The 269,963-nt window shown below is 54.5% G+C and overlaps 19 protein-coding genes and 1 long non-coding RNA gene across 49 annotated transcripts in view; 13 read left to right on the top strand and 7 right to left on the bottom strand.

The window, feature by feature from the left end:
- HM13 (histocompatibility minor 13) overlaps window positions 1–9,369 on the top strand; it is a 13,228-nt gene extending 3,859 nt beyond the window's left edge. Inside the window, exons 4-13 of one of the 4 annotated variants that reach the window (XM_053958415.1) lie at window positions 147–235; window positions 1,030–1,115; window positions 1,228–1,353; window positions 3,157–3,214; window positions 3,833–3,916; window positions 4,234–4,270; window positions 5,243–5,345; window positions 6,124–6,209; window positions 7,960–8,008; window positions 8,962–9,369. In XM_053958415.1, the coding sequence (XP_053814390.1) occupies window positions 147–235; window positions 1,030–1,115; window positions 1,228–1,353; window positions 3,157–3,214; window positions 3,833–3,916; window positions 4,234–4,270; window positions 5,243–5,345; window positions 6,124–6,209; window positions 7,960–8,008; window positions 8,962–9,354 (1,111 nt within the window). In that variant the 3' untranslated portion in view covers window positions 9,355–9,369. Of the gene's footprint in view, window positions 1–146; window positions 236–1,029; window positions 1,116–1,227; window positions 1,354–3,156; window positions 3,215–3,832; window positions 3,917–4,233; window positions 4,271–5,242; window positions 5,346–6,123; window positions 6,210–7,879; window positions 8,009–8,148; window positions 8,339–8,961 lie in introns of all 4 variants that reach the window. The other 3 variants (XM_053958416.1, XM_053958417.1, XM_053958418.1) reach the window with 3 other exon arrangements.
- A 5,036-nt stretch (window positions 9,370–14,405) lies between these two features.
- On the top strand, window positions 14,406–15,303 carry ID1 (inhibitor of DNA binding 1). Its single transcript, XM_053958787.1, has 2 exons — window positions 14,406–14,763; window positions 14,945–15,303. The coding sequence occupies exons 1-2, from the start codon at window positions 14,443–14,445 to the stop codon at window positions 14,984–14,986; spliced, it is 363 nt and encodes a 120-aa protein (XP_053814762.1). The 5' UTR covers window positions 14,406–14,442; the 3' UTR covers window positions 14,987–15,303.
- A 2,012-nt stretch (window positions 15,304–17,315) lies between these two features.
- On the top strand, window positions 17,316–22,488 carry LOC128796790 (bactericidal permeability-increasing protein-like). The gene is made up of 16 exons (XM_053958776.1): window positions 17,316–17,408; window positions 18,450–18,593; window positions 18,814–18,928; window positions 19,014–19,142; window positions 19,225–19,380; window positions 19,512–19,575; window positions 19,689–19,749; window positions 19,927–20,018; window positions 20,104–20,337; window positions 20,433–20,492; window positions 20,927–21,094; window positions 21,465–21,532; window positions 21,850–21,892; window positions 22,068–22,131; window positions 22,213–22,289; window positions 22,368–22,488. Exons 1-16 carry the CDS (start codon window positions 17,357–17,359, stop codon window positions 22,407–22,409), a joined length of 1,569 nt encoding a protein of 522 aa, XP_053814751.1. The 5' UTR covers window positions 17,316–17,356; the 3' UTR covers window positions 22,410–22,488.
- Window positions 22,489–23,540: 1,052 nt separating this feature from the next.
- On the bottom strand, window positions 23,541–42,669 carry BCL2L1 (BCL2 like 1). 9 transcript variants are annotated; one of them, XM_053958779.1, is made up of 3 exons: window positions 42,582–42,669; window positions 40,298–40,963; window positions 23,541–25,289 (listed from the first exon to the last, which is right to left on the bottom strand). In XM_053958779.1, the coding sequence occupies exons 2-3, from the start codon at window positions 40,850–40,852 to the stop codon at window positions 25,152–25,154; spliced, it is 693 nt and encodes a 230-aa protein (XP_053814754.1). In that variant the 5' UTR covers window positions 40,853–40,963; window positions 42,582–42,669; the 3' UTR covers window positions 23,541–25,151. The 9 variants fall into 9 exon arrangements, with proteins under 9 accessions (XP_053814754.1, XP_053814753.1, XP_053814759.1 ...); XM_053958778.1 differs by lacking the exon at window positions 42,582–42,669 and adding an exon at window positions 41,930–42,128; XM_053958784.1 differs by lacking the exon at window positions 42,582–42,669 and adding an exon at window positions 41,930–42,128 and having other exon boundaries at window positions 40,298–40,958.
- An 86-nt stretch (window positions 42,670–42,755) lies between these two features.
- On the top strand, window positions 42,756–57,068 carry TPX2 (TPX2 microtubule nucleation factor). Of its 9 annotated transcripts, none has more exons than XM_053958768.1 (19): window positions 42,762–42,842; window positions 45,649–45,773; window positions 47,902–48,054; window positions 48,317–48,442; window positions 48,633–48,741; window positions 49,284–49,415; window positions 49,902–49,952; window positions 50,087–50,209; window positions 50,647–50,780; window positions 51,091–51,248; window positions 51,664–51,835; window positions 51,966–52,104; window positions 52,559–52,775; window positions 52,991–53,089; window positions 53,759–53,935; window positions 54,057–54,203; window positions 54,747–54,858; window positions 55,513–55,700; window positions 56,142–57,068. In XM_053958768.1, exons 3-19 carry the CDS (start codon window positions 47,952–47,954, stop codon window positions 56,250–56,252), a joined length of 2,298 nt encoding a protein of 765 aa, XP_053814743.1. In that variant the 5' UTR covers window positions 42,762–42,842; window positions 45,649–45,773; window positions 47,902–47,951; the 3' UTR covers window positions 56,253–57,068. The 9 variants fall into 9 exon arrangements, with proteins under 9 accessions (XP_053814745.1, XP_053814743.1, XP_053814742.1 ...); XM_053958767.1 differs by lacking the exon at window positions 42,762–42,842 and adding an exon at window positions 42,854–43,079; XM_053958773.1 differs by lacking the exon at window positions 42,762–42,842 and adding an exon at window positions 43,086–43,212 and having other exon boundaries at window positions 55,534–55,700.
- A 6,154-nt stretch (window positions 57,069–63,222) lies between these two features.
- MYLK2 (myosin light chain kinase 2) lies at window positions 63,223–70,398 on the top strand. Its single transcript, XM_053958573.1, has 11 exons — window positions 63,223–64,763; window positions 64,885–65,195; window positions 66,126–66,231; window positions 66,428–66,521; window positions 66,644–66,753; window positions 66,936–67,077; window positions 67,265–67,335; window positions 67,561–67,689; window positions 67,990–68,142; window positions 68,512–68,644; window positions 68,988–70,398. Exons 1-11 carry the CDS (start codon window positions 63,223–63,225, stop codon window positions 69,066–69,068), a joined length of 2,871 nt encoding a protein of 956 aa, XP_053814548.1. The 3' UTR covers window positions 69,069–70,398.
- Window positions 70,399–73,550: 3,152 nt separating this feature from the next.
- Window positions 73,551–75,734, bottom strand: FOXS1 (forkhead box S1). The gene has a single exon (XM_053958217.1). It carries the CDS (start codon window positions 74,938–74,940, stop codon window positions 73,594–73,596), a length of 1,347 nt encoding a protein of 448 aa, XP_053814192.1. The 5' UTR covers window positions 74,941–75,734; the 3' UTR covers window positions 73,551–73,593.
- A 62-nt stretch (window positions 75,735–75,796) lies between these two features.
- DUSP15 (dual specificity phosphatase 15) lies at window positions 75,797–89,034 on the bottom strand. The gene is made up of 17 exons (XM_053958935.1): window positions 88,814–89,034; window positions 88,164–88,574; window positions 86,598–86,631; window positions 84,610–84,692; window positions 84,115–84,164; window positions 83,411–83,485; window positions 82,775–82,946; window positions 82,395–82,603; window positions 81,921–81,997; window positions 78,659–78,960; window positions 78,008–78,197; window positions 77,766–77,806; window positions 77,412–77,517; window positions 77,020–77,121; window positions 76,543–76,938; window positions 76,321–76,439; window positions 75,797–76,244 (listed from the first exon to the last, which is right to left on the bottom strand). Exons 2-17 carry the CDS (start codon window positions 88,182–88,184, stop codon window positions 76,104–76,106), a joined length of 2,118 nt encoding a protein of 705 aa, XP_053814910.1. The 5' UTR covers window positions 88,185–88,574; window positions 88,814–89,034; the 3' UTR covers window positions 75,797–76,103.
- A 10,877-nt stretch (window positions 89,035–99,911) lies between these two features.
- On the bottom strand, window positions 99,912–101,488 carry PDRG1 (p53 and DNA damage regulated 1). The gene is made up of 5 exons (XM_053958218.1): window positions 101,318–101,488; window positions 101,150–101,225; window positions 100,956–101,030; window positions 100,576–100,656; window positions 99,912–100,261 (listed from the first exon to the last, which is right to left on the bottom strand). Exons 1-5 carry the CDS (start codon window positions 101,399–101,401, stop codon window positions 100,179–100,181), a joined length of 399 nt encoding a protein of 132 aa, XP_053814193.1. The 5' UTR covers window positions 101,402–101,488; the 3' UTR covers window positions 99,912–100,178.
- Window positions 101,277–104,011, top strand: LOC128796508 (uncharacterized). The gene is made up of 3 exons (XR_008433828.1): window positions 101,277–101,368; window positions 103,006–103,097; window positions 103,861–104,011. It is a non-coding gene; the product is annotated as an uncharacterized LOC128796508 (long non-coding RNA).
- A 1,885-nt stretch (window positions 104,012–105,896) lies between these two features.
- XKR7 (XK related 7) lies at window positions 105,897–113,215 on the top strand. Its single transcript, XM_053958219.1, has 3 exons — window positions 105,897–106,321; window positions 111,583–111,782; window positions 111,867–113,215. Exons 1-3 carry the CDS (start codon window positions 105,897–105,899, stop codon window positions 112,817–112,819), a joined length of 1,578 nt encoding a protein of 525 aa, XP_053814194.1. The 3' UTR covers window positions 112,820–113,215.
- A 3,363-nt stretch (window positions 113,216–116,578) lies between these two features.
- On the top strand, window positions 116,579–120,287 carry CCM2L (CCM2 like scaffold protein). The gene is made up of 10 exons (XM_053958548.1): window positions 116,579–116,662; window positions 116,923–117,090; window positions 117,357–117,440; window positions 117,531–117,714; window positions 118,050–118,501; window positions 118,583–118,718; window positions 118,842–118,905; window positions 119,103–119,250; window positions 119,432–119,570; window positions 119,774–120,287. Exons 1-10 carry the CDS (start codon window positions 116,633–116,635, stop codon window positions 120,049–120,051), a joined length of 1,683 nt encoding a protein of 560 aa, XP_053814523.1. The 5' UTR covers window positions 116,579–116,632; the 3' UTR covers window positions 120,052–120,287.
- Window positions 120,288–121,669: 1,382 nt separating this feature from the next.
- On the top strand, window positions 121,670–131,239 carry HCK (HCK proto-oncogene, Src family tyrosine kinase). 4 transcript variants are annotated; one of them, XM_053958550.1, is made up of 13 exons: window positions 121,670–121,752; window positions 123,185–123,314; window positions 123,714–123,756; window positions 124,005–124,122; window positions 124,257–124,355; window positions 124,497–124,600; window positions 124,974–125,123; window positions 125,424–125,576; window positions 125,896–126,078; window positions 126,521–126,597; window positions 128,928–129,081; window positions 129,305–129,436; window positions 130,025–131,239. In XM_053958550.1, exons 2-13 carry the CDS (start codon window positions 123,186–123,188, stop codon window positions 130,225–130,227), a joined length of 1,545 nt encoding a protein of 514 aa, XP_053814525.1. In that variant the 5' UTR covers window positions 121,670–121,752; window position 123,185; the 3' UTR covers window positions 130,228–131,239. The 4 variants fall into 4 exon arrangements, with proteins under 4 accessions (XP_053814525.1, XP_053814526.1, XP_053814527.1 ...); XM_053958551.1 differs by lacking the exon at window positions 121,670–121,752 and adding an exon at window positions 122,222–122,267; XM_053958552.1 differs by lacking the exon at window positions 121,670–121,752 and having other exon boundaries at window positions 122,834–123,314; window positions 124,023–124,122.
- A 455-nt stretch (window positions 131,240–131,694) lies between these two features.
- On the top strand, window positions 131,695–147,479 carry TM9SF4 (transmembrane 9 superfamily member 4). Its single transcript, XM_053958543.1, has 18 exons — window positions 131,695–131,784; window positions 136,836–136,949; window positions 138,410–138,509; window positions 138,877–139,045; window positions 139,124–139,253; window positions 139,645–139,768; window positions 140,580–140,698; window positions 140,808–140,919; window positions 141,318–141,388; window positions 141,827–141,959; window positions 142,459–142,540; window positions 142,631–142,706; window positions 143,045–143,128; window positions 143,311–143,486; window positions 143,804–143,867; window positions 144,400–144,519; window positions 145,028–145,117; window positions 145,436–147,479. Exons 1-18 carry the CDS (start codon window positions 131,695–131,697, stop codon window positions 145,583–145,585), a joined length of 2,004 nt encoding a protein of 667 aa, XP_053814518.1. The 3' UTR covers window positions 145,586–147,479.
- A 4,583-nt stretch (window positions 147,480–152,062) lies between these two features.
- Window positions 152,063–159,545, bottom strand: PLAGL2 (PLAG1 like zinc finger 2). Of its 2 annotated transcripts, XM_053958545.1 has the most exons (4): window positions 159,472–159,545; window positions 158,929–159,024; window positions 157,116–157,511; window positions 152,063–156,323 (listed from the first exon to the last, which is right to left on the bottom strand). In XM_053958545.1, the coding sequence occupies exons 3-4, from the start codon at window positions 157,376–157,378 to the stop codon at window positions 155,102–155,104; spliced, it is 1,485 nt and encodes a 494-aa protein (XP_053814520.1). In that variant the 5' UTR covers window positions 157,379–157,511; window positions 158,929–159,024; window positions 159,472–159,545; the 3' UTR covers window positions 152,063–155,101. The 2 variants fall into 2 exon arrangements, with proteins under 2 accessions (XP_053814520.1, XP_053814521.1); XM_053958546.1 differs by lacking the exon at window positions 157,116–157,511.
- A 14-nt stretch (window positions 159,546–159,559) lies between these two features.
- POFUT1 (protein O-fucosyltransferase 1) lies at window positions 159,560–165,005 on the top strand. The gene is made up of 7 exons (XM_053958547.1): window positions 159,560–159,762; window positions 160,041–160,162; window positions 160,274–160,456; window positions 160,982–161,094; window positions 161,750–161,942; window positions 162,468–162,710; window positions 163,143–165,005. Exons 1-7 carry the CDS (start codon window positions 159,603–159,605, stop codon window positions 163,329–163,331), a joined length of 1,203 nt encoding a protein of 400 aa, XP_053814522.1. The 5' UTR covers window positions 159,560–159,602; the 3' UTR covers window positions 163,332–165,005.
- Window positions 165,006–165,347: 342 nt separating this feature from the next.
- KIF3B (kinesin family member 3B) lies at window positions 165,348–176,123 on the top strand. 4 transcript variants are annotated; one of them, XM_053958181.1, is made up of 9 exons: window positions 165,348–165,413; window positions 168,683–170,121; window positions 170,694–170,795; window positions 171,442–171,564; window positions 171,677–171,795; window positions 172,024–172,137; window positions 172,588–172,693; window positions 172,901–173,079; window positions 173,654–176,123. In XM_053958181.1, exons 2-9 carry the CDS (start codon window positions 168,739–168,741, stop codon window positions 173,748–173,750), a joined length of 2,223 nt encoding a protein of 740 aa, XP_053814156.1. In that variant the 5' UTR covers window positions 165,348–165,413; window positions 168,683–168,738; the 3' UTR covers window positions 173,751–176,123. The 4 variants fall into 4 exon arrangements, with proteins under 4 accessions (XP_053814156.1, XP_053814158.1, XP_053814157.1 ...); XM_053958183.1 differs by lacking the exon at window positions 165,348–165,413 and adding an exon at window positions 165,588–165,643; XM_053958182.1 differs by lacking the exon at window positions 165,348–165,413 and adding an exon at window positions 165,668–165,852.
- A 2,489-nt stretch (window positions 176,124–178,612) lies between these two features.
- ASXL1 (ASXL transcriptional regulator 1) lies at window positions 178,613–196,599 on the top strand. Its single transcript, XM_053958179.1, has 12 exons — window positions 178,613–178,712; window positions 183,340–183,422; window positions 186,410–186,518; window positions 187,624–187,744; window positions 187,819–187,913; window positions 188,228–188,321; window positions 188,599–188,751; window positions 189,150–189,313; window positions 189,411–189,507; window positions 189,934–190,039; window positions 190,429–191,044; window positions 191,756–196,599. Exons 1-12 carry the CDS (start codon window positions 178,653–178,655, stop codon window positions 194,624–194,626), a joined length of 4,569 nt encoding a protein of 1,522 aa, XP_053814154.1. The 5' UTR covers window positions 178,613–178,652; the 3' UTR covers window positions 194,627–196,599.
- Window positions 196,600–198,171: 1,572 nt separating this feature from the next.
- Window positions 198,172–244,562, bottom strand: NOL4L (nucleolar protein 4 like). 4 transcript variants are annotated; one of them, XM_053958508.1, is made up of 10 exons: window positions 243,964–244,562; window positions 240,288–240,399; window positions 235,640–235,749; window positions 219,300–219,441; window positions 207,669–207,940; window positions 207,092–207,277; window positions 206,821–207,012; window positions 206,611–206,733; window positions 206,147–206,348; window positions 198,172–203,333 (listed from the first exon to the last, which is right to left on the bottom strand). In XM_053958508.1, exons 1-10 carry the CDS (start codon window positions 244,033–244,035, stop codon window positions 203,134–203,136), a joined length of 1,611 nt encoding a protein of 536 aa, XP_053814483.1. In that variant the 5' UTR covers window positions 244,036–244,562; the 3' UTR covers window positions 198,172–203,133. The 4 variants fall into 4 exon arrangements, with proteins under 4 accessions (XP_053814483.1, XP_053814484.1, XP_053814486.1 ...); XM_053958509.1 differs by lacking the exon at window positions 243,964–244,562 and adding an exon at window positions 240,571–240,584; XM_053958511.1 differs by lacking the exons at window positions 235,640–235,749; window positions 240,288–240,399; window positions 243,964–244,562 and adding an exon at window positions 225,432–225,505.
- A 2,079-nt stretch (window positions 244,563–246,641) lies between these two features.
- On the bottom strand, window positions 246,642–247,676 carry LOC128796886 (translation initiation factor IF-2-like). Its single transcript, XM_053958934.1, has 2 exons — window positions 247,007–247,676; window positions 246,642–246,652 (listed from the first exon to the last, which is right to left on the bottom strand). Exons 1-2 carry the CDS (start codon window positions 247,674–247,676, stop codon window positions 246,642–246,644), a joined length of 681 nt encoding a protein of 226 aa, XP_053814909.1.
- Between the last annotated feature and the right edge of the window lie 22,287 nt (window positions 247,677–269,963).

Here is a 269,963-nt window from a genome sequence, read left to right as displayed (position 1 = left end):
CCTGATGTCCAGGCTAGTCCCTGATGGAACAGATGGCATTTCCCCTCTTGGGAGGGGGTGTGGGGCCCCCTCAAACGCAGAGGTGCTGGGCAGCACATCTTGTGGGGCTTCTGTCAAACTGCCCTTCTCTACACCTCTCGTTTCAGCCCCATGATGAACAGATTCTTCCCTGCAAATTTCCCCAACAAACAGTACCAGCTCCTCTTCACCCAGGGCTCCGGGGAGAGCAAGGAGGGTACGTTGGCTTTCCGGTCTTTCAGGGGAGCCTGAATGCTTTCTGCCTTTACTGTTTTTTTTGTTTTGTTTTGTTTTGTTTTGTTTTGTTTTTTTTTGTTTTTTTTTGTTTTTTTTTTGGTCTTATTACTCTCAGCCCATTGAAACAACCTTCTCAAAGACTTGCCTCCTGCTCCCTGCTGAGCTTCCATAGCCACTGTGAGCCCTGTGTGTCCCTGCAGAGCTGGGCTGGCACTCTGTACTGCCTCTGGCTGGCCTGGAGACCCCAAAAACACCTCCCAGAGTGCTGTGGGGATGGAGCTATGGCTGTCATTAAATGCACAACCTTTATTTAAGCCCCATGGAAAGCATAGATCTGACTGATTTGTGCTGCCTTATCTGGGCCAGATATTTGCACTGGCAGAAGATGCTTTGATAAGTGTCCTGCCTTGTAGTAGCTTTACTGTTAAGGGACTATTTCTGGTGATACCACCAGGAGTTAACTGGCACAGGAAGAGGGAGAAGATTTGCCTCTCCCTGCCTTAGGCAGTGCCTGAATCCAATTTCCTTATTGACAGCAGGACCATGGATGCTGTCCATGTGCAGAGTCTGGCTGAAGGAGAAGGTCTGAGCTTTCCAGAGCCCACTGCTCATTCCCAGGCGGTTTGCATGTGTGTACCACGAGTACAGTGCCCTCGTTTGGGACGTGAGCACTGAGCTCTGGGCTCCCCAGCTGTGGAATCACTCATCTCAGCCCTGCTTGGGAAGGGGAGCTGCCCGGCCTGCCCCAAGTCTGACTTCTCTGTTTTCTTGCAGAAATAGTGAATTATGAGTTTGACACCAAGGATCTCGTGTGCCTGGCCTTGAGCAGTGTTGTGGGGGTCTGGTACCTGCTGAGAAAGGTAAGTGAGGCACAGCTGGGGACTGGGCTGGATCAGACACGGACTCATTTCCATGCAAGGTGCGGGTTCCATGTACAGCAGGACTCAGATCTCCGTTTCCTGTCCTTCTCAGCACTGGATTGCCAACAATCTCTTCGGGCTGGCATTCTCCCTCAATGGGGTGGAGCTACTGCACCTGAACAACGTCAGCACTGGCTGCATCTTGCTTGGGGGCCTCTTCATCTACGATGTGTTCTGGGTAAGCGGGAGCATTCTGCAGGGCACTGGTGGAAGTGTGTGCTTGGCATTCTGCCTTTGTGGAGGCACCACGCTGACTGGACACACACACTTGAAGTCAGAATTTTTGGTTTCTCAGCTCAGAGGGGTGTGGCAGGGTTGATGACAGAATCCACAGTGGCAGAATGTGGCTCATCAAGTGTGTTTTCTTTTATTCTCTCACTCGGAGAGCCCAGGGCTGGCAGGGACCTCATCAGAGTTATTGTGGGGTACTTAGTGTGTGCCATATCCGGTCCTGTATTCCCCACTATGGTCTTCCCAAGACCTGACAGCTGTTGGGTGGGCTGGAGGCTGCTGTGGGGCACACTGAGCCTGCTTGTATGAGCTGTGCCTTGGCTCTGTCATCTGCTGGTTTCATTAGTGTCCTTCTGTTCTCTTGCACAGAGGACCAGACCCTGGAATGCCTCCAGTCCTCTTTCCTCAGCCAGTGCTGCACCCTGACTTTTTCATTTTAAGATTTTCCTTATTTCTTGCAGTGTATTTGAGCTACTTTTGTAGAGGAACGGGGGGCAGGGAAGGCAGGAATGCAGCCGTGTGCTCTGCTCCATGGATGGGAGAATGTTTCTCCTTATAATGTCCGTATTCCCCAGTCCTTCCTGCTGCCTCCACCTTCTGAATCACCATGTTTCCAAATGTCTGAGAGCCTTGTATACATTGAGGTCTGTCCAGCAGCTCTGCAGCTGCCTATGTAATCCCTCCATATTTGAGCCTGGCTACTGTGGGTTGTTTTGTACTTGGCTGGTGGTGCCCCTGTTTCCCAGGCTCGTTAACAGTCTGGGCTCTGTGGTTTTTTAGCCTGTGGGCCACTTCCTCTGCAGCTTTCAGCTGGAGGGGACTCAGCCTTCTGCCTTAGCACACCTGGTGCCCCAGGCCCTGCTTAATGTGGGAGTGTCTTCCCAGTGCTTTGGGGACAATGAGTGCTATCCACTTGCTGGCTGTCTCTCACCTCGGCTTCCCCATGGATCAGAGTATTGCTGGAGACTTGGGGAAGGGCTGCCTTGAAGTGGAGGCCCTCGTACTGTGCCCCTCTGCAGGAACCGGTCACTTGGATCTTGGCATGGATTCAATCACAGTGAGATCCCAGAAGGGTTTCAAGGAGGAAGGGGATCTCAATGCTGTTGCCCCCACATAGTTTTGGGGGGCCATGTGATGCTTTTCCCTGATCCCAGTGTTGAGGCTCCAGGGTCTTGCTCACCCAGTGCTAACCAGCGCCTGTTTTTTTGCCTGCTGGACTGGAAGCTTAGAGATGGCAAGGTGCAGAGATCAGAGTGGCTGCCCTCAGTGTTTACAGTCCACCCTGCAAATGCTGCCAGTATTTACAGCCGATAGGGCCACGCAAGTAAATGACCTCAGAGCAAACTGCTGCTGATCTGACACTTGCCCCTGTCCCCGCTGGAAGCTCCCATGCTGGGACACTCTGCTGGAAGCTCCTGCCCTCCAATTGGACTTTACATGGAGCTCACTGATTAAAGCTGAACTGAGGTGCAGGGCTGGGTGGTGGGCAGCAGCTCTGCCATGTGAATGCTGTCCCCATGCTGCTCTGAGAGCAGGACAGCCGTGAAGCAGCCACCTCCCCCAGTGCCACCGTATGCCTCCTCCCCAACACTGTGGGCTTGTTTGCAGGGCTCCTGCACCCACATTTTGGCAGGTCATTGGCTATTTTCTGCCGCTGAGGCCACTCCTGACCCTGGGGTGAGGCTGTAGCTGAGCGTGTGTGTGTGTATTCCTGTGCAGCTGTGGTCACCTTGGGCTCCTTCTGTTCCAGGTCTTTGGCACCAACGTGATGGTGACAGTTGCCAAATCATTTGAGGCCCCAATAAAACGTGAGTAGATCTTCCCTGTGTGCTGGGGTCCTTTTTGCTGCAAGCCCTGCCCCATGCACCCTCCACCTCTGGAGATGGTTCAAGCTGGGATGTATACAGGAGCATTTCCTGCTAGTGACCCCTCCTCCCTGTCACTGGCCAGCCTCAAGCCAAGGCAGGTTTCTGGAAAGGGATGGTTTGCAGTGCCCTTGTCTGTCTGGGTCACTCTGCACCTTTGGAGTGTGCAATTTCACCCACTTGTAAAAACAGTCCATACCAAATAGGCACCAAAAAAAAAAAAAAAAAAAAAAAAAAAAAAAAAACCAAACCAAAAAACAACAAAACAAACACCACCCCAAAACCAACCAAACAAAACAAACAAACAAACAAAAAACCCCACAGAGCCCCAAAACAGCAGGAGGGGTGAACTGGTGCTGCTGTGGAGCATGCAGTAGTTTGGTCCCTGGTTTCTTCTGGAATTGTCCCAGAAAGAATAAGGAAAGCTACAGGGAAGGAGGGGGCTGAGGGCAGGGACAGGCCCCTTGCCCTGCTCTGGTCCCTGTTTTCCAGGCCCAGTGGGGCTGGGGTCTGCTCGGTGGGGACACTCCCCCTCACTGTGCCTCGCTCTGCTCCTTGCAGTGGTTTTCCCTCAGGACCTGCTGGAGAAGGGGCTGGATGCCGACAACTTCGCCATGCTGGGACTGGGAGACATTGTCATTCCGGGTGAGGACAGAAGAGGGAGGATGGGGCTGGGGTCTCCTTTGAGGGGGCTGCGGGGAGCTGAGCAGGTGCCTGGCTCTGCCCTTGGGCCGACGCAGCGCCGCGCGGGTCTCGCCGTGGGCTGGGAGTCTCTCCGCAGGTCCGGGTGCTGTCCCGGTGCCGCGTGCCACGAGAGGGCACTGTCACCCCGAGCACGGCACGGAGCACCGCGGCTCCTGCCCTGCCGCTCCAGCCCCTCGCTGTCCCTTCCCTGCTCCCCTGGCCCCTCGCGGTCCCTCCTCTGCCACTTCCAGCCCCTCATTGTTTCCTTCTCCCTGCAGGGATCTTCATTGCCTTGCTGCTGCGGTTTGATATCAGGTGAGCAGGCGGCAGGGAAGGGTCTCTGGCAGGTTGGATCTTGCAGCATATTTGAGCTGCTTTTGTAGAGGAAAAAAGGGAAGGGGGAGCCAGGAGTGCAGTCCTGTGCTCCCTTCTGGAGCTGGGTGTGGAGACACACCAGGGGGTGTAAAGAAAAGCTCTTGGAAGAGGGGGCTGCCTCTGTGGGTATGTCCTGAGCACTGGGGGCAAGTGGTTCAGTTCAAGCATAGGTAGGGCAGGCAGCATAGGGACAGGGATCAGGGCAGCAGCACACAGCAGCCCCACAGAGCCTCACCAGCTCTCTGGAACCAAGAAGTGGAGGGCAGTGAGAGGAAGCACTGACAGTGTGGGAAAGAGCCAGGGGTGCTGGCACCTGGGAAGTGTTCTCATGGATGCAAATGGATGCCTGGCAGTGCTGGCTGCCTCCAGGTTGCCACTGATGTTGGAGGAAGCAGCTCCTTCCCATGTTGGGAAGCTGTACCTACAGCTGGGCTGCAGCAGTTGCCCCACACTGAAAGGCTCTGGGGAACAGGGTGTTCTGTGACTGAGGTGATGTGGCCCCACTCCCACTGCTCTTGCACAGACCCTCTGGTCTGTGCCAGCTCTTCCAGGTGTTACCACCCACATCCTGCCTGCACCTGCTGGGAATCCCAGTTCCTGCAGCCTGCCCCGTGATAAAATAGCAACTGCTGAGAGCCAGGGACAGGCTCCACCAAGACAATGGGACCTTCTCCCTGGGTCCTAGCCCTAATTCCTCCCTTCCCAGTTGCCATCCAGCAGCAGCATCACTTGCCTTCTTCCCTTCTCCAGCCTCAGTCCCACACTGCTCCCACAACACCAGGGGCTACACAGCCAGAGCATCGCTCCGCACACTCCATTGTGGTGGGAGATGCCCAAGAGTACAAGACCAATTCCATTTTGGCCACTGGCATTCCAGACAGGAGGTCATTGAGCTCTTCCCTTTCCCTACAGCCTGAAGAAGAACACGCACACGTATTTCTACACCAGCTTTGTGGCCTACATCTTTGGGCTGGGCCTCACCATATTCATCATGCACATCTTCAAGCATGCCCAGGTGAGCTCCACCCTGCTGCCTCCTGTGGATGCACATCCAAGTGGGTCAGGCCAGCTTGGCCACGAAGTTCCTGCATCTTGCCAGGAAAAAGTAGATTTATTTCTTCTCTTGGCTTTGATTTTCCAGTGCTTGCCTGTACCTTTCCCTTCCCAAAGCTCCTGTGCCCAGCTGGAGCAGAGGCCTGTTTGGGGCAAGGCTCCTTGTTTCCAACAGCAGCCCCTCAGCCAGGGGCCCTGTGTTTTTTGGCTCTTTGCAACCAAGCTGCCCTGAGCACCCACTGGCTGTGCTGCAGGGGGCTCTGGGAGCACATACACTGTGGTCTGCACAGGGGCTCTCAGTGTGTTCATGGCCCACTGGGACCTTCCAGTGAGCATTTTCACAGAATCCCAGAATGATTTGGGAAGGGACCTCGGAGACCATCTTGTTTCAACTCCCTTGCCATGGGCAGAGACACCAACCACTAGACCAATCTGCTCCATGCCCTGTTCCAGCCTGTCCTTGAACACTTCCAGGGATTGAACATCCACAGCTTCTCTGGGCAGCTTCTGCCAGGATCTCACCACCCTGACAGGAAATAATTTCTTCCCAATATCCAATCTAGCTTCATGCTGCTGGAGCTCTAACTTAGCTCTTGAAGCTGCTCTTTGGGGTGTTTACTCCTGTGTAGCCATGTGACAGATACCATGGGTGCAGAGGGGACAAGGCCATGAGCTCACCTTGCACTCTTCCCTCGGGGTGATTTGTGGTTTGATTTAACAGTTGTTTTTCTTCCCCACAGCCTGCGCTGCTGTACCTGGTCCCTGCCTGCATTGGATTCCCGCTTCTGGTGGCCTTGGCAAAGGGAGAAGTAACCGAAATGTTCAGGTGAGCCTCAGCTGGCGATGGAGCTGTTTTGCCGGCGGCGCTGGAGCACATGAAGCGTGCAGATGTTCCCACGCCCGGGCACAGCTGGAGGGACGAGTTCATCTGGGCATGCTCTGGGTGTGCGCCGGCACGTGCGTGGGTGGAGGGAGCGGGTCTGTGTTTGTACATGCCGGGCCTGGCTCCAGCCGCCTCCCGGGAGCTGGGTGGGAGCTGCGGTGTGGTACCAGCAGGCAGCACCTGGTATTGCTTTACACCCCAGTGACAGACTCTTCCCATGCGCTGGCAGGCAGGGGAGGGTGGGACTGCACACCTGGTGTGGAGATACTTGGTCATTGTGTCCCAGGGCCTGTGGGTGGGGGAAAATGGAGCCAGAGCCGGCTGTGAGAGCAGCCAAGGCTGGTTCGAGCACATCCCAACCTCCCCACTTGGGCAAAGTCTTGTAGTTTGTAGTAGTCTCCCTGCCGCAGAGAGTGTGGGTACAGAGGGAAGGGGACTGGGCTGTTGTGCTCAGCTGTTCTTGGAGCCTGTCCAGGCTGTCAGTGGGCAGCTCTGGCCTCCTGCCTGAGAGCGGTTTCTCTGCCATGCTCGAGACTTGATGGTGGCTCAGCACAGTAATGATGGTTGATGCAGAGGAGGGAAGGGAACATCCTAAAGCAGGGCAGTGTACCCTCCAGCCTCCCCAGTGCCCCAGCCTGAGGAGCGTTCCTGAGCTCCCAGCCTCCTCAGAGGGAAACTGGGCGCAACGGGAAGCCAGCTGTCCTCCCTCCCCTCCCTCCCTCCCCTGGGAGATGCAGGTATGCATGTTCCCAGCGGCTCTCAGCTGGGCCGTCCCCAGCCCTGCCGCACCTGCCCCTCCTTTGATGTTTGCTTCTGACAATCGCTGCTGCAGGCACTGAGTGTCCTGGGATCGTCCTTCCTGTGCACCTGGGATCCTGCAGCCGCTTTCCCCAGTGCCGTGACTCACCAGCTGACAGCAGCAGCAGCTCCTGCCAGGAAACTGGGGAGAGATGAGCTGTGAGGCCGGGCCCACTGGGCAGCAAGGAGCACAGGGAGCCTGGCAGCCAGGGCCTAGTGCCCTCCCAGAGCAATAGCACAAGCTGCTCCAGCAGCAAAGTGTTGCCAGGGCAAGGGCAGGATGCTGGAGGGTTGCAAACTTGATGGCCCCTGGGGGCCAGACCTCCCTTGAAGCAGCTCCAGTTGCAGGCAGAGGAAGTGGGATTCAGAGGGACTGATGCCTGGAGGGCAGTGGCTCCCACCAAAGGAATCCCACCAGGTGTAGGTAGCTCTGCTGTGCTGCTTTGGTGTTCCCTGATCCCTCCCTGAAGCTGGCAGTTCCTGTGGTCTCTGCCTACACATGGTATCTCACAGCAGTGATGGTCTGCAGGCAGGGTGGGAGTGAGCAGATCTGTGCTGCAGGCCCAGGGAAGGGGTGCTGGGGGAGCAGAGGTCGGTGACATCGGGATCAGCTCCATGGCTCTCAACCATGCCAAACCTCCCTAGGCTAGGCAGGAAGCTCCCTTAGCAGTAGTTACCCATCCTGCCTCCCCCATCTCCTGTGGGCACGCTGTCCTTGAGCGGCAGGACAGAGTCTGCTGTGTCTCTCTGTCACCTGCCCAGCCCCTGGGCTGCTCCACTGCCACCTCCCCACTGCCTAGGCTTGCTCTCCCTAGGTTCTGGCTGCCTGACTCTGCTCATGCCAGTGGGAGCTGCCTCATCCCCAAGTTTCAGTGCTCACTTTTCCATTCTGCAGCCCTGTCCTGGAGTCTTGCAGGCAAGGAGAGGCCAGCAGGTGTAAGCAGGTGAAGGGGGATGCAATGCTTCCTGCACAGGGTGGTGCGTTCTCGGTGCTATCACTCCACAACTCTTCTGCTTTTTCTCTCTCCCCCCACCCTCCTTTCTGTCCTTGTCTTTCCCTTCCTGCTTCCTCTCTCTCCTGCAGCTATGAATCCTCTGCTGAAATCTTGCCTCACACACCAAGACTTACCCACTTCCCCACGGTGTCTGGCTCGCCGGCCAGCCTGGCTGATTCCATGCAGCAGAAACTGTCCTGTCCCCGCCGACGCCGGCAGCAGAGCCCTAGTGCCATGTAGCCACTGCCACCGGGGCCCCTTATCTGTCGCTCTGGCCAGGTAGGGGCAGGTCCTGGCTCTCCCTGGCCCAAGCTCTCCCTGTTCCCAGCTCTCCTCACTCTGGGCAGAGCCTGGAGCTGTTGCTGCACTGCTGTGGGCCGGCTTCTCTCCCATTCTGAGAGAGGAGACTGGGAAGGGCAAGAAGATTTGACATCCCAGACCTTGTTCTTTCTGCTTGGAGCAGCATTCCCATTTCCTTAGTCAGAGCCCTGGGGCCACTGCTGGAGGGGGTTTGCAGCCAGAGGAGTGAAACCCTGGGAGGGAACACTGCTGTTGGTCTTGTTGCAGTTCCCCTGTTTACTGGCCCTGCTGGCACCCGTGCTCAGCCAAGGAAAGCATGTGCTATCCAGGATATCCAATAGTGCTCTTGGGAACAAGGACAGATCCCCGGGCACAGAGCTGGCCCCTGGCTGGATCCACCCTACCCTTGGAGATGTCTGGGGGGGATGCATCCCTCATCTCCCTGCCTGGGCTCTGCCCCATGGGGCTTCCTGTGCTGGGTGCTGATGGCTGGAGCCCACCTTGTCCTCAACAGCAGCAAGGCAGAAGCCGAGGCCACAGGCTGGGCTGGGGTTCTGTCCCCAGGGAGGAGCTGGCCCCACTCATATCCCTCTTGTCCCCAGCTACGAGGAGAGCTCAACCCTCAAGGAGGCAGCAGGGGCTTCCAAAGAAGAGCCAACAGAAGCCTCCAAGAAGGAGAAGTGACCTTGCCTGTGGGCCGTGCCCGGTGCTGCTGGGCTGGGGCCCTTCAAGACCCTCTGCAAGTGACAGACGACGAAACAATTGTGCAAGAGCATCGTGTTGTGTGTGTCGGAGCAGCCACCCAGGTGGGGTATCGATGTATGCCGGTTTTTAAATTTTGTATTGTGCATTTGCTTTCTCTCATATTAAACCATATTGAAGGAAGGAGTGCTGGTGTGGCCATGCCCCTGCTCAGCCAGCACTGGGATTGGCATCCAGCTCCCCCGCCTTCTCCCACTGGAGCCGGTGGCTATTGTCTGGCTGTTTCCAAGTGACCAAGTGACCATCCCCTTCCCCCTCCCACTTCTCTGGCACTGGGCCTTCCCCCAGCCTGGCCCCTGCTCTGTGATACCCAGATTTAGGGCCGGAGTCACTGAGCCCTGTGTGGGTTTGAGCCGGGATCTGGCCCTAGAGAAGGGTTGGTTGATCAGGGATTGGGATGCAGGAACCCCACAGGATAGGAATGTGCTCTGCCTCAGCTGCTGGGGTGCTCAGCAAGCTGAGGCTAATGCCCCATGGCCTGGGGGAGCAGGAATGGGAGGGGTAGGAGTGGGTAACCTCAAACCCAGCCCTGCAGCAGGGTAAGGATAGTATGGATTGTCCCCCTTCCTTGCAGGGAGCCAGGCACCATCCTACACCCTTTAGATCTGGGATGGGCAGAGAATGCTGGTGCAGGCATGGGGGCTGGAGGGGCTGCAGGCAGGGGCAGCTCCAGCATCCACTGCGGCTTCCACTGGGACCAGCTGCCCTGTGTCCTGCAGCACTGGCAGTGTCCTCCCTACCCCTCCTGGAGGCCCACATGTGGAGGATCCTGCATCCCTTCGGCCATGCCCACTGCCAGAATAAATAGAAAGTGTTTGCTGGCTTGGCAGCTCCTCCACAAAAGCCGTATTGAACCATTATTCCCCGCGCCGGCTGCGAGCACTAAAAGTGGCGCCTCGCGTTCTGCCATCTAATGACCCTTTGCAGGCTCCTACAGATGTTTTCTATGACTTACAGCTCCTTTTCCAACAGCCCTGTCCGCAAAAACAAGAGGGGCCACTTTAATTCCAATTAAATACCTCCAGCTAAGCAAACAGTGTGCAGCAGGGTCTGGGTACAGTGCGGCCGCCAGGCCCAGCCCACCGAGTCACTGAGTCTAGACTCCAGATGTGATTTCACCAGCCTCCAGTGTTCCGTGGAAAAGGACTTCGGCTCTGCCGTGGGGTGCAGGACCCTACCCTGAGTCAGGACCCCACTCCCCAGCCTGCTGTGTCCCTTGGTGCAGGGCTGGCACTGCATCCTGGGAAGCTCTGCCTCCTTGCTGGCTCCTGGTGGTAGGAGCTGCATCCCCATGCAGCCTCCAGAGGCCCCGGGAGTGCAGGAGCAGGCTGGGGGGTGCACAGGGTACCCCCCGTGCCAACATCACCCTCCAGCCTCCCTGCTGCCCTGCAGAGCTCCGAGCAGCTCCTGCTTGCTGTAGGTGTGGTGGAAGCGTGGCCGGGAGCTTTCCCAGGGCTGCAGGGAGCGGAAGGCCTGGGAAGGGGAGAGCAGGGTCACCCCTCACCCTGCCTGGCCGATAAGCCAGGGCCGGCCAGGAGGAAGGAAGTGTGTTGGGCCCTGCAAGGAACCGCCAGCGGAGCCGGCACTTCAGCGCTCCTCGGTTCGCTCGCCTGCTGCACCTGGGCCTGTGGCACCTCCGGTCCCGGCAGGGCTGAGGCCACACGGCTCCACTGTGTCTGGACCGCTGCTGGGCCATTTTCCCCTCTCCACAGGGTCCCTCCGCCACGGTGGGGGCTGCGGAAACATCGATGTGCCGACTCTGGCAGGAAACCTCCGTCCACTTAACTGCGCCCAGCTAGGGCAGGGGCCAAAGCTGCCTGTTCTGCTGCCAGCAGATGTGGGGTTTGGGATGATCCTCACCCACCCACTCACCCATGGCACCTCGTGGCAGTGGTGTAGATGCCCGTTGGCCAGGGGAGCTCATGGGCACATGCCCCTTGTGCCAAGCTCCCACCAGGAATTGCAGTGGGGTGGGATGGGCTGAGCTGGCGGTGCACAGGGTGCAAACACCAGGCAGGGGGAGGGTGGTTTCGTGTTTTGGGAGTGCTGGTGCCTGGTGTGAGGGGGGACACGCCAGGGCTGCTTGTCTTTAGAGCCCTGTGGAGCCTCCCCACCGCAGCAGGGTTGCAGTTGCGTGATGATGGGTGATGGGTGCTGCAGTTGTACCTTATGCTCTACCATACAGGGTTGGGGGGGTGCTTTGCTGTGATGGTGGGTGCTGGTGATGAGCACTGGGGCCCCATGGAGTGGTGGGTGCTGGTGGTGAGAGCTGGGGTCCCGTGTGATGATGGGTACTGACAGTGGCGCCCGGCCGGCGGCTGCGAGCAGGGAAAGGAAGCAGCCCAAGGCAGCCCCAGCCCCGGTCGGCCGGCGAGGAGGGGCAGGAAGCTGGAATAAATCCCAGGAAGGGCTGCCTGGCTCCAGCTGGTCTGGGCTGCAGCGGATGGAAGCTGGGAACGGGAAGGGAGAAGGCGGGAGGGGAATGCGCAGGGGCTTTCTCAGGCCTCGGCCCCGCTCCAGCTGTGCCGGCGGCCCCGGCACATCTGCAACCCTGGCTCAGCAGTGTCGTGCGGACATGGGGGGGGGTGGAGGCTCTGTGTAGCCTCAGGGGTGACCTGCGGATGGCACTGGGAGAGGGGATCTGGATGGAGCCCAACCCCAGCCATGACAGGAGCAGCCCAAGTTTGGGGGTCCTGGTCACTGGTGGGGGCCCAGCCTGACCTGCGGTGTCTGTGCTGCCCTGCGTGACAGAGTGCGGGGCTGGGTGCTGCCATTTCTGGGGTGCCGGCTCTACCCCGTCCCCCCAATCACGGCAGCACAGGCAGCCCCCGGCCCCTCGGCGGCCTGGCGCGGCCGTGCCCTGTGTGGTCCCGGCGGGGCGGGGGCGGCCGGGGGCTTTGATGTGCTCGGCTGCCGGGCAACCCCTGCTCAGCGCAAAGCAGCCGCCCCCCGGCTGCCCCCCCGGCCGGGCTGAGCCCCGCCAGCACCATATGGCCGAGGCTGCTGTTACCGCGCCGCGCGCCCCGTTCCCAGAATTGAGATGGAAATGAAGCTCTGTGTTCTGCCGGACAACACTGCTGCGCCGGCCGGCTCGCCGTGCCAGGCCAGGACCCCGCGGCCAGCTGTGGCCAAGGCAGTGTCCCGGTGCCACACTGGCAGCCCTGACCCCAGCACCCCATCCCCAGCACCCCAACATGCAGAGGGATGCGGTGAGGGTGTCCTGCTCTCGGGGGCATCCAATGGGCTGGGGCAGCCGGAGTGGCTGTGCCAGGGTGGCTATGCCGTGTGTGCCATGACACCCACCACGGCCACGAGATCCGTCCACGTCCCCACGCCGCTCGGGGTGGCCGGTGGCAGGGGCGCGGGGTCCGGCTCGTCCTGGCATTGTTGGCGGCGCAGCTGGCGGTGGCGGCGGCCGGCCGGCGGCCCTGAAAGACATTCCTGTGCACAATGTCCCCGGCCTCCCGCCGCGGCCCGGCCACTGCCGCCAGATGGGGGCTAATTAGCAGCTTTGAGAGCCGCGGTGGGAACCGGGCAGCACCGGGCCCTCCGCCGAGCCCTGAATGGAGGGGGCGACCCCAGCGCCGTGCCCACCCTGGGAACCGCCACCGCACCAGGCTGAAGGACACAAGGAGGAGGGACAGAGGGAGGGACAGGGGGATCCAGTTCCCCCCAGCCAGGCTGGCAGGGTTGGAGTTCATGCGTGCTCTCCAGGATTGCTGCCCTCCCCAGAAGAGGAAGAAGAGGGGAGGCCTTCTGCTCCCTGAATGCCTGCGGATGTGTGGCAGGGTCTGCCTCCCCCAGCCTGACCCATAACGGGCTGGGAGAGCTGCGATGGCACTTGGGCACACGTGTGGTGTGCAAGGCAGGGTGTATGTGTGCATGAGCGTGCATGTGTGTACACGTGTGTGTACCTGTATGTGTGTCCGTCCGTGTGTCCGTGTACTTGTGGCTGTGTTTGGTCTCCACAGGTTTGTGTATGTGTGTGAAATGCTCCTGTGCACATATTTGGGTATGTCCCACACACATCTGTGTGTGCAAGCACGTGTGTGTCCATGCCTTTTTGTGTGCACACGCACACCCACCCTGCGTGTTTGTGTCTGTACACACACCCGGGAGTGTCTGAGCTGCAGCTTTGCCTGCCTCCCTCCCTTCCCACACCATTTCGTGCTGCTCTGGGTGTGCCGGGGTCTCGCTCAGGGGCCCTCCCCGGGCGCTGCCTGCCCTCCCCGCAGGTGCGGGGTAATTAGCAGTAACGCTAATTACAGCCCGGACCAGAAACCCTTCGGGGCAAGGACTGGTTGCCTCGCACAGTGACGGGACCTCCACCGGTTTCGCCCGCGGCAGGACCGTGCTCGCAGCCCATTCCCCGCGCCGCCCCCCACACCGAGCGCTCGACCCCTCTGCTCGTCCCTCGGGTGGACCCGAACCTGGCGCCCCCCGCCCCGGCAGCCGCCACCGAGCAGCTCTGCGGAGGTTTGAGCCCCGGGAGAGGGGGTGAACGGAGAACTCCAAACTTGGGGCAGGGGGCGCGGAGCTGTCCCCTGTGGGGATGCCCGTGTTCCTGTGCCACCGTGGGGCCCCGATGCCCCCGTGTCTCCGTGAGGGTGCAGATGTCCCCCGCGGGTCCCCGTGCCTCCTGTAAGGTCCCGGTGCCCCCGTATCCACGAGAGGATGCCAGTGTCTCCGTGGGAGTGCCGGTGTCCCTGTGGGGGTCGCGGTGTCTCCGTGGGGGTCCCGGTGCCCCCCGTAGGGGCTGCAGGTGTGTGTCCCCCGCCCCGCCCCCGTCGCCATGGGCACCGCCCGCCCGGCGCCTCGCTGACAGCGCGCGGGGTTTTATGAATGGGTGACGTCACGACCCTGGCGTCTCACGGTCTGAGCCGCCGCGGAGAGGGGGAGGCGCGGGGAGTGCGGGGGGGCCCGAGCGCCCGGAGGGACACCGGGGCCTGGAGGGGGCAAGGGGCGAGCGGGGCTGCGGGGAGCCCAACACCGGGAGCCCGCGGGGCGAGCACCCGCGTTAATTGCGGGCCAGGGTGGGCGCTCCGCACCCCTGTAGCCTCCGCACCGCCGGCGTCCGTGCACCGCAGCCCGAACCCGTCACGGAGCTCTCTCCGCCATTGCCCCTTTAAGACGCTGCCCTTTGGGGCGCATGAATGGAGTGGGCGGGGCTGAGCCCTCTTTTTCTGCGCTGCCATTGGTCGAGGATTCCCCGCGGCCCCGCCCACCGGTCGGCGGCGCTCTATAAGTGGCGCGGCGGGGCGCGGGCTCGTTGTCCGCCCGCCGCGTCCCCGTTCTGCCCGCCGCGCTCGCAGCCTCTCGCCATGAAGGTCGCCGCTGTCGCTTCTTCGCCGCTGCCCGCGGGCGCCGGCGGCCCGCTGAAGGCGGTGCGGCCCGGGGAAGCCGCCCGCTGCGGGCCGGGCCCGGGTGTGTCCCCGGTGGTGGCGGAGCAGGCGGCCGCCGCGCTGCTGTACGATATGAAGGGCTGCTACTCGCGGCTCCGGGCGCTGGTCCCGACGCTGCCGCGGCACCGGCGAGTCTCCAAGGTGGAGCTGCTGCAGCACGTTATCGACTACATCTGGGACCTGCAGCTGGAGCTGCAGTGCGGCCCCCCCCGCCCCGCCGCTGCTGGGGACTCCCCCGAGGTGAGTGCGGACCCCACGGCACCGGCTCAGACCCGCGCTTCCTTGAAATCTCCTTCCCACGATCTGCATCGCGTCCTCTCCTTCCCGGGGGGGTCCCTTCCTCCTGCCCCCTTTCCATCCCTGCCCTCTCCGGCGCCCTCCTGCAGGTATTCACCGGCCGCTTCGTGTCCCTTTCCCGCAGGCTCCGTGCATTCCCGCTGCCGATCGGATCCTCTGCCGCTGAGACCGCTCTGGACCCACCATGGACGTCATCCCCAGGATCCCGGTCCCACCATGGACATCATCCCCGGGATCCCGGTCCCACCACGGACATCGTCCCCGGGACCCCATCTCCGAGCACCGCTGCTCACCCGCATCCCTGACTCCCCAGCGGGGCTGCCCTTGGGGTCCCCCCGCAGCCTGGGCAGGGGGTGCTGTGGGCCGGATCCTTCCTTCTCAGATTGCTGAGAGCATTCCCCGTATTGTATATTACAATGATGCTGGAGAATATTGTTCTACAATAGCTGGAGTTTTGTTATTAAACAAGCCCTGATGACCACACGTGCGTTTTCTTCCTGCCCCTCACACCCCTTCCCCTGCGTTTTGGGCGTGTTTAAGCCGGGGGTTTGTGCCCCATTTAACGGGAGGGGGGCAACTTGTGCAGACCACTGTGGGCTGGGTGGGTATGTTGGGGGATACAGGGTCTGGGACCCTGTGGTGGTGCTGGGGAAGGGGTTCCTCACAGGCTGGTCCCAATTCCCTGTGTCCCAGCATTACCCCCACAGAGCCTCTCCCAGTAGTTCCCGTGGGTTTTCACTCCCTGGGCTCAAACGTGGGGTGCTGAGGGTCAGACACAGGAGGAAAGCTTGTTCGCACTCTATCTTCTGTGGTGAGCTAATGCAGCAGCACTGGGATGCATCTTCCCCTGATTAGGCACCTTGATGGGATGATGACACAGAGGGGACAGTGCTATGAGCCAGCTGTGGGGTTCTGTGCCCAGATGGGAGTGTGGCTTCCCCATCTCCTTGGACACTGGTGTGTTCGCAGCCCGGAATTCCCTTCACTCCCCTTCCCGGCTGGGCCACCTGCACCCAGCAACCTTTCCAAGGCTTCCACAATTGTTGCTGTGTCAGGACTGGGGGATTACAGGGGTGATTGTGTAGGGATTGATCCCTTTACAGGGGAGAGCAGATAAAAATCCTGGGGTGCTTCTCTCTGTGGCCCCGCCCCTGTGGTTCTTGCTCTTCATGGTGCAGCCCCTGCCTGTGGGGACAGACAACCGCTTGGGACAAGGAAATTGCATCAGGGATTGTGCAACCCCGAGGGCTGGGGGTGCCCCGGGCAGCTGCCCTTACCTGAGCTTCCCTGTGACTCACAAACACCCCAAGGATCTCACAGCCTCCTGTTCCAGATCTGTTCAGACCTCCCTACGGGCCTGGCAGGCTGGGGTGCCTGGAGGGGCTCTTGTTGCTCTGGTGGGACCCTTTAGGCGCCTCCCCCTCCCCAGGGTCTCGCAGTCAAGGGATTTGGGGCTGGAAGGTGTTGAGCAGCCCCAGGCACGGGCGTGTGAGGCTCTGCACACCCTCTGTGTTTGCGTGTTTACAGGCACGGTCACAGCCGCGAGCGGGTCCATGTGTGTCCACGTGCCCACTCGTGCTTTCCCAGCCCAGCAGATCCCCTGGCAGGGCCTGTGCAGGGGACAGGTGACTTGGGCTACCAGGACACTGCTTCGCCTGTCCACCCCTGTCCTGGCTGTGACAGCAGCAGGGGACACGTAGGGGGGGCAGGGGCTCTGGGTGTCTGTGGATTAACTTGTCCATCCTTGGATGGGTCCCCTTCATCGTCCTCACTGGTGTCTCCTCCACCGCCCGTCCTCCCAGTGCTGGAGCGCGGCGCGGACGGGGCGGTGGGTCCCTCTCCCGGTGCCCGCTCGCACTGCACGGTCCGGGCGGCCCTCCTGGAGTAGCCCAGAAGGTCCCGGGACAGGGAGAACCGGGACTGGGGGCTCTGCTCGGGCCGGGGGCAGCGCGGGAGGCTCTGGGGCTCTTCCCGTGCCGTGCTCCCGAGTGCTGTCCTTACCTGTTCACTGCCGCCTGATGTGGAAGCTCCCGCTGGAACGGTGGGGAGAGGGGCTCCGTGTGTGTCCATGTGTGTCCCCACGTCTCTGCCTGACCCCTGTCTAAGCCCTGTGTGCCCCACGACCGAGCCCTCGCCATGCAGCCCTGGCTGTCATCCCCTCCTCAGGGGACGCGGGGCGGCCACCACCGGGTACCTGGCACAGGAGAGGTGGGGAAGGGGCTGACGGAGCCAGCCCAGGCTTGCAGCGGGGCTGGCAGGGCTAAGCCGCCGGCACGTGTCGGGATGCCGGATGCGGCAGCACCAGGATGCACCGGAGAACCCGAGGGAGCGCCCAGCCCGCGGGCACCTGCGCCCCAACCGGTCCCTCGATGTTTTCATGGGACCTGATTCATCCCGGAAGGGATTAGGGACAGGGGAAATGGGTGACGTTGTGGTTTGTGGTCTGACCAGGACCCGGGATGGACACTGGCGTCAGAGCTGGTCCCTGCTGTTCAGTGCCACGTACAGTCCCCGGGACACGGAGGAGCTGGGACCCATGGCAGGACCTGCGGCCCCCGCGGTGTGGGGCACTGCACCCACCTGGCACGGTGAGTGCTGGTGCAGGGCAGGGGCACCCTGGGATAGAGGGGCTGTGGTAGGCATTGGGCTGGGGGTCAGGGTCAGTGCTGGCCTCCGGGTCACTGCTGGAGGCACTGGCCACCCCTGGCCAGTGGGCAGCTGCTTTGAAGACCTCCCTAAGGTGCATTATGTGGGCTGTGGTCCCTCTGGTGAGACTGCCCGTGGGCTCTATGTGCCCCTGTGGTGCTGAGATGAGGCCCTGGCCCTCCTAGAGGTACCTCTGGGTCTGCCAGGTTGGATCCAGGAGGGCAGCTGGACCCCTGTGATCCACAGCCCACAGCACTGGAGGGGCTCACCCTGGCTGGGGGACGGTCCCACTGATGGTAGGTTTGGCAGTGTGGGTGGCTCTTTCCCCACGCTGGGTTTTTTGGAGGGGATTGCACAGTTCTGCTGTTGCTCTGACTGTCCCAACTTTTCCATCACTTCCTTGGCGGCTGCTTCCGCACCCTGGACACCCTGATCCCCACTGAAATGTAGGTAATCCTACACAGGGTTCCCAAAGCCCTTCCCAAAGTGGGAACAGCTGCTGCCCCCTGGTGCAAATGGGTTGAGCCCTGTTTGCCCTGGTGCAGGCTCCCCCCAGCCCCAGGACCAGCTCATTTTGTCCCTGTCCCCAACTCCTACGTGCTCCCAGGCATGGGAGCTCTTTGTGGCCTTGGCCCAGCCGGGTCTCTGTGTGTCCCCACATGCCAGCCCTGTGCCCCTGTGGGGGGCCCCAGCTGGCGTCCTGGCTCGTGTGTACCCCCAGGGTGGGGGCTGGCAGGGTTGGTGTGGGACCCTGCATTCCCCTGCTCCCACGATGGACGCGAGTGCGGAACAGCGGGGGCTTCCCCTCTGAGTCATGCGTTGGGCAAGGCCGGGCTTTCGGTGGCCAGAGCACTGTGGTGTCCCCATGTGTGCTGATGTCACCCACGGCTCCCTGTCCCCGATATAAGTCCTGGCTGTGCTGGTGCACAGGGAGGGGGTCTCTACACCTGCTGCGTGTCCGCCAGACATGTCCTCTGCTCCAGCCTCCAGGTCCCAGGACCAGTCTCGAGGTACTGTATGGCTCTGCCTCTTGCTCCTGCTGCCCACCTGTGTCTCTGCCACCATCACCAGCCCCAGCACCAATCCTGGCATCAAGGCCTGGCTGACCCAGAGGACACTGGAGTTCGGTGAGTCTGTGCTCCTGAGTAGGGAGGGATGGGGGGGACCAGTGGGGGATGATGCCCAGACTGCTAAACTTGGGGAAAGAGGGGAACTCCCAGAAATGATGCCAAGTCTGCCAGGAATGGGGAATGGAAGGACCATCCTGGTCCTGGCTGCTCACTCTGCTGAAGCCCAGGTACCCCAGCCCCTTCCTTGGCGTCACCCCAAATTCCCTCTTTGGCCCAGGCCGGCGCTTTGGGCTGGAGCTGCTCCAGTCGATGCTGCAGAAGGAACATGAGCTGAACCTGACGGGTTCCTACAACACCCCGCTCCTGGGAACTCTCACCTATGCTGTGCCACGGTAAGAGCCACCTGTGGGGTCTCTGTCCCTGTTCCCATCCCTGTCTGCACTACAGCCACAAGCACAGCTTTCCTGTCTTATGCAGGATTCACATCCATGAACTGCAGATGAATGAATCCACGTTGGACTTTGCCGAGGACGTGGGGGTGAGGCTGACGGTGCAGCGCGCCCGAATCCAGCTCAGCGCCGACTGGGCAGCCCAGCTGGGCGCCGTGTGAGTCCTCATGGGGACAGGGACAGGACTCAGGGTGGCTCAGTGTCACCGCTGTCCCTGTGCTCACCCGCTCTGTGCCCAGCCAGGACAGCGGCTCTGTGGAGCTCCGCATGGAGGACCTGGCCGTGGCAGCGGTGTTGGGGGTGAGCGAGGACGGCAGTGGCCACCCCACGGTTTGGAGCGCCGGCTGTGACACCCACGGCACCGACCTGCACATGGAGTTTCACCGTGGATACAGGTGATGCCAAGCCCCCTGCTCTGTCCTGTCCCTGGCATGCAAGGACTACTGGTGCCCCAGCCAGGGTGATGGGCTGGGCGAGGCTGGGTGGGTACCATGAGGTGATCTGAGCACCCCACTCTGCCCTACAGCTGGCTCTACAACCTGCTGGCACCTCTGCTCCAGAGAACCCTGCGGCAGCAGCTGAACAAGCAGGTGGGTGCTCAGCCCCTGTGCCCTGGGGTGTCAGTGTCCCTGTCCCCCCCAGCCCAGTGAGAGTCTTGGAGACCCTCATCCCTAGGCTTGCTGACACCCTGCTCTGCTTCCAGCTCTGCCTCGTGCTCCACAGGGGCATTGATAGGCTGGACACTGCCCTGAAGCACATGAAAGGTGGGTGAGGGGACCCCAGGACTGGGGACAGGCAGGGTGGTCCTGGGGGGCTGTGGACAGGACTGGTGCCCAGCAGGGTCTGCAGGACCCCACTGTGGGGCTGGATCCTGACAGAGCCAGGCTGTGGGAGGGGGGCTGGTGGTCTGACTCCTCCTGACCACCCCCATGTCCCTGCAGTGTCCACCCAGCTGGACACCATCGCTGCCATCGACCACTCCCTGCTGGGACCGCCAACCTTCACAGAGGAGTATGGGGACATTGCCCTCAAGGTAATGTCATCCTGGGAATCCCTGGAACAGATTTGGGAACAGGGGAGCCTGGCTGATCCTCACACCCATCTGTGTGTCTGTGCAGGGAGAGATCTTCAGGGTGGGCAGGTACCAGCAGAGACGCTCAGCACTGCCTGTCCTGCTGCCTGTGGCATTACGCATGGCACTGCCTGTGGCTTTGCCCACGCCCCTGCCCACGACACCGCCCATGGCACACGAGCCCATGCTGCTGTTGGCTGTCACCGAGTTTGTCGCCAACTCAGCCGCCTTCACGTACTTCACGGCCGGGGCCCTGCGCAGGAACATCTCCAGTGACATGGTAGGGGTGGCTGGAGAGCAGAGCTGTCCCCACTGGGGTGTCCCCATGCCCACCCCTGCTCAGCCCCAGCACCCTGATCCCTCCCTGCCTTCCAGCTCCCACGGCGGTTCCCGATCCAGCTGAGGACCAAGAGCATGGAGGTCTTCTCCCCTCAGGTGAGTGGGATGGGACACAGGGAGAAGGAGACACAGGCAGGACATGGAGTAGGACAGGATGCAGGTGGGATGGGACATGGGACACAAGATGGGATTGCGGGAGAAACAGATGATGTAATGGGATGCTGGAGGGTGGGACATATGAAATGATACAGGAGGGATGGGGCAGAGGAGGGATGAGATACAGGAGGGAAAGGTTGCAGGTGGGATGGGACATGGGATGACACAGAGGTCAAATGGGATGCATGAGGGACAGGACAGGGAATGGGGTGCAGTGGAAATGGTAGGTGTTGCAGGCAGTATGGGATGCAGACAGAATGGAACACAGGACGTGGGCAGGGCAGTGATGGGCACATGGGACCTGGGCAATGGTGGGGACCTGATGGGGGCATGGCCAGCATGGCTCTGTGCCACCCCTGCCCTGTCCCTCCCAGCTGCAGGAGCACTATCCAGACCAGCCCATGGAGCTGCACCTCTGGGCCCGCCAGCAGCCCCTGCTCTCCTGCCATCCTGATGCCTTGCACGGGACCCTCTTCAGCTCTGCCGAGGCCTTCGTGGTGCTGCCCAACGCCACCCGTGTCCCTGCCTTTCTGCTGAACATCGTGAGTGGCTGCTGCTGCCACAGCTCAGGGAGCCAGGGGACCCCAAAGGACTTGGCTGGAGCTGGTGTGCCTGTGCTCCTGGCTGGGGCCATGCTGGGTGGTACTGGGGGATACTGGGGCCATGCTGGGTGATGCTGGGGGATACTGGGGCCATGCTGAGTGGTACTGGAGGATACTGGGGCCATGCTGGGTGGTACTGGGGGATACTGGGGCCATGCTAGGAGATGCTGGGGGATACTGGGGCCATGCTGGGTGATGCTAGGGGATACTGGGGCCATGCTGGGTGATGCTGGGGGATACTGGGGCCATGCTGGGTGATGCTGGGTTGCAGGCTCTGCCCTGGTCTCTCCAATGTCTCTTCCTGCTGCAGGATGCCAACGTGACGGGGAAGCCGACGATCACCAGGAACAGACTTGGGGGCACTGTGAGACTGACAGGGTTAGTGCCTGACCCTGAGCTGGGTCTGAGCTCCCCTAGGACATACCTGGAGAGCTCCCCCAGGACATACCTGGACAGCTCCTCCATTCCCCACCTCTGTCCGTCTGCCTCCTTGAGTCCCCTATTGCCTGGGTATGGCCTGCTCAGACCCCATCCTGCCCCCAGTTCATATCTGTGCCACTGTCCTGGCAGTAGGTCCTCAGTTGGACCCGCTCTGCTGGGGTCCTGGTCCCCCCGTGGAGCTCAGCCTGTCCCTACCCTGGGATGGGACAGTCCCCTTCCCTGTGCCTGGCTCTGACCCTGATCTTGTCCTGCAGGCTCCATGTAACACAAGTGGCATCAAACGTGGGCCCAGTGGAGGTGAGTGGCTGCGCCAGGGAAGCCAAAGGGAGCCTTGGATTCCACATCACCTTGGAGGAAATCTGGGGTGCTGTGGACCCCGTGCATGGCAAGTCTGGCAGGGGACTGAGCCCTGCCTGCAGCACAGACCCCTCTACCTGTGCTGTGCCGGGCTCAGGGCCTGCCTGTCCCACAGGTGAAGCGTCTGGAGACCCTGCTGAAGTTTGGGCTGTGGCTTTTTGGGGTTCCCCGGGCAAACAGTAAGTGCTATCCCTGTCCTGTCCCTATCCTCCCACAGCTGCACCGGGGCCATCCCCTGCTATGACTTTGTCTCCCCACAGAGTGGCTCCAGGCTGGCATCCCCCTGCCCCTCCCACATGGCCTCAGCCTGCTCAGACCCCGGCTCTCACTGCAGCAGGTGGGTGCCACCACTGTCCCCTTACCCCAGGGTTCCCCACGTCCCCCATATCCCCTCTCTCACCCTGACTCCCTACAGGGCTTCGTGCTCATCGCCACGGACCTGCAGTACGAGCCATGAGACCATCTGCCTCGTGGGAACCCGCCAGCCCCCACCAGTCCTGTCCCCATCACCATCCTGTTTCCATCATGCCCCCGTGGCCGGCAAAGTGCCCAGCCGCGGGACTCACGGACCCCCATCCTCGGCAGGGATTAAAGCGGGAGCGTAGCTCAGCCCTGTGTGCTGTGGGGTGTCTCGGGAGCCCCCTCACCCTGTCTCCCAGGCAGGGTCCCGTTCCCAACTCCCCGACGGGTCATCGCTGTGTCCTGTGCTGCGAGGGGCTCTGGCTGTGCCGTGCTGGGCTCCGGCCCCCGTGGGGGGCTCCGGGCGGCCGGGGACGGGGCTAGTGGCCCTCGGGGACCGGGGTTCCCTCCAAACCTCGCGGCTCTGTTGGTCGTGGGGGTCCCCGTGCTGCCGCTCCCCGCAGCCGCTGCGGCCGCAGCTCCGCGGCAGCTCCTTCCGCTGCCCACGGGATGGTGCTCGTGTCCGCGGGCTCCCACCGCGTCCCGCCGGCCCACGGAGCCGCCAGGGCCCGGCCGCTGCCCCCCCGCCCCGGGGGTACCCCGGAAAGGACAGGGGAGGGGGGACTGGGGAAGGCTGAGCTGGGCGCGTCCTGCCGTGAGAGGGATGTGGGGTGGCTCGGCGTTCCCCATGTTTGTGACATCCAAAAAAGGCCGAGTGTTTGTGTGGTCCAAACCGTGCTGGAATGAGCCTCGCACAAAGGGAAGGTGCTCCTTTGAAGGGTAGACCCGGGAATGCGGGGGGCTGTGGGCCCCAGTGAGGTTGTGAGTCCCCTGCCCTCCTCCTCCCAACGTGACAATGGGTGCTGAGCCCATGTCCCCAGAACCAGCACCCCCAGCCCAGCTAAGAGCCTGCCCTGGGCTCTCCTGTCCCCATCACCCCTTAGCACCACCCAACCCCACCACCATCCCTCTGGACCGCAGCAAACTGCCTTGGATCACCCCTACCCTTCCCTAGGCAGGGAGAGGCCCTCATTCCCATCCATGCATCCATCCATCCATCCATCCATCCATCCATCCATCCATCCATCCATCCCTCCCTCCCTCCCTCCCTCCCACTGAAGCCAACTCCTTTGGGCCCAAAGTCTCTCAAATTCCCAACGACTGCAAAGACCACAGCACCACCAGCAGCTCGAATGACAAATTTATTTGTGGATTCACCTCCACCTGCAAACCGAAGCGTTCAATGGGCTAATGCTAATCCTCGTGCTCCCCATGCGGGATCTGAGCGGGTCCGACATGAGGAGCGCGAGTCCGTGCTCAGTGGCCAAGTGAGCCCTCCTGGAACCTCCGGTTCTCCCCTCACCTCCATCCCAGCTTGGCCTCTGCAGGGAGCACGGTCCCACACATAAATACGGACAGACAAGATAACAAAAATAGCATTAATAGTATTCACAAATGAATTAAAAACTACTCGTATATGTACAGCAGAGCGCGGGCAGTTATGTACATGGACAAGCTGTGGACAGCTGTGTCTGCCCGCAGTGGGCTCCGAAGGATGAGGGCGTTTATTCTGGAAGCTAATTTCAGCTCAAAGCCCGGAGGTTCCCTGCTCCAGCAGCAGGAGCAGCGTGGGAATGAGGGGGAGGGAAGCCAGACACCTCAGTTACTGCATGCAGCCATCACAGCCACGCATGGGCACAGGGATCTGCCTGCACTATGGGACTGGGAATGTGGGGAACAGCAGTGGAAAGGCAAACAGCTCCTATTGTCCCCAAAGAGGCTCCCCAGAGGTGGAGATGGCTCTCAGCCAGTGCCAGCCCTCACTTCCATCTCCCCTGGGCTTGCTTCCCTGCTCGTCTCATGAATCAGCTGCTCCCTGGGCTTTGCCACCTCTGTGAAGGTGCTTCCCCTGACCCTTCCAATCCCCAGCTCTGGATTCCTGGACACCACAGCCCCAGCTCTCTGCAAAGCCCTTTGTGCCAGGGACAAGCGCTCTCCCCCTCTCCTGCCTCCTTCACCAGCCCAGAACAGGCTGGGAAGGGATGAGCACTGTCCCACAGCCATCTACATTTGGAGTGAGGAGGGGGGAGAGAACGAAGAACCTTCAAACCATGCACAGCCCTGGGCCTGGCACACCATCCTCATCTGGAACAGGCCACAGCTCCCAGCAACTGAGTATGGGAGGAGAAAGAAATTCTGACCAAGGGCAGAGCACCTCACCTCTGGCCTCCGCCTCCTCCTCTTGCTCCCCCTGCCACAGGGATGAACTCTGACTGGGGAAGCAAGAACAGGATAGGGATGCTGCGGGGAAGCTCCATTCCACTGGGCAGCCTGCCTCTTCCTGGTGCCTGAGCGTGCCAGAGACAGGGGCACGGAGCCTGACCCTTGCTCTGGCTGGGGAACTTTATATTAGTGACACATCTACACACACGCACGCACTCACACATGCAAAAATAAGTCTGTTTATTCTCTTCCAAATTATTTGGAGAACCCTGCAGGGCTGGGACACCTTCTAGCCTGTGCCCCCCCCTCCCCCCCCCCAGCTGCCTGGATCTCCCCAGGGCTGGGAGCTGGTGGCTGAAGTGCTGCATTGGCCTCAGCGCCTTTAAAACAGAACAGAACAGTAAATATGACGAGCTACAATAAAAGGAGCTGGTGGCACCAGGGAGAAAACTCCATGGAGCAGGGTGCTCGGCCGGGATGGAGGGGCTGCCCCCTGTGCCGGTGACGGTGCTCGGGAGTGTAGTGGATGTGGTGGTGAAGGCGCAGCCGTCCTCGCTACGGGGGGCTCGGCGGCAGCTCACTTGCGGCTCAGCAGGGATCCCAGCAGAAGCACTCCGGCCACCGTCGCCCCGGTCAGGAGCCATTTGTTGAAGGTCTCCTGGCCTTTTCTCATCTCGGCAGCAGCATCGTTCCCATAGAGGTCCACAAAGCGCTCCTGTGGAAAGAGGAGAGTGGTGAGCACAGGGGTGTGAGTGGAGCAGAGGGAAGGGCTGGCAGGAAAGCGGTGCTGGGGACCGGGCAGATGACAGATGCCTTGTGCTTCCTCGCTCTGAATCATGCACACAGGGCAAGGGGAGAAGCACAGTCATGAGAGAAGAGGATGCCAGAAAGTATTTGTGAGGAGAACACCACGTGGGCAGGGCAGGGGATGCATCACGTGCTCTTGGCTCTCTAAAATTAGCATCCAAGTGATAGAAATCATTGCAGTGGGAACCCGCTGGGCTCCATTCCCTGGCCGAGGTCTGTGGAAGCAGCATCAGGGCTGGTGCCCACGGCTGTGGAAGCCCACACCGTGCATCCCCCCAAGTGATTTTGTGTCCACAGTGGAACCTCCCACCTCCCACTCCCACATCCTGGCCCTCACAGGTTACTCCACAACACGAGCTGGATTTCACGAATCCCTGCGGCGAAGGCAGACATTGGGTCGCCAAGCTACTGCCTTCCCACGGCTTCAGGAGAGCAGGCCAAGCACGAGGCTTGGCCAGGAATGCAGTCACTCCGGCCTGGCTCGTCCGAGCCGGCTGCCTCCAGCAGCAGCAGGAGCTGGGAAGACCTCAGCCCATGGTAAGGAGAGCTGTTGGGGTCCCTGAGCCACACACAGCAGGGCAGGAGGGGTCCCTGGGCAGGCAGCAGGGAAACACGTGGCCCAGGATCTCTCAGGTTTATCAGGGCTGAGCAGGAGGCTCAAGGCTGGATGGAGAGGAAGCTGCGAGCTCCAGGCTCAGGGATCGCCAGCAGCTCAGCGTCAGCAGGGGCTAGATGCTGTCGCACCTTGAGGCCATCTTCCCAGCAAGATCCCCTGTTTCCTGATAAGTGAATGCAGTTCCAGTAACCCAGCTGCTCTGGGAAAGCAGAGATAAGCCTGGCTGACGCTGTCACACCTCACCACGGCCTCTGCGCAGGCAGGGGGAGCATTCCTGCCTGCCTGCTCTGCCAGCACTCTGCCTCCTACACCTGCCCACAGCCTGTGGCCCCAGGACTGCAGGGGTTTGGTGCCCAGGTCATGGCTGGCATCCAGGTGCCTCTCTTCCATGGAACATGGTGCCAAGTCTCCCAGCTTGCATCAAACAGCCCCACGATGGTCACAGCTTGTGGGGTATCTCCTCACCTTGCCACATACCTATGACCGAGCTCAGACACAGTTTTTCAAATCAGGGTGTGCAGCAGACATGCACACTTACTCCCAGGGAGCTGGGCTGTGTCCCTCTCCATGGCCACAGGGCTCCCCACCACAGGGGACCCAATCCTTGATAAACTTTGCACCTCTGCACCCGCCTCTGCCACCAAAGCTCTTCTCCATCTCCCACCAGACACCTCCCCCAGCTACCTTCCACACCCCATGACCATGAGGAGGTACTCACAGACACAGAGTGTTGGGACACAGGGACTTTGCTAACTCACCCTGGAGCCTGTTACTGCTGCCACCTCACTTAAGAGTCCTCTTCAGGGATATGACACTCATCCCCATGACTCCCACCACCTACACAGAGTGGCAGAATGCAGCTCACTTCCCACCACGCCTGCCAGCTGGCATGGGATCTGTGGAGGTGTTGTGCTGTGTCCTGGCCCTGCAGGAATGGTCAGGATGGAGCTCACAGGCAGATGCTGTCCAGGGAGAAAGGTGAGGGCTGCTGCCTGCTGCCAGTCCACTCACCCAGGGAACAGCGAGTGATGCGCTGCAGGAGAGGGACAGGAGCAGAGCCCAAACCCAAGAAGGAGGTTATTTTAAATTCTGGCACAGGAAATCCCTCTGCTGATAGGTGCTGATGAGTATGGAGCTGTGACAGGGCATGGCAGTGGCAGCAAACTGAGAGCAGGCTGGCAGGGATGGAGGGCACAGGGAACTGGGGCAGAAGGCACCTGTCCAAAAAACACCACCCTTACAACATTTGTCCGGGAAGATTTAGGTTTGATGTTAGAAAAAGGTTATTCACCAGGAGACCGGTTGGGCATTGGAACTGGCTTCCCATGGCAGTGGTCATGGCACTAAGCCTGAACCAGAGTTCAAGGAGTGTTTGGACCACACTCTCAGGCACATGGTGGGATTGCTGGGCTGTCCTGTGCATGGCCAGGAGCTGGACTTGATGATCCTTGTGGGTCTCTTCCAACTCGGCATATGTTTTGATCTCTCAGTGCCAGGGCCCTGGCTCCAGGGATGGTCCTCCCTTGGACACACACCCCAGCCACTTGCTCACAGCACCTGAGATTGCAGAATGCTCAGTTGGAGGAAGACAGCTGCATCCTTGTGATGTATTCCCCAGAAGATCTGCTTTCCTCAGGGATTCAGTAGGACCTGTCCCACTGAGAGTCCCACACATCTCCACAGGCTCCTCCTGACCCACAGCAGGGATATCCCCACTATGGAAGGCTGCAGTGTTGGACAGGGCCACACATCTACCCAGCGTCTCTGTGGGGCAGGCACCAGGAGAGGCCCCCCCGGCAGGGCAGGGAGCCAAGCAGGGCTGGCAGCCGGCTCTCCACGCTGCTTTTTCCATGGCATGTGCCGCCGAGCTTGGGGAAAGGCAGTTCCAAGAAGCCCTTGCTTCCAAGAAAAGGAAATGTTTGCTGAAGGAGAGATAAATGGTGCACAGTGAACGCAGAGCTATCGGGTGCTACAGGCGGAGAGGAGCACAGCCAGAGCCCAGCACAGGCAGGGAGGGGACGTGAGCCCCTCTCCTTCCCTTGGGAAGGGAGCAGCAGCTGCTGGAGCTGCAGCTGGGGGCCGTAGGGGACCCGAGGAGAGTGCCTTGCCCTTCCCCGGGGAAACCACCCTAGGAGCTGTGATAGCTCAGCCTCGGCACAACTTTGATCCCAGATGTGTCCCCTGGGAACCAGATCCCAGACCAGAGGGAGTGGGAAAACAGGCAGGAATGTCCTCCCTGCCCATGCTGGGGCCGGCTTGAAGGTTAGGGAAAGGCAGCTTGCTGTGTTCCCACACCATCCCGGGCCTCGGCCGTTCCGCACCTGAAGCCCAGCACTCCCAGGACTGATCCTGACCTCTCTGGCCTGGTGTTTGGATCTCAGGCTTGCCCAAACATGTCCAGATATTTCTGGCCTCCTCCAGTCACCTTTATCTGAGAGGAAATATTTGGAATTCCTGAGTTAATCACAAGGACTGTGGTAGCAACAGCACGTCAGTGTCTCAATCCATGGGCCTCTTCCACCGGAGAGGACAGGCTGTTCCATCAGAACGCCCGTCACATCCCCTTCCCCACCCCGGGTGACTGACACATCCGAGAGGAGGATGCTCCAGAGCAGGCAATGAGGAAGCAGAGATCTTTTTCTTATGCAAGAGGCAATCCCCTGCCTTTGCCTCTCCCCCCCAGAGCTGGTGAAGGAATCCACATTTTCTTGTTGGAGCCTAAAACATCACCTGCTAGAGGAGTTGGGGCAGGGCATGCTTCCCTCCTGCTGCACATGCTGCTTGCAGGAGGCAGAGAACCTGGAGAGTCAGGCTCCACCACCCCCCAGAGCTGGGGCAGAGGTTCTGCAGTGCCAAAAGTTCTCTGGACACTCACAGAGCCCTAAACTGCAACCCACCGCTGTAGGGGATGCAGCAACCATTTAAACAATGCCCAGTGCCCACACACAACCCTGTGGCAAAAAGGCAAGAGGAGCAGGTCTGACCTGAAGTGCTCTGTCTCAGGTGGGAGAGAAGACTAAAGAAACATGACTTCTGGCTGAGACACTACTCACATCCTAGCCTGGGAAGGGGAACACCTAAAATTTGAGGCTCTCATTTGTTTGGTTGGTTTCATTCACCAGTGCTGCCCATGTGGAAGGGAGAACAGTTGCTGGATCCCATTCAGGGTGAGCAGAGCAGAGCAGGTTCCTCTTTCAAGATAAGCCCCAGCACTTGGGGAAAGAGGATTCGGTGACACTGAGCCATGAGGGCAGGTGAAGGAAGCAGATGTGGGCAATAAACTCCCATCTGGCCTCTGGTGAGGCAGGAGAGCGCAGAGAGGAGGGCTCTGGCAGTTTGGGGCTCAAAGCTTACCCTGCACAAGGGGGTGAGGGGCATGGAGGTATCTCAGTGATACCAGGACAGAGCTGTGAAAACCAGCAGAGAAGAGCCAGGCACTACTGGGAGTATCCAGGTGAACTTGGTCAAACTTTGACACGGAGACTTGGACTCCAGCAGGAACTTCGGAGCTTCCCCATGGCTCTGATACCCACCAGCCCAGCGAGACAGATACCCCCAGCACCCACCTCAGCATGCACAACAGCCTTTCCAACCCAAGGATCCTGATGTGTTTTAGCAAAAATAATCTGGTTCCCAAAACTTCCTGTGGGATAAGTCAGCATTGTTCCCAGATGGATCTACAGAGCTATGGGGAGGTTAAGTGCTTTTCCCAGAGCTGTGTGCGAGCCAGCAGCATGAGCCACCACATCTGACTCCCAACCCAGGCATTCTCATCACGAGGCAATGTTTCCCTTGAAAACAAGGCTGTTTCTGTTTTACCTTCACGGTAAGTACAGCTGTGTTCCTGCTCAGAGGTCTAACAGCAACCACCGGCCGGGAGCAGAGTCATCTGGATGACCAGACATTTGTTAATGAGATGCTGGGAACAGTTTTGTGCTGAGCAGCAAGACAAGGAGGGAAAAAGAAAGGCAGCAGCTCAGCACAGACCACAACAAAGCCCTGCATCGACAGCAACCTGCTCCCAGAGCCCCTTTGGGCTGCCAGCTCACCACATGGGGCTGGCATATGTGAACCTGGAGGTGAAGCACAGGGGAGAAAAGGCAGCTGAGAGCTTTAAGAATAAAAGAAAACATAAGTATTCCCAAAGGCTACCACTGGGATCCTGTAAACATCGCTCTATGGGTCCCTTTGTGATATGAATGGAAGAGACATCCTAGACATCCCTCTGTCCTTCTCCCCCTGATGCTGTATCCACGTGTAGCCCTCACCACTCCCAGCCCTGAAAGGAGGGCAGCAGGGACAGAGTGTGACTGCAGAGGTCACAGGACTGCCTGCAGTGCTGGGCAGTGGAGGTCAAGGTGAGCACCTGACTCAGGAGCATGGCAAGGGAACCTGCCATCCAAGGCAGGCCTGACCTTCCTCAGAGAAACACAGATCCTAGAATGGTTAGAGGGGACCTTAAGGATCATCTAATTCCAATCCCCTTCCATGGGCACAGAAGATCTTCAGGTTCACCCCACTGGTCCCCACCAGCAACCCCAGGCCGGCTCAGAATGGGGTGGGGAAGGGGCTCTGGGACACAGAGAGAGGAAGGGGCTCTGGGGACAGCAGCTGCAGGTGCAAATACTCCAGAGACTCAGCTCTAACTGTTATGCAAATGGTGACCTCCAGGGAAGCAGCTGCTGATCTCCATGACAATGGCAGGGAATGCCACCCACCCACCAGCCTCTCCTGCCTTTCCTGCCCTTGGAGCTGGTGCTGGGGTGTTGTGGACTCTGGGGTGCTGGCCCTCCCCAAATCCCAGGGCATTCATTGAAACCTGCGACTGGGAAGGAGGCAGCCATAAATTCAAAAGAGTCAATTAAATAAGAACATCCCCTCTTCTTTCTCTTCTCACTCGGGCTTTGCTGTGGGACTGTAGCTTGGGGGTCTGGCAGGGAGGCTGTCCCTTGGGCCAAAGCCCAACAGACCTGCGGGGCTCCAGCCTAGCCCATGCCAGAGCCTTTTCTAACCAGAAACAAACCCTCACTAGCACATTCCAGCCCTAATCCTTGCCGCGGCAGCCTTCTGTCAAACTGGTTTCATCACCGGCTCCAGGGAACCTGCAATAACCCCACACCATTCAGCACAATTTCAGCGTTTTCCAAATACATGAAAGAGGCTACGGTGACAGCTGTAACCCCCGTCCCTGCCCCAGGAGACTGCTGTGCACAGCACGAGATGGAGAGCAGGGAATTGCGCTCTCCGTTCCAGAAATCTGCTGAAACATTCATGTGTATTAAAGCTGGAGACGATGTGAATGACTAATCCACTTGCATCCATCTTTCATCAGTGTTCCTCCCAGATCTAAGCAGGCTGAGGGCTCCCGAAGGTGCCACAGCCCTGGCCAGCACCAGGCCCTAGCCGGCACCGGCCGCTCGGCAGGGCTGGCGAGGATGGGAGGAGACACGGCTCTGGTACAAAGGCACAGTGAAGAACACATTGGCTGAGCCGGATCCACTCAAGAGATTAGCACCTGCTGGGAATGGGATTGTTTTCCAAAGGGCATTAAGTGGAATAGTCCGAGGAAAGACGGTCTCTCTGATGCTTCTCCCCACCGGACAGATGGTGTCTGAGCCCCGCAGCAGAGCAGCCTTTGTGCGAGGGGCGCGCTCGGGGGGCAGGGAAGGCTCCTGCTTTCATGTCCCGGTTATCTGCCGCCCACGGGGCCAGGGAGCAGAGGGCCGTGGCCAGCTCACTGTGCCGGACAGCACCTCAGCAGGGCCACTGGCACCCAGGGAACAGAGCTCAATTTTCACCTTGTCATTGCTCTTCCTGGACGTCAGAACTCCTGTGCAATCGTGCCCTTGTGTAACCGTGGGGAAACCTGTGCCGGGGAGACGTGCCATGCTCACGTGTGCCCGGCTGCCGAGCCACGTTCCCTCCTGCCAGGGGATGAGTGGGCGATGCTGACAGCTCTTTCTGGTCCTCACCCGCACCATGAGCCTCACCAAACCCACCTCACAGGGAACGTTGGTGTTATCAGGGCTCAAGGGAGCCAGGCTGGGTGCAGGGATGGTGCCCAGAGGAGACGGATCCTGGGGAAGAGCTGCCTGGTTCTCCTGCCTCAGCCGCTCGTTCCACCAGCATCCTGGAGGAGCGACAGCCAAGCTTCACCACTTCCCACTTCAGCCCTGGCACTTCACGAGGCTGCTGTAATTCTTACATGCCACTTGAATGAAAAAGGGGAAAGGGTGGAGGTGCAGGAAGAGGAGGAAGATGTGCTCATTTTGTTTTCACTTCCTGTTAGTTCCATGAAATCTCAAATTATTCAAGCCACAAAGTCCCTTTTAGCAAAATCCTTGCTGACTTGAGGGCAGGAAGCACAGTAGGCAGCTGATGCAGCAAACGTGAGAGAGCAGTGCAGCATGAGAAGGAGACTTTGTGCTCTGCCCTGGGCTCCTCCATGCATGTTGTTGCATGAAATAATCACTGGCTGGTGCACTGGAAGCTTCTAAATGAGGTCAGTTGCTCTATTAAAAGACATTAGCTCTCCAGCAAGTTTAATACACTGGTGAGCCATACAAGTATAGGATGAAGGCACTTGCAACACTCCATGATGGCTGATTTACAGGTAGCAACACCTCATTTTCTCCATATGTAAGTCATATGTCACCCAGGCACTACTCAGGGCCACACACACACACCCAGCACCCACATCCCAGCCCAAACCCTGAGCCAGCTCACCACAAGGCACACACAGAGAGTAATGCCACGTACTGCCACCAGACGTGCTCCCTGCACAACACTGGCAGTGTCCCCAGTCTTCCACAGCTTCAATGGTGGCACAAACCAGAGAGCTGGGCAAATGGGACTGGTACTGTTCAGAGAAGCAATGCAGACAGCTGTCCTGCTGCACCTCATCATGGTACTAGCTGCATTCAAACCAAACCAGCTCCATGCCAGCTTAGACCTCTTCTCTGAGCTTCACAAAGAGCCCTTCATCCTCCAGAAGAGAAGAAAATCCTTCCGTGCTCCCTCAGGAAGCAGCCAGTTCCAGCAGCTCCCTTTCGAATCCTACCCCAGGAGCCAGGTCAGTGCACGGCTCTGCCCATAGGCCCCTTGCACAGTCCCGGCGTGAACAGCTCCAGCTCCTGCTCCAAGCCCTGCCTGCTGCCAGCTTGTCACATTTTGGAGTATTTGATTTCACTCTTAAGAGCACCTGTCTGGCAGCGGTACAGGCAGGGAGAACCTCCCTGCTCTTTGTTCTTGGCCAGGCAGAGCACGGAGCAGGACACCTGCCTCGGTTTCCCTCTGAGCTCAGGTGCAGGGCTGTGAGATGGGGAACTCTGGGTCCATCCTAGACCAGGAATGGGGGCTGAAAGGCTGAGCCCAGCCCTGCTCCCACTGGAAGCTCCTCATCTCCAGGGCTCATCTCCCCAAGCAGGATACTGATGCCAGGAGCTAGCTACTAATTGGATCTACTTAAATCAGCAGCTACGTCTGCAGACACAGCTGAAACACAAGCTTGAGCAGGAAGGAGGATAATGCAATAAATTCAAACAGCTCTCCCCAAGGGAATCGCACAACCCCCTGAAACTTCCCTCTTTGCAGATACAGCCCATTACCCTTCCCTGGGCCTGCTGTGCCAGTGCAGAGGCAAGCAGCAGTCAAAAAAGTAATCAGCCCAAAGCCCCCTGAAACACCAAGCTCCCCCAGCTTCCTGCTCCCAGCAGCAGAGGGAAGGCAGACCAGTTACAGCACAACATTCAAGCAGTCCCTGTGGCCACGGGAGCCTCTCTGGTTAACGCTCTGAATCCCGCTCCTCCCTCCCTCGCTACCCCGGAGGCAGGCAGCAGCGCTGAGTGCACTGGGTTTCCCATTAAAGAGATCCTGAGAGACAGCACTGGGCTGGTACACGTGAGCACGTGTCCGAGAGAAGACACGGGCGGCTGGAGAGATGCTGGCTGCACGGAGCTGCAGCGGGCGTTCCCGCCTGCAGGCAGTCCTTCCCAGTACTGTTCAGCCCTCCGATTCTTTTTTTGCTAACTAAATTAAACATGAGGATAAAATAAGCAAAATACCTAAAAATAAAAAACAAACCGAGCATTTCTACAGCACAACTAGGTCACAGCTCCCCAGCATGAGAGTTGTGGCAGCCACGGCTCAGCCTCTTGAGCCTCCCGGGTTCAAAACTGACATCTCTCTTAAAAGGCTGCTCCCGAAACCCACACCTGCTCTCCGGTAAGCCCAGCTGGAGCCATCTGCTAACGGCTCTGCCTCCCAGCAGCCCTCAGAGCCCTCGTTCCGCTGGGCTGTTCTGCTGTGGCAGAGAGCAACCCTTCTCCCCACCTGACCACGATGGGTGCCAGCCCGTGCCCTGAGCCCGCCCCACTGCCCCCCCTCCACGGGTGCACTGTGGGAGAAGCTCTCCCACGCCTCTGGAATGCATGTTCCCTAACTTGAGCTCTTGGCATCTCAAGGATGATTAGGAGCAGGACTTCAGAGAGATCTTTCACCAAGAACCCCTCCACACATCCTTCCAGGTGAGGAGGAGGGAGGAGCAAGTTTCCCTGTCCAAGGTCAGGGCAATAAAGCAAGGAATGCCCTGGCACTGAGGGACTCTGCTTCCCTTTCATGCCTCCATTCTATGCGTTAATCTTTAGTGGCTCAGAACAATAGTGTTTAAGGGCAACATCCCTCCCTTGCGGGAGGGTGGAGCAGGAGAGCAGAGGGTGGAGGACAGTGGCGGCTCTCCTGCCACTACAAGGCAGAGCCACCCTCAGTGAATACCTTCGCTCTGAATCAGCAGGTAGGTCAACATCCCGGCTGCTCTGGGGTGCCCAGAGGGGACAGAGCAGCTGCCCCCAGCCCTCTTCTGCCCCTACAGCAGAAGCCACCATTAATCCCTCGCCTCTTGGTTCAGCAGGTCTGCAACACTTCCACAACTGATATCCATCCCTTCCCCCAGCTCCTCCTGGGAATACTCTGGCTTTACAGCTAGTGGGGAAAGAGCTGCTAGAGAAATACTCCTTGTAATGTCAAGATGGGACTGTGCTTACAGCCGTCAGCTACTTGGTAAAAACCAAAGGAAATCAAACCTTCTCAGCTTTGTCAAAGGTCTCAGAGCACCACACCACCATTCAGCTGCACTCAGTGTGTGCCGCAGGCGTGTTGCTGCTCCCGGGGGGAAACCATGTACACAAACCATACCAGAGCTCCACGGAAAACAGGCACAGCAGCCTAGACACACACAGAAAGCTGCAGCTTCCACTGGGGAAAAGAGAGCTCCCACCCACCCTTTCTACTGTGCTGGGACACCCCACTGCTACTGAAGCAGAGAGAGAGCCTGGGCAGCGCTCCAGGGACCCGGCTCCAGAGTCAGAGAAGAGCAGGATGAGCAGGCGGAATGACATTACTGAGAGCAGCTGTGAACACAGAGCAGCAAGAAACAGTTTGTTAATTATTTCACAGGTCTTTTTTTAAATGACACTCAGCTCTTCGGATTAAAGAGCCTCGGAGTGCTTTACGAATCAGAGTTGCCAGTGGCTCCCCTGGGACCGAAGGAAATGCTATCCCTTTCGCTCAAAGACCCCGGGGTTAAGTGGGCTGCTCTGAGCCACAGCCAGCCACGGGCAGGAGTTTGGCTTTCCAGGCGCCTGCTGTAATCACAGATCTAAGGAACGTAATCAAACTGCACCACACACCAAGAGGCAGCAAGGAAAACAGGCAGGGCCCCAAAGAAGGAGAACGAGTAAAGGGGGTAAAGAGCAAAGCTCTGAAATCAGCCTCTGCATTGCTCTTGGTCAGGAATGCTGCTGTGGGCTGGGCAGGAAGCTGCAGTGGAAGTCATTCCAATGGCATTTCCTGGAGAGCACTGCAGAAAAGCCTCCCAGGTCGAAGGCTGGGTGAGGAGCTGCCAGGGATCTGCATGCTGAGCCCAGATCTCCAGCTGTCAGTGAGGATACAGCTACCTGGGCTGGTTGCTCCAGGCAGGACAGCCTGAACCAGGACACTGCTGGCAGCTCCCACAGCCAGGGAGGAATACCCAGGATTGTGAAGGGACATGGGGAACTCCACTGGCAGGAGGACAGTACTTTTTTCACCCCATGCAGTTGATGACAATGGGGCTATCATCTTAGCTGCAAGGGATCAAGGCTGTAAAAGAATTACCGAGGACAAAGTGCAAAGCAACAGCACAACTGAGCACCACAGACCAGGTTGCTCAAAGCCCAATCCAACCTGACCATGAACACTTCCAGGGATGGGGCAGCCACAGCTTCTCTGGGTAACCTGTGCCAGTGTCTCATAAACCTCACAGGGCAGAGAACTGTCCTAATATCCAATCTAACTGCCCTCTGTCAGTGGGGAGGAATTCCTCCTTGTCCTGTCACTCCATGCCCTTGTCCAAAGTCCCCCTCCACCTCTGCTGGAGTCTCTTTAGGCACTGGCAGGGAGTTCTCTCTTCTCCAGGCTGAACAAGCCCAATTCTCTCAGCCTGAGATGAAGCCATAGGATTCATCTTCAAGACCACAAAGCATGGCCTTGGCTATGCTCAGTCACTTCCACTGAGTCAGTTCTGCTGCACATTGACCACCACGTGAAATGGATGGCTGTGATCTCAAACAGGATTAGAAGTGCTGGGGCATCCCCAAAACCCAACCTGTAACACTCAGAATGGCAGAACTCTGGCAAACCGCACTCCCAGGAAATGTGGTAGTGGCAGGGACAGCTTGTGCAGGATACCTGGGACACAAGGCCAAAAAGCATTTTCAAAGAGCTGAGAATCAAAGTCTAACTCTCAATCTGAAACCATTGAGGAGCCTGGACCCAGAGCACAGGACAAAATCCCAGCTGTGTGCTGTCATATGACACAGGCTGAGTCATTTCCTATCATTCAGAAAAAAAATTTAAAAGATAAAAATGAGCTTGCTATATTGACATCTTCAAAGGGTTTTCCCCAAAGAGAATCACAAACTTCTAGTCCACTGCAGAGTGACACAACACATGTCCCAGCACACCAAGTCCTGTGTGGCCAGGGTCAACTGAGAACCCAGGAAGCACAGAGCCACCGCAGGAAGTAGTTCATTCTCCATCAGCCTAGTACAGTTTGTTGGGATTCACATATCACAGATTGGTGCTAAAGATGATATTTGCTTTCAGTTCTAGCCTGACACAGCACCTTCATGTGGGTCCCCACCATATGCCCCACAAACCTCTTGTCTCTATATCCACAGATCTAACTAACTCCAAGCTCATCCAGAAAACACTCTTTTAAATCCCACTCTGAATGTGGATTTAGCCTTGCAGGAAAAGCTGTCATGCACTGGAGGGTCACAGCCAGGCAGGAACTACTGCTCACTTTCTCAAACAGATTAAGCACGGTCAGTACATCTCTGCCTGCCAGGCTCTCTCCTGTTCAGCCTGTCCTTCCCCCTCCTTCCTTCCCACTCACCAGATTTCTCCCTCCACAACTCCCAGTCCCTGCTGGCCCCACCATTTCAACTTCACAGCTAGTGGGACCTGGTCCTGGTCAAAGTAACTGGCCCAGGAAAGCCTCATTTTTGGATGTGATGGCTTGCCAAGGCAGCAGCTCTCTTCTGGCTGGTTATTAAATGTTCCCCTTGGGTTGCTCTTGTTTGTTTGTTTTCCCAGTGCCAGATTGCAGAGCAGAGGGCAAACCAAGGCAGAGCCAGTAAATGTGACAAAACACTTCTATGTTAACGTTATGGAGCAAGAATTACTATTTCCCCTTGCCTCAAAACTTGATTTCTCAAGAGAACTGCTACAGCCCAGCACACAACAGGCCTCCAAATGCACCTGCACCCCGTGGCCCTCGTATGCTGCTTTTGTTCCACTAGTGGGGAATGAAACAGAGCTTCCTACACAACTGGGCTGTGCAGCACTTGTTATGGAGCCATGCTCCTTCCCTCTTTTAGAGGGGCTTTCCAGGAAGAGAAGTGTTGCAGTGCTCCAAAACACAAACCACCTGGGCCCTGCCAAGCAGGCCTGCCAGAACTTGCATCTCTCTCACCAGGACCTGCCTGCTGCACCTCTCGGGAGTGCTTTGTTTGAATGGGACAGGCTCTAACAGCTCCAATGCATCAAGAAGACTCCCTGTGCAAACAGGGCAGCAGGAGAGGGATGGCTCCATCACAGCCAGGGCAGGGTGGCACTCCTCTTGCAGGGAGTGCTGGCAGAAGGCCAGCAGCTTTCTCCCTGCAGCTGGAATTGCGAGAGCGAAGGAAAGCAAAGCATCCCCATGCACACCCTACACGTGAGGCACTCAGGAGCTCTTATGGCCTCTGTCCCTTGGTGTCGAGTGGCATGGCTTCCATTCACATGATGAAAGCTGAGAGTGGAAGAAAGCTACGGCCAAGATGTCAAAGGAGCACTCGGGGTTTGCAACAGGCTGGCAACAACAACACTGCCCAGTGCCGTTTTTTTGGTGGCTGGTGGTGTGGATTCTCTCCACTCTGGCCTTCACCACCCTGCCTGGCTTCCATTCAGCTCGCAGCATAGCTGAGGCAGCGGCACAGCCTGGGCAGGGAAGTTAAAAGCCCAGTTCAAGGTTAGAACAAGAGAGCAAGGCGGTCCCCTGAGTGGGAAACGGCGTTTTTCAAAGAGAGCTGGTAGGCGGGTCAGATAGGAGTCCTGACCCTTCCGCAATCTGTTGAACAAATATTTGTTCCAAACAATTAATTTAGAGACAGACACAAAAAAATTGAAGAGTCTGAATCGTGATGGTTGGGGGTGGGGAACAGAGGGAGGAGGTGTTTGATTCCCCACAAGCAGGGACCAGTGATTTTCCACCAGTGATTTAATCTAAATCCCCCAGAGAGTTCATTTACAAAAAATCAGATTGCATTATCGCCTAGGTCTCCAGGATACAGCCCAATCCAGTCACTAACAGCAACAGCCACACTAGCTTGGAAACCTCAGTTTGATCACTTAATTCCAAAACTAATCTGTGGCTCTAAAAGCCAAAAGCAGAGGGAGGGGGAAGGAACTCTGTATTTGGCCAGGGTTATCTGCAGGATGAGAGAGCTAATGGGCCACATACAGCCAGATGAAATGGCCAGCAGATCCCGGGCTATTAATCGAAACCAAGCTCCTCTCCTTGCCTGAGCAGCCCCACCCAGGCAGTGCCCCAGGGCGGTCACATTCCTGGAATTCTTTCACCCTTCCTGAACTAGCTCCCTCTCCCTGGGTGCACCAGCTCTTCCCTTCATCTCTTAGGTCCCCAGCATTGCTGGTCAGGCACGGGGAGCTGGGGAGAGCCTCTTCTCTGTGAGGAGGGTGCAGAGCACAACATTTGGGCTCAAAGGCTCCTGTCCCCTTCCCAAAATGCTGGGCTCTGCCAATGGATCATGAGCTGAATGGGGCCGAGAGGCCTCAGCTCCCAGCAAGGAGGCAATTCCCCACTGTTTAGATGCCAATGCCTGACAGCATGAACTCTTTCCAGTGGGAACCGGTAAAGGTTACACCAGCAGGGAATCACTAAGATGCAGAAGCCAAATGAAAACTCAGACATCTGTAGGTCATATACCTCCCGCCGGCAGTCCCAGGCTGCACCGCACAGCCGGACCCGGCATTTCAAGAATGCTTCCTGAAGAAATGCTTATTCATGTTAATACCTCACCACTGAGAGCTCCCAGGGTTTGCTGCTGGGGCAGCTGGGAGCACTGCTCCCTGCCAAGGGAAAAGCAGCTGCGGGCTTAGCAGCTCCCCAGCACAGAGGTTGCCTCCACCTCAGCTCTGGCTCCCACCATACCAGCTCAGACAGTCCCAGAAGCCCACCCACCCACCGGGATCTGCTGTGGGATTCACTACACCATGAGCAAGGCAAGTGCTGTTTCCAGAATGAAGAAGTAGCTGTTACCTCGGCAAACCACCAGCCAGCCCACCACGACACTGGCTTGGAGAGGAGGAAGCTCCACTCCCTGCTGTTAATGACACTGAGAACATACCCCAGAGCCAGGGCTCTGCCTGAAGAACAAGCTTGGATGACATTAGATTTCCAATGGCTCTTGGAAAAACAGGTCTTTTACGTAACATCCAGGGAGAAGGAGAAAAAGCAGGGATGGAGAAAGATGTATGTGAGCACAAACTGTGTCAACACGGTGGGTTGACCATCTTGGGACACTGTTTTAGAGCACAGAAGGCAAGACCACACACCCCTTTATTCTCCCTGCAAGGAGAAGGAAAAGCTCTAGCACAAACATTGCAGGGAGCTGCACTCCGGTTTGACCGGCCCCACTGCCAGCCTGGAGCGAGGGAAGGCTTGGGCAGCCAACCCCAGCACAGAGAGGTGTTCTTACCCATCCGCCATTCTCCTGGATCCAGGGATCTAAGTGGTCGGTCAAGTACGTGGTCATCCAAGACACGATGCGTTTCACCAATACCCGCATCTCCTTAACAACGCTCTCCACGCACAAGGCTCCTCCGAAGGAGAAGAAAGCCACGATGCGGCCCCAGTTCACTCCATCGCGGAACAGTTCATTCACTACCTGCTCAAAGCTCTGATACGCTGTGCTGGGAGTGATGTGGAGCTGGGAAGTGAGGTCGCTGAACGCCCGCCGGTACCTCAGCTCAAACTCATCCCCCGCCTCTCTCAGCGCCTGCCTCACGTCGGCTGCTCGACGGATCTCATGGACTTCGAGGCTGCTCTGGTGCACGGTGGCTCCATTCACTATGTGGCTGGTGGCCGCGTGCCAGGAGGGGCTCCCGTTGAGGACCCCGTCCATCTCGTCCTCCTCCCCTGCAAAGTCAGTCCTGTTCTCATCCTCCTCCTCCAGCTGACTCCAGCTGTATCCTTTCTGTGAGAGCTTGTAGGAAACAAAGTCAATCACTAACTCCCGGTTACTGCTGTACATTTTCACACCTGGGACGCCCTCAGTGAGTCCATGGTCCGGAGCACAAGCAGATCAGCACTTAGCAGGTCCCGACTCCACTCCTCTTCCTCGCGACCGATGGAAGCATCTGACCTTAGCACAGATGAGGAGAGAGGCACCGAAACGGTTAATGCCACAGCTCTTAGATGCACCCGCGCCATTATTACCGATAGCTTATCGTTATACTGAGATCACCCCGCAGCTCTACGCCGAGGCTCAGGGCCACCAGATTGAAGCTGCACAGACAACCGACCACAACACCCCCTTCCCCGGAAAGCAACCTCGAGCCCCGGGGACCCCCCAGGCTCGTTCCGAGCAGATCCCAGATCTCACCGGGTGCGGGCTGCGCCTGGCAGGCCGGCTGCGGGCCGGGGCGGAGGCGGTTCTTGTTCTGCTGGAGCTTCGGGTCGGCCCGGAACGCGACAGCACCGCCCCCGCCTCGCCCCGCCCGTTAAAGGGCCCGGCGCCCCCGCCCCCCTCCGCCGGCGTTACCCAGCGGCTGCAGCCACGGCAGCGGGCGGGCAGCGCTACCCAGGGATCGCGGCAGCCCCAGGGCGGCCCGGTTTGACGGTAACTGCCGCCGCCCCGCAGCCTCTCTCTCCTCGCAGGCGGAGGGGATAAACCGCTGAAAAACCGGCGAGCGCTCGTCACCGCGGGAGCCGCCGCACGGCCTTGCGTCCTTACGGGAGCGATTCCAGTCACGGTTAGCGGCGCATTGCCGCTAGGGCCAGGACGGTGACACGCCGGGCAGCGGCAGGCGGGAGCGCCGCAGGGCGTACCCGGTCCTCCCGGCCACCAGATCGCCCCCCCCCCCCCACCGGACCGCTTCCCCCAGAGCCCCGAACCACCCCCCCCAGTCACCGGATCGCCCCCCCCAGGTGCCGGACGGCCCCACCGGTCGCCGTACCTGGGGGGCGGGGCCGCGCACGAGGGCCGACACGGCGCCCGCGCGGCCGACACGCCAGCCAATCAGCGGCCAGGAGGGGCGGGGCCCGGCTGCGGCCTCTCCCTTTGGCTGAGCCGCGCGTCACTCAAGGTTTACCCTACCCCGCCCCTCACCTCAGCGCCCGACTGAGGGTCCGCGTCCTTCCCGGCTCTGCTGGGCGGGCCCGGCTGGCAGCGACGCCGGAGTCGCCGGGAGCCCCGCCGGGGCACGGCTCGCTCAGCAGTCCCCGGACTCTTTCCACATCGCCCGCCGAGCGGCCGGGGGGGTGCGGTAGGGTGGGAGGGGGCGGCAAAGGGGCAGTGCGCATGCGCACGGCGCCTCGAGGCTGGGCGAGGAGCGTCGGTTGGACTGCGCGGGGGCACGGTGCGCACGCGCGAAGGTGCCGGGCGGAGGGCGGAGCTCTGGCGCCCCCTGGCGGCCGCGGCGGTGTCAGCTCGGGCCTCCGCTCTCACCGCGCCCTGTGGGCACGGCCCTGCCGCTGACACGGCCTCAAAACACCTCACAGCAGTCCGGGACTAACGTAGGGTGTTTTCTGTCTCCACAGTGCTCAGGGAGACTGTGGCGGGGTTGTGGGGAGAGGTTTATGCGCGTAGTGCCGAAGCAGTGAAAGCGACTGAGGCAGCAGGGGCCTGCCCCGCCGTTAACAGCTGGCTACCCATCCCTCTGCAAGGCCGCGGGGAAGATTATGCAGCACCTGGGGTCGATAACGCCATTGCGCAAAGGGCACTTTCTCCTCACAGCATCGAGAAACCTAGCCGGGCTTACCAGGCAGCGGAAGCCGCCTTTCCCGGGCCCAGCAGTCCGAAGGGCTGATCTGCTGAGGAGCAGCGGGTGGAAGCCAGGCAGCGGACACTGATATAGCCACCGTAGCACAGGCCGGCTCCGGTAGGCTCCTGTCTGGCCCCACGGCCGTACCGGCTGACACTGGCTCCGGGGACGCGCCCGCCAGCCGCTGATAGGCCGCCCAGAGCGACACTCAAAGCATCGCCTTTTCTGATTGGTCTACTATGTCCCGCAGTGCTTTATGTGAGTTGTGGTTCGGTTCTCGCCCGGTCATTGTGGTGCTATGCGAGCACGTACTACATTTCCCATCAGGCTTTGCAGGGAGAACGCAACTGCGTTGTTCGGGGTGTGCTTATCCGGGTCTTCAAGCGGTCCGGCCAATCAGCGCGCCTTAAGGGGCGTGTGCCAGGCGCTGATTGGTGGGTTCGGACTGCCGAGCCCTGTTTGAAATCCGTTAACGGCGGCGGCGCTGCTGCTGAGGTGAGTGCGGGGGTACCGGCCGGACACTCCCGGCCTTGCCCCTCTTCCCCCGACCCGCAGCGCTTCTCCATAGCTGGTCGCTCGCTCCGGCCGTGGCTGACGCGGCTGTTCCCCAGGCCTACTCCGAGCCCAGGTATTGGTAACGGGGCCGAGGGCTCGGCTGGGAAACGGAGGCGGAAGGCGGCTCTGGCCGCTCAGCCCGTGGCCGGAGCCGCTATCGTGGCGCCTGGCCGCGGGCTCGTAACGGAGCCCCGGGGACTGATTACGAACTCTTCGTTTTCCGGGGAAGCCGAGCCCGGTGACCCCGGACGGCAGCGGGAGGAACCGCCGTGGCGGGAGGTTCCCGCTCCCGTGGGGGGGATCGCGGTACTGGAGCGCCAGGCGTGTGCCTTACGGTGGGGTGGGTGCCTCGGCAGTGAAATAAAGTTCCAAGTTCTTAAACAATCACGAAATCTGATGAAACAGTGTATTTCACAACGGAAAGCTCTGTAACTTTTTCTCAGTCCAAATCCTGCTTCCCAGGAAAAGGAGGGAAGCAAACCAGGCAAAACCCGGCCCAAGTAACAGAAAAAAACATTGGGGAGCTATTTTTATACGGGGCCTTTTTTTAAGCTAGAGGACGTTCAACTTAATGTAACAATTAGTTGAGGTTATGCTAGCTAAAAATAATTTTATTTTCCATCTATTCTTAGAATGTCCCATCTTCATGTCTTCTGAAACTTGTGGGATCTTTTTTAGCGAGCACGAGATGTCAGGGCTGTTTATTTTTGGGAATGGGGGTGGATCTGGGCCGTTAGCAGAGCAAAGGCTGTGCCAGCACTTTGCCCTGCCTTGGCTGCCGGTCGAGGTGGTCTGCGGAGCTTTTTGCGGGCTTAGCTCTCACCTGGAGAACGTTAAAAGCTTTGTCTCCCAGTTTGAGCATTAAATGATGGAATAGCAGCGTTCTGGGGGACGGTGAATCCGTTGTTGATTCTGTGCTGTAGAAAAGCCTAGCTGAACTTTGAGTAAGGGGCACGAGAGAGGAGGGAGAAGCTGTAGATCCAGAGAGTGCTGGAAGTGTTCACTCAACCCTGCTCAGGGAAGAGCAGGGATGAAGGGTGACTTTCTGAGGCTGTCAGTGTCATGCAGAGGGAGTTCAGGTGATGGCTTTGTGGTGGGATGGTTCTCACCAGGCTGTTGTAACAGGACTGTAGCTTCAGAGAGGCAATTACATCCCCTTCTAATGCTCCAACTTAGATGTTAATCCCTGAAAAGCATCCAAGACCTTTGGATTATTATCCCAATAAAAAGAACAGAAAACTCCAAGTTGCAGGACAATGAAGAAGCTGCCAGGCTGAACTAAAGCTGTTTGGTTAGTACAGCATCCTGTATTTAAGTGGCAGTTGGTGTTGAAGTCCAGCAGAAGGCCCTGGAATTGCTGGAGCACATTTCCATGCGGCTGCCTCAGCCTTAGTGAAGCTTCTCTTGCTCATTCCTGGTTTCCTGGCTTGGGTTCTGAGGCATGTGGATCAGCTGCCTTTGTGTTTATCTGCTGATGTAACTTAGAATAGCTTCTTGTGTCTGTTGTTGCTTATTGTGCTTTCTGATCCTGTTAGGATTTGCCATAAGTAACATCTATAACTTGTGAAGCTCCAGTGGTGTGTTGTGATAAGGCATCATCTCCAGTTCACCAGGGCCTTATCTATATTGCAAAGTCACAAGAAAGAGCAGATCTCTCTGCCTTCCTTAGGATCCAGGCTGGTTTGGGTTGGAAGGGACCTTAAAGCTCATCTTGTTCCAACTCCCATCATCATTCTGGGCAGAGGACACCTTCCACTGGACCAGCCCTGTCCAACCTGGCCTTCAACACTTGCAGGGATGGGGCAGCCACAACTTCTCTGGGCAACCCTTGCCAGAGCCTTACCACCCTTACAGGGAAGAATTTCTCCCTAATATCCAATCTAAATCTCTCCTCTTTCAGTTTGAAGCCATTCCCACTTGTCCTATTGCAACCTTTCTGTGTCCCTATCACTATCCTATCAACTCTCCCACACCTCTCCATTCTCTCTCCCTCTGACCTTGATTTCTCATCTTGGAATGCTGCATCCTATCTCCAACACCATGACCTGAATGGCTAGGAGGCTTCTTTGTCTAGGCAGATTGTGCTGTTGGCACAAAATTCACAACTACATTGAGACAAACACACCGAACACATCTGTGATGGAATTGTGTCAGTATTTTAAAGCTAATTTGGATTAGAGCAAGGTGTGAAGTTATTCCAAAATACCTATTGCACTTGCTGTTGGATCAGCCTTATTCTGGGATAGGAATGCTTGTTCCAATTTAGTGTAATCCTTTTTCAAAGCTAACTAATCTAAACGATGCCAAGGCACTCTTCTGGAACGTGCCAAAGTGTAGTTACTCAAAAGAAACCTGCTGTCCAGAGGAACCCACTGCCTGTTCCTCCCTGTGGATATGGCTCTGCTGCTCTGGAGGCACGTTTAGCTCAGTGAGAGAGCAGACCTAGAAAGAAAATGAAGATTTTAATTAAGTAGTCACTTTATAGAAGGAATTTGGGGTCTTTTTGCAGGTGAGAAGATCAGATCCTCCTTTCCTGCCTCAGCAGCTCTGCAAACCAGGTGAAAGCTGATCCTGCAGAACGGGGGTGAGGGTTCCCCGGCTGGCTCACTGCAGACACCCGTGTCGACACGAGAGGTGATGGATGTGGGGGAGAGCAAGGTCATGCTTTAAATCCACGCCGAGTTGTGTAGGATTACAGCGTGCCTGTAATCACGCCTGGGAAATGCACACAGTGCCTGCTAATTAGGGAACGTCCCTATTAATGAGGAAAAATTTCCACGCCTCCCTTCCGGTGGATGAATGCTGCGGTGGAGAGAAAGAATTTTGGATTGAGATAAATGTGGTTGTGCTGTCAAAATCACAACCGAGTGTTTTAAAATGCCTGCAGGGAGTGGGCAGTGGGTGTTGGGCTGTGCTTGGCAGAGCCTGTTGGCATTGCAGATGCCTCGTGGTGGGCACAGGCGCGATAAATCACCGGAGCATTCCTGGCTGATCCCTGTCCCAGCCCGAGTTCGGTGGGCAGAGGAGCAGGATGCCTCTCAGTGAACTGCTGCTTCACCATCAGTCCTCTTCTGGGCAGGACTTGGAGGATATGTAGGGATTTGAGAAGCAGATGCCATGAGTTCATCTGACTGAAATGAACTTTCTGGAGTGCAGTCACAATAAGTTTTATCTCCCTGTTGTCTCTTTCAGGAAACAGCGTATGAAACTGAGGCAGCGATACAATCCTTTTCTTTTCCTGACTATTCTCTTCTGTCTGGGATAGAGGGGATAGAGAAGGGATCAGCAATGAGGTCGATGATGAGGGTGGTGACACTATGGAATATGGGCTCTACTCAGTAAAAAGCTGCAAACTGCAGCAACGTAGCAGTGGGCACAAGTAGCTGTGAAACATGATGCCCAGAGCTCTGACTCTGACTGGAGAGGGTGAGGGGAGAATGCAGATGACGCATTTGATTTTTAAAAAAGTCTAAAGTGTTGACAGAAATTCTATCTTGATTAAGGGCAGTAGGAAAGCATTTGATTCCAGCCGTGTCTTGAGCTCAGTTACAGTTGGTTTTGGCTCTAATTCTTCTGTTTGCCTTCTTTGGGTCCTACCATGACATCTTCCCAGCCATGTAGCTGGTGCTTCTCTAATGACATTCTTGCCTTTAACTATCACAGCTCTGTTCTGGGGAGCTGCAGGCTTCTCAGTGCACCCATCCTTGGGGGCCAGTGGTTGTGATCAGCATGGTACCCCCTAAACACTGCTTTGCTTTACTCTTGACCATTTTCTTACTTATTGAGGAACACCATCTGGGTTTTGAACCATGTGTGGTCTGCCTAGACAGATGGTTTAGGGCTGAGGCTCTGTGGGTTAGGAATATACTGCTTTGGAATTGCTTGGATTCCTAAAAGCAAAGTTCAGGTGATTTCCTTGGGGAGTGTTTTATAACATCCTCGTGGGCTTTGCCTCACAGATGTTCAAGGCATCACAAAAGCACCTTTGCAAGAAGGTTTTGTATGATTTCAGGGTTTATAACTTTGTCACTGGCTTTATTCCTGTTCTGTTGAGTTTAATATCACCTGTTGACACAGGGACTCCTCTTGCTGTCAGTGCTTCATTAATTAACTGCAGGGACTGTTTGACATGGGTCACAGTGCTCAGTTTGTTTATAGCCTGGCCAGCCTTGGGCTAGTGCTAAGGAATGCAAGAGGGCCTGACACTGCCCTCCTTCTGACTGTTTGCCCAGTAATAATGTTCTACAGAACCCTCTTCCTGCTTTGAAAATCAATTGATTATATAGAAGAGCACACTTTTGTGTTATTAGTTCTTGTTTGTAGCACTTCAGAGGGAGAGAGGCTGTGCATTGCAGTGCTCTGGAGTGAATCTCATCAGGTTTGTAAGTCTTGTAAGGGTAAGAACTCTCCTTTGTGCATGGTGAGGGAAGAAAGTGCAAGTCAATCACTCTCTGGAAAAGCTTTATACTTTACTCCTTAAAAAATACAATTCTAGCACATACAGGTACCAAAAAAATCCTGTCAAAACTTGATCTTTCTGACAGTTTTGAACCTGCAAATGTCAACAATGGTGAAATATCCTTAGCTTTGCACATCAGCAGTAGAATAAAACTCTACATTGCTCATGAGGGGTTCTGCCCAAAGGTGTGAAGTGCAAGAAGGGAGGGATGTACCAAAGGCTGTCCCAATGCCTGTCCCTAGAAACTCTGCAGAGGAAGAGAGGTGGGGGATGATTCCACTGATTCCCTGTTGTTGTCTAAAGGGCTGTAGCAGTGCAGACAGAGGACTCTTGGGGACAGTGTGACTGTGAAGATGTCTAAGCCAGAATCCCGTTATTCTTTTGATGTCCCAAACATCTGCATCAATTTTGCAAATCTGAATGAGGATGATGTGCACAATGCAGACTCCTGGTTTGGTAAGTTGCTTCCAACTCCTTGAGTTGTTTCCTCGTTGGATAACACCTTAGTGTGATCCTTGTTTTGGGCCTGGCTTCTCTGCCATTTAATCATGATGTTAACTGCATCATTCATCATGCATGGGGTTTCTTTTGTTCTGTTTTTTTGTATTTAATTTTTGTCATCTGTAACTTGCCTTTGTTACCCTCATAATAATGATATTCTGGGGTATTGTTAACAATTCCTAACAGTGTGTATAGTGAAAGTTTTCTCTCCTTACAGATGAAAAAGCCAATCTGGAGAATGTCCCTCCTTCAGAAAATCTGGCAAAGGTCTCACACTGCAGCCCTGCTTTTTCAAAGCCTGATGTTATTCTCTCTTCTGTCCCATCACAAGAAGTAGCAATGAGTAAGCTGGCATGGTGGGGCAGGGAGGGAATAAATTTTACCTGCTTTTCACTGGCAAAATGAAAAGGCCTCTGTCTGGTTTTTGTGGGACCATCTTCATAAACTCTTATCTGCAAGGTCTCATGTGGTTTTTACTTGTTGTTGTTCTGTATATGTGTATACAGATGAGCTGACACTTGCCCCTTTCTTAGGTGAAAGCGATGGTGAAGCAGAATGTGCCCAGGGCAACACGGTCCCTCAGAATATTGTTGGGTCCCTGGCAACCTGGAGAGCTGCTGCCCCTGCAGAGGCCCCTCAGAGGTGAAATATTTGTGTTCAGTTTGTACAATGATTGATGATGGTGTAACTAAGCAGGTCCTTGCTCTCAGGATCTGCAGGTCTAAGCTGTTCTTGGGGCATCCTGTGGGGCTGGAGTTCTCCAACATGGAGATCGTGCACTGGGACATCTGATCTCTGGCTAAGCTGGAGGGGCAGTCTCTAGGGTGGAAATGTAATGCAGTGTCTTACATACTTGTCAAGTGAGACTCAGCAGTGCCAGGAGCTTCTGGAATGTGAGGATATCTGAAACTGAGGTGGCTTATAAAGTTTCTTTGTTTATATCTGCCTGACTTGGGCAGAGCTCATTCTTGATATGAATGCAAGCTCTGCATGCTCATATATAGCAAAGAATATTTAGTTTATGAATTGTTAAACTTTAATGAATCGTGCTGTGTTTGGATTTTTGTGTTAAACACAATTTGTGTGGTGGAGTTAGGGAATGCACTGACATAAGTGTGTTATCCAGGTCAGGTGTGTCCTCAGATCTGTGGGAAAACTGACCTCTGCTTTCTGTTCTACTCTAGACTGGGCAGGATACTGGCAACAAAGCAGGGGAAGACCCAGCAGCGCAAGCAGCCAGGCAGAATCAAAGCAAAGGAAATTGCTAATGCCCTGGATAATAAGGAAGATGTTCCACCCTTGAAGAAAATGAGACTGTATGTCATCCAAGTCCTTCTGTTTAGGGCTGGGAAAAGGGATACCCTTTGGAAGGTGTTTCCTCCTGGCTGAGGAGGTTCTTACAGGAAGATTAGGGGGTGGTGGCTGGAACTGGTTGCTGATACTGATTTCCTCTACAAGAAATGACTGTAAATGCTGAAGGAGTTGCTCTATTTGAAGGTGGAGATGTGAATGAAATAAGCACGGGCTTCTTCACCTTCTTACTTCTTACTCAGTGTCTGTCAGTTAGCTTTAAATTTGTCTGAACTTACCCATCAGGAAGTCATCAGGCAGTCATTAGCTATGAAAAAGTCACAGCTAAAATATTTCTCAACTTAACCTCTAAAGCATCATATGGTGATAAGCTTGAGGTCAGGAAATTAAAGTGTGATCTTAGAAACACTGCTGTATCTCAATGATCTACAGTGTACCTCCCTTCTCCAAAAAAGTTCCAAAACCTCAGTAATTCATCTTCCCTTCTGCAGCCTTAGAGTACCACAGATACCTGGATGGTCTATACCTGGGCCTGGGGTGAGGTAAGGCCAGCCTGGCATACCTTAGACCTCACCAAGTGTTGGGATGTTATGCATGGTGGTGAGAGCTGCAGGTGGTAATTTATTTAGAACACAGTTAATTCAAGGGGTTTGCCCTAACAACTTTTTCCTCTTAGTTCTGGTAACAGAGAGAAGGCAACAGAAGCATCCACAAAGAAAGAACCCCTGCAGGATCCTGACCTCTCCCCAGGGAGAGAGAAAAGCAAACAGACCATGCCCTGCACGCCAACAATGTTGAAGTACGTGGCTTTCTTGTGACTTGTGTGCTAATCACAGTTGATTTAGGTGACAGTCCTGGCTGAGTGTTTTCAGCTTCAACTTAGCATGTGATGGTATCACATTTAGTAAACACTGGGTCAAGGCAACAATATTAGGATGAAATGTACTTCACCAGCTGAACCTGTGCACAGGAAAGCTTTTGCTTTTCTTTTGAGGAAAAAGTTGTTCTTCCTAATGGATCGAGAATGCACACAGCAAATGGGTCTGCAGAATAGCAGCTAGCTGTGAGACTTCTTGAAAAAACAAAACCCAAGCAGATCTCTTCTAAAGAGGATGTTCTTCTAAAGAGTGATGCTCCTGCAATGAGGCTGGAGATAAGCATGTTCCTTGCACAAATATCATGCTAATAACCAGAGAAGTAGGAAAGCATATCTTAGTTTTTAATGTGCTTTTGCAGGAGGACCAAACCTTCTAGCAGGCTGAAGAGTACAGAGGAGCAGGAGGTGGAAAAGATGCAGCAGTTGCAGCAGGAGGTTATGGAGCTGCGGAAGAAGAACGAGGAGTCTCTGAAAGCAGCTATTGCTGGAGCAGGTGGGCTCTGCCTGAATTGCCAAATGAAGCTGCATTGTGCTCAACTGGAAAGTGCTGCACAGAGCTGTGCAAGTACCTTTGAAAACAAGCATTTCAGACTTTGCAATAAATATTAGGAGCCATTTAATGTAGATCAGTCCCTAAACTGCCTGGAAACAGGTGGGTTTGGGTTATGTCATGTTTTGAAATGTTAAAGATGAGCTCTCTAAAAATTTACCTAATTGTTAGAAATTAATTATTTTTTTTTAATTTCCATAAATCCTACCCCACAGCAAAAGGCTTCTAGTCCTTACATGTTCTTTTCCTCTAGGACAACCCATGAAGAAACCTGTTGGTCAAGTAACAAAGCGAATTGATTTCCACTTGTGCACAGAGAATAGAATTAAACAGAATGTAGAAAGCCAGCCTGGCAATGAGTACAAGGAGCTGGATTTTGCAGCAGTCCTGAGGAAGCATCCCCCTTCTCCGGTGAGAGCCAGAGTGTTGCCAGCTCTCAGCTCGCTGATTCTTGCCATCATTTCTCTTCTGCTTGTGCAATGCTTGGGCTGATACCCACAGAGAGGTTACCACAGGAGAGGCAGGTGTTGTGCAAATGTGACTGCAGACTTCCTGTGTGTCTGTGTTGCCACAAGACTCCAAAGAAACCTTGTGGAAAAAGGAGCCCTATAATGTCAGATCTTCCAGTCATTCCACTTTGTGCTTTAATCTGCTCGATACAGTTTCCCAATATAACTTGTGCATTTTCAGACTGTTAACACTTGTGCTTAATGTGAGGTGTTATCTTCTTTGCAGTGAGAGGAAGGGACAGATACTGTGTGTCAGTGGGGAAAGGAAATGTCATCAAAGCCTCCTGGCCATACTGACTGTGGTTTTCTGTCTCCAGGTGCGAATGCCAAAGGGACACACTGTCCCCAAACCTTTCAATCTGTCCCAGGGAAACAAAAGAAAACTTGAAGAAGCCACAACAGAATATGTGTCCTTTGCTGAGCAGGTAGAAGCATTCCAAAAACGCACACCCCCTCGTTACCATTTGAGGAGCAGGAAATCTGAGGAGGGTGAGTTGTCCTGGCTGTGTCCACAGACATGGTGGTAGAGCAAGAGATGCTTTGACTACTCTGAGCACGTGGCCTGTGTCTGTTGCAGGCCTTGCCATTAACTGCTGGTCTCTGTGACTTGAATTTGTAGGCTCAGTTTCAAGAAAGGCGTTGAAGGCTCGGCTCACGCACCCCAAAACACCAGTGCTGCGAACAAAGCAGCGCTTGAGACCTGTCACCTGCAAAACTGCTGCAGAGTTAGAAGCAGAGGAAGTAGAGAAAATTCAACAGTAAGTAAGGGCTTACTCTAGTCCTCCAGGGGATGATTGTACCACACTGGAAATATTTTTCAGGTACCAAAGTGTCACTTCTCTGGAATACCCTTTTTGTGTGAAAGAATGAGTAGCATACACCTCTGAGATTCCTTTAGGTTGTTCATAATCCTTTAGTTCTGATTTTACGGAACTGAAATCTAAACAATTCATTTTTAAAAATGTGCTCTTAGTAGAGCTGATCTTGGGTTGAGTACAACTTACAATGAGTAAAGCAAACCCAATATAGCAATGCAGCCTGCATGAACTTCAAAATGTGCCTGTAGGCAAAGGTTTGGATTTCTAGGAAAACAATCCATAAGATTTTCCTTATCAATCTTGCTGTTTTGAAGGCAAAGGAAGAATTGCTAACTATAGCTGCACAATAATGTACAATGTACAGTTGGTAACTGTCTCCATTGTTCCTCCATAGGTACAAATTCAAAGCACGAGAAGTCAATCACAAAATCTTTGAGAGTGGGCCACTCCTGCCCAAGAAACCCCCTATGAAGAAGCTCACCCAACCCATTGGCTTTCAATTGGAAATAGAAAAAAGGATTCAGGAGCGTGAGAGTAAGAAGCAGCAGGAGGAAGAGCGCTTCGAATTCCATTCCAGGCCATGTCCCACAAAAATCCTGGAGGATGTTGTGGTAAGAAGTTTAAGAACACCCAGGCTTGGGAATTGGTGGCAATGAGCTTCAGAATGTTTGTAGCTATGTTGTATTATGTGTTTAATGATCTCAGTAAACAGTGTTTGTCATTAGGTAAGAACCACAGTAGGTACATCCTGTGCTTCAGGTTGTTTCTCTGAGGCGTTTTCTTGGCATTTGGCCTTGGGTAACTCCTTACTGGCTTTTCTGAACAGGGTGTTCCAGAGAAGAAAGCACTTCCTGTTACAGTCCCCAAATCTCCAGCCTTTACCTTGAGAAGCAGAACCCGTGTGTCTGGCAGAGAGGAAGAAAAGGTAACAGTTATGACGAGGCTGGAGCCAGGCCCAGTTCTCACTGCAGTGCCTGCCGTGCTTCTGGATGTGGGTGGGATGCTCTGGGCCTGGAAGCCCCTTCCTTCCCTCCTGTGAGCAGTTCCTCCAGTTGTTACCTTTGTGCTATTCACTTGAAATAATCTGGTTATTGCTACTCATTTTACAGAAACTGAATTCTCATTAAAAATTAAATCATTTAAATGCTAGGGCACTGATGAGGGTTTCTGAGGTGTTGCTGCTTTAAATGAGAAAGGTGAATTGCTTGGATTTCTCATCCTTCCATATTCTGTCACTGAAAGCAGATATTGCACATGATCTTTCTTCTCCCTGAGGTGGGGAGCAGGATTCTGAAAGCTTCACATCCTTCTTTCTTTCCTTCTTGTTAAGAGGATATTAAATAATTACAGTCTAATTTGAACGAGTACTAGAATTGAGAGTGGTTTCAAAAAAGGAAGAATTGGGCCTGTGGTTCAGGGTGTCAGTCAATTGGTACTAATTGGATTCCTAATTTTTGTAGTGTCCACTGTTTGTATGACTCTGCTGTGCCCCTTATTAAAGGACCTCGTTCAAAGCTCTTTGTGGCTTTGCTTGGCAGGAGTTGCAGCCTATACAAAAGTGAAAAATCAGATCCTAATGCTAATATCCCTTTAGGAAAAAGAGGAGGTGGCTGTGATCAAAGCTAATCCTATGCCACATTATGGAGTGCCCTTCAAACCCAAAATGCCAGAGCAGAGGCACGTGGAAGTTTGCCCCTTCTCTTTCGATGCACGGGACAGAGAGCGACAAATACAAAAAGAGAAAAAAATAGAAGAACTACAGAAGGAAGAGGTAAGAATTAAAAGCTACCTTGGATTCCACTCCTTCAGTAAAAAAGAGTGTGACAGGATTTGCTGTTGTCTATTAAACCTCCAAGGAAAGGACAAGAAATATTTTGGGTTGTTTATTTCAGGTGCCAAAGTTCAAAGCGCTGCCTCTGCCTTACTTTGACCAAGTTAAACTGCCAGAAAAGAAGGTCAAAACCCCAACTCAGCCTGAACCATTCCATCTGCAGGTGGATGAACGGGGAGCTGCCAAGCTCCAGAGCTGGAAACAGCAGGTAGGATGAAAAGTATAATGGGAATGACCAGACTTAAATCAGCTGGTGGAGTTGTGGTTGACTAGAGAAACTGTCCTCCTTGAATTGAATCGGTAGCTGAGTTGAAGCAAGGAATTTTTCTGTACTTGGCAAGAGACTTGTACTACAGGTTAAGGATTGGTCAATGGTTTGTTTTTATTTTTCTCACTTTATGGTAAATGATGGGATTTACCACAACTGTATGAACAGCTGTGGGGTGTTTTCTAAGCAGCATCTCTGTGCAGCTGAATCCCTTTGCTGACTATCTCCAGGAATTTATTGACAAATAAATAATATGCTCTTTTTTTTCATGTGAAGTCTGCAGTGGACTGAAACTTTCTTCAGGCTATTTTTGGCAAAGCAACTGTCAGGCAATTAGTGACACCAATTTTCGGCTTTAATATAATTTTCTATGGAAATTATTTAAGTCAGCATAGCTTTTCCAGTTTAGGGAGTGCTGGAGTCTGGGCCACAGGGAGATGGTCTCTTTCTGCCTGGCACTTGACATGCTCTCTTCTCTTGCAGCTTAAAGAAGACTTGAAAAGGCAGAAAGAGGCAGCATGTTTTAAAGCTCGTCCCAACACAGTGATGTACCAGGAGCCTTTTGTGCCCAAAAAGGAACATAAGATGCTGTCAGGTAGAGTTGCAAGTACTTGCTATGTGGGCTTGGCTGATAGCTCAGAACTGATGCAATTAAGTCATGCTTTTTCTGGCTGTTGCCTCTTCTTCATCAGCACAGCCAATAGTGCCTTGCATTTAATCAACTAATTGCCTAACAGCTTGTGTCCCCTGGGAGCAGGGGGATTTCCTCTCCACCCCCCTGTCCTGCTCCAGCATGGCAGCTGTATTTAGAAGCTCTGCTGCAATTGGCAGATGATTGATGTGTGCCAGCTCAGGATAAGGGTACTGAGAATGTGAGGAGCTCCCTGCAGAGACAGCTGGCATTTCTGCAGCGCTGTCACTCTTTCCCTCCTGTTTCTAGTGAGATGAAGGCATCTACTGCTTGGGTAGGCTGAGATTTGTAGAGCATAAAACCAGCCAAAAGCTTGTTTGTACTAACAATTGTGTGCTTGCTCCCTCCCATGAGAACACCCATGACGGGGTGACGTCTGCATTAACACTGCTCACGTCTGGGAGTAAAGTTTTCTCTTTTCCTGAAGCCTGGAGGTATCTCCTAACCACCCTTGCCAAGAGGAAGCTCTCCAAAGGGAGGCTTCCATTGACATTAGTGCTGCTCTGCTTCACCTGACTGTCTTTGAAACAATGTTATCTCCTCTATTTCTAAACTTAGAGAGCCTTTCTGGTTCTGTAGTTCCTGAAAGCTTTGAGCTGGCAACAGAAAGAAGAGCAAAAGAACGGCAAGAATTTGAAAAGCGATTGGCAGATGCAGAAGCCTTAAGGGAGAGGCATGAGGAGCAGATCAGGCAGCAGCAAGAGGAGCATGAAAAGGAAGAAGTTGCCAAGCTAAGACAAGAAATGGTAAGTGAGCTGTTTCTGAGCAAGGGCTATAAAGTAACCCAAAGGAATGTGGGAATATCCTTATGGAGCTAATGTCACAGTTGAGCTGTGCTAAAACTGCCTTTTTGACGTTCTCTTTTGCAAATTGATGACTCACTGACTTTACAAATGGTTTAAAAAAAAAGCAAACCTACAAAACTATGCAAACAAAGAAGGCAGCTGTGCTGAGATAGCTGAGTTTTGGAGCTGCACATGTGTAGCTATCAAAGCAGAATGATCTTAGTAAAACCCACAACCCCAACATGTGCTGTGTATTTTCCCACTACCTCACTCCAATGCCCAGGGTGGTCTCAGGCAGATGCCTGCCTTCACCTCATCCACAGCTCACCTGCAAATTTCAGCTTTATTATAACTGCAAAGATTTGCTTTGTTTTGCCCTTGTTTATATTTATTTTTCCCCAGGTTCACAAGGCAAACCCAATACGCAAATACCGCAGCCTAGAAGTGAAGCGCAGCCATCAACCACTGACTATACCAAAGTCTCCCAACTTCTCAGACAGATTCCGATGCTGATGAGCATCCATGTGACAACTGGTGGGAGATTCCATCCCTCTCCACTCCCTTGGTAGGAGAGAGGGAACAATTGTTTTTCCATGACTGCTCAGTCTGAACTCCTGTGCTTGGTTTCATTGTTATACTGAGTAGTTAAACTCCACCTGAGCCCATGGCATTTCAGCAGTGCCTCCTGGCCTTGCTGTGTATCCAGACCCCATCTTCTCTAGAGACTAAACCAAGTTTTGATATTGCATACAGATATTGTGTACCTAACTAAATAAAAAATCCTCATCTGCTTGCTGTCTCTGGCTAGTGGGCTGAAGCCCTTTCCTGCAGAAGAGTTTTTGATAATGACTGGCCACGCAGATGTGTGCATCTGGCAGAGCTGTCTTATGTTTTTACACTAAGTGCTATTTTCAAGTGTCTGTTTTTTAGTCTTTTGGTCTACATTTAGCTTGAATTGTGTTAAGTGAGGTCCCTTCAAGCCAGTGTAGTGTGGGTCTGGCCTTCCTTGTTGATGCTTATATGACCACTCTTGCCCATGCTTAAAAGTAGTTCTTTGTGTATATTAGAGGATTAAACCATCTTGTTGTTTTATAGCTGAAGTCCTTCTGTTTGGGGAACCATTTATCTGGCAAGTGACTTGCTGTGAGCTGCTGCCCCAGCTTCTGCCAGTGCAGGTCTCTTGGCTACAGAGCCATCAGCATCTCTGGCTAGTTTGGGCAGCAAGCAGAGCTAAATATAGCCCAAGTGCTCAAATGAGCTGGAGGACAAAACTGCTGGCATTGTGAAGAGTGGACACATCTAGATTAAAGTTTTAATAATTATTTCTTACTTAGTATTGTGTTCTGATTTCTTACCTTTATATTTTGCTGAAACACCTGTGCACAGGGCTGCTTGCTACTGTTGTGCTGCTTAGTAGAGGGGGGGGAAGGGGAAATTTAGAATTAATTTTTCCTAACTGGACAAATGTTCTTGTTTGGTGGTTATGGAAAACATTTGCTTTCATTTCTTCTGAATTGAGATACTGTTGAAGAAGTATTCCCAGAGTGTGTAGGTTTTTGTTCAGTTTTTTGGGTGAAAAAGAGAGTTCAAACTAGGTGTTAGATTCCACCTAAGGGGGCACTTAGAGATGCTGTCTCATTCTTGCCAAAGTACATCAAGCAATTGCTATTTTACACCTAGATTGAGAGAGGTAACAGTGGAAGAAAGTCCTTAGAGACCTAAATTCTAAGATGAACATTTATTGGACCCAAGGGATGATGTTTCTGCAGGAATTCTCCTAAAAATTGTGATGCTCAAGAGAGGTGTCATTGCAGAACAGCTGGGGTCTCTATGGGAGTGTTTCCAAGAGCACCAGCCTCAAACTTCAGTGCTGGGATTAAAAGAGGAAAAGCCACCCACACTGGAATACAAGGATTCTTCAAAAAATTTAAAGGTTTTATGCAGTTAGTAACTGGAGAACGAGAGGCTTGGGGGAAGTGTGTTGGCACTCAAGGATGAATGACCCTGTGGCAGTGTGGGTCCTTGGAAATGGTGAGCTCAGGCATGGCTCCATTCTGCTCAAGTTTCAGCTTTTTCTTCCCTTCTTGCGAGGATCTTTGTGTAGCTGTGGCAGAGGTTGGCCCAAAAGCTTGATCTAATCACCTAGTCTGCCTTCAGCCACATTTTTCTGATTTTGCTGATAGCCCCGTGTCACTGAGCTGAGAGTTACAGGACAGCCAGAAAAAAATGCTGTCACTGCTGCTGTGACAATTTGCAGGAATGACTGGAGCACAGGGACATGTCAGCATCCTCTTATTGAAAATGAAAATCCACGTGATCTGACCTGTCTGTCTTAACCCCATTTCTGTCATGGTGGGGCTGTTCCATGTGATCTGCTACTGGATGGGGACATCACAAAACCTCAGATGTGCTGTCAGGGAGCCCTTGTGTTTCCTCGAGTACCAGCTCTGGAGAAGGCAGTGTGTGGGCAGTAGAAGCAGCAAATATTTATGATGAGTCAGGGGGAAGCTGGAATGATGATGAGCTGCTGAAGAATGTGAAGGCAAGCAGGATCATGAGGCCGTGGAACTGGAGCAGCCACCGATGCCTGAAGGATGAAGCAGCTGGATTTCCCTGATGGCCCTACATGGCCTCTTCTGCCTTGAGAAAGGGATTGTGTGCCTGACAGCTTGGCAGTATTTTTTTCCCTAATGGTATCATTTGGGTCTAATAAAAGACATTACATCTTCCCCCAGACACGGCCTCTTGTATTCCCCATGCACTGCAAACAGGGGCAGGAGCTGTGCCTCCACGGGTCTGGGGTGTTTGTATGAGCTTGGAGTCACCCACCAGGTTCTCACGGGCTGGAGTGTGGGACCTGTTCTCTTAATTAGGAGGGAAGTGGTGACATGGTGGGAAAACTACTCTAGTGTATAAAGTATAAAAATCATGTCCTGAAGGAGCTGGATGTTTGAGAGGATGGGATTTGGCCAAGGCTTCAGCAGGAAAATGATGGCAGGTGATTTTTCTGCTGGGGAAAACAAATTTACAAGATAGGAGCAACAAACTGGGATTTAACTAAGTGCTGTTGCAACACCTCCCTTTAGAGTCAGGGTACTTTGAGAAACTGATGTAAAATCTTGTGTTCTCTGTGTGGATTTTGCAAAAACATTTTTGTATTCCAGTACTCAAAGCTCATCACCCTTACATGCATGCCTTGAGAGCAAGGACTGGGAGGAGGAGAGAGGAGATCTGGATACAAAATCTTCGTCTGCTCTTCTAGTTGGGCTGTACTCAATTTGTCATCAAAATAATCTGCTGAACACAGACTAGGGCTGGAACTTAAAGGCAGCCAGTGTTTTCCTGGACTTTCATGTTGATTGCAAGATCAAATTATCTGGTGAATAAAATCTTATGAAAAAGCTTGATGATGCTCTCAAAACACAATTTTGCTTCTCCACTGGGAAACCTTTGCAGCTGCTTGTGTGACCTAGCCTGGCAAGAACTCCTGGACCTGGGCAGGTCCTAGTGCTCCTGCTGGTGGCCACATCACTCCGGATGCTCTTTTAATGATGGTGGGGTTTTTCCTTGTCTTTCCCCATCATGCTGACACCTGTCATGACACAATGGCAGCTCATGGTGGAAGCCCTGGTTCTGATGGAAGCAGTTAAGCCAGGCAGGCCGGCTGGTTTGTGTTTCAGCAGCATGGCTGGGATTCAGGTGGGGATGTTGTTCAGCCTTCCCTGCTGCTCGATTTAGCTGGGGTGTAGGGTTTCCCGGGAATGGGCCGGCTTTGCCCCCGCAGAGCCTCCCTTCCCAGGGTAAACGTAAAGGTTAAAGTGTGCTGCCGCAGTTGTGACAACGGTGTCGCCAGGGAACGGCGTGCTTGAGGCGCTGCCAGATAGCCCCAGGACAGGCTGTTTCCCAGCTGCAGCCAATGTAGGCTCTGGCTTCTGTTCCTGAATGGGAAGGGAGGAAAAAAAACCCCAAGCCCCGGCTGAGAAGCCTGGATGGTGGTTGGTTTGCAGAGCCCCAGGTCGCTGTGCTGCTCTTTGGGCGTGTGGTTTTGGACTAAGGCATCTGAAATCCTGGGGTGCAACAGATACTGCCCTTCAGTTCTACAATTCCTTCTTCCCAAAGGTCTGATTTCAGCTTATTTCTCTCTGCCCACAAATGAACTTTATCTGTGATAATGCCAAACTGTGGAACCCCTTTGCCTCTGTAAAGCCACTGCTCCCCAGTACCTGCACCCAGGGCTTTGCTTCTTCACCTTGTGCCAGGAATTTGTGCTCAGACCAACCTTGCTCCCAGGGAGTGTGGAAGACTGCAAGCATCCCAGGAAAGCTGGCTGGTGTCCAGCTGCTTGCTCCTGCTCTCCTTGGAGAATTTTATCCCAGTATCCACCACACCAAGAGCTCTAAGGGGGCTGTGGGGCATGGCTCTGGCTCATGGGCTCCTGCCTCATGCTTGGGCATGGATGTGCTTCTTCCACCTCGGGTTTGCCAGGAGGGTGCAGAGCCAAAGGCTGGCGGAGTGGTGGCAGTATGTGCCTGAAGTGACACTGGTGGCCTCCAGGTGCCTGGCAGCCCTCGGCTGGAGGAGGAGAGAGGCAATTCCAAACTGTATGTTGGCGATGACAGTCGATGGGCAGAGGCCGTGCTTGGCCAGGCACAGCATCTGGTCAGTTATTCCTGACTGTAGCCCTACAGTGGCCAAGGTGGGGGACTTCCACTCATCACAGGTGTGGTGGCTGTGCCAGGGCTGGGCAGCGTGTGTGTTATTGTCACCAATAACTGTGGCTGCTGGTGATGCTCCAACCTCTGCTTGTACACAACTGCATCAGTGAGCTGGAGCTGTGTGCCTGCTCCTGCATTATCCCTGCTGGTCCTCATCACATTCCAAGTCCTGCCATGGATTTCAGGAAAGGAGCTGGCCTGGTTAAAGCCACAAATCCCATCTGTGAAGGCTGGAGTGGGACAACTCTGTATCTGCTCAGGAGTCCCCAGCGGTGTTCCACTGAGCAAGTGTTGCTCTTGCATTGAGGTGTTGACGGTGGGTGCCTCAGGCCAGGGCAGGGACAGGTGGGACAGCAGCACCTCAAGGACAGAGGAACAGCTGTGTTCCCATCCTGGCTTTTCTCAATTTCAATGCCACATGTAAACCACTGGCAAAGTCTGACCCCAGGCTGTGGCACATAGATGCTGGTGGCTCACTGGGAGCTGGGATTTGCCAACGTGGAGCAGCAGCACTGCCTGAGCAGTGTTGGTCCTCCTGAAAGGTGCTGCAGGCAAATCGAGCACTGCTCTTGGAGGGCTGCTGCTGCTTGTTGGTTGACTCAGCTCCATCATGGGTGGCACTGGGCAGAGCAGCCTCCCCACCTCCTTTGCTGCTGTAGCCTCCAGCCCTGCCACAGGTAAGGTTTAAACTAAGGAGAAAGCAAAGCAAGGTTTCAGCAGCCAGGTTTGGTGTCTGGCAGGACCTGAGCTTTGTGTGGCTGTGGGGTGGGGAACTGGGAGGCAGGACCAGGCTGGCAGCTGACAGGGGCTGAGGCTGGAGGAGCCCAGGGTAACCTCAGCCTCCCTGGGGACACCTGGCCAGCCTGGGCCTGGGGAGAGTCACACTCCTCCAGAAAATGCCAGGATTCAGCCCCATGCAGTGCCTGAGGTGTGTCCTGGGGTGCAGCACCCCAGAAAGAACTGGCAGTGCTGTGCTATGGGCATTAGCACCCATATACACAGCCCAACCCCTCTGGAGCCTCCAGCTCCTCTGTTTCTTTCCCTGATTCCCAAAACACTTGATTTTGCAGAAAGTCTTTCAACTGTTCCTAGGGAAGGCTGCAGCTGCTGGCCAGTGCCCAGCTCCCAGCTGCTGTCCCCTTCATCAAGGCCCAGTGGCAGTGCCCAGAGGTGCCACATCATACTCACAGAGCGCAGGGTCCTTTGGAGCTGCTCTCCCAAAGGGCCAGTGCCAGTGGGCAGAGCTGGCCACAGCTCACCAGCACAGGGACCAGCACCATCACCAGCTGCTCCTGGCCACCATCCCCGTGGGTTGGCCAGTGGCCACCTTGTGTCACCTGTGGGCACTTTGGAGGGCCTTAGCCACCTGAATCCTGTGCAGCTCACCCAGGCCACCCCCATGGGATGGTTTTGGGGTGCTACTGCGTCTAGTGCCAGCCCTCCCTGTGGTGCTGTGCTGGAGCAGGAGGCAAGTCCATCCCTTCCCCCTGCCCCTTGTCTGTGTGTCCCCAGCCCACGGGGGACAGGCAAGAGTGGCGTGTCCTTTGAACGGGCTCCAGCAGTAACAGGTGCTGGGAAAGGCGAAGTGGGCCGGCTCCCGCTGCTGTAAAGGATCCTCCTCTGCCTGGCTAATCCGGCTCCGTTACACCCGGGATAGAAGAGGCTGCTCCCTCCGGTGCTGCCACAGTGCGGATGCTGCCCCCCTGACCACCCACTGCTCCAGGACCCAGGTAACGGGGCCGGGGGGGGTCTCCACGGCTTCTGACTTGGGGCGTGGTCATAGGGGGTCCTGCGGATAGTGGAGCCCCCAGCCCTGGGAAGAACACCTCCATCCCCACAGGCTTCCTGTGCTGAGCTGTGGGATGTGGGAACGCTCTCCCAGGGACTGCTCTGCTCACCTCCTGTTCCAGTAGACCAGCAAGCAACTTCCCTGTTACTGGGATGGTCGCTGCTGGGTTTATTCTGGGGCTGGGCTGTCCCGGGCTCTGGACGGCTACACAGGGAGGTGTTTTGGGACAGGGTGAGGAAAGATGACCAGGCACAGGAGAGTAGTGGAGCCCAGGGCAGAACAGCCAGGGGATTTGGGGATCGGGTGCTGGGCTGGAGGCCAGTGTAGGTACAGGTACCAACAGGTGCCCTTGGCAGGGCTGGTTACCCCTGGGCAGGGGCACGAGCAGCACTGGAAGCTGCTGGGTGAGGGGTTTGTGGCCCCTGAGCAGATGGGGTTTGCCTGCATGGCTGGCCTCCTGTGTGGTTCAGGGGGAGCAATGGTGCGACTGTGCCGGGAATGCTCACCTCTCCTGATCCCCACTGCCAGCCCGGGGCCAGAGCCGCTGTCTCCTGCCCTGCCATGGTGGGATGTGGCCTTGAATTGTCACCCTGACCGCGCCGCGCTGGCTGTTTGCACGTCGGAGGCCCCAGGCACCCGGTGACAGGTGCCGGGGTCAGGCCATCGATCAGTCACCGCGGGGCAGATATCGGGGCACAATGGGACGGTGCCGGGACTGGTGGCCACGTGGGGTCCCGGGATCGGTGCCACCAGCCCGGGAGCCGCCGGCTGGGCGGCGGGGGCACAATTCCCGGCTGCATGGCAGCAGCTCATCCCTGCAGCAGCTCACCCCTGCAGGAGCAGAGCCGCTGCCGCAGTCCTGCCGTCCCCTCTGCAGGGCGTCGGGTCCGGCGAGCCCTCAGCTGCTGCTTTCTCTCCCGCAGGAGCCTCGCCAAACCGGGAGCACCGCAGGGCAGCCGCCTCCTGCCTGGAGTGTCCCATGGAGCAGGGTGGAGGCGCGGGTGGTGCCGACACTGGGGGGGCTGGCGGCACGGCCCCCCCCGAGGCCGAGGGCAGCGCAGAGCCTGCAGCTCCCCAGGCTGCCCAGCCCCAAGGGGGGACAGCGCCAGCCGCCACCGTGGCACAGGACAAAGGCACAGATGAGCCTGGGCAGGAGAAGGCTGGTGGAGGGACGACAGAGCCGGAGCAGGAGACAGCCCTGGCTGCTCCAGAGCTCCAGGGTGGACGGGAAGCAGTTCCAGGAGAGGAGGCCTTGGCTGTGCAGCATGACGGAGGACAGGCAGCGTCTGATGAAGGGCAGGCAGCATCCACCGGGGAGAAGGTGCTGGCTGCCACTGAGGCCCAGGGTGTAGGGAAGGATGAGAAAGAGAAGCCTGGGAAGAAGAAAGCTCCAGCTGCAGGAGAGCTCGAAGGAGGAAAGGCTTCAGCTGCTGCAAAAGATAAGGATGGAGGGAAGGATGAGCCCACGGAGGGGAAGGGCCAGGCTGTAACTGAGGCACAGGATGGAGGAAAGGACAAGCCCAAGAAGGAGGAAGCACCTGGTGGGTCAGGGGCCGAGATTGGTGGAAAAGCAGAGTCCACTGAGGAGAAGGCTCTGGCTGCAGCAAACTCTGAAGGAGGGAAGGCAAAACCTGTGGACGAGACAGCCTTGGCTGCAGCTCAGGCTCAGGATGGAGGCAAAGGAGAGCCTGCAAAAGAGAAGATCACAGTGGTTGCAAAACAGGAGGTCCCAGCCACTGCTAAAGCTCTGGATGAAGGGAAGCAAGATGCAAAAGCAGAGCAAGTCCCAGCTGATACCAAGCCTGCAAAGGAGAAAACCACAGCTGCTGCAAAGGAGAAGGCCCCGAATGCTGCAAAGGCTCAGAGTGGGAAGAATAAAGAGGTAAAGGCAGAAAAGGCCCCAGCAGTTAAAAAGGCTCCAGATGGAAGCAAAGAGGAGCCCACAAAGGAGAAGCCTCCAGCTCCAGTGAAAGAAAAAGCCCCAGATTCAGTGAAGGAGAAAGCCCCAGATTCAGTGAAGGAGAAAGTCATAATTCCTGCAAAGGAGAAAGCTCCAGATGCTGCTAAGGCTCAGGATGGAGAGAAGGCAACAGCAAAGGCAGAGAAAACACCAGCTGAAAAAATGGCTCAAGGTGGAGGCAAAAAAGAGCTTGCAGAGGAGAAGTCCCCAGCAGATGTGAAGGTGCAGGATGGAGGGAAGAAAACTACAAAGGTGGAAAAATCCACAGTTGCATCAAAGGCTGGGGATGAAGGGAAAGATTCTAAAAAGGAGAAGGTCCTGGCTACTGCAAAGGCTCAGGATGGAGGGAAGAAAGCTGCAGAGGTGGAGCCTCCCACACCTGGAGCAGAGGCTGGGGATGGGGCTGTGGAGCCCACGGAGGCAGCGGCCATGGCTGTTGTGAAGGCTCAGGGTGAAGGGGAGGAAGTGTCCAAGGGGACAGAGGGACAGCCACCAACGATTCCTGAGGCCCCACGCCCTGCTCTGCTGCAGAGCCTGAGCTGCCCGGCTGCCTGCCACAGGTACCCACACCCTCCTGGGATGGGGGGATCCCCCTCGCTGCTCCAGGGAGCCCTGGGTCTCTGGGTGCTGGGCTCGGGAGCCGCTGGCTGGGCTCTGCTCACCTCCCACTCCTGCTTCCAGGGAGGAGCGGCCCTGGGCAGAGGTGGCAGAGATGGAGACAATAGAAGAGGAGTCCACGATGGTGGGGCTGAAAGAGGGTCCGACAGAGCCTGGCTCTGGCCCACCAGCCCTGGGGGACCTGCAGCCCCTGGAACCCCCCAGTACCCCTCAGGAGAGGACATTGCCCAGTGCCACAGCGCAGCCCCCGGATCCTGCTGGGGTGGTGGAGCAGCCTGGACCTGGGGTGCAACCATCTTTGACAGAGGCAAAGCCACCCCCCAGCCCCTACCTCACCCCCGACTTTGGGAAGGAAGACCCTTTTGAAATACTGGGTAAGGTCGTGAAGTAGCTGCCTTTTCCTTATCCCCCAGACACTCTGTGGAGTGACAGCTGGGGAACCCCTGGCCCTGTCTGCTGCCCACACTGCCCTCTGTGCTGCCAGCTCCTGTCCTTGGCTTGTCACCTGCCCGGTGGCCTCCGAGCTCCCCTTTCACTGTAAACAGGGCTAAATACGTCACGTCCCTTCCTGGCCTGCTCTGGCCACGCTGACTGTGAGGAAGAGGAGCCTGGGGAGTGACAGTGACTGTCTGGCTGGTGGCAGGGGACAGCATGTCCTCATATCCTGCACCACTGTCCTTGTGGGGATAGCAGGGCTTGGGGGCAGTGGGTGCTTTGTGGGGATCCCTGTGAGGCTGGGTCCTGCTCTCGTCTGGGAAAGGGTGGCTCAGGAATGTGTGCACAGGGTGCTCCTGAGTGGGATCTGTCCTGGGAGGGTGAGCAGGAGGTGGTGGCATGGAGGGGGATTGGCCTAGAGAAGGTGACAGATAACGACATGGCCTGGAAAGGGTAAATGTGACATGTGGGCTGGTGGGGGTGGCTGTCATCAAGTAAGGTGGGTGCCATGCATTAGGATGGGTGCCATGAAGGAGGGTGGGTGCCATGGAGCAGAGTGCCATGGAGGGGAGTGGGTGCCCATGGAGCAGGGTTCCATGGAGCAGGGTTGGTGCCATGCAGCAGGGCAATGCTGTGGGCAGTAGTGAGGATAATAACCCTTCAGGGGTTGCTGCATTATCCAGTGCAGCCCCAGCCTGGGGCTGTGAACCTCCGGCTCACAGCCCAGCACTCAGTACCTGGCCACATCCTCTACCCACAGGCTTGGCTGGGTGCCTGTTTTCACTCCACATCAGGGCAGCCCAGGGTACCCAGAGTCGGGTCCCCTGGACTGCAGATTCCCTTCTCACCTCATCCTTTGTCTTTGGCAGACGATGTCCCTCCGCCGCCAGCGCCCTTCGCTCATCGCACCGTCACCCTGCGCTCCGCCAGCGTCAGCTCCCAGTTCAGCCTCAACTCCAAGGACATCCTGGGGGGGTAAGGAGGGGCCCCAGTACTTCTCCTAGCACTGTCCCAAGCTGCCCTCCAGCCTTGGGCAGTGGCCTTGTTTCGGTGGTCGTGATGGGTGGGTGCCTCGGGCAGTGCAGAGCAGCACCACAGTGCGGTGTGAGGGTCCCCAGCAGCCCTGGGTGGGGGCACTTCTCCCTCTCTCCCTTCCTCCTTCCCTCCACAGGGGCAAGTTTGGTGAAGTCCACACGTGCACGGAGAAGGAGACGGGGCTCAAGCTGGCAGCCAAAGTGATCCGGAAGCAGGGAGCAAAGGACAAGGTCTGAACGATGCCGGGCAGGTGGTGGCAGTGTTACACTCTGTGTGCCCTTGGTGTGGGGACACAGCCTGTCCCAGTGGCACAGCCAGGGCTGACACGCCTGCACTGGGGCTCCTTCTGCAGGAGATGGTGCTGCTGGAGATCGACGTGATGAACCAGCTGAACCACCACAATCTCATCCAGCTCTACGATGCCATCGAAACGCCCCGGGAGATCATCCTCTTCATGGAATTGTGAGTGCCTGTGCCTGCCTTGGGGCTGTCCAACCCCAAAGTGCTCCATCCCACTCTGGCTCTGCTCAGCGCCCCCATGGTAGAGCTGGGCCAGAGTCCTCAGGAGGGCAACGAGCTCTACAGGAGGATGGCTTGGGGCAGGGAGTCCCCCCAAAGTGACCTCATGGTGCATCCCCATGCAGTGTGGAGGGTGGTGAGCTCTTTGAGCGGATCATCGACGACGACTACCACCTGACGGAGGTGGACTGCATGGTGTTCGTCCGGCAGATCTGCGAGGGCATCCGCTTCATGCACCACATGGGCGTCCTTCACCTCGACCTCAAGGTGCGGGGCGGGGGCTGACAGTTGCAGGGCCAAGGGTGACAGCAGGACACTGGCTAGCTGTGGGAGGGATGCCTGTGGATCAGCATTGCTCTGGTGGGGGTCAGCTGCAGGACCCATGGGCTGCTGGATCTGTGCAGTGGGGATGTCCTCTCTTGGTGGTGGGGCAATGGTCATCCTGTCCCCACAGCCTGAGAACATCCTCTGTGTTGCTGCCACCGGGCACATGGTGAAGATCATCGACTTTGGGCTGGCTCGAAGGTGAGGTTTTCTTTCTCAGCTCTGTCCCTCCTCCCTGTTCCCCTTCCACCCTTCATCTCTGTGTGCCTTTGGGTACCAGGAGCCCCAGGACCTGCTCTAGGCCATTATTTTGGCTACAGCACTCCCTGACTAGCTGGGGAGGGCAGCACCTGCTGAGAGAGGGGCAGTAGTTTGGGGGAGCAGCCTGTCCCCCTTCTGCTGACTTGCACCCCTCCTCGGCTGCAGGTACAATCCCAATGAGAAGCTGAAAGTGAACTTTGGCACCCCTGAATTCCTCTCCCCTGAGGTGGTCAACTACGAGCAGGTCTCCTACTCCACGGACATGTGGAGCATGGGCGTCATCACCTACATGCTGTACGTCAGGGCTGGGCAGGGGCTGCCAGTGCCACGCTGGGGACCTGTGGTGCTGGGGCACAGCTCCTCTGGGTGCAGAGTTGTCCCCAGGCACCTGGCTGCTTGGTGGCAGGTGGGGGGTCCTGGATGGGGAGATGGCTGTGTGGGGCTGGGGGGGAGGAAGAGGCTCAGCCTGGCTTCAGGCAGGACAGTGGCAGCACATCCCTGGAACATCCCTGGCTGGACTGGCTCTGTTCCAGGGGGGTCTGGGAGGTGATGAAGCCTGAGAGCACCTGACTCCTCACCTCTCTGCACCCCCAGGCTCAGCGGCCTCTCTCCCTTCTTGGGTGACGATGACACCGAGACACTCAACAACGTCCTGGCTGCCAACTGGTACTTCGATGAGGAGACCTTTGAGAGTGTCTCCAATGAGGCCAAGGACTTTGTCTCCAACCTCATCATCAAGGATAAGAGGTGTGAGGCTGGCAGTGGCCATGGGGTCCTGGGATGGGCATCCCCAGAGCTGGCTCGGGTACCACATGCTGCCTCTTCACCAGGGCCAGCAGCATCCCCTGGGTCCAGGACTGAATTAACCCCATGGGGCTCTGCCCCACTCTGATTGTCCCCAACAGAGCCCTGTATCCCTGCAGGGACACCTGTCCCCAGCAGGATGTGCTGGACCCCTCAGCATCCTGCCCTGCCCCACCAGTCCCTGGGCACATCCTTCCATCTGGTTCTTCCCTGCAGGGCTATGGGGTTTTGGGGCTCTGGAGTGGCTGGAGATGGGGGTGGTAGGGGGTGAGGGGCTTGATCAGGGCTAATGTGGGCTCATCTTTCTTCCAGTGCCCGGATGAGTGCTGACCAGTGCCTGCAGCATCCCTGGCTCAATAATCTGGCAGAAAAGGCCAAACGCTCCAACCGGCGGCTCAAGTCCCAAGTGCTGCTCAAGAAATACGTCATGAGGCGGCGCTGGAAGGTGCGGGGTCCGGCAAGGGCATGAGGATCAGCAGCTTCTGAGGGGGCTGGGAGGGGGCTGCCAGATTCTGCCTGTCCTGGTGGATGGCATCTGGAGCATGGAGAATGGCTCCATCTCGCTGTGCTGCTGGCAGCTGGGACACAGGGCTGGGGACCCTTGAGCGTGGATGCCCCTGAGGTAACACCCCATCAAGCATAGGTCCCTTTGTGGTGGTCATTCCTGAGCCCATCCCAAGAGCAGCTTTTAGGGGCAGGAGTAGTGTTGGGCCCTAGAGCGGGGTCTGGCTCAACCTTTGGTGCCACGGCCCTTGCCAGATGAGAATTTTTCCTCTTCCCTTTCACAGAAAAATTTCATTGGGGTGTGCGCTGCCAACCGCTTCAGGAAGATCACCAGCTCAGGGTCCCTGACAGCGCTGGGCATCTGAGCTGGGCTCCCAGGAGAGCCGAGGCCAGAAAGGAACCACTTGAGAGGGACCCCCACCAGTCTGGAGCAGCTCTGTCGAGCTGGTCCCACTGCACTCAGGACCACATCACTGCCCAGTCTCAGACTGTGAGGCTGCTCCAGAGTGAAGGTTTCTGATCTCAGCTCTGGCCCTGGCCTGGCTGCGTGATGCCTGACCTGCAGCATCTCTGCTCTGCTCACACTTCCTTCTCGTGCCCTCGGAGGAGGAAGGCCATTCCGGTGTGATCCTGCTGCCTCGGCCACCTGGTGCTTGCTGCTTTTTGGACTCAGAATGTGCCCTCTCTGCCTGTAAATGCCGCAACCCTGCCTGCTTTCACTGCCGCTGGCCCCTGCACTGCCCGGCCTCCCTTCCCAGCTCTGTGGCTCGGCGATGATGCTGGAGGGCACCGCGGACCCTCACCCTGGTGTTTTGGCACCGGAGCCGGGGCTCAAGCACCTCCTCCTGGCCAGCTGGGCATGTGGGAGCGGAGCTGGCCCCGAGCTGCTGCTCGCACAGGAAGGGAGGAAGCAGCAAGCACGCTTCCAGCGGCGTCCCCAGCTGGGAGCCAACGAGGAAAGAAGGAGGCTTTGTGTTCCTCCTGCCCTCCCTGCCCTTCGGTTCTGCCAGCGGGGGAAAAACACAACCTCTGCTTCACCCGTCCCCGGCAGATCGCGATGAGCGAGGCGGGCTAATGCAGAGCAGCTGGCCCGCGCTCCCCGCTCCGGCCGGCACCGCTCACCCGACCACCAACACAGCGGAACTGCTCCGCCGCTCCGGCCGCGGCCGCCAGCTCCCCGCCCCGTGCGGGGGCTCCGCGGGACCTGCTGGGACTGGGGAGAGGGGTGCTGCTCCAGCTCCCGTGCCTTGTCCCGATGCCCGTCCTCTCTGCCTGCCCTGCTTGGGCCTCCCCGGTGCTGCCAGAGGATGGGCATCCCCTGGGATTTGCAGCATCCAGCCTTGCCCACTGCAGGAGGGGATGGGGGTTGGCAAGAGGTCCCCCAGCTTTGGCTTTTGCCATGGCTAAGCCCCCCCAAGTCAAGGCTGTGTGTTTGCTGTGGGGCTGCCTCTGCCCTCTGTGCCTGTTGGAAAAACACTGGGGACAGACACGGGGAATCATTGCTGCTCACCCCACAGTGGCTGCAGCAAGGGAAGGGGCTTCAGCCTTGTCCCCACCAGGCAGAAGCCACGGCTGGTGGGACCCTGCCTCATAATGGAGCCCTCCACAGCGCCCACCTTCTTGTAAATAAATGTACAGGTCTGCCCACAGCCCACACCTGCCACTCCCCAGGGGGCTGGGGAGGCCCTACTCCCACCTGTGGGGCCTGACAGTCACAGGATAAGTGAGATGGGGAGCAGAATCTCATCTCTGTGGTAGAGGGGAATGGGTCCAGGCTGTGCCGTGGACAGGGACCACCTGGTACATCCTGGGCAGGGCTGTGCAGGCATAGCGCCAAGGGTTTCTGGGCTACACACCCAACAGCTCTGAGCACTGGGGATGGGGGAAGGGAAAATGACGGGATGGATGGGTGGATGGATCAGCTGTCAGTCAGATGTGTCCTCACATCTTCAGCATCTGCTCATATTGGGTGGGATGCCCAGGCAAGGGCAGGTGGGTGCTGGTGCCCCTTTGCCCAGGGGAGCTGTGGCTGGCCCTGCAGTGGTTAAGGCTGCCAGAGCCCAGACTCCGGCTCCCGCTGCAGGCGTCCCTCCCAGCCGCTTCCTGCCGGCAGCCTTTGACCGGTTCCTGTCGGTGACCACCCCGCAGGCCTGGACGCCAGCGCAGCCCCATCTGGTTTGAGTTACGCTCCACGGCGGTGACGTCTCCTTCCTGTCTGGCCCCAGGAGCCGCGCGTCGCCCCGGTCCCGGCCCTGGCCCCGGACGGCCACAGGGGCTGCAGGGCCCTGCTGTGGGGTGGCCACGGGGCTTCCAGATGGACCATCAGCCCCGGACATTCCTGGCACCCTGAGCTGCTGTAGGGGATCAGTTCCTAGGCTGTGAACACAGCCCTGTGTGTGCACATCTGTGGTAGAGGGATGCATAGACACCACCAGCACAACCCAGGGTGTGGGACCCCTACCCCACAGCCCAGTTTGTTTTCTCCAGTCCCCTCCTTCTTACCCTGGGACCCTACAGAGACACACACTGGGGCTGCATGAGTGGGGCCACAGGGCTGACACCCATGGGAGTAGCTGTGATCCCATCCTATGCTCCCAGCTGACAGCTCATGAGCCCCTGAAGTTGCTTGGAGTGGACTGGACACACTGGGTCCAAATTCTCCTGGTCCAGCACAGGCCACGGCGGCCAGGTCCATCCCTTATGTGTGGGGTCCTCATCACCCCCACGGATGCACGGTGCAGTCTGGATGTGCACACGTGTGTCCTCAGCATCCATCCCCGGAGCGTGGAGCAGCACACGTTCCCCGTGCACCCTGTCCCTGCGGCACCCACCCTGCCTGCAGAAACAAGGATCCCCGCAGGCAGTGCAGGGAGGCGAGGGGAGCGGGCAGACCTCCGGCGCCTGGCAGCACCGCCGGCAGCGGCAGCAGGTTCGCCCCGTGACCGGGTGCAGCAAGTCCCGGCCACGGCACGGCCCAGGATGGGAGCGGGCGAGCGGGCGGGGGATCAGGCCACCCACAGCGAGCCGGGAGCGAGCCAGGGAGGAGGCAGAGCTGGGAGAACAGCGGGTCCGTGACCGGCAGTCAGGGTGAGGACGGGAAAAGGGAGCACTGGGAGAGCGCATGGCTCTGATCTGCACTCCCGGGCAGTGCGGGACAGGAGTGCCCATCCCTAGCGGCTGCTGCAGTTTGGGGGACAGTGGGATGGGCCACACTGCTCCCAGCACAGGGACCCCATGTCGGGCACAGCATGGGGCCGGGGCCGTGTGTTCCCAGCCGCGGCGGGCGATGGGCCCGGCCACGCTGCGTGGGAACCAGACGGCCCCTGGGCACGGCTGCGGCGCTCGCTTCCTCCCGCGCCCCCGGGGACCGTGTGAAGGAGGGGGCTGAGGTCAGCCGCACTCACTGCCGGCCGCTCCGGAGACGCCAGCATGATGTAGGCGCTCAAATATTGTTTTCCACTGGGTAGGGGGGAAAAAAGGGAGAAAAGAGAGGCCCGGGGCTGAGTGGCAGTTCCCGATAATGAAGGGCGGTCCCCCTGCCCTGCCCGGGGCTGGGACACAGCCATGGCCCAGCAGCAGCCGTCTGCGGGCTGATAACAGAGCTGACGTGGCCGCGGTGCTCCCGGTCCCCGAGTGACGGCAGCGTTCCTCCGTGCCAGCACGGCCCCCGCAGAGACCCCCGAGACTGGCCAAACTGGAATTCCCCTGGCCTTGGGGAGCTGGGGGGACTTTGACACAAATTTGGTCCTCACATCAGCACATCAGGTTGGACAGCCCCTGCCAACCCTGTGTCCATCCTGGGGCTGACTGTGCCATGGGGTCTGGGTGTTGCTGCTCCTGGGGAGCTCCCTCTCCCAGCCTGGGGTTGGCAGGATGGGGGGCGCAAGCACAGCCCCCCACTTTGCCAGCATCACTCTGGCCCCACTCCTGTGCTCAGAGGTGCTGACTCGGGTGTCCCAGTGCTGTGTGGGAAGGGGCTAGTGGCCAGGTCTCATCCTGGGGCTGTGTGGGGACCCTGTCCACTCCAGTGTCCCCCAGTTGGACCAGTTGGGGCATATGCCTGTGCCCAGCCCAGTGTGAACAGCGGTGACTCAGCTGGTGCCTCTTCACTGACAGCCACCCTGCATGATTCAGTTCAGAGGAATCCACTTTCCGGGCTGTTCCCATCAGAGCTGCAGCCCTTGGCACAGCCCATCTTTGGGGCTGCCCTGGTCTCGGAGTCTGCAGGGACTAGTTGGAATTCCAGCCAAACACTGACACAGCCACAAGCAAGGGCAGAGAGGGGAGGGAGCCCTGTCCCCCCCACAGCAGAGCTTCCATGCTGTGCCACAACCCCTGGTGCCTCCCTGCAGTCTCTCTGGGGCAACACGGGTCCATTTGCAGGGCACCACACTGAGGCTGGTGCCCTTGTGCCACGTGTGACATCCTGTGAAAAACCGAACTTGGAGCGGTCCCAGGCCCAGGGAGGTGACAGTGAGGCTCCACTGGGGGATAACTTCTGCTGCAGCCCATCCCCCTGACCCCCAGGAACAAAGTTCCCTCGTACTACCATGGGATGGCGCTTCAGGGGCTCCTGGCCCCACACTGTGGCAGGACCTTGTCGCCAGCATCTCTCTGGGACACAGGACCTGGGTGTGGGTGCCCTGACCAAGGCCATGTCCCGTCCCCACATGGCCTCACCATTCAGTCAGTGATCACTGATGGAGGGACTGGTGGGGATGGAGGCTGGCCTTGGGCACATGTGTCCCCCACCCAGCACCTGAGCTGGGGCTGAGGGTCCCCAGCTTGCCCCTGCCCACTGCCCACCTCGAATGGGGCACAGAGACCACAGAGGCAGCGTTGGGGAATGTGCTTTATTAGGTGCTGGGTTGTCCCGGGGTGGGGAGTCCCTCACTCAAAGAAGAACATGCCGGGTGTCCGGTAGAGGCAGGGGGGCAGCCCCAGGTGGTAGCCATTACCCCCCTGCAGTGGGATCGTGGTCCCCGGCCCCCATGGCTCCTTCTGCTCACCTGCCCGTGGCCCCATGGTCCCGAAGGGTGGCTGGCAGGGGGTGGTGGAGGCCGGGGGGGCTGCAGCCAGGAGATGCTCCAGCGCTGTGCTGCAGGGCCGCTCCTTCACGCAGAAGCTGAGCGCCTGCACCCGGCACTGATAGCTGCTGCCCAGCGCCTCGGGGCCCGGCCGGCTGAAGGAGCCGAACACGGGCAGGTGGGGCTGCGTGCAGCCCTCTCCCTCCAGGAAGCAGGATGGGGGGGGCTTGCCCGTGCCCAGGAGGTTGCCAGGGAATGCAGGTGGCACCTGCCCGAATGGCTGACACGGCCCCAGCGCAGGGGCAGCCAGCTCCTTGCCCTCCCGCTGCTCTGGGGGGGTGTCTGGGGTGGCCGGTGAGTCCTGCGGGGGGTCCCTGTGCTGGGTGGGCAGCAGGGCAGGCAGCAGGGCAGGGTGCTGGTGCTGGGCCGGGCGCTCGCTGGGCAATGGGTACTGACCTGGCCGGGGCAGCTGCAGCGCCGCCGGGAGCCCCCCGAAGACAGTCTCCTTGGGCGGGCGGCTCTCGGGGGGCGTGAAGAACGGCCCCTTGGGCTGTGCCATGTCCGGCAGGTACAGGCAGGGCTGCCTGGCCTTGGGTGGCTGACGCCGGGCCCAGGGCTCGGTGCAGCCCGGCACACCAGCACCCTCAGAGAGAGTGGCAGGGCTCGGCAGGCGTCCTGTGGCCGACGGCGAGCTGTAGCCCCCCTCTGCCTTCCCCTCGTCCAGCAGCGGAGCAAGGGGCAGCCCTTGCCCCTGCTGCCTGGGGGTCTTCCCGCGCCCCTCGTCTCCCTCAGTGCCTGGTGCATCCCGGAGACCCTTCTTCCTGGTGAAGCGTCGGCGGCGCCGCAAGAAGCTGCCATTCTCAAACATGTTGTAGCAGTCGGGGTCGAGGGTCCAGTAGTTGCCCTTTCCCGGCTTCTTGTCATCACGGGGCACCTTGACGAAGCACTCGTTGAGGGAGAGATTGTGGCGGATGCTGTTCTGCCAGCCCTGCTTGTTCTCGCGGTAGAAGGTGAAGCGGCCCATGATGTAGCGGTAGATGCCGCTGAGGGTGATGCGCTGCTCGGGCGCGCTCTGGATGGCCATGGTGATGAGGGCGATGTAGCTGTAGGGTGGCTTGGTGGCCTCAGCGCTGGGGAAGGCACCGCCGGCCGGCTCAGGAGCCGGTGGGCTGCGCAGCGCCGCGTCGCCGACGGGGAGGTCGGGCTGCATCCTCCCTGCCGGCCCCCGCCGCTCCAGCTCTGCCGCTGATCCCGCTCTGCCGCACGGCCCCAGCACGGCCCGTTAAAACCCGCCGGCCGGCGAGGGGGCGGCGGGCCCCTCCTCTGAGGGGCCGCCCAGGGCGGAGCAGGACTCTGCCGTCCAGCACTGGTCCCTGTGGACAGACAAACGGATGCGCCGCCAAGACCTGCGGCCAGCAGCCAGTGGCCCCGCGGTTGGCACGGCCGCGGCCTCCCCAGGGCAGAGGCGGGTGCAGCCCCCGGCTTCCACAGCCCCCTTTCCCACGGAAGGTTCCCACGACCTGGTTGTCATCCTTTCCTGCTCACGGTGAGCAGCCGGGCTCTGGCTGGGCCTGGAGTGAGGCTGAGTGAGGGATGTGGGCAGGACTGAGGTGCTGCCTGCCCTCAGATGCCCATCTGTCCTCTGCCCACCCCAGTGCTTCAGCCCCAGCCCCCAGCCTGGCCTTGTGCTGGATCCTGTGCCAGGTCCCTGCATTGTTCCCAAAACTCTGGGCACAGCACAGGCCCCAGGAGCCCCATCACACTGCTCATGAGTGCAAACTGAGACAGAGGTGGTGACTGCCTTTGGGACAGCCTTCTGCATTGCCAGGTCAGCAGAGCAGCTAACAGGCACCTCGCTGCTGCCTTCATTCCTGCCAAGGGGCTGGGACAAGGGGCAGGACAGGTCTGGAGCCAGTGCTGGGGCAGGGGGTTGTCTCACGCTGTGGCTGGGGCTGAGCTAGCTTTGCTCACATGAGGCTCTGTCTGGACTCAGCTTCCCCAGCCACCCGTGCTCTGCTCGGACCAGCACCAGCCCCTCACCCCAGAGCCAGCCCCCAACACCCATATGAAAACACAACCTTTATTTCTAAGGTTTGCAACGGCGAGTCCTGGCAGCACAAGGTGCAAGGACAGGGCCAGGTCTGCCCTGGATTGCTGAATAGGCACACAACAAACCCCACTGGCAGACTCCTGGGGAATAAATACAGCAATGACAGGGGCAGCAGCACCTGCCCACCCAGCTAACATCCGTCCTTGTCTGGTCCCGCACATTGAGCACTCTGCTTTGGGACATGCAGCTGGAATGGAGCCATAGGGCTCAGAGCCTCCCACTCTGAAACTTTATGGCAACTGGGGTCACCTCTCCCCCCCAGTTCAGGGCTGGCAGAGCTGTTTGAGGACATGGAAAACGTGGCTGGAGGTGCCAGGGGCACAGGGCTGGGGGGAATTGCAGAGCAGCGTCGGCCTCAAGCGTTGGGCATGATGGAAGAGCTCCCGAGCAAACACCGGCTCCACCTGTGGAGGCACAGAACGACAGAGGATGGGCACAGGTCCGTGTCCCTGCCTTGCAATGGTCCCTGTGCCTACTCACGTGAGCCATGATGAGCTTCTGGAAGGGATGCCCAGCTCTGGTGGGGTATTCCTCCCCGAAGCACAGGTAGATCTGGTACTGAGGCAGGAGCTGCCCGTTGCTCAGGTACTCCCGCACCTCTGCAAGACACCAAGCCTGTCAGGGACATGGGGTCCTCATAGCCCCCATCAGCCACACCAGAGCAGGACCTGCCCCTCTTCCCGAGGGGAGCAGGGAACTTACGCTGTATGTACTGCTGTGTGTCCAGCAGCTTGTAAGTCTTCTCCCTCTCCAGCTTGTTGGGCCAGTTCTTGTGCGGGGCCAGTGGCCCATTCCAGTACACCCTGCCCTGGCACTGGCGCTTCATGAAGACCCCCTCAGGTGCTACCCACAGCAACACCCCGCGCTCCAGATGGGGCAAGAGCCGCTCCAGCACGTTGGTCATGCAGGCCACGCGGCCGTGGCTGCTGAGCACCTGCGGTGGGGGGAATTTTATCTGCTCCATGCAGGAGGGGCCGTAGAGGTGCTCGCTGTCGGCCGGCACGGTGCTGGTGGTGATGCGGCAGCCCTCGGCCGTGCGGGTGGTCACCTCCTTCACCAGCACGTCGCAGTAGTACAGGCGGATGTGGAGCCAGCAGTCTGGGGCAAAGGGAGGGTCAGTTCATGGGCAATCTGGGCTGGTGGGGCCACCCAGGGCATTGCCTGCAACATGGCTCTTACCTGAACTGTTGACATCCTCCACAGGGAGGTAGGACTGGGGTCCGGGCAGAAACTGGCCATGGGTTGGGCTCCAGCCATAGAAGACTCCCTTCACAAGGCACCCTGGACCAGGGCAGAGATGAGGTGGTAAAGGGACATGGACAGTTACCCCAAGGGCTCCCAGGCACTCTCCTGGCCCAAGCCCCTGGGCCCACACTTCCCACTGTGTTTGCTCATTATTGGGCCTCATCATATCCCCTAAGTGTATGGCTTTGCTGGGGTAGGGTGGGAATCCTCAGCACCTACCTCAATCCCCACAGGTGTTGCCTGCACGAGCGACAGGAGAGCAGGATCCTGGCAGAAGTGTGCACTCCCTGCCCCCACCCCATCCCACCAAGAGGGACCCTCCTCACCTCGCTCGGTTGGGTGGCCAGAGACCCGGGGCTGTGGAGACACATGGACACTCTCCAGCATGTCCTTCTGGCTTTCCTCCTTCTTTGGACTCCCTGCAGTGCTGCCCTGGGGGTAGGAGCAGCTTTGGTGAGGGCTGAGCTGGCAGTGGGGGATCCTGAGCCAGCTCCTTCCTCTACTGTGGACCCCAAAAGCCAGCAGATCCCCTGCCTGGCAGTGCATGGCACAGGGGACCCTCTTTGATGCCCCATGGGACAAATGCAGGCAGTGTGCAAGCAGGGCAGCAGCTGATGGGTGAGGGGGGGATTTGAGGGTCCCACCTTCTCCCCTGCCTGGATGGCACAGGGCAGGCTCACCTGCTGGTCCTTACTGCCTGGGGACTGTGTGTCACTGTCCTCTGCAGAGAGCAAGAAAGAACGGGTGAACCCCTGGCAAACGGCAGGAACAGCCCCAGGGAAGACAGCTGGCTGTCCGAGACACCCAGAGAGGAAAAGGAGCGGGGAGGAAGGGTAATGTCTGTGGGGCACGGGGCTTGTACAGGCATGGTTCAGGTATCAACCCCACATCTGGCACAGGAGGAGGGATGGCAGGAACGTACCTGCATCACCGGCTCTGTCAGTCACGATCTGGTACACCTTGTAAGGCTCGGAGATGTCCAGCTGGCTCCGCTCGGGCACCTCCTGGAAGTCGGTGCTCTTGTTGAGGGCGCAGCGCAGCCGCGTTTTCCAGGTGGAGGGGTCGGCCTTGTCCGTCCCTTCGTGGTACTTCCCCTTGTAGATGGCCCAAGCCTGAGGGACAGAGGGTGCCCTGTTCTGTGGGGGTTGCCACAACCTGACCCCCGGCTCGGCTGTCCAAGGGGGTCCACCAGGGTGGGGAGTGGGGAGGCGGGGCTGTGTGTCCTGGGGGACTGCGGGGAGCTGGGTGGTGCGGGGTGGCAGGGGAGCACACCGGGAGCTCCGGGAGTGTGCACGGAGCTGGGCCGTGTGTGCCAGGGGTGTGCATGGAGCCAAGTCCTAGCGCTGCACACAGAGCCAGGTAATGGAGAGCCCTGGGGGTGCCCACGGAGCTCGGCTGCACAGAGCTGGGTGAGGGATTGCGGGGTGCGCACGGAGCTGGGCAGTGGGGAGCCCCGGGCAATGGGGAGCCCCGGGCAATGGGGAGCCCCGGGCAATGGGGAGCCCCGGGAGTGCACCCGGAGCCCGGGGGCCGTTCCCAGGGCCGGGTGGGGACGGCGGGGAGCCCGGGGTACCTTGAAGAGCGCAGCATCCTCCTGCTGCCGGTAGTCCTGCTTGGCCGCGTGCTTCCAGGGGATGCGGAAGAGCGTTCGGTGCCGGTTCTCCCAGCGCAGCCCCGGGTACCGGCCGCTGTCGATCTGCGCGATCAGCCACTCCTTCAGCCGCATGGGCGCCCCCGGCTCCGCCATCGCGGCCCGGCGGCGAAACCGAAAGCGGCTCCGGCTTTCACTTTCCCTTTCTTGGCGCACGCCGCATGTTCTGGCTGCCCCAAGGCGAGGGGAGAGGTTCTTAAATTTTTTTCTCTGCTCCACTTTTCCTCACGCAGCAGCGTCAGACATCCGTGTTCAGGAAAAAGTGATGTCGTAATTGACGGTTACAGCAATGGGAAGAGCTGGAGCTGGTGCCTCCGGGAGGGACCCCCGACAAAGGCAGGTTTCAGACAATGTGTGCACCCATGTACGCCAGTGGTGATTTCAGCCTCTTCCCGTTGCTTACTGACTCCTGCAGAGGCTCTGGGTGATTGACCCCCATCCCGGGAAGTGCCCTTTGTTAGGCAAAGGGTGGGCGCCCATTCCCGGCTCTTGCCCGGGGCTCCAGCCTTTTCCTGCCGTGCAGAACACAATGTGCAGCTCGCACTGGTAATTTACATACCGAGATACCTGCGCTAGGTGTGTTTCTCAACAGTCACCCTGCACTCGCGGGAGAGGGGCAGGCACATTGCATCCCCGGCGAGGGGAAAAAGCACCAGAAGGCACAGGGAACTTTCCTGCACCCCTCCCAAATGCTTCCTCTAAAACTGTCAGGTCTCCCACATGCTCCCCGAAGGGGACAAGGGACCCTACTCCCTTTACTTCCTGCACTGGACACCCAGCCAGACACGTCCCAACTCCAGGGGCTGCGTCCTCCCATGGGACCAGCTGCTCACTCCTTGGGTATGGGGAGCTGCAAGGAGCTGCGGGAAGAGCACGGGGTTCCCAGGGTGGTGTGAACAGTCACATGTCCCCATCTCTCCAATCTCTCCTCTGCTCTAATGCTAACATCTGCCTCGTGGGGCTCTGGATGCTGAGTCGAACGGGAAACGGGTGGATGAGCTGTGCCAAGGGCTGCCGGGACCGGGGTGGGACACATCCTGCACCAGCTCCCCATTGGCCCCCAGCAGGGCACGGGCTGCGTCACTGGGCCGCCCTGAGGTGACACCAGTGTTGGTTCCTCTATCACTGCTGCAGAGTTTCATGTCGCTGTGCAGGGAAACCCTGCTCCTCTGCCCGGCTGCTGCCCCCCAAGTCTTCTTTTGCAGTCACCCAGGTCTACTTTCTTGCTCTGAGTCAGAGAAAGTCACCTCTGGCCGAGAGGAGAAGCAAAGTTCCTGAGAGCTACTGGGGCTGCAAAGTCTCCAAATGAATAATCAGTGGCAGAGAGCCTAGTCCTGGGCTTTCCCAGAGGATGTGAAGACAGGGCACAGCCACGTGGCACAGAGGGCACATGGGGCCACACGGGGTATATGAACGAGCCCCACTGGCACGAGTTTTCTCTCCTTTTTGAGCCTGCCCGCGACCCCTGTGTTGCAAAGTGAAGCCCAGGCAACACCTGTGCCCTCCATCTGGGTGAGCTGTAGGGCCACGTTCTGGGAAAAGGGCCTGGGAACTGACCGACAGAGAATCCACATCTCCCCTTTCTGCCTTGGGAAGCAGTGCTATGGCAAGGAGTCACTGCACATCCTCCCAGGGGCTTCACTGATCCAAGGCCGGGAGATAATCGCAGCCGCCGGCTCGTTTGTCAGCCCCAGCCCGCCGGGATCAGTTTTATCGGCCGGCCGGGGATTTCATGTGCTGTGGCAGCCGCCTGGTGACGCAGGACCCGGGGGATCTAATTACCCGGGCATCAGCGAGGACGCTCAGGAGCCAGATTCCCCACCGTATTCCTCACCGAGCTTCTCCCTTCCCAGGGAAGGTGAAGCTGCTTAACCCTTAAACTTTTCATGCCAAAATGAGTTTCAAAAGGCAGTCAAACATTAACTCATAGCTAACCCTGCCCTTGCCTGGGTTTTTCCAAGCTGTGTAAACCAGATCTGCCAAAATAAATACATTCTGCTGTGCTGTGGAGCTGAGCTGGAGCTCCCTGTGTGGTTTACAGTGGGAACAGGGGAATCTCTGGGTGTAAACACCTTGGCTTAAGGTGTCCCAGTGTGAGAGGGTGCATCTGTGCATAGGGCACACAACCACCCCAGACGTGTGATCCCGGGCTGCAGGGCTTCCACCCTGCTGGGTGCTGAGGAGGCCAAAGGCTGCTGGAGAGCCTGGCCTGAGGCCAAGGGCATGGGCAGAGGAGCCTGGAAGGAACTGGAAGGAGAGTGGGATCCCATGGCAGATGGTGCAGGAGCAGTGAAGGATGATGCACCCCTGGTTATTCAGTTTGCTCAGTAATAGGGTGGAACTCCCAGTCTGCCTGGGTCACCCCAAGGAAGCACCCAGCTCAGCAGCAGATGCTGGCAGCAGGAAGGAACCCTGGTCTTGAAGCTTTGTCTCTTGGGGGATCCCTTCCCCCTAGAATAGAGGGGCAGGGATGAGAGGGACCCCAGAAACATGCTCTGAGTCCCAACAGGGACAATGCTGATTACCCAACTGGGCATCCTCAGAATTTCTCCCACCTGGGACTCTGTTCCAGGAAAAGGTTTAAATGGGACAGGTCTGGAGCTTGTGATGGTGCCAGACTCCCAGCAGCTGGAGGAACCACCAGACTCCTGGACCTTGTGTTCCTGGATCCAGTGAGTGCAGAGGCTCCAGGTGAGCTCCCACCTGCTGCTCCCATCCTCTCCTGGAGCACAGCTTGTCCCCAGAGAGCCCCTGCCCTTGCACTCACATTTCTGGCCTCCCTTGTCACCTTGCCACAAGGCAGCAGAGTGAGCCCTGTCCAGGCATGCCAGTGTCCCCAGTCCACTCCAGAGAGTGGCCAGCAGCAGCTCCAGACTTGGTCCCATGCTGGGACCTTCCCCCTTGGCATCCCCGTTTCAACCTGGCCATCACAGGAGAGTCAGACCACAGAGAAGGGTATTTATTACTGGGGAACATATAAAGTCTTTAAGCAAAATGGCTTAAGGCTCTGCTCTAGTGAGGTCTGGCCAGGTTAAATGCTTGGTTCCCACCTGTTACAGATTGCGCCCTGGGATAGGTGGGAATGGGGTGCAATGGATTCCTAAAGCTACAGTGCTTGCTCAGGGCTTGTGCTTCGCCAGTCTGGAGCTGGACCCTTGCCTGGAAGCCTGTGTGGTGGCATTACCTGCTGGCACACTGGTGTGTCCCTGCTCTTCAGCCACCTGGACGCTGGAAGCTTGTGCTGCTGGTGGGAAAACCGCTCTGAGGGGAGCACCGGCTCTCCTGTGCACCCTGAGGCCATGCAGCGGGTACCCAAGTGCTAAAACTGCTGCTGGCAACACCTGGGTACTGGCCTGTGGCAGAAGAGACCCCCTCTGTGTTCTGCCCCAAGCAGGAGCCTGCAGTGACCCAGGGACAGAGATCTGTGTCCCCAGCACAGTGGATGTGAAGAAGATGAGCCCAGCATGTGCTGCAAAGCCCAACAGTGTCCATGAAACCTGCCCAGAGAGCGGGTGGCACGTTCCCACCCTAGAAGAGAAGAAGGAGCTGGGCTTTGTGCAGGTTCCTGCCCAATGCTCCCTGTCCCACTGTATTGCATCTCCTTCCTCTCTCCCAGGCTGTTGGGTGATGCTCACTGCTCTCCCTTGGCTTGGGTCACTTCAGACAAGCCGGGATGCAGGAGAACGTCCTCTTCACCCGCAGCAGGAAGGGACTTGTGCTCCTCATGTCTCTGGCTCTTGGGACCAGTCCTTGCACAGCTCCCTCTGTTCTGGACGTTCCTTCTCTCCCTACTGGCAGCAAGGCCTTTATTTCTTCCTCGTCATTGAAAGGGGACAGCCCATACTTCTGCTTCAGGTGCCTGCGGACCTGGGGAAGGAGCGAAAAGTAAAATATAGTGCTGGTTTACAAGGGTAGGTCCAAGCCTGCCAGCAAGGGGAGCAGGGAAGAAACTGAATCCCATCAGGACTTGTCCTTGCTCTGAGACCCACGGCAGGCTCAGCCACGGGGCAGGGCACAGGTGGCAGAGGCTTGTCCCACCTTGCGGGCTGCGCTGCCGCTGAACTCCGACAGCTGCTGCCTGAAGCCGGGGTTGGGGTTGGCGACGGGCCGGATGGTTCGGATGGCATCCAGCACCTCCTGGCAGCTCAGCTCCGTGACAACCATGACGTAGGCAACGACCACGGTGGTACTGCGGGAGATGCCAGCAAGGCTGGCAAGGGAAAGTGCAGAAGGGCTGGCATTAGTGGCACACCCTGACCCTATGCTTGCCTCTTCCTCCACCCCTGTGCCTCGGATATTTCAGTTCTTCTTCTCCAAGGACTTGCTCTCCCAGAGGCCTGAGACCTTCCAAGGTCCTGGACATCAGTGCCTATAAATACCCACTCCTCTACAGGGAATGGGAGCAGCAGGCACTGCCTGGCTGCCTGCCCCAAACCCTGCTCATCCCGCACACTCAGCTGCAGCAAAAAGCTGCCCCGGCTCCAGGACTGCCTGGATCCCGCTGGGTTTGAGTCACAAGCCACATCCAAGGGTGGATCCTGGGTGGGTCCATTGGCACACAGCCCTCTGGCACAGGCTGGCTTTGATCAGGGGTTGCAGCTAAAGTGAGGGGCTGGGGAGTGTATCTGCTGAGCTGGGGGAACACAGCAGCAGGCACAGGGGAAGAAGCATTACCAGTGGACGAGGCAGTTCCCTCCATGCAGACGACACTGATGGATAAAACTGATGCATTCCTTGAAGTGCCTCTTGCTAGCAGGAAAAATAAACCAGACAGAATAAGAACTTCAGGGGTGGAACAGCATTTTTAGCTGCAGGCAGAACAGCCCTGTATGTTTGAGTTGTTTTAGGTGATCTGCCAGCCACTGCTGAGACCTGAACAGCTCAGTGCTGTTTATTCCCAAGGAAAGGTAGATTTTCCAGCTCATTCTGTGCTGGGGACACAGAAGGGGACACTGTGCTGGGGATGCACAGGGCTGCCCTGTGACTTGTGTGACTCATGCTGGGGCAATGGGACGCTTGCTGCTCGAATCTCCAGCCACGCCTGTGCCCTTGGCTGGCTCCATACCCTTTATTGTGCTCTCCCCTCTCCAGACACTTCTTGGGGTGACGCTTGCTGCCCCTCTCCAGGGGTGCTGTGGAGTGGCTGCCCCTCACCTCACCCCAGGGCTCATACCCTCACAGCAGTCACTGAACTGGGATACTGTTGGGGTCCAGGGGTGGTGCCCTGCACTGTGGCATCACATCTCCAGCCTGTAGGTCGTTGTGCTTGAGGAGCTGGAGGGAGTTGGAGCACATGGAGGGCTTGAGAAGCTGTGAGCCCTCATCTCTGGTCACCCTCCCACCTCCCTGCACATCCCCACCACGCCCAGGGTACTCACATGTTGGCTTCAGGGGTGTCAGGCAGGGGGATGCGGAGGTAGGTAATGTCCTGGAAGACAGAATAGGAAGAGGAGAAGCTCAGGCACTGCAGCCAGGCTGTCATACACGGTCAGAGCAGGGCTGGCAGTGCCTTTGCTCCTCACCCAGAGCTGCCTACAAAGTTTTGCTTCCCCCACACAGCATCCCCCCTGCATGGGGATGGGGCCACACTCTCCCTGGGGTGAAGGGCAGAGCAAGGGGACACCAGCAGCTCGTGGGAGAGGATGGGAAACAAGAGGAGCCTGGAGAGCTGGAAATTGTTTCCCGTCAGTGTTCAAGGTCGGGTTATAGTCACATGACAGCCCATTTCCCATGCCGGGGGGCCACCCAGCCCCTCTGGGATCAGTGACCAGGGAGAGGTGTACGTGCCATGGGATTCTCAAAGGGGGAAGGAAGATGCAGCATGGAAGGAGCTGCAGGAATCTACATGGTGACATCTGGTGCAGGACCCCTACCTTCAGCAAGGGCTGGGGGGATTCATGGATCGAAACAATGTGAGTGATCTTGTTCCTGCTTAGCTGCTCCAGGTCTTTGGCATCTGAAGGATAAAACTAGACATCAACATGTATTTATTTCCTACCCTTCTCTTCCCACAGTGCTCCCACCCTGCTTCTACAGCCAGCCAGCACACAGAGCCTTGCTCCAGCAGATTGACTGCATCCCACCCCCACATGCAGCAATGCAGACATGGGCAAACATGGAAACCTGGAATGCCAATCCCATGATCCCAAACCAGAGGCCTCTCCCTGATCCCTTCTCCTTGCTGCTTATGCTGGTTGAAACATTCACATCTGCACAGAAACACCCTGGGTCAGCAGGTAGTGTCCCTCCTGCCTGTACTTGTCCCCACTTTGGGAGGAGACGTGCCCTGCCCACATCTCCTTGATCAGACACACACAGAGCACTGGGACTTGCTGCAGCCTGAGAGAACTGCTTTATCTTATGAACTATGGAAGTGGAGCTGCAGCAATTTATATCAACTCTGATTTTCTGTAGAAAACACCTGAGCAGTGACTTGCTGCTCTCAGGTCTGTTCTCTCTGCAGCTGTGTGGACAGAAATGGGGTGTCCTTGGCTGTTTGGGGCAATGCCCTGCCTCTCACCAATGCTTCAACATTCTGGATGTGATCCTGGCCTCTGGTCCAGCACAGCAGCTGTTGCACAGGGAGGGGAGCGTGCTTGTCTTGCTGAGCAGCTTCCAAGTGTCTCCCTTTCATGCCACAACCAGCAGATGCAGCAAGTGTGGCCAGAGAGGAGGGGAAACATTTCCCCATCTCATTCTTTTGGGTTTCTAAACTTTCACGTGGTGTAAAACCTTGGCTCAGGAATCCAGCCCGGGAAGTGCTAACGGCATGATGTGAATTTTAATAGGAGTGAGTCTCAAGGGAGGTGCTCTGCAGGGAAGCTGCACTCTGTGTGGGGAGGGAGATGGGGACTCACACCTGCCATCTTCCCATCCGCCTCAGCAGGCAGTGACAGCAAGTGGTGACACTGGAATCAAGGCTTACTGAGGCTGGAAAAGCTTCCAGTTGGAGGAGATGCCTCTGTGAGCTTAATGTTGCAGGCCTAGAATCTTGTCACCCTGGATTGCTTGGCAGAGCGATGAGGAGTGCTTGGATGGCATCAGACCCAGGCCCCAGAGCAGAGGCTGTTTACAGGAACCCCCCTGATGAACCTGGCAGCTGGGTGCCCTTGTCCCTCTGCTCCCAGCAAGCCACAGCCCCCCACCCCAACATGAAGTGCTCCATGGGGCAAAGGGAGAACAGGGCTGCCACTCCAGTGACATTTCCTTAGCAATTCACACCAGTGGTTTTAAACTGGTGCAGTGCTTACAGCAGGAATCAAGCTGGCAAAGGAGCCAATCAGGGAGGTAGGAGTACTCATAAATGCTCGTTTGTCATGGCAGACACCAACACTTGGTCAGTAACTGTCCCCTGACAATGAAAATTCCTTAAAATTGTGACTTGGTGTGAGAAGGGGTAACTCTGCCTCTGGGAAGTTGCCTCCTGAGGGTGGGCAGCCCCCTCTGGCCTCTTCTACAGCTGCAAAACTGGGGAAGTGCTGACAACTGAAGTGCCCCAGTCCCGCTCCCTTGCACCCGTGTGGCACCACCAGCTCCTCTGCTCCTGGCACGGGATCCATATTCCCTCCTTGGCTCATTTCCCCATGCATCCCAAGAGCTCAGGGGAGCTGTTAAATAAAGAAAGCATGCAAAGGCAGGGGTCTCTGCCTTGCCTTTCCCACAGTGTCTTCACTCCCACTATTGCCAACCCAAACTGGGTGGCAGCAGAGCAGGCCATGGGTGCAGGCAGAGCAGCGGGCACAGGCAGGATGTTGGGTGCAGGCAGGATGTCAGGCAGCATTTGCAGGCAGGGAGACACCAGCTCAAGCAAGCCCCACTCCCCAGCTGAAGAACATCTCTGCAGCAGCTGGGTTCCACTTACCAACGAAGTTCCCAAGGTAGAGGCCAGGAAGGATCTGTGGGACACAAGGGGAAGTGTCAGTGTGAGCAGTGACCCTGTGCTGTGGTACCCACTGTGCTGGGACCCACGCTGGGAAGCACTGACCTTGGTTGGAGGGAACACAGTTCTGGCATTGACATGACCATCGCCAGCCCCAGGGCAGGAACGATGCCAGGGCAGCTGGACCTGTGCATTCCCAGGGCTGCCACTGCCCTGGCATCCAGGATGTGGGGCTGGATGTAGCCCTGGCACCTGAAAACAACTGGCACTGCACTCTCGTGGGCACTGGGAGCCAGACACAGCTTTTTTATTGTTCCTCTTGTTTATCATCAATTAGTCCTCCATTGGGGTTTATTACCTGAGCTCAGCAAGTTGCATATACCTTTGTACAGCCTTGGACTATACCCATGACCTGTGGAAGTCCTGCTGCTCGAGAGATGGGAAAGCAACAGGCATGGAGAAGCTTGTAGGGGGTGTAGCTGTCCCCCTCCCAGCCCTGAGCTCCACTCCCCTCACTCTGCACTCCAGGAAGCCCATTTCTCACAGCTCAGGCACAGATTACTCTGGACACCATGCTTTCAGCTCATTTCCCCTGGGAAATTCCACTTCTCATGATGAAAAGATAATTACTTGACAAGGCCTCTTAACAGCACTGCAGATGCAGAAGCAGGACACCTTGCAAACCTTATCAGCCAGAGCTATTTTATATTCTCCCTCACTCCCAGCCTGGGCAGTGAGTTCAACCCTGTATCGAGCCAGTTCTCCGCTAGTTTCTCCCTGCAGCAATATTTGGTGCCCAGGGCCGGTGGAGGTGATTTTTACCAGCACAGCTGGACTCACACTTGTCTCACTGCTCACATTTGGAAACAGTTTTCTCGATTGAACAGCTTAAAGAAGGGGGCTTTTCCTGTGATTTCCGCGATTTTAGATCAATTTCCTATCGACAGGGTGCCTTTAACTCGCAGCTGCGGCACTGAGAGGAGCGGGTAGGAGAGCGCCAGTTAGCAAGGGCAGCTCCCAAGGGCAGGACACTGAACCATGAATAAACAGCATGTGCCTGTCCCCAGCACCCTGCTGACCCGCTCCTCAGAGGAGAAAACGGGGCAGCACATAAATAAAATAGTGCCCATCCCCTCGGCCCCGTGATGCCGTGCCCCATGCACAGCCCAGCCCCGCTGAGCAGGGGGTGTGGGACCACCAGGCTCGGGGTCAGACAGGGCTTACAGCGTGTGTTTGTTGCTGGTTCCTTAGGATTAAAGGCATTGGGAAAAGTTCCCCCCTTCCTTGAAGGAACTCACTGTGACCCCTTCCCTCCACTCCCCCCGGGCAGCTGTCAGCTGTCCCAGCGCAGTGTCCCTGCCTGTTTCACCTCCGGTGTTGCTCTGCCGGCAGACAAACAAACAAAGAGCTGAGCCGGGTGCCGGCAGGTGAAACGGCGCTTGGCACGGCAGAGGCAGCCGCCAGGTAAGGGTCTCCCACCTCCAGCACCGAACGAGCCGCCCGGGCATGGCCGAACTGCAGAGCAGCCGCCCCTGCGCTCCCCGTTACCTGGCTCATGCCGTTCCCCATGGCCGACGGCGGGCGCCGGGGGTGGGGACGGAGCGCGGGTGTCCTTGTTCCCAATGCTGCCGTCCTCCCCGTCCCCGGGCGCAGCTGCCGTCCCCGCTGCCTGGTCGGGCTCCCGTCATGAAGAGCTTGGCTCCCCCGGGATCGCTGCTCGTTCCCAGCGCGGCGAGGCCGGGCCGGTGGCTGTGCCGGGGCAGAGGGGACCGCGGCCGCCGTCCTCCGTGGTTCCTGCCGAGGCCCTTCCCCGGCTGCTCCGGCGCTGCCGCGCACCGGCTGCTGCCTGGCCGGGAGCAGACAAAGGAGGAGAGACTCCCCCCCTGCGCCGTGGCGTGGGAGCACGGGGCCGCGCTGGCTGCTGCCTGTCGCCGCTGCCCGCGGCCGCACAAGGCTGCACTGTTGGGAGAAGAACAAAACCTTTGTCCTACTCCATCAAGGAAGGTCTGTGCGGCCACGCGGTGAAGCGCCCGGCAGGATGCCCACCCCTGCCCACGCCATGCCCACCCCTGCATGCACCATACCTATCCCGGCCCTGCCCGCAGCGTGTGCAGCCCTGCTCGCACTGTGCCCACCCCTGCCTGCACCACACTCCTCCCTGCCCTGCCCGCTCCGAGCCCACCCCTGCCCGTGCCCACCTGCAGCCAGGTGCCGCAGGATCCCTACCCTGCCCGGGAGGCTGCAGGAGTGTCCTGGGGACTTCGCAGGGCCGCAGGATGGGCAGTGCCAGCGAGGAGCAGGGCTGAGGGTTCCCCAGCACTGCCTGTCGCCGCCAGCCCGCAGCGAGGCTCAGGCCGGGGGTCGCGGGGCCGGGACAGGCCGGGGGATCAGGCCGGGGTGGCGGTGTGGGGGTGCGGGTGCCGAGAGCGCCCCCTGGCGCGCAGCCGCGCGGTTGCCGTGGGGACGGGCGCGGGCTCCGGCGCCCTCAGAGGCGGGCGGGGGTCGGGGGTCGCGGCCTAGCTCAAAGCGGGGCCCGGAGCGTTCCCGGTGGGCTCCCGGCTCTGTATCCCAACTCCTGCATATCCCCGGGGCAATACGTTAAGCCCCATATGCTCTGTGTGCAGTGAGGGCAAGGATAGCCCCCCCTCCCCAAGCTTCCCACCGTGTATGGGGAGTATGGCTGGTATCTGTGGGCAGGTTTAGATGCTACAGGCGTAATAGAATCAATTAGGTTGGAAAAGACTTCTGAGATCGTGGAGTCCAAGCTATGACTGAACACCACCTTGTCAACCAGACCTGGGCACTGGGTGCTACTCCAGTCTTTCCTTAAACACCTCCAGGGACGGTGATTCCAGCATCTCCCGGGGCAGCCCATTCCAATGTATAAACACCTACAGCCCAGTCCTCTCCTGGGCAATGTCTCCTGCAGCACAGTGGCTGAGCAGGATGTGATCCCACTGGGAGCCTTAGCCCCACCAGACATGGCATTTGAGCGGCCTGGTCTAGTGGAAGGTGTGCCTGCCCGTGGAAACGGGGTGGAATAGGATGAGCTTTTAAGGTTCCTCCCAACCCAAACCAGTCTGTGACTCTATGGAGGGAGGTCGAGGGTGGTTTGTAGCACTGGGTTGACCAGCAGTGGTTCAGGAGTGCTGTGGCTGAGCTGCTGCAGGGTCACTGTGGGCAGCCGCCTGCCCTGGAGAGGGGGATGGATGCTGGCTGCACAGGAAAGCTACAGCAGGAATGGTGGAACATGGGCTGTAAGACTTGCTCTGTCCTAGCCCCCAGTGTTCATGCAGAGAGACAGAAAATTGAAATGGATCCTCTTCCTCCACAAAGAAAAAGCAGTTATCAGTGGTATCCATATTTATTTATTTTTCCTCTCAGAATATGTGGTGCAGTTGATCCCCAGAAGCTTCTCAAGGGCAATTAAAGCAAGTCATACTGTGGGAGCATTTGTTGTGCTGAATCTTGTATTTCTCTTTCTACCCAGCTGAGTCAGAACAGCTGCTTAGCAAAAGATCTGAAGAGGTTTCAGAAGCAAGTAAGAAAGGGAAGCGGGAAAGCCTGAGGCAAGAAAACGTGCCTTTATTCTGAAGACCCTCAAAATGTCTTCAGAGTACTATTTGTTTGTGGAAGAATTTTGCAAGAACCCTGGCATCATTTGGGTTATGATACTGGTAAGTGTGTGCTCTCCCAAGGAAAGTGAGAGATGAATGGATGCCTTCGTTCTTTCGGAGGGAGAGGAAAATATGCAGGAAACCCACAGGAAGAATTGGGCAGAGCAAGGTAACATGGAGCAGCAGTGCTCCCGGCCAGGTTTCTGATCAACATGTACCGCCAAAACACTGCTTCTTGTGTAAGAGTTTATTTCAGCAGCCAAAAGTCAGCTCAGTTTATTTGTAGAACCAAAGTTAACTCAGTGGTGAAGGTATAAAGTGCAGAGCTCTGCGTGGAGGAACAGACTGTGCTCCCAGGGGTTCTGACTGTGGGGTTCTGGCTGAGTTCATGCTCTGAACTCTTTCAGTTCAGCTGCAGGTGTGCAAGAAGGTGGCAGTGTGTGCAGGACAGGTAGCTAATTTGGCTTCTGATTAACAAGCATTAGGGCAGCCCCCAAAGATGGAGCTGTGAAAACATCTGTTTGGATTTAGGGAAATCCCATTGTGTTAGATGTCAAGTCTGGTGTAAACTTACTGGGTGGAATTCCATCCTGAGACTGTGAAGAGATTACGGGAGGCTCCATTATCACAGACGCCCAGAATGCTTTGGTTTGGGTTACAGGGGATCTTAAAGTTCATGTCTTTCTATGCCCATGGGCAGAGACAACATCCACTAGACCAGGTTGCTCAAACCCCAGTCCAATCTGGCCTTGAACGCTCCCAGGAAGGGATATCCATTACCAGTCTGGAGCACAAGCTGGGTGGATTTGGTTGGCATGAACTTCTCTCTGCCCTGCAGGTAGAGAAGGGCAACCTTATGCTCTGAGTCATGTTTGTCCCCCCAAACCTGGAGCTGTGCTGAACACCACAGCTTCCACTTCAGCCAGTGATCTGGGGATTAAGGAAAAATTGTGTTTCCTTTAGAAATTCTGATAATATAATGTGACACTGAGAAATGCCTTGCCCATGCCAGAGGATTCAAGCCTTTTAACGTCCTAAGTGTCGTGCTGTGATGCATAATTAAAAACACACCCCTGCGAGTGAGCAATCCCTCTGTTTTGTGCAGCAGGTCTGGTGAGGAGGCTGGGACAGGAGGATTTGTCTTACCCTTGTGAAAAGTAACTGGGAGGTAATTATGCAAACTAACTCGTGAATTACAACCAGGAGGATAGCAGCTAGTGATTATCTAACTCTACAAATGGGAAGTGTTAATTGGCAGCAAAACCCTTATATTAAACTGATTTTCTGCCCCACAACCTCAATTAACATGGTAAATAACCAGAACACAGTAAATAAGGGTATATGAAAAGCCTGTGATTACTGAAATTATACCAACAACTTAAATAGATTATGGCTGACCTCAAAAATTGCAGGCAAGTAAAAATAAACTCCACGTTACTCCTTCTGTTGCTCTGTGTTCTGGAGCAGCCCCGTGTTGTGACGTCCTGGGTTGCTCACTTCCACACTCAAGACGCAGTTGTAGGTCAGGAGGTGCCCAGTGCCACATCCTGGGGCTGGAGGAAGCTGGACCTGGGCAGCAGTGTGGGAGCTGTGCTCCTTGGGTGCCTTATCTTGGCCACTCCTCACCCTCTTCTATGCAAAATGCAGCCTAAGCTGTCTTCAGGATTTTTCTGCTCATTTTCCATAGTTCCCCAACACCTTTTTTGTCTCTCCTGTTTAATGAAGTTCTTCTGTAACATACACAAATTTTAAATGGGACTTAAAATTCCCAACAACATATGTTGCGTTACGTATATTTCTGGAAACGTGTGACAGAGTTTGTTTATTTGGTGCTGTGGGAGTTCCCCATAGGCTGCCTGCTCTGCCTTTCCTCCAGGAATCCTCCAAACACAAACATGAGGGGGTTTTTGTTGAATCTCCCTGCCCCCATAACTTTAAATAAACATGCTTGCACACGAGCAGCTGATGAATCAGGTTATGCAGGTCTTCTGCAGTGAAGTTCTGGAAAACTGCAGGAAATGCTAACATTAAAGCCATTAAATCTGCTCTCCCATCTGTAGGTTGGCAAGTCACGAGGTGGGGGAATGTTCCTGAAAACTGAAATGTATAATTGACTGAAGAAGGTGAGAATGACTGTCTTTTCTTTGGGAATATCCAACAGGCATTTTGTTCTTTTGCTCTTTTTTCATCCTCTCCTTCTGCCAGTGCTTGGTCTGTTCTCCCATGCCACCCTCCTGGCATACTCCTTCACCCCATTCTCCAGGGTAACAATAAAGGCTTTTACAATGGATTTTCCCAAATGGACGGATACTTCCTTTGGGATCTGATTTTTTACACTTTGTGTGCATATTTATATATAAACTTCTGATCTCAGGTACATCTAACACTAGGCAGCAATTGGGTTATATATATATATATATAATATATATTTATACTATATATTCTTTGGGTGAACCTGCACAGGGCCAGGAGTTAGACTTAGATCCTTGTAGGTCCCTTTCAGCTCTGGATTTTCTAAGATTCCAGCAGGGTAAGAAAAGGACTGTGCAGTTCTGCTCCTTGGTATTAGATGCATCAGATGAACCTTGTCACTTCCAACTCCTGCAAACACCTACAGGACTCGGCTGGCCCGTCGCTGCTGCTGTCACCCTGTCTCTCTCCAGTCCTTTTTCATTGGAAAACTGGTGTCATCAGATCACTGGAAATGTCAGTTTGACAAATCAGCTCAGAACAAAGCTGAAATGTCACTCCTGGTTTTACTGTTAGTGGTTGAATTTTGGCAGCCTTTCTTCTTCCTTGGGTTCACAGAATGTAAGGACAGGGTGATTCACGGGAGAGAACTATTTGATTTTCAACGTGTCACACTAGCTGCTGTATTGAGTTTGATAGCTTTCATTTGATTAACACATCTTCCCAAAAGTTATGCCACCTCAATTTGATGGTTTAGGAGACATAAAAATCCATCAGTTCTCTCTGTGGAAGTTCAGCAGAGTTCACGCTCACTCTAAATGATCAAAAGCCTTTCCAGATCACCGGGTGCAGAGTACCCTACCCTTGGGGGAGGGTGTGCCAAGGTTTGGAGACATGGTGATGTGAAGATCTTGTTCCATGCCCCCTGCCATGGGCAGGGACATCTTCCACTATCCCAGGTTGCTCCAAACCCCATCCAACCTGGACTTGGGCACTTCCAGGGATGGGCGTTTGCACTCATCCTTGAGTGGTAACTGAGGTTCTTGTTAATGCATCCCTTGGGGAAAATTAGAGTGAAATGACTCTGAATGACCAATGTACATATATGGAGCAGGTTTTTTTTTTTTAACAAATTAAAAGAAAAGTAAGCATATAGCTGTTTTGATTATTTTCTATAAAAATATAAAAGTAAAACAAAGTGGAAATATAAGAGAAAGAAAAAGAGAGAAAGAGAGAAAAAAAGAGAGAAAGAGGAAAAGAAAGAAAGAAAGAAAGAAAGAAAGAAAGAAAGAAAGAAAGAAAGAACAATAAAAGATAGGGGAGAGGAAAAATATCACCACCCATGGATCCAGTGATGAGATTTCATCATTGCAGTTTCATTGCAGTTTCAATGTCCATTTCAATGTTTCAATGAGATGTTTCAATGTCTGCATGATGGTCACAGTTTTCATCCATTAGGAGCCCACACACAACAAAGACTTCCGTGGGTTATAAGTGTTCAGTCTTAGGGGAAATGCCTCGATACCACCCTTGGGCGGGGGAAGAGTTTACTGTCACATGAAGCTGTGCTTTATAGGGAGGGAGGAAATTGGCATGGCAGAAAACATTAGCCACCTCTGCAGGATCTGCTTCTTATCTGCCTTTCCCCTTATCTGATGCAATAACACTTTGTCAAAGTGGGTTATCTGGGAAACAATAGATTGCAGGGCTCAACCAATTTATCTAAGCAAACTTCAGTTTGTCACAACGAGGCGTTCACAGCTTCTCTGGGCAACTTGTACCAGTGTCTCACCTTAAGGTACAGCACTAAGGGCAGTTGTTCTTTCCTTTTCCATTATTTTGTTGATTACTTCTGATTTTTACTATTTTTGGTCAGATAGCATCATGCAGTGTTGGATTTCCACTCAGGTGGCTGAAAACTGGGAAAATATTTAGGGACAGACAGGGAAAATAATTGTTGCTGGGACACAGAGGACTGTCAGAGTGAGAATTGCATATTTGCTTGTTCAATGTCTGTTTGTCTGGGATCTTTATTTCAGCCCAGATGTTCCTCTCACAAACTGGCAGCACAAAAGCCTGCACCTGACTGCTCCTGGCCAGGGAGGGGGACATGCTGCCTCCAGGCTATTCCTGGCTGCTTGCTGTGGGATCTCTGGCAGGTGCAGGTGAGCTGATTTTGCCCTGCCAGCTGCCACGTGTGCTGCAGCCACTTAACTGTGCTGCCTCTTCTCCTGACACACAGCCAGGTGATCTCCTTGGTAGCAGCTTTAGGCGTGAGGTTGGGCCAGCCTTCTGCTTTAATGTCACTTTGTGCATCTCTAATGTGGATCTTTTTAACTTTAAACTCAATAATGTTCTTGTTAGTGCACTCCTGAGAGGTAGATGTAGCTTAGCCCTTTGCTTCTGAGACCTCAGAGGACAGCAAGGCTGGCATTGCTGCACACAGCTGTCACTGTTAAGCTGCCTCTCTCAAGAGGGGGCAGCTGAGGGAGAGAGAGAGGGAGGATGGAAGGAAAAAAATAGGTTGTCAGATTCCTCATGAATCTGAGAATGGTGTTTGAGCATAATGGAGGATGGTGTTGAACATCCCATTTTATGGGCTGCTCCCTTCTATAAATCTCTCTTGTCAGTAGGGAAAGGAGAATTTTTGCAGTACCCTGATAGTAGAGAGGATGTCAATTGCTGCTGGGGAACTTCTGATGGAGACCTGGGGACCGTTTTCTCCTGTAGTGCATAGCAGTTAACCAGGGAGAAATTAACTGCTGAGTGTGGCTGGTGGCCCCAACCTTCTGGCCTCTGGCCTTTCACTCAGAATTCTTGCAGGGCTGTGGAGATTATGACTGAAAACAAATCACATGGACTAAATGTGTGCTCATCTGTTGGGAATGACTTTGTGTAATTGTTTGGATGTCTCAGGGCTGCAGGTGGATGATCAAGCAACTTGGACAGTGCTTGACTCCCAAGTGTGGGGCACAGCCATTGGAGGTTCTCATTGTGGATATGGACAAACACTTTCATCCAGTGTTCATCCAGAAGGGGATTAGCAATGACAAATGCCACTTTGAGCTCCCGGACTGTGACATCCCAACCCACCAGGATCTGAAACCCTCAATGTGTTCTTAAGGGATTACAGTGTCAGGTTAGCTGCTGGCCCTGGTACAGGGGTGTCTCATGATGCTTTCACACCTTGCAGGTAGGGTTTGCAGGCTGAGTGAGCTGGTGTGGTGCAGCAAGTGAGATGTTCAGCTGTGTGAACTGGTTACATGAAGAAAGCTGCCACCTGGAAGGATATAGCTGCTTCTACTCAGTATCAGACTTCAGCTGGGTGCAGCACCATATAACTCTGTCAGATCTCTAGCCCTGTTGTGAATCCCTGCCAACTTGGCTATTTCTGGAAGATGTTCCCCTCCCAAGTACCAGCAAATCACAAGTATCAGAGCACTTGCCAGAGATGGAGGGTTATGATCATCTCTCCTGCTTATGTGTTCCACAGCAGTGCCCCATCAGCACCAATAAACTTCCTCCCAGAGTGGTTTGGCTGCCAGCAATGAACATCACCAGGTCCATGGTGCACTGACTGAGATGCAGGCCAGGAACTGAGGGTACTTAACAACAAAAAGCCCCTTTAAAACAGAATTTGACTTGGTTGGTTTTGTTTGTTTTTTAACACAGGTTTTTTCCCTAGTTAAGTGAAAAATATTTATTGTGAAATTCAGCTGAAATTCTCAGAAATTTATCTGCTAGCTTCACAACCCAAGTATTGCAACAGCAGAAACCTGAGAACGCAACTGATTTGTCATTACAAGAGTTGAGAGAAACAGAAACAGCAAATAGCACTACAAAAATGACAAGCAAAAATACGATTATTATTCTTTCAGTCTTAGTCATGTAAAGAGCAAGCAGAAGCATAGGTAAGGCAATTTCCCTTAGATGTGACTTATATTGATGGTGCTCTCCTATGAAATGCCTCTAAATTAACTCTTCTAACAAGATGTGGTCACTGGTATTACTTGTTACAGCACTGTGTCCTGTCAGCTTCAGCCCAATATTTCACATGGTGCCACTGGGGACAGTTTTATTTCAAATGAACAAATAAATTAAGCTCATTTCTGGTCTGGAATAGCTCTAATGTGCACAATCTACTATGTTCACAGCCTCAAACAAAATTACTGCTAAGGCAGCCTGCAGGTAAAGGGCCAAAGTAACTTCAGTTAGTCAGGAAAGAAATTAATTGGAATGAAAGTCCTTGATATCATCACAGTGCTGCTGGGCTCTCAGAGAGATATCTGAACACTCTGCTGGGAACCTGTTCCCTGCAGACACCCACATCTGCAATTAAAAAGGGTTAATGATCATTCTGTGAATCTTCCTTAGCACTTACTGCTTCAGCATGATTTTTTTTTTCTTTTCTTTCTGGAAGCCAAAGGGATTTTTTTTTTCTTTAGTATCATCAAGAACAGGAATAGAAACTTTGCAACAAGCTCAGAATGTTCTTTGGCTCAGCATATGGGAAAGAGATTTAGGGTTGGATTTCCTATTGCTTCACACTCACTCCTGCCTGCTAGCAGGGTAATGATTTTGTGGGCAGGCATTTTTCTTAATGAGCCATTGGTAAAACTGCCTGTTTCTCCCTAATTTACTGTTGTATCTCCTCAGCTGGGTTCTGGAGGTAAACACTTCACCTTCGTGCACTGCCAGCTGCCAGGGAGACTCTGAACTCAAGTTCATCTTCTGAAAGACTCACTTTGCATTGTGAACAGAGAGAGCAGGGGGGTGAAGATGTTTATCACTTTCTGAGGGGTTTTATTACAGTGTTTGGGATGGATGGTCTGGTTTCATGATTTTCTTGGCAACTGATCATAATCCTCTAACCTTCATAGTGATTAAATGATGAATATCCAGAAGCAGAGCAAAGTAAGGAAGCAAGTTGCCCCTTCAGAGTGGGAAAACAAGGCAGCATGGGGCTGCCAAGGGACTGGAGCCCGTGTTGGAGCCAGGACTTGCACGAGAGCTCTCTGACAGAGGTCCTTGTGCACTGTGCCTCCCACTCATGCTGCTGCTGGAGCACTCTGTTCCCAGCAGCTGGTCTTGCAGCATTTTGTCATTGACTATAGAACTGTGCTAACCCTAGATATTAATAGCAGAGAGATGTCCCCTGCTTTCAGCTGTTCAGCTGTGTCCCTGGTTGTCTGGGAGTTGATTCCTGCATGCAGCTGGGGTATTGTCATTGCTCAGGTACTTCAGTCCATGAGTTTGATGCTGCAGGCTGACAGGGAAGGAGCAGCATGGTTGAGGCTTTGACCTGGTCTGGAATGACAGGCCTGTCAGCAGAGGGGGAGATCTGGGTGTTCTGTGAATGAGAACGTCATGGCAAACACACATTTAGGTGCAGAATTCATCCAGTGCTGGCAGGTGTCCTGCTGGGTCCTGAAGCTGTTGGCACAGGAGGGGAATGCACATCTTCACTGGGGAGCAAGAAAGGGTGTGGGAGCTCTTATGGAATTAGGAGACCAAAAGGACCAAATGTTTTCTGAAATGACTCTGCAGGCTCTGTGGTAACTGTTTATTGGGCACTTTCCTGAAGCTAGTTGTGTATTTTACTGATGGGAAGCAATACTTGGATTCTCTGTACTTGGAGAAGCTGACCCACATTGTTCCTTTTGCCATGCACACCTCAGTGTGTCCAGCATCATCTCTGGCTGTGGATTCTAACTAACAACCCATGAGTAGAGCCTCACCTGAAAGTGAAACATCACCTCGCCTCTACAGGCAGGAAGAGGAAGGTGCTGTGTAACTTGCCTGTTAATGCTTTCATTGTGGCTGCTGTGTCCTAGGAAGAAACAGATAAGAAACAGGAATTTGGCTGCAGAGCAGAAAGTGTGGTGCTGATCCCAAGCCTGGGGTGGGAGACACCCTCATGGATGAAGTTCACTCTCCCCTCGTGTCGGGCAGCAGCAGCTCCCACTTCTCTCTGGACACCACTGGCACAAGGCACTGGCTCCCTTGCTTCTGAGAGTTTCCCAGTTTGGAAGCTGCAGTGGGCTGGAATGGGGTATTTTAGCTGACACAGGGATGCTTGGCTGCTCAGCTGGCCCTCTGCACTGCAGAGCTTAGTTCTGTTCCATGTAAGAAAACAAAGGGGCTAAACACATTCTGCACAGCAAAACAAAGCTTTTAGGGCAGGCAGGCAGGCAACTGATCCTCCTCCTGCTACTACTATGGAAACATGTCAGAGCAGAAAACCTGTTGCCATGAGACTGTAAAAATAACCCTGCCATCACATTATGGAGACACGGACTGGCTGCACCACATGGCTTATGTAAGAGCAGCTCCAGCACTGGGATGTGGCACTGTGAGCTGCCTCCTGCTCCCAGGAGACAGGCAAGCTTCTGAAAAAGCTGCAGGCAAGACAGTTTGGGTAGTAAGTCTGTTATTTTTAGTCTATGTATCTGAAATATAAGCCTGAAGTGGACAGAGACACATTAAGGGTATGTAATGTCAGCAGCGGAATTTTAAGTTACACCAGGCAACGGTAGTTGGGTTTTTTGGTTTAAAGAAATCACACCTTGGTTTTAAGGGGTCAGATACAGGGTATTTTTTGGAACTCTATGTAATTTGAAGTGTGTTGGAACTGGCCAGGGCAGGAGAAGGCCTTGCTAAGTTGGAAGGTGGTCAGGGAGCCAGGGAAATGGTGGTGCTGTGTTTGATGTTGTCATGGCTGGGAAAAAGGAAAGAGAGCAAGGGACCACACCCAGGAGCCAGGCCCAGCTCTGTTGCTCATGCAAGATTTGGCAGAATAGGTGAGCAGCCTCAGGGCTGGAGAAAGGACAACAGCCATGTTTACCGTTCTGAAACTCTGCCCAGAAATATCTCTACAGAAGATCAAAAAATTAAGGGCTTGGCTGGACTCAGACACTTCCCTGTATGGAGGAAAAAAACCAAACTCACTGTGCAGTCATGTACTAGTAATCACTAATTTTTTAAAAAACTTATGCTCTTGACCAAGTTAAGCACTTGGGGGAGCACAGAAAACAGCAAATTTTAAACCTTTGCAGGAACTACTAGTAGTTACATCAATTGTCCTTTTACTACATGACAAACTCAGTGACTATTCCTGCTCAGCCCTCCTCAGGCTGCTTTTTAAAACATACCCAAGTTTTATCCCTTCATCCAGTCCTGAAAGCCTCATTTCTGTCGTCTCCTGCCTTCCAACAGTGGAACATGTTTTCCCAGCAAGACTGAAAGGATGCTGTCTCCTCCTGCTCCTCCCTACACATCCTTGGAGATTCCTGACGTGCCTCAGATGTACAGCTTTGCTTTGTTTGAGTGCCACGGGCGTGCACAACTCCTCTTCTGTGCTTCAGGCATGTGGAGGATTCCCAATCCCTCCTACTCCTGTTCCCAGCGTGACAAAGGAGCAGCTCTGAAGCCGAACCCCAGAAGCCTTCACATAAACCCCCCACAAGGAACATACACACGGAGTCAGGAATGTCCCACTGCTCTGATTTTAATGATCCCACTTCCACCCCAGCCGTGGGCCTTTGCCCAGCACTGTGTCAAGATCCAGCACCGAGCAGGAAAGGGTTTGTGGGCCAAAGAAACTGCAGAGCTGCAGCTGAGGAGCCAAACGATTCCCAGGGCCCTCACCTGGGTGGGCTCTGGACACACCAACGTCCTGCAAATCCCAAGGGCTGTGGCTACTGCAACGTGAGCCCGCAGTGACAGCCAAACACGCTGTGACAACAGCACGGCCACCTCAGCCCTCCAGGATGCGGCTGATGAGCTTCATTTCCTCAGCAGACATGGGATTCAGGTTAAACCCTTTCAGCTCAGGCTTACCTGAGAAAACACATTGAAAACATCGGGATTTTGTCACCAAAGAAGTGCAGCTGTTCATGGTAAACTCGAGAGGGGCTGTGGGGAGGGCAGGGACAGCCCTGGGAGCTGAAGTGGGGCCACCCCAGCACAGGGTCGCAGGGGGTTTAGGGTGCTGCTGGGTGACAGCTCCACACAGAGACAGACAACGCTGCTGGGACAGGGAGGGAACTGCAAAACCAGTGGAAAAGAGGCTGCAGGAACACATGGAACTAAGGAATCTCCTGATACACGAGTCAGCTCCCAGGCACTGAGCAGGTTCCAGTGGGAGAGTTTACCTTGAGCTTCATAGAGCCGGTTGACCTTCACCCGCAGCTCTTTCCGGAGGTTGTTTATCTCCTCATCCAGCTCTTCCTGGTCTGGGATAAGAGGCGGGAGTGAGGAGGACTGCGGTGGGCTCTGGGATGAAGGCTCCATTTCCCACGGGACAGAACTCAGGCACAGGGGAGCCCCACCCGGCCTCCACCACCCCCGGGGCCGAGCAGCTTCCACAAGTGCTTCCCAAGGCACAGCACGGGCCAGAATCAGCCCCTCGAGAGGTTCTGGGCACCTCAAAGCCCATCCCTGGACACAAGTCCGTTAATTGAGCCAACGTCTTGTTAATTATGGTGCTGATTAAAACACTTATAGCTGCACGGAGCCCCCGGGGTGAGCTCACCCTGCCGCAGCATCTCCCGGGTCTTCGCCTTCGGCAGCTCGATGAACATGCCACCGAAGCAGACCATGGCCTTCTCTGCGGGAGAGGGGGAACGGAAGGGAACGGAAGGGAACGGAAGGGAAGCGGCTGTCAGCGGAGCCGCTCCCCGACCCGCGGCCACGAGGTCACGGTGGGCGCAGCCAGCCCGGCCTCACCGTCGGGCTCCGGGTCCTTATGCAGCGCCCGCAGGGCCTCGCGGTTGCGGTTCCGCTTCACGTCCAGGTCCACGATCTGCAACGGGAGCGAGAGAGGCAGGAGCGGCCGGGACTCGGGGCTACCGGCGGCGGGACAGAGCAGGGAGGCCCGCCGGAGCTGGGCCGTACCTGCTGCCGTGCCGCCAGCACGTCCTCGGCCAGCTCCTCCACCTCGGCCAGGTAGCGCAGCACGAAGGCCGGGTCCCGGGCCATGGCGGGGCCGAGCGGGGCCTCCACCGGGGCCGCTCCGGGTCCGCCGCCGTTCGGCTCCGGGCCGCAGCCACAGCCGCGCGGGCGGGTTCCGCGGCGGGAGGGGCCGGGCTCAGCGCGCCCTCTCGCGGCCGCCGCCGGGAGCGCCGCCCGGTTCGGGCCCGCGGGGGTCGCGGCGGGGACCGAGCGGGGCTGCGAACACGCGGGGCCGGGGGCGCGAGAGCGGCCGTGAATGGCCGTGGGCTGGGAGGGACGTGCCCGGTGCCAGCGCGGGATCTCGTCCGTAGTGCGGACTGACGGCGCCGGGGCTGGCTCCGGGCCGCCTCTGTGCCCACGGGACTCCTCGCCCGGCCAAAGGACGGAGGGTTCAGTGTGGCCGTGTGGCGCTGAGCCCCAGAGTGGCGGTCCTGGCCCCGCAGCCGGCCCCCGACCCACCCCGCTCGGCACAGCCCTGAGGGACAGGGGCTGAGAGCCCTGCCTCGCCTGGTCCCCTTGTGTGTGAATTATTTATCACTTTTCACAGCCCATCCCCTCGCCCCCAGCACCACCGTCTGTCTCCTCTTCCTCGCTGCTTCCCAGCACGGTGCCGCTGTTGGCAGCTGGGCCCTTGGAGCAGCAGGTGACCTCTCTGTCATCCCAGAAAGCAATAAAGGGCACTCAAAGCGCGGGGCGATTAGCTCAGGTTTCCTTTCGTGCAGCTGGTGGCTCATCTGTAGCTCAGCGTCCAGGACCTGCCATCTCCAGGGACTGGAGCCAATTGTGGTCCCGGCAGCTTGACTCACCCTCAGCCAGCCCTGGTGCCCCCCAGTCTGTGTCAGGCAAGGGCTGGTCCCGGGAATGCTCTGGCAGGGGACCATATCCATCTGCTGCCCTGAACGACCCTGCCTGCAGGAAGGCAAATATGTTGCTCCTCAAAACGCTTTTTATCCCTTTCTTTCTGCCCCACCCAGCCATGAGCAAGGGGAGCTGGAAAAATGGGGTGTGGGTGATGCAGAGAGACACAGCACTGGTGATGAGGACTGGCAGACCCTCACCGTGTGCACTCTGCAATGGGAAAGGGGCCCCAGGAGCACACCCAGGGCTGGTGGGTAACGGGGGACACAGGTTCTCATGTCCCTTCTCTGGACAGAGCCCTGAAACAGCATCTCAAGTTTCTCAATGCAGCCCTGTCCCCAGCTGTCCATCTCTGCCACCCTGGCTGTGCCACACAGCTGCTGCTTACCTGGTGATGGTGAGGGGACCTCTGGTCTGTTTTAGATCAGTGCTTTGAAGGGAGGGAGCCTCAAGAACCTGCCTGAAGCAGCAAACAGGGGCCGGGGAGAGGAGAAGCCCCAGCACTTGGGGGCCCTGGCACATGTACTTCGTGAAACTCATTTGACAAGGAGCTCCCCAAAGGTGGTGACCCCAGTGCTGTGGCCTCTCTGCGCTGCCAGAGATGAGGACCACAGGGGACGGGGATGGAGGGAGTGAGGCAGCAGCTGGCTGGTGGTCACCACACTTCTGTGGGCAAATAATCCCTTAAGGGAGATTACCCAGATCGGAAGATTACTGGCCCTAATCCCATAAGGTCATTTGTTTCAGTTAACTGAGATCTCTGTCTGTGGCAGCATCGAATGAAGTACGGCAGCTTCAGGGGAGCAGTGGGAGCCAGTGCTGGGGCACACACAGGCACTCCAGGCTGGGAATAATCCACACTCAGGTTAGATTCCTTCCTGACATCAACCAGAAAATGTACTGGGATTGGGGCTGGATGCCAATGCTGGGAAATGCTCATTTGTTGGTGGGAGCAGCTGGCTGGAGATCTGAAAAAGCAGGAAGGAGGGAGGGCTTTGAGAGTCTGGGCAGGAGGAATGGAGATGGGGATGGGGATGGGGATGGGGATGGGGAAGGGGAAGGGGAAGGGGAAGGGGCTGGGAAGGGGATGGGATGAGATGTGGCATGGGAACAGGGATGGGAGCAGGCTGACTGTGTCCTGGCAGCAGTGGAAGGAAGCGGTGACTCTGGGGTTGCCAATGACAGTGCAGTGAAGGCAGGGTTTTGCCAGGAATGTTGGGCTGCATGGAAGGGCGGGGGCTGCTCTCCCTGGGAAGGTGGGGTCCAGCTCAGCACAGGCATGGGGGAAGCACAGCTGAGGGATTTGCCAAGCCATGGGCATCTGGAAAACATTTTCAGGGCAGTGAGAAGTGGCTGGTGCTGCACTCTGCGGCCTCTCCCCAGCCAAGCTCTGAGCCAGCCACAAATCATCATAGATTTCTTCTCCTGGAGCCAGTGCCAGGGGCAGACATTCTGCTTGGAAGCTGGACTCAGACTGGAACCAGAGGTCCATTTGGACCAGTTCCCCTGGGAAGTGGGCAGTCAGAGGAAGCAGCCACCCGCCCGCTGCCGGGAGCTGCTTTGCTTTGCTGCGTGTTTTGTGGAAAGAGCAGGTTTGGTTTCATCATGTTCCTTTTTCTTCCTTGCAGCCCTTTTCTGTATGCAGCCAGAAACCCTCCCTGCCTGCTGGCAGCTGCACAGGAAGCTTCAGGGATGTTTATAAGGTTTTTTTTCTCTCTTCTCTTTTCATGTGGCTGCTGGGGCCTGTTGTTAAGATAAATCAGACTTCAAACCACGGTCTCCATGTTCTCAGGCTGTGGATCTTTAACTGCTGCTTCAGAGGGGGTGTTTCAGGGTCAGGGGAGAAAGGTGGGTCTGTCTCTCCCTGATTTCCAAATCCCCTCTCCCTGGTGCTGTGCCCACCGTCATGGTAACGTGGTCTGTGCTCCATCACCCACCCAAGACAGAGTGTCCCCAGGGACCAAGCCCAAAGAGGTCTGGAGTGGCCAAATGTTGATAGGGGCTCTAGCCAGTGGACTCCATCCTTGGAAGGGGCCCTGCCCTACCTGGTTGTTGATGAAAGGCTGCTTTCTTCAGGCTTTGGGATGCTGGGAGCATCCCCTCCCCCAGGCAAGCATTTGTGGAGGGGATCTGTCAGGAGCATCTCAAGGTGAGGTGTTTCATTATCAATGCTAATACATGCAGCACGGGGAGAGCCTTGCCGAAGGCCCGGCAGCTCCCTTGTGCTGAGTAACATCTTCACCCCCTGGATTTCATCCCAGGAATGCAGGCTTACCCCACCCTCGGTTTGTGCTCATCCCTCTGGGCACCCTGCAAGGCAGAATTTGGAAGTTAGCTGTGTTCCCCGGGATCAGACACGCCCCCCCTCTCAATGTGGCACAGTGTGCTGACCGCGGGCCAGGCTCCAGCCAGGCTCCTCCGCAGGCCGACGCACCAGGCTGAGCCTCGGGGGCTGAGCCGCAGAGCCAGAGCCCGGCCCCGTGGGCTGGGGGCTGGGGCTGCCTCCAGGAGGCAGCTGCCTGTATGCAGTCACCCTCCCTGGAGACCCGCCACAAAGGACAGAAAGCGCTTTCCCTCGCAGCCCTTTCCCCCCCAGCAGTGCCAGGGATGCCGGCACAGCGCTGCTCCTCCTTTGAGCGCGTGTCCCGGGGTGCGGCCCCTCGCTCTGCCATTGTGTCCGAACTCCCGCGGGCAACAAGCGGAGGAGAGGTGGAGCGGCAGAGCAAGGGCAGCATCAGGGCTCTTGTGCACCCAAGGCTCCAGTGCCCTCGGTACTTCACTTTCAGGGACATTCCCAAGGCTGGGGAATAACATATGTAACTCTTTCACGAGTTTCATTTCGGTAACAACAAAAGCCTACTCCCAAACCCCCCATCTTTGGTCTTCTCAAAGAGGATACAACTTCTTCGAGCAGCCTGGTCTAGTGGAAGATGTCCCTGCCCTTGGCAAGGGGTTGGCACAAATTGATCTTTGAGGTCCCTTCTAACCCAAACCATCCTACGATGATTCCATGACTCTCCCTCCAAAGCAGGGCTCAGGTCCAGCCCAGCCAGTCCCTGCCGGGACCCTCTCTGGCTGCATCCGGCAGGGTTTTGGTGGTCTGTGGTCCTGTCTCAGCCCAAGGGGAGAAGAGGCACCCACATCTCCACCCACCCGGACCTCGGCCCAAGCCTGTACCCACGGGCAGGGTCTTGCCTGGGCTGAGCCTCGGGGCTGGGGGGCCGCGGGGCTACCCAGGATCTTCCCGGGAAGCTCCGGTACTCGGTGGGCTGGGAAGGGATGGTCGGACAGCACGGACAACGTGGATCCGCCGGGACGGGGTGGGGCGCACCGTGCGGGGCTCGGCGGGTCCGGGCGGTCCTTGCCGGCGGGGACCCGGGGGGCGGGGGCCGCTCGGGGGAGGGGCCGGTTGCCCTTCCCAGCGCGGGGCGGCGCCCAGCGGCACCGAGCGCTCCTCCGGGGCCCCGCGGCGCCGGCGGGGGGGCGGCTGCCCCTTCCGGCGGGGGAGCGGCGGGACCCGCCGGGCGCTCCCGGCGCCGGGCGGGGGGGAGCCGGTGTCGGCGGGCGCGGGGCGAGGCCGGCGGGGGCGGGCGCTGCCGGGGCGGGCTCCATCCCTCCGGAAGTCTCTCCCGCTCCCTCCTTTCTCCTCCTTTCCCCCGACAACATGGCCGCGAAGTCGGACGGCGGCGGCGGCGGCCCGGCCGTGCTGCTGGAGAGCCCCGAGGACGGCGGCGGGCGGCGGGAGGCGGGCGCGGAGCCCCCGGCGCGGCGGTACCGGCTGCGGGACGGGTGCTGGGTGTTCTGCGCGCTCCTCGTCTGCTTCGCGGACGGTGCCTCGGACCTGTGGCTGGCGGCCCATTACTACGTGCGGGGGCAGCGCTGGTGGTTCGGGCTGACGCTGCTGTTCGTGCTGCTGCCCTCGCTCGTGGTGCAGATGCTCAGCCTCAGGTGGTTCGTCTACGACTTCGCCGCCAGCACCAAGGACAGCGGCGGCGGCACCAAGGACAGCGGCCCCCGCGGCTGCTGCCGCCTCTGCGTCTGGCTGCTGCAGGGCCTGATCCACCTGCTGCAGCTGGGGCAGGTCTGGAGGTACGGGGGTACCCGGGGCGTGGGGGTGCCTAGGGGGTGGGGGCACAGCGGGGATGCAGCGGCTGCAGGGCCTGATTCACCTGCTGCTGCTGGGGCAGGTCTGGCTGTATGGGAAGCTATGGGAGTACAGGGGGCATGGGGGTATCGGGGTGATAGGGGTGTGAGGGGATGGGGATGCTTCTGGGCTTGACACACCTGCTGCAGCTGGGGCAGGTCTGGAGGTACGAGGGTACCTGGGGGTGACGGTACAGGGGGCTGGGATGGGACTGCTGCAGGGCCTGATCCACCTGCTAAAGCTCAGGCAGGGCTGGAGGTACAGGGGGAGGGGGGCACATGGGGGTCATGGAGCCAGGCGGGGCCTGGAGGGAGCGGCACAGTGCAGCAGGGACATGGGTGGGGATGACAGCATGGAGACTTCAGGAGGGGCTGGCAGGGCATGGGAAAATGGGTGGGGATGGAGAGGTGAAGAAGGGGCCCAGACAGCTGGGGGAGGCACAGGGATCAATCTCTCTGCAGCCCCAGAAAGATGGGTGGGAGAGAAGGAATCTCAGCCATGGGCACAGGGGAGTGTGGGTAGCAGCTGTGGGTGTGGGTAGGAGCTGTGGGTGTGGGTGAGGAGCCGCAGCCCAGCTCGGTGCCACAGCCTTACCATCCCTGCTGCCAGGTGGTGCTGGGCCTGTTGGGGACTTGCCTAGCCATGGCAGTATGGTCCTGGGGGTGTGAAGTGATTATGCTGGGCCCTGAACACCTCGAGGCTCCTGTCCTGATCTCACTTGTATTTGTGGAGTGGTGGGCAAGGAGGTGCTGGTGGTTCCCAGCCTGTTCAGTCTCTGTTGCTGCCCCATGGCAGTCCTGGGGACATGCTGGTGGTGTGGGCAGGGCAAGCAGCAGACATACAGGCTGGGACAGCTCAAGGCCCTTCATCCTCCTCTCTGCAGACCCCCCAGCTGCACAAGGTGATGTTTTCTTGGCACCTTCCTCCTCTGTGCCGCAGACCCAGCCCCACGCCCTCCCAGCTCCAACCCCACACGCTGGGGGAGAGCCGTGTGCTGGCACCGAGCGGCTCTCGAGGAGCTGGTGCCGGGAGGGCAGACAAAGGCAATGCCCGGAACAATGCGTGGAGCCAGCAGCACTCCCCGCTCGGGTTTCCATCCTGTTTCCCCTCCCAGGTGCTGTAGTAGAGGCTCTTTGCTCGTTCCCTCTTGGTGTTTGCATGTTCATTCCTCTGCTGCTCCTTCTGGGATGCTCTGGGCTGTTTAACTTTGTTTGACAGCCGTGCTCAGCACACCTGCCAGCACACCTGCCCATCCCCCTGACCGTGGGGCCACTCTCAGGGTACTCTGGCTGCAGGGTGGGTGCAAAACCTGCTTTGGTGTGCGAGGGGAGCTGGTGAGGGAGAGGACAGGAGCTCTCTGGCCCTGCCTGCAGCTGGCATGAGCCTGACACACCTGATTCCGTCCCAAGCTGGAGCTGAGCCGCAGCCGGGGGCTTTGCTCCTGGGGGTGTCAGTCCCGCTCTTGGATCGGCTGCGCCATGGAGACTCCTAAGCCAATTAAAGCGGTAACTCTCAGCACTCACCCTCCAGGACATGTTGGTCTCAAGCAGCAGCTGAGGCTCTTTCTAATCTCTGGATTTGGGATTAGTTCGGGTGACCAGTTAAATGCAGTTTGTTAAACCCATTAGTGGGGTTGGATCCGGTGCAGGAGGATGTGGCAGTTAGAGAAGGCTTGGATAAATGCTGCAGGTGAAAGAAAGGATTTTTCCTGGTCAGAGCACTGTGCCCCTTGCCAAACATCTCCCCCTTCCTGATTTACCTGCCTCCTCCCTGACTTCTGCAGATGTTACCTCTACCAATATCACTGCACAGTGCCGAGCCACACCTTTGATAAAGACCCCCAGTCCCCAAAAAGAAAGCTACTTCCCACTGCAAAAGCAGCTCTGAGCACTGGCTCTGTGGTTATCCCTAATTAAAGCTGTTGAAGTTTGCTGTCGCTGGTATGTTCATGGTGCACATGCACAAGCTCCATCACGGGTGGTCTCTGGAGATGCTGCCGGTGGCATGACCATGTGCCCGTGTAAGCAGCAGCAGCAGCATGGGCCTGTCCCCAGCTGGTTCCATACCACCACTGTGCTTCTGGGCCATGCTTGGGTGGTTTTGCAGCTCAGGAATTGTTTTCCGCTCACAAAGTCCTCAGCTTCTTCACCAAAGCAGCTCTGCAGGGCAGGGGTGCTGCACATGCCAGTGTGCCTCCTGCCCAGAAGTGTGTCAGGCTCCCCTGCCACCTCCGTGGGCTGGCAGCTGGCCAGAGTGTGCTGCAGGTCCCACTGGGCTGGGGACAGCCCTATCTGTGCCTGTGTCTGTGTTAGCTCAGGGTCACACAGGGTTTGGCTGCCTGGGGTCACTGGGGCCAGTCTGGCCATTCCCTCTCTTCCTGAAATCTCCCATCAGCCTGTGTACCCCAATCCTCTGCTGGCTTGGGGACCCAGTGCCACCCCTCAGTCCTGGTGCCAGTCTGGTAGTAGTGCAGGAGGGCAAGGTCATCCTGGGTGGGCTCATGAGGGGTGGTAGAGCTGCAACCTGCAGGTTTCCCCACCACTCTTCTCCCTAGAGCTTTGCTCTGTCTGTGTGGGGGCAGGAGCCCTCCCAGCGCTTGGGGCCCCCAGCTTCGGGGTCATCTTGTCCAAGGGGTTTTTAGGGCCAGACAAAACCTTTCCCTGAGCACAGGTGCCCTCAGGTACTTCCATCTGCCCCGAGTAGCCAGGGCATCTTGGGGTGTGGGGCTGGTGGGACACAGTGAGTGCGGTGACATGGGCACACGTGCAGCTCTCCCTGATGGCCTGACTTGGTAGGATGTGTAAGGGATTAAAATGGCTGTAACAGAGAAGCAATTTTCTCCTTGTTTAAATACAGGATTAAGGGATGAGATCCCAAATTATCTTCTAGGAAAATCACACTTCCTATTGCTCACTCTGGGACCAGAGGGTCCCTCATCCTTTTCCGTCTGAGGATGATGATTAGGGAATTTGTTTGTAACCAGAGTTGGGCTTTTCTCCTCATTCATTTTTTTTCAACACCTGAAAACTGGGCTCAGTAGTTGGGAGCTGGGGGCAAACAGTGACACTGGTGACAAATCCAGCTTGTCACCAGTAGTGGGGCTCTGACAAAACCAGTGCCCAACCAAGCCACCACCTTCCTGCTGCAGGGTTTTTGTTAGATCACTCTTTGCAATACAAAGGAGGGAGCAATTAGCCCTGAGAGCTCTCGCTGTCGGTTTCTGCCTCATCATCAGTTTTTTTGAAAATTAAATGATTTTTTTTCAAGTGATTGATTCTGTGTTTCCCGTGCAGCTGCCGTGGCGCAGGGCTGGGGAGCGCCCGCCGTGCTGGCAGCGCCGGGATCGCTCGCTGGGCTGAAACACCACGGGATGATCAAATGCAGAACAAATAAGAATCAACATTTCATTCGGGCGAGTTGATGGGAGATGAAATCTCGTTTTAATGAGACTTACGGAGCTGGCAGACAGAGGCATAATTGTGCCCTTGCTGAAAGCTAGGGAAGCCATGGGTCACTTGTTGAGCAGTGCAGGACCCAGGGCTGGGGCTCTGGAGTGTATGTGCGGGGGCTGCTCTGTGCCATGGACAGTGGGATCACTGATGAGCCCAATTATCAAGACTAATTACAGGGACAGGATGAGGTCACCAGCTCCCAAGCCTGGTTCATGCATGGGTGCCCTGGGACAGCAGTGGCCAAAGCCCTACAGCAGCCAGGGCTTTGCATTGATTCCCCTGTTGTTTCCCCCTATGCTGTGCCTTCCACCCCTGGGCTGCCCACCGGTTTGCTCCCCACCAGAGAGGAGGGTCCTTCACTGGGCCCTTCTGAGGGGCTGTGGCCCTGGTGGTGCCACAATGGCAGCACTGGCCTGGCTGCCGTGAGCAGGTGGCACTGGGATGCAGATCTGTGCCAGGAGCCAGGAGCCAGGTGGCCACAGCCTCTCCCCACCCCAAGCAGTGAGGGACAGGCTGCAGCAAAGGCTAAAATTAGGTGCTGCCCCGGAGGTGGAGGTTAAAATGTCACTTTGACACCAGCACAGAGAAGCCAGTGAGAGCTGGGAGTGGGGCTGTCAGGGCAGAGCAGATGGCAGCAGTGTCCTGAGGGCTCGGTGGCCCCAGCTGATGGCCCTCACTGTGCTCTCTGGGCTGTGCAGCCCCGGGGGTGGGAGCACTCTGCTGTCCCTGCAGCGGGAGCAAGGCTGGCTCCTGCCTCCTCCTGCTGACGGATGAGCTGAAAGTGCTGCGATCAGGTTTTCTCCCATGCTCTGGGCTGATGGAGTTGTCTGGCAGCACATTCTGGAGCTGATGGAGAAGCTGTTGCTCTGCCAGAGGATTTTATTCTCTGGGAGGAATCTGTGGCCTGATGTCCTCCTGCTGCACCTGTTTTCCTCCTCACCCAGCTCCTCCTCCTTGCCAGAAGAGCCCTGGCTGTGGTGCAGGCAGGACTGCCTGGGAAAGCCCTGCCTGGCCAGCCCTGTGTCCCCTCCTGTGGTGCCAGATCTGGCCCGGTGCCGTGGGGAGGGTCCCTGGTGGCGGTGACTCAGCCGGGCGTGCGTCGGTGCCACGCACACCTCCCCTGACCCCCGGCCGACGACCAGATGGCCAGGGCCAGCGTGTGGCTGCACCCACAGCCCTGCCAAGAGCCCAGGCAACACCGGCATGAGCGCCAGGAGCTTCCTGTGGGCAGCACGGCACAACCAGCTGGTTCCTCCATCCTGGCCGGGGCAGGAGGAAGCAGGGTGGGCACTGCGCCAGCTGGGACCAAAATATCCCTTTTGAGAAGCAGCCGGATGTGGTGCTGGGCTGGGGCAGCCTGAATCCATGGGTGGCCGGAAAGTGAAGCTGGGGATGGGATCCCTGGCTGGGGGAAGCCAGACCCTGCATGGGTGGTTAAGGATGAGTAGGGGATGGATGGGTAGGCAGTGTATGGCTGGGTGGGCAGCGTGGTGATAGCCTGGGGTTCTGGGGTTCTGAGCTGGTTTTGCACAAGCTGCCCCTTCCCAAACTGGAACCCTGGCCTGGCACAGGGATGCGTTCGTCATTGCTGCTGCCCTGCAGCTCCTGGCACCCCTGGCCTAGGGGGCTTTCCGTGGTCCCAAATCAGCAGGAACAGGTCGGTAGGAGTCACAGGGCATTGCCTGGAGTGGACAGAGTGGGGTGAGCTCACCTGGCAGCGTGGGCTGATCTCACCCTTCCCCTGCCTCGCACAGGTACCTCCGCACGCTGTACCTGGGGCTGCAGAGCCGGTGGCAGGCCGAGCACCGCCGCCGCCACTTCTACTGGCGGATGATGTTCGAGAGCGCAGACATCAGCATGCTGCGGCTGCTGGAGGCCTTCCTCAAGAGCGCGCCCCAGCTCGTGCTGCAGCTCAGCATCATGGTGCAGCAGAACAGCATCGAGCCGTTGCAGGGTAAGGGACTGTGCTGGCAGGGGACAGGGTGGGGGAAGGGAGGTCCCTGGCTGCTTCTGTGGGCTCTCATGGCGCTCCCCGCAGGACTCTCAGCCTCAGCCTCGCTGGTCTCGCTGGCCTGGATGATCGCGTCCTACCAGAAAGTGCTGCGGGACTCGCGGGAGGACAAGATGCCCATGTCCTACAAGGGTGCCGTGGTGCAGATCCTCTGGCACCTCTTCACCATCGCTGCCCGTGCCATCGCCTTTGCCCTCTTCGCCTCCGTGTTCCAGCTCTACTTCGGCATCTTCATCGTCACCCACTGGTGCATCATGACCTTCTGGATCATCCAGGGCGAGACGGATTTCTGCATGTCCAAGTGGGAGGAGATCATCTACAACATGGTGGTGGGCATCATCTACATCTTCTGCTGGTTCAACGTCAAGGAGGGACGGAGCCGCTACCGCATGTGCATCTACTACATCATCACGCTGTCAGAGAACGCCGCCCTCACCATCCTCTGGTTCCTGTACTACGACCGCAAGGCCACCTCCGACTTCAACGCCTTAATCCTCGTCTGCGTGGTTAGCTCCAGCTTCGCCCTCGGCATCTTCTTCATGTTCATCTACTACTGCCTCTTGCACCCCAACGGCCCCATCTTCAGCCACCGCTCCGTGGGCTGCATCTTCCGGCAGGAGCCACCCCCGGTGCCGGTGTCCCCCGTGGAAGCCGTCACCAGCCCCCCGCGCTCGCTGCCGCGGACTACAGGGGGGGAGCGGGACGGGGCGCCGGGGGAGCGGGACAGCTGCGTGCCCGTCTTCCAGGTGAGACCCTGTGCCCCGCCGGCGCCGGCCGCCCGCGCCCCGCGGACAGAGGGGCCCGTCATCCGCATTGACCTGCCCAGGAAGAAGTACCCGGCCTGGGATGCCCACTTCATCGACCGGCGCCTCCGGAAGACCATCCTGGCGCTGGAGTACGCGTCGCCCACCACCCCCCGCCTGCAGTACCGCACCCCCGGCGCCCCGCAGGAGGTGCTGGAATACGAGACCACCGTGTAGGTTGCGGGGCGTGAGGCTGCGGCGGGAGCGCCGGTGCCACCAGGCCACCCTGTGTCTCCAGAGCTGTTTGCCTTCCTTCGGGTTTGCCGGCGCTGCCGTGTCGCCATGCCAAGCATCTCGTGGGCGGTGGCCGGGGAGGTCTCTTGGTGCTATCCCCTCCCCGCGCTGCCTTTCCGCAGTCCAGACCCGTCCCACCCGACGGCGGCCGCCCCCACTCCCTCCAGGGCTCGTCCTTGCCAAAATACCTCACCGGTGCCTGAGCCCAGGCGGTGGGTGCTGTGGCCCGTATCAGTGGTGCACGATGGGGACCGGGGGCACCCTGGGATGGGGGCTGGCAGCTGCCAGGGGCACGGTGGGGGACGGTGGGGCACGGTGGGCAGCGCAGGGGAACAGAGGTGCCTGTGCCACGGCAGAGCCGTGGGGATGGAACATGGCTGCACTGGGGTGTGCATGGGGCTTGTGACTCCCAGGGAGCTGGGGCAGGGGCAGCCGGGGCTCCATTCAGTCCCCCATGTTTCCCACTTCCCCCACACTCTGCCACGCCAACACGAAGTGAGCCCCTTCATATCTATCCTCAGTCCCCCTGGCTTAGGGTTGAGCCATGTCCCCAACTCCATGGGGTCTCCAGTATCCTGTGGGGTGTAGACCCTGGCCTGGGGGGGTCCCTCAGGGGTGGGCACGAACCTTGCACCCCAGCTGCGGCCAGGATGGCTGCACCCCATCCTCTCCCCCATCCCCACAGGAACTGCTTCATCTCATTGGGTTTGTTTTCACCTGAATGGTGACATTTTGTGTGACATTTTCTACCTCCGCTGGGGCCGGGGGTGGCAGGGCCTGTCTGGCACCACTGAGGGGTTTGTGCGGGGCCGCCGGCGTTCCCCGGATTCCCCAAAGTGGGATTCACCCCCAGCCGTTCTCCTCTCCTGGGCTGGCATCCCTTCCCACCCAGGAGCATTTCCATTTACTCCTTCATCAGCATCACCCCGCTCCAGCTCCGCAGTATAAACCTGAGCTGGGACCTTCCCTCCCCTGACCTCACCCTGTGCCCCCCCTGCCTCTCCCCTGCCTGTCCCCGGTCCCTGCCCCGCCTGCCCCTGTCTGCTCCTGCCTCCCCAGAGGAGTGGGGCTGCTTGGGCTCTGGGTTTGAATGTGCCCCTGGTCCTGCCCAGATCCACCGGCCCCCACTGAGGGGCTGTGCTGAATGTACCCTGTGCCCCCCAGGCTGGGACTGTCCTGGGGGGTTGTGTATGTGTGTCTCTGTGTGTGTGTGTGTGTGTGTGTGTGTGTGTGTGTGTATGTGAGCAGGGGCTGGCAGGGGTTGGCAGGGCAGAGGAGCTGTTGGACCCCTCAGCCTTGTGCTGCCCCCCCTTGCCCCCCACACCCACAGCCCCTGTGCCTTCCCTGCCTCCCCTGTGCCCCTGCCGTGGCTCCAAAGGGTTCTGGCCTCTGGCTGCCCCAAGCCACAGTGCCAAGCCCTGCCCGGGCTGGGGAGCGTGGGCAGCACTGAGAGCCCCTCTGTGCCATGGGGCACCGTGTGAGGCACTAGAGGATGGGAGGAGTGGGATGGGAGAGCTGCAGCTGGGAACGGCTGGGATGTGGGGTCCCTGAGGGCCAGTGTGGGTCCCGGCCCTGTGACACGGCCTGGGTGGGAGGGTGTGCGGTGGCAGTGGTGGTGGCATCACGTTGCTTTTGTTTCCCATTTCTTGGTAGCTGGGGTGACAGCAGGCTGGGCTGGCCATCGCTGGGTTCACTGGTGCTAACTGGTGCTAACTGGAAGCCTTGGAAACCCTTTAGGAGGAGGGTGCAGAGCATGGCAGAGGCTGGGCAGTGGGCTGGGCCCCTGCCACCTGCACCCCTCCTTCACTGCCGTCACGGCAGCCCCCGGTGGTGTGTGCTGGTCGTGCTGGGGCAGCCCCGGCGTGGGGCGGCTCTGGGGCGGGGTCTCTTTTCCTCAGGGAAGGTGGGGGCAGCAGCCAGGGGTGCCAGGCTGGCCCGGGGGCTCACCACTGCAGTGTCACCGCAGCCCCTGAACGGTGCCCAGGTGGTGGCAGCTCCTCCCTGGGTCTGGCTCACAGGGGATCTGGGGATGGGCCAGATGGGGACTGTGTGCCAGCACGGGGCGGCTCCTCTGGGCTCCCCCTGCCCCTGCCCCTGTCCACCCCAGGTCAGAGATGCCATTTGGGCATGCCCTTCATGCCGGGGTTTGTGTGGGGACCCCAGGGCCACGCTGGTGAGTCAAAGGGACACTTTTCTATGCACTCAAGCCACGGTACCCTCAGCTCTGGGCTGCTCTGGGCAGAGGAGTCTGGCCACGTGTGGGGTTTGGGGGGACCCCTCAGTCTCACTCCTGCCCCAGGTCACCCCCCTGCCCCCCACCCAGCCTGTGCCACAGCGGCAGCCAAACCCAGCACCCTGTCCCCCCCGCCTACCGGGGTGGCAGCTCCTGCCCTCTGGGATGACAGGGGGGCACGACCGGGGGCCAGGATGGGCACAGCTCCAGTGGTGCTCGAGCTCCCACTGGGGATGGCGGGGTTCTGGCCCCTGGGGGTGTCACCCAGGGGTGGCAGCAGGGCTGCTCCAGCTTCAGGGAGTGAGAGAAGTTCGTTCTGGCAGGGGCTGCCGCGGGGTCTCAGCCACATCCCTGAACCCCCCCAGCGCTGGGACCCGGCGGCTGCTGTCACGTACTGTAAATACTCTGTGTGCCACCTTCTTCTCTGCGACCCTCGGCGCGGGTGGGGGCGAGCGGGAGGCCGGGGTCCGTCCCGAGACTTTTTTGTATACCACAAACTTTTTGTATATTTTTAATTTTGCTGCAACATGAGATATTAAATTCATTTCAATAAGCCCTGCCTGCGGGATCCTGTCCTTGTCGGCACCTCCAGCTCACAGCTGGAGCTCCAAAGCAGGGCAGGATGATGCCTCTCTGTCCCGGACTGCTCGGGGACATCATTAGCAGAGCAGGATGGCTGTAGCAGCGCTGGTGTCGGTGGCCCTGGCCGGTGCCTGGCCCTGGCGCGGTGGCCGGCAGGGAAGGGGTGCACAGGCAGGATGCAGCATCTCGGGGAGGAAGCTGCTGGACATGGCCACTGCTGGGCCAGCCTCCTCCCTGCCGGAGGCCCTGATCCCTCGGCCAACCCCCAGACTCACGGTGGGCTTAGACCCCATGGGCAGCTGTGGGGACGGAGTGCTGGATGCAACTGTGTGAGCTCCTGCCAGTGCTGCTCCCAGTACCAGGGCCGTTCCCAGTGCCAGGGCCCCGGGTAAGCAGGACAGCATGTGGGCAGCGAGGGCTGGAAGCCCCCAGGACTGCCCCATGTGGATGGGGCTGATGTGGGATCATAGGGAAGCAGAACCAGCCCCAGCCCCACGAAAGAGCTCCACAGTGAGGGGCAGGGGCTGCTCCATAGCGAAGTCCCACAGGCACCATCAGCACCTGCTCCAGTCCCATCTCAGCCCACTTCAACCCCAGTCTGCCAAATCCCAGCCCCAGTCTCGGTATAAGTATCAACCCCAGTCCCAGCACCAGTCCCAGCACCAGCATAGTCCAAGTCCCTGCTCCAGTCCCATCTCAGCCAACTTCAGCCCCTGCTTCTGCCCAAGTAACAGCTCAGTCCGTATCCCAGTCCCAGTCCTGTCCCAGTCCCAGTGCCAGCCCAGTCCCAATCTCAGTCCCAGCCCAGCCCAGCCCGGTCCCAGCAGCCCCCAGGAGAGGCAGGAACTCACATCCCAGCTATCCTGGTGGAGTTTCCGACACAGGAAAGCGCCGCGGCGCCGAGCGGGGCAGTGGGGGCGGCCGCAGCACCGCGTCCTGCCATGGACAGCGAGGCCAAGAAGGGGAAGAAGGTGCGTGGGGCCGGGGCTGGTGTCCGGGGGGCTGGCAGGAGGGTGGGAGCGGGTGAGATGCACAGGTTTGAGAGGCTCCGCACCCCTCCCACAGCACAGTGGGGAGAAGTGGAGCCACCCAAATAGTGCGAAGAGCCAGCAGAGAGGTGCTCAGCTGTTACCCACCCCCCCTCCCAGGGGCTGGGTGCCACGAACCCCGTGTGTGGGGCCAGGGTTGGGTGCCCGGTGCTGACCCGTCCCCGTGCCCGTTCCCCTGCCAGGGTTTCGTGTCGCCCATCAAGCGGCTGGTTTTCCCGAAGGCTGCGCGGAGGGCGGCGCTCCGCAGCAGCGTCTATCGGCGCCCGCTGCACTCCGTGCCCCTCTACCCCCCCGACTACCTGATCGACCCCCAGATCCTGCTACACGACTACGTGGAGAAGGAGGTGAAGGTAAAGGGATCCCCCAAAAATGCCCGGGGTCACTGCTTGCTTGGGGTGGGGTTGTGAGGCCACCACACCATGCTGAGAATCACACACAGAGTGGCCAGAAGGATCCGGGTCCCCTCCTTGCCCTGGCAAACACCCAGGGAGGAGGAGGGTGCGCTGGCGGTGCAGGGAGGACCCCCTAGCTGCGGGGTGTCCCTGAACCCCAGGGAGATGTATCCTGACCTTGGGGCCATGCCTCCCCAGGCTGCCCTCGGCTTTTCCCTCCCCAGTTTTTAGGTCATCTGACATGGGTGACATCGTCCCTGAACCCCTCCAGCCGGGATGAGGTGCTGCAGCTGCTGGACACGGCCAGGGTAAAAGGGGTCCCCACTCCCCAGAGGGTGGGCACCGGGTACCCCACACTGCCGGTGTCCCACACACGCCCCCGCACTCTGTCCATGCAGCAGCTGAAGGAGCTGCCGCTGCAGACGACGCCAGAGCAGGACAGCATCCTCAGCCTCTCGGCGCGCTGCCTCCTGCTTACCTGGCGCGACAACGAGGAGCTGATCCTGCGAATCCCCACACACGAGATCGCAGCGGCCTCCTACTTGCGCGACGATGCCCTGCACCTCCTCATCCTCAAAACCGGTGCGGGCGGCCAGCCGGGGGCCACCAGCCGAGGCACAGCCGGCCCCGAGTGGCTGTGAGGGGCTGGAGCACTGCGGGTGATGGGTGTCAGAGTCTGTCAGGGTGACAAAACCCTGCGTTGTCCCCGTCTTGGTGTGTTCCATCCTCTCCTACATACAGAGTCCCGGAGGGGTGTCCCCAACCCACTGGGCCTTCCACATCCTCATCCCACACCCCCATCCCTCTGCATCCCACTGGGCTGGAGGGACGGGGAGGCCAGGGCAGGGGCTGGGGGCCAGGCAGGGTGTGCAGCGCAGCCCCCCGCCCTGACGCCCTGCGTGTCCCCGTCCCCTCAGGCCTGGGAGTGGACCCGGTCCCCGCCGGGGCGCACCCCGAGGCAGCCCCGGCCGGCTTGCCGGAGGCGTTTCCCGCAGAGAAGCGTGCGGGGGGCTCGTGGCCGGAGGGGCGGCTCGGGGGCCCGATGGAGCGGCGGCACACGATCTGCAGCCTGGACTGGCGGGCGGCGCGGGGCGGGCAGGAGGGCCGGCAGGGCGGCAGCCTGGAGCGGCGGCGGGGCGGCAGCTGGGAGCGGCGGCAGCGCGGGCGGCCCTCGGGCAGCTGGGAGCGGCGGCAGCCGTGCGGCGGCAGCTGGGAGCGGCGGCGGGCCGGCACCGCCGGCGGCAGCTGGGAGCGGGGCACCGGCTTCGGCAGCTGGGAGCGGCGGCACGCCGGCAGCAACCCCCTGGACCCCCAGGAGCCCTGCCCTGACGCTTACTCCAACCTCATTATCCTCGCCGTGCCCAACAGGGTGAGAGGTCCCGGCATGTGCCACCCACCGGCCGCTCGCCCACCCACCGGCACTCACTGCCCGCGTCCCTCCCCGCTGCAGGATGCTGGGGAGGAGTCCTGTGCGCTCATCTGCCAGGTGTTCCAGATCATCTACGGCGACCAGAGCATCGAGTGCGTGGACCGCGCCGGGTACCACTACACCTCCACACCCACACGGCCCTGGCTCTCCAGCAGGAGTGAGTGGCTGCGGACAGGAGTGGGAACATCAAGTGGGATACCATGGGGCTGATGGGTGGGGGTACATGGACACATCGTGGGGAGTTTGTCTCTGCTATGAGGTCTCAGCTCTCCCTCCCCAGGCGAGAGCTGCCGCACAGATGGGACATACGGCTACGATGCCGACTACAGCTGCTGCAGCTCCTTGTGAGTCTGGCTTCCCCAGGGTGTCCTTGGACTGGGGTGGGTCCCACCGAACCGGTGTGGGATCCCCCTGCCCCTGTGTGCCAGTCCCCACTGCAGTGATGTCCCAGCCCTACCTGATGGTGGGTGCTGTGCAGTGGGTGGGGAGCAGCTGGGCACACAAGGGGTGCAGGGACCCACTGACCCGTGTCCTCCCACAGCAATGGCTCCCACGAGACCTTTGAAGCGTATTATAGTGGCACCTCCTCGCCCTCCTTCCACCGCTCCCACCACAGCCTGGCCACCGCTTGCAGTGGCAGTGACCAGAGCGGCGCAGGGCTGGAGCAGCTGCAGGACTACATGGTGACGGTGAGGGCACAGGGATGGGCACAGGGACAAGCAGCAGGCCAGCAGTGCCAGCAGCTGGGGCAGGGGCAGGAGGCAGGTGTGGGCTCCCTGTGCCAGAGAGCAGCAGCGGGACACGCTGTGGGGCTGGGGGCTGTGTGCAGCTGGTGTCCCAAAGCCCAAACCTGTCCCTGTGTCACCACAGCTGCGCAACAAGTTGTCACCACAGGAGATCCAGCAGTTTGCCATCCTGCTCCGTGAGTACCGGCTGGGCACGCCGGTGCAGGAATACTGCACAGAGCTCCTGCGCCTCTATGGGGACCGCAGGAAGTTCCTCCTCCTGGGTGAGTGTCTGCAGCCACCCTGTGTCACCCTGGTGATGTCTGTGCATCCCTTGGGGACATGGGACTGGTGCTGGGTGTGCTTCAGGGGACGTCAGGACCCTGTTGCTTACTGGGGGCAGGGTGGGACAAACCAGTAGGGCTGGCATTGCCCCCCAGTACTGCCCAGCTGGGCAGCCTCCCGAGGCTTACGGTGCCTATGACAGGAATGAGGCCCTTCATCCCTGACCAAGACATTGGGTACTTTGAGACGTTCCTGGAGAGCATCGGGATCCGGGAGGGCGGGATCCTCACCGACAGCTTCGGCCGCATCAAGCGCAGCATGAGCAACACGTCGGCCTCGGCCGTGCGCAGCTACGACAGCTGGTCCCTGCGCTCCGAGTCCGAGTCCTTCAACCGCATGATCACAGACATCACCCACGACATCGAGGCGCTGGCACGGGATGAGGAAGAGGAGGAGGAGGAAGAGGACAACTACCTGTAAGCCAGTGCCAAAACTCAGCTCCTCTCCCTGCTCGTTGGTGTGGTGTTGCACCTCCAGGACCAGATTCAGCAGGTGCCTGGCTCTGCCCCTGAACCATGGGGAGTGAATTTGTCACCATGGGAGGGGACAGGCCTCTGCGCTGCCCTGTCAGCTCTTGTCAAGGCTGTTGGAATCACAGGGCAGCTGTGGCTGTGGGAGAGACACGTGTTGTAATTTTTGCAGATTTCAATTAAATGCTGGGGCTGGGAGCAGAGCAGTTTCTTCTGTAGGGGTTGCTGCAGTGTGGGGGTGAGCTGAGGCAGGGGGCTGCTGGGCTGGGCTGGGCTGGGCTGGGCTGGGCTGGGCTGGGCACCTGCCCACTCCAGTGTCACCTGGAGGTCACCACCAGTGTCAGGGTGCTGCCAGCTGTTCCTGGCTGGCTCCAGGGGATGCTCAGAGCAATGGAGGGGGTCAGCAGGAATGTGCTGGGAGAGGAAAGGGCTGGTGGCTGCAGCTGGCCCGCTGCTGCCTGCAACGCCTGTGCAAGACTCGTCCGGCAGCGGGCTGCGGGTGTTTCACAAAAGGAAGTTCCTGCCCCGGGACCCGGCTTCCTGCAGTCCCGCCCTGCAGCCCCCCCGCCGCCGAGGGACAGGGCCGTGCTCCCCGCCGCCCGATGGACCTCAGCTGATGTTCCCTGGCCACCGTCCCCGAGCCGATTCCCCCCGGCCACTGTACCCCACTGTACCCCACGGCTGCTGGCCCTTGGCTAATGGCCCTGAGCCAACGTTCCCTGGCCCAATGTCCCTTGGCGGGGACTACGGTTCGATGCTGCAGCCCCAGGGTGCTGTGTGGGCAGCAGACGCTGAAGGCTACCGGATCAAATTATTTTTTCTACAAAAAAAAATTTACATATGCAAACCCTCATGAGGTGAGACGCTCTCCCACCCTTCCTCTGAACCCGAGCAGCCCATGGTCACAGTCACCCAGAGCCGTGGGTCCCCTTGCTGATGCTGCCTCCATCCCGAATTCAGGGGCTGTCCAGGCAATCCAGAAGAAAGGCTGGAACACTGCGGGGCTGGGTAGGGCGCCAAGAGGGGCTTTGGCACGGGAATACCAGGGCCAGCAGGGACACCACAAAGCCCAGGGATACCCAGACCTCTCTGAGCTGTGCTTCACAAAGCCAGTCCCATGCACCCCAGTGTGTCCTGGGTGCCCTCATGTCCTGCACCCCAGCACGGATGCTCAGGGCTTTCTTTCCTCCTTCCTGGGACAGAGAACCAGGCTGACACCGTGTCCTGTGCTCCCCCCGTGCCCCCCCGCCCCCGCTCTCCGTGGCCCTGCACCAGGCGGGGAAACATCCTGGGGGCTGCTCTGGGGTGCGGGACCCAAACCCGTCCGGTGTCCCGGGGACGGCAGATGGACAGACGGGCTCTGGCACCCGTCGGGGGTCCCTAAGGGCAGTGGGGTCACCCAGGGCTGGGATGTCCTTGCTGGTGCGGTTCGTGGGATGGTGATCTCCGTTCCTAGCGCGGCACAGGAGGCACCGGCCGCACCCGCCCCGTCGCAGTCGGGGGCGGGACCGCACCGGGAGGGGCGTGGCCGTACCGGGCAGGCGGCGGGAGAGCAGCCGGGCAGAGCGGAGCGGCAGCGGCAGCCGGGGCTCCGCGACGGGGACTGGGAGCGGGACCGGCGACGGGGACGTGCCTCAGGGCGGCAGCGAAGGTGAGAGCTCCGGGGTCGGAACCGTGCGCGGAGCCCCGAGGGCGGCGAGGGAGCCCCGCAGCCAGTCCCGGGCAGCCCGGTGGGTCCGACCCCGCGCCGGGCCGGTCGCGGTCAGAGCGGCGGACCCTGGGTGACCGGGATGAGGCGATGGCCGGGAATCTCACGGGTCCCGGTGCAGCCCCGGTTGGGCACAGTGTAGCCCCGACGAGGGGGTCCCTGCCGGTGGCTTTGCAGGGGCTGTCGGGGACCGAAGGCACGGGCAAGGGCAGCAAGAGCAGGGGGCTGCGGGCAGCCTTGCTCTGGGAACGAAGGCACCTTCATCCAACCTGGTCCTCATGGCTGGGGACACCGCATGAGCCCCGGGACCTGGCTCTCCAGGGTGGGACACATCAGGAATGCCAGCTATGCCACAGGAGCCAGCGGGAATGACCCTTGGACCGCCCCGGGTGTTTGTGCTCTGTAGGGCTGGATGCGCTGAGGCGGTGTGGGAACAGCAAATACCTGCAGTGGTGATGGTGTGAGCCACGTCTGAGTTTAAGCTGGGCACCAGTGGGTTTGCCAGGATGGATCTGGCACAGCCCCCAGCCTGTGCCCAGTGAGGGTGATGGGCTGTGGTGGCTGCCACTGCTGCTCCTGCTCTGCCCTCGGGAGCAAGGCTGGCCCAGGCTTTGGAAGGACAAGAAGTGACCATGGCGTGTTACGTGACAGTGATGTTCCTCAAGAGCTGTGCTATGCACATCGAGGCTTCAGCCCTGAGCTTCCTCCTTCACTGTCACCACCAGCACCTTCTGCTTTCTCTGCACCCAGGTCTCCCTGGCCAAGGGAAGTACATTTGCAAGGGGTTTACCACTCTTGCTGCTTCTTGCAGCTTTTGTTTTCCCACTGAATTTCTTGGCGTACTGGAGCAAGTTGAGCATTTGTCTTTGCCCTGGACTGGCTGTTTGGGGCAGCTCCCACCCAGCAGAGATCAGGGGAGCACAGTGTGGAGTGGTGACCTGTGGTGATGGGGGGGCCATGGGCACCAGGGGTGCTGTGTGGGGACCCCCAAGCTGCAGCAAAGCTCACCATGATCAGGGCCCCTCTTTGCAAGAAGATGCCGAGTGTGACTCTCTGCTGCAATGGTGCCCAGTGCCTGCACCTTGTCCTGCATCCCACAAGGGCAGGGAAGCTGCTCCATGGCTGCGGCTCTTGTCTCCCCAAACTTTATCTGATATGACGTCTCCAGGAGATCCTTTTTCCTCTGGAGTGTCCCTGGGCACCCCAGTAACCTGAAGCTGTGGGAGGAGCAAAGTTTCTCTGTCACAGCAGAGAACTGGGGTGGGCACTGGGGCCCTGTGCTGGGTGGGAGCTGATGGGAACGGGGCTGGACTGGGGTTGGAGCGGGACTTTCACCTCTGTTGCAATGGCCTCACTTCCCCTTCCTTGGCTGCAGCATGGGTTGTGTGAAGTCAAAGGAAGCTGGTGTCCAAGAGAAGGTGATAAAAACTGATCCCGACCCTGATCCTGGCCCCACCATCCAGCAGGGCCACTATGTGAGGGACCCCACAGCCACCAACAAGAGGGTGAGTGATGAGAGATTTGAGGGCTGAGCTGTCACAGGGGGTTCAGCCCCTCTTCTCACAGTGCCACCAGCACTGAGAGTGGAGTTAGCTGAAGGTACTGGCAGTACCCATGCCCCAGGACAGGGACTTGGCTATGGGGTGGAAGAAGCCCAGGCCTCACTGAGACAAAGCATGGAGTGGACCTGATGGGAATCCAGGAATTATGGAGAAAGAGAGAAAAATGAAGGTGTTGGGAAGGGGTGGAGATGCTTGTGCTGGGTGGGTTGTCATGTCAGGTGGTGCTGGTGCTGCCCCTCAGGTCCCCTCCTGCTCCTGCCATTACTGTTGGGGCCAAGACCCACCATGGGAAATGGGTCTCTGCCACCTGTGATGTCACTCTGGTTTTGTTGCACTTTCCAGAACAATAATGTCCCCAGCATGGCTGTGCCCCTGCCCGAGGATGGTAGGTACAAAGGGGCTGCCAAGTGGGTGCAGGGGGTTGGAGTGTGTGGGGGCAGCGTGGCCAGATCCTCTCTGACCTAGGGGTGAACATCTTGGAGGGATGGGAGCTCTGGGTTCCCCTGAAGGGCCAGATGTGACACGATGAAGATGGAGGTGCTGGGTGCTGTGGGGGTCCTGGCCAATGTCCTGGCCAGTGTTCATGGCAGGAGTGGCCAGGCACCTCATCCCAGCATGGGGAGGGGTGCACAGGCAGCTCCCTCGCTGCAGGCCTGGGGGACAGCGTGGTGCTGGCACTCTATGACTACGAGGCGATGAATGTTGGGGACCTCAGCTTCCAGAAGGGGGAGAGGATGAAGGTCCTGGAGAAGTAAGTGCTGCTGGCAGACTCCTGTCCAGGGTCTCCTGATGGCTTGTGTGACCCTGTTGGGATTTTTTTCTGGAATTTGCCCTGGAGGAGCTGCTGATGCCCAGGTCCAGGTGCCAATGCCACTTCTGTCATAGGTCAGGGGAATGGTGGCAAGCACGGTCGCTGGTGACAGGTCGTGAAGGCTTCATCCCCAGCAATTACGTTGCCCAAGAAAACTCTCTGGAGACAGAGGAGTGAGTCCACCCCTGCATGCCAGATCCTGGCCCCATGCTGTCCCACACTTCCCCACTGCCACTGTTCCCACTCCTGCCTCATGTCCTGCCCCCAGCCCTGCCCCACTCCAGCATTCCTTGGTTCATTTGGTTCTGCTGCAGGTGGTTTTTCAAGGACATCAGCCGGAAGGATGCGGAGCGGCAGCTCCTTGGCCCTGGGAACATGATTGGGTCCTTCATGATAAGGGACAGCGAGACAACGAAAGGTGTGGAGAGTGGTGGGGAACAGCTGCCCAAAGGGCTTCCCTCATCCACCTTTGCCTGGAAGAGGAGCTCCTTCCCCAGCCCTGGGGATCTGCTGTGCTGCAGGGAGGGACGGGGGGAGCCATGCTCTGGCTGGAAGTGCCCCTGCAATGTGGTGCTGCCACATGTCTGAATCCCACAGCAGGGATAGGGGGATGTGTCCCTTTGAGGCTGCTTTGGGTGTTGGGGGCTGGCCTGGGGCTGAAGGGGTGGTGGCAGCACAGTGGGATGGGTGCTGCTGGCTCTGCTGGGCGATGGCTCTGTGCATGCCAGGATGGCCAGGTGCAGCAGGAATGTGCTCCCGTGGGAGATGCCAGCTCACCCCTTCCTGCCCAGGCTCTTACTCGCTCTCGGTGCGGGACGGGGACGAGCTGCGGGGCGGGGCAGTGAAGCATTACAAGATCCGGACCCTGGACAGCGGTGGCTTCTACATCTCCCCACGAAACAACTTCAACACGCTGCAGGAGCTGGTCCAGCACTACAAGGGTGAGCCCTGGGGTGGTTGGCTCCCCTTCCCAAATGGGGCTTTGTCCCTGAGCCAAGCAGCCGGGCAGCTGGGGGTGTGCAGAGGCTGAGGGGCTCCTGCCCATCACCCCTGGGCTCCTGCTGCGACTCTGACTGCAACATGCAGTGACTTCCAGACCTTCCCCTATTGCCATGGCTGGCCTGCTGGCTGTCACAGCTGTGGTGCTGGTGTCCCTGAACACCCAGCTGGCCAGAACTCCCCCTTGAAGCACAGTGTGGCCAATGAGACAGGCTGGCTGATGGCCCTGGATCTCTCCTCAGGTCAGAGTGATGGGCTGTGCCAGAAGCTCACCCACCCCTGCCGTGTACCCAAACCAGAGAAGCCCTGGGAGAAAGATGCCTGGGAGATCCCTCGGGAGTCACTGAGTCTGGAGAGGAAGCTGGGAGCCGGGCAGTTTGGAGAAGTGTGGATGGGTGAGAGTGAGGGGGAGGTGGCAGGGAGGATGATGAAGGTGATGGTGGAGGAGGAAGGGTGAGGGATGTGTGAGAAGGTAGAGGGATGGTGGGGTGGGAAAGACAAGGAGGGAGTGACCTGAGGGAGGGAAGCAGAGGGACATGGAGGTGACCCTGCCTTAATGCAGGGGATGGTTGGGGCTGGGCATGTGGGGACAGCCCTGGGCTGTGTGTGGCCTTCAACCTTCCCACAGCAGCTCTGTCTGCAGGGCTGGGACTTTGGCTGCAAAGCTCAGTGCTCCCAGGGCAGTGTGGGAATGATCTGTTGTGGCACCCCCAGCTACCTACAACAAGCACACCAAGGTGGCGGTGAAGACGATGAAGCCGGGCAGCATGTCTGTGGAAGCCTTCCTGGAGGAGGCAAACCTGATGAAGACGCTGCAGCACGACAAGCTGGTGAAGCTGCACGCGGTGGTCACCAGGGAGGAACCCATCTTCATCATCACCGAATTCATGGAGAAAGGTGCAATCCGCATCCCTGAGTGATGTCTGTGGGCCAGGCCAAGTGGCAGCACTCAGGTTCCCTGAGTGCAGGATCAATCCCTTCCACATCCCCAGGCTCAGCTGTGGGCTCTGCACCAGCTCCCAGGACTCTGGGAGCAGTTCTGGCTGCTACCACAGCGTGTCAGTGCTCTGGGGCAGGGTGCTGGGAGAGGGGATGTGATGACAGCACTGGGACAGGAGGGACACCTAAGAGGGAACAAATGAGTACAAGCACTCTGCAAGGCAGGAGGGAGCCTGTGGAGGTGTTCCCCCCATGGCCTAGCCATGGGAGTGGGATGGGGGATCAGGTGTGTTTCCAGAGTTCCCTTGTCCTGCTTGGCTCCTCAGGACCCTGTGCCACCCAAAGGCTGGGTGCAGGCTCCAGTTAAACCAACAGCCCTGGCACCTTTCCCTGTCTGCAGGGAGCTTGCTGGATTTCCTGAAGAGCGATGAGGGGAACAAGCTGCTGCTCCCGAAGCTGATTGACTTCTCTGCCCAGGTGAGGAAGGAGCAGACCTCCCCTAGCTCCGAGTGCCCCTTGTCCCCCTGAAAAGGGTGAGTGAGGAGCCTGGGAACTTACCTGGGGCTTGTGCAGCACTAGCCAGGAGCCTGGACTGAACAGTGCTGGGGGTGCAGTGAGGTTTTCCTGTGGGCAGCCACTGCCTGCTCACCATCCCCATCCCACTGACCTCACAGGAGCAGGGGTGTGTGAAAAGAGAAGTGGCAGCTTCCCCCTCACCATGCCAATATCTGCAGCACTCAGCTAGCCCACCTGCACCTGAGCTGTGCACAGCAGAGCTGCACAGATCCTGGAGAGGATTGGTTATTGACTTCTATGTCTGCCACGGTTCCTGTAGCCCTCACAGCCCATGGGGTGACTGTGCTTTGTGCAGAAAGTAAGGATGAGGATGGGGTTGGTTTCCACAGCTCACATTGGCACAGTCCCTTCTCTGGAATGTGCCAGTGCTGGTTGGTGTGGCCCAACCAAGCCCAGGGCAATGTTGTCAATTTCTATAAATGATAACTATTGATACTGATAACTGACAATTTCTAATTTGCTGCTGCTGTGACAGTTACCTGCAAACCCTACCTGCAAAGCTGGCCAAAGCCCCACAAACCCAGCATGGCCACACACCCACCCCATCCCACCCCACTCCCAGCACTGCTTCAGGACAGTGCCACGGGGGTGTGAAGCCCTGTGGATTTAACAGGAATCCTGCAGCATGATCCTGTGTGCTGCCAACACCCGAGAGGCTGAGCCAGGCACAGTTCCCAGTCTCCTGGAGGGAGCATAGCAGGCTGTGTTGCCCCAGGAGAATGCCTATGGGAGGGCTGTGGTTCAGTAAAGTCACCAGAGGGCTGTCATGGGCAGGGGAAGGCAGCTGGAGAGGCAGGAGGACTCCGAGATAATTATTTCTGAGCTGACTTTGAGTACAGCAGAACAGGCTGCTAAACTCCTCACTCCATGTGCAACCATTTGCACATCCACTGAGTCCCTGCTGCCTCTCCAGTGCCCCTGGGTGAGGACTGAACCCAGAGACCCTTTGTGCTGAGCTCAAATATTTCATAGAAGCACCTGAGCAACAGGAAAGCCAGGATGGGAGCCCTGTGGGCTTAGACCAGGTCACTGGCTGCTGGAGCTGGCTGTGCTGGGGTCTGTGGATCAGCTGTGCATTCCTGCACCATCTGTTCTCAGCAAGCTGGCTCGTGCCAAGCCCGGCTCAGCCCACGGCTCCGAGGGGCTGCTCGGAGAAGCTCTGGGGAGCAAAGGCTGAAGGGCTGTCACGGGCAGGCAGCAGCCTGGCCCTTGTGCTGGGGCTGAGTCACTGCGGGCAGAAATGCATCTGTGGTCATGGAAATGATTCTTCCGCTCTTGCGCTGCCTGGTTACTTCTGTATTTAGTGGGGAGAGCTCTGTGAGAGCTGCACCTCACCCAGGCCAGCTTGTGTGGGTGTGATAAGGAGGGGAGGGTCTCTCCTCTGGCTGCTCCAGCCCCTTCACGTTCTGGATTCTGTTATGGGGTAACAGTACAGCTTTGGGGTTTGGTTGTGCACACACTGGGTCACCTCTGCCTCATCAGGGCTGAGACCTGCACACACAGCACTGAGTGCAGAGACTTGAGAAGGCAGAGTGGTGAGGGGCCATCACAGCCCCATCTCCACAGGCAGAGATGACTTCAAAAACTAGTCTGGAAGAACTCAGGCATTTTCCCCTATGCTTTTCTGCCCTGGCTAAGGAAGGTCTGGAATGCCAACCTTCACTGCAGCAATTAGTGAGCCATTGTGGGTGTATTGGAGACTGGTCTCATGTCTTCCCTGAGAAGAGAATTATTTGCTCCTCCTCCACATCCTCATGCCTGTGGATGAAGCACTTACACCTTGCCCTGCAAACACTCACAGGCACTCTCTGGTGATCACATGAGCTCCTCAGCTGCCAATTCTCACAAATTTTCTCACACAGCATCTTAAAGGTGTCATGTTGGGTTGGTCACCCAAACCCCAACCTCTTCTGCAAGGGATTCCCAGCTTGGAGAGCAGTTTCCATGCAGGAAAGTCACAGAATGGTTTGGGTTGGAAGGAACCTTAAAGCTCATCTCATCCCAACCCCTTGCCATGGGCAGGGACACTTTCCACTAGACCAGGTTGCTCCAAGCCCTGTTCAGCCTGACCTTGAACACTTCCAGGGATGGGATATTCATCTCCTGCTGTGGCTCAGCCTCCTTTCACCATTTTCTGAGTGATGGCCAGAAGCAGTTGACTTCTTTGGTGTTGAGGGGGTGTGTGTTATTTCAAGCAGCCTGTTTGCATTTGCTTTTTTCCCCTGTGGCAGATTGCAGAAGGAATGGCTTTTATTGAGAAGAGGAACTACATCCACAGAGACCTGAGAGCTGCCAACATCCTGGTGTCAGCAATGCTGGTGTGCAAGATTGCAGACTTTGGGCTGGCCAGGGTGATCGAGGACACCGAGTACACGGCCCGGGAAGGTGCTGGGGGCAAAAGTTGAGGGGGTTCTCTTAGGGCCACTTGCCACCATGGTGGTCCCAACCCTGGGAGGGATGTGCTGGGTGCATGGGCAGAGGGAAGCTCCTCTCATTTGCATCACTTCATTTGTTCCTCTTCTGTTTGTTTCTTGTTCCCCATATTTCACCACCCATTTCTCAGCAGTTGGGGTTGAGCTCATGTTTCCCATTGGATGTCTTTGTCCAGGTGCCAAGTTTCCCATTAAATGGACTGCACCTGAGGCCATCAACTACGGATCTTTCACTATAAAATCGGATGTCTGGTCCTTTGGGATCCTCCTGACTGAGATCATTACCTATGGACGCATCCCCTACCCAGGTAAGGAGGTGAAATGCCTCCTCTAATCTGGTTCCAAAAGACACATTCCACCTTCTGGGCCCCATGCATGTGACCTGAGGTTCTTCAGCTCCATGGGAAAACCCTGTAAATCCTTATCATTAGGGACCATCCTATATCTTATTCTAATAATTATTTTGGTACTGTTTTTTTCAGTGGGAAATTACTCTGTAAATGCTACCACAAACGGACCATGAAGGATCTGGGGTGGCACAACAGGCTGTTCTGAGGAGCAGCTCTGCCCTCACGCTGACTTTTCATTGGAAGCAATGGCTCATCACAGACTTAGCATTTTAATTTATACAAAGTGATTTTAATTTATACAAAGTAATTATAAACCCCATCTGTCCTGGGGCACAAAACTCCATCCTGCAATAACCCAGCATCTCCTTTGTCCATGTTTCCCTGACCAGGAACAGCAGTTCCCCCTTCCCAGCCCCTCTAACCACTTTTCCCTTCCTGGAGACATTGCCCAAAGGGAGAGAAGCTCTGGGTTTGGGGATTTTATGACTTTTAAAGACACCAATGATAAACCAGGTGATGTTCACCTGTCCCACCCCGTCTCCCCAGGGATGTCGAGCGTGGAGGTGATCAGGGCGCTGGAGCGTGGATACCGGATGCCGCGCACGGACAACTGCCCCGAGGAGCTGTACGACATCATGATGAGGTGCTGGAAGATCAAACCCGAGGATCGCCCCACTTTTGAGTACATACAAAGTGTTTTGGAGGATTTCTTCACTGCAACAGAGAGCCAGTACCAGCAGCAGCCATAGCACGGGATGCTCGGGGCGGACACTGCCAGCTCTTCCCTGTCTCACCTGTGCCCTGCTTTCTCTGCCAGCCTGGTCCAGGAACCACAGCCTTCCTGGAGTGGCTGGGCTGGAGGAAGCACATGATGGAGGGAGAAGAGACGTGGCCACACCTTGTGCCTTTCCCAGGAGCTTGAATGTCCGTGGGGCAGTGGCTCCAGGAAGTGCTGGCTGGACAGTGGATGCTCAGACCCCAGAAGGATGGACAGGGATGGGGCCAGGTCTGCTTTTGCTGCAAGGAAAAACCCAGATCCGTATTTTTTTAATCCTTCTGAGATCTTATCACATTGTTCTGCAGAAGTAAGTGCCTTAGGGTGCTGGCCTTGGCAAAATGCCCTGCAGTGCCTGCCTGTGCTCCCTGTGTGATTGATCCCAGGGGATCTCCCCGGGGCACGCTGCAGTGCAGCCCGTGGGCTCATCATCAGCTCAGGATTCTGGGGTTTGGATGTCGAGTGTCACGGACCCTTGTCCTCCTCCTTCTCTCCCTCCTGGGTTTCCTTCCCCAGTATTTTCATGGCAGCCCCTGTGCAGAGTGCAGGTTTGGTGAGGCTGTGCCGCAGGGGCAGGTGGACATAGACAGCGCTTTTCCAGGCCATCCCTGCATGGATCCCCCTCCACTTGCCTTGGGAGGAACCTCTGGAGCCCAAAGCCATGGCAAAAGGAGCCTTCTCCCCCATGGCAAAGCTTACAGGCAACATTCGTTGTCTGCTGGGGCATTTGCAGTGTCAGCAGGGGCCAGGTGCTCCCTGCACACTTACTTGATGTTATTGTTTATTTTTAGTATTTCACAAGGTTATTTGGGGAAAAGGAATAAACAATATTTTTTTTAAGATAGCCCTGTACCTCTTACAGCAGGGAGACTGGTGCCTGTGATTATTTTTGATACCAAGAGGCAAATGCCGTCGCTTCTGCTTTGGGATCTTTCTCTTTGGTTTTTTTTTTTTTTTGTAATCAATAAAGTATTTTATCAACCTTTCCTCTCCTGGCCGGTCCTGCTCCTCCGCAGCCCGGGCGGGGGAGACGCGGATCAGTTGGGGCCCGCAGCGCCCCTCGGAACGGGGGGTCCAGAGCCGGGCAGCGCCCCTTAAGCAGGCCCCGGGCCGCGGACCGCCCGGGCAGACCCGCAGGGACCGGGAGGCTCGGGACGGTCCGGGCGCCTCCCGGCCCCGCCGCCTCGGCGCCCTCACCAAACATGGCGGCTGCAGCGTCGCGCCCGCTCTCCCTGCAAAGGCTGCTGCCCTCAGCAAAGATGTCGGTGCGGACCGCCCCTTCCCCGGCCGGCTTCGCGGAGCCGGAGACCCCCGGGAGCGGAGACCCCCGCCTCAGCCCGTCCGGCGGGAGAGCTGTGCCGATCCGAGCTGCGCTGGGCCCGGCCCCGGCAGCGCGGAGCGCGGCCGCCCGGCGCGGTCCTGCCCGGCCGCCGCGGTCGCCATGGCGATCGGCCCCGCAGCCAACCGTGAGCTGCTTCCGGTGGCGTCAGCGCCGACACGTGGATCCAAGATGGCGGCGTCGGCGGCGATGGTGAGTGCGGCGGGGCCCGGCCCGGCCCCGCGTCCCGCCCGCTGTGCCCCGGCCCGGCCCGGCGGCCGTCCCGCCGCGGAGCTCGGTTCGGGGGCTGCGGTCGGGCCTGCACCGCGCTGGGAGGGATGCGGCCTCGGCCTCTGGGGGGAGGAGGCTCCTCGGTCCCGCCCGGGGCCTTGCAGCTGCCCCGCGTCTCCCGGAGGTGTCACCTGTGGAGGGCAGAGCTCGGGCCGCTGCTCGGTGCCCAGGGGAGCCCAGCGGGTTCCTGTCCCGCCTGCCCGGCGCTCCCTCGGCAGCAAAATTGGCTCCCTTATGCGGTTCACGGCGGTGTCTGGGCAGGAGGGGCCGGGCGGGGGGCTCGGAGCGGTGTGGGTTGTAGGGAGCACCGGCACGTCCTTTTGCCTTCCCTTCCGAGGTGTCAGCCTGGGCCCGGGGCTGGTGCCAAGCACGGAGGCTGTTGCTCTGTGTGGTTTTCACAGATGTTTGGTGGTGGTTGTCGGGTCCGGGTTTGAGCAGCTTCTTCATTTTCCCGCGTCCCAGCATCCCTGTTATTACTCTTGAATGATTCCTTGGATCCTCAGAGAACTGAAGGTGTTCCTGGTGAGCATCAGTGCTACCTCACAGAGGAGAAAACAAGCTGCTGAGACATTTGTTATCTGCCTTGAAGTCTTGTAGGAGTCAAACGGATTTCCTCCTTGCTTTCACAGGAGGATATTTTTGTGGCAGTGCATTGCAGGACTAGTGATGTGGATAAAGGATGTGTACTGATACAAAGGTCGCTGCTGGCTCAGCTGTGAGGTGACTCACTGAGAGATTGGGAGAGCCAAGGTTTTCCTTTAATTTGCTTTAAGCATCTTCACACCCTGCTGGCTTTCCCCCAGGCAGGAGGGAGGGAGTGCTCAGCTGGCTCTGAGAGCTAGGGATGGTCCTACTGGGAATTTCCTCGTGGCTCTCTTGTTGTGTGAAGGGCAGAGAAGGCTGCCAGCAGCTCTTCTGGTGTCACAGGAGCTCTGAAGTCAATGTGAATGCAGCACTTGCCCCCTTCTGAAGGGCTCTTGGTGTTTCCTCCAGTGCAGGGTGAGAGGGGCAGGGATGTAATAAAGATGAGCTTATCCAAACAGTTGTCAGGATCATCCCAGGAGGCAGCCCTGGAAGAGGGGATGAGTGTCAGGGTGCCATTAGCACTGTTCTGTCCTGCTAATGTGCCTGAGGGCAGAATGAAGGTTACATGTGTGAGAGAGCTTGTTGGTTTTTTTTGCTCCCACAGAGTAGTGGGCTGTAGCTTTCCTCCCTTTCTGTCACCATTGTAAAAAAGTTTCAGTAAATTGAATGGGATGGGAGAGCTGTGTGAATCCATTTGGACAAATGGTTCTGCACAGGTAGTTTTCCTTGTTTTTCTTCAGAGCTGTCTTTGAAAGTTAAAAAGCTCTTGATTATGGCTCTTTGATGTCCCTCCTGCCTTTCTCTGCCAAAAAGAGATGGGACAAGTCATGATATCCATCACTGTCATTTCCTATTTCCTTTTCTTCTCTTTGAACAAATCCTGTGTTCTGTTCTTCAGTTCCTATGTGGATTAGGAAACCCTTAAGACCTAAACCAGCCCTGGTACAGCACCAGCTCAGTTCAGATGCTTGAAATTGCTGCTGCTTGAGGGTCTCTTCGAGTTGTTGGCAGTAACCTGGGCAGGAATATCCTGGGTGCACATGGCCAGGCCATGGACCCTCTGGAGCATGCTGGAGCTGTTGCAGAGTGCCCCAGGGAACAGCTGCTGTTTCTCCTTTCCCTTAAATAAATGTCAGACTCTGGCAGTGGTAGCTGGAGGGACCACGAGTCCGAGGGAGGGGCAAGTGTGGTAATAACTGGATGTTTTAGGGCTTCTTCATGCTGGGTCAGACTGGGGTTTAGAGAACAAGTCCTCTGTTTTGGCAGCGTGGTTTGTGAACCTTCTGTGAATTCACAGAAAGTGGCAAGTCGCAGAAAGTTATAAGTCTTTCTGAATGGGATAAATCTGGGATTGTCTGCAAGCCCCAAGACTGGTGATTATTATCCAGAAGTGCCTTCTTGGAGAGGGTTTGTGTATGAACTTTTGATCTGAGGGACAGGAATGGGGGTGATAGTTCTCCTGCAGTTACTTCTTTTATTTAGATCATATTCTCCTAAGAAAGGGTGTCTCTGCATGTCTGCAGATAGGAAAATAATCAGGCTTAGACAATCTGAACTATTTTTGCCTACTTGGAGCTGGGTTTTTCTCAGTCTGGGGTTGTGCATATTTGTTATGCTAGTTGTTGCACCATTACACGATTTCCTAGCACCTCAGATGCAAGACTATAATTTGAGGGGGCTTTTTGCATGTTTTTGAAATGTAAATGGAAAAGGCTGTGAAGCTGTGTGTCCTGTTTGCTGGAAGTCTGGGCTTGCCAGGGCTCTGTGACCGCACCAAAACAGAGCTCCCTTCTGGAAGTTCTGACCTGGCACAGGAGAGAACTCAGCTTGCAGGCATCCCCTGTGTGAGACAATCACCTGGCCAGGCCCATGAGTTACACAGGTCTTTTGAGGGGTGTCCATGTTGCCATTTCTGAGCTGCTGCCTTTGTTTGGAGAAAATGAGGCGCATTTGTCAGTACAAGAGCAAAGGTCCTGATGAGTAAGGCCCCTGGCTGCAGCTTCCCTGTGCTCTGCCAGCTCAGGAGCCTGCACTGGGCATTTCTTCATATTTTGCTTCCAAAGCTTCCCACACCTGTTGCATAGCAGCTTCCCCCTTTCTTGCTACCAACTGTTCTTTCCTGGCAAGGCTTTACAGAGTCGCCCTCTTGTCTTTCCTGTTGCCTGGTGCTGTCTGAGTCATCATCATCTGTATGCAAAGACAGCCTGATTTCTGCCAAAATTGTCATCAAAAATGCCATCTTCTTCATGCTCATGTGTCTCCTGAGTGTCTGCCAAAGTTCTGTCCTGGTCTTTTCACCTCCCAGCCTGCTGGGGCATGGGTGGCAGTGGTGTGGTTTTGATTTTTGAGTAATATTGTGTAGGTCTGTCACTTCAGTGACAAATGAGATAAGGGCTGCAGGTTGCTGGAGTGCAGTGTGGGACAAGAGTGCAGATTCCTTCCACTGCTTCCCCTGTGCAGGAGACCTTTTCCTACTCTGTGGAGAGCCACTGAACACTCCCTTTAAAGACTGTAAAGGCAAAATTTAGTGGAGCACAGAAAATAAGCCCCATGTTGCCTCAAGGCAGATCAGTATTGAAGGTCAGGCAGTTTTAACAAGAGTGTTTCCTGGGGCTTTATGCCTGCTCCAAGTGTATTTGGCTATGCTTAGAATAGATCTGAAAATCCCCTTTGTAGGCAAAAAAGATCACAGAATCACAGCATGGTGTGGGTTGGCAGGGTCCTTAAAACTCATCTCATTCCATGGACAGGGAAACGTTCCACTATCCCAGGCTGCTCCAAACTCCATCCAACCTGGTCTTGAACAATTCCAGGGATGGGGCAGCCACAGCTTCTCTGGGCAGTCTGTGCCAATGCCTCACTACCCTCACAAGGAAGAATTTCTTCCTAATATACAATCTAACCCTACTCTGTCAGTTTAAAGCTGTTCCCCCTTGTCCTGTACTCCATGGTCTTGTAAATAGTCTCTCTCAATTTTTCTTGTAGGCTCCCTTCAGGTACTGGAAGGCCACATGTATCTGATGATTCAGTTTTCATATTTTCTGTAGGTGCCTAGCATTTGCATCTTAAATACATTTTAGGCTTTCAACCCCCTGATATTTCTCCCCTTTTTTTTTTTTTTCCTCTCCATCCTGCTCAGTTCCACTAATTCTGCATGCTCTGGTTGGCCCTCACAGGTGTCCAGGCCAAACATATTTTCCTTGCCTTAGAATGAGACAGGAGGAAGGTGATGAGGAAGAAGAGGTGTGGGGGCAATAAACACAGATTTTTTTTTTCTCCCCCTCCAACCTGAGGAAAGGTTTCCTTGATAAAGCCGTCATTTGTCACACCTGGCCTGTGGTGTGTTCCCTCTGGTACTGTCTGACTGATGGTGCTGAGGACACACAGGGACAGTGGGGATTTTGTTTCTTATGTCTGCAGCATTAGCTCAAGAGTTGTCCCAAACCAAACCAGGTTTTGTGTGGTTTTCCAGTGGTGTCATACACACAGGGAGTTCAAGAGAAGGGACTGAAACTAGTGAGATTATACCAGAGCTGATGTCCTAATCCAGGCAGGCTGCTGCTGGCTAATACTCTTTAAAGCTCAATTTTCATTTCACAGCCTTCCTGCCCATGCTCAGCTGGGTTACCTGCGGTAATGGGAGGGGCTGAGGAGGCAGCAAGGTGTGTTAAAGAAAGGGTTTGCTGTGGCTGTCTTAGGGTCTGGGTTCTCCTGGAACCCTCATAGAGTTAATTGAACCTTCCAGCCTGACTTGTCACCCTGCTCCCTAAAAAAGGGCTGAAAAAGTTTTTGCCATGTTACTGAGCTGTGCTGTGGCCTGGAGGGGCAAGGAGAGCAGAGTGGTGATGGAGCAGGAGGGAGGGGTGATGTGACTGTCCCTTTGGGTGCAGTTACTGCTGTCACACCTGACTCCGCAGTAACTACTCCTCTGCTGGTAGTGGCCTGTGAGCATCTATCTGTAATCAGCTCCAGGGTAACTGCTGCTGTGCAGAGCTGACACAGATCCAGTGCCAGGGCTACAGCCCTCTTCTCTACTAGTCCATGGAGTTTTCTAACACAGGAAGCTCAGTGGGGGTGAGCAGAAAAGTAAAATGATGGCCTGCTTGATGCCCCAAGGTGCAGATAAAAATGGCATTTTTCTTATGGTTGAGCAAAGCCAAAGTTTTCCTAATTGCAGATGAAGAGGCAGAGACATGCTGAGTGGAAGGTGACTTGATGAGGATCACAAAACAAAGCTAAGAACAGCTTTTGTGAATTTAATTTCTGTTTAGTCACCTGACTGTGCAGCCTTTCTGATGTCTGGGATGAACATTTCCAGTGTTATTGCCCATCTCTGATGTTGTTCCAGTGTTTCTGTTGTATTTTACTGTTCCTTCTCCTTTTTGCAGGAAAGGCTGAGATATGTGCTGGGCCTGCTTTTGTTGCTGCACAGCACAGACTCGTTCTATGTACCTGGGGTGGCTCCCATCAACTTCCACCGCAATGATCCCGTAGAAATAAAGGTAGGATAAACTCAGTGCTGTTAGTCTGTTTGGTTTGGGGTATTTTGTCTTTTGGGTTTTTTCTTTTTTATACCATAGCAGCAAAGATGGGCTGGAAAGTTAAGTTTGGGGATCCTGTTGCTCAAGTTTTGTGTTCAGATATGTCCCCTGCTTCACAGCACGCGGGTCTCAACACAATTCCTGTTCTTGCCCCTGATCTCTTCTACCAAATTCCTTCAGCAGTTGCCCCGAAGTCCTCAAGATGTTGCTTTGTTTGGGAAAAGGGTTCCTTTCTCATAGTGGCTTTGAAGTGAATTTAATTTCTCCAGCATTATACTGGCTCTAAATGTGCTTATGCAGAGTGTGCCTTTAGGTGGAAGGTGAATGGTGGAATAAGGTCTGAATCAGACCTTCTCAATACCCAGTTTGCTCATGTTGTGCTTTCGGGGAAATCCATGAGAAGCTCTTCCCAGGTGGAGGTGTTTGTGCTTGAGCCTTGCAGGTCTTTCAGCCCAGCCTTGCTGAGAGCTGTTCCTGTGCAGCGTTGCTAGTACTCAATGACAGAGCTGCTACACCTATCCACGAGGAAGCCAGGCTTTGCTTTCAGACATCAGTGATTTATAGCTCATTTCATTTATTTTCTTAAGCTGTGGCCTCTGTCTCAGCAAATCCAGCACCCTTGGGACTGCTGAGGTTGGCTGCTCTCACGTGAAGCTCCAGCACAGTTTTTTCTTTGGCCACAGACTGCCAGATGTAGGCTATTTTTAAGCAAATGAGACTTGCCTGTGGCTACAGTAAGCTTCCCAGCAGAAGAGGGTTTTGGAATAGCTGTTCTCAAAGGGATTTCAGGAGCTAAATGCTTCCTCAAGTGCTTAGGCAAGTCAGTGTGTTTGCCAGCACTCTTCCTATAAACAAGCTTGGCTGTGTGACAAAACACTTCTGTTTTTCAGAGGAACTGTGGTCTTGGCTGTTGTGGTATGTCTCTGCACTTCCCTTGTACCCTGTGATTTGTGGAAACTCTCCAGGAATGTTTGTGGTTGGTCACCTTGTCTTCCCAGACTGATGGCTCTCTTGCTTTCCTTGCAGAGATTAAAACTGTTGAACTCTTCATAGCACTGGAGGCCAGACCTCTAGGTCCAGTGGGATATGAATTTTTGTTTGAGGAAATCTTGTATGAAATGTGACTCTTGAATCTCTTTGGAGCTCTTTGTTGTTTCTTAGGACTCCACTGAGACATAAATTTGTGAAACCACCATGTTTTGTTCTTTGAATGTTTCTCTGTGAATGAATTGCTACTGGAAGTCTCTCAGGAACATCTGTCTCTGTTACTATTTTTAATATTATTAGTAGTAGTAGTATCTTCTGGAAGTGAGCTTTATGGAAGGTGTCTTGAAGAAAGCATCAGCTTCAGGATGATGCTGAGAGGACAGGAAATTATCTGGAGTTTTTTCCTGGGGATAATCCTTCCATTCTTCCTGCAGGCTGTGAAGCTGACGAGCTCCCGGACTCAGCTGCCCTATGAGTACTACTCACTGCCCTTCTGCCAGCCCAGCAAGATCACATACAAGGCTGAGAACCTCGGTGTGTACCTGTCAGACAATGTGGGGGGGGGGTGTTTAAAGGGGTAAAAGCAATTGCAAGTGTCACTTCTGCTGAGCTGAGAGAAGCTGCTTCTTCTGATTCACTGCATGCTGGCTGTCTGCAAATGGCAGTGTCCATGTGTTGGACAGAGGAAGTGCCTGTCCTGAAGGAGAGCGTGTATCCTGCTTCATAAGCAGGGCTTGATACTTCCAACAAAGTAGCTATACTGACTTGCAATCTTATCCTTGCAGCTGGGCTAGCAAAGGAGACTTGCTGTGGTCCCTGCAGCTGCACAATGCCTGGCAGCAGGATCAGCAGCAGGAAACCTGGCAGTCTCCAACCCTGCTCATGTTTTCCTGTTTTCCAGGTGAGGTTCTTCGAGGGGACCGAATTGTAAATACACCTTTCCAGGTTTCCATGAATGTGGAGAAGAAATGTGAAGTTCTGTGCAACTTTCCCAACAAGCCAGTCACTCTGACAGTGGAGCAGAGCAAGCTCATCGCCGAGCGCATCAGGGAGGATTACTACGTCCACCTGTGAGTCACTCGAGCATGGGTTTGTGTCGGGGGAGTTTGGTGCTGTGGACAAATTTGATCTGAAATCTGTGTTTTCAGCATTGCTGATAACCTCCCTGTGGCAACACGGCTGGAGTTTTATTCCAATCGTGAGGAAGAGGAGAAGAAGAAGGAGAAGGATGTGCAGTTCGAGCATGGATATAGGCTTGGGTTTATGGACGGTAACAAGGTAGAGAACTGAGGTGCTGTGTGAGGGTGCCTGGAGGAGATGTGGGTGTCTGTTAGAGGTCTGTCAGAGAGTATCAGAATTGGGAATGCAACCAAAAGGTTTTATTAATAGTGTAAATATGAGAGAGGGGTCTCTTGTGGGCAGGAGAGGGTGGGTGGGAAGGTGGGAAAGCCAGGAGTCCTTGCTTTTATTCACTGTGTAACTTTGGACAGGCTCATGCAGTGGTTTCCCCTCAGCAGAGCAAAGGCACTGTGCCCCCAAGACTGGCTGATCTCTGGTGTTGGAGTCTTTAGTTTTCCCTCACTGAAGCTGTTTTCTGCAGTTGTTGCTTCTCAGCTTTGCCTCTTCCTCCCATAGGGTGCTGATGTTTTACTTTATGTCACTATTTCAGTTCTACCTGCACAACCACCTCTCCTTCATCCTTTACTACCACAGAGAGGATGTGGAAGAGAGCCAGGAGCACACCTACAGGGTGGTGCGCTTTGAGGTGATTCCCCAAAGCATTAAACTGGAAGGTAAGAGACCCTTGAGGAGGGGAGCAAGGGGGAAGAATCTCCTGTATGGACAAAAGGCAGATGCCACTGATGTAGCAGGGTGCCAGTCGTTGCCTCACAGGGCACAGAAATGAGTCTAAGTTACAAGAATAATAAACCGCTTTGTTATTAAGGAAGTACCAACAACAGAGACATATCCATGAACTGCAATCCATGGAAAATCAATTCCTGTAAAAAGATCTGAGTTTGAGGTTTTGGGGTTGGATTTTTTTGCACTGTGTCATCTGGTATGAGGCATGTCTGGCATTCTAGCTCTTGCTGTGGCACAGATCTCCCTGACTGGGACACTCTGTGCTGGTTCAGGGACACACAGGATGTTTGGAACTGTTCTGGGGGATTGAAATTTAAAAATAAGGCTTAGGGGAAAACACTCCTACCTCAGTGAGCCCAATGGAAAAGGGTGTCTAGAAGGGCAGTTGCTCATGCTGTGGAACACCCCACACAGCTCCCCTCTGGCAGGGCAAGCACTGCTGCAGAGGTCTTGTTTCTCACCATATCATGTGGAATAGAGGATTTGTTCATGGTCTAGATCCTTGGCTTCAGAACCTCTGGCTTTTATCCTTCCAGTTAAGGAGAGCCCTGTGCATAGCTTTCCTGAAAGCTTGTTAATGGTGCTCCACTGCTGGTCAGGAGAATAGTTTTGCAAACTGCAGAGCAGAGCAAGTAATTCCCCACCTGGAATTACTGCAACCCGATGCCCTCAGAGTGATGCTCAGTGGGAGAGGTGGTCCCTGAGGGAAGGGCTCACTGTGTGCTCTGCTTTCCCTTACAGACTTGAAGGCTGATGAGAAGAGCATGTGCACCCTGCCCGAAGCCACGGGCTCTGCCCCTCAGGAAATAGATCCTACTAAAGAGAATCAGTTGCTCTTCACCTACTCTGTGCACTGGGAGGTGAGGCAGTACTGGGGAGCTGGCTGGCAGTGATGCTCCAAGTGTCTGTCACTGGAGTTGTGGAAGACATTGGGAATGTGCTGGTGTGAGAACTCTCCTGTTCTTTCAGGAAAGTGACATTAAGTGGGCTTCCCGCTGGGACACGTACCTGACCATGAGTGACGTGCAGATCCACTGGTTTTCTATCATTAACTCGGTTGTGGTCGTCTTTTTCCTTTCAGGTGAGAGGGTGTGTGGGGAGAGGAAGGCTTTACCATTATCTGCAGGGAATTTTCTTTAAGCCTTAGCTGCAGGTAGCTCAAGGAGCATGTGGCCTCATCTGAACCTGGTCAGAAGGAGCGGGAAACAAATTTAAGCCCCCCCGTTCAAGCAGTGTCCTGTGGGGTCAGGCAGTTACCAGCCTTTCTCATACTGGGGTTATTAAGGGAGTAAAAAAACCCATACGAAAGCCACAATGCCCCATTTCTGCTGGAATACTGCCTTCCCTGCTCCTTGGGGTTTTGTTTCTGTCTTTGCTAATGACTCAAGACCTCCTGTCCCAGCCAGAACAGAGTGCTGGTGCATGAAAGCAGCACAGCCATGTGGGAGCCTTGGAGCTGAACTCTCTGCTTGTTTTCAGGGATTCTCAGCATGATAATCATCCGGACTCTGCGGAAGGACATTGCCAACTACAACAAAGAAGATGACATTGTATGTGTTTGTTCCTTGGGCTGGGATTAGAGGGAGGGAAGCACAGGCCAGGAGGGCTCTAGTGTGCAGATTTGGCTGTATTGTCTCTTCCCTTGCCCCTGTTTTCCTTTGAGCCCTGGCCATGGGATGGGCAGTTGTGTTGTGCTGTCACACACCTTTTTCTGCCTGAACAATCACATGCTAGTTAGGATGTCTTCAGACCTAAGGAGTGACTGCAAATGTAAATGCTAAAGCTCTGTAAATGTGTGTCCTGGCACTGACAATTCAGGTCTCATAGGTTTTTTAGCCCAAGTACAAAGAAGTTTCTTGGCTAGAATGGTAAAATTCAGTAGAAAAACAGGATCCAGGAAAGTTAACTTCTTAGACTGGCTGTCTAGGACCTTAATTTCCACTGGTGTATCACATCTAAATAACCTCCTTTTTCTGTTGTTGCTATAGGAAGATACCATGGAGGAATCTGGTTGGAAACTTGTGCATGGAGATGTCTTCAGGCCTCCACAGTACCCTATGATCCTCAGCTCTCTCCTGGGTTCTGGAATTCAGCTCTTCTGTATGATCCTGATTGTCATCTGTAAGTGGCACATGTTGCATGGGGTGGCTGTAACACGAATGATGCTTGAGGATGTTTGACTTCACCCTGTGCTCACCTTAGCTGGAGTGAGGCCCATGAAGCTGCTTCCTGTTGCCACCAGCCTGGGCTGCAGAGCTGCTGGATGACATTGCCCAGCTGAAGGCAGCTTTGTGTGATTTTATTTCCTTTGCCAAGCTGTGAGCCCTGGCTTATAGTGGGCGGGGAGACTTTTGTACAGGTGTGCCTTGCCTGCTGAGCTGCACCTGCTCCCATTCCTGGGGAAGCTGAGGCTGAAGCATGGTCTGTAGCTGAGATCAAAGCTGTGCCTTCCTCTCTGGCCAGTGCTGGAGGCTATGGATTCGTTATGCTGTGGAGGAAACCAGGCCTGTGCAGGCATTACAGGCAGCTATGGGCTGCAGATGGGACAGGCCCCTGTCCTTGAGCTGCTGCAGCACATGTCCCTCAGAGCTGCTGTTCCTTGTCCTGTTTCCCTCTGCAGTTGTTGCTATGCTGGGGATGCTGTCGCCTTCGAGCCGGGGCGCGCTGATGACAACTGCCTGCTTCCTCTTCATGTTCATGGGGTAGGTGTCTCCACGGCTTCCCCCTGTGCTGTCCTGCCTCTCCACAGCAACAGCAGCTCATTTTTGTTGACTTGGCTTGTTTCTGTCCAGGGTTTTTGGTGGATTCTTTGCTGGCCGCTTATACCGGACTCTGAAAGGCCATCGATGGAAGAAGGGAGCCTTTTGTGTGAGTCTTGGATGTTCTGTGCTGTTTATCCAGGTGTGCTGATGGCAAAATGTGTGGCTAAGCTCCACACATTTGTGGTAGCTGGACACAGTCTGGCTGTGCTGCACATTTACTGTGGGTTGAGTCCTTGTAGCTGTACAGAAAAGGCACCACCAGAGCACATACTAGAGCAAAGAGGATTGTCCAAGATCCTCCCCACAGCCCAGCTCTGTGTCCTTGTCCTGTAACAAAAGGGGCACTTCTCCACATGTGCCTTGTCTCAGGGATGGACTCATTCCATAGGAACATGTGGCTGATGAATCAGGTGCTTTCTCTTACGCTGTGGTTTCCTCTTGCAGACAGCGACGCTGTACCCAGGTGTTGTCTTTGGCATCTGCTTTGTCCTCAACTGCTTCATCTGGGGGAAACACTCCTCTGGTGCGGTAGGTGCCACCCTCAGCCTGGGGCCTGCTGGGTGGGAGAGGGTCACTGGGCTGATAGGGACTCACGTGGCTTCCCAGACCTTTCCAAGTGGGTGACTGGAGGTTTGGCTTGGCCAACGACATCCGTCCCCAGGACAAGAGAGCTGTCAGCCTCACTTCTGTGGCTCTTGGTGTGATTCCAGGTGCCTTTCCCTACCATGGTGGCCTTGCTCTGCATGTGGTTTGGGATCTCCTTGCCTTTGGTCTACCTGGGTTACTACTTTGGATTTCGCAAGCAGCCGTATGACAATCCTGTACGGACAAATCAGATTCCCAGGCAGATCCCGGAGCAGAGGTGGTATATGAACAAATTTGTGGGGTGAGTGATAAGTGTCTGGGAAATATGGTGAGTTAAGCCCTCTCCCCTTGGTCCCCTTGGGTTGCTGAATGTCACCTGCTGCTCTCGGGACATGGACAGATGGCAGAACAGGTTCCTTGAGACCACATCGATAATTTGGATGTGGTATGAGGGGTACTTGTAGCCGTGGTACGTGCTCAACAGTGGGAGCAGCTGTGCCATTGCCTGTGAAATGTAGTAATCTGGAAATGTAGAGCCTTTGCTTGGAGTGTTCAAGGAATTTTTAATGTCCAGACAGTTATATTGTGCTGCTTATGGTTTTTGTTTCTGCTCTCTAGGATCCTCATGGCTGGTATTCTGCCTTTCGGAGCCATGTTCATCGAACTGTTCTTCATTTTCAGTGTAAGCATTTAACCCACTTTCCTCCTCAATAGGATCACTTTCATGCCAAAGCTTTTGAAAGGGAGGGGGCTTCCACTGGAGCAGTCTCCTGTTCCTTTGTTCTCTGAAGCGGGTAGCTGGTTTCTTCCAGGCCATTCAGTAGTTTCCAGAGAGAGCTATGGGGCTCTCCTGGTGGTTTTGTGGTAAAGACAAGATTTACTGTAACATTACATCAAGGAGGGGTCGTGGTCTTGAGACAGTCACTGTTCTGCTGCTACCCGTTTTCACCTTGTATGGATGGGGAAGAATTTGCTGTTCCATTGCTTGGGAGATGCCGGGGAATGAACAAGCTATCTCAGAGGTGTCCTTGTGCACCTTTTTGCAACCTGAATCCTCTGAAGTGATATTGTGAAATGCATTAGATTTGTGGTTTCATCTAGGTGAGGCTGAGGGGCTCCTCATCTTCCCCTGGCTGGCTGCCAGAAGTTAGTCTCATGTTCAGTGATTGATCACAGTAACATGGAAATAAATTCATGCTGTGTGTTTATTTCAGGCAATCTGGGAGAACCAGTTCTATTACCTTTTTGGCTTCCTCTTCCTGGTGTTTATAATTCTGGTGGTATCCTGCTCCCAGATCAGCATTGTCATGGTGTATTTCCAGCTCTGTGCTGAGGTGAGATTTCCATGTTTGTAATTTGGGTAGCAGGGGATACTTGCTTCTGGAAAAGCACAGATCCCATTATTGCTGCTGCTAGCAAAGATTAGTGTGGCCCAGCTTCACAGGTGTGATTGTCCCCAATGTCTCTTAACTCTAAAGGGAATTAAAGCTCCTTGGTTATCTGTTAGGCTGGGAACTGGTTTCATACCAGGAATTTTGCTGGGCACAGGGTGTTTTGAGCTGTTCCCAAACTGTTCCATTCCATCCACATACAAAACAAACTGCAGGACCAAAGGTGAGCCATGTCGTTGTGCAGCAGGTGCTTTGAGCCTGACTGTCAGCATCACATCTCTTGCTTTGGAAACACTTTTGTGACAGAAAAAGTTCCCCAGTCACAAATTGTGGATTTCCTTTGAAGGAAGATGGGTGGTGTTCTCCCTGTCCTGGAATGGTCACAGCTTCCCTGAGGCAGTGCCTGGGGAGAAGAAAGTCAGGGGGATAATGAGGCTCTTTATCCTGTCAGGATTACCGCTGGTGGTGGAGGACCTTCCTGGTGTCTGGAGGATCTGCCTTCTACGTGCTGATCTACGCTGTCTTCTACTTTGTGAACAAGGTATTTCTCCTGGGTGAAAGTGCCACATTTTTGGGGGTGACTGTGGGATTTGGGAAAGGAAATGGTGGGCCTGCTAAGTCCCAGTCTGCCTATGCCAGCCCAAGGCAGGGCTCACAGACCTTCCAGACAGGAGAGGAGGGTGTAGGTGCCCCAGGACTTGCATAGAGCAGCATTCCCTGACCCCACCTCAAAGGGGATCTCCCGCCAGCTGGACAAAAATGAAAGTTTTCCTCCCTCTGCCAGAGCTCCCCTTGCAGAGGTTGGTTTGTCATCTCTGTGTGTTATTTCGCTGACTTTTTTCATCCTCTTCTGTTTCAGCTGGATATTGTTGAGTTCATTCCCTCCTTACTGTACTTTGGCTACACTGCCCTCATGGTCCTGTCCTTCTGGCTCCTGACGGGCACCATTGGCTTCTACGCAGCCTACATGTTCGTGAGGAAGATCTACGCTGCCGTGAAAATCGACTGAAGCTGGAATCCCCCAGCAGGAATCAGACACCTCTGAACACGTGTCCTCCTGGGAGGGACAGGGACATCTTCTCCCAGCTCTTTTTAAGGAAACAAAAATCCAGTGGGAGAGTCACAAGAGAAATAATTAACTCCTCGATTTGGAATGTAACTTTGGCACAGTGTACATGGATTCTGGGCTACTTCTGCGGGGAAAAGGGGTCTGTAGATAACTTACATTTTAACTTTATTATCCTGTTCCATATTTGAGGGAGTTTTTTAGCAGAGAAATATCCCTCTGTATAAGTAAACCCCCTTTTTGCTAATCCATCCTTTTTTTTATGTTGATGATGAACGGATTTGAGACAGCAGTGGAAACATTTGTGAAAACGTTTTCTTCCAGCCCCTGGGGTGCTCTAGGATTCAGGGAGACTCTTCAGACAAGTATCAGACTGGGTTTTTTTCTCCTGCCTTCGTGTCTGCACAGAAGAGGGAGCTTGACTACGGCAGAATAACCGGAGCCTAAAGGCTCACCCAGCGGGAGTCCGGCGCACTCCGATCACCGAAGTCCCGGCTTCGGCTTGTTTACAATTTGCTGGAGGTGCCATTCAGAGCCTGGGAAGTGCAATTTCACCCTGAGAGACCTTCAGCAACCTTCAGCATCACTTCTTCCTCCCTCCAGCCTCGGACAGCACAGGCCGCTGTGGGAGGGTGGGATTGCCTCTCCTTCAGAAGGCAGGACAAAAGGTCCTGGTGGAAGTGACATGGTTGTGCTGGAATACAGGACTGGAAGGAGGTGTGAGGTAACTTACAGGAGTTTGTTCTGTCAATAGCTCTGCTCTGGATGTGAGGAATCAGGTCAGGCTCCTTCCTGGGAATGCCACGGGGATCCTGAAGAGCCTGCAGGAGATGGCTGTGGTGCCGTGGTGTCAGTGCCAAGTGATCTGAGGCAGTGTTGGGCCCGAGCTGCCCAAGGGTGGTGCAGCCCATGCTGCAGGGGCTGGCACAGGCAGGTGGCCCCGTGAGCTGTCCCATGGCTGGGAGCGGGGCTCTCTCACTGGCCCTGTGCTCTGGCTGCCCTTGCTGCTCTCTGCTCCTCCTCTGAAATTCTCTACCTCCAGGGAACAGGAAAAGTGTACACCCCATAGCTGTATTTTGTTCTTCTCCACAAAAAACAGTCCAGGCTCTCCTGGATAGCTGACATGGGCTCTTCTTTTCCCATGGCTGGATGCCTGAATCGGCCCATGGGAAGCTCTTTTTAAAAGAGGTTGAAGTTGGGTTGTGGGTTTTTTTTTTTTTTTTTTTTGGTCACTTCAGTGATGTTTATCAGTAAAAAGGTTCCACGTTGCAATGTTGCAATGAAGGTTCCCTCCATCCCCAGACTCACTGGATTCAGCCAAGACTACAGAGGAGAGGTTTTTTTAGTGAGAGCTATGAAAATTTTTCTTCTTCGAGTAAGGTCTTCCAATGACCAGCTGCCACAGGTCACATCATTCCAACCCAAAACTGTCCAAAGCCCTCCTTGCTCCCAGGGAGGGCTTTGGGGCCTTTTTAAACCCCAACTTCCGTAAGTTTCCAACAGGTCCATGGAAGAGCCTGTGTCCCTTCCTTTGACATGCCCTGCCTGTCATGCCGAAGTCTAATCAGCCAGGAATCATGGATGGAAAAAAGGAGGAGGGGATGTGTGAGCCAACTGTGATGTGGAATCCTGTGTCAGTTCTGATTTGAGGTCCCTCTCTGAGATTTTCGTTGATTTTTTTTTTTTTTTTTCTTCTGCCCCTGCCCCAGTGGAGAGGCTCAGCCAGCATTGATTTCTCTCCCTTCCCTGAAGTGTTTTCTCTGTATTCTTTGTAATTTTTAATTAATGTATGTATTCTTTGTGTCCTATTGTAAATAAATCTGCCATTGTCCTGTCATCCTGCTCTCTTGGGTTCTCCTAAGCCACTTCTGGAGAATTTCTTTTTGTAACACTTGGCCTGTTTGACACCCATGTGTGTGATGTGTAGCTTCAGCCAGAAGCAGAGCTTGGACTACTCTGGCTTGCTTTGTAATATTTTTCTCCTGGTAAGCTAAGTTTCTCCCGGTGTGGCCTGCCCTGAATGCTGCCATATATTGTAATTATGCCACCAGTTGAGGCATTTGGATCTGCTGCTGCTGTGCTGCTGGGTAAGATCACTTGAACAACTCGTGTCTTGTGTGAGACACATTGTTGGACGTGTGGCACTGATGGGCAGAGCAGCAGTACTGTTGGATGGCAGTGCTGGGCAGTGCTTTAGAGCAGCAGAGGGGAGAGGACAGCTCGGAAGGGAGTTTGAGGAGTGCTGCTGCTGCAGAAGCTGAGCCCTTAGCGTTGGCTTCCAGCTCCATTGGCTTCCCAGGGCTTGTGTGTTTCTGCAGGGGGGGGTGTGTGGCAGATCAACGAGTCTCTGTTGGAGAGCTGGTCGAGGGAGGCAAAGCAAATTCCCTTTTCCTGAGATGGTTTGCCTGGCAGAGCAATGGATGTGATTCCCCCAGGTTACAGAGTCCAGTGTCGGGGGCTGCTGAGTGTCTGAGTGAGACCAGAACTACAAATACTTGAATTAAAACTCAGAAATTATCAGAATAATCCCTTCTCCCTTTAAAAAGGCAAAGGAAGCTTCAGCTCCAGCACCAGGACAATCCATGCTGAACTTATTTCTCGTTTTTGGCAGATGAGTGTACTCACGTTCTGTCACAGTCCTCAGCGCCAGGGGAAAGCTGCTGAGGAAAGGGCACGTTTTAATGGTGGCTGAATTAGGAATGAAAACTAGAACTGAAAACTAGATCATTCTTAGACAAGCACCTAACACTGATCATGGCTGTCAGCTTTTAATCCATGTTCTGAAGGAGAATCCCAAGAGGGCCCTGTGTGCTTTGCCCTGTTTCATCTACAAATGCTGCTGGTGCCTGCAGCCAGTTGTAGCTTAAGCTGAGGTTTGGTCCTTGTTCTCCTGCCTGTGGGGAGCAGAGCATGTTGGGGTTATTTGGGAGGGGGAATGGGCTGAACTTGTCTGAAATGCTGCCACATGGGCTGGAAATTTTAGTGAAACCAAGCGACCGGAACTTTCTGTCTAACAAACATTCTCCTTGACAGGGGATAATGGTGTCTGCTGTGGCTGCCTCCCCAGTGGGGTGCTGGGTTTTTTTCTTGTGGGTCTATTTCTTTGCTTGGCAGAAATTTAAAAACCTCTGTGGCTTCATGTAGAGAACTGTGTCTTTGACCTGCTTCATAATTCTATCCTGTCTTAATCCAACCAAAACTGAACTCCCCTCCATGAAGACATCTGGGGTAGGTGATCCAAATGCTTTTAATAAACAACTTCATTATAAAATATGCTCTCAATTTGAACTTCATTTTGCAAGAGCTAATTTTAGTGATGAACCATACATTTCCTAATGGCACTTAATTACAATTTAAAAACCTTGTTTACAGCCCCCAAAACACTCCTTTAAAAGAGGTTATTCACTCTGTGTAAAAGTGCTAGAAAGTTTGTTTTTAGAAAACCAGTTGAGCTTTAACAATGGGAAGTTTCTGGCTTTGGCAGCTGTAGCTGCAGGGAGGGAGGTCAGGCACGGGGCCTGTCCAGAACCAGTGCAAGAAGGGACAGTGTGAATGGAGGGACACTGTGGCTTTCCCATCCCCTCCCATGGCTAATTCCAAACCCTTCATGTTCCAATGGGATGTTTACAGGCTCCTGTGGGAGATGGCAGAGCTTGTGCTGGGAGAGGGTTCTTGGCATGACTTGTGGCTGCAAAGGCCACTCAGTAGCTTTTCTTCCAGCAGCAGTTTTGGAGCTTGGCTGCTCCCAGAGGTTCCACAGGTTCTTCTTTGTCCTGCTTGTAGCCACCCTGGGTCTCAAGAGTACATCAGTAGCCAGCTCCGTGTTCTTCAATATCCTCATTTAAGGAAAACACTGGTTCAAATGTTACAAAAGTCTTTCTAAAAATTGCTCCTAGATATCAGGAATCACTAAAGTGGGAAAGCTCCACAAAGCATCAAGGCTGAGGCACTCAGTAGGGTGAGGAGATCTGAGACTCCAGAGCAGCTTCTAGCAGAAGTTCTGGGATGCAGTGTTCTGTAGCAGTGTGCAGGCTGCTACATCCTTGTGTGGCACCCTGAAGTGGGCTCTGAGGGCTGTGAGCAAAGCTCATGTGTTACCTTCAAGTGCAAGACACTGACTACAGAGGGAGAAGGGCTGCAGACAAGTCCCTGGCCTGTTCACCTGGACACTCAGGCAGCCTGGCCTGTCCCAGGTGTTAGAGGCTGTCCCTGTCCTGCAGGCCCTGGAGCTGTCCCCAATCCACTCAGTGCATTCCATGCTAGAGCTGGTTATCCCCTTGCACAGTAGTTCAAAACAAAGACATAAAAGTGGGGGATGGTTGGTTTGTAACAAGACACTTCAATATTGAGGGTTCTTCCCCCAGCTGAAGAGCTGACCTATTTGTAGTAATAAAAAAATTAATTCCAAATTCCGCGATTATCTTTTGCAATGCTTTTAACTTCCCTTGTCCGTGTGATCTGATAGAGAGAAGCTCCCTCTCTCTCATGTATGCTCTATTTCCATGCTGGTATTTAGGCACTGGTGGAAAGGACCACACAGACCTGGCTTCAACCACAAGCACAAAGTGAGGAAGGTGCTTCAGGCTCCTGCAGCCCACCTGTGCACATGGAAATAAAATGTACCTTGAACAGGAAAGCCAAGCTCATCTCCTGGTATGGATTTGTGAGAAGCAGAATGTGATCTGTTTTCTGGTCTCATTTCTGAACACCAGTTCTGTTTTTCCTCGACCTGTTTGCATGCTAGTGTGATTAGTGGTGTGTGGCCTGTGGGAAGATGTAGAGCTGGCTCCAGGTAGAAATTTGCAGACAGTACCCCAGGAGAAAACTCCTTACCTGCAGCCACAAGAACAGCTCAAACCTGTAGGAGTCCTAGGGGATCCCAGTTATTCACTAGAAGGAAGCAAGTCCATCACTGGGAATAGCCAGAGGTGAGCCTAATGTGAGTGTGCATGGATTGTGCAGCAGGGACAACAGAACCTGAGAGGTGGTGGAGAATAGGAATAGTGGTCCTATAAGGCAGCTGGATTAGTGGTAATGGCATTACCCTGGAAGTTTCCAGCTGCTTTCTAAGAGGCTTAGTATGGCTGTGGCATGTTGAGTAAACAGGCATGGAAAGGGTGAGAGGTGCCAGAGCTGGGGATTGGGTTGAAAAGACTCTGGGCTTGCCATTTCCAGCAGACCAGGCTAAACCAAACCACCTTCTCCTGCTGCACAGGGGTTGGCCAGGATGGGATTCAGAGCTTCAGGTGGCAGCTCCCATCTCTAGGAACTGGGAAAAATACAAGTAAGTTATGGAAAAGACACAAATTTTGTATGGGGATAGAAACCTGAAGTGGTTCTGTTCGAACTGTTCAGCCACTTCACTGTTCAGTGGCAGAATAGCTCCAGGGCTTGGGCAGGCAATTAACTAAAAATAGGCACCTGAGGGAGAATTCAGTCAGCCTGACTAACTGGGATTAGAGGATAAGCAAGAAGGTAGGGTGATGGGAGGCACATCTTTGAAGATTTATTTGTGGAAATTTTAATTGCAGGCAGCAGAAAGTACCTCTGTGGAGTTGTTCTGTCCAGAGAGCAAAGGTGGTGCAATGGTAGAGAAAGGAAAAGGGGATTTTTTCAGTGAACTGCAGGAAATCTTCCCAGCAGCTGCTTTTCACCTGTCAGCAAGGAAGGAATTAAAGAACAAAGAGCTGAGCTCAACAAAAGTACTGAAATCATCAATCTACCAGAGGCAAAAAAAGGATTCCAGTTGAAGTGACACCATTTTTCAACACTGAGGCTAAAGAGCAGCAATGTTGTGAGACAGAGAACGGGGTCTGTCACAATGTGGTGTGTGGGTATTCTGTCATGTGAAATTCAGTGGAAGCAAATGCAAGATAACATGTTGTTCCTTCCTACAAATGGATTTTGAGTGAGCTGTAATCCCAGAGGGGAAAAAAGATCTTCAGCCTTTCACAGGGTTCTGGCAATCTGAGCCTGGAAGGATGGGCAAGAGTTAACCCTCTGCTGCCAGGGAGTGCTTTGGCTATTTGTTAGTTTTTATTTCTAGGGAGCATTAGGTCCTTGGCTTTCTGAGAATCCAGGGTCTGATTTATAAGGGCTGGCAAGTTCATGTCCTGTTCTTTTACTGACTGGAGGTCTATGGGTTTATTATCTTAGTTGACTGCACTGTTCCTATTGCTTTGGACACCCCCAAGCCAGCCAGTTTAAAACATTCCTTTATTTAACTAAACCCTCCTGTACAATTATGTGCTGTAGTTGCTGCCCTTGGGCTCAATCTGGTGCAGTCTTCCTGCTACAGGTATGCCAGGAAGAGAGGGATCACAGTGGAATGGTTTGCTGGGCTCTGCCTGCCTGACTCTTAGCTGTGTCCTGGACCTGCAGCCCCAAACTCGTGGTCCAAAACAAAAACCAAACCCAAACTCTTTCTGGGATGACTTTATATTACATAACCAGCAGAGTGGCTGCCACAAAGCCCTGCACATACACCACAGAACAGATTGCAGGCTGTGCTGCCTCACAGCATGACAGAGTTACCCTTGTCCCTCACTTGAGCTGCATCAGCAAGAGCTTAGTTAAGATGACTTTCACTGACTTGCCTAAGAGCTTGGTACACATGTCCTAGTGGACTGGGATTCCCAAGTGCTGTAAGCTTGGATGCTCAAAGTATTTTCTTATAAACAGGTAGAAGTTGTTCACTATATTTGTTCTGTGCATTGCATACTTGCTATTTCAAATGGAATTAGTCTCTGGTAAAATATTTTCTGATTACAAGCTGTTGTGGTAGAGGAACTTCGAATCCATTTTTCCTGTGCAAACACCTGGAATCAGCTCCAATGCTGTCTCTGACCATGCTGCCATTGCTGGGTTAGATTTTCCTTGTATTGCCAAAGGTTACTGCAGTTCTGCTTGTTAAAGTAGCTGTGGAAAGCAAATCACACGTGCAAATCATAGCAAAATGAATTCCATTTATTCTTTGACAGACTACTGGTAGGAAAAAGATGCCTGGCTCTAAGTTTAGCTACCACTGCTAAAGGAATTCCAGTGATGACATCTGTTCAGAGTACAATGCAGGCAGGAAGCAAAAAAGCTGAATGTTCTGCAGTGGGAGAAGGTGTGTGATGGCATTGCATAAATCTGATCATCCTCACTGGCAGTGAGTGATCAGTTATGACCATTTACTTCTCAAAAAATAATAATCCTCTCAACTGAAGACAGGGATAAGGCTTGCATATCATTGATAACAGTGTGAAACTCTTTTAATTTGCAAAGAGCAAAGCAATAGAAGACAGGCCTGAGGTATTCAATGCTGGTAAACAGACTGGCTGCAATGCCCTGTTTACCTTTGCTAGGTTAGAGAACAAGAAGGCACTCGTTGGACTTGGAAAGGCAACATTTTCCAGTGGAGAAAAGGAAAAAGTACTGCATTCAACTCGGGGAGATCATTGCCACAGGATATTGCTGAGGTAAATAAATCTTATATTACATTTTGATACAAAAGTCTTATTTGCAGCATTGCTGGCTAACCTAAAAAACCGATCTATGTTCTGGAGAATCAATGGATTGCTAAAGAGTCATTCTGGGAAGAATTACTAAGCTAAATTAAAATTAAAATTCTGGAGTAAAATGGAAGGGGGACAAGCCTGTGACCAAAAGAGGCACAGCTGATGTCACAGAGTGGGATCATGGCTCAGCAGGAAGGAATCTGCATCAACTGAGGTGGATGTGCTGTGGGGAGACAAGGGAGGACAGCATCTGGCTTCACCCAAGGAGCTGAGATAACAGAGTAGAGGTAGATTTTGCATTTCCTAGATTTATGGAGAACAATATTGACAGATTTCCTGGTTTATACTGGCCTACAATGGTTCCTCCATGCTGAGGTATGAAGATCTGCCCGTCCATAGTCATAAATATGCACCAGGGCAGAGTGACCTCTGTATGTCCCCATCTGCAGTATAAGCCCCAGGAGAACAGGAGCAGGAGACAATACAGGTGCTAAGTGACACCAGCAGCTGGCTGCCTCTTCCCAGTATAACCCTTCTGCCCTGGTAGGTAGACAGCCCATGGAAGAGTTGAAGAGGTAGGGCAGGGAGCAAGGGAAGCAGGACTTTAACTTCAGGAGGCAAGGCTCAAACAGGAGAGAACAAAAAAGGCCAGTGGAACCAAATCCAAAGTGAAAAGTTGACTGCAGGCCCCAAACCTCAGCATTTGTTAGAACTATTGGTGTTGGGAGAAATGCTTCAAATACACTGATAGTATGTACATGAAGCTGGGACCAATTTTTCCTTGATTCTTGGATGTTATCACCATTGAGGTTAAAATATACCTTTGAGATTGCTTCCTGCATAAGCCAAAAAGGGTATTGACCTCAATGAGTGGTTAAAAAACTCCAAACCCCAGAAACTCATACTCTGTTTCTCATCCCAAGGGAACCTATGGAGCAGGGCCTGCAGCTTGTTCTCACCCATGCCTGGTGTGCCAGTGCTTGATGTGCTGAGCTCCTCACCCAGCTCTCTCACGTGCTTTGGTTTCCAGATCTGTTTGCCTGGGGGAGATATTTGAAAGGGCTCTGTCCATACATCGCACACCAAGCTAAGCTGTGAGAGCTGCTCCGTCCCCTTCACTCGGGACAGCCAGCGAGAAAAGGCAGGAAGCTGCTGCCTACAGGGGCAGAGGCTGAAGTGGTCCAAAAGCAGTGTATTTCCCCATGGGGGAAGAACATGATAAGTGAAGAGAAATCAGTGCAACCTGACTTCGTTGTGTAAACAGTGTTCTAGCTACACCAGAGATGAACCCAGTGTATTCTGGTGCCTCCTATTTTTGCAATGGCAGAAACAGATTTGTGTTGTGTAAACAATGTTCACCATAAGGAGTTTATCCTAACAGCTCCAAAGAGGTGATGTTGAATTCACTATGTAAACGGGCTTGTTGCTTAACACTGATGTGGAGTAAGCTGTGTTGGGTGATGGGATGAGAGGTAGCAGGGAAGGACAGCCTCTTCCCCATTGGCTTCATACAGAGCGGTATCATGACTTCTTCTCCATGTGGAGGTGTTGGCTGGTTTGCCAGAATTGCAGTGTGGTAACATGAAATGGAAGCTGGACTCTTCAAAAGTTTAGCCCAGGATGAAAGAGTCTCAACTCCTTCTGAGGGACAGTCCCTTCCCAGAGAGGAATACAGCTCCAGCATTCTCAGGGAAGGTCAGTGCTAAGCGCGGCTCCTGATTCACAGATTAAAAATTAGATAAAATATATCCAGTCTATCAGCTGAAATCTTTCTGCTGTACAGGACTGGGACTTGCACAGGTTCCAGTCTACAAGTGCTCCCTCCGAGATCAGAAACCTCCTGTCTGACCCAGCTCTGCCAGAGCTTTCACACCCCCAAGGAAGGAAGAGTTGTGCGTTTTTAAGGCTCTCCACAAAAGGGTGACTGAAAGATCTGTTCTCCAGTGCTATTTCCAGCCTATTGGAATGCCTGGTGGAACCGTGGCAGCGTGGTTGTGCTCAAGCTGGAGGTGAAGACGGGGGGCAGTGAATGAAGGGGCCCAAAGTTCAGCGAGGCCCCGGCTCCGGGAGACTCTTGAGGTTGATGTTGCAAAGTGGTGAGCAGTGGCTGCGCCTCCCCCTGCGAGTAGCCCATGACCAATCCCCCCGATGAGACAGGTGGATTGCAAGGAGGAAGATTTAGGGGAAGGAAGCCAAGAAGATGAGAAAAGTCCATGTTAGCAGCACAGAGAGCCTCTGAGAGGTTAGCAGGGCTCTTGGAAAGCAAAGCCTCATCCAGGGCGGGTGGCTGAGGCGAAGAGGACTGAGGATCACCAGATGAGAGAGACAGACTGCCAGGGAAGTCTGACAAAAAGCTGTCCACCTCTACTTTGGGTAGTTTCTCAGGCAAATATGAGGTAGATCCAAGCTGATACTTTGGAGGAGGTTGCGGTGGGGAGGAGATGGGAGAAGAAGACTCCAGAGGATAGCTCATTCCCATTGGAAGAGAATTAGGAACCAAAGAATGGGGCATCCCTGAGCTTGGCATGGTTTGGAGATGTGTGCTGTACATGCCCACCGGCAGCATGCCAGGGAAGCTCTTACCACCCATCATGTCTCTGGATGCCATACACAGGACAGGACTCAGCTCTTCCTTCACTGCCACAGAGGAGCTGCAGCTGAGCAGACCCAACATGTCCACTGGCTCCGTCTTAATCTTCAGCAGTTCCTGGGAGTGGCTTTTCTTCATGTGCCTGGTCAAGTGGTCTTTCCTCCCAAACCTCTGAGCACAGTACTGGCACAAGAAGTCCTTCCGCCCCGTGTGCACTACCAGGTGTCTCCGCACGTCCTTCCGGGTGTAGAAGCGCCGATCGCAGTGGTCACACGGATGCTTCTTCTCCTTCGCCCCGCCGGAAGCCCTCCTGGAATGAGCTTTGAGGTGCTCCAGCAGGACCTGGGTGCTCTCAAAGGTCTGGAGGCACACCTTGCAGCTGAGGTCACCGCTGGCAGCCGCGTGCATGGCCAGGTGTCGCCTGAAGCCCAGTTTGGTGTTGTAGTTCTTGCCGCACTCGGGACAGTGCAGGGCCTCCTTGTTGGGATCGTGGGTCTGCAGGTGGTTCCGAAGGTGATCCTTCCGGTGGAACATCTTCTCGCAGTACATGCACTGGTGGGGCTTCTGAGCAGAGTGCGTGGCCATATGCCTTAGGAAAAAAGGCAGGAAAGGTCAGACATCCAGCCCCTGAGGGAACACATGCTAGTTTTCCAACATTATCCTTGTGTCCTACACTTTACGCCACAAAAATCCCAGATTTACCTCCATTAAACAAGGAGCACAGGAGCACAATGCTTCAGACAAAACCTACAGTCTGTCCCAGCAGCTGTGTCTCCTCAGCTCCTGCTCTCTGCTGAGGCTGCCAAAGAAAACCTCCCTAGTTTGTGACACTAGGTGAGAAAACTTCAGTTCATCAGGAGGGCCAGGCTGTGCCCAAGTCTGCTGACAGCCACTGTGGTCAGATTTCACCTTGGTATCTCACACTCTCCCACACTGCGGTTCACCTCGTTTCAAGTTCTCAGCCATCACAGTTTAATTATTTTGTGTTGTACTTCACTACATAAATGGGAACTCCACTTCTCCATACTGGAGCAACAGCTGCCATGGAATTATCCCTGTGGTTAGAAGCAGGATTTATGAATGCAAACGCTATTCTTGCTTTTCATTTTGTTTTTTAATCTGTGAACTTCACTTTCTGTTTCTATTTCCTCCTCAATGAAACATAAAACAGCTTGAGCTCAGGATACAGCATTAGCTGAAGTTCTCTGGAAGGCACCTAAAGAGATGCCAAGTATGGTAATGTCTAGGACTCAACTGCTTTGCAAGGTAAAAGGGCATTTCCCCTCCTCCAGCTTCTCAGAAATTCAAGCAAAGACACATGAAGGAGGGGATTTCCCCTCTCTTCTGGCAGTTCTGGGCAGAGGCACTTACAGATACCTACCTATAGAGCTTGTACTTGGAGGCAAAGGCCTTGCCACAGTGCAGCTGGGGGCAGTTGTAGGGCCTCTGCTCTGAATGGGAAAGTGTGTGAGTTCTCAGCTTGTCCACGTGAGGGAAGGAGGGCTCCGATAGTTCACACTGGCATTTTCCCTGACTTTCGGTTTCTTCACCTCTTGGTCTGGGGACTAATTTCCAGCCTGTCTCTTCCTCCTCCTGCTTTGCATCTTGAATCCAGTTGGGAACAGTGGGAAAAAATGCCGTCATGGCAGGTCTAGTAGAACATGGCCATGTCAAGCAGAACTCGAGCCTGTGGGTGTCTCGCTGTGATGTTGTCCCGGTGCAGTTTTCTGTTGGAGCCTCCTGTGACCAAACTGCTTTAATAGCAAAACTTCTTCATCTGAAATCACAGAAGGCTGGTGGTAAGATACTGCAACCTTCACCTGTGTACACAGTGAACATGTGAAGATGTGTGTTCCCAGTCATGGGGACCTCCAATCAATAATGTTTTTCTGTCTCTTCCCCCTTAACCTGTTACCTGAGTAACAGTTGAACTTTTTCTGAATTGCATTTTTTGCCACTATTACAAGCCAGTGTTACATGTTGGATGTATTTTCTCCTGAGATATCATAAAAGGTGTCTATTGTAGCTCTAAAGACCTTTCCCTGTGTGTTTTGCAGATCACTTCTCATCCCATTTTTTATATTCTCACTTGCTCTTGGTCTCTGCCTACATGGAATTCCCTCTCAGAGATTCTCAGAGAAACCAAGGTTCTCTTGTATTTTCTTTTCCCATCCTTTCTGCTACCAACCTGGTGCACTGGGCAAAACCATCTCCAGAGCAAATAACTCTGAACCCCCACATGTGGCTGAACAGGGCTGAGGAAGAAAACTCACAGTTATCATCAACATCACACCTTTTTCTGGAAGGCAACGGATGCTGCTCCTCTTCAGGGTGGGATTACTCATTGTATTTTCACTTTTCGATTGTGAGGCAGATTCTGCCTCTCTGGATCAGCAAGTTTTGTACTGTAATGAGCAATTTTTAACACTTTTTTTTTCTTTGATGCTCTCGTCCATTAATAATGGAAGCTCAAACTGTTTCCTCCTGTAAGCTCCTGTAATACACCTCCTGTAAGCTCTTCTGGCTTTCATGTTGATGAGGTTCTCTCAATAAATCTCTCTTAGCAGGTTGTTCTTGAGTTGTTGGTTTTTATAAGGTTCTACTGCCAGCTCGACTGGTAAACGGTCAGCTGAAATAAAACCAACCTCTTTCACTCAATTTGGCTGCCTGAGAAACTCTACTTAAAATAGCATCAAACCCTCACTCCATGATTGCTTCAGAGGAGGAACTTCCTGCTGCACATCAACATGAGTGCGAGTTGTGGGCAGGATGTGCAACTGCGAGGGAACAAACCAACCCCCAAGAAAGTGCTCAAGGAACGTTACAAAGAGCTGAAATAACAACTACTGTGACTGCACCATCACCCCAGATACCATGGATGGCTCCCTCAGGGTGGAAAACACTGGGAAACAGGATGACTCCAAGAAAACAGATCACTGTGAGCTTGGGGAATGCCTGTTAAGAACAAAACTTGGTTTTGTGCAGGCTAAATCTACGTGGTCAGAGCAGAACAATAAAGGACCAGAACTGCTGAGGTGCCACTTTGGGACAAACCATCGTGATGTGACAGCTGCTCTGACCCCTCAGGGTGCAGGAGGCCTGTGGTTCAGAGCAATCTGTCTTTCTGTGTGCTAAAAGCATGACTATTTCACCTCTCTATGAAATACATCCCAGCAAAGATCAGTGTTCTCTACCTCTTGCTCCAGAGCTGTGCAGGTGTCCCGAGAGTCTCCACCACTGCTTCTTTCCCTCCGAAAAAGCCTGGCCATCTGGGCCAGTTTCAGAGCTACCTGGAAGAAGACAAGAGTTTGAACGTTGATGTTTTTAACAGTAAGGTGCGTAAACGATCGCGCTGGAATTTTAGGGAATTCAGAGGTGCTGCTTCAACCGCCTTGCAAACGGCGGAGGTGCCGGGGGGTGGCCGCGAGGGGCAACTCGCTCCTCCCTCCGGCACCTCCGCCGTTCGCCTCGGAAGCCAGCCGGGAGACCCCCACCCCCGGGAGCGCTCCGTGGATAATGCAGCCCCGGTGGAGCGGGATCACACATCCCACCCCCGCCCCGCAGCCCTGAGGGGAGGGAGGCGGGCCCGGCCTACGCCCCCCGCTACTCCCCGCATCCTCCTCCTCCTCACACGCCCCCCTGTCCCCTGAGGGGACCCCGCCACCGAGGGGAGGGTACGGCCGTGCCACCGCCCCTCGCTGCGGTGCCGCCTCCCTGCCTCGCCCCCCCGCGCTCACCCCGTTCCCCCGGGCCCCGCCAAGCGCGGCTCCGCTCCCGGCCCCGGCGGCGCCATTGCGCGGGGCCTTGTGGGAGTGACGTCACGCCTCGGTGGTGGCCGCCAGAGCGGCGCGCCGCGGGGCATGCCGGGATGGTGGCGCCGGGCTCTGGCCGCCGACGAGCCGCCATGGCGGTGCCGCCGGCCCCGGTGCTCCTCGTCCTCCTCCTGCTCCTCCCGGTGATGGCGGCGGGAGGCGGCGCGGCACCCGCCTGGGACGAGGCCGGGTACCTGCTCTACTGTCCCTGCATGGGTGAGGCTCTCCGGGTGCATCCCCCGGTGCAGGCCCCCTGTGCATCTCCCGGTTGCATCCCCCGGTGCTGCAGACCCCGTTTCATCCCCCGGCGCGGTCCGCGACTCGTTCCCCGCTGCGTCCCCTGGTCCGTTCCCCGCTGCGTCCTCCGGTCCGTTCCCCGCTGCGTCCTCCGGTCCGTTCCCCGCTGCATTCCCCGGTCCGTTCCCCGCTGCGTCCCCCGGTCCGTGCCCGATCCGTCCCCGGCGCGGTCCCCGCCTGAGCCCCGTCTCTCGCAGGCCGCTTCGGGAACCAAGCCGAGCACTTCCTGGGAGCCCTGGCCTTCGCCCGCGCCCTCAACCGGACCCTGGCCGTGCCGCCCTGGATCGAGTACCGGCACCACCGCCCGCCCTACACCAACGTGAGCCCCCGGCGGGCGCGGGGAGGGAGCGGGGGCGCGGCGGGCAGGGCTGGGAGCTCTCCGGGCCCCGGGTAAGGGGACCCCCGGCCCACGGGCTCTGTTCCCCCACAGCTGCACGTCCCCTACTCGGAGCACTTCAGGCTGGAGCCGCTCCGGCGGTACCACCGCGTGATCAGCCTGGAGCAGTTCATGGAGCATCTGGCGCCCCGGCACTGGCCGCCCGGCAGGAGAGTGGCTTATTGCTTCGAGGCTGCTGCCCAGAGAAGCGCGGACAAAAGCACGTGTCCCATGAAGGTGAGCTCCTCCTCAGCCCCGCGGGCACGGCTTTATTCCAAAGGCTATGACTGACTCATTCAGGTCGCCATTGATTTGCAAATTTAGGAGTTACCCACCGCAAATCGGTCTGTGTGGCATTGCTTTCACCACTCGTGGAGTGTGCCGTCATCAGTTTTCTTTGTCTACAAGTGCTTGGGGATCAGGGATACAGTCTGTGCAAGTGCACTTTATCACTTCAGATTTAATTGAGACTGTAGCTTATATCCTGCTCTCTGTTTTCCAGCTGGTGTTAAAGCAACCTCTCTTAACTACAAGTTTGGAAGCTGTGGTGTCCTTGTTCTTTAAGACAACCTTTGCAACCTTCTCAGTGAACTTCCCTTAATGTATTTCGCTGTCTCCTTCCTGTGGAGCTGGTGTGTGAAACAGGCAATTCCAGCTGCTTCCATCCTGGAACAGGCTTCTGCTTTGCACTTCAGGATCTTGCTACATCCATCTTTCAGGCTCTGTGTGTGCACTAAATGAACACTTGTCTTTTCTTTGCAGGATGGAAATCCATTTGGTCCCTTCTGGGATCAGTTCCAAGTGGATTTTGATAAGTCTGAGCTCTTCAAGGGTATTTCCTTCAGTCCTGCATACAAGGACCATTGGATCCAAAGGTAGCAAAAAGATGGAAAAGTGCTGGCAGGTCACTGTAGGCATTTAGAGTCATTCATGAAAGCAGCTGGGACTTTACATTTTGGGGGAGAGATTGAAGTGGTTAGTTAGTAATATAGTTAAAAATTTAATGCTTTTTCCATTAAATATTTGCTGAGCATTTCATGTGGGCATTACTTTAGGTAAGAACTCTGTTTAGGCTGATTGACTTCTGAGCCAGGAATATTTAATTTATCGAGTATTCATTAAATATGTAATTAATTGTCAAAGAGAATTTGGTTCTTATTTGGGGGTTATGAACTGTATTTTGCTGCTTACCGTGTGTTTTCAGAACCATGAGTGACTTCAGTGGTTATCAGTTAGTTTGGGTGACAGAATTGGTCTAGTTTGGGCTGAAAATGTAACATCCCATTGCTTGGTAGCTCCTCACTGCATGTTTGAGGTTCTTCTCCTATTGTCTGTCAGATAAAAGGTCTGAGGTAAAATACAGTCCCTGAGATTTCTTCAGTTCAGATGGCAAACCAGCTAAAATTATCTCAATTTGGAGCAATAAATGCTGCATTTTTTAGGGTGTTCTTGGTTTCTACTCTGACCTTCACAGCAGCCTTCGTGCAGGTTTGGTCCCATTTCAGACTGCTGGGGTTTGGTTTTCTGTAGGTTTCCAGCCTCTGAGCACCCTGTTCTCGCCTTACCTGGAGCTCCAGCCCAGTTTCCTGTCCTGGAGGAGCACCGGCCCCTGCAGAAGTACATGGAGTGGTCGGATGCAATGGTGAAGAAGGGAGAAGCCTATATCCAGTCTCTGCTGCTCCGGCCCTACGTCGGAATTCACCTGAGGATCGGCTCCGACTGGGTACGGCAGCGCCTGGGGGCTGGTGACAACGGGATGTGGGCAAAGCTACTCAAAAAAGGAGCTGTGCTGGGAGAGCCACCTGATGCCTGCTGGCATCCAGGAGCTCCCTGTGTGTTAGCACTGGTGCTGGGATTCTTTCAGACAGGCAGAGGTGGGGGATGTGGTGGTGTTTTCTCACTTGAATGTGGTACGGAAAAAAAAAAAAAAAAAAGTGTTCTGGTGAGGTGGGGTTCAGCCTCTCCTCCCAGGGACAGAACAAAGGGAAATGGCCTCAGGTTGCACCAGGGGAGGTTCAGGTTGAATATTAGGGGAAAATTCTTCACTGAAAGAATGCTTGAGCACTGGCCCAGCCTGCCCAGGGCTGTGGTGGAATTGCCATTCCTGGAAGTATCCAGAACACAAGTAGAGGTTGTGCTTTCTAGTAAGGTGTAGTAGGCATGGGGTATCTGTTCCAAGTTTGGAGCTGATAATCTCAGAGGTCTTCAACTTTGATGATTCTGTGATTCTCTTTTCCTCTTCCAATAGAAAAATGCCTGCAACATGTTAAAGGACGGGACGGCCGGGCCACACTTCATGGCTTCACCACAGTGTGTGGGCTACGACCGCAGTGCTGCCGTGCCTCTCACCATGGACATGTGCCTGCCAGACCTCCGAGAGATCAAACGGGCTCTCAAGCTCTGGGTGGCAAAGATTGAAGCTAAATCTGTTTATATTGCTACTGATTCCGAGCCCTACACAACAGAAATACAGCAGTTCTTCCAGGAAAAGGTGAGTCTTCCAGAAACATCTTCTGGCAGGAGTGCTTGGATGAAAACCTTCCTCGGCTTCTGGCCTGAGGCTGTCATGGATAGCAGACAGGCAGTTGTGGAACAGGTTATTCACAGCCAAATATTGGCATCTCAAAGTGAATTTGGCTCATAGCGATAAAAATTATCCTGTAAAATTCTTTTTTTCCCCAGGAGATTGAAGAGCATTGTGTGGCATGGTAGTAAATATTTCCATGAAAAGGGTTTAAATTAAATAAACCTAAGTGATTTTCAGAAATGCTCTGACACTGATCTAATCATAAATGAGTTATAGGGCAGAGAAAGACAAAACTCATTCTCCTTCTGTTGTGTATTCCATTTCTAATATTATGCCAAGACATTGGATTGTGATAATAGCTGACTGGATTCACCTGCTCTCCTTGTTTCTCTGCAGCTCAAGGTTGTCAGCTTGCAGCCAGAAGTGCCTCAGATTGATCTGTACATCCTTGGCCAGTCTGACCACTTCATCGGGAACTGTGTCTCTTCCTTCACTGCCTTTGTGAAAAGAGAACGTGACATCCATGGGAAACCCTCCTCGTTTTTTGGCATGGACCACCCACCGAGGCTGCGGGATGAGTTCTGACCGAAGGAGGAAGAGGCTCCGTGGTTCCAGGGCTCTGAGCTGGGTCTTTGGTGCTGCAGCATTCCCTGTGGGCAGTCATTGCTGGGCTGTGGGAGAGCTCCTGCCCTCCAATGCTCCTCACAGCCCCTTCCAGACTGTTCTGTCTGATCTCTCCTGTGTTTCCAGTGTGAGCTCAGATAGAAATTTAAATCGTGTAGTTTATAGGAAACTATAAACTATATATAGTTTTTTAAGATGTAGCTTTTATAGCTCTCGATTCTCACTACTTGGGATTCACCAGCAATCATGATGAAGCAGCTGCTCAGATTTCCTCCTCTTTTCTTTCTCTGTTAATTCTAAATTCTCACCTGGAGATGTTTTGAAGTTTTGTGTCCAAAACTGACCATAATTGGTTCTCTTTGAGTGTAAAACTTCTGTCAGGCATATGAGGTTCCCTGGAAAGGGCGTGCAAGGTGAAGCTCAGGACCAAAAAAGCTCTGGAGTTTATCAAGGACCACAGTTTTCTTACTAGACTTGTGTCACCACAGTGCCTCAGTGTCCCTTCTCCTGTGCAAAGAGATCCCATCCCCCCTCGTATGGGGCCCTGGATCTCTTTGGTGGTGCTGGAGGAGTGCAGTGGGACATGGTGTGACGTGGCAGCTGCCTGTTCAGCTTCTCTGCATCAGCCTGGGGCAAGGTGTGTGCAGGGACATGGGAGGAGATTTGTCACAGCCAGGCCAGAACTGGAATTGAGGGCTCATAGCTTTGTAGCTGTTGATGTCAGTGAGGTCTGTGGTAGAGGAGAAACTTTGAGCCAAGGTTATTAAAATAGCTATAGTGGGGTTGGGTATGTCATACCTGGGTCTATGGTATTGTATTGTTTTTGTACTTTATAAGATAACCCCTCTGAGAGCATTACCCTTGTCTGGGGCAGTTCTCAGTGGAGGTAACCCTGGATAATTATTCACTGATGGGGGAGCAACAGCCCCCCATCTTCTGTTTGGCCTGGTGTGGTTTGCTGCTGGTAACACTGATAATCCCAACATGGTGAGACTCAACTCGACCAATGCCTTTTGGTGCTTCTGTGACTTCATTTTCTGGTCCAAAGACTGAGTACAGAATGGTTCACTTTTCAAAAATGCCACTTGGGTGAGTCTGTGGTACCAGAGCTGCTGCCTCTAGTGCACTGCTGCAGTCCAGGCAAGGCTGTTATGAGCAGTTAACTCCAAATGTCTCTTTTTATGGTGGTCTTTTCCTCCTTGGAATGTTTCTGAGCTTTTAAGGAGTTTGAGGGCTCAGGGGAGAGGCCAAAATGAGAAGGTCCCCAGTTGTCAGGGTGGCAAAAACTCATCTCTTGTTTCCTCAGTGCTGGCTTCAAAAATCATGGGATTTGGGGGAAAATTATCTGGTTTTGGGCCTTTGGAAGCCGGGCTTTTGAAGACTGAATCTCCTTGTGTCATACAGTTTACTGATCTTGGGTGATGCCCTTGGGGCTGCCTTGCCTTGCTGTGGAGCAGGGGAAGCCTTTCCCCACACTGTTGGGAAGACAAAGTATTAAAACAAAATGTTGGGGTGGGGTGTTGTTTTGTTTTTGTTTTTTTTTTGTTTGTTTTTTTTTTTTTTTTTTTTTTTTTTTGTTTTGTTTTGTTTTAAATAAGGTATTTTTGTAGTAATAAAAACTTGATTTTGTATTCACTCGTAGTGCACCAACATTCCTTCCTCCACTGCAGGAGCTGCAGCCTGCACTGCACTGCTGCGGTCCAGACAGCTCTGATTAAGGGGCTTTAACTCTGAAATGTCTTCTTTATGATGGTCTTTTTCTCCTTGGAAATACTCCCGAGCTTTGCAGGATTTTGAAAGCCGCAGCCTGGGTGCGGCAGAGCGGCGGGGCCCACCCGGCTGGGGCAAAACCCGGCATTTTCGGGATCGGCGGCGTGCGGGGATGCCCGCGGCGGGGCCCCTTTGTCCCGGCTGCATCCGGGAGCGGCGGCGCGGGGCGGGCGCGCCCGTTGCCAGGGAAGCGCGTCACGGGCGGGCGGAGCGGCCGCGCCGCTTCCGGGGCCGCGGGAGGAGCGGCCGAGCGGCTCCATGGTGACGGCGCAGGTGAGTCCGGCCCGGCCCCGCACCGCGCCCGCACCCCGCCCCGAGCATCGCCCGCAGCCCGGCCCCGGGCTGGCACACCGCGGGCCGCTGGCAGCCCTCTGCCCCCGGTGCCGGCCGTGGGCACGGCCCGGACCGCGCTGGGGCGGCCGGGGCAGCGGGAGCGGGAGGCGGCGGGACCCGCCCGCGGCCGGGCTGCGGGGGCGATGCCGCGGGCGGGTGGCCCCGTTCGGGTGGGTGTCCCCCGCTCCCGGTGCTTCTCCCCCGCGGTCCTTCCCCCTCTCCACGGGCGCTCCCCGCTGTCCCCGGGCTCCCTTCCCTGCAGCGCCCGGTGTCGCAGCCGCGAGGGCGGTGGGTGATGCTCGGGTGAATCCGCGGTCCCGGCTCTCCGGGGGAGGGAGCACCCGTGGGGTGCCGCGCTGAGGCGACAGCGGTGACACAGGTGACCACAGGTGACCCCAGGCGCCGAGTGAAATCAGGGCTCACAGGTGGCACCGCCGGCCCTGCTCCAGCGGCAGCACCGGGATGTCCTGCCCGGCCTGCGGAGCGTTTGGCAGGGAGGCGAGAGGAAAACAGCAGCACCGAGGGTGGTTTGGCTTGGGACGTAGGGAAGGACACCATTCAACCGTGACATTATGAAACCACAAATATTTGAAAGATTTGAATGGCGAGAAGCAATTGAATGTTTTGAGTGGTATGTGCAGAGATGCAAGGGAAGGGTTTGGGCAGTTCCAAGAAAATCTTTCAGAGATATTTAGGGCAGGAAGCAGAGCAGCTTCGGGATGTCACCTGTCAGGGCAGGTGGCTGGGTGAGCACAGTGCCTGGGGTACAGCTGTCCAAGACAGCACCTCCCAGTCCTGGAAATTTCTGAAGAAAAGTGGTTGCCCCAGCTTGTATTCAAGTTGTGGCATTGCTCCTTTTTTCAGACATAACCTTTGTGTTGGCTGAAATAAAAAAAAAAAGCTTCAATTTCTGCCCATCCTCCCCTCTTGGTCATCAGGGACACATTTGCAAGTGTATCCATCTCAGCTTTGACCTTGACCTTGACTTGCAGAGACCTGGCCCAGGTCACTTGAGGCTGAACTAACTTCATGAAAAAATTCCCATCTTTGATGGAGAAGAATCGGTGGCACGACAGCATTCCCAGCTTTCTTGCCATTCATGTCCAGCCACTCTGGCAGTTCAAACATTGCCCAGGAGTTTCTGGGGAATACAAACGCTGCCAACTAATTGGTTTTATTTTCCAGTTACACACTTGGATAAATCTGAGAAGAACCATAATTTGTTATGCTTCCAGTAAACTTCACTGCAGTAGCTAAAATAATTGGAGATGATTCAGGATGGGTTGTTATGAAAATAGCCCACATCAGGGGTAAAATCTGTTGTTTGTGACTGTAAAAAGAGGCTTGCAAGTGTAGTGGGGAAAGGTGTCAAAAGCTGATGGTGAGGAGGTACACCCAGAGGAGCAGCAAATGTGCAGCATCATTTTTGTTCAAGGTGTACCTCTGGCAAGGCTAACTTAACTCTGATCATTTAATATTTGTCATAGTTGCTTACAAAAGCGGCACTTCTCATCAGAATAGTATTTTAGGTACTCAATATATAAAATAAATCCATGCTTTCCTTGTCAGAACTTGTGCCTAATTTGAGTATTTGCCAGTGTGAACATGCAGATACGTGACACAGTGGTTGTCATGTGACCTTGTCAGAAAATTGTCTCTTGTGAACTTGAATTTCTGGAATGTCTCTCAGAGCTGTGGAAGGGGAAGCGTGTGTTAATGTATACAACTCCTCAGGATGAACAGAAGGAGAGGTGTTCTTTGTGATTCTGCCAAGATTTGTCCTCGTTTCACTTATTCTTTCTGTGTTTGTGCTCCAGAATTTGTGTTTGCTGTGGGTCAGACAGGAAGGTCACCTTTATCTGGAGCTGTCAGTTAGGAGGGAAATGGTTTTATTCAGTAGCTACCCAAAATTCCTGTAACAGTTTGAGCTCACTGTGCAGGGTGTGGTGTGAATTCTGAATGAGTGTCCAGTTCAGTGCTTTTATGGGGAGAGTGAGAAGCAAAGAGTTTCCCCCCACAGACCCAAGGAAATTCCCAGGGCCATATTGTGTACAATTCTTAACCATGTGTATCTGTTACTTCTCTTTTACTTTTTTGCCAGTCTGACTGTCTGTATATTGAGATGGAATTGTGCTTCCTTTTCCATCCAGTAGCTCTAGCCCTGCAGTTCTCTGCCACCTTGTTGGAGAAGCTCTCCTGAGACATGCAATTATCAAGTGAAAAAACAATCAGACAAAAATTCCTGTTTCCTGCTGATCCAGCTGGGAAGGGAACAGTGAACACATTCCAAGGAGGCCACACCTGAACCTGTGCCAGCACTACCTGGACTTCCCTGTGTGTATTAGTTTTACACTTAGTTCTAGTTGGCAGAGGGACCTCAGGGCTCTTCTTGGAAGACATTTTGGAAATAAAAAGGGTTCTCAGAAATTGCATGGCATTCCCCAAGTTGTGCCATTGAGATCTGCCATGTGAGGCTTTAGCAGTGACTGTTTCAGCAGTTTAGGACCCCAGGCTTTTTGCTCCATTTTCAATGGCAGCTCATCTTGCTGATGACTGGAGGATGCACCAGTGTGTCCTCCCTCTCTACCCAGAGTCATGAACGAGTTGGATCTGTGATCTGGGTTTATGCAACATTAATTTAGGTTGATGGTGAGTCCTGTAAACCTGATGCAGCTGGAACACCAGAGCAGGAGTGATGTCAGTAGGTCAGTGTAGCTGAGCAGGGCTGGCTTTTGTGGGGAATCCTGATAGAAGTATATTGCCACAAGAAAAGATAATAGCAGACTTGTGCTCCAGAGAGAGCAAGGCTGTACTATATTTTCAGAATGGGAGATTTAAAACAAAAGGCCTGACTGCAAAGAAAATGATTGGCAAAATAGTTTTCATAAATAGTTTAAAAAGGTTTATTGTTATTTTTAAGGGTCAAGAAAAGGATCTTTACCAGCTGTAAAGATGTGATCTGATGATGAGTTTTTGCAGCAGAGCTTGTAAAAATGATACCATTTGATGCACAGCCTTTGGTAAAATAATTCTCAGTCAGGCCTTTACAGGGTTTTCATGTTGTACATTATTTTAGTACTTCAAAATCCCTTGCAACTTAATGAACGCAAAATGCTGCTCAAATTGATGAGGCGAGTCTTTGGCTTTGTGAAAAGCTGTCCCCTGCAGAAAACTGCCTTCAGACAATTCCTGCTTTGTTTTTGTTTCAGGTTTGTAGCACGGGATCATCCATCAACAGGATCACACCAGGCACAGCCCCGCCGTCATGTCCAAGTCAAAGAGCTCCGAGTCCGTGCGGGTGGTCGTGCGCTGCCGGCCCATGAACAGCAAAGAGCAAACTGCTTCCTATGAAAAGGTTGTCAATGTGGATGTCAAGTTAGGGCAGGTCTCAGTGAAGAATCCACGGGGATCATCTCATGAACTGCCTAAAACGTTCACCTTTGATGCTGTGTATGACTGGAATTCCAAACAGGTCGAACTCTACGATGAGACCTTCAGACCTCTCGTGGACTCTGTTCTGCAAGGGTTTAATGGGACAATCTTTGCCTATGGGCAGACTGGGACAGGGAAAACATATACGATGGAAGGGGTGCGTGGTGATCCCGAAAAGAGAGGGGTCATCCCCAATTCATTCGACCACATCTTCACCCACATCTCTAGATCTCAAAATCAGCAATACTTAGTTAGAGCGTCTTATTTGGAAATATACCAAGAAGAAATCAGAGACTTGTTATCAAAGGATCAGTCCAAGCGGCTGGAGTTGAAGGAGAGACCAGACACAGGGGTTTTTGTTAAGGATCTGACCACCATTGTTACGAAAAGTGTCAAAGAGATAGAGCACATCATGAATTTGGGAAACCAGAACCGCTCCGTTGGTGCCACCAACATGAACGAGCACAGCTCTCGATCTCACGCCATTTTCCAGATCACTATCGAGTGCAGCGAGTTGGGACTGGATGGAGAGAACCACATCCGTGTTGGGAAGCTCAACCTGGTCGACCTGGCAGGCAGCGAGCGGCAAGCAAAGACTGGAGCACAGGGGGAAAGGCTGAAGGAAGCCACTAAAATCAATCTGTCCCTCTCAGCTTTGGGCAATGTTATCTCTGCCCTGGTAGATGGCAAAAGCACGCACATACCCTACCGGGACTCCAAGCTGACCAGGCTACTTCAGGACTCATTAGGTGGCAATGCCAAAACTGTGATGGTGGCCAATATAGGCCCTGCCTCTTACAATGTAGAGGAGACCCTGACCACACTGAGATATGCCAACCGTGCCAAAAACATCAAGAACAAGCCACAAGTGAATGAGGATCCTAAGGAGGCTCTGCTGCGGGAATTCCAGGAAGAGATTGCTCGACTCAAGGCACAGTTGGAAAAACGGTCTATTGGCAAAAGAAGGAGGAGGGAAAGGAGGAGGGAGGGTGGGGAAGAGGAGGAGGACACTGAAGAGGGTGAGGATGAAGGAGATGACAAAGATGACTATTGGAGGGAGCAGCAAGAAAAGTTGGAGATTGAGAAGAAAGCTATAGTCGAGGATCACAGCTTGGTAGCAGAAGAAAAGATGAGGCTGCTGAAAGAGAAGGAGAAGAAAATGGAGGACCTGAAGCGAGAGAAAGAAGCAACAGAGATGCTGAGTGCTAAAATCAAGGTAGAATTCTTCCTCGTCATACCCTTGGAAAGCAATTTCCTTAGGCTGTGGGGAAAATAAAGGGTTTCCCAATTTGGAAAGATATTTCAGAGAAAATTTCCAAGATAGTGATTTGTGTTTAGGTTGGAAGATTTTGAAATAAACCATTTCTAGCCAGAAGTTGAAATTTCCACCATTAATCACATATTTCAATATTCATGAGTTGTTTCATTGTTCTTACGTGCTGATCTTAAGCATTGGCACAGTAAAAGACAACGCATCTTTTCACAAGCTGTGGCACTAAAAATGTTTCCTTCTGTCACAGATCATTAACAAGTTATTTACAGGGGAGCACACATTTTGATTTTCCAGCTTTGCCACACATTGCAGTGGTGCCTTATTCTAAACAAGTTACTGTTGTGTTAATCCCACAGTTTTATAGGAATTTTAAGAAATAGTGATTCCTGTAGAAGCTGTCTTGAAAGAGAAGGTTAAATAAGGGAGCTGCCCTGAAGAAGCTGTATCCATAGGAGAGAAAATTACCCTCTGAGTAGTCACTGAGACAAACTTCTGACCCTGGTTTTTCTTTTCAGACAATGGAAAGCAAGCTGCTGGTGGGAGGGAAAAATATTGTGGATCATACAAATGAACAGCAGAAAATCCTGGAACAGAAACGACAGGAAATTGCAGAACAGGTACAAGGAAGGAGATTTGTTATTTTGTATAAAATGCCTTGCTCCTGAACTTTTGTAAAACATTGTGTCAGGGAAATTACCAGAAAGTTTTCCCAGGGTTAACCCTAAAATTGGTTTAATGGCAAGCATTTATTGAAAAGAAGGGGGAAGGGCTTGTGTCATATTTGTCATTATTTGAAATATGTAAAGAAGGTTTATAAAAGTTTTCTTCTAGCTCTTCATGGTAAAGATTTACCTCCTATCTTGATTAGAGCTGTTTGTAAGTGAAGAAATGTTTGTAAGACCTCTAAGAGTACCAGTTCAGCCTTTAGCTCAAGGGAGGGGTCTTTATTCTGTACTAAAAATTTATTTTCTGTTATTCAAATTCTGTTGGTGATTCTTAAATGTAATAACCAGTTTGAACTGATAAAAAGGAAAGAAAAAAATTCTAAAAACGACATTTGATTCCTTTAATTGAAGCTTGAACCTTGTTCACACTACCTGATTTTAATAGCAAAATAAGGACAAATAAGATGTTTCTGGTATTTCTATGGCAAGAGATATGAAGAACTGGAAGGCAGGGAAGGAAACCCATCCTGAGCATGGCTGTCAGCTGGAGGTGACAAGGTAATTGAGGTCTTTAATGCCATATTTTCACATTCTTCAGAAACGTCGAGAGCGAGAAATCCAGCAACAGATGGAAAGTCAGGATGAGGAAACACTAGAACTGAAGGAGACCTACAGTTCTCTTCAGCAAGAGGTGGACATAAAGACCAAAAAACTCAAAAAGGTAAAAAGAAAATGATTCCCTGTCTGCCAGGCTGGGAATAAAATCAACTTGTGTGTGAAAGTGAGAGGAGCTTTGGCAAGTGATGGATTTTGGCTCTTGTTGTGTGCTCCAGTTATTTTCCAAGCTGCAAGCTGTGAAGGCAGAGATCCATGATCTCCAAGAAGAGCACATCAAGGGGCGCCAGGAAATGGAACAGACCCAGAATGAACTCACCAGGGAACTAAAGCTAAAGTAAGCCCCATCACTTAAGTAAGCTATTAACTGTAACAGAGAGGGTTTCTCGGGGCAGGGAGTGGAGGGACTGCCTTGCACATACTTGTGGAATAAGATTTAACCATGAGAAAACAAAACCATTCCTCCTTTTCCAGGGTTGTATTACATCAGTGGGAGAGGAGCAGTGAGGAAAGTCATTGCTAATTTTGTTTCTTATATATTTCTCATTTTTCTGGTTGCATGTAGGCACCTGATTATTGAAAACTTTATTCCCTTGGAAGAAAAGAATAAGATCATGAACAGATCATTCCTTGATGAAGAGGAAGACAACTGGAAACTACATCCCATAACCCGTCTGGAGTGAGTGTACTTCTGCTCTTGGGATGGAAATACCTGTCACAGGAAACCCTCTAGCTGTCAAGAACAAAAGAGGGATTGGATTGGGGATTTAAACTGACCCTCTAGAGTTCACAGCTTCTTGATGCATGATAAAATAAAATAAATCAATTTATTCCTCTTAATAGGTGCTATAAAATACGAATGTACAGTTAGGAGAATTCTTGAGATATTATGATTTTTCTAATAGGCAAACCTGATAATTATATGTAAAATACATGTAATAGTGCATTCACCCTTAAAATAGCAGTGCATTCCTATCATACTTCTTTCCTGCTCCTACAAACGCAGCCTGGGTGGTTTCTGCTGCATTGAAACAGATTTCTGCATGGAATTTGCAGATGTTGTAGCTCATAAACTCCAAGAGGAGCCTTTGGTTTTAGGGTATAACAGCCTGAGTCTGTTTTTCTCCAGTAACCAGCAGATGATGAAAAGACCAGTGTCTGCTGTGGGGTACAAAAGGCCCCTGAGCCAACACGCCAGGATGTCCATGATGAATCACACAGCAGCTCGGTACAGGGTAAGCCCAGATGTGGTTGAACCTTTGCCTCTTCACCCTGTGATCCGGGGAATGTGAATTCCAGAGGGGATTGTGTGTTCTTCTTTGAGATGTAAATTTGTAGTGTCCTGCATACATTTATAAAGTACTTCAGATTAAGTTTCTGGAGGGCAAAGTAACAGTTTGTGTGAAAATATGGAGACTTTGGTTCTGCTTTTCCTGTCTCAGGCAGAGAACATCGTGTTACTGGAAATGGACGTGCCCAGCCGGACGACGAGGAACTATGAAGGTCCAGCCATTGCTCCCAAGGTTCAGGCAGCTCTGGAAGCAGCTCTGCAGGATGAAGATGAGATTCAAGTGGACGCCTCAACTTTTGAGAGCTCTTCAAATAAAAAATCAAAACCCAGGTGAGTTGGACTTTCTCTGGCCCACAGGAGAGGTGCAAGTACAGTTGGCTGTTGGTCAGCACTTCTCATCAGTGAAGTGAAGCTGAGCTTCATAGTAAAGCAGAGAGAAAAAGGAGCAGAGAATCGTTAAGGTTAGAAAAGACATTTAAGATTTGAGTCCAACCTCCAACTGAATCCCACCATACTACTAAACCTTATCTTGAAGTGCTACATCTTCTCATTTTTTGAACACTGCAGGGGATGGAGATTCCACCCCTGCCTTGAGCAGCCTGTGCCGGGGCTCAACCACTCTTTTAGTGACAAAATTTTTCCTAATATCCAGCCTCAACCTCCCCTTGTAGAACTTGAAGCTGTTTAACCTTGGCCTGTCACTTGCTACTTGGAAGAAGAGGCCAACCCCTACCTCACACAACCTTCTTTCAGGGTGTAGGACATAGGACAGAAGAAAAAGCTGAAACTGTTTATTAGAGAATAACTCCAGTTTAAAAAAATCAGCTTTTTGCAGATTAATTCTGGAAAGTAACAGGTGACATTGTTAGAGCTTCTCTTGTTTATATTTTAATTTTTCCTTCAGACCGAAAACTGGAAGGAAATCGGTGGGATCCACATCAGGATCAGGCACCCCCAGTTCTCAGCTCTACCCACAGTCACGAGGGCTGGTTCCAAAATAAAACCAGCAACGGCTCTCCAGGGAGGGAACAGCCTTTACCTTCTGGGAGCAGAGACAAGGACAAACCTGCAGAGAGAGCTCCTGGCCAGCCTCCAGCCCCTTTCCCTGGAGATGGCTTTGTTGCTGTTTAACTGACTCGGGCCAGTCCAGGGGCACTGAGCCATGGGAAGATCCGTGCTTGCAATTCAGCATTTGGCCTCTGTGGGAAATGGATTTTAGTTAGGAAATCAAAAATGCATGAGGTACGTTACAGTGTGTTAGGAGCAATGGGAAGCATGGGGATCACCTCACAGCGTCACCGTCCTCCTCCTGCACCAGCCCTTCCGCTGCACGGCGCTTTTTGGCTGTTGGGCACTAAGAAGACAGAGTTGAAAGTCATCTCCACAGAACCATCACTCTGCAGCTCCACAGTGAGAACCAAAAGAGGCTAAAAAGCAGAGGATCTGTTCAAACTCGACAAGGTGTAAGGTTCTTCCTCTTCCTGCTTGAGAGACTGGCATCACCACCTGGGGTTCAGGCATTGGCCTGAACAGGCAGGATGGCAGTGGCCAGCGTGTCCTCACCACCACACAGCTGTGCCTCCCCAAAGGGCTGTAGAACAGAAAAGGGTCTCAAAACAGCTCTGTGGTCTCTAGAAAGGAAGCAGTAGAATCTGAAGTCCTTTCTTTGTTTACAGGCATAAGTGAGAGCTCCTCTAAGCTGACCTACAGACCTCCCCCCTACCAACAGGAGCCACCTTGTCAAGGAACACCTCTGCATGCCAGTGTTGGCTCCACAGCTTTCCTCCTCTCTCTTGCCTCCATCTTTACCCCTGGCATTTAAAACCAGTGTCCATATGACATCTTTAATGGCATATGACCATTTTTTTCTCATGCCTCCCACTGTTGATGGAAAACATAGCAGTGGCTCAGAGCGCTCCCTGCCAGGCTCAGACTCTCAGCTGGGCAGAGCACTGGAACTTGGAGCTGCCTTTGAGTGCACTCCTGGGAATTTGGTCCCTTCCCTTGGTGTCTAAGGAGGTTTAGCATTCAGTGCCTCACCTGTTCCATGTTAAGCAGCTTTCTCTCTGCACCTCCCAGCCCACTCAGAGCCTGCTGGGAGTGAACCTGACCTAACTGAGGCTGGTGATGGAAGCTGGTGTTAATTCCAGGGGTTTTACTCTGAAAACAAGGGAGGGTGAACTCCTGCTTTTGACAGTCTCATTGCAAAGCTGCCCTATGACTAAAGCAGGCTTGTGTAGCAGGGCAGAGGGAGGTGGAACTCCACACTAAGGACAGAGTAAGGTGTCCCAGTCTAGTGTCCCACAGCTCATTCGTAAGTTTCAGTTCATTGTATATTGAGACTTGGGATGTTTTTTTTTCTGGTTGCTCTTGGCTGTCATCCTGTGAACGTTTTTACCTATTTTCCCTCACTGATGACTCCCTCCAGACTGACACGTGTGAGTGTGTGAGGACTTGCCTGGCTGTAGACATGCTCTGATGTGTGGACTCTGCCTTGTGCTCGTTAAGTGTCCACGGAGTGACTTCATCCAGGCTGGAGAGCTCCTTTCTACTGACCCCCTGAGCAGGAGGAACTGAGTGCTCAGCACAGCTCACCTGTGCATCCTGCAGGCACGGTGCCCAGGTGAGCCAGGTGGGCCCCTTAAACACCAACTTGGCTGCTGCATTCCACGGACTGCTTTCCTGGGCCACAAGGTTAAAATATGTATACACATATATGCACACATACATATATATAATAGTTTTGGTGGAGGAAGGAGGGATTTACTTATAACTGAGAGAGCAGACACATGACCTATTTCTTTCAACCTGAACATGGAAACCCAGCATAATATTTGTTTTCACAAAGCACTGTTCATATCCAGAGAGCCTTTTAACTGGCTTTTGTTGCATAGTATAACATCACCTTCTCTTCCCTCTCTTCCTTCTTTCTCTCCAGCACATAATCTTCTGTACTATGATATTTTAAAAGATGATTGTATGGTTTAAGTGCTCAGAGAATTGAAATTAAATGGCGGGGGGGAGGTTTAAAACCCTGAGACAGCAGCACAATATATAACCACACGTTTGTACATACCTATGTACATGTTCTATGTGAATAATGCATACACAGACACATCTGTGTCTGCACATGTGCACACTTTTCCTCAGTTGCTACTATTCCACCGGGAATTCTATATTAAACTCATATGCTGGAAACTGCCTTTGTGGCAGGGCTGGTACCATGGAGCTCTGCAGTGCAAACCTGTTTTCATGTTGATGAGCCAGTGTCAGAAAGGCTCTGCTTTTAACTCTGTAGAAATTCATTAGCAAGGTGAAAGAAACTCAGTAGAGTGGAAAAGAATAAATCTGCATATTTAGTCATTGTATGTAAATTGGGGCTTTGGTGGAGATTTGGTCAGTGTATTCATGGGCAATCTCGGCCTGTTACAGAAGCCTCTGGAGTCTCATTCCAAAGGACTTAACCCTCACCAGGTGCTCAGTGGCACTGATATTAAGATACATTGTCTTAAGCTGTACAAAACATACTGAGCTCTGGGTTGAAGCTTTTAAGAAACATTCCTGCCGAGTTTGCCCTTCTTTGGTGTTATCTGAACCATCTGGGCTTCCTGCTGGTTAACCAAAGGCAGGAAATCCAGCTGGACTCCTGGAAGAGGCCCTGGGACAGCCTTGCACCATCACCTTTTCTTCACAGGAATGTTTAACATTCAACATAATCGTCTTTGCTCTGATCTGTATAATGGGATCTTTTTTTAAAAAAAGTGGCATGGAGCAGGAGTCAGCCGTGGGAGCAAGCACCACCAGACACTGAAGCATAGGAATTAAAGCACTTTCTTAAATCCTTAACTTAGGTCTAGCGCCTTTTTAAAAATATTTGCATGCTGCTTGAATCTTCTAAAACACATACCTCTGCCAGAGCACCTGGGGCTGTGCAGGTGCCTTATACAGATCAGAGCAGGCAGTGTTCAGTCGCTTTGAGGTGTGTAAGTCTGCCCTCGCTGAACACGCAGCGCTGGAGTTTCAGTGAAACACCTGGACCTGTCCTCTCTCCTGTCTGTGCTGGGCAACATGCACCAGTCTTTAAACAGTTCAGTGGAATTCCTGGGGGTCTGTTCCTGCTGTGTTCAAACACAGACTGGAAAAGAGAACCTGCAAAAGCCATAATTAGCTACAGAGATGGAACTGAAATGAGAACACTGGTGCTGCCTGCTGCACTGTGCAGTGGGGGGTTGACTCGCTGCGATCCAGGTGCTTACTGCCTTCTCCAGGCCCCTTTCTTTTTGAAGAGGTGACCCAGGATCCTTCCATGGGCACAGCTGTCAATGACAACTCTCAGCTCCTTGGAGATACGCCCACCTCCGCCTTCTCTTAGGTGATCTGTAGAAAAAGAATCTGTCCATAGTTCTGTCCATAGTTTTACAGCTTATATTTATTTGTATCATCTCTTTTGTCTAGGAATGTAAAGTGATCCTAAAATACAATGTGTAATAAAGTCAATAAGATTTATTGCATCTATCAAAACGTGTGGTTTTCATTGTTAATTTGGGGCGGGGCTCAGTGACTTCATGTTTTACAAAGCCTCATGTTATTTTTCTTTCATAAAAAAAAAGTCTCCACAAAGTTAGTGGAAAAATGTAATTATGAGTAGAACCACAATGAGTATTGTAATATATATATATATGTGTGTGTGTATATATGTGAGCAGAAGGTGCTGATGCCTTCATGTGGCACCTTGGGAACCAGAAGTGCTGGTGAAACCCTGCTAGAATCCCAGTCCAGGGTGGGCCCCTGGCCGTAGTTTTTCCTTGCTTGTAACTGCAATGGCTGGTGCTGATTTAAGCCAGTCTTTTATTGGTGCCGTGGGGAGAAGGAGCCTTGGAATATAACCATGATGTCCAGAGAATGGAAACAAAGATGGGGAAGAGTCTGTAGCACATGTCCTGTGAGGAGCGGCTGAAGGAGCCAGGAGTGTTTACCCTGGAAAAGGAGGCTCCAGGGTGACCTTAGCTCTCTCCACCCCTGTGAAAGGAGGCTGTAGCCACATGGGAGTCAGGCTCTTCTGCCAACCAGTGACAAGAGAACACAGTGTTAAACTGTGCCAGGGGAGGTGTAGTTTGGACGTCAGGAAGAATTTCTTAACAGGAAGGATCATTAGGTATTGCAAGGCGCTGCCCAGGGAGGTGGGGAAGTCACCGTCCCTGGAGGTGTTTAAGGAAAGCCTGGACGTGGCCCTCAGCGCCCTGGTCTGGTGGACATGGTGGTGCTGGGTCATAGGTTGGACTCGCTGATCTCAGAGGTCTTTTCCAGCCTAATTGATTCTGTGATAGCCGGGGTGCTGGAACACCAATAGCCGCAGCCCTCAGCCGCGGGGGCTCAATCTCGAGCCCTCAGCTCCAGCTCGGTCCCACAGCCGCCCCCGGCCCGGGCGGTGCCACTTCCCCGCCGCGGCCATGCGGCGGCAGCGGCCTCTCCCGCCATGCGGCGCGGCGGCCGCCGGGACTTGTAGTCCGCGGGCCACAGCGGTGCCGCGCCGGGGCTACGCAGGAAAACTACAACTCCCGGCGGTCGTTGCGGTTTGTTTTCCTTCAAACCAGCCCCAGGCCCGCCCCTCCAGCCCCTCCCCTCCGGTCGCTCCGTGTCCCGCCGCGGCCACCGTCGCCGGGCCCCGCCGCCCCGCCCCGCTCCCGGCCCTTTGACCCCGTTGTTATGCCGGGCCCGAGCCGCCGCCGCCGCCGCCGTCTCCCGTAGCGCCCGGAGTCGCCCCCGCCTCGCGCCCCGCCCGCCGCGCCCGCCGCGCCCACCCCGCCCCGGTCGCCGCCGCCCGCCTGCCGCCCGCGCGCCCAACGGTCCGCGCCCGCCGCGCCCGCCCGCGCGGGAGGAGGAGGAGGAGGAGGAGGAGGAGGATGAAGGAGATGAAGCAGAGGAGGAAGAAGGAGCGCACGTGGGCCGAGGCCGCCCGCCTGGTGAGGCCGGGGGAACGTCCAGGGAGGGGGCGCGGGGGCTCCACCGTGCCCCGGGGCCTCCCCGCCGCGTCCGGCCCCTCCCCGAGTAACGGGGCCGGCGGCGCCGCCATCGCTTTTGAGGGGGTAAAAGCGGGGGCCGGGTCCGCCTGGAGGGCGCGGGCGGTGTTGCCGTTTCCCCGCCCGGTCCCGCGGCTTCCCGCGGTTCCCCCACCGGCCGCGGTGGCCGGGGTCTCCTGCACGGTTGTTTTTCTTCCTCAGCCCGGTGGGACGGAGATGCGCCCCGGGGCGGTGCGAGCGCGGCCCCCGGCCCTCAGTGGCGAGCTGCCCGCCCCCCGGGGGTCCCAGCGGCCTCCGCCGCCTCCCGCCGGGCGGGGCTGCAGCGGCTCCCGGGACGGGACGCGGGAGGTGCCGTCCCGCAGCGGTTCCCTGCGTGCCGGGCAGGGCTGCGGGACCGGTCCCGCTCATTCTCTTCCTTTCAGATGGTTTTAAAGCTCTTTGGGAGGAACCGGAGCCTCCGGAGAGGGCACGGCCGCTGTCAAAAGTTTCTGGTTTAATTACCGAGGGTGCGGGGTCCTTCTGTGCACCGGCAGCGCCTGAGGGCCGGTGGCGTGTGCTGGGCTGCTGTAGCAGCAGCTGGACTGAACATCCCTGAATCAGCCCGTATTTGTTCACTTTTGGGTTTAGGAGACGTGGCCATGGAGATGTCTCAGTCCTTTTGTCTTAAAGAATCTCCTTGTTGAAGGCTTCAACTTCCAAGCCCAGCTCTGCTCTGGTGGTGTCTGTGGGAATGCTGCTGTCATTGGACTGTTGCAGTGGGAGGAAGGTGACTTCCCTCTGTGAAGCCTTTGAGCTGGATCTGTCCCGATCCTCAGTTATGAAGTAGGAAATCTAAAAAAGAAGAATAACTTCCGTTTCTTTCAGTGAGCTAGTCAGAGGTTTGATTTAAGGGCTGCATGCTGAGGTGTTTAGGCTGGCTGGCATTTGGGTGGAAGGAGCTGGCTCTCTCCTGGTGACCCAGTGACACAGGTACAGCAGTGCCAGGGATGGAGTGAGGGATGATCCAGCTACTTGGATGGAAATGGATCCCGTGGTTCCTCCGCGTAGCCCTGTCAGCGGTGTACAACTCGTTAGGATACATGTGCTCCTTCTTTGTAGCCCCTGGACTTCTGCAGAAATGGATTTATAGAGCTTGAGGGTGGTTTGTTTCCTTGTTTTTTCTGTTGTGTGTGTTTGTTTTGGTTTTGCCAGCCCAGGTTATGTATTGAAGCATGTAAACATTCAGAAGGAGCAGTGTGGGTGAGTCCAATGAGGCTCATGTCTTGTACTGAGGATGTTCAGGATAACTCTTGGTGCTTCTGAGTAAGATTTCTTTTGGCTATTGGAGTGTTTTCTTACTGCTTGCCAGGAGAAAACCTAATCAGACAAGCATCTGACTTCCAGCAACTTGCATCATCTTTTGTGTGTGAATGATAATAATTTAGACCCATGTGGCTTTGCTTGAAAAACTGGAGAAGGGCATAAGGCAGCTACTGTGGAACTTCACAGCAGGAGCCTGGTGGTTTCATTCTCCATCCTGCATTTCTTCTTGGGATCCAGGTTCTTTGAACCAGGTGTGTCACTGCAGATGGCAGGGATGCTTTCCTGGCAGGTGACCCTGGGGGCAGAGGCTGTGTTATGTGACCTTGCACAAAGTCAGCTCATTGAAACCTCCTGAGCCCTGACAGGTAAAAAAAAAAAATCAGTATTTCTAGGCTGCCTAAAGCAGCACATGAGACTGTAACTCTAAAGCAGTCACCTAATACACCTCCTCACCCTTGTGTGATGGGGAAGGCATTTCTTCACACACTTCCTCTCACCTGTCTTCTGGCCAGGACCTCGGGCACAGTGGGTGCATGAGATGTCTAAGCCTCAACAGCATCTTAGAGCCATTGATGAACCAGAAATAGAACGATCTCATACTAGATTATCCACTTAAAGAGACCTACAGTTGCGTAGCTGCACTCCAGCTTGCAGGACTGATTGTAAATCCACTAAAAATAGATCTTTATTTCACACTAGGCTTACACATGCTCCCTGTCAAATGCTTTTAATTTCCCTCTCTGACGTGTGCTGGTGTATTTTGTATTCTGCTCAACGTTTCTGAGAATCACAGGCAAAAATGTTCTTCAGTCTTGCTCCTCCTACAGTGCCAAAACTCTGCACGTTCCATAAAATAAACTTTAAAGGTTCATCTGGATGCCCAAAGCCATGGCAGGATCCCACAAGGGCTGTCAGAGCTAAATGACCTGTAAATTGAGGAAGTGATAGAAACTTCCATAATTAGGGGCATAGGAACCCTCAGCTACCACTGCTATAAATAGTGGAGGGGGAAAATTCTGTTTTGGAGGTAAAGTATAGCCAATATTGAAGTTGTAGCTCTGGGTGGAAGGCTGATGTGGTGCTGGAAGTGTCAGGTTGGAGAGGGATAGAAGGGACAGTGCTGGAGACTGGGATTTGGTGTCTAAAGCTTGCAGAATCCTCTCCTCCAGTTCTTCCATTAAGTGCTCTGTATACTTACTACAGCTCTTGATTGGAAATTGTTCCCCTGAGCATAGATTCTTTTATCCGTATGTAAATGCTCCTTTGTGCTCAGTTTTAGGCCACATACTTCACTTGCTGTGTCTGTCACTGGAGAGAGGTTTGAATAATTCCCTGATTTTTTGGAGCAGATATGTTGTATTTTGCAGATCTCCCTGGGCTCGGGAGAAATGAGTTTCCCTGTGTCAGCTGTCTGCAGCCTTTGAGTGATGGGTGACAGCTCAGGAGGGAGGCATGGAGACCTCATAACCTTTGGAGGGAGGAAAAAGTGTGATGGAGCTGTATGGAATTTAATTAGTTTACTCTCTCTGAATATGGCTCATCACTTGCTTTCATTTTTCTTTACACTCTTTGTGTTTTCATTGGGTTTTAACTCAAATTAGTTCTCTAATTCTCTTCCCCATGAGATTCTTACCTCATTCTCAGAAGCTTGTGAGCTTCAAGCATCTGCAGAATACCTGTTGGGTGGATATGATTTGAGAAATTCCATTTGTAGAATCAAGGTTTAGATTGGAAGGACCTTTAAAGATCATCTTGTTCCACCCCCCTGCCACAGGCAGGGACAATTTCCACTAGTCCAGGCTGCTCCAAGCCCTATCCAGCCCAGCCATATCACAAGACACAGTTGAAATGCAGAACTGCACTTGGGTTTTTCGTTACTTTTAGAGGGTGGAGATGGTCTGGGGTGTAAACGTTGGCCTGCACAACTTTGGGGTGATTTTGCTCGTGTCCCATTGGTGTGGCTGCTGCAGTGACTCACTTCTAGATGTTACTGATAGAAATGGGGCATCTAGGTCCTTCCTCTGGCTTCCCACACGAGTCAGACTGAGAGACAGCACCATGTTGCTGACTCCTAAGACGTGGGGATAAATGACACCAGGGCTGTATGTCCTGTGGCCATGATGCTGGGGGAATTTAGACCACGGTTATGATCAAAAAGTTCCTGAGTGAATTCCTGTTGCTGCTTTCCATGTCTGTTCCAGGCTATGGCCTGTGCCTGTCTCAGCCTCTTTTTGCTCGTGGCCCCAGGTCTGTGGAGCTGGGTGCCTTTGCATTCCAAGAGCAGCGCTGTCTGCTGCCGCGGAAGGCGCAGGAGCCGGCGCGTGGTCGGCAGCTGTAGGGTAATCTGCTCCCAAAGAAACTGCGCGGTTTACATCTACTGCAGCTTATTTTTGCTCATTGTTTCCTGTTTATGTGGATAAGCTTCTTATCCACAGAAATGTCCGGTCCTCTCTTTGAATCCTTGAGTTTTTGCTTCTAGACATTTCAGAGCAGTAAGTTCCACAGGCTTAAAAAAAAAGAAAGTAATAACCTCTCTACTTCTTTGTATATAAGTGACAATTCTATTCTTGATATAATATATGAAAGGATGAGTTGTTACTTATTGTGTTGCCTTTTAATATCTGATTTTCTTCATTTTATGTCAAAGGCAAGCCCTCTTAAGTCTTTTTAGTGTCTCTAGCCAGATTTTTTTTTCCCAAATCCTTTACTGTTTTTTTGTCCTTTTCTGAATTCTGTCCTTCTCTGACACGAATTCTGACTCTTAACTTGTGGTTCCTTTCTTGGGATGGAGTGAAGATGAAATTAATTCGGTAATCTAAGGAAGGTACAGTATTGGATTGTATAGCTGCACAGTAATACTTTTAGTGACAAAAAACCACTGGATGCTTTGTGGAGAGGTAGGAAAAGGTTTTATACTGTTACGGGTCACTGACCACTGTTCAGTTTGGAAGGTTTATGTGGCAGCAGCTCCATCTAATGTGTAGTGAAGTCTGGTAAAGCTTCCACTGGAGTCAAGGCCAAATTCTGCTGCTTTTTATCCTCCATGTTTATATTTCAGTTAGTTGGGGAAGAGATGAAGGTGAAACCTTTTGTGGCTTTGACCCATGTTCAGCAGGATCTTGAGGTAGCCTGAAATTTTACTGTGTGTCTTTGCAGGTGAACGAAGTTTGAAGGGGCACATTATTGGGTCTGGGCCACAGCTGATGGAGTAGTTCTGGGAATGCAGAAGCCAATTCTATAATGACACTTGGTCTTTCTGTCTTTTCAGGTGCTGGAAAATTACTCAGATGCTCCTATGACCCCAAAACAGATTCTGCAGGTCATAGAGGCTGAAGGTCTAAAGGAAATGAGGTTAGTATTGATGATTTTGTCTAAACCAGTGTGCAGCATGGGGGAGGCAGTGTATGAAGGCTGGTGTTGCTTCATACAGTTCTGCCTCATCCCCAGCCCACTTTGCTTCCCTTTTTCTCTTTTCAGCCTGGTAATTTCAGATGACAGTACAGACATTTATATACAGATTGTGAGGTTTTGTTTTTTTTTTTTTTTTTCCCACTGATAATAACTGGAAGATGTTCTTGGATTTTTAGGTAATATACAGAGTCCCTTCATCCATCTATTATGCAGTAAATGCCTCTTGCAGATCAGGCCCCTGCACTGTGCTGTACTAACCACTCACTCCCATGGTTCTCACATAAGTAGCTCCCAGCAGTTTCTGCTATTGTGACTTGAGTTTGAGAACAGTTTAAGTTTTATCTCCTCTGATTCATTTCTAGAGGAGACATTATGTTTTAGAAGAGACTTGTCACTGGCTTGTGCTCAGATTCTTGAGCACCAGGAGAGTGCAGCTCACATCACACAGTTGTGGCTCTTGACATTGTATGAGGAGATGCCCATCTCAGAGTGGATTTCATGTGGAAAAGAACCTGATACAAAGCCTTGGAAAGGGCAGAAGTGGGAGACTGCTTTCCTTGCTTGAGTTCCTGTGAGCTTCTATCTGTTTCCATGACAGTAGTAGAAATACAGAGTGTCTTGCAGCTCAAAGAAAGTGGGTAACTGTGATAGTCCAAATGCCTCAGTTACTGCTGCCTAGCAAAAAAAAAAAAAAAAGGAAGTTTGAAAAGCTGCTGTCCAGGGACGGACTTCTGACAAATCCAGATGCAAGGACTGTTTCTAGTCTTGCTTCTCCCTCCCTTTGTTTCTGTGGACTGTTTTTCACTGTGGTTTTTGCATTTCCCGAACCTGTAATTTACCCAGCTACAGAAGGTAAACTGATTTTTTCTGGGACCTAAATGTTACCTTGTTTCTGCTCCTTGTTTGTGTGAAATCAGGAAACAGCTGGGGTGTTTTGAATAGTGAAAATCAGTGACGTGTACAGAGGTGTTGGGTGTGGGACCTGCTGTTGTTTGGAGAGGCATGAGGCTGACGTGTGCTGCTGCATCAGATTTGGAACTGTTGGAACACCCACCTTCCATGGGCTTTCAAGAAGGCTGGGGAGGGACTTTTCACAGGGCCATGTAGTGGTAGGACAAGGGGCAATGGACTTCAGGTGAAGGAGAATAGATTTAGATTGGATGTTAGGAAGAAATTCTTCCCTGTGAGGGTGGTGAGGTCATGGTACAAGTTGCCCAGAGAAGCTGGGGCTACTCCATTCTTGGAAGTTTCCAAGGCCAGGCTGGACAGGGCTTGGAGCAACCTGATCTGGTGGAAGGTGTCTCCCCTGTTCTGTGATTCTGTGATGCTTTCTGAGATCTTCTCTGGTTTGGATATGGGCAGTGGTTTCAGTAGAATTCAGAGAGATTTTAATGAGGATCTTCATAAGAGGAGCTTTGCTTTAATCAATCTTCTACAACTCTCTCACATAAGTCCTGTTACCTAAGCAGGCAGTTGAAGGTCTCTGTGCACAGGCTGTCCCCTGCCAAAGATAATAGCAGGGCTCTTCACACACATAAATTATCCTGTGCTTTCCCAGATTTTACAAGTGACCTGTCACACTGTGTAAGTAAAGACCAGACTTTGGAACATGTGTCATGTTAAATCCCACAAACCTAACTCATTCCTTTAAAGGTCGATGGTTTCCCTTGGGATATCTGCTTTTCCTTCCCTGGTCATTAATTCTCTGCTTTAAGAAAAGATTGTTTTCTTCAGAGCGTGATTGTTTGCAGAATAAAGGCAGTGAGCCTGCCTGGCTGAACGTGCAGCTGGCTTTGCTGGTGCTTGTATAGAAGCTCTTCCTGAAACTCCATTTCCTGAAGGAAATAGCTCAGTGCCTTGAGATGTTTTTCCTTCTGAATCAATTCTGAGGTGGGGCTCCTTGGTTGGGGGGTCATGCTGCTCTGCTGGGAGGGCTGTGTTCCATACCAGGCACTGACATTCCCATGAGCCAGTACCATGCTGAGTTTAGCTCCTGGTAGAGTTTTAACTGCTTGTTTTTTTTCTTGTTGTGGGGAAAATTACTTAGTTTGCTGTTTTAAGAGAGCTCTGTGGCTGGTGAGTGTGCTTGGAGTGTCTGGTAAACACAGAGGGGAAAACACTGTCTAACAGGAGAGAAGGCTGGAAATTTTGTTCACATGATCTGAAAGTGATACAGGGAAACTTTGCCTGTTGCTGTGGCATGTGAAGAAATGTCCAAAACCCAAGCACATACACCATGGAAACAGAAATTATTCTATGTTTTCAATTTGACAGTGGTTTTCTTTGAAATATTTTATCTCAGTCCAGTTTTCAGTTTCACTTTTAGTAGGAATGCAGTCAATAGTGCTGTAATGTGTCTTCCAGACAACTTTCCGCCTGTACGTGTGGGACTTACTGGAAAACACCGTATTACATGGCATAGCAGTTCCATCAGTGTGAGTGTAGGATAGGGCTTTAACCAGGAAGTTATGTAGGAATTAACAAATGAGAGCATAAGAGCCTTTGTATCGAGCTCTGCTCAAGTAGCTTGGTCAGTGACATATCAGGGAGACATTCCAGTAACATGTGTATCTACAGTTTATGACATCTTTCTACTGCTGAATAAATCTGGGGGTTTTATAAAATCAATCCAACATTGAAGGATTCCAGGAAAGGAGGGGAGGAAACAGGTAATAAAAGTTAGAAATGTCTAAAACAGACGAGGATAGCTTTAAAATTAGTGTCACATTTATTGTTCGCTGTGATGTGCAAGGCTGATGTACAGGTCAGAATGAAACCAGTGACACTGTTCTGACTGAAGTGCCTGTCCCATAAAGTTAATAGCATCACCTCTGTTCCCCTCATCAGCTAAGGGATGCCCATTTAATCAGGCTGTTTTCTTGATAATCTGTTTCTTAAGTGCTCTCCTTTCTCTGTCTCTGTTGCAGTGGCACATCTCCCCTGGCCTGCCTCAATGCCATGCTCCACTCCAATTCCCGGGGAGGGGATGGGCTCTTTTACAAACTGCCTGGACGCATCAGCCTTTTCACACTCAAGGTAAATGCTGAGCTCTGCTCCCAGCTGAGAGCCCAGGGGTGAGTTCTGCTCCTTGTGCAGGGCTCGGTGTTACCCTGTCTTTGAGCATCATGAGCAGTGAAATCATCATGTGAGAGAGGGTCTGGAATTCATTCTTTTCTTGGAGCTTGTACCTTTCAGCTGTGTTCAGCCATCTATGATAAATTCCTTAAAAAAACCCCAAGTATTATTTCTTGAATTGCACAGGCAAGATGAAGCCTCTTACTGCAGTACCTGGTGTCCAGGTCAGGTGGCTGTTCATCAGAACAGATCTGTGCACTCCCTTGCTGCCTGCCACAAGGGAAAACAGCCAACCAAGGATTTGGTCCAAGAGCTTGTAGCAACAAGTAAAATCTTGATAGGAAAATGTATATTCATTCTTTTGGCTGCTTGTTCTGTGTTCCGCTACATTCCGTGTTACTTTACATTAGTATTTTCCTCAGATCTTGAAATCTCTCTGGAATACTTTTTTATTTTTAGTTTATTGTTATAGTAATATTAAATATTGAAAATGTTTCTAGTCTTGAGCTTTTCTTTTGCATTGTTTTGTACTGTTGGATTCCCTGATAAATATTAACTTGATAGATCTCAGCTACTTCGTTTCCATCTTTTTTCTGCTGTTAGAAAATCCTGTTGAATTTACACATTTTGCTGAAAATAGATGGCATTGAAATTACTTTTATTGTACAAGTAGGAAATACATCTCCTAAGCTTGCTGTCTTAGTGTTTGGCCACTCTGATGTTACTTGTTCTTTCATAGTGAGATGCTTCTCTTTAATATGAACTCATTACTTACAGAAAATGATGACAGAAAATATTACTTATAGAAAATATTATGAACCTTTCTATTAAATTAATTATTATTAACCTGGTATTTTGGATATGTACTTGTCTAGGAAGGGGCTATGAAGTGCTCCTAGTTTAGCTGACTTCTGTTCCGCTATGAGCCCAAATATACTAAAATACCTTTCTGCATCAAGGGAAAAACTTGAAGGTTAAAGTATATCCAGTAAACTGTCTGGTCCCATTGGTGTAGATTTGGGAGAGAGGGAGGGCTGTAGCCACCCCAGTTCTGTTCCCCCTCTAGAAAGATGCCTTGCAGTGGTCCCGGAACCTGTCAGTGCCAGAAGGGGAGGAGCTGGAGGACACAGCAGATGCAGAAAGCTGTGGGTCCAATGAAGCCAGCACTGTGAGTGGTGACAATGATGGTAAGTGTCTGGTGACATTAACCTTAAACTCCAGGACCTACTTCTGTGTCTGACTGAGAGCTCATCTCTTTCAGTGTCTCTTGATGAAACTTCTTCTAACGCCTCGTGTTCCACTGAATCTCAGAGCAAGGGACCTGCTACCAGAGAGAGCTACAGAACTGCTTCCCAGGTAGGAAAAAGTGGGACTCATGGGAAGCTTTCATTACTATTGGGGTGGTAGGACAGAGATTATTTGTACATAAGTGCCTCAGAGATACTTACGAGTCTGTCTCATTGGAGAAGAAGTGGCAGGATGGTGAGGGATCATGTATGGGAACACAATTTTGAATTCTCTGCTAGTCCTAAATGTAGTGTTGCCTGAAGATTCAGCTAGGAGGAATCAGGCAGCTCTTTAACTGAGGAACATGCTGCTTAGAAGATTCCTGTACTCTTCCATAATGCCTTCATTCCCTTGTTTTGTTTTTGTTTCTCTCTGGTCTGCAGACAACCAAACAGAAGAAAAAGACAGGTGTGATGCTGCCACGGGTGGTGTTAACCCCACTGAAAGTAAACGGGGCACACATGGAGTCTGCCTCAGGTGAGCATGGCTTTGGGGAGGGTCCTAATGACCTCACAGATTTCTCTCAGTCAGTCCCCAGACATCTGTGTTTGCTTGAGGATTTCTCTAGCACCTGCTGAGAAATGAGTGAGACTGCAGAGTTGTGTGTGTGTTTAACTCACTCAAAATAGTTGGTACCTGGACAATACCCTGTAGCAGATTTGTTAGTAACAGAGAATTCCCGTATGTTAAACCACTCTTCCAGCTGGGCTTTGACTGTTCTTTGCATATTTGTATGATGTTGTTTTGCATTTAGGCTTCACAGGAAGGCACGCTGATGGGGAGAGCAGCAGCACATCCAGCAGCAGCAGCAGCTCCTTGGCCCTGTGCAAAACCAGCCTGCGCAGCAGGACAGAGATAAACAGGGATCCTCCACAGCTGCTGAGGGGCATCCGAAAGCCCACAGCTGGTATGTGCTCCTGGGTAAAGGTGGGAGAATAATTGGTGATGGTGAAGTCCACGAGTATCTGAGAAAAGAGCCCCAGGAGGCATTTGATGACCTGAGGTCACAAACCAGGCTTTCCACCTTGAGTGTTAGTGATAGAATTGTTTAAAAGTTTGCCTGGTCTGAAGAGCAGCATTGAGAATCATACCTGAATATGGCAAAACTGTGACCTCATGTCAGAATTCCAGATGTGGGTTTATTAATTACTGCACTGGAGAATCATTCTTCACACTTGAATACTGCAGTCTTTATCATCTCTCTCGCTTCTTTTGTTGTTGTAGCTTGACACAAATTTCAGCCCATAATGCTGAAATACTTTTGTGCAACAATTTTAATTTTATTTGCCTGTCCTTAAACTCCAGGACAAATGAAACGGAACAGGGGTGAGGATATTGACTTTGAAACCCCAGGCTCCATCCTTGTCAACACAAACCTGCGAGCGCTGATCAACTCCAGGACCTTTAATGCGCTTCCATCACACTTCCAGCAGCAGCTGCTTTACCTCCTGCCTGAAGTTGATAGACAGGTATGAGCACTAAGGTGTTTTCCCTTCCCTGATTACCTCTTCAGTGTGGAACAGCTGGAGCAGATGTGTTCTGTTTGTCCTGGGTCTGTCCTGCTAGGTGGGGGCTGATGGGCTGATGCGCCTCAGTGGCAGCGCTCTGAACAACGAGTTCTTCACCCACGCTGCGCAGAGCTGGAGGGAGCGGCTCGCTGACGGTGAGTGGCTTTGCTTTCCTGAGTGCCTGGGGAATAGCTGCTCATTTGGTAGGATTTTTGGTTTTCTTTTGCAGCTAATGAGCGGGAACTTAGTACAGCTTTGCTGCATATCTAGCTGTGTTGCACCCAACTTTTTTGTGTTTAAAATCAAAGATACAATTTCTTTTGGTACCATAGGACTTTCAGCACCTAGGGCCAGAAGTAGTGCCAGACTTATTTTTCCTTAAATAGTGGCCTGTCTGTTAAAACATGATTTTTTTTTGGAGCCAGAGGCAGCACATGGATCCAGAGTGGGATGGGGAGCAGGGTGTTAACAGCAGGTCTGTCTTTCATATATTTAGCTGCTATACTGTTCAAACACTAGAGGCTGCATTTGCAGAATGAGTTTTGTTTGGAACTGAATTCTAGTCTCTTGCTTCCATATAGGTGAATTCACCCATGAGATGCAAGTTCGAATCCGGCAGGAGATGGAAAAGGAAAAGAGAGTGGAGCAATGGAAAGAGAAGTTCTTCGAGGACTACTATGGGCAAAAGTGAGAAATGTCCTGTTTTATCCACGTTCATGCAGGTGGCAGAGTGTGTTTCTGTTTGTGGATACCTGAGCAGTTGCAGCATTAACTCCTTGAAAAACACAGGTTGTGGGGTGAATTGTTCCAACTGTTGCTCTGGGAAAATCCTGGGTTCAGCAGAATTTTGTGGCCCATTTCTTTTGTTTCCAAGAAAAGCTGATGGTGTTTTCCATCACAAATTTTTGGGTTTTTTTTCTCATTCCATGTGATAACAATGTGGAATGTGTGGGTTCTCCCCTTGCAGGGTGAGTTAATAAGGCTTTGATGACTCTCTGCCCATGTTGGCACTATTCAGTAACACTGAAAATGGGGTGAGCTTTATCTTTTAGCTGGTTTTTGTGTTTGCCTTATAGGTTGGGCCTGACCCAGGAAGAATCCCAGGCGCAGAATTCGGTGCAGGAGGACGCTGAGAACAGGACAGAGCTGTCTGTTAAAGGAGAAGCAAGGCTGCCGCGCGGGCCGACCACGCGCCAGAGGGACGGGCGCTTCCGGAAACGCTCCCGGGCCGACCTGCGGTGCCGGGCCAGGAGGAGCCTGTACAGACTGCGGGAACCTGAGCACACGGAGACTCCCAAAGAGCCTGCTCCCGTGGGGCCAGATCCCTCACTTCATAAAGAGCCAAAGCCCGAGACAGACCTAAAGAAAGATGATCTGACCAGCCCCTCACCTGCAGGATTAAAGGCAGAGAGTACCGAACTGCACCGCTCTCCCGAGACTTCCAAATCAAACAGCAAATCAGAAGATCCATCATTGGCAGCTGCCAGCAGAATTCCCAGTTTGCCCCAGGAGAACTCTGCTCAGGAGTCCAAGGAGCAGAAGAGGAAAAGCTTTGAGGAGGCTGCCTCTGCGTCCTTCCCCGAAAAGAAGCCCCGGCTTGAAGATCGTCAGTCCTTTCGTAACACAATTGAAAGTGTTCACCCAGAAAAGCCACAGCCTACTAAAGAGGAGCCCAAAGTCCCACCCATCCGGGTAAGTAAAAGAGCTTTAGAGCTGCAGTGTCTCAGCGCTGCCATGCTCAGTAGCATCAAAACGTTATTAAAATGTCAAGTGTTGCCATCTTAAGGGAAGGAGTCGAAGGGTTTCATTGGTAGAGCTGGTGAAGTGCCTCTGACTGCCACGGTTTGCTGTTGTATTTAGACAGGCAAAGAATGGAAAATCATCCCAAGGTCTTTGCACAAGAGCACATGGTAACCTTGACTTACTCCCTTCATTTGCATTTCTGTGGCTACAGAAACACTGCCTGAAATGAGCTGACTGACTGCAAAAGACCTTGAAATCGTGTTCTTTATCCTGTATAGTTTCTGAGTTCTTTTCCTTTGCTTTTGGACAGAATCTCAGTGTTCCTGACTTTTCCCATTTTGACCAGGATAACCATTTTGGTAGCTTCAGGGCAGTCATCCTGGTGTAGAGAAGACCAGTTTGATCTCTGAAGACATGAATATAAATAACTTATTTCATATTTGCCTGCAGGCTCTGGTAAAACAATATTAGTGTGAACTGAGCTTTACAGATCACAGAGCAGAGTTTGTGGGACCATGCTACTTCTCTGCCCAAATTAGTTTCTAAGTTGAAATTTTTGTTGAATTTTTGTGCTAAGAATGGTGATGAGCAGTTGCCAGTAAGATGCATTTCGCTGGAGATGGTCGGTGTTAGAACTTACCGCATTTCCCTTTCTTTCAGATTCAACTTTCACGTATTAAACCACCCTGGGTGGTTAAAGGTCAGCCCACTTACCAGATCTGCCCCCGGATCATCCCCAGCACGGAGCCCTCCGGCCGGGGCCGCCCCGGGGCCCGGACCCTCGCAGACATTAAGGCCCGTGCTCTGCAAGCCCGAGCCCAGCGCGAAGCCGCCACCGCCGCCATCGGAGGAGGGGGCGGCCCCGGCGGGGGGAGAGGCACCGATGAAGGAGGTGGTGGAGGAGAATCCAGCAGCCGTTCCCAGCACAGGAGATCCAAGAGAGCTCATGGAAAACGTGCGTCAGATCTACAGCGAGCACAACTACAGTTGTCTGTTCATCTGAGCGGAGGGAAGGCTGACTCCAAAGCGGCTGCTCAGGAAGCCAGCGTGAATTCCTGCCTCTCTTCCAGACAAGATCACTCTCCTTCAAAAAGCGAAAGGAGCAGCATTCCAGGCTGTGCCACAGGCTCAGGGGACACTCAGCCTGGTGATGGGTCACCTAGGAGGCCGTTCTATGGTTCTCTGAGTGTGTCATCCTTGGACAAAGCAACTCCTGAGAGGCAGGAGGAGAGTCCTGAACAGCTCCTCCATGACCCAAGGACCAAGCTCCCATCTTGTGCTGCATCACAGGAGAGCACAAAGCTGGGATGTGTGGTTCCTGTGGTGACCAGTCTGTCGTGTTCTGTGGGGCAGGGAGCTGGGGTCAGTCCCACGGGACACAGGGCTGTGGTGGAACTCGGAGATGTTGGTGCTCCCACCATACAGCTGGATTATCCTTCTGATGTAAAGCAAAATTCCTCCAGTTGTCCTTTTCCACCAGAATTGTCATCGTGTGTCACAGAATGCCATGATACAGAAAAGGTGTCTGGTTTTAGATATAACAACTCCCAAACATTTCTGGAAAAATGTGGTGCTGATAATACCTCCAAAACAGTGACTGTTGGAGTGAAGAAAGTGATCCCTGCAGTGTGTGATGCTGCACAGCTGCAGACAGGGAAAGGCAGTGATGGCAAACTGAGTAATGAGGACCAAAAGGCAGAGGCTCTACTGCAGCCCTCTGTGCATGGTGACTTTGTTTCTCAGAACAGGATAGATACCTCTGAAAAACTCCTGCAGCCAAGGGAGCGGTGCCCCAGAACCGAACCAGAAAACACACATCAGCCCCTGGGAGAGACTCAGGAGTTGAAGAGAAGTGGAGATGAAGAAATACAGAGTACACACAGTGAAACAACAGACACTGCTTCCGATTGGGAAGGGGACATGGCTGATGAGAATGTGGAGGTGGAGATGTGTTTCAGAAGTGTCAGCTGTAGGGAGGTGGCTGAGAAAGGCTCTTCCTGTCACAGCAGCAGTGAGAAGCGCAGTGGGATTAGGTCAAAATTGTCTGTGGAGACGGAGAGTCCAGCCTGTTCTGGGGACTTGGTTGCACCCCCACCTCAGAAGTGGGGACCCCAAAAAGCCGAGCATCCGGCCAGCTCTACTCGGCCCGTGTCCTCCATCGAGACCAACAACCCTTTAGTGATGCAGTTGCTGAAAGGGAAGCTTCCACTGGAAGAAGTTCTCCCAGTGTCTCACATCAACATCAAGCTGGAAATTGCACAGCCAGTGCTGCAGAAGCAGTCAGAAAGCCTCTCCCTACAACTGGACAGCGGTCACTGTTTTGGCAAAGAATCTTCTCCAGATGTAGGAATAAAGACGAGTGCCCCAAGCAGGAGCGATGATGTTAGCTCAGTGAGATCTTCCATAGATTCCCAGGAAAAAACCTGTGGATCAGGAGCAGCATTGCCTAGAGCAGAGGGTGTAGAGGATCAGGCTGTCCCAGAAAAACATTCCAAAGTTGGTTCGACTTTAAGCTGCCAAGACCAACTGGCAAACGTGGCAAGTGCCTCTCTGAAGTCCGAAGATGTGGACCCTCGGGAAAGAGCATTTTCTTCCTGTAGCTTTGAGGAGCAGAAGGAGTTGCCCAAGGTCCACCGGATGCCACAGCTCAACCCATTAGCAAGTGTCACGGCAAGTAAAAGCCCGGAGAAGCTGAATGCCTCTACAGAGCCTCGGTTTTTATCTCCAGGTGTAACTTCTCTTGGACCAAACCAGACAGGAGGTGCATTAGTCAATAAAAACTATGGTGGGGTTCAAGGCAAAAAGCTCTTTGGTTCTGGTTTTTCTTCCAGCCCCAGCGTGAGGCTGCATCACTCCAGGGCTTTGGAACACAGTTCAGCCATGGAAACCTTGTCCCCTGGCAAACAGATTCCCTTGGACAAGGGCTGTGCACTGGGAGAAGGAATCCCAGCTGCCAGGGAGGAATGGACTTCAAAGCAGCACAGCAGCAACCCGGGAGGGTTCAGAAGTGAGAAAGTGCTGGTGTGTGGCAGCCCAGCCAAGAGTAATGCGGAGAACCGGGGGGATGTGGCCCAGCAGCCCACGGAACTGGCCGGGCACACACAGAGAGAGCCACTGGTCATGGACTGGCCCTTCTTTAAGTTTTCAAGGGATCCAGGAAAAGGACAGTGTCACCCTTTGGACCCTTCATCCATCCCTTCTCAGCTCAATATCAAGCAAGCGTTTTATGGGAAGCTTTCAAAGCTGCAGCTTAATTCCACCGGCTTTAATTATTCATCCAACACTCCGGCTTTCCCCCGAGGCCTTGCTGGGAGTGTGGTGCAGCTCACCCACAAAGCGAACTTTGCTGCGAGCCGGAACACGGCCCTGGCTGTGCAGATGTTTGCTGACAGCAGCAGCGTCGACGAGATCTCGTTCCAGTGCTCCTGCAGCCTCAAAGCCATGATCATGTGCAAAGGCTGCGGCGCCTTCTGCCACGACGACTGTATAGGACCCTCTAAGCTCTGTGTATTGTGCCTTGTGGTGAGATAATAAATTATGGCCATGGGACAGGTTGTATATTCAGTGTGTGTATTTTGATAAGGACTGATCCTAACGCCTGTACACAAAGTACACAAAGTACTCTCTGTTCATAGTAGAAACGCTGTTACACTTTGTTTTGGTGAGGAACGTTGAGCTGCCTTCCCACGGAGGTCGACAGTGCAGAGCTCATTCCTGCTCATGGGGACACCCTGCTCTGGGTGGGCTGTGCCCCATGGGAGCGATCCTGCTGCTTCCTGCTATCGTGGAAATTCCAGCTGTGCTCTGGTATCGCGCTGAGGCTGACGCCGGGGGGAGAGGCCGTTCACTGTGGCAATCCCTGGACCTTCTGTGGAGGAAATCCTTACATCCAAAGGAACTGGAAGATGGTGTTTGCTATTTCAGGGCTGCACAAGGTGAGGCCCTACAGTCTTCCACTCTCCCCTTCTGCCATCTCCATTCCCAGTTTGTGTGGGAAGTGCTGCTGTGCAGTGAGTGTAAGCAGAAGAGCTGCCCTGCAGGGATGGTCCCATGCAGTCTTTGGATGCTACAGCAGGATGTGGTGCCCAGGGATGTGCTCTGCAGGTGGTTGTGGAGACATGTACAGCCCACCATGTGCCACATGGAACCCACGTGGAGGATGCAAGATGAAAAGGAAAAAAAATTTTGGGGCAAGTGCCAAGCAAATGCCTTCTGCTGGCCTGCAGGAAGCTGTGTGGCCAGGGAACTGTTCCTGGCTGAACTGGCCCAGCAGCTGTGCCTGCCTCCTTTGGCCAACTTCCACAAACTGCTGTGGAACACTGGAGGTTCCCTGGAGCTCAGTGATAGGGTCAGTGAGCTCTGCACTGCAGCTTTGTGGTGAGGACCTGAAACCCCACAGCAGCTGAGCCACCTGCGAGCATCGAGCTGTGCATCTGTGTGACCATCACCTAACATTTAAAGCAGTGTTCTTTCCTCTTTTTTATTTTCCTTTTTTTTTATATATATTTTCATTCTTGGATGTATAAAGTGAGTTATTTGGCTCCTGTAAGTATCCTCTCTGCATCTGTTTGATCATATATTTATATGTTGTACACAGTACTGGCCAACTTTGTAAATGGATGTAATGTACATAGAGCATAAAGGGGTCTTTTTTTTTTCCTTGGATTTCCAGGCTCTACAGCAGTATTGCATTAAAGTGGTGTTAGTTATTGTCAGAGCCACTGTATTCCGTCTTGCCTGACGTGAGGCTCACCACACTGGGGTCTTGGTTCCAACAGCCTCCCCGTGCCCGTGGTGCCTGGCTGGACTGTGCTGTGCAGGCTCAAGGATGACCAGGTGGGATTTGCTGAGCCGAGCTCACTCCCCCGTTGCTCATTTAAGCTCTTGCCAGTTGTTGCTGCACCTGAGCTCCCAGGGCATGGCTGTACCTGCACTGCAAGGAGGTGAATGAACATCCACGTGCATCCAGAGAGGGAGAGCAAAACTGCAGTTCTCTTCCTCCTTGGAGCAATTCCTAATCAAGAGTTAATTGCTTCAGCGAGGGGGAGAAGCCGCTGGCTTATTCAAGCGGGCAGTAGCAAGAATTTTAGGGAGTTTCTTTTCATTTTTTTCTTCTTGTCCCTTTTCCAGCTCCATCCTACCTCCCTTCACCATGCACTTTCTTTCAGCCGTGCAAGTTCCTCGTTCAGCCACAATTGTGAGGGGTGGAACGAGTTCAGTCCCTGAGACGGTTTTATCCTCAATGCATCCACCAGCCTCATCCCACGAGAATGAGAGCCCGGTGCAGCGGCACCCCGGCCTGGGCAGGGCTGCGGTGCCGGTGGGGGCGAGCAGAGGTGTGGAACCTGCTTACCAAAGATGGGGAGTGGAGCAGGGGGCTGGCTCTGCCTCCTCGGGGGCCACTGCAGTGTTCAGCTCGGACTGGTCTGGGGGGCAGAGCCCTCGGGGGGGCCTGCTCGTGTCTGTCCCTTGTGCTATTGGAAAAATAAACACTGTAAAATCTGCTTGTGTGGTTTCAGTCCTTTCTCTGAAATCCTCCTCCATTCTAAGGCAGTGTGGGTTTTCCTTTCCTCTCTTTTAACTGCAGCTGTTCCAGAGCGCTGCTCAAGTCACTAAGGGCTGTGTTGCTGCTTGGCTTTGTTAAATCTGGTTTTATGCATTTAGAGAGCACTGAAGATGGTGCAGCTCCTGCAGAGATGCTGTGTGGCTCTTGGGGAATGGACACCCTGGAGGCTCTGAGAGCCACGGGGGTTGTGGGACACTGCAGGGGCCCCCCACAGTCCCAGGGGCTCCCTGCCCTCCTGGGGTGATATCTGTGGGCAGCAGCACTGAGACTTTTCCCAGTCTCAGGGCAGGTCCTGCCGTTACTGCCCTCATTGTTGGATAAATGGACTAAAAATGTTTCTCAAGAGCATAAATGCGATACCAATTGCAGTTGATTGAAACTACTTGGAAACTCACTTTATGGCTGAGTCCTTTCTCTTTTCTGGGCAGTAAGGAAATAACATGAATTATGATTCATGTGTCTGGGTTCTGCAGGGCGAGCAGGGATCTCCTGCCTGGGGCTGTGGGGGTGCTGAGATCTGTGTGGTGACACAATCGCTGACTTCCTGGCATTCCACAGCGCAGCCATTGCAGAACAGCAGCGATGGCCTCACACACGAGCTGGGGCTGGGGCAGCAGATGGTCCGGCACCAGCATTTGGGGTGAAAAAGGACTTCTGTGGTTTTTGGTGGTTCATTGATGTTCTGACTCTGGCAGGCTATCTGCACACAGAATACCTGGATAATCTAAAAAAGCTAAATACAGGGAATGCAAAAAAATGAGTAGAGTTGTTACTTAGCCAAGCTTTAAAACTCAGTATTTAATCCTTTCCTGTTTTATTGCGGTGGGGGGGCTGATGGCATCAGGATTAGCTGTTTCTGGAATAGGGGAGCTTGGGGGTTTCAAGAGTAAAACCCATTAACATCAGAATTTCATGAAGAGCAATACACTTTTTTCCTTTTTTTTCTCTCTATGATATTTGTTTGCCATGTAACAGATTTTCTCTCTCCCAGCCTGGCTGCTGTTTGGCTCTGGCTCTGCCATTTTTGGCGGGGCCATCTGCAGGCATGGGGACATCCTGAATGAGTCTGGCCACGGGGTTGTGGAAGCCTCAGCAGGTGATGCCAACTAGTTTGCAGCTGGTGTGGCCCAGCACTGCTTATCCCTGTGGCTCCCATGCTCCCTTGGAAATGTGGAAGCAAAGCTCAGTCATAGACACAACGGTGTCAGGGACACAGGGCTGCTGGTGCTGTGCTGTCAGACATAAATGAATTCTGTGGATGCTCCATTTGGGTTGTGCTGTCCCAGGTGGTCGTTTACAAGCACAAACATTCAGGTGGGTCCTCCTGGCCTCGCTCCCGGCTGCAGCCACAGGAAATCCCAGGAAGGGGCAGCCCACCCGCCTGCCCGGCCAGCATCCCCACACCCTTGGCAGCTGCATTTCCACGGAAGCTGCAAACCCCTTGGACCCTCTGGGTCTCCTGATGACCAAACCAGGAGATGGTATCTATACAGCGCTTGAAGAGGAACAGTTATGGATGCAAAGGTTTATTATACTTAGTGAATAAAGCTGATAACGAAAAATCAGTATTTTCCATGAGGGAGAACTTTGCACAAACTTCAATGAAAACTTTTTTTTTCTTTTTTCTTTTTTTTTTTTTTTTCTCACAAAAACCAGACACTTCACAAAATTAATTTTGTCAAAATATAAGTTAAGCATAAAACTGGTGCCTTGCCCCCTTTGTGAGTGCTGCCACTGCTCTCTCTGGTACCCGCGCTGTCTGTTACGGAATGGAAAGCACAGCTTATGTCAACAAGAATGAGACATGTTTTGGTTTGTTTTTTTTTCTTCCTTTTAACACCTAAATTTAGATCCCGCTCTGGTGACTGATGGCACCAACCTCTCGCACAGGGCCTGGGGCGAGGGGCAGCGCTGGGGCCAGCAGCAGCCAGCGGGGCTCGACAGTGGAGGAGAAAGCCCTTTTTGTTATACAGTGTTTATTAAGTAGATTCAGTCTTATATATGATATACAGATTCAAAAAAAAAAAAAAAAAGGATTCCACATACTTATGAAATCAGTGCATTTAGCAAGTAATACCATGGAGATAACAGCTCGATTAACAGCTCATTGGTCTTTGTTAAGTGAGGGGACAGGGAGTTGGCCTGTGCTAATCATTCCACAAACAGAACAGAATTAAGTTGCATCACATATATAATAGACACACATTCTAAGAATTAAAATATTAAGCCACATTTACTGGAAAAATCCACAGTATATAACACAAATAACTCTTATCAAGCTCGTTGAGGAGGAAGTGCTCATCTGCTTAAGAGCCACATGAAGTTGCATAGGTGCCTATCTGCAAAAATATCATTTCCAAAGGAATCAATTGATTAAGCAATAAAGTGTCACCTTAGAAGCTGGATTAAGTGCCATACGCTTTCTATCTGAGCCCTCGGGAAAGCACCAGCTTCCCAAAGAGCCTCTTCTGCCTCGCTGGGAGCCTCCCATGGGACCGCGCTCCCACCTCCACCCCAAGCCAGCAGCCGGCTTGGGTGAGCTCACCCCCTTCCCTAAAATATTCCCAATTCTGCTCAGGAGTGTTTTTCCCCTGCTCCCCCCACTGCTCCCCTACATCAGCTGGACCCCACGGGCAGCACCGCCCTCTCGCCCGTGTGGGAGGAGGAGGATGGGGAGGCAGCAGCACTGCCCAGATCTGGTGCTTCAGAGCTCCGGATCAGCTCCCAATTGGAATTGCAGCCGATCTGCAAAATTACTGGGGGAAAAAAAATACAACAGCTTGTGCAAAACCCAAAATTGCTTAAAGGGTGTCTGGGTTTGGTGGGGTGTCCCTCGGGGCGGGCGCATGGCGGTGGGTGGGTGAGGCTGTGGCTGGGTTAAGCAGACGAACTGGGTGAGGGGCAGCTTCCTCTTCAACAGCAGGTCTGGCAGAACACACGGGGTCGGGAGTTCTGTACATGTAAACAGTACACTTTCACTGAGTCCAAAATTAGGAGCAAAAATACAAAGGTTCACATTGGTCTTAGGTAGATACAGGCGAAGAACTGAGCTGTGCAGCTCTGAAACAACCGAACAAAAGTTTCTAAAGCACCACTAAATTATATAAAAATCAGACCATGGACGGATTGTAGTTGGTGTCTGGTGAAATACTATGCTACCTTGTAAAAAGTTTTACAAAAAATTACAAATCAAAAGTATATTAACCCTCTGAGTTCAAAGCAGCATTTTTTTTTTTCATGAACTGGTACTAAATCCGACGGCCGCTCCGGGAGGGAAGTGGCCCTTGGGATCGGGGAGGTACAAGTTACATCTGCTCACAACCCTGGGGAATGCTCTCCCATAGAGAAACAGCGTCACGGGAACCGCACATCCAGGGCAGGATGGGTGTGTTGAAATAAAATAAAATTTTAAAAAAAATCTCTTTTTTTGACCAGTGATCAGCTTTTCTTAACCAAACCCAAGACCATCCAGACCGTTTGCTAACCCAGCATTCTCCTTCCACCTCTCAGATATCCGGAAAGCCGGTGTATTCTGCTCCTGCTTGTTCCTTCTTCTTGAGAACCTGGACTAGCAATTCCTGACCCCGTTCTGCCCAGTGAGAGTACAGGAATGTGGCTGTGAACAGTCCTGGAGCACAGGGAGTCACAGTGGAGCACGGAGCAGCTGCAGAGCATGGAGATGTCTGTGGAGCTCATGTCAAAGGAACCAGAACGCTGTGGCTCACCAAAAAAAAAAAAAAGAAAAAAAAAAGAAAAGAAAAGAAAAAAAAAAAAAAAAAAAAAAAAAAAAGGGGAAAAAAAAAAGATCCCTGACAGAAATTCGGAGTCAATCCCGTTTGTTTTACAACTTGTCCCAGATTTGGCTGTCACCAGGGCTTTGGGAATCTGAGTCTGTACCATTCAGCTGCAGGTTATGAACATCAGGTGCTGGGACAGGGCGGTGTTGGGCACCCTCCTTCACAACGTGGCCTCGGTGTCCTCTACAGCAGTTTGACCACGTGTGAGAGCTCCTGAACTTCCACATGTGCCGAGACAGGTTCAGAGGTGATCAGGAATGACTTGGATAAATGAAACTTAACCCAACTGTGGCTGTTGGTGGTCTGTCCATGTGCCCCCGGGTTACCTCTGTTTCAGTACAAGCTGATGGCAAACTTATGGCTAAAGGTTCCGCTGCCTCTGCCGAGGAGGGAGGCACCGGCGTGGGTGGGAGACCACGGAGAGGGAGAATCCCAGGACAGCGATTGTCTCTGCCTCTCCTGCCTGAACGGTAAGACTTTCACAAATGGCTGCAGTTACAGATTTTGTCAAAGGTTTGTTACTTCATGGTATTCACACAAAAATAAATATTTACATAAATTCCAAGTATGGGAGGATGCAGTGGACAAACCAAGCAGGCTTCTGAAGTGCTGGGGAAAGCATTAAGTCTGAACCCTGGCCGGGGGCTGGCATCCCCGGGGCCCCCTCCCCACGCTCCGCTGCTGCGGGCAGGAGGGGATGGGTGTGGCCACGATGCTCCTGGTTCCAGCATCAGGTCAGGTCTAAGAGCCACCATCACCTCGTCTCTGCACTGACCCCTCAGCTGCACCCGTGGTGAGGGGCTGGGTCCCTTTTCTCCAAATGCTACGGAAAGTTTAAGGTTTGGGGAAAACAGTCAATGCAACGGTTGATCCCTTCTGCTGTGGGGCCAGGCACACCTGGCCTCAGGAGCCAGCAGCTTTTTTCTGTTCTGAGACTAAGAGCAGGGTAAAGTTTTGCTTTTCTTCCAGTGTGTGGAGCATCATGGGGTACAGAGGGTACAGGGGAACTGCCCAGGCCTGCTCCTGGCCAGACCGGCGGCTGCTCAAGCCTGTGCCACCAGTGTTGGCCACCGGAGCAGCAGCCCCCAGCCACTGGCTCCAAGTAGTCAAAAAATAAGATAAAAACCGGCTCCAAACCAAGAAAGTTTCTACCTACAAAACAGCTTTACACTTATCGAGTTTCTATCTCATGGTGTGGACTTCAGCCAAGCGGGGGGGGCTGCAGGGGACAGGGAGCAGCGGGACCCTCGCTGGTCTCTGCACAGCTCCAGAGCACGTTGCATTGCTGGGCTGGGCTCAGCACCCCTGGCCGGAGCGAGGTCCCTGGGTTAGCAGCACTGGCAGTAGGTATTGCACTGAGCAAAACGAAGTGCATCGTTGTGGGGGGGGTGGAAACAGGGCAGAATGGTCATTGGACTACGGTTCTTCCACACTTAGGGAACTGCGGGCTTGTTCCAGGACTGTGAGCAGGGAGGGGGAAGGATCCTGGGCCCCAGAGAGGACTTGGTCAGTTCTGCTGCTCAGTGCTGCCGGTCTCTCCCTCAGAAGCCGGCTGTCACCACTCCAGCTCACCTCTGGGGTGAGCCCTGGGGCTGCCGTGCCTCACACCCCGCGGGATGTTCATCTCCCCTGCTCCCCGGGGCTGGCTGCAGACGGAGCGGAGCGCACGGCCGGGCGCAGCAGGACCCAGCCGGAGGTTCCAGCCTCCTCGGCACGATCCCCATGTCTGCAACACTCACTGACCCCCGGGACCGGCGCCGCCAGTCCTGGAAGAAGCCCACAATGGAGTGTGAGGTAGAGTACGGATGGTGACCGCAATACAGTGTTTCTCAGGTATCTCCTTCCTTTCTTCCTTCCTTCTCTTATCTGCAATGACTTTAATGAGTGCGAGACGTCCTTCCAGCCGGAGGTCTGCTGAGCTTGCCGAGTCTCTGCGGGAGGTTCAGACCCCACTGCTGCTACGGGACCTCTTAGAACAAAGGCCTAAGCAGGACGCTTGCGCTGCTGTTCAGCTCCCACCTACGCTCACTGGAGGCTGAGCAGCCTCGATGTCAAGGGCTGGATGGCAAACTTGCTCCCTGTGGGACAAGGGTTCACCAGAGAAACAGGCAGAGCTGCCTGGAAATTAGTAGTGTAGTGATATGGAATGTGTTATTTCACAGGAATAAATTCCTTCTGATCAGACAGACAAAAAACTGGCAATCTGTACAAACTCAAAAGAATCCATTTTCAGAAAAATAAATTACTAAGGGGAGAGGAGGGTCCATTTCTCAATAAATATGTGATTCAGCTCACCTAAGACTTGGAAATTATCCAGGGATGGGAATCTAACATTTGGGTCCACAAAGGTTATTCTAAATACATCTGCAGCCCCAAACCTCCCCAGGCTCCCTTTTGCCCTTCAAAGTCCCACATCCTTCCAAGCTCCAGGGTTGGCTTCTGGTCAGCCAGAGGCACGGGTGTTGGTACGGATCCAAAACGTGTCCTTGTGCCTGAAGTCCCAGGTGCTTGGAGTGTAAAAGAAAACGGGTCTTTTGGATCCCACCTTCTAAAACTACATGTGCCCACCACGTGGTGGGAGGACGATGGTGGTCCTGAGCAGGACACCGCTGGGAGCCTCTTTCTAGCAGGTATAAATTGTCTTGTTGACCGAGGAGCGACGCAGACACGGGGAGTCAGTTCTGCTGTAAAATGAGGTTTTCCAGTTCGTCTGCAGAGCGGAGCAGGAATGCCGCCGACTCCCGGTATCCGGCGATGAGCTGCCGCACGGCGCTGATCTCCGTGGGGCTGAGCTGGGCCGCCTGCATGCCCCGGCTGGTGCTGTTGGAAGGGGCTGTGCTGGAGGCCCCACCTTTCATGCTGAGATCGGTCGGACCTGCCAAGGAAAAAGTGAGAGGGAAGCTCAGGCACAGCAACCTTTTCCATGCTCATCCTGTTGTGATTCCAGACCTCTGCACCACTTGGAAGGTCCTCGCTGTGCCCAGATAACGTGAGGAGCTCCCGCTCCCACGGACACCAGAGCAGCCACTCACTGCCTCTGCAACAGGAACACAGGTCCAGAGGAGCCCACAGAGGTGCTACAAAGGTTGGAGCACCTCTGCTAGGGAGACAGGCTGAGGGAATTGTGGTTGTTCAGCCAGGAGAAGAGAAGGCTCTGGGGAGACCTCAGAGCTCCTTTCAGTGCCTAAAGGGGCTCCAAGAGAGCTGGAGAGGGATTTTGGACAAGGGCATGGAATGACAGAACAAGGGGCAATGGCTTCAACCTTACAGAGGGCAGGCTTAGATGGGATACTGGGAAGAAATTCTTCTCTGTGAGATTGGTGAATTTCTGGCACAGGTTGCCCAGAGAAGCTGTGGCTGCCCCATCTCTGGAAGTGTTCAAGGCCAGGTTGGACAGGGCTTGGAGCAATCTGCTCTAGTGGAAATTGTCCCTGCCTGTGGCAGGGGGTTGGAGTGAAGTCAACTTCAAGGCTTCTTCCAAACCAAACAATTTTGCAATTCTATAAAAGAGGTGTCAGAGCCAATATTACAAAATCCTATCCTGCAGCCTGGTTCACAGCTCTGTGAAGAGAGGGTCTGCTGGGAGGCAAGCCAGCTCCTGTTGGCACCTGCACCATCAAAATCACCTTCCAGGTTCTGGTTTTCCCTCTGCATATGGGGACTAACATCCCACAAGGGCTGTGCTTCCCTGGTTTATCTTGATGAGTGACACCAGAAAGTTAAGGCAGGGGAAAGAGTGGACTTAGCTTCATGTTGGACAAAGTAAGAGAAGCAAAACAAAGAGCAAGAAACACACAATCAATTGGAAATGAGGAGAGAAGTGCCAAGAGATGTATTAGAGATGAGATAGTAGTCAGGGAGAGGAGGCTGCTGAGGCTGCAGCCTGGAGGGAAGGTGAGAAGACACTGAACTAATCCCTGGGCTGTGAGCTGAAATGCTGCAGGCGGATGCAGTAGTTGATGATGCTGGAGAAAGGCTTTGGGATGGCTGAGTCCCTGCTGGGTGGCCTGATGCAGCCATGGGACACGAGGGACACGGAGCAAGGACTGAGTGTTGTGGCTGTTTGCAAACGAGGATGGGAGAATTCAGCTGCCCCCAAGTCCAGGTGGTGGCAGTGGTGATGGCGGCAGGGAGGGAAGCTCATTGCCCCGGGTGGAATGGAAAGCATTCAAGGAAAGCAATGCTGGAGCTGCGGGAGGAGCAGCACCAGCAGAAGTGTTCCATGCCAAGAGAACCAGAGCTTCAAAGTGGGGGAGGAGGAGGAGAAGGAGGAGGAGGAGGAGAAGGAGGAGGCTCTCATGCGAAAGCAATTTCACTGGGCAGAAAAGGCAGCAGTAAACTGAGCCTGAGCTTGTTTCCCAGCTCACCAAGGGGGAAGGAGCTGGGAACAGGGATGTGGGCTTGAGCAAGAATTGCCTGAGGTGGGGGATGGAGGGTGAAGACACTTCTGGGCAGCAAAGCCCTGTGGGGCCTCTGCTCAGAGGGAGGAGAAGACGCCAACTCCTTGCAGAGTGTTCTTCCCTCTGAAGGACTGGGCAAGAGCTTGGGAAAAAGACAACTGCAAAACAGAGGTTTAAAAATCCCCTAGAAAGAAAGAAGGCTGGGTGCCGCACCTGGGACCTGTTTGTTCCTCCAGGGACCTTCCTGCATGTTCACTGTCTCACATGGAGGAGCCAAAGGAGGGTGCCTGGCAGTGGGGACCGGGTGCCTGTGCTGCTCTGGGGAGGAACCATTGCTGTGAGGATTAGGTCTCAGCAGCTGGAGGCCGGGACAGGATCTTTATTCAGGGTTAAGAAGCATTAGGAAGGGATGATAAGAGTTAATCCCAGACAGGCATCTCTCAGGCCTCCGGAAATCACATCCTTCCAAATCCTGGCTCCGGTCGGGGTGGGCTGGGGCAGGAGCCCAGAGCGCACCAGGACAGACAATGGCAACCCGGGGATTGCAGAAGGCCTGGACAAGGACTGGCAAGGGATCCAGCCCCTCCTGCCACCACTGCTGCAGGACAGAGCCAGAGGGAGCACTTGGTCTCATCCCATACCTCTTGCTCCAGGTGTGGGTGAGTCACCAGGTACCTTGGGGCCTTCCTGTGTGCCCTTCTCTGGCCCAGGATTCTCTGCTCTGTTCACTTGCTCCTAATCTCAATCTCTGCCTAAGCTCTCCTTCCACCTTCCTGCCCTGCAGCATCAGTCCTGTTTTCTCAGCTGTTCCCAGGCAGTCCCCAGCCCCTCAGAGCCCTCCTGAGCTATGGCTGTGCCCCCCACCCTGTCCCCATCCCCGAGAGCAGAACGGCTCATACCAGCATGAGATCAGGGCAGCGATAGGCGCCCGCCCCTGTTAATAATTAACAGAGAATCTGGTATGAATTCTCCTTTTTTTTTTAAGTGACACTCCTTCCCTCCACCAGTGCCACCCAAACCGTCCTTCCAAGTGCAGTTCAACAATTAACCACCTGCTGATGACATGAGCAGAGCCACCAGACAGAAGGGACAAGAGGAGATTTTGGAGCAGCAGCTCTTTGCAGCCATGAGAGAGGTGCTGCCAGGACTGGGAGCTCTGTGGGAGCAGCCTCTGCCTCTCCTCCAGCAACCAGCTCAATCCCACAGTGGGAGATGCCAGGAGCCCCTGGTGCACTGGGGCAGAGGCGAAGCCAGGGTGGGCTCCTGTGCCCCCGGCACAGCCACTCACCATTACTGTGGTTGCCCGTCTGGAGGGATGCAGGGGGCTGCAGGCTGCCCCCCAGGGACCCGTAGCCACGGTAGCTGTAGTTCAGGCTTCCATTGATGTAGACTGGGTCTTGGGAGTAAGATGAAGCTGGCAGTGAGTAGGAGGAGTGCGTGATGGCTGTGGAGTCTCTGGAGTGCTGCTTGTCTAGAGCGATGGGTTCGTCCTGCACAGGGGAAACACAGACCTACTCCAGCGAGGAGCCTGGCTGTCCTCTGTGTCCAGCAGGATGGACAGTGCAGGGATGCCTGGTGTCCTGCAGCTGCAGTGTGCCCAACCCAAACCAGCATTCCCATCCCCACTGGCCTGAGTCTCAGGATACACCAGAGGGTTCTGTTCTGCAGCCCCTCAGACTTTCAGACTTTTGACTCCACCATAGGACACTACCAGTTCTGTTCCCCGCCCACCTCCAGCTGCCAGCACTGTACCTGGGAGGTCTGGTAGATCTCCAGCCGCATCCTCTTGGCTGCTTTCCGCGTTTCGCTCTCGCAGGCGGCGGCCAGGATGTTCTCTGCCATGGCTGAGGTCAGGTGAGGCGGCGTGGGCCTGGTCTGCAGGGACACAAGCAGAGAGGATGCTCAGGGATGTGTTGCCCTGGGCACTGGGACTAAGGGCAGGGCACTGGGGTGGCCAGTCACCATCTCCATCCCGTTCTTCTTCATGCGACGGCAGGACTTGAGGTAGGTGCGGATGCGCTTGCGTGCCCGCTCCTGGAACTCGGGGAACTGCCGGCTGCAGGACTCAATGATGGCCTGGATCTTCTCCTTGGGCTGCTTGGAGATGGGAACCATCCGGTCCAGGTTCTCGTCCACAAAAAGGCGCACGAACATCTGCAAATGAGAAGACAGGTGGTGGGAACCCTGAGATGGAAGGCAGGCGGGCTCACCCTCCCTGTGGAGCTCTCCTTACATTGAAGGCCTTTAGCCTCTCCGGGTCCATCCCCTCCGAGTCATTGATCTTATCATTGTCTTCATGGTCGTCGTGGTCATCATCATCTTCATCAGCTGTGGGGGCCCTGCCGACAGTCAGGTCCTCGGGACAGCCACTCACCTCTGTCTTGATGGAGTCATAGCTGCCAGAGCTGTATGGCGGGGACTGAAAGGAGACAGGGGTTACCACCAGCAGCTCTGACCTCATGCCCCTGCCCTTTCTCCTTGTCTCACCATGTCTGTCCCCTCTCCTGAAGGTCCCCCTGCAACCCAAAGGAGATGAACCCATGGCCAGGCTCCCCTGTGTGCTTTGGGCACGGGGGAGCATGGTGACCTCAACAAGCCTGGTGGCCCAATGACAGCTCTGGCTGCTGGGGCCATGACTCTGCCTGCTCCTGTGGGAATCACTGCCTGAGCCAGCATGAATGGGCTCCTTGTCACATGGTGGCTGTGGCACAGCTAGTCAGGGGTGAGGTGAGCCCACTGCAGTGCCCAGCTCTGGGGCGGCTGGGGTGTGGGGCATGTCCCTGGCTCTCCCAGAGCATCCCAGGCCGTACCTCTGCTGTGGTCTTCACCCCGTACTTGACCCTGCTGCGCAGCCCGTCGGCACTGCAGCTGTCAGACTGGTAGGAAGGGGTGATGTGGGCAGGCGTGAGCTTGTCGCAGAGGTTGATGGGCTGGTCGTCAGCGGAGGCAGTGAAGTCCATGGGGGCTGTGGTGCCATTGCCGTTCATTTCGGGGAAGGCGCTGTCGCCCTGCGTGCTGCTGGAGGTGGAGGGGTTCAGGGTGGAGGAGCCATTCCCGCTGCAGCTCTCTGACGAGGAGTCATCTGCAAGGAGGGATATGTGTCACCCTCTTGGCACCCTACCACCACCTTCCCGAAGCTGCTCTGGGTTCACTTGGTGGCTGAGTTGCCACTGGGAGCCAGGCTGGCACTGCTGCGCTCTGGGCCCTGGGAGGCAGCAGATGGAAGTACAGGTGCTGGTGTCCATGCCTGCAAGACCATTGTCACAGGGATCCACTCCCTCATCCTCAAAGCACACCAGGTGCTGCCGTGCCCCATGCCCGGGCCACCCGTCCCTCTGCAGGTGACAGTCCCCACGCCTCCGCCCTTGGCCATGGTGCCTGGGCTTGAATAAGAACTTTGGAATTTGGTCCTTTTCAGTTTCTGTTTGCATTGCAGGGAGGAGAAAGGGGCACTGCCTCTCCCTGCCAGGTCCCCTGCCATCCTCATGGCCCAGTTTGGGGCTGGGTGCAGTGGGAAGTGACAAGTTCCAGCACTGGTGGTTAAGGGACATGCAGTTCTGCAGAGTGCTGGGCCATGGGGATGACACACGAGGACAGGCTCACTTGGGTGGGAAAACCCTGAATCCATGGTGCCTGGAAGCAGCATTAGGAGCTCTGCTCACAGCTGACACCACCCAGCAAGGTTCCTCCTTGGCATGCTGCTGCAGGGAGGGGACAGGGGCTGCATGATGTCCTTCCTGTCTCACTCAAAGCCCAAGTAACCTATACCCTACATGGACACTCCTGTTCCCAGTTTCCACATGCCCTAGAGCCATCCCCACAGCACATGCAAGGCCTTTCCCCCACCATACAAACAGGTCAGGGCCCTGGCAATGGTGCTGCCACGCACACCCAGTGCACAGATCTTGGCTGCATTCACACCCCAGGCCCTGGCACCATCCCCCTGCCTGTGCCTGCTCCCACCACAGCGGCTCCCGAAGAACAACCCTGCAGTGGCAGAGAGCCCAGCACTGCCTGCACCCACCCTGCCTGCACCTGGCCAGGGAGCCCAGCCCTGGGGCCAGGCACGACATTTCAAACTGCTCAGCCTGTTCCCTTCCCTCCCCCTCGCCGCAGTAAATCCTTTATTTCATTAGGTGCCTCCGCGAGAGGGAAAGGGCGAAGCACGTGGGAGCCGCTTCCTGCGCCAGCGTGCGCCGGGCGGTGAACAAAGAAGCTGTCGGCAGCGACGAGCAGATGGCCGTCCCCGCGCCCGGCCCGGCCACCGTGGGACAATGGGCCGGGGCTGTGGGGTGGCCGCAGCCCTGCGCCGATGGCTCCTGGCACACGAGCACCAGGTCCAAAGGTGTGCAGGCACAGGGCGGCGGGATGGTGCCCGGCTGCTGCCATCCACCCTCCTCCTCCTCCTCCCCCTGCCAGCACCTGCGGGAAACTTTCCTGCGAGGCTGGGCGAGTGCTGTGGTGACCCTGCAGTGGCCCAGGACTTTGTATCCCTTAAAATAAACACACTTGAGGACACTTGGGCACCCCAGCCGACCATGGGGCCGGCCAGGGCTGCCGCCGCGTGTCCCCAGTCACCCCGCCACGGGCGCCAGCGCTCGCTGCCCAGCCTCGCGCCTGCGCCAAGGCGGCTCCTGGCCCCATGAGCCCCTAAATTAAAAGGTCCCTGCTGGAGCTCCCTGCTCAACAGAGCTCCCTCCCCCTCCTTTCCCTTGTGCTGATCCACTTATTCGTCTGAGCGATGACCAGAGCTGACCTAATCCCGGGGTGGTGTTTATGTGCCGGGTGCTCCAGGCCGGTGGCAGGCGTCACCCGCCCCACCACGGGGCTGGGTCCTGGCAAAAGCCCTCTCTGTGCCAACTCTCTGTGCCAGGGAGTGCGGGGCTCCAGAGGGGCTCAGCAGCCAGCACTTATCCAGGGGCACCCTCCAAGCCACCTCTCCAAAATAAGCTCCAGTCTCCTGTCCCAGTGTTTGCAATGGTGGGGCTGCAGTGGGCGGCTGCATCCCAGACCACATCCACATGTTCCTGCTGCATCTGGAGGGGCAGGATTTTGGGGGGCATTGCCACCTCCTGCCCCCACACCCCTCCTGGCCCAGGGCACTGGTCTGGTGCTGAGGACCCCAGGGTTTTGCTGTCCCTCAGCACGGGTGCAGGAGCAATGCTGGCTTGGCTGTGGCCCCAGCAGCAGCGGGCAGGTGGCTGGGGGCACAGAGGCCTCCCTGCCCAGGATGGCGGCTGTCCCTCCCCCAGCACTGCTCTCTGCGCCAGGGGAGATGGGGCTCCCAGAGGGAGGCTCCAGTCTCATCCAGCGATGCCTCTCGGAAGGATTAAGGAGAATTATTCCCGTGCACGGAGGCACGAGCTGTAGGCCAGGCCCCACCATCGGCCCGGGCACAGCCACAGCAACAGCGCTGGGCCAATCGGCACCGTGGCCAGGATGATGGTGGGGACCTCCTCCCTCGGCTCCCCCTGGCATGGCCGTCTGCACCAGCAGGGCTGGGGGCCCACCATGGCACAAAATCCCTGCCAGGCAAGGGCACCAAGAGAGGTGTCACCTGGGAGAAGAATGTGCACGTGCCCTGAACATCCCCAACCTGACCTGCACATCCCCAAACCTGTCCTGGGCATCCCCAACCTTCTCTGGGCACCCCTGCAGGGATGAAAGCATCCTCAACCTGCTATGAACAACCCCAGGCATCCCCAGTCTGCCTTAACTACCCCCACTCCACCTGGGCATCCCATTCTGCCCTTGCCCATCCATCTCCAGCCTCCTCACAGCCTCCAACTCTGGCCCCCCATTCCTGTAGGCAGTGACAGTCCTGCACTGGCTGCTGACACCAGACAGGATCCTGGGGGTGACACCTGGACCGCCCCGATTCCTCCATGTCTCAGGTTTTCTTTTGTGTCACACAAAACACACAAAGCAGCAGCTGCATGTCAGGTTTCCACTCGATGCTGCTGCATTTACGAACCCTGGGTTTGCTACAGGCAAAAGATTTTGCAAACAAAGAGGAAGATGTCTCTAGGAACCTGCCAGGTGGGATAAGGAAATGAAATGGGAATCTAGTATCAGTAGCCAGCACCTAATAAAAGAACAATTTAATTTATACAAGGATGGATGTACGTAAATAATGATGTTTTTAAACCCATGAGCTACAGATGTTTTCTTATTTCTGTATTTTTACATGTTATGCTCTCCCAGAAGCCCACACACAAAGTGGTGGCCATTTCTCACTATTGCGAGTAGAGAAATGGCCACAAATTCAAATTGGTGAGTCCTTGGGTCCAAGTGGGAATGGCCTCAGCCAGCTTGAAAATGCAGATGGGCTTGGGAGGGAGCTGCAGTCTCCTTGTTGGATGGATGGGTCAGGAATGGAGATGGGGCTACTCCCTGGGCAGGTTCACTGGGGTATCTCCAGCCCACAGTCATTCCTGAGAGGAGCTGGGGAGCAGGACCTGGGGGAGAGGTAGGAGGAGCATTCCCACCTTGGGTGCTGGGACCAGGTTTAGGCTCCTGTGTTGCTTTGGCAGTCGTGTCAGGACTCTGAGCAGTGATGGGGCTGTGTTGACCACACTCCATTTCAGCAAAACCCACCAAGCTCCGGAGCTTGGAGAGGTTTTCCGCATCTCCCAGCAGTGCCCAAAGCACATGTCAGGAGCAGGGCTCCAGCAGCAGCAGGCGAGCAAGGCCAGGCTGCGCAGCCATGAATATATTCATTATCAACCAGCACGAGCCTGGTGAGCTCCCTGCTCGCGGCTGGAGCTTGGCTGCACGAGGAGCCCCTCTAATGAGGATAATTGGGAGCCCCCCTGCTCCACCCCCGTGCCCTAATTGAAGCAGATGGAACTGCAAAAACAATGTCACTTCTAACCGGTTTGATCTTTCGGTTGGAAAACGGGACTATTTCGTTCTCCTGTTTAATCCCCTCGAGCTGGGGCTCCATGGGCTGCATGGAGCTGGAGCAGCCCCTGGCACTGTGTAGGAGAAGTGAGGCTGGAGAGACCAACAGAGGCAGCTGGCCCTGAGGTCCATGGAGTGCTGCCCTCTTCGGCCCCTCTGCAGAGGCCAGACCATGACAAGACACGTGGTGAGGCTGGTGAGGTGGCTGTGGGGGAGCAGCCTTGTGCCTCAGCCCAGGAGAGCAAGAAGCAAAATGGCTTCTTGGGCCGCGGTGCTGGGGGAGGAGGGGATCAGTCACTTATTAAATGAATTAATCAGGGCTCAGCGTTTTCATTTTGAAGAGGCTGCTGGATTATCCTTGATTTCTGTGGCGCTGGATTTGAGGAGATCAGGAGGGGAAGGGGTGATTTCCAACACCTGCTCCCCGGGAGATTTTATGGCGGGGAAGTGGTTGGGTTTAACGTCTCTGCCGGCGCAGGGCACCGCACCACTCTCCAGAGCAGAGTTAAAGATGAATGGGGCAAATTGTTCCTCCTCCTGTCACATCTCCAGAGCGGAGACAAAAACTCTTTTGACTCAGGAAACAATGAGCTTATGTAAGAGCCAGCGGCCCACGGAAACCTCGCCGCAGCCCCGCACCATGCAGTGGGCCAGGGTCCTCCCGGCTCTGCCCACATCCCGCTGCCATGGGACCCCTGGCTGGCCTTGGGGCAGCCCTCCCTCGGCTGCTGCCCACCTGCCTGGGCAGTTGTGGGTGTCACAGCCATGCCAAGTCCCACCAGTGACCCTTGGTGCCTCATGGGCCATCGTGGACCCACCAGCCATTGCCCTGCCTGCTATGGCTCCACGGGTGATGGCAGTGGTTCTGCCACACCTGAGTCTTCCTGTGGCTGGGTCTGTCCCATTTCCAGCCTGCTGTGGCACGGGAAAAGGATGGAGCTGCACACCCAGCCTGGGAGTGGCTGTCAGGAGGGCACAGAGCATCCCACCGCCGCCCGCCTGGAACAACAGCCAGGAAGATGAAAAGTGCCATAAATTATTCACTCACAAAAGAGACAAGAAGGGAGAAGAAGGGGAGGAGGAAAGCCTGCGAGGAAGGGATACTTAATACAAATTAGAGAAACCGAGTGGGAATGGGGGCCCCGTGGGGGGGCCACTGCCGGGTGTTAGAGCCATGCTCATTTTAGGGGCAAGGGACCACCACTGCAGGGATCCCGCACCCATGACTGGATGGTGAGTGGCAGGAGAGGCCCTGGCCCCACACTGTTCACACAGTCAGAGCACGGAGCCCATTTTCTCCAGGTCCTGCCCAGCATTTGCCTCCAAGATGCATAAGAAAGAAAAAAAGCAACGTGGCTGAGGGCTGCAGTGCACTGGGGCTGGCCAGGTTCCAGTTAAGACGCTCTATTTCCTGTCTTCCTTCGCTAACGCAAACCTCGTTATGTCCCAGACAAAGTGTCCACCCTCCACACTCCCTCCCTGGGTCCCTGCCTCGACCAGAGCCCTTGACGAGCCAGACATCTGGCAGGGCCGGACACAATGCACGTCTGCAGGGACAGCTTGGCCGGACAAGGCAGCGCTGTGCGGCCGCCTCCCTGTCCCCTGCCATGAAAGGTGCCCCCCAGTGCCGTCTCCCCCCGGCTCCACTGCCCAGCCCGAGGGAGCAGCTCCCTCCGGCACTGGGATCTCACTGCGCCAGCCTCATGCTGGACATTTTCCCATGCACCAAAGCTCGTCAGTTCCCACTGCACAGAGCAGCCTTGTCACAAACGCTCTCTGTCCCTCAGTTTTCCCTTCTCCTCCCAAACACTGTTCCTTCCCTCCCACTGCTGCTCCTCCAGCCACCTTGCAGCTCGAGGAATGCTTGAGCAAGGAGCTGGCCCCTGCTCACATTGAGGAAGGAGGTGGCACAAACCAAGCCTCTCCTTGTGCCACTGCTGCTGGCAGCCACCCGGATCCTGCTGCAGGGAGGGGACATGCCCTGGCCCCATGCTGCCTGGGCACTGCCTCTCCCCACGCCAAACAAACGAGTTTGGTGGGTGTGGGCTGGATTCATGCCAAGCTGGTGCCTCCAACACAGATCTACCACCAGAAAGACCATGCTGTGCACCCCCAATCCTTTAGGGACTGTCCTTTAGCACTGTGGGGCTCACCCTGCTGTCTCCACTCACCCCTCTGGTTGGGGGTCCTCAATTTGGGGAGGACGGGAGGGGCACAGGTGGTGCTGGCTGCCCATAGCCTGGTGATTGTCTCTTCTCCAGATTAAGGAAGAGACCCCCAAAACCCTGCTCCATGCACCAGCAGGATGAACTGACTGACTCAGCAGTGCCTGCACCAGTCATGAGAGAGCTGGAGCCGAGCTCAGTGTACCAGGCTGGGAAAGCCACCACAGTCTCACAGCGTCCCTGCTGCACTCCTCAGCCTGGCAGCAGGGAAGGAGAACTTTCAAAGGACACCAAAAGGAGGGTGTTTATCACGGGTCAGGGCCTTTGCTTGGGAGGAGCAGATGTGCCCCTGGAAGAGGTGACAGGAATGGAGTCACCAGCCCAGACCGCTCAGGCGAGGCAGGTACACACGTTTGTTGACTCCTGCTGTGGAGCCAGCATGGCATGGGGACAACCTGGAGAAGGAGGAAATATATCCCTAATGAAAATGAGATAAGGTTGTGTCTAGCTGTAGTAAGGCCTGGCAGCTGATCCTAGTCGTGTTTAAAGCTGAGGCTTTAGGGGGCCAAAATTCAACACTGGTGCAAGAAGGCCTGGAAAGAGTAAGGATTTTGCATCCTGGGCTAAGCAAGTGTCTTGGGGCTCACAGGCCACCTGCTGCACTAGCCAGCCAACAGACAGCTGCCCATGGCCTGCTGGGCTATACCCTGTGGCTTACAAAAGGTATTTGTATTCACCTGGAGCAGGGCTAGGCTGGCTGAGGAAAGCCCTGGGAGCTGTGTGACACCCAATGCTGCAGCAGTGACCCCGTGAAGGTACAGTGAGGTGGGCACCACTGCCCCATGGTCGGGTGCCAGCTGTCAGAAGTGCAGCTGTGGAGTAGGACATCACTTGGGGATGGAGCCTGGCTTCTGGTCAGCAGTGGGCAAGAGGCTGCTCCTCCCCAAAAAGCTCTGCTAGACTGGTGGCTCAGGGGAGCTGGTGATGTGCAGCACATCGTGGGCATCTCATCAAGTGCCAGCAGTGTGACCCAGAGCTGTGGACATGTGCCATACCAGCAGAGAGACTGCTGTGCTGGGGACAGCTCTATGCCATCCCTGACATCCCAAGGCAAGGTGTCCAGAGGAGTGACACACCCTACCAGCCCCTGGGACAGAATCTGGAAATAATGCTTGTCCACATGTCCTTGAGGTCCCTCCTTGTAGCACTCCTGAGGAATGTCCCCAACACCCAGAAGCCTCCCCAGCCAGCTGCCTCAAGGGATGCCTCCAAGAAGTATGTGCCTTCACAGTTAAGTAGGTTAAGAAAGTCCTTTCTCCAAGGTCTGGATTAGCCACTGCTGCTCCGGGCAGAACAGACTCAGCAGGGACACTGCCAGTCAAGCGAGGATGGCATGTGGGAATCTCAGCAGAAGGGGATCAGAACAACATGGTGCCATGAAGCAACCCCATGTTCCCCACACAGAGTAAGCACACGATACATCCAGGAGTTTTCCCTGCTCTTCAAAAGAGGCTGCGGAGCAGCAAGCCCTGCCTGTGGGCTGAGCACTGCTCCTGGGCAGTGGAGCAGGATGTACAGCAGGATGTACAGGGACCAGGCAAGGTGGATCCCGTTAGCGGGCAGGACAGAGGCTCTTCTGTGTGAGTTCAAGCACTTTGCCATGTCACACACTGAGGTTTGGGGTCCGACTCCTGCTTTACTTTCGAGGGCATTGCACTCACCAGAAAGTCACAGCAGGCCTGGGTGGAGTACCCAGCACCCCTGTGGTGGGATACCCCACTCAACTCCTCACACCAGACCGAACTGGGAGGTTTGTAATGCAGTGCTCGCCAGTGGAAGCAGACAGGCTCTGAAGATGGACAGAGACCAGCTCAAACTGCCACAGCAAAACAGTGCCACAGCCTAGGACCTGCGCTCAGCTGGGACTGTGCATGGGGTGCCTTCAGGAATGGAGACGGGCTCAGACAGCAGGATGAGGCAGTATTCAGGGTCCCTTTGCTCCCGGTGTGTGCTGGCTCCCGCAGATGTGTCCCTCCAGGATGTCCGGCACAATAGCTCCGCTTCAGCAGCAGAGTTTGTGTTGATCTTGCTGCTGCTTTGGGCAGCCGTCGGCTTCCTGCGGGCACGTAGGCTGTGAGCAACATCCGACTGGGAAGGGATGTCGCTGGGAGCTTCATGTTTTCCGTGCTGGGGCCCGCAGGATGAGTAACAAAGGAAAATGGAAGGAGTGAGTGTGTGTGCTCAGTGCCGCTGCTCAGGGCTGGCTGGTGTGTCCTAAGTCCCACCGTGTGCCCACTGACCCAGCAGAGACCCCGGCTCTCCTGTCAGTGCCTGCTCTGTCCATGACCCGCCCAAGTCTTTAGGTGTATTTTGTTCTCCCTGCAGTTCCAGGGCTGACACCAGCTGTAGCACGGCTGTACTGGGCTAAGGCTTCTGAGCACCCAGGACAATGAAGGTGTTGGCTTTTGTCCCAGCTGCTTTTTAGGCCTCTGATGATTTAGCAGGTACCTGTTTATCAAAGCATGGGACGACAATTCCCTGCTCTCCCGCCTCTCTGGATTTCAAACAGCACTACTCTATGCCACAGAAGAGCACTTGCCACTCCCAGGCCTTGAAAAGACCTGGAGCTGGTGCTTTGGTCCTTTAAACAAGACTTTTTTAACAAACGTGTCAGACGATACTGCTCTCCTACTAGGCAACTCTTCATTAAAACTTTATACTTTAACAAGCCTTTCACTGAAGACACACTCCAAGTATCGCACCCGTCAAACAGCAGCAGGCAGGACCAATTTAGTAACTCAAAATGTTTTCCTGAAGGCGGAGAGTATCCAGTCCTGAATAAGCCCCCAACTGAAGGACGTGGTGTGCAATCAGATCCCTCTGCAGCTCCAGGATGCCCAGAGCCCAGCCTGAGCTGCAGAGGATGAGCCGGAGCTGAGCCCAGCCTGGCTGCAGGGGATGTGTGGGGCTCACTTTAGCACCGACTGGAGCTCTGCAGGACCCCTGCAGGGCACAGAGGACAACTGAGCACAGGAGGTGTGGGCAAACCTCAAACTTGGGCAGCTTGGGCTGCCCCAGTGCAGGCACACTGCACTGGCAACTTGGCCAATTAGGCTCCAAGGAGGCTCCACAGCTTATGTGGGCTGGTTGCTCACATTTTTTGCACAGCTTTAGCAAGCTCTTGTGAACCCGGAAAACACATTTGTTTCCAAAAAAAAAAAAGAGCTTTCATAGGTTGAGAGAAGAGGAAACTGAAGAGTGGTGGAGACTTTGATTGTGCACGTTCATTTCCCCACAGCAGTAATCTGCTTTTCCTACAACATGCTCCTCTGCTCCGTGCTCCTTTCCCTTAACCACCCACTGCCCTCCTGGGTTATTCCATTGTTCTTCTTCCCTTCCCACTCTTGTGTGTGCTCCATTCCTGGGTGGGAGCATCGGTTTGGCAGAGGGATTGACATGAGGCAGCATCATTCTGTATTTAGAGCTCTAATACAGATCATGGACATTCCCATAGGCACAAAACCTCAGTCCATAAAATGCTTCTGAAGTGTGACAGCCTGGTGAAAATTGCAGTTCCTGGTTTTTTTTTTTTTTTTTTGTATGGGTCTCATTCGTCACCCTGAGCTTGACTTGCTTATTTTTTTGACACCATCACTTCTGATCCACCAAAGTCTACCCAGTTCAGCTGATGCTGACACCAGGGACACTTGCATTCCTATGGGACTATTTCTGCTTTATTTCTCATCACTGAACCTTACAAAAGAAATTAAAGGAGCCAAGAAGAGCCCCAAAGAGGACACCTGCTTCTGAAGGAAAACCACAGGGCATGAAAAATTGGAAGCAATTCCTAAGAGGGCGCAGAGAGAGAGAGGATTTAGATTTAGTGAGAACATCTTGATTTGCCTAAATACTTGAGTCCCTTATTAAATTACTGTCCTGTTGAATAACAGTGTTCAGCAAAGGGATCAAAACTGTGTCATTCTAGATTGTAAATGAGACTTGGGAATTCAGTGGTGAGGGCTAAGTGACAAGCCTGAAATGTCCCAATGGGAGAATGGCAAAGTTCAGGGGGTACAGAGAGACCCAGTCAGGTTGCAGGGATGAGATGCCGGGCTTGTTGGGGTGGAGGCTGCAGCCTAATCCTGAAGAGCCAAAAGCTTCCATGGGAGCAACTGTGTCACCACCAAACGCTCTTCCTCCTGCCAAGACACAGGCCCCTGGGGCCCTGGGCAAGCAGAAGTGCCCATCCCACCACTGGGATGCAGTGCTGTGCAGTCAGGTTTCACATCCTCACCAAGGCTGCCTGGCTCCGGGGTTGGGGCTGGCTAGGGAAAAACCAGCAGTTTCCCAAAACTGCAGATTTGCAATGGAAACGGAAATGCCACAACTCACTGGACTGAAGAAAGCAGTGGCCTTGTTGTCCCCTGGGACTGAAGACAGCAGTGTCCCTCTTGCCCCTTCTGTCTCTACCATCCCTGGCACTAGCCACACCACCAGCTAAAAGCCACCCCAGGGAGACCTGCCAGCACAAAAGCCTTTTCCTCCTTTAGGGGTGGTTTTCCAGTCCCCTTTCTTAAAGCAGGACCAACCCAGTCTCAGTTGTTCCTCAGATTCCTCTGCTCCTCCCTGCACTCCGAGCAGCAGCCAGGCTGGGACAATGAGGGATTCAACCTCTTGAGCAAAAGCCAGTAACAGCCCAACCACCAAATCCTCCCAAGCATCACAGCGATGAACTCTGACCTGAACTCGTACTTCTACCACTTATTTACTTGCTCTTGTATTTTAAGTTTGCATGTTTCACAGACGCAACACACCACCGCTCTTCACAAAACTCTTCCTCCCACCCAGCCCACATGTGCTGCTTTCAGCCCTTCCAACCACCCGCCCCGAGGGAGGAGACACCCACGTTCACCCTGCACAACATCGCTGTGGCTGCTGCAGATTATTCACAATTTCTTGCCTGGGGGATGCAAGACCTGTCAAAGGTGCAGCATTCCAAACACAGAAACCTGTGACTGCTGCAAAACCTTGGCATCCTCCCTGTGTTCAGAACTAACAGTGCTCTCCTCATCACCTGGGAAGAGGATGTGGGGAACGGAGTCCTCCCCTTAGAAGGGGGTTTAGTGACCGCTTTCTGGAGGGGCTGGGAGACAGCTCCAGGCACAAGGACCATCAGCTATGAGCTGGACAGGGCCCTGGCTGAGCAGGAACCCAGAGGCTAAATTGGAAGGACTGGAAGCCAGCTCTGAGCTGATATGAAATCCATCCCACAGGTGGGACACCTGATCAGAAAGGACTGGTTAATGTTTAATCAGTCACAAAAACATCCTGTGGCAGAGGCGTGGGGCTCTTCCCGCCTGCCGGGGGACTCACCGTCCTCGTGGCCGTGCAGGTTCTGCGGGCTGCGCATGCTCTCGTCCTGGCTGGGGCTCAGGCTGGAGTTCAGGTGCTGGTCAGCTGAGATCCATGTGGAGTCGTTCATATCAAAGTCCTCGCTGCTCACCGATGTCTCATCCTGGAGGCAAGCAGGAAAGGGTTAACTCGTGGAGCTATTTCCTTTTCTCCTTTCTCTGGCTTTAACATCTCCTCACCACACTCCTTCCTAAAAACAATTGGGTGGGCAGCTCCTGTTCCCCGCCCTGAGAAGCCTTGCTGGCCCCTTGGGCTTCCCAAGGCCACAGCAAGCAGCCCTTCCCTGTGCAGGGCGAGGTGGCTACCCCAGCGGGGACCAGGGCTCTGCTTCCTGCCTGAAGACTTGCCTGAGCAATGGCACTGTCTCTAATTGAGGACAATTAGAAAGAGCTCACATCCTGTAGGAGCGGATGGCTGAGCCCTGGAGTTTACCCTTTAATCTCCATCCACCCCAGCGTGCTCCTGGTGAGGCAGCGGTGTGGGGGAGCTGAGGACAGGCAAGAAATGGCTCCATAAAACAACAACTTGGACTTTTCTGAGATCAAATCATCTGCTACACAAGGAATCACCAGAGCACTGGCAGCAGCAGGAGCAGCTTCTGGGGCATATCTGGACACAGGTATGGATCCCCAAAGATCTGCACCGCCTAAAGCTGCAGAGAAGGCTCCTCCAGACCTCTCCAGGGGGATATTGCCTCTGTTCTCTGATCAAAAATGACAGCACACACCTTAGGAAGGGGCTGGGGGAGTGAGGTCCCCAGTGAGACAAGGACACCCCAGCTCGGGCCAGGGACCCCAGCCAGCCGCCTGTTCCCTGACGATGGCATAGATGACATTCCTCGCTCCCACTTCTGCAGCTCAAAGGACATTTTCTCTCTCCCTCTCTCCCTTCTCACTAACCTTTACAGTACTTCGAGACACAGCCCTTGGATCGCTTCCAGTGCCGGAAAGGTCAGCCACAGGATTTCAAAACCATCATCATAAAGGCAGCACTGAGATCTTGAATGAGAGGAGGGGCTGTGGGACCTCCCCAGGCTGAACTCTCCCAATGCAAAGCTTGGGAGGAAGCAGATACGTGTTCCCGTATGGACACGGTCCTGCTGGTGATCCCTTTATCTGCCTTCCTCTCCCTGCTCCCCTCCCAAAGCCAGGGGCACAGACAGCCCTGGGGTGCAGAGGAACACCGAAAATGTTTCCAGAACCGCTTTCAACTCTGCTTTCCTTTGATTGAAACATTTCAAAGGCTTGTAAACCTCTCTGCTCTTGTTTTTTTTACCCTCCCCCTGGTCCTGAGATAAAATACAATCCCCGCTCCTTTTCCGTGTAAGCAGTAATTGGCAGCACCCCTCCAACCTACGCCTGCTCCTCATAAAAACGGCCCTGTCTGGCTGCCGCTGGCTGATAGTTTTTTATTGTGAACAAACAAATGTCTTTAAAGACAGGTTTGTGCTTTTCCTCCCAGCTCCTCGTCCCTGCAGACACATCTGCTGGCTCAGGGCTCGTGCTGGCCCCAGCCCGCTCCCTCCATGTGCCTCCCAGGGAGTTTCCTGGAATTTACAGCTTGTGAAACCCTGCACGCACCAAGGGACGGACTGATGGACAGACGGACAGGGCTCAGCAGCCCCGTGCATGCCCCCGCCAGGGACACCCTGACCCCAGAGCCACCAGGTGTCCCTGAGCAGCCCCCCTGTGCCCAGGTGGAGCTGAGCAGGAGGGCAGGAAGTAGGGACAGGCACATTGTCCCTGGCTCAGCACAGCTCCACTGCCACACAAGCCACAAAGCAATCCTGCCTCTCCAGAAACTCCATCTTGTAGGTAGAGGAACAGAACTGCAAAGGTCTCCCTGTTGCAAACTATAAATAGTCTCTTTATTGTAAGCATTTGCAGGGAAGCAGCCACCCTAATATCTGGCCTTCTTCACAAGGCTTACTCAAGATTACTGTCAGGCTTAAGAGACAAATGCAAATGCCAAGGTCCTTGCTGCCCACAGTCTCTCACCTGTCCAGTGAGGAGGAGGAGCCCAATGTTTTCAGGTTGTTCAGGCTCAGGTGCAGAGGATATCCAGCCTCAGGACCCAAACCACAACCCAGGAGGCATCACGTTCTCTGTGCACTCACACACGGGGGAGAAGCAGTGACACGAAGGATGCCTCACATGCACATGCAATGTAAAGTGCTTTATAAATGTGTACAATTCTCTCGAGGTGCAATAACATTCGCCTATTATTAGAAATACTCTGGCTATCAAACCAGAAACTGATAAGCTATAAATGACTCAAGTTAAACAAGGCTGTCACACATTCACCAGTCCAGGATTCAGCCACCAGCAGAAAGTCACCCCCTGCTTTCCAGCCAGAGCTTTCTGCTTTCCAGCACTAATATCCATGGCCAAAATGCCAACAGGATGAACTTCCCGGCATCTCACAGCTCCCACTGCACAGCCCACCCCAACAGAATGCAAAGCCAAACGTGCAGGTGGCAGCAGGAGAACCCCTCCTGGCAGTGGGAACTGTGGAGGGAGCATCCACTGCCTGCTGAGTCTGGGCAGCCACCCGGCTCTGCCCACACCACAGTGCCCCAGGAACTCCTCACACCTTTGTGCCTCTTTACTAAAGAAAGAGAAAAGCCCCAGCCTCAAGAGTGGCTCTGGCCGTCCCCATCACTCTGGCTCTGGCATCCTGCACTAGCCCTTGGCTGCATTCCTCACTGCTTGTAGGGACACCAGAGGCCACCAGCAAACTCCTGCCTCAGCACACCCCTCGGAGACCAAAGGCTGAACACTGTGACCTCCAAGTGCTGCCCATGAACTGCTGGCACTGCCTCCTCATACCAGGGACAATCCCAGGGACAGGAGGCCCCAGCAGGAGCATCCAGAGCACCGGCTGCCCAGCCACAGCCAGGAGCAGAGAGACAGCAGCACAGCACAGAACAAACCCAGCCTCAAAGCACAGGACACCAGAGCACGATCAAAACTTCTGGCTAGGTGAGAGCTCTGAATCTCCCTGGATGCCAGTAACCTGGCTGAAGGCTGAGCCTTGCAGTGGGCTCCCCATCCAGCCAAACAAGGAAGCATTTCTCAACAGCAGCAACAGCCACGACTCGGAGCAATACGGTAAATGTAATCTACCCTTCCACCCTCTTTTGGCTTGCAAGTCAGGCAGCTCATTCTTTTTCCTCTCTGGGTTCTCAGGAGAATTCCCTCTGCTAATTTCTTCTTTCCTGTAAACAAACTTCAAATGAAACTTTCATTAGAAAACAGAATGCAATCCATTACCAGTGCCTGTCTCAGGACCTGCTGCCTTTTCCCCAGTTCCACACCACTTGTGGCACAGATGGAAGTGCCAGTGGCGCCCCAAGCAGCCAGCCCAGAGCCAAACCCTGAACCTCAGCGCTGCTGCTGCCGCCCTCCTCCTTCCTGCCTTTCCCAGCTCTCCAGAGAGATCTCCTCACCCCGCAGTAAAGTCCCATCGCTTTGTTTCCAATGTTCAAGGGACTGAGCGATCAAGGGTCAGGCAGCAGAGCTCCTCTCTGCAAGGGGAAGTCAGATCCTGCTGCTGCACTCACAGGGCACACCCAAACATTGGAGCAGGGTTCCCAGCACCACTCAGGGTTTGGAAAACAAAATCCTTGCTTCTCTCCTTATCTACAGTCCAACATTCACAGCTGCTCTACAGACATTCACAGCCAATATTTTCTACCCAGCAGAAGCAGACACTCACATGTGCAGGGCTCACACTCCACATTTCTGTCCCACTTTCCATTCAAGATCTTCAAGCACTGTGCCTGCAAGTGTCCGCTGAGCTTCCCAACTTCTCTGCGAGTTAGAAAACTACTACTTATATTATAAAGCTGGAAACCCCGGGTAGTGACAGCCACCCTGGCTGGTCCAAGAACACAGTGAGTTGCTGGCAGATCCAGGAACCTAATCAAGCCCCCTGGACTGCAAGGTTGTAATTGCTAGACAATGTTTCTTCACCAAAGCTCTTCCTCCTGGAGAACAACCTCCCACACCAAGGGCTGGAGCAGGGCAGGGGGGGAAGCTACTCTTATAACCTCGTAAATATATGCAACACTATCGGTAACCTGCTTATTTTACAGCCAGGCTCAGTTTCTCGGGGACCGCCTTCCAATCTCTCTCCAGTCATTTACATGCTGTGCCTCACGTTTAATATTCCAAGCTCCGAGTCTCAGGACGGTTTATTTTGTCTCTTTAAGTCCTTTTATTTTAAAGCATGTCCTTTCACGCCACAGCCTACTATCCCGATGGGATTTCCTTCCGCGGAGCAGGAACCGAGGCTGTGTGCCGTGCAACCTCCCCGGCACACAGCCACGCTCAGCTTCCCACCAGAACCAGCCGTGTTTTTAGAATCAACAAAAGGCAACGCGTGACTACCAGCCCCCAGAGATGCTCCACTGCCACGCCGGTGCCGTGCACGACCTGCCCGGCACAGGCAGCCCCCAGACCTGCCAAACCTGGCCAGGGCAGAGCTCCTTGCGCCGTGACCCCCGGCAGCGGCGCGCAGGGACGAGCTCTCAGGAAGGCAGCCTCATCTCCGTCTCAGCCACTGTTTAAACCCAGCCCTCTGAGCATGCCAAGAAGGTATTGAACCAGATTTGACCCTAACTTAACCAGTTCCGCGCAGAGAAAGGCTTACTAATGGAAGATAAAACACTCCGGGTCAAAGATTGGTACTGCAGCCACAAATACTGTGGTGGACATCGCTTCAAAGACCCGAGAAGCCTCACAGCACACGGGTGTACGCGGGCTGTGGCGGTGGTGAGCTGTGACTGCGCTGCCTACTCGTGTGTACAATTCCCACACCAAAGGGAACATCCCCGGCGCTCTTTGTCAGGTCACTTACGTCCTTATTTACCGCGATTGCTGCCGATTTCTACGGGACCCGGCAAAACCCAAGTAATTTCCCAGTTCCCGAAAATGGGCAAAACAGCTAATTTTAACGGCAAACGGCAAATGGAAGAGGAAGGGAAGCTCATCCCCTTCGCCCCCTCCCCCTTCTCTAAGAGCTCTTCTGGGAACCCCCCGAGCATTCCCAAAGCCCAGAGACGCGGGGAGCTGCCAGGGCCCCGCAGCCCCTTCCCGGAGCCGCTGCCCCGTTCCTGCTGTTCAGCGGGGAGGTGCTGAACGCGGGGCAGGGGGGACCGGGCTGCACGATTCCCACCACCACCCCGGAGCCCCGCACCTGCCTCCCCCGCACCTGAACTTGCTCACAGGCGTTTGCTTTTCCATGCGAAGTGGGGACGGTGACTGATACCGCGCGGTGTGAAAGGGCACTTTGCTCTTCCCCCAGCACCGGGAAGCGAGTGTCGGGGGGGGGGGGGGACGGACGCGGTTTTGGAGGCGGTGGCCAAGAGGAGCAGCGCTGTGGGCTGAGCGGCCTGGGGTCCCCCTGTCCCCACCCTCCCCGACGGCCACGGGACCCCGGTGGGACGCGGTTCCCACGCGTGTGTCCCCGCAGCAGCGAGGTACGAGGCGCCGGGCGAGAGTCCCCGTCCCCGTCCTACCCCCGCCCGCAGGTAAATAGATACACCCGCGACGGAGCCCTGCCCGCGCGTGTGCGGGGCTCAGCGTGCGGCGAGGATTGACACGTAAGTAGGGCTTTACCTCCAGGGAGGCGGCTATTTCCAGCACAATCCCCTCCCGGGGTCGGGGCTGGTGGTGATGGCGGCGCGGGGCCGGTGCCCGGGGATGGTTGGGGCCGGTGCTCGGGGATGGCCGGGGACGGAGCGCTCCCGCCGACGCCTCCTCCCACTTTCTTCGGCGCTTTTGTGCTCTTCCGGGCGCGGGGGAGCCGCGCCGGGCGCGGGGAAGGACGCGCCGCCCTCCCCCCCCCGCCGCCGGGCAGCCGGGCGGGCGACCCGCAACTTCCCGGGGCCGCGGGGCGGCCGCTCCCCCCGGAGTTGGGGCCGGGCCCCGCGGCCACCGCCCCCCCCCGCCCCGCCCCGCCCCGCCCGCCGGTGGCCCCCCCCCCTTCTCCCCAGCCCCGCAGCGCCGCGGCCGCGTGGAGCCCCCGCGCATCTCCCCCCGCCCGCCGCCCCGGGGCCGGTACCGGAGCCCCCCGCGGGCGGGCGCCTACCTGGAGCGGAGCCCGGGGCCTGCCGGCCTGCGCCAGCCCGGCGGCGCGGCGGGGAGCGCGGGGCGGAGGGACGGAGGGACGGAGGGAGGGGGCCCGGGCTGGCGGCGCTCCGGAGAGGCTGACAGCCAGCTGCTGCCCGGGGAGAGGGGCCGGCGCTGCGGAGCGCGTCACTCCCGGCTCCCGGGGGGGGGGGGGGGGGGGGCCGGGGAGGCGGAGGGGGGCGAGCGGGGCCCGGCCGCGGGCGGAGGGGGCGGGGGAGGCGGGGGAAGGGGAGCGGGGCCGCGGGGGGCGGGCGCACCGGGCCGGGCGCGGCGGGGGGCGCGGAGCCGCGCCTGGAAGAGCACATTGTGGAGGGCCGGGAGGGCCCTTCCCCGGGAGGAGACAATGTCCAGGGCCGGGAGCCTGCTGGAGAGCGCGAGAATGCGCGGCCGGGGCACGGTTCGGATCGACCAGGAGGGCCGCTACCCGCCCGGGCATCATCCGCTCCGCACGGCTCGGGGGGCTGCAGGCGATCCGAGGACCCTCTGCTCGGCACAGCACCGGGGGCTGCCGGCCGTCACGGCCCGGCCCGGGGACCCTCTGCCCGCCCGGCTCGGTGCGGCCCCGGGAGCTCCGTCCCCGGGTCCGCCCGTGCGCGGGTTTAAGTGCGGAGCCCCTGCAGCGAGCCCCGGGCGCGGTGGGTCCCGCAGCCCCTTCCCCGCGCGGTGGGTGCCGCGGTGCCGAATCCTTTTGTTCCCGAGGATTCTCCCTCGCTCCGCGGGAGCAAAAGGACCCCGCGCTGCCGGCAGCACCATCACCCACCGCCGCAGCCTCCGAACGCTGGAGCAGGGCTGTTGGGAAAACAGCGGCTTGCCCAGCAGATCTCTGAGCAGGGCACCGGCTGCCAGATCCCCGGGATGATGGGGATGCTGCGGCCCAGGTCTGGCAGGGCAGCGCTGGGGGTCCCGGCATCCCCCAGGCTGGTACACGCTGCCAGGCTGGGCTCCGAGGGCAGTGGGTCAATGACCTCTATCTCAGTTTGGGATCACCACGATGGGCTGGTGATCCCCACCACAGTGATGGGTGCCAGCATTGCAGCATCCCCCTCCCAGCCCACCTCATGTTTCACGATTTAATGGTTACAAAGGAAATGGTTTATGAAATAAACCAAGTGTAGCAGTTCAGTGTTGAGCCTACAATAGGCTGGTACCAGAAACGGTGCCAGAGCCAGGATGGAACTGCCAGGTTTGGGTTTATGGCTTGTTAGTGAGGATGTCCAATTATGATGTTATCTATTCCAGCGTTAACCACCTCACTGCCAGCGAAGAGGCAAGGGAAGAGGGTGCCTCAGGAAGATGTGAGGCCAGAGGTGAAAATGGGCATCACTCACTACTACATTTCCATCTCCTCCACCCTGGTCCCTCAGCCAGAGGCTGAAATGCAAGCACGGAAACCCTGGGGGCTTTCCTCATGAGGCGGATGGCTGAGAGGCCAGAGGGCTGTGAGCCCCCAGCCACAGGGACTTCTCTGCACTCCCAGCTCCATGGCTGCTGCTCCTCCCTGAAGCTAAAATAAAATCCTGACCATTTAAGGTGAACAGGAGCCTTGCCGAGAACCTCAGCAGAGCGGGCTTTAACCCCTTCCCATTGCTGGGCTTTGTTTACTCCTTGCACTTCCTTTGGCTTCAAGCTAGACCGGCTTAAAGCCATTTGAAAGAGCACATCCCCTGGGACTGAAGTGCCTGTCCCTCCATTTGGTGAGCTTGCAGAGGACACAAAACTAGCCAGGATGCGAGTTTGAAGCACAGTCACTGTTCCGTGCTGCCTCACCATGTGGACACTCTTATTTTATACTAAGTGCCTTTGTGTGGGTTAGCTTAATCCACTTTGGAAATGGATTAACCTAAATTTCACATCGGCAAACTTAGCGTGGAACAGCCGGGTCCACGCAGGGAGTGAGGGAGGAAGAGGCATTCAGCAAGAGCTGCTGGGCAGGAGCTGTTCCCCGCGCAGGAGAGGGGTCCTGACCCCAAGGGGGGTCACCGCCGTTACAAGTGGGGTCACGAGCCCGACAGAAATGCAATTGTTTGTGCCAGCGCACGGGGTCACGAGGCTGGCAGAAGTGGGGCTCACCAGCGGAAGAGGGGCTGCCTCCAGAAACAGCCAGGGAGGCTCTGGGAAACAGCCCACCAAGCGCCTTTCTAGTGGGTATTTTTCGGATTCAAATTGTCTAGGGGGAAATAACTGGCAATTAGATATAGAATTGGTAATAATAATTTATCGAGTTGTCAGGAATGGGGTAAGTGCCTTATGAGATTACACATTAAAAAAAATGCACACCATAACAAACCAGTGCTGCTGTTACTATATCATATATATAATATACATCAAATATATTATTTATAAGTCGCTTCCTTCCTTCTCTCTTCACAATGTGTTCATTACTTCTGGTACCTGCCAGCCCTCTCACATGGACACAGATCTGCCCATGCAGAGAGCTTGGGGCTCCCTGTCTGACTGTGTTGGTCCAGCAGGGTCCTGCTGGATGCCACCAGAGCCGAGCTGCAGGTCCTGGGAAGAGCCATGTCCCAGCTGTGACAGCACCCACACCACAGAGCCTGCCTGAGCACCAGGCAGTGATGCTTCCAAGGGCATCGCTAACAACGACCTGACCTCATCTGTTGTCATTTCCTAAGGCAAGGCTCCACAAGAATGCCAGGACTGCTGTCAAACCCAGGAATACACGACATTTAAGGCGCTGCAGGAGCTTAATTGAATGGTTGTGCTATGGATTGTGGGCACAGGGATCTAGTGGTGGGAGCAGGGACTGCAGGCTCTGGCCATCACGCCAGAGGAGTCACTGACTCATGGACGACCTTGTGCGAGTCACTTGATGTTCTTGTGCCTCTGAAAAGTAGGTTAAATAACAAACGGGACCTCCTGCATTGGGTCCTCCGTGACCATCAAACCCTGCTGAGGAATAAGCAGTGAAATCCGATTCTCTCAGGGGCGAGGCCAGGAAGGAAATGGGCAGGAGGGACTGAAGGAGGGCATGGTATGAGGGGCAGACACAGCTTTTATCCACACAGTACCTTATCTGCCATCCAGAGCAGAGTCAGGGAAAAAACGGAAAGTAAAGATTTGGGAAACTTCATTATAGACCAGGTTCCTTGTGGGCTAAGGACTGTATTCGCACTTCATCCTGATCACTCCTTCCTTAGAATCAGCAGTAGTTAGCATCTGGAATGGGCATGAATAAAAGGGGTTTTCTCCTCCCAGGAGCCAAGACCAAGAGAAGGAAAGGAAATACAGCTCTGTACTTCACAGGGTACACCAGTCACTGCCAAATACAGGAGCAGGAAAGGAGTTGTTTCTGTGGATAGAATTTTCTTCTGGAGTACAGGGAATGGATGTTTGAAGGGACAGGTCCCTGGCAGTCAAATATTCCCTAACATTCCTTTCCACTGCCCAAACCCACAGCCCCAGTAGCGATGTCTGCACTGCTCTATACAGTGAGGACAACCCTCACAGCTTATCTCTTGGTCCCCCAAATCATACACAGAACCCCCACTAAACCCATTTTTGGCCATTCTCAAGTATTCCACACGATTCACAATCCATCCTTGTGAGTAAAACTGACTCCTCAGCTCCTTCTGTGCACACACAACTCCTGGTGTGGGTGTGAGGGGTGTGTGCAAGCAGACAAGGTGCAAACCTGCCCACGCAGGTTGAACAGCAGCAGAAACAAAAGCAAGCACACAATTCAAGGTTAAAAAGCTGAACCACACAGCTGCATCTTCTGTAATAACGGAAATCATTAATAACAGTTTGCACTCTCAAAGTAGTTGCCATCCAAGCTCTTGAAGAGCTTTATTAGTGAGCAAGACCTCAGAAGTCTCTCTAAGGTATTATCCCCTTTTTAAAGGGAGAAGGCAATTAAGAAACAGCCATTTGTGTGACTTGATCAAAGTCAGTGTACAGCACATCAGCACCTGAGCTTTGAGATGATGCAGAACAGCCCACCATGCACAGCTTTCCACAGGAACAGGACAGATCCAACCGGATCCATGAGACCACTCCATGGACGTTGCAATAGCGTTTTCCTCACTCTGAGGTTGACATCTTTACTTTTTCCCCTGGAAATATTTCCCAGCCCCACTTTACAGGCCCTGAACCAAAACCTTGTTTCCAGTTCTGCTGGGAACAGCTGCCTTTGATGCTGGTTAGCACACAAGGAACTGGGCAGCAGCTCTCCATGCCAAACAGGGAATGTACTGGGACAAATGAGGAATTAAAGAGAGGTAGTGTGGCTTCTGGCCCTGCTTATTCAGTATTCCCAGACACAAGCTCATGCAGCATGGCTGCAGCAGGCTTCTGATACCAGATAATAGCCACCAGGATAGGTGTGTGTGGTGGAGAGTAATCAGTCCCAATTTCATTTCCTATGGATGGAGCTGCATGACAACCATAGCCCCACCAAGAGCCAGAGAAACTTCTAAATATCCCCCAGCCACTTCTCCAGGACCTTATCTGAGCTGCACAACACCATAGGGAAGTAAAGAGAGAGTGGGGAAGGGACCACCGGTGCATGAGAACAGACTGGAGCTGTCACATGGAGCAACTAAATACACCTGAGCACTTCAGGGGGGTGAATTGTCCCCAGCACCACTAGAAACGGGCAATGCCACCTCCTTTCTTATAGAAAACAGCATGATTAGCCCCAAAACAGCAAAGAGTCAGAGCCTTGGCATCACTTCTCACTGGAAGACAAGAGCTACAGTGGCAGGACTGACCCCAGCCAGCCCACGTCGGTCTCACACTGTTTGCTCGCAGCACACGTCATACTGAACAAACACAGAGCTCACCTGGAGCACTGGGAAAAGTACTGACAGATCCACACAGCGGGAAATAAAAGCTGCCGAGTTTTTACTAGCTGGGAATGCCAGAGTTAATTCCCAGTAAAAAAAAATGAGCTGCCCTTCACTGAAAGCCACCCATTCACACCAGGCTAAATGGATCGGTCATCTGACCTCCTGCATCTCATGAGCCTTTAGGCCAAGGATGAAAGTTTTATTAAAGCATCTTTGCCAGTAAAGAACACTGGTGTGACAGCTGGACCTGGCTTTGCCTGGACTAACTCTGTCGTTAAGAGCAGATCCGAAGTTTCCCAGGCAAAGCCGGCTCCCGGCGGCAGAAGCTCTGTCCCCACTAGAGGGCTGCGCAGCCGAGCCCGCCGAGCAGCGAGCAAATCTGTTCCTAACTCGGTGTCTCCCTGTGCCTACGGCCGGTGGTCCCTTCTGTGCCTAAGGGTGCGTTTAGGGAACTTCTCTAGTGCTCAAAAATTAACTTAAAAGTCAGCAGCAGGAAACAAAGATCTTCCCAAAATACACAAAGCCTCTTGAATGAGAGCTATCTAGAGCTCAAGTCAAGTTGATCTAGAGATGTTTAACACCCTCTTTAATGGACTGGGAAGTACCTTATCATCCTCATGTGATGCAAACGCATCATCCCACTTCCTTTCAAGTACTGCCTGTTTCTGCCTTCCTCACCTCTGTGAACACACACAGCGGTTCTTCAGGATACTTTCATGAAACACTCAGCTAAATCCAGGTCCAGGGCTTGTCCAGCAGCTGCCAGCTCTGCCAAATTTGCTCCTGGTCTCTGGACTGTGTAGAATGAGATGTCTGCAATTCTCACTACTGAACTTCCAGACTGAAAGTAAAAACCTAGTGTGCCATCCTCTGCGGCTGCAGGCTCCCCTCCCTGCCTTCTGCACCCCCAGGACTGGCTGGAGATGGCTCCAAAGCAGAAGGAAGCGAGTGAGCTGCCAGGGGAAGATGCATCTTATTTGCCCTCAGAGCCTCTGAGACTCTGAAGTGAGCAAGCACAGTAATGGGTAGGCCAGAGAAAAAAGGAGGAGGAATTCACATTGCCAACCAGCCTCTGGCCATGAGGCTCTGTGAGCTCTCAAATCCTGCAGAGGCTTGATCCTCACCAGCACCAGACAAGACCAACTCCATGCACATCGGTGGGATTTAAGCCCCTGCACCCCCCTTCCAGGATTATCCAGCTATCTGAGCTAAAACATTGTTTTAAACAGTGTTCTGAAAACCACCTCACATCCACGCACCGTCACACACTCCAGGCTTACAGGGAAATTACTGGATGGATGGGATGTGTGATGGTGTAGGACAAGGCTCTGTCCCTCTCAAACACAAGTCAGTGCAGCAAAGCCATAGCAACAAGGAAAACACTCTTCTTATTTCCCATCCAAGAGCAGCTCCTGCCATTCACTGATTGCGTGACCTTCTGCCAGCAGCCACTGAAGCAATCTTTGAAAACGTTTCTGTATCATTTAAACCTGGTTATTCGGCCCTGGACTGTTCCTGCCAAGGTACCAGCAACAACTCTGGAGCAGAGAGAGAGAGCCTGGCATTTCAGTGCTGGATTTGTCCTCTTAAAATCTTTCTATTCTTCCTGTCACCAGTGGAAACCCTGCCCAACAGCAGCATAAAAAATAAATCCAAGGCTGAGGTTGAGTAACACAGAAAAGACTGTCTGAAAAATGGCTGCAATAGAATAACTAATCATTTAAAAATGCTAATATTTAGTATTTGAAAATGAGGTGGAAGGATCATTATAGATAAATATCAAATATCTTCTATTCATTCCTTTTTGCTGCTAGATTGGGAAGGTCAGGAGTTCAGAGATGTTTTAATGCCTTGGAAGATACCATGAAATGGGGCTCTTTGGAAAGGGTAAGGGGCCTGATTTTTCACATATGTAAGAACTGGTAAAAAAAATGCGGAAAAGGGAAGATTCCCACCCCAGAAGAGCCTGCATGTCCTATTGAACCCAGTATAAGCAACATGGGCCTCTGCTGTTTTCCACTGTCCCAGAACAGATGTTCTGACTCAAAAAAATATATAGAAATATATTCTGTGGGAACTTTTCATTTTGTGAGCAATCATGTAAAAAGCTTCTCTTCTGGCATTTTTTGTCCCTAAGCAGAGATAAAATGCTTTCTTTAAGGTTCTTCTGCCTGTGCTTCCTTCTGGAGACACTGGTGCCCTAATACTGATGTGCTTAGCAGCACTAATAGATTACACTTACATGTACTGTTTTTTTTTTCTCTCTGAATAATGAAGTTAAAAGGCCACTTTGGCATAAATTCACTCATTGTTACCCCAAGTGAAGTGAGTTTCTCCTGGTGCTGCTGCATACAAATAATTGCTTTTGGCCAAAGCCAAGGGAAACATGAGTCCATTGCTTAATTTATTTCTATTAACACAATCAAATGTTAGTGAGAGGAAGGCAGCAAAGTGGCACAATGGCAGCGCTCAGCGAGAGCAGCCTGGATATGCTGGTAGATAAAACCCTTGCAGGGGATATCTGCGTAGAGCAAATTTTAAAAGCAGGTTGCATTTTCTGCCTGTTTTGCATTTGCATAGAAGTCAGAATTATTTCTACTGTCTTTAGAGGGCTCTTTCAGTTGGCAAACACCTGGAACTTCAAAAGCTGCAACACCTGAACTGTGCAACCCTAACCCTGGGAAAGGGACAGCAGCAGCCAGTGTCACACAGCCCCTGTTCCACGGACCATGCTCCACACAGACTGCCAGGTTCCTCCAGGAAAAAGGAATGGCACTGTTTTCTTTCCAGTGCAAAGTATGAAGAATAAAATTAGCACGAGAATGCTTGTGGAGGGATCTGACCCCTCTTATTTGCATTATTACACACATTATCTTCAGGTAGCCTCAGCATTAGCAGCTCTAGGTCCAGCCACAGCTGCCTCAGGAGTGTGGCACTTGTTTTCATTCAAGTAACACCAGGGGAGGTTTAGGTTGAATCAGGAAAAATTCCTTCACCAAAGGGGTTGTCCAGCCCTGGAACAGGCTGCCCACCATCCCTGGAGGGATTTAAGCCATGTCAATGTGGCACTTGGGGACATGGTTTAGTGGTGGGCTTGGCAGTACTGGGGGAATGGTTGGACTCAATGATCCTGAAGATCTTTTCAACCTAAACAATTCTATTAATTCCCCAGGGGAAGCCAGGGAATGTCCCATGTCAGAAGGGACTGCACTCAAATCCTGCTGGATTTTCCCCAGCAGGTCCAACCATCTGAATCCTCTCCAGACTTTTGTCATGATGGAAAATTTCAATGTTTCAGAAGTCTGAGCAATAGGACTGATCCTTTTTTTACTTTGCTCTCAGGAATCAGTTTCAGTAACATAGTGAACAGCAATTTTTACTTCTTCCAAACAGGTTTTTCCCTTGGCTGCTACGGCTTGAAAAGCTTTGAAAGCTGCGCTGCAGTGTAACGACAGGAGCACAGGAGAAGGAAAACTTTAGAGGCAGGGAATAACATCAAATCATTTGATTTATGATCTAAACCAACAACTGCTGGTTGCCTCAGCTGGTCCCTTTTTGTTCCCGCATGACATACGCTTCTATTCCAATCTCTGCAAGCTTCAGGAGTATTCATGTTAGCAGCACGTTATATCGATCTAGTGACAGTTCCAGTGCAAACTGCTGCACCAAAATTCAGGGTATGAACTCTAAATTACCAACCAGAGTTCTCAAAACAAGCATCCCTAAGCAGGCAGCTCAAAAACTCAAGATCCACTACTGAAGCCTCCCAGCTTCTGGGTGGTTTGCTATCCTGGGAGTAAGATCAAACTGCAAGGTCAGTTTGCTACCTGTATAAACTGGATACAGGAGTTTAATGAAGCTTTGTAGCACACTTCCCTTAAGCAGCTTCAGAGCCAAGAGGAACTGGTTGAAAATGCATAAATGGCTACAAGTCAAACCACTCGGTCCTCTGTATGCAGCAAACTTAACTTGAAGCAACCACTTCAAATGCTGAAAAGCACAGCCAGCTTTCATGGCCCTGAGTCCTTGGCCTTGGTGAAGAAAAGGATTGCAGGGTCTGCCACACCAATACCACTCTGCCAGGAGGTGCACCAAGACCCAGCAAACAGTGCACGACCCAAAGGTGGTTGGAACATGTTGGCCTATTTATCCAGAAGTGGTTCCAAATAGCAATGAGGTGGCACAAAGGGGTACATCCATCCACTCCATGTGCACAGCCCAGTTCAGCCCAGTCCAGTTCAGCTCAGCTGCCCCTCAAATTGTCCACAGTTCTACTGCCTGACCCATCATGAGCACAAAACCTGGCACATCAGCCTTTAACCTTTCAAAACCTGAAACAAATCCTGAAAGTCACTCAAGTGTCAAAAAAGTGCAAAGGAAAAAGCTCTGAGATGCAGGAGTGCTTCCCACCAGATGCCATTTTGGCCTCCAGTAACAAGGTTTCACAACAGAAGTGATGGAGGAGCTCGGTATCCCTCCAGCAAACCCACACTTGGCACTTTACACCCTGGCAGTGATGCTCTAACCCACATCCCTTTAGGAAGCTGCTGGATAAAAGCCCCCATCGGGTGCTCAGGCTCCCAGCAATGTTTTCCACCACAGCACCATGCAAACGCTGTCACATCTTGCCACTGGCAGCAATGTGTGAAATCAAGTTCAGGTTTCAGTGTGCTGGAAAGAAATTCCAGCACTGGCTTCCAGTGCAGATTGTGGGGAGCAAGTAAAACATACTTTTCTTTTTATAGACTGTTTCCATGGTGCACAGAGGTTCCCATAGCTAATTCTGCAGCTGCAGAACTTCAGAAAATTGCACAGCCTGGGTATAATCCTGTGGCAGGGTGCCCCATACATCCCCAAAGCAAAATCCAGTGGCTTAACACTGTCACCAAACAACAGAGCCGTGTCCCACTTTGACGTGGGAGCAGAGCGGCTGCTGCTGAACCCCCTCAAGTTGCTGAGCAGTTTAAGAGAGCCCCAGAGCAACCAAAGCCAGGTCTGGGCTTCAGACCCCATCTGCTAAAGCTCCCAGACATCAGTGGGAGATAAACAAATTACTACTTGCCATATATATTTTTAAAACAATTTCTTAGAAGTGTCATATGTCTAAAGAACAAGCAGACTGTTACAAGCAATAACTTAATCAATCCCATCTCTGCCTCTCTCTGCTGGCACAACTCTGAAGCAGCTCAGCTTCCAGGAGATCCAGGATACACTGCCTACCAACTTCCTGTGCTTGGTCAGAGCCTGACCAGCTCAGACAAACCAGCCATTCCCAAAAACATCCTCCTGGAACCAAAGTGTCCCTCCCCATTGCTCCGTTCAGCCCCTCGGCACAGGCAGATCCTGGCGCATCACTCACCTGCTCCTGGGAATTCATCACCCGCAGCTTCATCTGCTTCAGGTAGGTTGAGGTGAGGGGCATGTTGTAGTCAATGATCCCAGAAACCAAGGAGGAAGGTGGCTCACTCTCTGAAGAACAGAGGAAAAGCTTTATTTAGATGAGGGACCTGCAGGTATGTTCTTGTAACTCAGGAGTATTTAGGAGAACTTCAAATCCCTGGCAAAAGCCACCCGCTGAGAGAAGGTTCCTCTAAGAACATGACCCCACCAAGAACATAATTACAGAACAGATGTTGTCTTGGGAAAAAAAATAAAGAAAAAAAAAAAGCATTGCTGTAATCTGTGAAAAAAATGACACATAATGTGTAATTTTTCAGTGTCCCCCAAATTTGAGAAAGAAATCGAGTCTTGCTGAAGCCTCAGAAGTGCTTCCATGCACATGGGATTTATGCAGGGGGTGTTGAACAAGGATCTATTTGCAGCTTGCTTCAGCATTGCGAAGTCTTGCCAATTTTGCTGGGATTCCCTCAGGTAGGAGTTAACATTAAGGCAACGTATTAAGTATCTCTATCTGGTGATGAAGATTATTTTTAACATCCTCATTAAAACACAAACTTAATTTTAGAGATCTTTAATTTAAATTGTTCCTGTTGATTCCTCTGGCTGTATCACATTGAGCTCTAGAGATGGCTCCAGGTTTGGATGCTCCTGCAAATCACTCTCTCTGGCCGGGTCGAGTCCACAAAGTAAATTCTCAGTGATTTCTCTGAATTCTCAAAGATTTTTTTGCTCTGCCACCACCACTACAGATCCTGCAGGACACAGAGCATGGAGGCTGCTGGAATGGTCTGTTGTAACACTGAATTTGCAGGCTCACACAGTGGGTTTGTCCAGGAGAAAAGCTGCCATTGTCCACAGGGCCGATGGCTACAAGCAAGATTTCTTTGCCCTCAGCACAGGCAGATGCAAGTCTGGAGAATTAATCCAGCCTTCCAGCACATGCTGAAGAGATGTGTGGTACCCGCTGGACAGGGACCTTAAGCAGCAATGGGGAAAGAAAGATTCCCAGTAGCTGAAGGTGAACTTATGGTGGGAGGTTTCCATTCCTGGTTCTGCATCTCCCTGGCTGGCTTGCATTTTCTGGGGTCACTGGTTTCACAGGCATGTGTGACAGAGCCCCTTGAAAAAGAGCCTTCACAAAATGTTTTACAGCACCTCAGAAAAGCCATCAACCCAATCCTAATGGGCCTGCTTCTCAGAAATGCTGAGTATAAAAAAATCCTGTTGGAACTCAGCAGACCTGAAGATGCTCCACACCTCTGGAAACACATCTATCATGCCTGATTAAGGAATTACCTGACCCCAAAACTGCCTGTAATTGACTTAAACATCACAAAGGTCTCTGCAAATCTTCTCTATCAAGACATTGACTGGGTCCATGGAAATACAATGCTTTTTTCTCAGGTTCATCTAGTCCATTCCTGGGCAGATAGAGCATTCCTGCCTGTGGGTGCAGGGAAGGGTGGCTAGCGCCACTCAAGCCATCCATTTGCCCAAATATGAACGTCCAAAGCTTTTAGGAACCTTGTAAACTGACTCCTCCATCTTTTCTCATGGCAGTATGTCAGCAGTTTCTGTCACGCTTTGACCTACAGATTAGGAGCACTTATATGTCTCTATAACACCCAAAGTAAACCTTTATTGTGCTGTGCACAGATGCTGTGCTGTGATGAAAAGATGCTAAAATCCCAGTGCAAGGGGAGCTTTTCACAGGAACAAAACCTGCCACCTTCCCCAGCTGGCTGAGTCCCTAAGAGTTTGGGAAAGCATTTGCTAAGAGTAACACGGATCGAGCTGCTCTCTGCTGAAGCACAGGCACGGATGAGGTGAGTGCTTGGGATCTCTGAGGATGATAAGTTGCTCTCCTGCCATTCCCCACTCCACTGCTCAGCACTGCAGAGATGAATGAAGCTGAACAGGAGCAGCTCAGCAACTTCAGATGGGGAGGAAGAGGGAGGTAAGTGATCTTTTAGTGCTTGGATTCTGCCTGAAACCATTCTGATGTAAATTTGGAACAATCCCATTAGAGGCCACAAATTTAATGTGAATTTGTGCAACTGCACCACATAAGGGTTTGAGCCTAAGAAACCAAACCCTTTTTTTTTTTTTTCCTTTTTCTAAGTTATCTGGGAAAGAAAGAAAACCTTTGTTTTAAAAGGCCTGGGGGCTCCACAGGAACAATCCTCACACCCTATGTCACAAGAGGAAGCTCCTGGAATCCTTTAGCTCATTTTTCAGTTATCTCTATCACATGCCCCACATCCTGGACACACAGATGCAACAGGCAGAAATGGTTTTGATCCTAGTTCCACATTTTTATCACTCCACAATAATTACTCCTAATTTAATAACACTGTAAAGAGATCCCAGTGAAGTCCAGTGACGTTCAAACTTTCCCACAAGCAAGACAATTTGCTTTTATGAATGATGTGGGTGCCCTGCAGGGTTTGATGTCAGATATGTTTAATTAGGGATTTCTGTGATCACAAATTAAATGTGTTCAGATTTCTTTCAAAGACAAGAGAAGTAGAAAGAGATGGGAATGGCTCAAATTTTGTCATCTTACTGAGTTAAATTTTACCTGTATGTGCCTCTATGTGTGTATGCAAGTGCATACACCTCAGTAATTCTTCTATGACCCCAGTGGTTTTTTTAGGTGATTCACTCCTGATAAATTCCTGAATACGTGTTAGTGAAATCAGACACCCTTCCACAGGAAAAGTAACCTTATCTAATCTACTTAATGCATTTTCACATGTACTTAGTCACTATTTAGGTGCTATTCAGGCAGAGAAGCACTTCTGTCCTTTCATTCAGGGTGGGTAAGGCTTTTTACCTGTGGGATCCTTTGTATTCCTGATTTATTTATTTTTAAGAGAACTGCTAAGGGGAGAAGCTTTATGAAAATAATCAATAACTGATATTAATATAGAAATTTGTTCAGGACAGATGGATGTCAGCCTTGATCATGTTTCCCACAGCTAGGACCACAGTGGGAGGGATATCCAGAACCAGGTGTTCCCTGAGCTGCCTCTGAACTGGGATGGGTGTGTGTTGCTGGGAAAGGCACAGGAGATGCAGGATGGTGGGAGGGTGGAAGCCCCTGAAGGAAGACCAGGTTGGACAGGGCTTTGAGGAACCTGATTTAATGGAATGTGTCCCTGCCCTTGGCAAGGGGTTGGGATGAGATTGACATTAAGGCTCCTTCCAAACCTAACCAGGCTGTGAATCTGTGAAGGGACAACAACCCTTTTTATCAGCTGCCTCCTGAAAAGGGATCCCAAGCTCTGGAACTGGCAGCTCAGCTACTGCCAGGCATTTCGGAAGATGTCCTGGTGTGGGTGAAGCCAACAAGTGACATCCCTGTTGGCCTGGCTCATGCCATCACCCTTCTGTTCATGAGCTGGCTGCTGCTCAGAACGTCATCCGTGATGGACGCGGTGCAATCCGTGTGAAGGTCAGGTTTGCTCCCAGCAAGGCCAAAGGCCAAAATTTTCTGGATGTAATTGGAAAGAGGGATCAGTCCCTTAGCTGGCAGAGTGGGAAGTGGTGTGGTAATGGAGCTTCAACTAATAGACTTCACATGGAGCTATTTGGGAGAGTTTTTGACAGTTTTTAAAAAATCTAAAGAGTGCAAAACATTTCAGCCACTACCTTTTGCTAGATGGCACATAATCCACTTACACAAAACCTCTGGGATGTCCATAGCTCTGCTCCCAGCAGTAACAGTTGGCAATCAGCATTTAATACTAGACATTCTCTATTGTTGCACCTTTTGTTCCTTAAATTCTGCTTCCCCTCCTGATAAGAGCTGCCAAATGAGCCACTTTCCCTTGCCACTTTTGAAACAGACCAACTCCCTGCACTTTGCTTAGGTTTTTTTTTAAAAGAAGCAACTTTAATGGCTGAAATCAACATCACTTTGCACTTGCTTTGCACTTGATCATGAAAACAAGTTTGTAATTCAGAAAACAACCACACAAACATTTAACCAGCTGCTCTGGAAGAGAACCTGGTCCCATCTTCTTCCCACTCCTGCTCTCTCTTAGACCTAAGAAGCTACAGATTGGATCTGTCCACAAAAGAACTATAACGAGTCAACCACCTCAGTGGCCACACTAACTGTGTGTGTACACAGGCACAGTGTAAATGTGATTGCCAAAACACTTGCCATTATCTAACTCAGGATCATGTGCTTATCTATTAAGTGTAAATTGCTTCTTTATCAGAAACTTCAGCTATTCAGACATATTGTATTGTCTTTCAATACAAAATTAGCAGTTCCAGGGAAAAACCTGAGGTTATTTTTTTAAGACATTGAGGTTTCCACCCTCACATGGTGGGTGATTGCAGCCATATCTGTGATATTTCTGACCCATGTTTTGGGCGGCACTGGGGAAGCTCGGAAAGAAAGCCAGGCTGCTTCTGCTCCCTAAGCTGTAAGAAGCAGGTTTAAGCAATTCCTTCAGCTTGGCTTAGGCAAGGTTAGGCAAACCCTTAGGTGACGATGTATCTCCTGGGCAGGACAGTATCTGGCAGCTCTCGGTGGCACTGTGCTGCTGCAAAATGCAGAGTCAGCTCTGCTGGCAGAAGTCACTCGCCTTTACCTTTGGGCTCCAGGCCATTGGAGTTGAAATGCATCCTCTTCTGGCATTCAGTGCAACTCATCAGGAACCTGGTCACAGCTTCTCTCGGGAGGAAAGCATAGGTCTCTGCAATCTGAGGAAACAATAGAGAGCTGTAAGTCCTGGGAGAGGGAGAACGGGGTGGAGAGTGCAGGACCACGGGCACAACTCGTAGCCACACGCTGTCGCCTCCAGCCCTAAATTCCTCCCACTTTGGGAGGGTAACTGGTGTGCCAGAGAGGCACCAAGACACAAATGAACAGACCTTTGGTAAACCTCCATACCTATGCCTTCTCAGAAACTCCTTCCCATTCCCTCTGGAAGTCTGGGAAGAGCAAAGGTATGAATGTGTAAGAATCAAATGTGAAAGTAAGGCCTCGTCAGCTCTGTTTGCATTGTTAATTACCATCACATCACTAACCTGAAGAATCCATTAATCTTTTGTAAGGGCAGGTCACTTTTTCCCACAATGACAATCAATTACTGTTAATAATACTTTGCACTTCTGTGACATATTTTATCTAGGGAATTGAAAACATTTTCCCAAACAGTAATGAATTAAGTCTCCTGAACCTTTGTGGGATATATATTTTACAGATGAGGAAAAGCTAAGGATAAATATTTTGAAACTTGAATGCTTGAAGTTAAACACTAGATCCAGACCTAAGCACCCACAGAAGGAGTCTGGTAATCCCTGTTATTGAAATTAATTCCTGCCAGCAGTAATTTTATGGTATTTCTAAAGATCAAGACTAGGTTATTTGGAGAAGGAATGAGTCAATTTTAATGTGGACAAAGTTCTTTAAGGCCATAAAAGACCATCAAATCTTGGAGTCTGACCTGTGTAGCATAAGTCACGAAACTTCACCCACGTTGTCCCGCAGCCCAGTGGCCTGTGGTTTGCCTAAAACATCATCCAGGAAGCCATCTGGTCTTAATTGGAAGGCATTAAAAGGTGGAGAGCCCACCTCTTACTTTGGGCTGGCTCCTATGGTTAATCACCCATCCTGTTTGGTCTAAGTGACTTGTGAGCACTGTGGTTCCCAAACCAGGGGCCGTGACCCCCACAGGGGTCACAGCACTTACAAGTGGGGTCATAAAGCAGACAGAAATTCAATTGTTTGTGCCAGTCCTCGGGGCTGTGAGCCCGGCAGAAGTGGGGCTCAGGACGGGAAGTGGGGCTGCAATCAGACACCTCGTGGGTGAGGGCTGGTGATGAGGCTGAGCTGGGAGGACGGCCCAGGATGTCCTGATCCCCCTCCTCTGGCCGGTGGGCATTGTCCTCCTGCCTGACATAGTTAGCAAATAATTCCGAAATTCTAAAAGTCCACATTAAATACAAATATACCTAAATTCCACTCATTTTTCTACCCGAGGGGGTGCTGTTCTAGAAGCGAAGCAGCGGGGCAGGGGCAGAGGCTTTGCTGGATCATGGCTAAGGCAGCGCCGTGCCCGGCTCTGCGGTGGGAGGGAGCCGCATCCATCTCCACTGCGCGGCAGCAGAGCCCGGGCTTTCACACGCACAGAATGCCAGATGGGTGGAAAGTTCAGGCGGGGACCTTGTCCCAGCGCTCAAATGGAGGCTGCACTGCCTGGTCCTCATGGGATTCTCCTCCTATTTAGCTGAAGCCCCAGCGAGCTCTGTTGTGGCCGAGCCGATGCCAGCTCAGTCTTTGCCTCGGTGCGATTTTATTGATGCATGAGCACAAGGGATTCCCGCAGAAACGCTGAAATGAGGGGCCTGGAAATTGCTGGTGGCAGCCGTGGTGGGGTGTCGCAGGCAGGGAACTGTCCCCGCCTGCTGCCTGCCGGGCTCAGCCACCTCCCTGCCTCTTTGGCTCCAGCAAGCCCACAGTCTCTGCTGCAAATGTTCGGCTAATTTTAGTGATACAGTTGTTATTTCTCAGCTGATTTGATGCTCTGCAGAGCAGACAGCTTCCTTGATGAGTTATCTCCCATCCAAACTCCCTTTCTGATTGCCTCCCTCCGGAGGTCATGGACAAGGGCAAACTCTCCAGTGTCTCTAATCAGAAGTGGTGGGGAAAGGGAGCAGGGAGAAGGAGGCAGGGGACCCTGGAGCCTCCCAACTGGCCACACAGCAGCGTCCCTTTGTGCACCCGTGCCAGGCGTGGCGTGTGCTCTGCACCATTTCACCTTCCAGCTCAGGCTACAAAGGCGCTCTGGGCAGCAAGGGCAGGAGTGAGGGCAGGAGCAGGGCTGGGCAGCCCAGCCAGCAGCGTCCTGCCAGGTCAGGAGGGGATACACGCTGCTAATGTGATGATCTCAGCTCAAGAGGGAGATGAGGGGTGGAGCGTGAAGCTCTCTGACTGCTGTGAGCAGGCCTGGGAAAACAGACGGATCCAGCCTGCTCCCCTGGGGCTGTGCAGGGCACAGATTAGTCCTCCAGAGAGATGAATTGAAGGAATTAGGGAAGGGTCGGAGTGGTCTGCTGGGGAAATGAGCAGAAAGTTTTTGAATTGTGGTCATGCTGCTGGGGCTGCCCCCCCCTGGACCATAGAAAGGTCAGTGCATGTCCCAGCCCCCAGCCCCACGTTCTGCCGCAGGGACAGGACTGGAGTGCTCAGGGCACTCAGAGCTCATGCCATGAGCTCTGTGTGCAGAGCCCTGCTCCCTGGGGACTCCCACCACATGTGGGAGGCTGCAGGGCACTGGGCTGCCTCAACAGCACTGCCAGCACCACAGTGTGGATGGAGCAGGGACACGGGCAGGACAGACTCCAACCCTGTGCTGACTCTGGCAGCACACTGAGCTGTGCAGAACCTCAGGCATCATCACGGAGATGAGGGCAGTCTGCAAAGACCTCTCTGTGACATTGTATACACCAGAGAGATGAGCTGCCAGCAAGCCACTTCTGTCTCTAAGCGACCTGGTCCTTAGGGCTGTGGGATTCAAGGGAGTAGCTTGGTTCTGGACAGTAAATTCAGCTCTTCTTGTAAAAGGAGAGCCCAAACATTTGCATCGAAGGGCTGTGCAGAGTCAGGAGAAACAGCAAGCTCCCTGGAGAAGCACACTTCAAGCTAAATTATTCCTGACCTAACTAGAGTGGTGTTTCAGGGTGGATAGAGCTGATTCTTGGCATCCATAGAACCAAGGAACCAAGACAAGCCTTAGCTTGGTGCCTGCCTCCATTTTGTAACTGAGGAAACCCAGGATGGGTAGGAGAGGAGGGAAAGGCCACGGCCATGCCCCAGCCCCCCTGTCTGGCTGCTCCTGACCTTCAAGGCCCACACGAGACATTTCCCTCTGGCTGAGGGAGACATGGAGGCAGATGACCGAGAGCAAGCAAGTGACTGGACAAGCATTCTCTCATCCATCACTAATACGGAGGATTTCTCTTCCTTTTCCCTTCAGACATGCACAGTGTCTTTGTATGATTCCCCTGCTCTCTCCTCTCCCGGCAGCCGCGCTGTGCTGCCGCTGCAGCCCGGATTCCCATCCCCGAGCACAGCTGCTCTGCCTTTAAACCCCTCCTTCCTCACGCCTCCCCGCACAGGCACACTGGGCTCTGCCTCGCCTCTGCCTCCCGCCAGTGGCTCTGCTTCTACCTGCCCTGTCGTCCCCATTCCCGAGGGACTGTCCCTCCCGCAGCCCCTCCGCTCCAGTGCCCGCCCTGCCCGGGGCACGGGGGGACTCTCACCGCTCGGTAGGTTTTCTTCTGCCCGGCATGTTTGGGTGCTTTGCCCGGCTCCGACGAGCTTTCCACATGCATCGAGTAGATGATGTCAAAGAAATCTTCCACCACAGCCACGCGTTTGAGAGAGATGCCCTCGGGCTCCGACAGTCCATCTGCCCCCTACAACAGTGCAGGCAAGTTGAGTTAGTGTCAGCGATGGGTGACAGGGGTGACGAGATCGGCCCGGGGCTAATGTGGTTGGAGGGGGCAGAGTGGCTGTGCTCCTGCCTCGGGCTGCCTTGGGCACGGGGGATGTGGGGGATAAATTAAACATCGCTTCAGGGAGGATCCTGCTGTAGCCAGGGCAGTGGCGGCTGCTGCTGTCGTGCTGCTAAAGCTGGCAATGAAATTGGGCCAGGAATAAAAACAAGGGAAGAGTCCAGAGTGGAGTCACAACTGATCAAGAAATTCAATTTCTGTAATGTGGGATGGTTTTGCTAGGCGGGGAACAGGCGGGGGAAGCTCTTTAGACCTGCACATGGTGTTAAACCATCCTGGGAAGCCCTGAGATGTGAGGTACTCTTGCTGGCTGCAGTCCCTGTGGACATGGATCAGCCAGCAGGACAAGGTTTCACTGTGATGCCAGGATACAGCCCCTAAAGGAAGGAGCCAGCATCCCCTCCTTCCCTGCACTGACCTTTCCAAGGCTCCCTCCCTCTCACAGACGCAGAGCAGCTGAGCGCTGGCAGCAGCAGCACAGCTCTTTGTGTGTTCGGATGTGCTGGAGAGCAGGAGGCAGTAATTCTGCCACACGACAGTGGTGACAGACTGATGGGAGTGGGAAGTGTGGGGAGCAGTGCTCCTCCGAGCTGACTGGCACCAACGGTGTCAGCTCACACTGGCAGGGTATGCCGTGGGAAGGGGAGGCAGCCTCTGGGACCCAGCAGCTGCTATCAGCACTTGGCACAAAGCACCAGGGCAGGAAGGGCTAGTGGGAGGTGGTCAGTGGCTACTGTAATGGCAGGGGAGACCGAGAAAAGGCCAGACTTTGGGAGGCCATTTAGCTTGCTCCTTGAAAAAATGCCATTTTTGCATAGACAAAAAAAAATTAAATTATCTATCTATCTATCTATCTATCTATCTATATTACATCCCTTTAAGGGCTGCTTTCCAAAAGGAATGCATGGATGTTTTCCAATGGGTACCCACCAGGCTGCTAAGCAGCAACCTGCACATCTAAATTACCTGCAAACTACCTTTTTCACCTGCATTCACACGTCCCTGAGGGCAGGCAGAAGCTGGCAGGGAGCTGTGGGCAGGGTTTGTGGGCAGGGTCTGGCAGGGGTCTGCATGCAAAGGGAACAGCCAGTCTCCTAACCTGCATTTGTGCTGTCCTTGGTTGGGCTCTGTGTATCTTACACAGTCTATAGATTGAATAAATGCTGTTCTTTAAGCCACCAGTGAAGGGCCTCTCAAAAATCAATCACTTAGTGGGCCCACCTTCTGCTAAAGCTACCCAACATCTCAGAGGAGCAGTCATTTAATGTACAGCGCTGCCTATTAGAGTTGGCTCCTCACCCCAATTTCGGAACAGAGACTGCGTGTCCTGGGCACACGCTGCAGCGGGACGGTCGCTGAGCTCACCCGGGACACGGGCACGAGGATTTTCCAACACAAACCACCTCTCCCCTCCCCGGGGAGCCCCAAGCCGGGTCTGAAGGTGGCTGTAACAAAGAGAATATTGAGAGCGAACACAAGGGGCAGGGTGGCAGGGCTGCGTGGTGGGGGTCGGGAAACTTCGCCCCAGGGAGTGTCTTTGAGGAATATAGATCTAATTTCTTCTGTCACCGTTCAGAGAGTTTCAGTTTAATCGAGGGCATGGGTATTCCCCTGCCAAGGAGGAGCGGGCATTAGGAGGCTTCCTACTGACCAATAATCCTCAGAGCAGGGTTGAAATGAGGATAATTACAGAAACAGGACAAAGGAAAATGCAGCAGGGGAAAAGCACAGTCAGATCTAACAAGCAGAGCCCTCAAAATTAAGGCTGCAACCAACCCTGTATGCAAATCATTGTTTCCAACCAGCTAATATCCTCCTCCTGCACGGCCAGCAGTTCCCTGTTTCCTCCACGGTTTCAGAAGGAATGCAGTGAAGGTAACCTCAGGGTCTGGGCATTGCTACAGCTCCCTGCACACCCAGCAGCGCTCTCCTCTCCACCTCGGCTGGATGCCGGATGCCAGAGCTGCCTCCTCAGCATCCCACTCCCTGCAGCGATCCTCCCCTGACTCCTTGCAGCGATCCTCCATCCCCTCCTCAGCCTTGTGACTGCTCTCCCCGTGATGATTATTTAGCTTTGGGAAGCAGGTGAGATGCAAGCCGTATCAAAGACACTGGGTATAAGAAGCTGTATCAAGTCAGTGCCTCCAGGATTAGGGAGGTTTATATCTGGCAATATATCCAAATGTTGACCTAGGATTTAAGAGGACACGTGTGCTGTAAAGTACCTCTCCGAGGGGCCCACGCCCCTCGGGTTCCTCCTTCCACACCCAGCATTGCTCACCAGTATTCAAGGCATGAGTCAGAGCCCCATAATATCTCAGAAAGGCTTTAAAACCCTCAGGTTTAAATAGCAATAAAAATTCAGCTGGGAAGCAGAATGGGAAGAAGGGATGCTTTTACCCTGTCCTGGTGTTGGGGCTTTATTAGAAGTCATCTGCCCCCACAAGGAGTAAAAGATTTCAGGAGCAAAGCTCAGCCCTGACAGAGGTGCTTGGAAGCGGGTGGCATTTCAGGTGCTGAGGAGTCCCTCTACCACCTTCCAGCCATCCTCCTTTCCCCTGTATTTGCCCAGCACCGGTCTGTCTCTCCCCCTTCCCAGTCTCTCCTTCTCTGTCTCTGTGCACTGTGCCCCATAGTTCTTATCCCCCCTTTCCTGTTATCCTCCCCACCTTCCCAGAGCTGTGAGCACTCTCTCCTCTCAGCTCCTCTCCTCCATCAGGTCTTTTTCCTCCCAAGTGTCCTTTGTCTTCCCCACCTCCTCTAATTCCACATCTCTGAGCACCCGTACCCCCGGGACCCTCTGCCCTAGGACCACTCTCCTGGGCCTCGCTGCCCCTGCACCTCCTCTGTCCCTGCTCCATCCCGCCGACCCCGGCCACCTCCAGCACCCGCGGATCAGTGCCGGGAGGCGCCTCTGCGGGCCGAGGTCGCCTCCCGTGCCCGGCCCCGGGCGGCGACAGCCATTTCAGGCAGCGCTGTCCCGGGTGCGCCACGGGCCGGGCAGCGCTTCCCAGGGGCCGGCCATGGCGCTGGCAGCGCCGAGCCCCGGCACCTTTGTTCTCGGCAGCCGCCCCGGGCACGCTCGGCCCCCGCCCGGCCCGGGACGGGGGCGGTGCTGCGGGAGGGGACGGGGAACGCCCGGGCAGCCCCGAGCGGCGGCGCGGGGTGACATCTGCCGCGGCGGGGAGGGAGGCAGGGCCGGGCGAGCCCCCCCGCCCGGGCCGGGCTGGGGCCCGCCGGCAGGTAGCGGGTAACCACGGCAACCGGCGGTAATCCGCTCCCCCGGGCCCGCCGCCGCCGCCCCGCGCCCGCTGCCCCCGCGCCCCGCCCGGCGCGGACCGGCCCGGGGCAGGCACCGGCGGCGGCGGGGCCCGCTGTGGCCGGTCCCGCACCTCGCCGAGCCTGGGACGGGCGGGCAGGGGCAGGGGCGGGTTCCTACCACCCACAGGCACCGCCATCCCGCCGGAGCTCTGCTCACTTGTCCAGCCCCACTGCAGCCCTGCCGCACTTCCACAGCCCCGCCACACCCCCACACGGACCTGCCCTGGCTCCCGCAGCCCTGTCAGGCTCCCATCCCACACGGACCTGCCCTGGCTCCCGCAGCCCTGTCAGGCTCCCATCCCACACGGACCTGCCCTGGCTCCCGCAGCCCTGTCAGGCTCCCACACGGACTTGCCACAGTTCCCCCATGGACCTGGCATGTTCCCACATGGAGCTGCCGTGGCTCCCTCAAGGACCTGCCATGGCTCCCAAAGCCCTCCCATGCTCCTGGGGCCCGGCCATGCTCCCACATGGACCTGCCTTGTTCCCACATGGACCTGCTGTGGCTCCCACACAGACCTGCCATGGCTCCCACAGTCCTACCATGGCTCCACAGCTCTGCCATGCTCCCACACAGCCCTGCCATCGCTCCTACACAGCCCGGTCCTGCCTTGGAGCCTGGCAGCAGCACCCACACATCTCCATGACCCGCCTCCTCCACCCACCCAGCTCCCTCTGCTCCCAGAAACCTGCTGTGTCTCCACCAGTCCCTGCGGTCATTCCTGAGCAGCCCAACCTGGGTGTGAAAACTGCCATAATGGGAGATTTTCACAGCCAAACTGTAGCACTGATGAGTTAGCCCTGTTTTCTGTGGGGCAGCAGATCCACGGCCAGCAGCTGCCACCTGATCCAGTCCATGCTGCCCGTGGTGACCTCCCCCCCAAGCACCGGTGAGTGGTGCCACCACCCCAGCGAAACCAGACTCCCAACCCAGGCAGCTCCAGGGAGGCCAAGGGATGACAGCAGGCTTCATGCACAGGACTTCTCAACCCTGCAAGCCCTTCCCCAATTTGGACTTGGGTTTGGGAGAATCTGGGAGCATTTAACCTGAGCTCTCCAAAGCCTGCATGCTCGTCTTGAGACTGACTGGGGTAGACACTGCCAGAAGAACTGGAAACTGCCTGTTCTGGGCTCAGCAGGATGGAGGGTCTTGGCTCTGCCCTTGCACTGCCTGGCAGGGCAATATCTGCCTTCTCCAGTGGCACTGGCAGTTCTCCTGGGGCCCAGGAAGCTACCCCGCTTCACAGCTCTGCAGGGAAGCATCCCTTCTCCAAAGGGGTTATGCTGGAGGGCCATCAGACTGGGACTGCTGGAGCAGGAGTGGGATGGGAGGGAGTGCCGACTGCTTCCCCATCTGCTGTGCTCAACGGCAGATAAAACACTGCCCCGGCCCTCGCGCGAGGGGCCGATACCAGCCGAATTCAGCTTCCTGTGAGTCAGAAGCCGCTTCCTGCCAGCAGAGCCCTGTCTGATAATGGCTGTGTTCTGCTCTCTGCCCGGGAGCAGACCCTCTGCCCTCGCCTCTCCTTGCACTTCCCACATGAAAGCGTTCCCTTCTGTATCTCCCAACCACAGCATCTCCCCACCCCAGCACAGAGGCGCACGTTAAACTAATTTCCTGCTGCTGGCTGGAAGGGCTGGCCACTGTCACCCTCAGCCCTGGGACAGCCGAGCTGGATGTTTGGGGCCAGCCGTATCGAGCTGTCCCTCAAGGTCACCTCCCTTGTACACAGAGACAGGCCACATCGCTTGCTCTGCCTGTGCTCCAGCTGCTGCTGGCTGTGGGACACAGCCACTGTCCCCATCCAGGTCAGGATCAGAGTTCCCCTGTCCCCCACTGGACTCACCCCATGGCATGACCGTGGGTTCCCCAGCCGACACCAGCAGCAGTGCCATTCCTGTGGCACTCTCCCATCCCTCGCCCTTTCTTCCAGCCCTGCGTGGTTCCTTCTGCTGCACAAAGGAGGATCCCTTTTTTGATATGAGCAAAAGTGGGGTTTGGGTTTTATCTGAGCACTCTGCTGCTCTTTCCTCTTTGAAATGTCTATCTAATTTTCTACAAATTGTATTTTGTTGTAAGGGAATTTTTGGTCTTCTGACAAAAATGCTCAGCTGGACAAGGGAGTGGATGTGCACAGGACAAAGCGATTGGGACCTACTGGGATCAGAAACTGAGCCATACAGTACGGGATGTAATCCTGCCATGATGCCAGAGACTTCCTATCAAGCGCTCCAGAGATCATAGAAACATAGAATGGTTTGGATTAGAAGGGACCTTAAAAACCATCTTGTTCCAATCCCTCTGCCAAGGGCAGGGACACCTTCCACTAGACCAGATTTCTCCAAGTCCCATCCAACCTGGCCTTGAACACTTCCAGGGATGGGGCAGCCACAGCTTCTCTGGGCAGCCTGTGCCAGGGCCTCACCACCCTCACAGGGAAGAATTTCCTCTGAACACCATGATTCCTCAAGTGCATCTCTCTAGGCAGCCCATGGCCCCCCAGTGTCCACCTGCACCAGTGCTGTGGCCACCACCAGCCCACAGCCCACAGCCCACAGCCCACCTCTGCAACTACTCCTCCTGCACAGGCTTCAGCACCAAAACAGACGTTTTATTTCAATATGGACTCTTACAACTTTTGATCAAGAAATTGTTCTTGGTACTTCTCATCTCTGGGAAGTCAGCCCTTGATTGGCTTCTATATTTAGACTTCTCCAGGGCTTTAGGAAGTTCACTCCTCATGGTATTTAGGTGTAGGATGAAAGCAGCTTTTGCGGGGGATATGTTAAACCACAGCAGGCTCCCTCTGCTAATGCTGCGAGGAGAAAGAGGAGCTAGATTCCTCGAACTTCCCTCTTCCTCTTGCCCCTCATGCCAGGGGCACAGAGCATGCCTTAGAAATAGGCACCAGGAAGACACTGGGCTGAAAACAGTATCAGCTGTATGGCTCATAATAAAAGAACCCACAAGAAGACGATGGGAAATGCTCTGACTGACAGATTTTGCTCTTTTTTCTCCTGGAAATATTTTGCTAGGATTTTTTCTGATCATTTCTGGTTGAAAAATGGGAGAAAAGCAGTTGCTAAAATGCTGATGGTGCTTCCCTGTGCTGAGCATTTCGTCTTATGTCTTGTTGCACCAAGCAAACAGGAGCCCTATCCTGCACTTAGAGCTCCAGCTCCACTCACTGCAGTGAAAACAGCCCCAGCCCTCCTGAGCAGCTGAGCATCCCTCTGGCCCAAGAGAGCTCATTTCTCCTGGGGAAACTGAGGCACAGGAAGAAATTATTTTCCCAATACTCTGTGCTGACTTAGGCAAAGACTGGGGGCATTCACATTGTTTCTCTAGCCAGAACTGTACACAATACTTTTTTTTTTTTCCCCAAAGTAAATACTTCCTCATGAGGGGAGCCGGGTGCTTTATTTTTAGCTGGCAAACACAGCTGAGGTGCGTGTCTTTCACGGGGCACAGGCGCCTCCTCAGAGCGAGCCGCTCTTTCAGCTGCCGCAGCTGAGCCATGGGGATGGGTCCAGGCCTTTGCTCTGACCTCGGCTTATTCCTCTCCTGCCTCCCAAGCCTGGGAATGAAAACAGAGCAGCCTGGGAGGGGCGAGCCTGGAAATGGCAGCCCTGCCTCCAGCTGTGGAGAGGGCCCAGGTGCCAAGGGGAGGTTGGTGTGCTCAGGGTCTGGTGGGTGGCTGGGGATGGGGCTGCCATCCATCCCAGGGCTGCCACCCACCCCAGGGCTGCCTGAAGGACAGAGGAGAAGCCCAGCAGGAAGACATTCTTGCTCAGATGCCTGCTTAGAGACTCCTTGGATGCCTGCTCTGCCTGGGAGGCAGAGGACATTTTGCACGGCACAAGAGAGCAGAGCTGCCTCCCTGCCAGCACCAGGCTGAGCGCCGGCAGGGACGCTGCAGGAGCAGCTGGATCTGGCAGGCAGAGGCAAGCACAGTGCTCCCCAATAAATGTGACCCTGCACCTGCTGCACGGGAGCAAGGGGGATCTGGCTCTTTCAGGGATAACAAAATACTGGGTGCTGTGGGGCAGCCCGAGCACTGTTTCACTTGGGTTTGGTGAGAAAGGTTCCTGCAGCCTCGTGAGTGGAGCACCTGGCTGGCCTTCCTGGGAAATTGCTCCCTGGGACTGTGGACTTCCCACTCCCTGTCAGCTAGTGAGCATCACCCTCCTCTCCAAGGTGTGAGGGACCTGGGCGGGAGAAGTGCCACTCTGCGGGTGCCAGCAGGAAAGAGATCACGAGCATTATTATCTGGGAATTATTCTAATGTTGCAGTGTTTCTTACTATTTTGAAATAGGCAGGGTTTGCACAGAGGAACTGTGGATGCTGTGTCGCTGCAAGTGCTCAAGGTCAGGTTGGACAGGGCTTGGAGCAACCTGGTCTAGTGGAAGGTGTCCCTGCAGGAGGTTGGATTGAGATGATCCTTAAGGTCCATTCCTACCCAAACCCTTCTAGGAATCTATGATTCTAAAATGTAAGTTTGGTAGTTTTTAAAAAATATATCTGCAAAGGTGGACAGTGATTTCTTAATGTTATTTGGATCTTGGTTTAGGTGATTTAATGGAGAATGCTATTGGAATGGAAAAAAAGGGGGGAAATGGTGCTAAACTGCATTTACAATCAGAAGAGTTTTTATATTCCATAGCATCCTGAAAAAATATAAAACTAGGACTCTAAAGAATATTGGCAATATGTAGCTGTAACACAAACTCAGAACATGTCTAGAGGTGGCTCTTCCTTGAAGTAACTTATCACTGTGAGTGATCTCCCCAGCACCAAGCACTAATCTAGTAAAAATCACAACCAAAGCAAAATCCTTTGAGTCAGAGGGGGGCCAAGGCACTGTAACAAGTGATGAGATGACCTGTCACAGCAAGGTGACCCCTCTATGCCTAGGAATAGACCCAGCAGTGTCAGGGCAGCCAGGTGACATCATCACACCTACGGAGAGAACGTGGTGATGTCAAAATGAAACTGAGGAGGAGGAGATACGGAGCAGCAGCAGTTCAGCTCGTCAGTGGTAAGAAAAATTATGTAAAATCAGTTACAAATGATGCTACAGTGAATCAAGGTCAGGCAGGGCTGAGAAGCTGAGCCCTGGATGTGTGGCATCCCGGTGCCAGCTCCCTGTGCCCTGGCAGCTCCCAGTATGTGGGCCACTGTCGGAGACTCCCACAGGAACAATGTGATGTGCCTCTAGGGAAATGCTGACAGCTCAGCGGATGTTGGAGGGGGGGTAACAGGCCTGCACACCCTCCCCTTCCAAACCAGCCTCCTCTCCAGGTCAGGGCACAGCAGGGATTGAGATGCACCACACCACAGTGGCTTCAGCACAGCCCAGCCCTGACGCTGGAGCCTGGAAACGCTGGTTGCCACAGCCAAGCACCACCATGTCTGCTCCCCATGAGCCCACGCTGGGTTCAAGAAATGGGGATATTGTTAAACCATAAGGGTCATGCTAGACTCCATCATGCCTTTTCCCAACATGGGAACCCAGGAAAACAGATGTCCACTGCCCTCAGTGAGAGCAGGCACTTGTATTTATCCTGGGCTCACTTGTATTTATCCTGGGCTCTGGCTCTGCAAGGCTGGAGGGTCCTATACAGGCAGTCAGGGGAGGGGCCACAGGGGACAGACACAGATGGAACTCTGTTCTCTCCTTGCATTTAGGTAAACCCGCTCTGTATTCTGATTTGTGTCCATCATAACCACTCCAGGTGAACCCCAACCCTTCCAAAAGCCAAACTCGGACTTGTAAGGTAAGGCCGGAATGATTCCCCACTAACCTGGGATGACCAAGTGGAATTTTTTTGAGCTCTTAACTGAGACTACATGTGGGTAGAGCAGAAGTCAAGCCTGGTCTTAAAAACTGTGTCATGGTAATCCATCCACAGAGATCCCTCTCCCAGGTGTGACACTTCATCCCATCACATGTGGTCTCGGTGCCACAGCACTGCAGGCTGGACACATGGGGCATATGTAGTGGTCTCACATCTGGCTCACCCTGGTTTTTTGTGAGTCTGTGTCTCCAAACAGGGATGCTTTTGGGAGCAGAAGACAGAAGGGGCAAAGCAAGCGGGGCAGGAAAGGCAGACAATTAATACAACCTGCCCTCTGTGTGAGGAATAAATTGGCAGCTGACAGGTTATAATCTGTGCAAGCAGGATCTTCACAGGAGAGGTGAAGGCTCCATTGGGGGCCAATTGGATGGTTAATTAGGAGGACAAAGCAGAGGATTCGTGAAAATGTTTATGAAACAGTGCTTGGCAAGGGAGCCCCTGAGAAACACACAGCAGAGGGGAGCTGCTTTGGGCCGAGAGAGGAAACACGAGGGTGAAACAGCAGAATGAGCGCTGAGAGGGAAAACAGCCATGCAAATATGTCTGCGAGAGGACGGGGATTCCCAGGTGCCCTGTGGAGGAGTTCAGTGGAGGACCAGAGGACACCTAATTTTTCTAGAAATACACGGGCTGTGTCCTCCCTCTCCTTCCTCCCTTTGCCGTCCCCACCCTGGTGCGGTGGGGAGCAGGCTCTGGGTGCCGGCAGGCACCGCTGCCGCAGCCAATCGGCACTGCTGGCCGGGCAGAGAAGGGCACGAGGAAAGCAATTAAACCAGAGCTTTGATTGGGCTCACAGATGACTGCTTGTGCTAGAAATGCCTGAGCTTCTTTAAGCGCCTCGGCGGTGGCTGGAGCCGGCCTGATCCCCCATCCCCTCCTCGGCGCGTCGCTGCTGCGGCAGCGGGAGCGTGACTGATGCTCTCTGTCCCACACACGGCTCCGAGAGCTCAGAGGTAGGAACCAGTTGCTAAGAGACAGGACTGTACTTTCCAGCCCACATCCAGACCTTTGTCACCAGCTCAAGGGCTTTCTGCCGGATCCAAATGCCGGGCGCAGGTGAGCGGGAGCAGGTCTCCTCCCAGCCTCCTCCCAGCTCCGGGAGCCACACGACCAGCGTTCAAACTGAGGATGGAAATGACAAACCCAAAAGCATCCCCAAGGGACCAGCTTCCCTGGACTGGCTGCTCGTCCCAGTGCTGTGAGACTGCAAACTGGAACAGCCTGCAGCACCTGGGAACCAGCATGGGTGGTACCTGCAGCACCAACACCCAGAAGGTTTAGGATGTCACCAGTGTGGATGAGTGGATGACTCGGTATTTGCTTTGAGATCCTTCCTTCAAATGCAAACCAGGAGAGGAGTCCCAAACTTTAGTCTCCATTTTTTTGGGGGGGTTCCTGGTGAGTTTGGATTCTCAGCTCAAAGACTCCCATAAAAGCAAACCACTACCAACTGGAAAGCCTGAACTTGAGCCACAGAGACTGAGTGACCCTATCTTTTCCAGAGCACTCCCTCCCTCTTGGTGAGGAGCAAATCCATCAGAGCCTTTGCCCGTCTGTTGGAAGGGAAATACATTCTCTGGGGCTGCCAAGCCAAAGAAGAGCAAGGACAGAGAGAAACCACTCACACAGCATTGTCTTCCTGGCTGTCGCTCCGTGGAGGGCCCTGCTCCGTGCCAGGAAGACACAACCAGCCTCCACTCCACTTCCAGAGGCTGCTGCCTTAACCTGAGACATGGACACTGTTACCCAAACCTCTGCTCTGCTCTCTGCTCGCACACACAGCACAGACTGTCTGCAGTTATTTCTCCTCAAATAAATTGCTATTCTTTGGCACCAGCCATAAAAGTGGAAGTCGGTAGCTTTCCAACAAAGACAATGATTTTGGCCAACAGGTACCTGCCCTTGCTACAATCAGCTAATTAAAGCAGACATTGAAGCTCAGGGGTGCCTCTGGCCCACTCTCAGTGTGATTCTTTAGAGGTGGGCACAGCTGATACGAGATATGGGAAAGATAATTAATGATTTCACTAAAGCAAGGTATATTAATATGCATCCCTCTGTCATGGCAATTCCAGAGCATCCATGCTGGCCAGGCTGGGTGGATGGACACTCTACCAATGCTCCTCCACACCCCTGGGCTTTCCCTGCCATTTGCTTGTCCACAGTGTAAGTTCACAGACTGCTCATATCAAGCCTAACATAATAATAAAACTAAAACTGAACAAGTTGTATCAGAAGGAGATTATTGCTGAGAATGGTTCTGAGAAAGTTCCCACTGAAAGGACTGTGGCTGCCTCTCTGGGCTCTGCTGCAGACTTTAGTCACTGACTGAATTCCCCCTTCTGCCTGTGGTCAGAGCAAGCCCCTCTGAGCAATGGCCCACCAGGAGAGCTGAGAACAGCCATGTACTGTCCTTACACCAGTCATCTCTGCTCCTCATTAACAAGGCCCTGAGTGCTCAGACCCTCTTCCTGTGCAAAGGTGGGACATAGCCTGGAGTGTGGGAACAACAGCCCCTTGTTAGACCTGGGCTTCTTTCTGTTTCAGCCTCATTGACCAAGACCTGGCAGAGCTGTGCTTTGGTTGTTTGCTTTTGGACCTTCTTCAGAGTGACACCCTTTGAGAATTACAAATATGAAAACAATTGTAGGTGAAAGAGATAACTTTCAGATAAATGTTATGCGAAAAACACTTCTCTCGAATCAGCAATGCCATGCCTGTTTCTGGAATCATGTAGGATGTGCAGTGTAAATGGCAGAGACTTACTTTTTCACAAACTGTTTGGTCAGACGTGCATTGGGAACTGGAACCTTTGCTGGTGGAGCTCCAGGTCTCACAAACGCTGGTGACTGAAGCCAGCACCCAAGGATGAGGGTGGCTGGGATGGTGGGATCTCTGGGACTGGGACATGGGACTAACAACCACAGTGGGACTGCTTCTAATCAGGCTTGTAGACTTGGCAGAAATAAAGCAAGGACTGAATGAGATGCTGGTCTCCCCCTTATCGTTAGAAGTGGCTTCAGCGGGCTGTCCTGAAAGCGTAGGAGTGAGCAGGGAGTGGGCTTTGCTGCCAGATCTGCTCCCAGCAGTGAGGAACTTCATTCTGCCAGTCTGTGTAAGTGCAGATCACAAGAGCTCTTTAAATTCACCTTGCTAAGGCTTTAGCAACTGCCTGGTGAGGCTAAGCCAGCTCTTGGGCCCAGGGGATTGGGTGTCACTGCTCTCTCTGACTCCTAGTATGAGCAGCTTCAGATGTGAAATCTGTGACTGATGCTGTGCAAATTTGGAGCTGAATCTGGAGGGATGCTAATGTGGGAGATTTTCTTTAGATGGAGTTGAATGGGACCATACACACACGTCAGAATTGCTCCAGTCTCCTAAGGGCACATTTAAATGTAAACCTGCCATCAGTTCCACTCCTTGGAAAAGCTGGTGCTGCCCTGTGTGCTCAGGGTGGGATCTCTCCACAGGTGAAAGCTCTGCATGCTCTAAGTAAGGCTGGTGCAATGGGAGTAATAGACAATTTCTCAGATAATACCCTCAGGCCCATCTGCCTTGTCTAAGGCTCTTCTGAATGGTCTTGATTTATTTTTTTTATCACTTGAAGTCCCCAGAAAGTCTGAGTGGTTATTCACGCCGTGAAAACCTTCTGTTGACTGATGTTCTTAGAGGTTATAGATGTGCAGCTTTTTGGGGCACTGAATATGGGCATTGAAGGGTACTTGTATCAGGAAAAATGTAGCCTCTATTAGCTGTTGGAGCAGCATCTTTCTGACATGCCTGGCTCCTCAGCTCCGGCATTCTGCCACTGTGCTGTGCTGTCCCACGGCCTGGCACCGCAGCTTTCACAGCACAACACTCCCTGTCTCTGGAGCTAAAACGAATTTAAGGATAGGCTGTGCTGTGAGATTTATCTGCTGTCCCGTGGGATAGTTTTCCTGCTGTCCACGAAAGCCTCCATCCATTTTGCATTTTGGACTCGCCAATTATATTTCCAGTGCTCCCCCCACCCCAGCATCATTCCTTGGGTGAGTTTCACCAGGCAGAATCCTGAAATAATTTTGAACATCTGGCTCCAGGGGAGCTGGCACAGGTGAGCTGTACCTGTACAATAGCAGCAACCCACTCGAGCAATGCCCTCATCCTGTTAGCGATGCCTACAGAGCCCCAGAGCCTCATGTCAGCGCTGCGGGGGACGGGGAGAGAGCAGCAAAGCAGAATCAAACGTGGGCAGTGCTGCAGAGCCTGCCTGGTCCCCACGGCTCCGCACAGCCCCCGAAGGGCCGGGCTGACGCCAGGCTTCCCCTGCTCATCCCGCAGCCCCCCAGCCTGCACCACGGCCTGCCAGCACCAATCTGTCCTGGCCGCCACACCGGAGTTGTGACAAGCTCCCACCACACACGGCCAAGTACAGCATCGATTTAGAGAGCAACTAACGCCCGAGCCGAAGTCTGAGGAGAACCCTCCCCTGCACACCCGCTGCTCCGGCCACAGCCATCTGCTCCGCCGGTTGTCACCGAGCGCTGTCCATTTCCCTGCACCGTGGCTCCATCTCACTCCACGTTTGTCTGGGAAAGACTGTCTAAATGATGCTAAATGCTTAGGACAAGAAGGACGTGAGATTATAATGAACTGCATCTTAGCACCTTGTCATGGACAAATTCTCCCACAGTTCTTAGCAAAGATGGGGAGAAGAATGAGTGCTGCCCATCCAGTGCCAGGATTCGGTCCAGCTCATCGATAATGATGGGGTTCACACCTTAGAGTGCGTCAGCCATAGGAAAGAAGGGCAGATCTGAGCACTTTGGGCTGTATCCATTGTCTGTGCTGCAGCAGCACACAATGATACCCTCCTCCTCCTCTTCAGTACAGACTAAATGTATTTTTTTCCAATACCCTGACCTAAAGGATGCAAAGTCCAGCCTACGTGTGAATAGGGCTGTCAGGCAACAATGTCCTACACCGCTAACTGCCTGTGTTTATCTGCGTAGGGCTTTTTTAATTGTATGTGTTAAACGTCCAGCATCTTTGGGACGTTCATCTGGGAAAAAGAAATGTGAACAGTCTCTGTGCCAGACATCCGTCCGCACTGCTGTTCCTATTCCCAGTGCATTCTTTGAGAAGACCACCATCTGCTCTGACCACCACCTAAGGCAGATGCCCCCTTCTCAGTGCACAGTCCCTGCTCTCAAGCCACCCAAATCTGATTAGGTCTGTTCTGATGAGAGGCCTGGAGGAGGGCAAGGGAAAGTTACTCAGGAGAGAAAATAATAACCACATGTTAATTAATTTTTCACTACGGATGTGCAGAAAATACACAAACCAGCTCAGGGTGCATAAGCCAAAAGGAACAGCTCTACTGGCTTGCTAGGTGGGGGGGGGGGTGTGATTATTTTGAGGGTTTGGGATTATCATTATTATTATTTTCCAGAGGAGGAGTGGCCCCAGCCCTGTCAGGGAAAGGAAATCTTATCCCCACTGCTGCCCTCTACACGCTCTTTACCACCTCTTTTCCAGCTTTCCCTCCTGGTCCCTTGGATTTCCTGTGGTGTCCTGCAGTGAGAGCAGAGCGAGATGCACCCCCTGCCACCCCCTCACTGCACTCGGGGTGGGGGCTCTGCCTGTCCCTGCAGCAGGGGACATCCCCAGAACGGTGCTCGCCCAGCAGATGTGCTTGGGGAAGGGCGAGCGGACAGGACGAGCGGGATCAGATTGCTGAGGGAAAGCAACCAAAACACTGCTCCAGAAGTATTTGGGAAAAGCAGCTGAACAGACATTAAACCAGAATCCAGGAGTTAATGTCCAGCAAAAGCCACATATCGGCTTCATGAATTATTTGACTGTGTGCCTGAGAGCAAGGAAATACACCCCAAACCCAGCCCAAACCACCAAGGATGCGGAGAGCACTGAATTACAAGGAGCTGAAGAAAATCCCTGACAAGTTATCTCTAAATCTGAGAGCCACTTCAGGCAAAACCAAACTCTCAGCTGCACCCATCTGAAATGGTCCATGGGATTCCTGGCCAAGGGGGACCAGGACCAAAGCAGCAGGAGGCAACAACTTCTACAGACCCCACTCTGGAAGGTTTTGGGGACTGTGATGATTGGTCTCCCTTTGCAGTGGCTCTGCAAAGTGTTCCCAGTCCTAACATCTGGCAGGCACTGGGAAATAAGCTGTATTGCCCCTTGGAAAATTCAGTTGTCCCCTAGGGTATATCTGCTTGTGTTTGCTGGTTTAGGGGAGTCTGGGTGTAACGCCTGTCTGTAGCCTGCAGGGACTCTGCCAGGGAAGATGCGGGGGCCTAGGCATGCTCCTCGCTGAAACTTCATCTGTGCAGAGGCCCTTTGGGAATATGCGGGCTTGTGCCGGCCTGGTTGAGCCGCTGACCCTCGGGACTCCCTCCCGGACAAAGGGGAGGGGGCGTCTAGCGAGCAGCGGGGTCGAGGGAGTCTGGCTCGGCCTCTCTGGGGTACCATGACTCTGCAGCATTTGGAAGATCTGGGATAGAGTCGCTGACTGCATGGAGAGGACCCGGGAGGGAAGGCTGGATCTTTGGAAGGGGGTACAGCTCCTAATCCGCCCTCCTCAGGGGCTCCTGGCACAGGGGGAGTGATAGAGGAGGGCTGCTAAGAGGTCTTTAAAAAAAAAAAAAATCGCGAAGAATTTTTTTGGGGCATTGCATGGGGGAGGGGGGCTGAGAGGGGAGAAAGAAAGGAGCCTCTGAGCACCACGAAGGGAGAGGGAGAAATAATGACCCTTCCCCCTCCCCCCAATAATCAGGCGGACCAGATGGGAGGTAAATAGTGCGTTTAGAAGCATTTGCCACAGATGGGCTGCCCTCAATGGAAGCATCCTCCAGCCACATCAATGCTGGAGTCTGTGTGCACAGAAAACACTGCACCCTTCAGAGCAGCAGCAGCGGCAGCAGCAGCAGCAGCGGGAGAGGCGGGGAGGGACAGGGGGAAAAAAATCCCTGCCAGAGCCCGCCGGTGCCCGCGGTCCCGGCGGGGCGGAGAGGGGCGCGGGGGATGGCGGGGGGCGCGGGGCCGGGGTCGGGGCAGCTCCGCCGGGCGCTCCCTGCTCGGGGCCGGGGCCGCCAAAGTTGCGCGTTTCCCCCCGCGCCGGGGAGCGGGACACGCTCGGGACGGGAACAATGGGGCGGCGGGGCAGCCCCGGGCGGCGGCAGGAGGAGGGAGGGAGGCGGCGGCCGGTGCCCCGCTCCCCGGCCCGGCCGGGCGCCGAACAATGAGGCTCCGGCGGGGGAGTTCCCGGGACAGCGGCCCGCGACCGGGCGGGGGGGGCTGCCCTAATCCGGGCTCTGCCGCTGCCCGCACCCCCCGGGGCACCGGCTGCGGCGGCCGCGCCGGGCGGGCAGCGCCGCGGGACGCCGGGGCCGGGCTCAGCGCGGCGGCCGGGCTCGCCCCGCTCCGCTCGGCTCGGCAAGACTCGCCCCGCTCCGCTCCGCTCCGCTCGGCACGGCGCGGCAGCGGGGCGGGCAGGGCGCGGCGGCGCGGCGGGGGGGCGGGGGGTGCCGGCGCCCCCTCCCCGCCGCCCGCTGCCCTTGACTGCAGCCCTGTCCCCGGCCGTGGGGCGGATGGGAAATGCCGGGCGAACGTGATCGGACAGGGCGGGGGGGCGACGGGGCCCGCACCGGGCGGCGGCGCGGCCCCCCCGCGGGGGCAGGTGCACGGCGGCGGGCGCGGGGCACCGCCGCCCCCCTACCTCCCCCGCGCCGGCAGCGCTCGGGGAAGGCGGCAGCACCGGATGGGACGGGGACGGGGATGGGGATCGGGGGGGCAGCGGAAGGTGCGAGGCTCCGGGCGGGCGCCTCACCCCATCCGCATCCCGGGCGGGTCGGGGCGGCGGGGGCGCGGCGGCTGCCCCGGGAGCGGCGGGGGCTGCGGGAGCGGCCGGGCCCCGCGTCGCGCCCCGCATGGGGCATGCGCGCTCCCGGCGGCCGGCGGGGCTGGGCCGCCCGGTGCTGACGGGACAGGGCCGGCGCGGCGCTGGAGGGGACCGCGGCCCCGGGGGTGCCCGCCCCCACCCCGGGCACTTCCCCCCCCCCCTCCCCGCCCGCACCCCCGGGGAGGACAAACAGACACGGACAGGCAGGCAGACAGACAGACACAGAGCCCCCGGGGCACGGAGCGCACTAACCGTTCCCGTTTTCACCGGCACATATACCACCACTTGACCCATCTTCGTCGCCTCCCTGGTGCCGTTTCCCAGGCGGAAGCCCTTGGACCGGACCCAGAACTGGAACTTGCCTTTCTCCCCCCCGCCGGAGCCGCCGCCGGAGCCGGTTCCCCCCTGCAGCACCTCGGCGATGCGCTGGTACTTGCTCCGGGTCACCGTCTTGGTTTTGGCCGAGTCCCCGTAGGTGCGCAGGCACCAGTCCCGGAACTGCCGCCCCAGCTCGCTGTCCCCGGGGCGGCTCCCCCGCAGCAGTAACGGCGGCTTCGGCATCGCCCGACCGGCGGCGGCGGCGGTAACGGCGGCGGTAGCAGCAGCAGCGGCGGCGCCCGGCCCCGCGCCCTGTCCCGGAGCGGGCGGAGGGGCAGCGGCGCTCCCGGGACGGGCTGCGTGGGCGACGGGCGGGATGGAGCGGGGAGCAAGAGGCGCAGGAGGGGTGGCGGCCGCTGTAACGGGGAGAGGGGGGGAGCACCGGGGCTCGGACAGCGACCGGAGGGAGGTACCGGCGGCGCCAGCAGCAGCAGCAGCCGCTCCTGTCACAGGATCACAGGCGGCTCCGGCTCGTCCCCCTCCCTCCCTCCCTCCGCCCGCCCGCCCGCCCGCCCGTCCCTGCCTCCTCCGCCCCCCTCCGGCCGCCTCCTCCTCTCAGCGGGATCCCACCTGTTAGAGCGGCCTCGCCGCCACCGACGGGTCGTTCCCCCCCCACTTCAACCCCCGGCCCCGGGGCAGCTGCTCCCCCCGCCCCAGCTCCGGTGGGATGCGCTCCCCTGGCTGGGCCGCCTCTTCCCCCCCCCCCCACCCCGCTTCCCCGCTCCCCGGCCATACGGCCCCGTACGGCCGGGGAACGGGATAGCGGAGCGGGGGGGAGAGCGGCCGAGGCGGGGTAGGGGGTGTCGGTGGGCGCGGGTCCCGGTGCCGGTCCCAGACAAAGGGCCGGCGGGGCGCGGGCGCACGTGTGCGGCGGGACGAGCCGGCGGGGGCGGAGGCGGGCACCTGCCGAGCCGCCGCAGAGCCGGGGAGGAGCCGCGGGGGCAGCGGGAGCGGCGGTGGGAAGGTGAAGCGGGGGGGGTCCGCCACCCGCCGCGAGGACCGGGATCGCCCCGCAGCGCCCTCGGTTGACCGGAGCGGCTGCGGCTTGTCCCGCCGGACCGAGAGAGCCGCACCCCGCCCCAAGCCCGGCCCCGGGGCAGTCGCGGTCCTGCCGGCCCCTGGAGCGGGAGACAAAGGCCGGACCCCGGCCCCGGTGCTTCGCTCCGCTCCCCCGCCCTCCGCATCCGCCTCGCGCCCCGCAGCCGCGGCTGTCCCGCGGCGGGACCGAGCGCCGCCACTGCGGGGCGAGCGGGGGGGGGGGTCGGGACACGGTCCCGATGCTCCGGCCCCGAGGGGGCGGAGGCGAGGGCGGCCACGGCGGGCCCCGGGGGGGTGAGATGGGGCGGCCCGTCCCGGCCGGCGGCTGCGGCTCGGGCTCTGCCGGCGCTCACACGCATGTGCCGAGATGCTGGCGGTGCCACACGTGTGCTCGCGGTCTGTCCATCGGTGTCACATGTGTGCTCCATGCCCACCTGGCAGTGCCACGCGTGTGCTCTTAGTCTGCCCATCAATGCCACACATATGCCCTCTGTCTGTTCGTTGGTCCCACACGTGTGCTGCTTGTTCGTCAGTGCCATACGCGTGCTCCTGGTCTGTCCGTCAGTGCCACATGCATGTTCCATGTCCACTCAGCAGTGTCACAGGTGTGCTCTTCTTCTGTCTGTTGGTGTCATATGTGTTCCCTGTCTGTCCATCAATGCCACATATGTGCTCCTGGCATGTCCATTAGTGCCACATGCATGCTCCATGCTCACCCAGAAGTGCCACGTTTCTGTTTCTGGTCTGTCTGTTGGTGCCACCACACCAGTTCCTTGTCTGTCCATCACTGCCACGCATGTAGTCTCAGTCAGTCCTTGAGTGCCACACGTGTGTTCCATCTGTCCATCTGTCCCATACCTGTGCTCCCATCAGTGACCTGCATGCTCCCAGTCTGTCCATCACTGCCACACCTGTGTTTTCTGCCTGTCCATCAGTGCAGACATGTGGTCCCAGTCTGCCCATTGGTGCCACTTATGTGCTCCATGCCCATCTGGCAGTGCCACACACTTGCTCCATCCGCAGTCAGGGGCACAGTAGTGGTGCATGGCCAGCAGTAGTACGGCTGCCATGAGGATGTAGGAGCAGGAGCTGGGAGACTGTTGGAACCTGGAAGAGGCATTTGATGTGTCAGGGAGTTCTCTGAGGCCAGTGCTGGAGGTGCTGGGCGTGGCATCAGAGCAGCCAGGGTGCAGCTGGCCACAGTGCCACGTGCCAAGGCTGGAGACAGGGGAAGATGCGGGCATTTGATGGCTGAAGGGCAATTTTCTTCACTGTCTCTTGCTCTGTGCCAGTCAGATGGTGCCCATCCGAAAGATCTTGAAGTGAGAATGGAATGCTGCAGGAGCTGAGCCATGGGTTGGCCATGCCAGAGGGGGGTATGGTGAAACCAGGGGATGTCCATGACACTGGAGCATTGGCATTGCTTGTTGCAATATGCCATGGTAGGTCGTATTGACTGCCCCTAGGCAGACAACTCTCAAAAAATTCTCAGTGTCACCATCCAGTTTGCTCTGGGCCCAGCATGACACCATTGGAGAGGGACTTGGGCAGCTCAGAGGGTCTTCGCTGTTGTGGATTTTCACCCCCAGGCACGTTGTGCAGGATGCCTACAGGAACTCGCTGGTGTGCTGTGGTATTTCTGATGATCACTACAAACAGGATGGACATCCTCTGAAGCCTCAGCCAGCCATGGAAGCATGGCTTTATCCAGAGATGGCTGTGAGGAGCAGTGAGTGGATGGAAATGGAAGAAAAGGAAAGGATGTTCTGCAGAATTTGTGTTCAGTGGGCAAATTTCTTTCAATCAATTTATGGATAAAGTCAGGCTCAGCTCTCAGCCTGCTCCAGCCCCTGGGCATACACTTGTCCCAAACAAAGCAGTGACTGGCTGAGCTGCTGTTCAGAGCTGTCTGGAACAGGTGAGCATATGGGGGATCCTATAAGAATTTGAATCAGCATTGTGAGAGATGTGGAGACCATTGGATGGTCAGGAGAGCCAGGGTAAATCTTTTTTTCTGGAGTCCAGACACTTTGCAGAAAATGTTGAGCAAGGAAGGGAGTAAAAGAACATTTTGCTTCTGCTGAGGAGTTGGTCTACCCACGATTGATGCTGCATTTTCCACCATGACCAGACTTCCTCACTGAGGTCACCACTGAATTCCCCACCTTGCAGCTGAGCTATTGAGGCGCCGGTGCAAAGGAAATGTCCTCTTGCAGCACCATAGGGGCAGAAGTCTTCTCCTACCTCAGCCCAACCATGGAAGGTTTGGGGTCCACTTATAAAGCAATGCAGAGGGTCCCTCTCTGGTGAGCATGTTCATGAGTTTCCCCAGTTTGTGGATGCAAAGCCAGTCACACCAAGAACTGATGTCCTCTGAGTGAGGATTCAGGGCAGACCATTCACACCTGGCCTGAAGGTTCAGATCAATGTTTTAGATCAAATCCAGCATGGACTCAGTGAGGGTTTAACTTGCACTGCATGAGCAATCTCATGACACTCCAGATTAGGATGCATGATGTTGAGGCACCCTTGTCCTTAAAGGTAGGGGAAGAAGAAAGTGGAATTGTTTGGTGGCACTGGACTTTCAGCTGTTGGTTCAGGCTGTCAGATACTGGGTGTGTTCAGCAAAGGGTCTCTGCTGATGGCTTTTGTGTAGACAAACCTGGTGACTCCAGGGCCATTGCTATTTATACTGCATTAAAAAAAAAGTTGGATTTGAGTTTTATCTAAGCATTCTGCTGCTCTTCCCTCTTTTAGGTTCCTTTCTAATTTCTTACAAATTGTGTTTTGTTCTAAAGAAATTTTTGGTCTTCTGACAAAAATGCTCTGTTGGACCAGGGATTGGACATGCACAGGGCAAAGCAGTTGGCACCTACTGAGATCTGAACAACATACAAGATGGGAAGAAATCCTGCCATGCTGCCAGAGACATCCCATCAAATACTCCAGCGATCATAGAAACATGGAATGGTTTGGGTTGGAAGGGACCTTAAAGACCACCTTGTACCAACACCCTTCACTGGGCAGGGACACCTTCCACTAGACCAGGTTGCTCCAAGCCCTGTCCAACGTGGCCTGGAATACCTGGTCTCCTTGGTCAGCATCTGGACTCTTACTCAAGTAGAGCCAAAACTGGAACTATTTACTGGCTGCCCCTGAGAGTTGCTGGGTGGGATCAGAGCCAGGCAGAGGGGTGGGCAAGACAGCACCCAACCCATCCTTAGACATCATTTAGTGCCAAGCCACACAAAGGGAACTCAGGCGTTAATAACCATCCCTTCTGCTGGCATCCAGGAGTGCTTCCTTGAGGAGGGACAGAGAATTTTGAGGTACTTATGGCATCACCATGGATGATGTTTGGCTCTGGTAACTTTACATTCACAGCTGGACAGCCAGTGGTACCTGAGTGTCTCAGCTGTCTCTACAGACAGTGTGAGACAATGAGCACCACAGAAACCATTCATCCCCATCCTCTCAACACTCCCTGTGGAGTGAGATGAATTGCTCACTGGAACTGCCTTATTCTTCCCATCAAACATAAAGGGAGCCTGTGTATCTCTGTCTGCATCTGAGATGTTCACCTGCCCAAGGCTGGGTGGGAGATATGTGATCTACCAAGGGGAGACCAGTGATCCACCAGCTGGGTAACTGTGATCCACCAGCAGGATGGAAAGGGGAAATGATCCCAAGTTGTCCTAGGAGAGTAATTTCAAGGGAGGCACAGAAAAGTATGAGGGCTCTGGCAACACTTTGGACTGCCACCTGGTTCTGGTGAGCCACATTGAGAGAATTTAGCCTGAAACTAGTGCAGAGAGAGTTTGCTGGATTGTTCAGGAGAGAGGAGAGTGTCTTACAGAGATGACTCAGCTCCCTGATCTCTGAAAAATGGATGCTGAGAGAAGACACATTTGTGGAAAACCAGAGATAGACACCAGGGAGGGACACGGGCTAAACCCTGGCACCACCTTAGGGCAAGATGAGTAAGAATGAACAGACCATGAATATCCCTGTGTCTGAAACAAGGAGATGCTGACCAAGTATTGGAACCGTCAGGGTCCACAGAAATGACCTCAGAGAAGAATTGGGAAAAGAACCTGGTGGCTGCAAAAAAGAGCTTGGTCATGTTTTGGGTGACAAGGCCCAGTGTGGCTGCCTCTCACAGTGGGCACTGGGCACTGCCAGGGGTCCCATCGGGGTCTCTGTGCCCAGTGTGAGAAATTGGATTAAATTCTCCTGTAGCTTTTGCTAACTCTGAGCCTAAACAATGAGGTTTCCCCAAGTAGAATTATTCTTGACTTTAATCAAAACCCAATTTAGATCCAGGTCAGATAATAAGTCAAAGCAGCTCAGGAAAGTCAGCAAGGAGCGTGGATTTCTGTCTGTATCACAGCACCAAACATCATTTGGTTGGACTTCTGCTTGGGAGAGGCCTGGGACTAAGAGAAGCAGAGCAACCAGAGTCACAGATTGAGAGGGGATTTGTGAAAATAATAGACATTTTTCCCACCTTCTTATTCAGTCTCCAGCGTCTCTTCAGTGGGCTGGGAATCGAACCACGTGGCCACTGGATTGATGTGCTTGGGGGAAGAGCCACAGAAGGAGTGGGGTAGCCTGGCGCTGTGGGGAAGAACCGAAATACCCAGCAGCTGCCAGAGCTGTGTGGGAGCCTGGGCAGGAACAGCCAGGGAGCTGCAGAGCAGGGCTGAGCTCCATTCCCAGAGCTGCGTGGGGAAGGCTGATGGCACCTGCCCACATCCTCTGTGACTGCACATGATGCCACGTCTCCCTCAGTTTCAAGACCAGCAAATTCACCCTTCCCTGCTTTTTCTCTTCAGGAGAAAGAAAGCGGGGTGGAGGGGGGGGAGAACCAACCGGGAGACCACAGATTTCCAGGCTGGGCTGTGCTAAGGCGGCACAAGCTGTCAGCAGGCGCGCCGGGAGCAGCCAGGAGCAGCCAGGAGGAGCTGGGGTGCCCTCGGCAAGCTGGAGATCTCATTGTCTGCATGGCAGAGGACAAGAGGGAAGGATTGTGAACCAAAAATAGTCTTGCAGTTTAAGAAGTAAGACTGTTCCTGTGACCTCTCACAGTTGTGTTGGGTTAACAGTTGGACTCGATGATCTTAGAGGTCTCTTCCGCCCTTTGCAGCTCTGTGGTTCCTTGATTCTCTGATTCTGTGCTGGGGGGGTCTGTCTTCCTCCACCAGTCCAGAGCAAGGTCCTCTCCATTTTTCCAGGTGTGATCTGTTACTCCAGGCACATCTGCTCAGGACAACCTACCCAGCCCCTTTGCTCTCCTTTGAAATCCTCACCATGGGTACACTCCAGCAGCATCTCCAGCAGCATCTGGATGGGGCTTTCCAATGAGCCTGCTCTGAAATCAGGGCATTGCTTTCTGCAGGACCCCTGGGCACAGCTGGCACAGGAGGGGAAAGCTGGGATGGGCAGCTCTGATCCTTCCAGAAGACCCACCCGTAGGGGTCTGGCCTTTACCTTACAATATTTAAATGCCAAAGCTGGAAGGAATTCCTGGTAGGTGGAGAAGACACCTTGTGCCTGGGGAGTGCTGCCTGCTCAACAGGCCCCAGGAAAAGCTGGGTTTACATCTTTGGTGTGTTGGGAGACACTGGTGATATTTCTGGGTGAGATTTAATGGACTGAGGCTGAATCCTGGGAACTTGTACAGCAGCAGAAAATGAAATGCTAGCTATTCCTCAGTCTGGCTGCATCCCACCTCCAAATACTTTAAAGGCTTTGACCCAGCTGTTAACTCAGAAGTGGACACTAGTCCATGTGTCTCATCCATCCCTCCTGCTTAGCTGGGTGCCCAACAGAGTCTGTGCTGAGGGCACTTTGTGGCTGTTGACGGCAGAGCTGCTTGTGGCTGTCCCTGAGCAAGTTCCTGGTGCCATCCATCTCCCTCCAAAGGCTGGTTACCAGCAGAGCTGAAAAGCTCATCTGCAGCATTACCCCCAGGAGATGCTGAGCTTTAGCCAGGCTACTTCCATGTGGGACAGGAGACAGCAGAGCCCTCCCAGAGCCATACTCCATCCCATGGGATGCTGCTGATTCTCATCCAACTTTCTGTGTCAGACAGCACTGGGGCAATTTCTCCTGGATTAATTTGGGGACCATGTGATTGGGTTTTTGCCTGATTTTCTCAGGGATGTCCCAAGTGTGGGATGGTCCCAGGTTAAAGTGGATTCTGTGCCATCCTAGGGCTGAACGGGTTAATTTTTGTGCTTCCCTCCCCAGCTCGCTGCGGACTCTGGCTGGGACAGAACATCTGTCTGTTGCTATGGCTGCAGTACACTTGAAGGGGATGACTGGATAATTATTGCAAACATCCATCCTGCCTGGTGTGCTCCCGGACCCTCCCTGCCCCAGCCAGGGCAGCGGCCGCTGCTCGGGCCCAACTTCCCTCACATGGACCCTACCGAGGAATGGTGAGTTGGCATCACCTTTTCATTTGCATAATTAATGTGGCCGAGGCTGCAGGGCTCCTGGGAAATCCGACGCAGAGCAGCAGAGATGAAGTGGCACGGAGGGCTCCAGCCTTCTCGAGGCTCGTTAGAGCTCGGCTCATTGCTGACGCCCCACTTTGGAGCTACCGGGGAGTCGTTCTTCCATTGCCGTTAATTTACCACCCACATCTAACCGAACAGATTGCTCCGGGCTGATCCTGCCGTGCCTCCTCCAGGCACAGGGTCCCACCTGGCTGCTGCTGAGCAGGACCCTGACAACTCAGCACAAACCAGGCTGCAGACCCCTGGGTTGTCACACCATCAGGGGCTTGGGAAGCAGCAAGGTCCTGGGTCACAGCGTGGACCCAAGGCTTTCCCTGGTTCTCCCCTCGGTAGGCTGCTGCTCCTGCTGGCACTGCTGCCTGTGTTCCCTGCCTGCACACCCTGCCTCTGTTCCCCTGCTTGTGCTCCCTGCCTGGGCTTCCTTCCTGCTCTCCCTGCCTGTGCTGTTGCTGTCTGCAGCTCAGTGACTTGCTGGGTTCAGCTGTGCCCACTGCTCACTCTGCAGCAGCTGGACACTGCCCTGTGTGTGTGGCTGTGATGCCAGAGCTGGATCCTCAGCAGAGCCTGCTGCCAGTTGCTGCCTGGTGATCCAGGCAGGGTCCCTGGCCTCTGGTGGAGCCCATTGCCACTCAGCACCTGGGGATCCATCTGGGATCCATGGCCTCACCTTGCAGCTGCATGTGCTGGAACTTGGCATGGCCTAGCCACTTCTCCCAGT

Source organism: Vidua chalybeata, chromosome 17 (assembly GCF_026979565.1).
Source record: "Vidua chalybeata isolate OUT-0048 chromosome 17, bVidCha1 merged haplotype, whole genome shotgun sequence".
Lineage (NCBI taxonomy): Eukaryota > Metazoa > Chordata > Aves > Passeriformes > Viduidae > Vidua > Vidua chalybeata.
The sequence above is the reverse complement of the archived record's forward strand: the minus strand, read 5'-3'. Positions and strand labels throughout refer to the sequence as shown.

Bases quoted from the DNA above. Each gene is read 5' to 3' on its own strand.
- BCL2L1 (XM_053958779.1), bottom strand. From the start codon at position 40,852: ATGTACAGCAGTAACCGGGAGTTAGTGATTGACTTTGTTTCCTACAAG. The intron at 25,290-40,297 runs GTAAGAACACCT...CTCTTTCCACAG, and splicing joins TCCAGGAGAATGGCGGATGG to GAGCGCTTTGTGGACCTCTA.
- PLAGL2 (XM_053958545.1), bottom strand. From the start codon at position 157,378: ATGACGGCATTTTTTCCCACTGTTCCCAACTGGATTCAAGATGCAAAG. The intron at 156,324-157,115 runs GTAGGTATCTGT...TTTTTTCCTAAG, and splicing joins TCCAAGTACAAGCTCTATAG to GCATATGGCCACGCACTCTG.
- LOC128796886 (XM_053958934.1), bottom strand. From the start codon at position 247,676: ATGGCGGTGCCTGTGGGTGGTAGGAACCCGCCCCTGCCCCTGCCCGCC.
- MYLK2 (XM_053958573.1), top strand. From the start codon at position 63,223: ATGGAGCAGGGTGGAGGCGCGGGTGGTGCCGACACTGGGGGGGCTGGC. The intron at 64,764-64,884 runs GTACCCACACCC...TCCTGCTTCCAG, and splicing joins TGCCCGGCTGCCTGCCACAG to GGAGGAGCGGCCCTGGGCAG. The intron at 66,232-66,427 runs GTAAGGAGGGGC...TTCCCTCCACAG, and splicing joins TCCAAGGACATCCTGGGGGG to GGGCAAGTTTGGTGAAGTCC.
- FOXS1 (XM_053958217.1), bottom strand. From the start codon at position 74,940: ATGCAGCCCGACCTCCCCGTCGGCGACGCGGCGCTGCGCAGCCCACCG.
- NOL4L (XM_053958508.1), bottom strand. From the start codon at position 244,035: ATGCATGTGGAAAGCTCGTCGGAGCCGGGCAAAGCACCCAAACATGCC. The intron at 219,442-235,639 runs GTGAGTGATGCG...GCTTGCCTCCAG, and splicing joins TGATGAATTCCCAGGAGCAG to GATGAGACATCGGTGAGCAG. The intron at 203,334-206,146 runs GTGAGTGGCTGT...TTTCCTTGGCAG, and splicing joins GACGGGCAACCACAGTAATG to GTCCGACCGATCTCAGCATG.
- HCK (XM_053958550.1), top strand. From the start codon at position 123,186: ATGGGTTGTGTGAAGTCAAAGGAAGCTGGTGTCCAAGAGAAGGTGATA. The intron at 124,356-124,496 runs GTGAGTCCACCC...GTTCTGCTGCAG, and splicing joins AACTCTCTGGAGACAGAGGA to GTGGTTTTTCAAGGACATCA. The intron at 129,437-130,024 runs GTAAGGAGGTGA...CCGTCTCCCCAG, and splicing joins TGGACGCATCCCCTACCCAG to GGATGTCGAGCGTGGAGGTG.
- DUSP15 (XM_053958935.1), bottom strand. From the start codon at position 88,184: ATGGGGAACGGCATGAGCCAG. The intron at 82,947-83,410 runs GTAATGCTTCTT...TTCCCTTGCCAG, and splicing joins GGGAACTGCCTCGTCCACTG to CCTTGCTGGCATCTCCCGCA. The intron at 76,245-76,320 runs GTGAGTAGGCAC...GTGCCTCCACAG, and splicing joins AGAAGCTCATCATGGCTCAC to GTGGAGCCGGTGTTTGCTCG.
- POFUT1 (XM_053958547.1), top strand. From the start codon at position 159,603: ATGGTGGCGCCGGGCTCTGGCCGCCGACGAGCCGCCATGGCGGTGCCG. The intron at 161,095-161,749 runs GTAGCAAAAAGA...GGTTTTCTGTAG, and splicing joins AAGGACCATTGGATCCAAAG to GTTTCCAGCCTCTGAGCACC. The intron at 162,711-163,142 runs GTGAGTCTTCCA...GTTTCTCTGCAG, and splicing joins AGCAGTTCTTCCAGGAAAAG to CTCAAGGTTGTCAGCTTGCA.
- CCM2L (XM_053958548.1), top strand. From the start codon at position 116,633: ATGGACAGCGAGGCCAAGAAGGGGAAGAAG. The intron at 116,663-116,922 runs GTGCGTGGGGCC...TTCCCCTGCCAG, and splicing joins AGGCCAAGAAGGGGAAGAAG to GGTTTCGTGTCGCCCATCAA. The intron at 118,906-119,102 runs GTGAGTCTGGCT...GTCCTCCCACAG, and splicing joins TACAGCTGCTGCAGCTCCTT to CAATGGCTCCCACGAGACCT.
- KIF3B (XM_053958181.1), top strand. From the start codon at position 168,739: ATGTCCAAGTCAAAGAGCTCCGAGTCCGTGCGGGTGGTCGTGCGCTGC. The intron at 170,122-170,693 runs GTAGAATTCTTC...TTTTCTTTTCAG, and splicing joins TGCTGAGTGCTAAAATCAAG to ACAATGGAAAGCAAGCTGCT. The intron at 171,796-172,023 runs GTAAGCCCCATC...GGTTGCATGTAG, and splicing joins ACCAGGGAACTAAAGCTAAA to GCACCTGATTATTGAAAACT.
- ASXL1 (XM_053958179.1), top strand. From the start codon at position 178,653: ATGAAGGAGATGAAGCAGAGGAGGAAGAAGGAGCGCACGTGGGCCGAG. The intron at 188,752-189,149 runs GTATGTGCTCCT...CTTAAACTCCAG, and splicing joins CATCCGAAAGCCCACAGCTG to GACAAATGAAACGGAACAGG. The intron at 191,045-191,755 runs GTAAGTAAAAGA...CCTTTCTTTCAG, and splicing joins CCAAAGTCCCACCCATCCGG to ATTCAACTTTCACGTATTAA.
- ID1 (XM_053958787.1), top strand. From the start codon at position 14,443: ATGAAGGTCGCCGCTGTCGCTTCTTCGCCGCTGCCCGCGGGCGCCGGC. The intron at 14,764-14,944 runs GTGAGTGCGGAC...CCTTTCCCGCAG, and splicing joins CTGCTGGGGACTCCCCCGAG to GCTCCGTGCATTCCCGCTGC.
- LOC128796790 (XM_053958776.1), top strand. From the start codon at position 17,357: ATGGCAGGACCTGCGGCCCCCGCGGTGTGGGGCACTGCACCCACCTGG. The intron at 19,381-19,511 runs GTGATGCCAAGC...TCTGCCCTACAG, and splicing joins GAGTTTCACCGTGGATACAG to CTGGCTCTACAACCTGCTGG. The intron at 21,533-21,849 runs GTTAGTGCCTGA...CTTGTCCTGCAG, and splicing joins GGCACTGTGAGACTGACAGG to GCTCCATGTAACACAAGTGG.
- PDRG1 (XM_053958218.1), bottom strand. From the start codon at position 101,401: ATGGCCCGGGACCCGGCCTTCGTGCTGCGCTACCTGGCCGAGGTGGAG. The intron at 101,031-101,149 runs GTGAGGCCGGGC...CCTCTCCCGCAG, and splicing joins TAAGGACCCGGAGCCCGACG to AGAAGGCCATGGTCTGCTTC. The intron at 100,657-100,955 runs GTGAGCTCACCC...CTCTTATCCCAG, and splicing joins CCGGGAGATGCTGCGGCAGG to ACCAGGAAGAGCTGGATGAG.
- XKR7 (XM_053958219.1), top strand. From the start codon at position 105,897: ATGGCCGCGAAGTCGGACGGCGGCGGCGGCGGCCCGGCCGTGCTGCTG. The intron at 106,322-111,582 runs GTACGGGGGTAC...TGCCTCGCACAG, and splicing joins CAGCTGGGGCAGGTCTGGAG to GTACCTCCGCACGCTGTACC. The intron at 111,783-111,866 runs GTAAGGGACTGT...CGCTCCCCGCAG, and splicing joins CAGCATCGAGCCGTTGCAGG to GACTCTCAGCCTCAGCCTCG.
- TPX2 (XM_053958770.1), top strand. From the start codon at position 47,952: ATGTCTAAGCCAGAATCCCGTTATTCTTTTGATGTCCCAAACATCTGC. The intron at 48,742-49,283 runs GTGAAATATTTG...GTTCTACTCTAG, and splicing joins CCTGCAGAGGCCCCTCAGAG to ACTGGGCAGGATACTGGCAA. The intron at 50,210-50,646 runs GTACGTGGCTTT...GTGCTTTTGCAG, and splicing joins TGCACGCCAACAATGTTGAA to GAGGACCAAACCTTCTAGCA.
- TM9SF4 (XM_053958543.1), top strand. From the start codon at position 131,695: ATGGCGATCGGCCCCGCAGCCAACCGTGAGCTGCTTCCGGTGGCGTCA. The intron at 136,950-138,409 runs GTAGGATAAACT...TTCTTCCTGCAG, and splicing joins ATGATCCCGTAGAAATAAAG to GCTGTGAAGCTGACGAGCTC. The intron at 143,868-144,399 runs GTAAGCATTTAA...TGTTTATTTCAG, and splicing joins AACTGTTCTTCATTTTCAGT to GCAATCTGGGAGAACCAGTT.